Genomic DNA, 278,314 nt, shown 5'->3' with positions numbered 1-278,314 from the left:
CCAGTTGCACTGTGCATGTGTGTGGCTTTTCACTTGCGGCAAATGGTTGCGGGCAAAACAGAAAACATGTCATTTTCTAGTGCCTTGGCCTCTTGGAGGTTTTAGCATTATAAAATTAAAACTATCTCTCTTCATTCAACCTGCTCCCCCTCTCCCCACTCTTCCTCTTGGCCACTAGGCCTGGATTTCCTCCCTCCGCCTCCCTCTCTCCCTTCTTCCTCCTCAGGGGAGCAGTGTGTCACTTTGCTGGAAGCCCATGGAAGAAAGGTGAAAGGGGGCTGATTGAGCTAATTTAGCCCCTGGATGTGAGAGCAGGCAAGGCCTCACCTCGTGCTAATAGACAGACATCAAAATGGAGATGAGGAGGATTGATGAAAGGAAGGAAAGGACTATAAAAACTGGGACTTTTTTTGATGGATTTATCTTTTTTTTCTTAGGGGATTTGAAAGCAAACTTTTATGAGTGACATTGAGAAGTTAGTAAGGTTTATGTGTGTTGCCTTGCTGATAGTACTCATTGATCCATCGTTCTCCATTAAGTTGCCGTCAATCACAGCCCGCTTTACGATCTGCTCTGCATCAGACTGATCCTCCTGGGCAACCAAAAATAATGGAGCTCACCACATGATGAAGATTGGAGGCACAATTTATAGCTTCTGAGGCCGTACATCGTTGTGTGGCTCCTCCCAAAGAAAGTGACGCAAAATTGATTTTAGAGCCATTCTTCATCACCACTGCGGATTGAAGTTTCCAAGTTGGAGCCGAGCCTTTAAATTGATAGATCATGAAATGGCACAAAACTTTCGAGGTCATGCATGACATTGCACAATATACCACTTTTTTAATATATATATATATATATATATATATATATAGTTTTCTTGTTGTTTTTTTCCCCTTCACTATACGTGATACACCATATATGTACTGGTATATCCCAGGAGTCCTCAGATACAAATAAAATGGTTCGACATTCGCGGATTCATCGTGTGTGTGTGTGTGTAATTGCCTGTAGATGCCACAATTTGAAGTAAATCATTATTTTTGTCTAAATGAAATTCCTCAACTCACTGGTCACCAAAAATTGCATGGGATATGCAGGCAACCAAACTCTCCAGAGGAATTCAGAACTGTGAGGCAGATGTGTTAACCGCTCAACCACTGTGCCGCCACCGCTTTCGATACACATCAAAAGAGGCAGTGTTAATTCAACAGCTACAGAGTTAAATTTAACACTTCAAGTGTCTAAATTGGTCCACTCTACTTAAAACAACACTTTTGAAAAATAACATTTCGGTAAAATAACAACCTTCTAACTCTGAAAATGTTAAAATTACACTTCAGGAGTTAAAATCAGTTCCAACAAATTTAACCCTGAAATTTTAACACTCCAATTTTTGCTATGTAACATAGGCCCACTTCACTTTACCTACACCATTAATATCATTTTTACACTTGTATTACAACTAAGAATATTAAAATGTGACTTAATTAATTGCCGCACATACAGCTTACCGCTGAAAGAGAGTTTTTGAATTTTTCTGTGGCAAAAAGAATTCCATCATCGCAGAATGTGTGGCGTTCGACCTTGGAGGTTCCACTGTGACAGCAGCCAAATTAGACATTGTCACTTTTGAGCCCTCCTCATTGGCTCTACATTCAAATGTGGAAAAGAAGTGTCCTTTTTTGAAAGGTCAAAACTGAAAGCACATGCAGCCACCCGTCAGAGAGGCGAAGCGTCTTCTCCTTTCTTTCTGCCATCTTCACATTCTGTCACTGTAACTACCTTGACATCAGCGCCGCACACCTCCCCGTCCTTCTTCATTCCCAACTCCGCTGCCCTCTTTATTCTGCTGCTCCTTTTGTCCATCTTCTTCTACATATTTAATACTCTTCACTGACTCACCTCAACCTCTGGTGCTTCCATTCCTGAAAGTAAAAGGAACTCAAATTGGCTGGAGAGATGAATAATGTCCCCGCCATTAACAGCGGCAAAGGAAAGGGTTGGTCTTTTCATGTATGTGGAGGTGATGAGACGAGGGGGTCTGATGGTGTATTGGTCAGTGGTCAGGGTCTGTCTCTTCTTCTTGCTTAGACAGCCGGTGACATAAATGAAAGGAAATATATATTTTCACTTACTTTTGCATACCTTCATTTTTCTCTCCAAAATGCAGTCCATGCATAACCATTCTTGTGTTACTACCATGGTGTTTTACTCATCTTGCCCAGTAGGTGGAGTTGGTGGTCCGCCACATAAGCCAACACACCGTTGAGGAGATGATTATCTAGGCCTGATGAAACTTGTGCATCGATAAACATTTTCAATCAGTTAGAGATTACAATTGATAGAAATGTGAATCTTTACCATTCCAAAACATTTTGGACAATTCTTTGGGAACAGTTTAATGAAGGCCGTTTTGTTTGTACCCCAGTCTGTGAAGCAAGGTTGTGGAAGAACTTGACCTGAACCCAATCAAAAAGTCTTTTGGGATAAAATCTTTCTGCATTCCCATACACATGTTCCACAATATTGTCTTCCATGCTGTTGCTGCAAAGACGTAGTTGACAAATCCTGTCTCCCATTTTTTTTCTCCTATGGTTGTAGGCGACAGGTGTCTCAATACTTTTTTTCCTTCTTGTAGTGATTTGCAGTTTCACCCAATTGGTCAGAGTTTTTATTTTTTTATTATTTTTTTAAATTTAGTACAAATAATGTGTTGTTTATTCATCTATGCCAGCAATGTACAGTGACAGGCAGAACAAATATAATCTTTCACTCTGTAGCAGAAGATCATAATTAACTTGTGTATCCATTTTTTGTGACTTTTTTATTTTTATAGTAGGTATGTTCATTACCACTTTTTTTTTAGACATATACCAGTACGAGTACTCAACTCGTCGAGTAGTCACAGATACCAATACCAAATACTGATACCACTCGTTCATAAAACTCCCCCCAAAAACAATAACAGATTTAAGAAAGCCCTATTTATGTCAATATAGATTTTTTTTCTCCTTAAAATTGCATGAAATGAATGGCAAATTTATATCCTTCTCATTTCTAAATTCTAGTTCCTGATCGTAAAACGGCCACCAGTATCGGCCACTGCGAGTGCGATACATTAAAATAAGGCTGGTATCGGTACTTGCACATCCCTAACTTTCAATCGTGCCTTGTGAATTTTTTTTGTAATATAAAAAAGGATGAAAAACACGTATATGTCAAATGTGATCCTGTGAAGAAAAATGTCATCCTTTTGTAAACGCATGACATGTTCACACAGCTCTAGTTTGGTCTGTTCGAATGATCAACGAGGGAACACAAATATGCCGCCATCATTTAGATTTGTGCTGGCTGCTAATTTCAGCTCGTCATTATTAAGATAAATAATGCATCTGGCAGAATTTGTCTCCTTTTGAAGGTTACAGACTCCATCTTTTCTCTGGCTGTTGAGAGGGATGTATCATACCCGCACCTTTCTCCTGATTGCAGCCTTCTTCTGGCGATAAATTTATGTCTGGGACAAATACTGGCTAAATGATGGCTAATTTCATTGTCCTTGATGGAAGAGTGAAAGCTAATGGTGTGGCACATAGGATTCATTCTAGCCTGTAAGCTCCTATTAACATCTATTTGTTCTGTTGCTGTGTTTGTTTCTTTCCACCAGGCACTCATCCATTCATCCATCCATCTTGCAAATCTATTTGCAATGTGGCGAGTAAGAATATGTTTCAATGAACTTATGATGTGAAGGTCGCAAAGATTCGATTTTTTTTTTATTATTATTATCCGCATCACTCCATGAGAAGAAGCTTATACAGCCTACAGCTGTTATCACATTTATGCCCTTCTTCAAGCTTCTTTTTTAGTCTCATACCGTCGTCTCCCCGAAGATAACGACGCGCCACATGACGCCATTGTCCCCCCCCCCTCCCGCACTTTCTCTCGTAGGTGGAGATTTAAAGTTGTGTTTTAAAACTGCCACTGTTCCAATCCTACTTAACCCCCCTCCTTCTGCCTCCTCCCTTTTGTCTCCCCCCCTCCTGAGTATACCACCTAACCCCTCTGAACTTCAGTCAGAGTTAGTGAAGACTGAGAGTACACTGGGGAGTCGAGATAGACACAGACTTAGCTGACTGCTATTTCCCCACTTTCTCCACTAATAAGAAAACTTTCTCTTCTTGCGTGCGCAGGGAGATCACACACACTTTTACACCAGTTCACATAAACACTTTGCGGACTATAGTATTGGGGTACCTCGCGGTCAATGGTTAGAATCTTGGCCCGGGTCTATCTGATTGGAGTTTGCGTTTTCTCACGTCCACATATTCTAAAACTGGTTCATTGAACTCTCTAAACTGCCCATAAGTCTCAATGTGAATATAAATGGTTGTGATTGGCTGGTGACAATTCCAGGGTCTACCTCATGGCTCCCCCTCAGTAGAAAATGAATACAAATTCCTACACTAAAGTAGAAATTGAACGTCTCAGGTTAGTTTTATTTTGCATATTGGATCTACACGGATCAGTGTTAGTCTATTGATTCCACAAGAGTGGCACAGGTCCGAGTTTAAAAAAAACAAGAAGTTCTGATGTAAAGATAGAGAACATCAGCTCCCTCAAATTCTTCCACACCACATAGCAACACGATTAGCTATTTTCCTTCATTTGTTCACTAAAGCTGATAACATCATTCTTTTGGTCTCTGTTTCTCATTTGGACACTCCACTAAGCTTTTTCAACCAAATCTACCAGTCCATTGAGGTAATTCTTTTTTAATTTTTTTTTTATTTTTTTTATGGAGAGCTCAGTATTGTTCATTCGATTTGACATGTCATCATTGCTCTCCTTTTTTTAAATTTATTTTTATTATTTATATATATATATATATATATATATATATATGTGTATGTGCGTGTGTGTGTGCGTGCGTGCGTGCGAGCGTGTGCGTATTCATTAGTTCACCTAAAACCTATTAAAAAAAATCCCATACTAATAATATAATATAATAATAAATTGCCAAATGCAGAAACATCAATGTAAGTTATCACGATGTGGTGGCTCTCGCTAACAGGCAGAATTAAGTAACCAGAATTAGGTTAAAAAATTCTATATACGTAGACCATGTTTCTATAAATTTTGATATTTGGTTTTTATTTGAGGCAGATATTTTTTCCATTAAAATGTGATTTATGAGGAGGTTAGACCATTGGTCGATATTCAGAGTTTGTTTATTTTTCCAGTTAACAAGAATTGTTTTTTTTGCGATAGTAAGGGCTACAAGTGTACAGTAGATTGAAATTGTTTATGTGGCAAGTCAGTTGTTGTTAGGTCACCCAGCAAACACAAGTTTGGAGATAAAGGTATCCTACAGTCCAAAATAGCGGAAAGTTTTTCTAAGACTTTAGTCCAGAAATACATAACCGGAGTACATAACCATAAAGCATGAACATAAGTGTCTGTAGTGTTTTGTAAACATTGTTGTAAACATTGGAGACAAATGTCGGAGTCTGAGGTAATTCATTGTCGTTCAAAAGTGTTACATAAAATTGGCGAGCTAGCCAGGAGCTGACCAGGGGACGCTTTGTTTTGCCAATGGAAATGTGTTTATTATGTGACGAGGCTGAATAGAAAATGACTTCAAGGTACTGCTTTGGGCCTGGAAAATGCACAAACAAAAATACTACAGCTCTAAAAATTAGGTTAAATAGGGTACATTCAGGTCGAGTGTATCTTGACACACCGAATTGGAGAGTTTATGCAGTGAAATTTATACTCTGGGGGAAACTAACGACTCTCACCCAACCCATTTCAATTTAATTAATTGATGATAATAAGGTTTGACTTACAATAAATGAGTGTAATAATGTGTTATCAAAAAAATGAAGAAAACACAAACCCAAAAAATAAAATAAAACCTTGCTGTCCAATAAAGATAACATGATGTGCGATCTACATTTACTGTCAATATTAAATAATAGTGCTGTCCATGTACAATGCACTTTGCAAGGGAACTGGAAGTAAAAGAAACAAGTTGTGTGTGTGAACCAGTGAACGTGATTTCAGTGAGAGGCTTTTCTACAAAGGTCAATATATTCCACACGGTATCCTAAGAGGCAGGAAATTTAATACCCCCTTTTTGGTTGAATTAATTAATTATAATATTAGGCTAGCTCTGGGGCCCTTTTCTTCAGTGATTAAGTGAGCACATATCTTTAAAAGAGTGCGGTGGTCTCTGGGGGTGCTGGGGGCTTGTGAACCTTGGGGGCGAGGGGGGGGGGGGGGTACAGAGAGAGATGTTTAATACATGAGAGGACGGAGAAACACTGGCCACTTTGCTCACCTCCACAGTAAGAACGACACATCATGTTTCGTGTTTAGACCTTCAATTGCGGGGTTGGGGGCGCACATCCCATCTCTGGTGTCTCGGGATTCAAGTCCCTGTAATGCGCACATGTTGTTTTCCCGGGTTTTCTTTTCAAATGCTTAAAGTGTCACAAAAATGGGGGGGGGGGGGGGGGGGATGCCATAAGTGAAAACACACGTTATCCAAACGGGCCCTTCTTAAATTATTGATGATGGAGCGTTTTAATGTTTAGGTCATCCTTGTGGGGCCAATCTTGAACATTGTACATGTTTTAATGTATTTCTCATTTTAAAATAGATATTTCCATTTCCATGATCTTGTTATAGTTTCTATTTTGGGGACTATATGGAGAACTATTGGATGCAAAATTTTTAATTCTTATCAAATTATTATTTTTTACGCATTTTAGAATTCAAACACGAAGTATATCTAAAAATGGTGACATAAAAAATAGGACAGCATGCTGATTATATTTATTTAATGAGTATTAATTCCGTTCACAACACCCGCCCCATTTGCATGCAATTGTATTATTTCAACACAATATGAACTCAATATTTGCCTCAACTCATCTATTTTAAGTAAATGCAACAATACATAACAGTGTTCACTTTGTTGACCATTTTAATTAATGTATCTACGGTAAGTGTTTAAACATAATTTAAATAATAATGCGTTTGGAACATCTTATAAAGCTTAATTAATTATGTTGCATTAAAATCAGCAACAAAAAGAGCGTATATGACGCATGTACGGTTGCTAAGTGTCCCAACATGAATTCATTCTAATTGTCTTTCTTTGAACATATAGTGAGCCTGTGCTAACCAGTGAGCCGCCTGACAATGTACGAATGTGTGTGAGTGTGAATGTGAGTGTGTGTGATTGACAGGGCTCGGACGCGACGTCACAATCATGATGACTTAATGATTCTTTCTGTCTCCAACAAAGGTGGAAGATGGAGACAAAGAGGAAGGGCAGTGATGACAAGAAGGTGATGACAGGGTGACAGACAAATTATGACTGGCTGTAGGAAGGCGTGTGCGCATGTGTGTGTGCGCACATGCCTCACTTAACCTGCACGCACACCAGAGGAGTTAGCTGACCCCACTAAATATCCAGGTACAATTAAGAAATCATTCCTGATCTGACACGCACAGTGCACTGATTGGACACCCTGAGGGTACTGGGGCACTATTCACTTTCAAGTCATGAATTTTAATCACTTCAAATATACTGATCAATTATTAATTAAGTGACTTTAAGTGATGCTTGAAGTGATGATTTCGGGTTATGCTTCGATGACGCTTGAGTGTTTAAGTGTGTCTCACAGGCCTGATTTTGCCTTTCTTTTCTTTTCTTGTAAATCATGTGTTAAGCTATACAATCATTTACTGTATCTAAGTAAATAATGGCCAGGATGCCCATTTACATACCTGCCAATAGGAAAGCCTTTATTGGTACATGCATAGTATTAAAACAGTATTGGACGCAGGTCAAGAGAGGTGTGTCATTATTTTTCCTGTGTTACAGGCTTAAGGGTGTCATCAAAGGGACGTGACTTGAAAACGTGGACAATATTTAGATCAGGCGTGTCAAACTCATCTTAAATTAAGGGCCACTTTCACCCAAAAATGACCAGTATGTCTGTGGGCTAATAAGCTATAATGTTATGATGCAAAGGATTACAAGTACATTCTAAAAATATTCCCGTTTAATATTATCTTATTCCAGAGTATTTTGAAAATTCTTAACAAAAATGAGAGCAAATGCTGACAGTCAAATTTCCGAATGTCATTTAAAATGTTGTCAATACGCCCTCCAGTGGACAAAATTAGCAGCAGCAGTTAATTTGAGTGAAAACCTGACATTTGTGTTGTGTTCTCACGGGCCAGATTGGACCCCTTGATGGCACGGTTCTGGCCCGCGGGCCGTATTTTTTACATCTTTGATTAGGATTGCCATGACGATGTAGCTGTGGAGGATCAAGACTCATAGCGGTGAAGTGGGTTAGACTCCAGTTGGACAACTTTAAAGGGGAAGAAAACGTGTAGTTTGGATTTGAAAAACTGTGCATTTTTTGTGACAGCAGTCCTGCAACTTTTCTGACACATCTCATCTGTTGAATTATAATTAAATACTAAAAATTAAGTGTAATATAGGCTAATTGTAGTGGATTTAAACATAAAAATAAAATATTGCAATATGTTCTCTAATACCATTATTGCTCAAGTCATTTTGAACTCACTGTCACAATTCCAATAAAAAAACATGAATGTCCTTGCTGAAATTGGTCAATTTCTTTATCGTGCTGTAGATTCTCAGTCAGGCAGTTTGAATCAAGGCAACTGGATTTTTTTTCCTTCCAAAAATGTTCACCTATATCTTAGATAAATATGCTATTGTGCTAAAATGATTTGTCTTTCTTTTTAGCAAACAGTGTAATGTAAAATAAAGTGTTTTGAATGTTGACATCCATCATAAAGTCTTACTTATATTGCCTCTGTTGTTGCCTCATTGTGTGGACTGTAAAATGTACACAATGTGCTTACATTATGGTGTGTTCCGACAGCGCCTATTTGCATGGGTGTGACTATTCTATAGGTTAACCTCCCGAACAAGACCCGAGCGGGAACAGGACAAATTACCTCCCTTATTAGGCCTGACCCCAAATTTCCTTTCATGAATATTCATTATGCCGGCCCGCTCGGCTCACCAAAGAAATGAATTTGCCCTCTCCTCCGAGTGGACTGAGAAAAAGAAATGATTAATGGAATTCTGCGTGGTATGAATCCATCATTCCTCAGATGGAGGCTGGCCTGGTAATAAGGATCCAATTAGAGGCACACTGGGTGGGACACTGCAGGAGACACTGCAAGACAGGCGTTAAAACACTTGGACACACACAAACCGTCACATTTGGTCACTTTTATGTTCTATCAAAAAAATAATCATTAATGAAGAAATTGAGATTTTGAATGTACACACTCACTCCCAGTCAAGCGAACGCCTCAATCTTTTTCTTTTTTCGGATGGCACCCAGTTTTGCCCCTTCTCATTTTTCTCCCAGGTTTTTCCCTTGATGAATTATTATTTGATTATTTTGAGTGTTTTGTGTTCGTATTACTAATGCTGTTTGGTTCTCAGGTGCTGAATGTTGTTGAAGCAATGAGAGCAAAATGGAGGTCAATACTTGTCCACAACCAACAGAGGGAGCGGTTAATCCAATCGGAACTAGTTTGCTGGCTAAAGAAATGGAGGAGAGGTATTGTATCTACTCAAAGTAATCATTTTATAACAATAATATATTTTAATAATACTAATAATGACAAAATGGACTCAAAAAACGTTTCCTAAGAGCATGGCCATGGTTGAAAGTACATCTAAATTTGCTTTTGTGGCAAGGAAGTAGCAGAGGTTCCAATTAAACATGGATAAATGGACCTCTACTACTATTCTACTGTACTCCTTAGTTAATTATTTTTAAGATGTTGTTTACACAACACAATAACATAACAAATATTCAGCATTGTATCATCAATTATTTAGTCAAGTTGTAATTCTGGCTCTGATTCGTTTTTTGCGTGAGTGCCTTGCTGAACCATACTCGTTGAGCAAGATGCCCATGCCTCACCCGTGGCCAAGCAAATCTCACTTCCCTGCAGTGTCTTTAATATTCCTACATCTTTTCCCCGGCATCCTTTAATGAGTCGCTCTGTTCCTCTCCCTCATCAACTAAAACCTTTTAGATGAATTACATCTCCTTCAGATTGATCTGCAGCCCAGTGGCTTTCAGCGCTTTGCTTTTTTGATTGCGTTTAATCCACATCATATCTTCATTGGGAACAAATAGCCTCCGTGTGACGCGTGCGTCGGTGGGCGCGGCGCTGGAGAGGCAGGGTAGAAAGTAGAGAGAAGTGGAGATGTGCCAGCCTGCTCTCTGATCACATCCTGGATAAGACTTTCAGCTAATTAACCAGCGCTCGCCTGTGAGTGGAGACAAAGACAATGAAGCTGCCTGCCTGCTAGCTCAATAGCCAGAAAGGCTGTTGAAAGAGAGACAGATTAACATTTGTTCTTTTACATGCCTCCCTCTCGCACTCGCACAATAACTTTGCTTATACTAATTAACAATTAGCAAAGACTAGTTGGCTAATTGTGTTATTGCTCCTAATCAAGGGGCTAATTACCAGAATGTCAATTTAGATTTAATTACTCAGTGCTTTGTTAATTCCCACTGAGCATACGTTAACCCTCCCTCCCTCCACACATGGCTCTCCTTCTTACTCTTACTCGGTGTTGAACCTGCTCCCAGGTCCTGTGTTGGCTTTGGGGGGAAGTGCGTAAATACGCAGATAAATGAGGGAAAGTATTTGAGGGCGGGAGGACCAAAAGGCAGAGGCGTTAATGAACATATTTTACCAGCGGGCCTCCAATTAGTCGCCTCTGCTGCCAACATCGGAGACAGGCGACATCCTCCAAGATGCACTCAGGCGTGCCTGCTGCAGGCCCACCTCCACCACACCCGCCAGTACCGTCACCTCCACCCATTCCCACAATGACGGCCACCACTATTGCCACCATTACCAGCACCAACACCATCCAAGAAGTGGGTAGTAATGAGTTACTTCTTTGCATTTACTTAAATAACTTTTTAGACAAATTGTACTTGCTCGAGTAGTTTTAATGCAACATACACAGTAAATTTGACTCTATTTAGAGTACATTTGACACTATTTTGAGTGGGACCAAATAGACTCAGTTTCAGAGTAGGCTAATATTTACACTTGGAAGAGAGTAAAATAAAGAATTGAGAAAAAATAAAAATAGAACCCACTCAAGGGCTGAGGAACGAACTCCTGACCTTCAGCTTGGGAGTCAGCCACACCGCTACCTGAGCTATGTCACTCCTACTGTTTGCTTACCTCCAAGAGGAGACCAAAAACGATGTTTTTGCTCGCCCACATCGTATACCTGCACTTGCCCCTCAGAGTCTCAGGTGGACTCGTCTGTTTTTTACTTGGAGTTAGGAAGATTCCAGCTGACACGAACGATATACTAAACACAGCAGGAGCTGCGTGGCTCAGAGAGTAGATCGTTGAGTTTGTTCCTCAACCCTTAAGTGACTCTTTTGTTTTTTTAACCAATTCCACTCTAAATACAGTCAAATTTATGCTACAGAATCTACTGTACTTGTTTTGTTTTGTTTTTTTGTACTTAGATATCATCCTCTAAAAAAGTTAGGGCCCAAGTCGTATTTTGACAAAAATTGCTATTTTTTGCCTTAAACAATCTCATGCTGCTGGCCACATCTGTGAAAATCGGCTACATCCTTAGTTAAACAGATCGTTCAATTTGACTAGGGATAGACCGTTTATCGGCCGGGCTGATTATCGCCACCGATATTCAGCATTTTGACAAATATTGCCATTAGCCTTTGTTAAAAAAAATCTTACATCTGATAATAGATCAACTTGAAACGGCTTAAAAGGAACTATTTATTTAAATTTTCAGATGCTGCTGATCCTGGGAACTTTCTGCACCTTCGGTTTTTGTTTGAAATTAAAGTGAAGATTTTGGAAAACTTCTGTAGAAAACAATAGGGATCTATTAATTTACAGTGGTCCCTCGCTACTGCGCGGTTCACTTATTGCGGATTCACTATACTGCGGATTTGTATTTGGGTCCAAAATTCACGCATTACAGGGTTTAACTTGGGTTGTACCACCCTATTTTGTGGGTTTTTCAGAGATTATTATCCACCTCTTCATTAGTTTATACTGTATATTTAACGAAAAAAAACACGGGATAGGGAATAGGCCTATTACTTATGGAGCTACACATTTATTTCTGCTAATAAAATGAATCAATGTTGCTACTTATTTAATCTTACTTGTATCGTGACAGGTTTGTTAATGTAATAAAGTGAATTGCACTATTTCCAAGCAGTCATCCAAAGTATCTATTTTTTAATTTGATCTTCCTCACAACTCAGACCGTTTAGTGTCATTTAACTGCTCACTGCTTATCTCATGGCAATAGCTAAAGAATGATGCATCATCAACATGTGCTATAACGTCTTGTCTAATAAGCACACTGTGGTCGTCCATTCATCTCCTACTCCAATGTAATTGTAAATGTTCTGTTGGACTTTTGTCCATACAAGCATTTTGTTTATTTATTGGAAATACAAGCATTATGTTCAGCCACACTTTGGTGCTGTTGTCTTACAATTATTATTACCTGGCTTGAGCAGCAATGAAGATGCTGCACGACCGCAAACACACGTGCATATCTTAAAAAGAGCAAGTACTTTCACTCTTCCTCTCTAACTGCCTGGCTCCTCATACTCCTGCCAAAATACCACAAGACAGGGTATAATATATATAATTATCCCCACTTACATTAGCCATTATGCCAGTGGAGCATTGCCTGCAAAATGACACACGACCTGTCAAGACTTCATTCATGCCATTAATAAGCGCCATTAGTGTCTGCTTTGAATACCCCTCTTGCTCACTGCAGTCATTTCAACATGTCATAGATTTTAATTTGAGGGTAAAAATAGCTGTGAGGATATTATGCACTCTCCCAGACAGTCTTTGTGGTCTTCTGATGGTGAGGAAGTTCACAGTGTGACCTTGGATTTTCTCTTTATTGGAATTAGAACCATTACTGCTCTTTAGTGCTGTGGGCCAGCGACGAGCGCTCGCGTGGTGGTGCACCTTCACTTTGTGGTGTCCATCAACAGGCTTCAAATTTTAAGTTTTAAACCATTAATTTGTCACAGGTGACATTGACGTAACCGCCGGCATCTTACACAAAGTGGGTTAACGTGTCGTTAATTATTGCTAAAACACAATATACGGCCACACAACAGGCCCTGGAAATTATGTTTTTGGGCCCATTTCGACTTGTCTGCTGCTGTCAAATTTGGCTGTTCATTTTCTGAGCAAAGTCGACATTCTTTGTGCTGTGATACTGTTAGCCTAGGTTTATTGATCAAGAAAGAAATATTGGATCTCAAGGACAGTTAAACCAAACAAATAAATACATTTAAAAAAAAAGCAAGAAAAAAAATGACATTAAAAAAACATAATTTTACATTTTTGTGCTCAGGCCAAAGTCATGTCTCCTTTAAAAATATTGCCATTTACAAGTCTTCATACCAAAGAACTAAGTGGAAGTGAGGGGATGAGCTTTAGTCAGAAAAAACACAATTTCCACCATCATGTGAGATCTATTAGCAATTACAAACGTTTTTGGATGTGTGACAAGTGGTTGCAGAGATTTCAGTTGTAGAGATTTCCCATCAATGAATAGGAATCGGCACATGTCTGTCGTCCGCACCAAAGCCAAAGAAACCTTGGGCCAATGCGCCAATGAAAATCTAAATTTGGAAAGTATGGTTCTACTAACCAAAGTCTAGATAGAAACTAAGTGACAAACTGCCCAGCCACAAGTTTTGCCTGTAATGAATGACCTTTAGACCGGCCGATGATCACATGAACAACGACTGCATTGTCAGCCAATAAAAAGCTCTTTCACACTGCACTCAGCATGGCGCAGTGTGCACTTTTGTCAAAGTACGAGCCCGCCGCCAAATTGAAAAATCACGGCACATCCGGTCGGCAAAGAGATTTTCTACAGTGAAAACAGCATGGAGGAAAATAGTCTCACGGATGAGCCTAAAATGCCCCAGATCCTGCCGTGCCAGTAGGATCGGATCTAAAGAGAAAGAAATGAAGGCACTTGAGCCTACTCAAGACTGCCCCCTATAGGACATAGGTTTTTGCCCTTGATGGAGGTCCTTTTCCGAAGTAAAATGTAAAAAAAAAAATGTCAAGCTTACAATTTAACCCAATATGGCTTTCCTAACATCTTTATATGTGCAGCCTGTTTTATACAGTCCAATCTCCCAAAAGGCAAACCTCCCTCTTTGATTGTGTTTCTGTTGTCCCCTTTCCTTTGCAGGTTCTGTGTGGATGTGTACGTGTGAACTCCCCAACATCACATGTCTGTCTGACTGTGCAGCTCACTCCACCTCAGGAGGAGGCACAGGGGAATCTCCCACAGGTAAGAAGACATGGCTGTGTGTGTGCGCGCGGCAGAGACACTGTCCCACAGGTACAACTTTGTGTGCGTGTGTGTGTGTGTGTGTCCCACAGGTACTGTAAGAGTTGGAGCCTCTTGACAGGCTGTGTCTTTGATCACTTGGTGAGTCAGTGGTTGTTTGCCTCGCTGCAGGGGCTAATTAACCAATGAAAGGACGTAATCACTAGAGCCTTCTGTCAATGCTGTACCTTGCTTTGCTCTTAGGAATCTTTAAACAAGGAAGTAGGAGGGTGGGTTTTTGTTTTTAGTTTTTTAAAGAGGAGCAAACTAAAAAAAATGTTTTTTAAATGTTTGTTCTGCAAAATAGTGTACTGTACTCTAATAGTATTCGAACAAAATTGTGAAAGTAGTCTAAACTCCGAACAGCTGCCAAGTGTCCGTGAAAATTTAAAACCACACTCGCAGTAGTGAACTCAATGACCCGTTAACAGACTGTCTGTATTGTTGGCATGGAGTACAAAACATGCTGACCCAAACAAAACATAGTGAAGGAAAACGTTTCTCAAGTTGTATGACATTTGTTGAGTTGTTTGCATATTCCTTTTGTAGTGCACCTATGCACCATCTGACTTCTAAAAAATAGCTCACCAGGGATGGGATATTGGGAGTTTCCAATGTCGGTCAAAAAGTGATCAACGCAAATTTTTAGGTTAATTATTAAACCCTAAAAGTTGGGTCAAATTAACAACTCAAAAAACAACCAGATTTTTTGGGTTAAATTAATAATCCCCAAAATTGGGACAGTCCCTTATTTATTTTTTGTACCTACAGTATATTGGGTTATTTTTTTAGCCAACTATTTTCATTAGTAGCAAGTAGCAGGTCAGTCCGCTTTTTACCCAAATTGGGTTGTTTTTGGCCCAACTGTTTTTAGCGTGTTGGAATATTGTTGAAGTGATGATTTGAAGATTTATACATTTGCAGAGAATTGCAGAAAATAACGTGTTGCATTCAATATTTATTTATTTCCTACCTAGTTAAATCATATGACTGGTAAAAACATTTTTACTGCATATTTCAATCAGAGATGAAAGTAAAAAAAAATTTGATTTTTTTTCCCCTGTAGTACATACGTTTTCAATAATAATAATAATAATAAGAAGAAGAAGAAGAAGAATATGGTAAAAACCTGATGTGTTCGGAAAAAAGGAAAAACATTTTTTAAATCATCATCAAAAATGCTTTAAGGGACACATAGCCACCTATGATTAAATTTGGCTGTTGACCAGTGTAATTATTGTGAGAACTCACTGACATGCTCGGTACATTCACGTAGATCAACATAATTAATTATGAATAGTAACACAATTAAAGGTAAAAGCAAATGTGTTATTTCAGAACAAACGTGTGTATCAAACTTGTAGCCCTTCGCATGAAGTAGCTCTCAGTTTCAAAAAGCTTGGTGACCTCTGGTTTAAAGAAAGAAAGTGCATGTTATTCCGAGCTTGAGAGCAGAGCAGACGTGAAGCAGGGAGTCCTGCAGACAGAGTGGAGAACTAATAGTTGGTGTGGTAAAGTGATGAGATATTAGTTGGAGGCTAAATAGCTTCCATTTGGCCCTCTCATTCTCTCCTTCAGCTCTCCTCTGACTCTTTGTGAATGACAGCAATGTTAAGTGGCGTTTGACACCAAAGACGGAGGTGACTATGTGCAGGTAGCGTGTGCGCGCGCGTGTGTGTGTGTGTGTGTCAGGACAGCGGTTGTGTAATGAATTAGAGACGTAGGCCTGATTAAAATGACTGGTAATTTCTCCGGGGAGATGAAAGCCTGGAGCTGCATGAATCAAATGAGTGGCGGGGATGACTCACCAGCAACAGCAACAGCAACAGCAGCAGCAGCAGTAGCACACTTCCTTCCCACTGAAGGGATGAAGACAGTGACATGAGTAGAATGACATAGGATGGATACAGGGTCATGTGACAGATGAGAAAGTAAGAAAGCAAATTGAGGAAAGTGACGAGAAGAAGGTGTGCATGGCACGAGTGGAGGGAAAGGTCTCAAGCCTCACTAGTTTCAATCTGTTCTCACCATTCCCGCCTCGATCTGTGGCCTCATTGCAGGTGACAGCAGTGCGGCTAAATTACCTCCTGCTGCTAGTCAAATTAAACAGACCATATAGGAGACATATAGAATGTGTGTGTGCGCGCGCTTATGACAAGAGTGTCCGTGGTCACATTAATGCAATTTCTTTTTCGATCCCTCCGTTCCCTCTGCCCAGCCCTGGATAATGAGCTAGCGCGCACCCTCCGCCCCTCTCCCCTCACCCACCCTACTGGGCCTACCTGCTATGCACAAAAGGCTCTCAGTGCTATTTTTGGAGCCCCTCTTCTCATTTATCTGCCTGATTTGGTGATGATAATAATCATTGTGGCTCGGGGTGCCATATTCAAATGAACTGCCATTCCTGCGCCGCTATCGGCCCCCAGTATCGCGTCAAGCCATCCCCCCCCCGCCCACCCACGTCTTCCTTCTTCTCTACCCTCCTGGAAGCAATACAAAGTCCATTGAAGCAGCGCCACCTGATATATTTCCTTGTTGAGCGTATTCAAATGAGCCGTTTGAAAACTAACCTTGTTTGCATTGTAATGCGGCGTGCGGCGAGAGGCGAGAGTGCAATTGACAACTCCCCCAGACAGGCCTTCTGTGAATATGAAATAGTTGTTCACACGCCAGTGCAACATGATAGCTTACATGAGGGGCTCTGAATGGGGTCTAACTAAATCAACTTTGCATTTGAAGAGGGGATGTTAGGCAGATTGTGCCACTCACCAGGTGTTGCCTCTGATAAAGTGCACACATGCAGTTATTGTTATTGAACATGATAGGATGCGAAAAGCTTTACAGAGCCCCCAAAGTCGAACACATTAAATGCTGAATTCCTAATCAAAACAATTTCCCCTTGCAACTGCTGCTGTAATAAAACCTTGATTAATTGTATAGCCAGATAAATCCCTGTACAACAAACCTATATAATACGAAAAATAAAGTACAGACGCTCCCCACCTTACAAACGAGTTACGTTCCGGACGATCATTCGTAAGGTGAATTTGTTCGTAAGTTGCTTCAGTGCTATATTTTGTATTATAATTTATGTTTAAAGCCTATATAAGTATATTGAAGGTTTATATAAGTATGTTTAAGGCTTGTACAAGTAATCTGCATTGGTTTGTACTGAAAATTTTTTTTAATAAAATGGAGAGAATACGTACAGTACTGTACTGTACTACGTATGTTAGAGAGAGAGAGCGAGAGACACACACAGTATGTACATGTACGTAATAAGATAAATAAAATGAAGTTTAACTTACTTTTGGAAGATGTACTCGATGCTTAAGGAGATGATGGAGGAGGAGGAAGAGGAGGATTTTATATCATGAGAGATTCTTCGTCGTCGCTGGAATCGGCTTCAAAAGTTATTTCCTGCTTCATGGGGACCGGCGTTTCTTCCTCCTCCTCCTCGACACGTTGCTCAGCCTCCAATGAGCTCTCACAGCGCCAATCGTCGGTATTAGCGGCGGAAAGAAGCACTACGCGCAATACAAAATCTAACTTACAGCATCTCTTTCCGAACATTTTTCGACATACTGTACGCGCAGAAATGTTCGTATGTACCGTTGTTCGTAACTCGAATGTTCGTAAGTAGGGGAGCGTCTGTATCATTGAGCCAGCATTCATTTACTATCACACTATTCTTCTTTGCCACTTGTGGAATTTAGATGTTCAGTGCGCCAACACCTCATTAAATTTGATGTCAAGCATGATGACGGCTTGAAATTTTGCTGAACATTTTGGTTGTTTAACAGTAGCTTACAACATTGACATTGGCTGCTCCACTATAGATATATGAATTTGTTTCCTCACAAAATAGCAATGGCTGCTATGCACACACAAAAAAGGGACTCAATGAAGAGATTTAAGTTTGGGATCTGTACAAAAAATAAAAGTGCTACTCTATTACTCTCTCCTTTTCGACTTTTTCGAAATCAAAACATCAAGGAGACTCCTGTCACTGTCATTGACATTGAAATGTATCCAAAAAGAATGAGTGAGACAGGACATTTTTTTTTCTGTTTTCTTCTTAAATGGCATCAGTTGGAAGTTGAGATTTATGCATAAAAAAAATTCTTCTTTGGTGACAGGTGTGTGTGTGTGTATGCGCGTGTGCTTAGCAGCTGCTCTGGATAATCTGGGTTGCTCGTCGCTAATGGCTGACTTGTTTTCTGGTCCAGCTGAGCTCTTAATTACATGATTGAGCTCGCTCTGGCCTAATTAAAGTGGTAAAGCATCGTGCAGAGAGAGAGAGGTAGAGAGAATGCAATCAGTGCAGAAAGTGACAGCGACTTGCAGCAATTTTCCTCTTAAGGTCCCTTGGTGTTCCTCAAGTTGGCCCCCGGCTGTTGAGCAGGGGCCACAATCACCAGGCTTACTCTCCAACACACTTGAATCATTTCACCTCCGGTTCTAGCCGTCAAGGTGGCAGCGCGTTTGACGAACTGCAGGCTTGTCGATAAGAAAGTTAAACACCAAAACAAAATTATTATGAACTATAATTACAAGAGCCTGAGGAGGAAAGAGCAAGTTTGCAAGACACAAGAGAGAGGGGACAATGTTTTTGTTGTTCCATTTTTTTAATCACTCTATGATGAGTATACTTTTGGGTCAATTAACAATAAAGATGACTTGATATCTCCTCATCCTTTCTTCTGTGATTTTTGGCCCGCAGTAATGAGATAAATATTTATGAAGGCTGAAAGTCCCCTGCCTCTCCTGCTTGTGTCAAATGCTCAGCATGATCAAAGCATCAGCCCAAAAAACACACTGAAAGCATTCAGGCTCTGCTGGCATTGTTTTGCCACTGTCCCACAGCTCCAAAACGGAGCATCACTCCGCCTCAAACATCATCCCCCTCCACTCATACCATGCAAAAGAAAAAAAAAAGAAAAATCTGCTTCGGTTTGGGACCAACGTACTGTCGCTTTAAGATAAAATATTCTATCTTCGACATCATAATTATCTCCTTAAGGTAGAAATATTAGCATATCTAGCAATCTTATTATCTGCAAAATTGTCTCATTAAGTCAGCGGCCTCCCCTTGCGCCCACCTTGTTCTCCATTGTCCAAACTCCATCAGGGAGGGAGGCAGCTGAGGGGCATGGTGACTGACAGGAGGCGAGCAAGCGCTCAGAGCGCCCCTCTGTGGGGACCGGCCCGGGCCAGCACGGGTCTGATGTGACCAGGTCCTCCTGAGGGGGGGTCGTGATAGTTGCGTGTATCCCCGGAGATCAGATGAGACCTGATGCTTAGCAACATTTGGCTGGTCATTTAGGGTGTATTTTGGTTTTATTAACACGTTCACGTGACTTGAGGATGCTTTGCTGAAGCAATTTTTTTGTCATATTAGCCAAGTTGATTCATTTTTTTCTGTCAAATCTGGTGTTAGCGGTAGCCACAGTTTTGCTCACTCCAGTCAGATGACAATCATGATGACAGTAGGTTGGGCTTGCGAAAAACATGTACAAATAATAATAATAATAATAATAATAATAATAACACAGAACTCATATTGTTGTATTAATTCAGGATTTGAGGCATAGACTCTTAGAGGTGAGAGGGGTGTGTCTTGGTTCTGCCAATTAAAAGGCAGCAAAGGTTTGTGTTTTAGAGTATTGGGATTTTAATTTTCATTATTGTGTAGTTGCAGGATTACGGAAAGGGCAGGGGTCACTAACATGGTGCTCGTGATTATGCCCGTTAGCTCACCAGTGAAGAGATCATTGTGATTTCCTAGGGATGTTGTATTAGTGGTGATTTGAAAATGTGAACACAGGCAGATATTTATTGAAATGCAACTTGTATTGATATTTATCTCTTATTATTATGAGAATCCTTAACTTGGTCACTGTCTTCACATAAGAATATAATTAATTAATTAATTAATTAATTAATGATATTGATAATGATATTCGGGCAGCACGGTGGCTGACTGGTTAGCACGTCCGCCTCCCAGTGCAGAGGACGTGAGATCGAGTCCGGGCTTCGGCCTTCCTGGGTGGAGTTTGCATGTTCTCCCCGTGCTTGCGTGGGTTTTCACCGGGTACTCCGGTTTCCTCCCACATTCCAAAAACATGCATGGCAGGTTAATTGAACACTCCAAATTGTCCCTAGGTGTGAATGTGAGTGTGGTTGTTCGTCTCTGTGTGCCCTGCGATTGGCTGGCAACCAGTTCAGGGTGTACCCCGCCTACTGCCCGAAGCCAGCTGGGATAGGCTCCAGCACCCCCGCGACCCTAGTGAGGAAAAGCGGCCAAGAAAATGGATGGATGGATGGATAATGATATTGTGATTTTGCCGTGCAACAACTCCCATATGATACTTCCGATTCACACCATTTCAAATTCATCTTAAAAAATTCACACACCTCGTAGGGTACATATCGTCTGATTTTACATTAATTACAGTATTCACACAATTTAACTTTAAATATAAATTTTTCCCCATTCATTTTCAATGGGACAGACATTGAAATGTTTGTCCCACTTACCATGCCCACTTCTATACATACAACTGATCATCATTACCACCTGTCTGATACTGCTCAGTGGTGCAGTTGGTAAAGTGCATTGTCCAGTAACTAGGAGGTTGCGGGTTCGAATCCCACCTTTGACTGTACATTGCAAATATATACAGTACATGGCCATTATGCTAAGTGATATAATTTGTACCAACTGACTACCATATCAAGAAATGCATTATACTGAAATGATTAAATGAATGCTACCTTTCAGCATCTGATGACATTTTTCAAAATAAATAAGCCATTAGCCATGAAGTCAAGTTAGCTCAGTCCTTAGAGCAATTACCTTCAACCACGGAGAACCTGGGTTCAAAACCCGCTTTGACCACATTTTAGTCCATTCGATGGTTCGATACTAACTGACTATCATATCAGGAAATGGATTATAATTTCACTGAAATGATTTAAACACATGCATTCGAATCTTAGCATTTAGCTATTAGCATTCAGCTATTCAGCATTCCAACGCAATTTCTGCAGAAATTGCACTTTGTTAATAAAATCCTATATGGACTTTTTTCGCTTGCCTCTGCTGATTCCGATATTTGGCAGAATACAATTTTGATAACCGATTAATCAGTCGATTAATTTAGCAGCTATATAATGAACAAAATATATACGGCTGGAAGGCAGGGAGCTAAAAGTTGGAGCAGGTACTTTGCAGACTTATGCTCATAGTAGGCCCGTGTGCCTCCTCCTGGGGATGTGGGCCAAACCCTGGGCCGACACACTATTCTTAGCCCGCCTGATGCTCTTAAATGGCAAAGCATACATTTGCTTAGTAATCAGAAAGGCAGGCTTTCCAAATTACATCTCCTGCGCTATTAGATATTAATGAGATGCCGGAGAATAGCCTCGTCTTCTAATCTGCAGAATTTAATCCCTGGAATGAAACCTGACACCAGAGGAGGCTAATGAAATCATCTTTTTAATCCGGGGAAATGTCCCTGGTAAGCCCACAGCTTTAAAGAGCCACGGGACACAACGACGGCAGACCAGGAGAAAGTTCTGGAAGAGAGACGGCATAAACACAAAGACTGCGGGTCTGAAAGGGGAAAAGGAGGAGCCGCAAATTGCACTCGTATAGTGTCGCCACGCTCTGTGATTAAAGATGAATTTGACCAATCTTTTTGACATTTTTCCACTAAAATGAATTCACACTATGCTCCCTCTCCCGCTTCCTATGTGGCATTGACTTGTTAATTAGAATGGTGGCCAGGCCAAATGAATTTAGACCTTCTTTGTGTAATGGTGCTGCAGACACCAAGCTGAGGGCGTTTAATTCTCTTCTCATCAACGTGATGGAAAAATCACCTCACTGCTTTCAGCTCCGGCCCTCATTAAAAGCAAGCCTACAAAGGTGCCGGGCACAATGGACAATTACGTATCTTTTTTTTGCCTTTCCTTTCGCCCCCATTTTTCTTTATGAAGGCACGATTATGTGTGTGCGTCTGTAACCAAATGCTGTGCCGCTCACACTTCAGCGACCACTTGCACATTCAAAATGCTTTGCAAAAATAATAATGCTTACCTTTACTCACATATCAACAATCTATTTGTAATATTAATATGATGTATAGACAAAATATTCGGAGCACACTTCAGTATGATGGAGCGCCAAAATGTTGCATCGATAAACACACATTTAAAATACGTACCTACACTTCTGTAATTCGAATCCTACCGGCAGACATCGGAAACTTGTGTGTGAATGTGGGCGGTGTGTATGAGTGTTTCCAAGTGTCTAAATACTTCCGAGGCCACTGTGTATTAATAGGCAATGTGTGAGACACCAGGGTCAAGGCGCGATATGCTTAACAGGCAATTTACAAAGGTCAGGTGAGCGGGATCAAACGGGTGGGAAGATCACGCCTTACACTTCTAAATGAGAAACAATCATCCCTGCAAAGGTCACCGAGACACAACCACGGATTAGAATAATAGAGTGGGCCCAGCGCCTATCTGCAATGTCCTTTTCGCCACAGGGGGCACCATGGGAGCTGAGCCAGGCCCCCTACCTTTACAGGTTTTAGTCCGGTTCTTCACCTTCTTTATAATTTCAAATTGCCTTCTGAGCTTCTCGTTTGGAGTCGCAAAAGTTTTCTTGGCAAGGAAGCAAATGTGGTAACTAAAGTGAAATGACAAATCACATGTCACATCATCATGTGCTGTTCTTTTCTGAATCAGACTGCCCGCCCCCCCAAAATATTCATAATAATAATAATAGGTTTTTATAAGTTAATAATAAAGTCAATTTTTCCCCATCTAAGAAATGTGGGGCGCTAATTAGCGAACCGCCAGACTTCCCGTTCTGCGTCTTTCTGTTGGTCATTGATATTATTGATGTTTCTTCGACAGGTTCTGACTGGAGACAAATTCCTTGTGTGTTTTTACATATTTGGCTAATAAAGATGATTCTTATTCTGTATAAATTGTCATTATCTCATTAATGTAAGAGGGAAATTATATATGAAAATGGTATTAAAATGATTGCGTACTGTTGCTACTTATTTTCTCAATATAGTATTAAAAATACAACTGCCATACATTTAAACTCATTTGAATTCATTATTGTTATATGCAGTATATAATTATCTCTATTTATCTATCCATGCATTTTCTATAGTGCTAATAAGTTCCAAGATTCCAGGGACCTGGAACCCATCACAGGTGACGAGGTAGCCTATCACAGGTGACTACACCCTTGACTGTCAGTAAGTTCAAACTGAACCCTGCATGCCATTGAACCTGTCATCATTTTTAATTCTCGATATGTATTTGCAATAATACCATATATTCAATACTTAAATGCTTGTAAATTCATTTTTTCCCCCCATTTTGCATAATCTCTGTCTGAAAGATGGTGAGCAAACTAAAATGAAATTCAGTCCATGTGTAACATTACCATAATATATTTCATATAATTTACTGAATATAAAACATCTAATCGCTGTTTTGTGCAATGAAGAATGAAATAATGCGAAAACATTTCAAAGACCGAGGTTTCAGTGCCATTGTAGGTGCTGCGGGATGATCACTTGTTTCCTAGCAAAGCATCAACAGGGGGCAGTATTGAGTCACATTAAACAGACACAACTGTACTTCTCTCTCACAGGCCTCACAGTCCAGTATTGCTCCCTCCCTCTCAGGATTAATTACTCTTTTTCAATTAATGGCCTAACAAGAGCTGGTGGTGAATGAATTTGAATACACACACAAATGCACATTGCACTGAGAGTGACAGATAAGTTCTAAAAGTGTGTGTACCGTAGACAAAAGTGCACTCAGGGATGAACACGGGCTTTCCAGTAAACCCGGAAACAAAATGTAGAGAGTGATTATGGAATTAAGAACACACCACTAGCATGTTGTGACGAGGCCCCGGTGACAAACGCCCACACATCTGCAAACTGGGTTTCCATGATAATGAGCTCAACTGTTGCGGGAGGACCTTACACACTCATATGCACACATATATACGCCACGCGCCAGGGGAGCTGTCAAGTATAAATTAGTGCAGCTGATGTGTCACACGATGCCCCCCAAGGTCATTAATTGGTCAGCGATTGGAGGTTGGCATGCCATTTAGATAAAGATAATTTGCATTTACTGTACTTACTCCTCAAAAGCATCTTCTTCTCCTTGTGAAGTGCTTCAACACGATCCTTTAGAAATGTCAACATTTAGAACACTAGAAAATAAAGAAAGCAATATCATACACAGAGCCTCATATATTTATAACTTGCCTTCATTTTGAAAGGGCCGAACAGTGAACACGTTTTATTCTCTCAAGTACGGCACATTCTTATTATCATTCTGGAGTAAGTCGCAGTTTGAACAGATGAAAATGAACATCAATGGAGATCTGATGAGTCTTAAAGGCAGCCATTGTAGCTCAACCAGAACCAGATTGAAGGTCAAGAAATAAAATGGAAAATCTCAGACATTTTGATGACATCCTTTTGAGCGCGGGGAGGTTTACTGTTCTTGGAGGGCAAAGGAGAAGACTTGTGTGCGTGTGTGTGTGAGTGTGTTTAGGAAGTACAATATATTTATAATAATGAAAAATCTAAAATGCTGAATGTGACTCTAACTAATCAGAGCAAAGCATTACATCACACTTTACACTTTAAACCATAATAAGAATTAATAATGTCTGCTCGGTGTATGCATTTGATGTCTAAATTAGAATACCATTTCCTCTCATGTACTTACAATAGTCTTCAGCAAAAAAGGGAAATATCTCTCTCACACACACACACATTCACACACTCAGTCACTCACTTTGTTTCTCCCCCTCTTTCTTTATTTCTTCAGCTCTCTCTGTCTCATTGGCCCATAACCACAGAGAGATGAGTTCAAGCCACCATTAAAGCGTTAAAATTTTAAATATATATATATAAAAAAAATCTTAACGCTCTTTTTAATTAAAAAGGATCCTAATAATCCACATCATATTATACGTCGCAGATTCATCGGTCAATTTAATAACAGTGAGGCTTTTGGATCTTAATATCTCTGCTACCAGGTTTCCTTCATAACTGAGAGCCCGTGTTAATTACAGCAGCGCCTAATGGTGGGGAATATTCCGGGCCTCTCCGTGTTTTGATAAATGGCTTTTCACTAAGATTTATTCCTAATTATCTCATTTGTCTTTCTCCATTACTTTTTATAGCTTAAATTTATGAAGTCATTAAGACGTTAGTGGGCCTGATAATGATTAGGAGAAGGAATTGTATGAAAGTGAATTATATGAAAATGATTATGGCTAAAGGAGTGTTTAAAATGAGGGCTGCGGAAGGCTGGGCTTTTGCGTGTGCTTGTGTGTGTGTAAATGTGTGTGTTTCTCTATCTGTGTGTAAAAGACAAAAAGTCTACACACCCCTGTTCAAATGTGACGTTTTTGCGATATAAAACAAAAAAAATGCCAAGGAAAATAAAACTTTTTCCACTACTCCTGTGACAACACAATTAAAGAACCCCCCCCCAAAAAAACACTGGAATATTTTCTGGAGGGGAATTAAATATAATCAACAGAGATAATGTGATAGCACAAGTGTGCACACCCTCTAATAACTGGGGATGTAGCTGTGTTAAGAGTTCAACAATCACATTCAAAATCAGACGTCAGCCAGATGTTTTCAGAAACGGGATGTCGCCAGTGCCAGCCGATTTAAGCATTTTGACTGATCTTTCAAGGTCCACAGAAAATGTTGTGTTTGGACTATGGAAACACACATACTACCAAATGAAAGATTGAACTCTCATCTTTCATCAGAAAAAAAAGTTTGTTTCTACCTTATTCCGTTCTTCAGTAATCAACAATAGAAAATGGTTAGTTTCACCCAAATGCTCTGTTTTGAAACAAAAAGCGGAGAAAAAGAGCTTTTTTTGAAACGATGTTATTTCATGCACTCTAGTGAATTGTACACTTCTTTTTGTCCATGAATGATGCCACAAACACCTAAATAGTGCTCTACTTCTGTAAAACGCTATCACCAACAATGAAAAAGTGTTTTTTGGTTGCAAAATACGTTTATTTCCATTCAACAGTGTAACAATTTGACAAAACAATTTCGCAAACTATTTACAAATGTGTGCAACTGTGGTACTATTTACAATTATGTGGATGTTTCAAATACAGTTTTTCTTTTTGTAACGCTCCCATGCGTGCAAGGAGACGGAGCAGGATTTGCACAACAGATACGTTTCACTTCGATTGTCCGTTTCGCATGCAGACGTTACACTTTCTTGACGGCCTTTTTTTCCGGGGAATAGCAAGTAGCAGACTGTACCCACTCCTCCGATGAATATGCATTGGACTCGGGGCACTCTTCGTCATCCGATTGAACGTCCGCCTGAGCGTGCTCGGTTGTGCTCCGCGTTTTCCGGTGTTAGCATCGCTAGCCGGTAAACTTTTATGACGTCGTCATAGCCGCCGCGTCAGCGCTTCCAACTTCGGCGTCAACCTCGGAGTCACCATCATCATCATCGATGATGATCATCGTCGTCATCAATGTGCTCTTTAGCGTTGGTCGATGCTTTTCGTCTTTGAAAAAAACTGCTCGAGCGTGAGCTGCTTGCAACCGGTCGCCATGTTCTCTTCCCTTCCCCAGCCATTGTCCCCTCTAGCTCACGTCTTCTACTGACGCCTACCCAATCTTGTCAAAAGAGAGTCATTGCTGCCATCTAGGGGCCAAAAATAGTCATTAGGCTAACTAGATCTGCTTGAAACTTTCACCACAGCTGGCCAAGGCTTTCCTCCACCCGTTTCCCCAAAAAAATTTAAAAAAATTGGAGAAAGTCTTTTAACGTCCTTGGCGGCCCTCCGTAGGTTTTTACTAAATGCTCCCATGCGTGCAAGGAGACGCAGCAGGATTTACACAACAGATTAGTTTCACTTGCGATGGCTCCTTTCGCGTGCAGACGTTACACTTTCTTGACGGCCTTTTTTTCCGGGGAATAGCAAGTAGCAGACTGTACCCACTCCTCCGATGAATATGCATTGGACTCGGGGCACTCTTCGTCGTCCGATTGAACGTCCGCCTGAGCGTCCGCCTGAGCGTGCTCGGTTGTGCTCCGCGTTTTCCGGTGTTAGCATCGCTAGCCGGTGAACCTTTATGACGTCGTCATAGCCGCCGCGCCAATGCTTGCAACTTCAGCGTCAACCCCGGAGTCACCATCATCATCATCGATGATGATCATCATCGTCATCAATGTGCTCTTTAGCGTTGGTCGATGCTTTTCGTCTTTGAAAAAAACTGCTCGAGCGTGAGCTGCTTGCAACCGGTCGCCATGTTCTCTTCCCTTCCCCAGCCATTGTCCCCTCTAGCTCCGCCTCACGTCTACTACTGACGCCTACCCAATCTTGTCAAAAGAGAGTCATTGCTGCCATCTAGGGGCCAAAAATAGTCATTAGGCTAACTAGATCTGCTTGAATCTTTCACCACAGCTGGCCAAGGCTTTCTTCCACCCGTTTCCCCCCCAAAAAAATAAAAAAATTGGATGACGTCTTTTAACGTCATTGGCGGCCCTCCGTAGGTTTTTACTTGACGTCTTTTAACGTCCATGGCAGTCAAAGAGTTAAAGTGCCATTGATTAACTGTAAGTAAAGTCCAGGACGCGACAAAATCATTTCCAAGGCATGGAACCATGCTAAAATATGACACAACTGAACAACAAGACATGGATGTCCCTTCAAAAATGGATGAAAAGATGAAAACAAATGAGGCTGAGTGACACACTGAATAAATTGCTGTAATTTCTGGCAAGTGCTGGCTGTTTATCACATGTGTTAACAATCCCTCCAGTCTTCTTCATAGACGGCTACATCTTGCAATGCACATGGAAAATGTGGTATGGTCCGATGAAACCAAGGTTAAACTTTTTGACCAGTTAGCAAAGCTTAGAAAAAAAAACAAAAAAAAAAACATCAGACCTACAGAGAAGCATAGTGGCGCTTCCTTGAGGGTGTTTACGTTTTTCTTCAACTGGAACTGGAGCCGTAGTCAAGGTAGAGGGAATTAGCCAGTGCGAGCACAATATCTTCTACAAGAAAGCAAAACACTAATGTCAGGAAAAGCCTACTTAGAACATCTGAACTTGATTTTGGCGTTAATCGGAGGCACTTTTAATGGTGGCAGGTGTGTGCTGACTACCATGAGTTTCAACGTGATTGGTACATTCTGAACACAGCCACAGAACCTCATGCTACAATGTGTATCACGATATGTATCCCGATACACGGCCTTCAAGGCGATACTTATCCTCATATTTAACATTATTATTATGAGGGTGGTGTGCACTTGTGCAGCCACTATCCAAATTGTTTATTTTTACATCCCCACTTGAAAAAATGGAACAAGGGAAAAAGCTTTGCAAGGATTTATCTTGGTCTCACTTTTAATCTTACAAAAAGCCGGTATTTGGAAAGGGGTGTGTTGATTTTTTATAGGTACTGTGCCTTGTCTTTTTCCTTCTCAGATAAACTCTTTTTCTTTCTAATACAATACTACTTGTAATAAATGTGTATGGATAAAATGAATCTCATGATGCTATTTTTGGATTAATTTCGAGAGGGTAAAGTCTTAATCCCGTCAATTACAGGATATTCAGTTGAATCTTAATCTGAACTCAAACTCTCAGACCTAAATCTAACCCAATGTACCCCTAATACTCATTAACCCTGACTCTAACCCCAACCCAACCCTTTCAACCTAACCCTAACCATCTACCCACTATTAACCCTAACTCTAACCACACCCTAACAACCCTCAATCAGACAAACCTCATATTCCTCGCCAAATTTACTCAACCCAACCTGATTAGATAAACCTAATCCCAACCATAACCCAACCGTAAACCTATAATTTATCATGTAAAATATGTACTTTGGCCCAGTTAAAGTTAGCAAACACTGCCCTACACTAACCCTAAACCGAACCCCGCCTTAAACCTCAACAGCGTGCTGGTTGCTTGACCTCTGTGGCTTTTCGATATTAATGCAAAGCAATGTTCTTTCCAAGTTAAAGCTCTTACTCTCACTGCTTCAAACACAATCCCACAAGTTTTCCTTCCGCTGCACTTTTAATTCCATCTGCCCTCTCAGATAATGAAACATATAAATACAGAGGCCCACCGCTGGGGTTTTGGAGTGATGATCATTTTATAGTGCAAGAGCTCCCTTGTTTAATCCGGTCGATGAAGCCATTTAAGGCCCAAGACAATGGGGAGCGATGGATCAAATGCGCACGAGTGTCCTGTCTTATTCAAAGGCTCTCTCGTGTGTCAGCAGTCTGTTTCCGCCGCCGCCCTCTTCTCATCTTCTCACTCGCTCCCCACACTGACAAGCTGTGTGCTGCAGATCATAAGAGGCCTGCGTTTAATGAATTAATGACTTGATTATTTAATCACCTAGATGAGACTCGTGTTAATTAGCCAAACAGCTGGGCCAGTCAGCAGGCCGACCACACACAAGCTCAGAGATGAATGCAAACACGCGTTGAAACGTCCATGGCCATTTGCCTCACTTGTCTCCCTCAAAGGTACAATGCAAAACTGATATGTTAAAGACCATGTCAAGTTAAATCATAGATTTGTATATATATATATATTATACATGTTTGAAAATAATTGTTGAAAAGACTCAAATCGATGTAGTAGTGAATTTACATGTTAATTTATCACATTTTATTTTTCCAGATTTTTGGCCAGTGCATCCATGATTTACTTACTAAAGCTCCTGTAAAATGAACTGAGAGATTTATTTATAGATACATTATACATGTTTGACCAAATTGTGCAGATATAGGGCTTTATTTTCTTGACCAGTACAAATCGGACGTGTTGGTAATTTTGCCTATTTAAAAAAGTGTACCCTGCGCCGATGTGGGCGTGAACAGAGCCAATGTCATTTTGCCAGCAATCAAAACTTACAATCAACACTTACATCTCGCATGGCGACATTTCTGTGTGAAAAGGATGTGACAATCTATGTGTGGCCTGGAGCACTGCCATTGCTTTTAAGTGTGGAAACAGACAAAGTAAGCAAGTACCCTCTTTAAATCCAGAAGGAGCTGGTAATAACGGCTGGTGACCAACATATCTGTGCAGACCTCATGTATGTATTCTCACATTTGCCGTCCACCAAATAGCTGCGTGACGGCCAGTGAGATGAATTAAAAAGTAAAACATTTCTCAATAAGAATTTCTCTGTTGTGTTTAAATGCATGTGAAAACGGTGCGCTTTTATTTCAATATAACATTTTTAATACAACATTTATTTACAGTGCATGGAAACGGCATGTCTTCACTTACGTTGTGTAAGTCTTTTTTGCCACATCGCCATTTTGCTCTCACATCAGACACACTTGTATTTGATTGACAGTTGACAGTTGAGCAGGGCGTGGTTTGGTCTGGTTTTATGGTTTCAGCACATTTAAGTGACACACCCACAGCATTTGAGAGCAGCACAAAAAAGCTGGATTTTTTTCACTTTTTTTAGTCTTATTTTATTCGAGCGGCTTTTTTTTTAACTATTCAAACTAATGTTTGCTTTACAAGATCTTTAAGGATAATTTAGCTGAATATTTATCCCCATCTAATTCATTTTGTGCATTTGGTGTAGTACCATTTTTTACCACTAGGAGAAGCAATGCTTTTCATTGTAGCCTACTAAAACACAACATAGATGTCCACAATGAAATTTTAAATATCCCAGGACAAATTCACACCTAAGGACAATTTATACTCTTCAATTGACCGACGATGCATGTTTTTGAAATGTGGAAGGAAGCTGGAGAAAACCCAGGCAAGCATTGGGAGAGCACGCAAACTCCACACATGACGGCCGGAGTCCAGATTGGAGCCTCCAACCACTCATCTCACTGTGCCATCCCAGATTAATTATCAGCATCAATAATCTAAAAAGGAGAGAGAATAATACGTTATCCGTCCCCCCCCAGCTGTCTTATAAGTGCACGCCCTTTCTAGAATTTTTGCTTAACGAAAAGTTTTCTTACTTGATTGTATCTTTCAATGCTCTTCATTTGTACTGTACTGTCTTAAATGCAGCATCTTGATGTGTGTGTGTGTCCGCATGTGTGTGTATTTGTATGCATGCGTGTTCTGCCAAGGTTAATTGAGACACAAAGCTCATCTCTGCCCTGATGAGGGTCAGAGCACGGAGGCAGATCTGCATTGCATTAATCTAACCCCAATTTATGCCGCCACACACTGTCAGCCGCCACCCTGCCCCCGCAATCGCATGCGCACACATTCGCACACATTCGCACACAGCCATTAATTTAGCCCAATTTGTGTTGTCTTAGCCTGCTCTGATGCATGGCACGTAACGCACACACACACAGATTCACAAGCGCCTCGCGATTTGACGTCATTCCCCCGAAATGTCAGCGCTGTGTCATCCAACAGGTAAAGTTTAGAATGAAATTTAGCCAACTGCAAAAGAAAGCTGTTTTCTCCCTGAATATCTGTCTTGCTAGATGACACGCGCGCACACACACGACATCCAAGATGTGGCCTCTATTATTCATGCGTAAGTTTCTTGCAGAATACTAGTCTGACAGAAGCAAAAAAAGCCTCGCAGCACCACAAGAAGGGAGGCAAATTAAGCCGCCTCACTCCAACACTGAGGGACCATTAAAGTTGAAACGCCCGATCTCCCCAGCCGCCTTCCCTCTCCATCCTCTCACTCGTTTGTTCACTTCACCAGCTGGAAAGGTTAACCGTGAGAGTCTCTTACAGACACTCCAGCAGACACACAAGTGATCTCTCTTTTAATTGGCTTTACCCACTCTCCCGCGCTTCCTCTCTTCTCCTTAGCGGGTCAGCTTGGCCACTGCGGGGCCAAACAGAGGGAGCGCACACACAGAGAAATACTCGCACGCCACGACAAAAAGGCAGACAGGTTGAACCGAAGTCTTGATGTGCAAAGGCAAAGTGCATGCGCGGGCGTGTCTGAACACTTTTAAATATCTCCATCCGACCAGTCAATCTGTGGTTAGTAGTACATGAGTAGTGGAGCTGTGTAATTGAGCTATGTGCCTTTCAGGCCTGCATAATGTCCTCATGCATGAAGCAGCTGACGTTGCTCCTCTGTGCACACTTAAGAACAATGACAAGTGGAGAGTCGTTATCATCCTCAGCGCTTTCCACTGATAGAACCTATAGCTTTTACTTTTATGGTGATTTTTCATTTTTTCAATATAAATATTCGCGTTTAAAAAAAATGACAGGTCAACATTTTGGTAGAACTGAAGAATAGTCCTACTTTTCATTGAACCTGAATTTGAACTTAATCAAACGTATTGATATAATTATCATCTATTTATGCATTTATTTGCATATGAGCATACTTAAGAAAAAAAACTCTTACAGGGGAAGTCAACCCAAAGGTTTTCTTTACAATAATGTTGTATGTTACTCAACTCGTCTAAACACGTTATGCTCCCCTCTTTGGTGGAGATTTTCATGCATGCCAGATCCACCACACCAGCATCTATCCAAACTCAAACACAATCTGCTTCTTCCTCTGGTCGTTGAATCGGTGGAGGCTGATGTCTGTGGATCTCACTCCGCTTCATCTATCCTTTCTTCCTTTCCCCAGTCTCTCCTTTGGTCTCTTGAGGTCTCCCTAATTTGTTGGAATTTTGATGTTTCTGGGGTTGGTGAAAGACTCTGGTTGGTAACCCGGTGGGTAGTAGGTAATGTCTGGTCGGTGCTGGATTTCACTTTCCTTTCTTTTCTTTGATCTTTCCTCGGGTCTCCTGACAACCTCACAACTCTAGCTGGATTCTGAAGTATTCGGTTTAGGTGAACGGTATGGGATTTTTAATAGGTTTATAAAAGAGAAATGTTGGTGCGGATGAATGAAAAAGAACTTGCTAGTAGTGGTGTTAGCGTGAGCTAGTATTAGCATTAGCGGTTTTCAAAAAGGCTGAGTCATTGCTTGCTCGCTAACTTTATGTTTGCATAATGAAGTTGTCATTTATTTTTTTAGTTACTGTATTAATGAACAACACACCAATTAAAAACAATATAAACAACTTTGTTAATGTGCTTTCAATGTGAAACACCTGTTAAGTTTGCAAACTTCTGTTTGTGAACCGTGGTTCCACTGTACATGCTTATGAGTAATGAAATCCTGGACAATTATCAAATCTCATTTATGTTCTTTTTTTGTTTTGTTTTCTTTTCTTGAGGATGTGGTCATCGTAATGACCATGATTGTTATTGTTTGAAGTTTGAGCTGAGGCTGAACTAATACAATTGTAAACAGCATAGATAAAGATATCCAATCGTACAACTTCTCATCATATCTGGAAAAAATATTGGATCCTGTTCTTTTCAACTCAATCTGGCAGCTAGCAGGTCTGGATAGGGGAGAAAGAACCACAGTGTGAAATGAGCTACACGCTACAGTGACTTGAGCACGCTGGCCAAGAATCAGAAGGAGATGACGAGACAAGGCCGTCCGTGTTACGGCAATTATTCTGCTTCACCTCATATGACGCTTTGGCCGCTCGGCAGACCGCGGCGTGCGAAAGGACATCATCCACTTGTCTGCTGGGACGTCGGCCGCAGCAATCTTTGCTGACACCCTTCCATCTGTCGGAATTGTCCTAGGAGACACGGAGCATGCTACCATGGAGAAACAGACTCATTCCCACCTGCCCTGACACAGATACGACACAAAGATAGCTGTGGCCAGTATATGAGCTTCATCGGGGTGATAATGGAGTAACGCCGTACAACCATCAAGTTGAAAACTTACTGATATCATATAGTTCACTCACATGTTGCATTGGTTGAACTTTATTTGAATATTTAATGTTTATCAGCTTTTTTAAAAAAAATATTTTTGGGGTTAATTGTTCATTTATTTTTCCATGCATTTTAATTGTCGTCAATTATACGTAGGATTTTGCTATTTATGGGCCAGGCGAGTCCCTATCCTCTGTAAATGGTGGCGGCCAACTGTTAATAAATGTAAATATATATATTTTTTAAATGGAAATACTGTATTGCTTCATCTTCTGGTCGAATAGGTGATTGGTTATCTCTTTTTTTTTTCCAAACTCATTCATCGCCGATCGGTGATTGGCTGAAAAATCCCGATCGCATAAAGCCTACCGCAGAAAAATTGCGCAAGAGCTTGTTTTAGCGACTGAACCAAACTTCTATTCCAAAGCAAGTTTAGCTGAGAAATTTTAGGAAAAAAATAATCAAAATCATGATGATGATTTTTAATTGTAGCTGGCATTTTCATGATACTGGACGGATCCATTGAAGACTTACTGTAAATGACAAGTCTTTGTGAATAAAAACATTGCACTGCTCATTACACAATGTTGAAAAATGTATTCATATATATTGTAAATTGAACAATTTGTTTGATTTCAGGTTTATTTTCCTCATCTGAACGACTTCTCATGTGGTGTTACTGATGTGTTGCAGTTTGACTCCATGCACGCTAAAGCAGGTAGGCAAGCACATGAATGAAAGGCACTGACAGGAAATGGTTTTGAAAGTTGTCATGGTAACAAGGGAGCATTAGGACCCAAATAGTGTCGGGGCCTCACGCTGTCCGCCCGCTCCTTCGCTGAGTTGCAGCAGTTAGGTCACTTGGACAATGTCCTTTTGAAGTGTGACCACCATGCTGCCGCGTGTTTCCGCTGGCGTTCACGCACACACACGTACGATAGTCACAGGCGCTCGGTCAGACGCGGGACAGGAAGTGAGTGTTTATGTGGACAGGGCGCCCCTTCCTGTGCCTTTCCAAAGGGGCCAAATCCCGGGTTCTTTGTCTGTTTTTAGGGCTTCATCTTTCTGTATATAGCGTACCATCACTTCTTCTAAAAAATTTTTTTTAATTTCCTTTCCTAAACCTTCTGAATGTGTCCTCTACGTTTACTGGCTGTGGAGAAACAAAGGAGTTTTCAATGGCTTATTTTTTATATATTTTTTTCACATTTTTGTTTTAAGTTAGAATGGTGGCATGCAGTAGAGTCTTGCTATCAAAGCTAATTTGAGATGCACAAGAAACACGTGCATGTGTGTGTGTGCGCGCGCATGTGTGTGTGTGCGCGCGCATGTGCGCGTTAACGTGTGTGTGTGGACAAGGCCATGGTCTGTGCTCTCTGTTTGCTCAAGGTGGCATGAGTCAGCTTGACTCAAAAACAGGAGCTCTGTTTTTGTGTGGCCTGCCAACGGCCTGCCGGACACATGCACACGCACACACCTATACACGCACACACACACACACCTAGCCACAAGTCAACATATCGACCAAGCTAAACCAGCCTTTGATTCCACCGATGATTGCACGCGTTTTTGCCTTTTCGTCATTCTCTGATCTCATGTTTTCAGCCAAAGCAAACACATTCAGTTTATATGAATATTTCATATTGGCGTTAGTGTTTTTGAGCATCGTGTACAAAAGTAAATCGTATTGTAAAGCACAATAATTGTTGAAAGCATAGGCTACAAAAAGCTAAAGAGAGTGTTTGAAGATTACGTTTACAAATGAGCGAGCTTGGTTTCTATCAAAAAGGTGTCATGATGTCATGACCATGGAAAAATGCGGGTCCCAGGGTGAGACCAGTTGAGAACTCAGTGGTTGCTATCCTTGATTCAGGTATGTTAGTTTTAATAATTTAATCTGGGGTGAGGCTCCTTGAGTCCTCGTGGCCCTCACAAGCACGTCACTGCGGTCAACGGGCCTCCAGCAGAGTTTGGATGACCGCCAGGCGCATAAATGGGGCCCTTAAACCTACGGGAGGTCATGTCATTCCACATGTTTATCATCTCAGTGTTGATTAATTCTTTACATTTTTAGTGCTGCACCTTCAATGATAGCCAAGTTCATTCATTTGTCTGATGGTTCACCTTTAATCTATTGTGACCACGCAAACATGCATGCGGTGTCATTAGCTATAAGTTATTTAATATTGGCTATCAACAACTTCAATAATACACTTTCACCAATTGGTCCTCACCTTGGCAAGTTCAGTCTGTCACAGGAACAACTTGTAGATTTTTCTGTTGCTTTTTTTAATCATTAAAATTAGTCACTGGACTATAGTTTAAAATATGTGTACATTTTGGGGATTGCTAGCTAGCTAACTAGCTAATGAGCTAGTTCCATAATTAGCTAGATAACTAGCTAGCTAGCTACAATATTTTCTCATAACACTCTTGCCTTCAAGTAATTCAATTTCACCCACAGTTGAAGTTTAGTTTCAGAACACTGAATAAAGAGAAATACACTTAATGTATAAATAAAAAAACACACACACATACATTTGCTAAATTAATGCTAACACATAATGTGAAATATTGCCATTAAATAAATGAGTCATTGGACTACCATATAGTAGTTTAAAAATCGTGTACATTTTGGGGATCGCTATCTATCTATCTAGCTAACTAACTAGATAGCTAACTAGCTAGTTCAATAACTAACTAACTAGCTAGCTAGTTACAATATTTTCTCATAAAACTCTTGCCTTCAAGTAACTTAATGCCACCTCTAGTTGAAGTTGACTGTGAGACTAAACATTGAATGAAGAGAATTACACTTCGTGTATTTACAGCAATCACATAACTTTGCTAAATTAATGCTAACACATATTGTGAAACTCCGGCAACTGGCTAACACATAGCATAAATGTTGTAGGCTAGGTGTTAAAACCATTTGAGCATTTGAGATATTTTAATGCAAAGTGTTGAGTAAGACGTTGACAGGTAATATAATAGTTCTCACTGCAGCAGCAGTCTTTATCCTCTCAGAAGAGCGACTAATATTGGTGTTGTACTGAGGAACTGTGAGTGAGAAGCTAAGAACATATCCATGTAGGCGGAAACACTGGAAGGGGCAGCCCAATGGATATAGAATGGATGCAAAGTGCAATATATATATATATATTTTTAACTATTTAATTAGAACACTATTGTATGTTTTAAGTAAAATATTGTAGAGTGCTATTTTTTCCTCAATAAATTAGTGTAAGTAAGCTAAAACTAAAAATGTCAAAATTTGGTCTTTGCCCATCGTTACAACAAATAAGAATAGCAGTACTTGTAGTACAAGTAGAAGTTTTGCCATTTCAAGTGAAATCCATGCACAAGTCATCCGTTCAAAAATACTCAAGTCTCATTTTGAGCCAAATGAGTGGAAGAGCGCACGTGCAGAGTGCAGATATCGGGCAGTGCTTTGCCGATTGTGTGTTTGGCATCTCCCACCCACACAGATGAAAGTCAACTCTTAAGTGGCAGTGTCTGCTCAGCATGCACCTCCCAAGTCTGTCATATGTGTGCGTGTGTGTGTTTTTTTGTTTGCCATTTCAGAGTTGTGCAAGAGTTTGCGCTCAACATCTTTCAATTTCTGCTTTCTTATTGTTTGCCTTGCTCCCCCTTTTTACTTGGCATTCACAAGCATCTGGGATGGATAAAGCATTCTAATGATCATTTCAATTTGGTTTCAATAAGGTAAAGTTCTGCTACAGTTTGTCACAAAGAGCCACTGGAGAGGGAATGATTTGTTTTGTTTTCAGAATCAGATTTATTAGCCAAGTACTGTATGTAAAAACTAGGGGTGTCGAAATTAGCGCGTTAATAGTGCATTAACTTTATAGTTGCTTTAACTGAACCATTTTTTTTATTTTTATGATGATTAACACACACCCTTTATTTGGGAAGCCATGTACTGGGGGATTTCCAGACACTTCCACATCTCTATTACCCTTGAGAAATGTGCTGTATTGCACTGCAGCTAATATACTCAATGTTTAAAAAAACAGACCGATGCATTCCATCTTGGAGAGGTACTGGATAGTGCCAGTTAGCAGTTTGCACTGAGCTAGGTTGCTACAGTCACTTGATCTTAAGATGTCAGTCATATTTTATTCAGCAACTCCAGAAATTAGCTGGCCTAACGTGTTATTTCTGTCTCATTTGAAAAGCCGTTTTTCTTTCTTTTCTTTACAAAATAAAAGCATACATATTAACATATTGTGCAAAGGAGCATAACAGAATATAACTAACAAAATGTATTATTCTTATTTATTATTTTATAATAATAATAATAATAATAATAATAATAATAATAATAATAATAATAATAAAGAAATGGAAGGAAATGGGGGGGAAGAAAGACCTAGAACTAGAAATACAGAGAATGTGGCATATGAAAACCATAATGGTCCCTATGGTTGTTGGTGCACTTGGTACAGTGAAGAAGGGTATGGTAGAAGAAAACATCAAGAAAGTATCAGAGAGAGCTACTATGATAAAAATTCAAAAGCTCTGCATGATGGAATATGCGCGAATCCTCAGAAAGGTGCGTAGTATATGAACAGCATAATTGACTTGAGTGACTGACGCGCCAGGTGCATGATTTGCACCCGACTGATGCACAAAATAAACACCAACAAAGACTGTGATAGAAAAAGATAATAATAATAATAATAATTTGTGGCAACAGGGGTCAAGTTCTAATTTCCAATTTTAAAAATGCTTAGTTCACAACTTGCTTTATGTTCAAACAATACCCTTTTGCTGTCACCAATGTCCAACATGAAACACTAATGAATCTAGTGGCAGAAAATGACCTCAACACAAATGTTTCACTCTCTTTTTTTTTTTTTTTTTTTTTTTTACAGTACAGTACATACATTTATGAGCTACCTCGAACTTACTGTAATGGACAATGGACTAACGATACCGACATACTGATATTAGGTTAACATATTTTTCCATACTTCCATACATAACACACACACACACACACACACACACATTATTGTACATTTAGAGAAAAGATAAAATGTGGGATTCATTTGTGATGAGTTAATTGTAATAAGTTAGTTATTAAAAATCATGTGATGGGTCAAGTTGTAATTTACAATTTTTAAAATTCTTACAAGTTCTCAACTTGCTTATGTTCAAACAATACCTTGTTGCTGTCACCAATGTCCAACATGAAACACTAATGCTTCTAGTAACAGAAATTGACCTCAACACAAATGTTTCATGATGAATTAATTGTGATAAGTTGATTATTTAAAAATTTAAAATTTCAACCAAGTGACAGCCCTAGCACACAATTTTTCTTCACAACCTGTCTGAGAAACACAAAACATAACAACCAACAGAGAGAGAGAGAGAGAGAGAGAATATGCCCCTTAGTGAGTTTCTTAGACGGAAAAAAGCAAACCCACCATATAATCTACTTCTGTGACGTTTATCAGTTGTGAGTCGTGACTCTCAAGGCTGTTTTCACCTTACAGATAACTTCTATCCACTACGGCCACAGATCCACAAGTTTTTATTTCCTAGGATACCGATAAAGAAAAACCTGCAGGGAAATGACCAAACTGACCCTAGATCAGCATCTCAGATTGCTCTGCTACAGCTTAAGCAAGGATATTAAAATGACTTTAGTGTGTCTTGGAGGGAGATCTTTCATCAGTGATTCATTATCTAACAGATGCTCTCACAGAATCTATCTGTCACTGTCTTGTAAGGAAGATGTATGGCCGTAGTTCAACCTTGCAGGGATTGGATATTCGCAATGAGAACATCACATATTGGGTGGGCGGAGCCACTCTGAAGCTGAAATATACAAGCTCTATCCTCCAGAGCCAGCAGAACTTGTGAGCAGCTGTAGAAAGCTTTTTCATCCTTTTTACGTCAAACACACATCAGATGGTATTTGATATGGCTTTTTTTTTTTTAAGGCTCGCACACGCAAATGGTCATCTGGCCTGGTCCGCCCACTCTCGGGCCTGCTGCCTGCTTGTCTGTACACTTTGTGTATGTGTGCGCTTTTCATGAAAAGCCGCGGGGTTGCGGTCGCCTCAGTAGCTCTGCAGCAGCAGTAACTCGATACAGTAAACACACATTTTTGTCGCAGATCCAAGCTTGTCTGCTCGCCGTGATTTAGTTCCGCTTCAGCTTGTAAAAAAAGCCGTCGGGCATTATCGGGTAGGCAGAATGTGTAAAAAAGTGGATAGTGTTTAGTTAACACTGTTCAATATAGAGAAAATTGTCTTTAATTACATTTAATGAGAAGTAACCCAAACCAAAATAATGATCTGAATACAGGCTTTGTTTGGCATACAAATTTGATGTGTAATACAAAAGTAATGATAAAGTGTAGTTTGCAACCACAATCTCCCGTTTCCTCTGGCTGACATGAAGCCATGAAAGAGGAAGAAGTGTTTCTTTGTAAAGACTGACTCATAGTCTGGCACGCCTTTCTCCAACTCAACAGCTAGCATGCAATTAAACATTTGCAAACATTTTTAGGTCAAATGGACGTAATTACTAACACCGCATTGATCTGACCTCCAATTGGCGTGATCCAATTGACGCAATATGGTGGAGCTTTTAAGGTCAAATACGAAACCGGAGTGTTTGAATTTAGAATCACATTTCTACATATGGAAATGTTCATGATAAAACCTGCACAGGTCACGTTTTAATTGAAATTGTCATCTTTGAGTGTCATAAGTGTAAACAGAAGACCATTTTACCAGTTTGGTAAACTGCACCATTGTGTGATTAAAAAAATAATAATAAAAAACTTTATTGAACAGCTGAACGTGTCGAAAGATGTTAGTGACTTTTGCGGCGAGTCAGTGAAATGTGCAATTAAACAAGTATTCATCCATGTTGCTTCTTCTGATTTGAAACAGATGCTTTTCAAGAGGCTGTGAGTCATTTAAATACTAGTACTTCTTATTTTTAGAGATGTTCAATGCCACTTTATTTTCAGACCCATAACCAGTACATGTACACAGTCTATTCTGTAGTGTAAATTTGACTCTTATTTAGATAGGGACCAAATATACTCCATTTTAGAGTAGGCACTAAGAAGACAGTAAAATAAAAAAAATAAAACTCACTCAAGAGTTGAGGTAAGAACTCAAGACCTTTAGTTTGGGAGACACATTACTATCTGAGCTGTGCCCCTCCTAATGTTTGCTTTTCTCCAATACATTGTTTTTGGTCTCTTGGAGTTAGGAAGATTCCATGCAATCACGGCATCAGCTGCAGCTGACACCAGCAGTATACTAGCGGAAAGCTGGAGCTGCGTGGCTCAAGGAGTAGATGGGCTGTCTCCCAAGCTGAAGGTCATGAGTTGGTTCCTACCTTGAGTTACTTTATTTTTGTATTTTTTCCAATTCTTTATTTTGCTCTCTTCCAAGTGTAAATATTACTTTAAAACTGAGTCTATTTGGTCCCGTTCTAAATAGAGTCAAATTTACTCTAAGGAATTTACTGTGTACTCAACTCTTGAATAGTCACCGATACCAATGCCAAGTAGTGATACCACAAGTACTATTGATACATAAAAATTTCCCGAACAAACAATGACAGATGATTTTAAACAAAGATTTATACATCCCAATATAGCATTTGCCCTTAAAATTGCATGAAATCAATGGCAATTTTCAATTATTCTCATTTTTAGTTCTTGATTGTAAAATAGCTACAAGAGAGTGGTCGAAACTGGTATCGGTCTCCGTCGCATGTCGCAATACCTTGAAGTAAGGCTGTTATTGGCACTATACCGATACCAAGTGTCAGTACTCGCCCATCCCTAATTATTTTTATTTATTGTATTTTCATGTGCTTAAACTTATTATTATTATTATTATTATTTATCTTCCATATTAATTTCTTTATTGTTTTATTTTTTATTTATATTTTCTTTTCTTTGTTTCTCCGCTGATGACGTAAATATACTGTACAAACTACATTACTAAGAACTGCACTGAAAAATATCATATTTGGAAATGCAACATATTTGATTTGTTTCTGATTTTGGATCTTATGAGATTATGCAGGCCACATACATGGCCACAACAACTACAGTACATGATTATTGGCAAAAAATTCAAAACAGATCCATACCCTAAATGTATTAGGGATGGGTGAGTACCTGGTATGGATATTGGGTCGATACCTTACCATATTAAAAGGTATTGCTGCACACGACCTCTTGTGGCTGTTTTATGATTAGGAACTAGAAATTAGAATTAGAAGAATAGATCATTTAATTAATTATTTTCATACAATTTTCAGGAAAAATGCTATACTGGGATGTATTAGTTTTTTCTTTAAAGTTATCCATGATTTTTTTATTTATTTTTATTTTGATCAAAAGTACTAGTGGTATTGGTACCACAGACAGACAATATAACAATACTTACAGGCATGCATTCTTCATCCTCTACGAAAAATTACTGCAGCATAATAAGCCACTTAAAATACTAATAGTCGAAACTCTTCTTTGATGTTTCTGAATTACCTTATTATAGTGCCCCCTTGTGGCCTAGTCATGCACACCAGATGTTGCCGCATTCAATTAACAAAGACACACAAATGACTTACATACTATGCATTCACTGTATATATTAATAGTCAAGCATATGGTTTCTATCCAGCAGTCAGCACATCCGTTACCACACAGCGTACGCGTGTGCTGTGTGCATACCTCAAAAGCCACTTGCAATCATCTTCAGCATGTCAGCAAGGCAAAGACAGAAGAGACGAATGAATTAAGCAGGTTGCAAACTAGTTGACACCGTACCGGAGGTCCTTAAAAACACCAGCAACAAAGCTGCAGCTACAACACAGAGGTGACATTGTTGTGTCACATGTGACCACTATCAGGCGCATTTAATGGCCGCCGTGACCTGATATTAATAATGAATCGACTATTTCTTCCTCGAGGTGTCTTCTTGGACTCCAGTGGAACGGGGGTGGGGTGGGGGGTTGTATTTGGTGTGAGCCAAGGGCGAGTGACTTGTCATGAGAGGAGTATTAATTTATGATTTCCATCCCAGCGTCTGACCTCATCACCTTCATTAGAATGCAGCCTTTGTAATTTCATGCTTAATATTCAATAGCCACTTGTCCCCTGTGCCCGCTTTGTGCATGTGAAATTTCTGCAAGGGATGTGTATCATTTTTGATTTGTTGAGTTTGTGTGTGAGCGAGCGAGTGTGTGTGTGTGTGTGTACATGGAAAAGGAAATGAGGGCTGACTGCAGCATGGCTTCCTGCAAAACATTTGCAGATGTCCAAAGACGTCCTCTGCATCTCTATTCCAATCATTGACTTCATTTCTCATCTGAATCGTTGCCATATATACATTTGTATCTACACTTGAGTTCCTCTACTTTGCAGAGAATCTTTTTGATGTGATGTTAGTCCACCTCAGATTCATGGACAGCGAAAGGCCAGTCTGCAGGCACACACTCGGTAGAGTGTACATTGTTTTCACCAGACACAACTGCCGACTCCTGATTGGATGCAACGGGCCGCAGTTAAACGAAGGAAGGATTAAGGCAAAAAAAACAAAACAAACATCAGTAAAAACCAATGTCCCCTGTACTTCTCCACACACATTAATATCTTGGCCTAAGCAGACATTCCTCCTCAACTACTTTGGCAAGCCGTTAAAAAACAACACATTAAAGGATTTGGTTCCGCATCAAGCCAGTTGTTGCGCCGTTTCTCGTATTTCTGACGTTTTTCTCCTCTTTCTGTCAGCTGCACAGACAACTAATCTGCCGGGGTTACGGGAAAACCTCCAGATACTAAAAGATGTTTTTCAAAACATATTATTGGAGAAATTCGAGGAGTGTTGAGCAACATTACTGTTTGAATATGAGGAAATGGCCTTTCGAATTTTTACAGTGATTTTGTTTGATTGACGGCCAGTCTTATCTGCAACAGCCATCACGGCCTTAATAACGTTAGGTATGCTGGTTTATATGCGACGAATATGTCAATGTTGGCGTGCGAGAGTCATGTACAGTTTTCAAAGTGAAGCTGCAAGTTTTATTGTTTGGTATTGTGTACTGTGGCAAGACATGTCTGTATAACATTTACGTAGTTGTAAATAAGGAGTTCCGAGGATGGACACACTACATTAGTGTCGGCAACTAAAGGGCCACTTGAAAAAGAAACCACGGGAGCATTTGGGCATCTAAAATGAGTTTGGATTTTTCTTTCCTTTTTTTTCTTTTTAATTCTGCTGCAGACACCGTTCAAACGGTTGGCCCGTTCGAAGCGATATGTCAGCGCGTCCGCCATATTGGATGTGGCAATTGTATTTGCCATTAAATCGGCAAATAATTATTAAGATTGAGACACAGTGGGATAATACAATCCAAGGTAATGGTACCTTATTATTCCAATAAGTTGTGGCTTGATGATACATCACCAAGGAGAAAGTGAACGAAGCATCTTTACAAATGGCTTCACCTAGCCTCATCCAATATGGCTGCAGCGTCAAGGTACTCACGACGGCGTTGCTGCCTGATGTTTGTGTATGTACTGTAAATGCTGTCTCGATAATAGATAATAGAATAATACTTCCATCAATGGATGGATGCACGGCAGTGCTATGTGAATTCATCCAAATATATAGGGCCCCCCCATGCATTTCATGTGCCCCCCTTAAACCTGGGCTCTGGCGACGGGTCTGCCTTTATGGATATTGTCATATTAGTCTTTTTTACCAAGATTGACTTAATTGAGAATTTTGCAAGAATTTCAAATCCAGTGGACAATTATCCATTTGTTCACATTTTGAAACAGTTTTCCCAGTATGAAATAATGGAAGTTTCATAAACCAAATCACACATAATGTTTGAATATTTGATCCAAAGAATCAGATTATGGTGCTGTTACCAATCTTCTGTTGTGTTGCACAAAAGGAGTCCAAAATGGTGATAGGCATTATTTTGGTGTTGTAAAAGTAAGGCCAAACAACAATGACAAAGATCCAAGTTTTCTGGAGTTCACATTGTTTATTCAGTACTAAACAAAAAGTTGAATGTGACTTCCAAGACAGCAATTAAAATGAACATAAAGTTGCTATGTTGTAAACAAATTGACATTATTGTGGACAACAGTCAAGTAACCTTTCATCTGAACTGTGATAGTTTTAAACTACTAGCAAGGGGGCGAGCTTATATATAAACCACTTTAGAAAAAAATACCAAACGATTACAAATCTACAAAGGTAAAGGTAAAAAAGAAATAGGATGAAGGAACATTGTCTGTATGGTACAAAAACATCTGTATTTCCAGTAAAATGTTTATCCATATGACATTTTGTAGACGCTATCCACTTCCAGATTGAGTTCTCTTTTTCCACACCAACCAAACAGTTTTTAACACTGCATCCAGATCATCACAACATTTGACCTTTCAGGAGCTAGCTTGTTTACTATTGCTAACATGGGGCTGATGTTTGTTTCAAGTGTAGTGCTCATAAATTATGTATTTCAGGAAAATACTCAGTAACTATTTTATTACACTGACAAGTTAGTGTTTATGTACATGTGTTGCTTTAAAGCTTAGTTAAACGGTATGAGATCAAATAAAATGTGCTGATGTCATAGTTAGCCTGCACCAAGTGCTTAAAGTGGAAGTCAACCTTAAACATTTCTTGACAATAATATGTTATATGTAATCTCACTAGTGTAAACATGACATTCTGATTAATATTACATTTGTGAAATATGAGTTATGAAGCAAAATCCGGCAACGACCAATCACAGCTCACCTGTTTTCTGAAGCTGCACTGTGATTGGTTGTTACCTGAGACCTGAGCGACATTGATGTCATCTTCAGTTGACAGCAAGTGGCAAAATGGCCGCCCCCTGAGATGGATAAAAACGGCTGGATTTTGCTGCTTAACTCATATTCCACTAACGTAATATTAACCAGAATACCATATTTGGGGCTGCATAGAACATACAGTATTATTGTCCCCAAAATTTTGGGGGTTGACTTCCACTTTAAAGAATGCAATCAGTGGAAATCAGTTATTGACCATTGACGGTAAAAGTAGTTTCACGGTGAGGATTCACCCCCAAAATAACTGATATTTATTTTCCTTTGGTTTTTGCCTTGTCCATAAAAAAATTGGTCCTTGTGATATGGTTGGTCTGGCTACAGAGAATGTGTTCCCAGTTAAAGTGCTTTGATATTTTGTATCTTTCCCCAAACACGGCATCCTAATCCTTTTGTCGGTAGTATTCTGTGATCCAGTTGTCCCTTCATAAATCTCTGTAAAATGTTGCATTGTCTTCCAGGGCTTTCCAGGATGATCAATTTCAGCATGTTGGAAAATTTGAGACACTCTTGTTCATAAAATCTTCTCCAGTTCCACTTGTTCGATTCCAGAAACGTGCATTTACGCGTCGCTGCTATTAGCGTGATCGTCCCTCTCTGTGTATTTGTAACAAACTCAGACCCTAAAATAGGATTTGAATTCACCATCATCACATAAAACAAACCCTCCTATGTACACATTTTTATAAATCAAGAAACTATGTTCCAGTCATAATAAACTCTGCTATTTTTAAGAAACAAAATTGCACAAAATATGGGAGATATGTATCAGGTCATTTATAAAGCACAAGTGTGTGGCTTGGAAAGAGTGTGTGTGATGTTATGAGAGTTGCGGGCCTGTTATCAAAAGCGTACCATTCATACTACGTGCGTGTGGATCCAACTTAGCATAATGCCATATGAGATTTTCACTGGCGGAATTCAATTAGCAGTACCTGCTCTACAGCTAGCTTGGCCAAACCCGATAACACAGAAATGTGATTTTCACATTAGAGGAGAAATGCAAATATCTGAACTAAAATCTACCCCCCAAAAAGGATTAATAGAGATTTGGAATCTACTTGGAAATGGAGGCAGTGAGCTAAGCCGAGAAGGCCATTTGTTCACAAAGAAAGACGAAATGTATTCAAGAAAGATGGCGCTATTCTTTTTCCAATTTCAGTCCTTTTACCAGTTTTGACCATTTGGATGAGGAAGACTTCAGCGGACGCAGCCAAAAAAGCTCCTCAAATCAGTCAAAGTAAACACGATGTGAACTCTGAAATGAGGAGAGCCATTTGATTGCGAACTCTCCCTTCACATGTTAAGCAGAGAATGTGACCATAAATGTCATCAAGCGTCGCCCGCTGATGTCCATCGCTAACGTTCCTGATTTGATGCGCCCCATCTGCAAGCTGATGAATGACTCTCTCATGATTCTTCGCTGATTACGTCCGTTAAATGAGACACTTTACGAACAAAGGAAATGTGTCTATAATATTGCCACAAGCCACCATTATTCTCTGTTTTGTACATTTCTCCGCGGACAAAGACATCAATGGATCCGACATCAGCCTCTCGGGCCGCGCGTGTCACAAAGGCCGCGGTATGCAATCAAACCGCAAGACGTTAACCTTGCCAAGGACAGTTCTACACAGAGCTGAGCTTCAATTTTTCCATTACGCCGCCGCTCTTATCAACAGAAACGCTAAAATCCGGTTAAATGGATCCATTTTCTCATTTGCCTTTAGAGGTCATTTTTCACGCTCGGAGAACTCCAGTCACTTACGAGAAGCTCCGTCGGAACACCCAGTCTGCGCGCGCTAGCGGATCGCAGCTGAAAGTCTGCGGCGCACGTCCAACTGCGTAGCGGCGGGCCGACAGCCAACACAAAGCGGGAGGGGCTGCTGTTCGATCCATAAAAAGAGGGAGGAATTCACCATTGACTGCTCTCAGAGTCTTTTGTGAGAGACGTATTGTATTGTGGAGCCAATATAGTGAGAGCCACAGAGTCCTGGCCAAGCTATGACAACAAAGACTGAATGTAGCACTTTGCAGCTTTGACAAGACGCTGATCGAAGTCGCTTTGCGGTGGCAAGATTGAGACGAGTGTGTCGCACCCCCCCGGGCGCCGTGACCTCAGGAGGAGAAGCAAAGGCTGCAGCACTCCATGCAGATCTCCAGACAGTCCGCGGATTCGCAGCAGGCGTCGATGATGCCGCAGTCCATGTCGCACGGCAGGTCGCAGTCGCCGCACTCCTCCGACGCGCAGCAGCAGCAGAAACACGAGTCGTCGCCGGCGCACGAGCCGCAGGTGGCGCAGTCCAGCACGATGTTGCACAGCGTCAGGAATTCACAAAACAGGCAGGCCAGGATGCAGTGAACGCAGCAGTCTGGAGGCAAAGTTACAAAGATAAAGTGTAATTAATTAAGAGCTAGAAGAAGAGGCAGAGAAGGTCCCCAAGTCCAATAGTTGTTGATCCCACAGATTGCGTAGTTTGTATGTGTTGCTGCTCCAAGTATGGTAAAGTAGTCATTGTTAACTCTTTGACTGCCAAAAACGTTAAATGACATTTAGTAAAAACCTACGGAGGGCCGCCAAGGACGTTAAAAGACGTTCTCCAATTTTTTTAAATTTTTTTGGGGAAACGGGTGGAGGAAAGCCTTGGCCAGCTGTGGTGAAAGTTTCAAGCAGATCTAGTTAGCCTAATGACTATTTTTGGCCCCTAGATGGCAGCAATGACTCTCTTTTGACAAGATTGGGTAGGCGTCAGTAGAAGACGTGAGCTAGAGGGGACAATGGCTGTGGAAGGGAAGAGAACATGGCGACCGGTTGCAAGCAGCTCACGCTCGAGCAGTTTTTTTCAAAGACGAAAAGCATCGACCAACGCTAAAGAGCACATTGATGACGACGATGATCATCATCGATGATGATGATGGTGACTCCGAGGTTGACGCCGAAGTTGGAAGCGCTGACGCGGCGGCTATGACGACGTCATAAAAGTTTACCGGCTAGCGATGCTAACACCGGAAAACGCGGAGCACAACCGAGCACGCTCAGGCGGACGTTCAATCGGATGACGAAGAGTGCCCCGAGTCCAATGCATATTCATCGGAGGAGTGGGTACAGTCTGCTACTTGCTATTCCCCGGAAAAAAAGGCCGTCAAGAAAGTGTAACGTCTGCATGCGAAACGGACAATCGAAGTGAAACGTATCTGTTGTGCAAATCCTGCTCCGTCTCCTTGCACGCATGGGAGCGTTACAAAAAGAAAAACTGTATTTGAAACATCCACATAATTGTAAATAGTACCACAGTTGCACACATTTGTAAATAGTTTGCGAAATTGTTTTGTCAAATTGTTACACTGTTGAATGGAAATAAACGTATTTTGCAACCAAAAAACACTTTTTCATTGTTGGTGGTAGTGTTTTACAGAAGTAAAGCACTGTTTAGGTGTTTGTGGCATCATTCATGGACAAAAAGAAGTGTAGAATTCACTAGAGTGCATGAAATAACATTGTTTCACAAAAAGCTCTTTTTCTCCGCTTTTTGTTTCAAAACAGAGCATTTCGGTGAAACTAACCATTTTCTATTGTTGATTACTGAAGAACGGAATAAGGTAGAAACTTTTTTTTTTCTGGTGAAAGATGAGAGTTCAATCTTTCATTTGGTAGTATGTGTGTTTCCATAGTCCAATCACAACATTTTCTGTGGACCTTGAAAGATCAGTCAAAATGCTTAAATCGGCTGGCACTGGCGACAACCCGTTTCTGAAAACGTCTGGCAGTCAAAGAGTTAAAAGGTTTATTTTTAGTGTGACATTATGTTAAATAATTTCTGTGAGGCCATATGAGGCGTTTCTCGCTTTGTTAGCATTAAGCAAACCTATTTTTTTTGTTAATTAAAGTTATATGGATTGGTTGAACATTTGGTTGTTTAAGATAGGGATAGACTCAGCCCATTATATTATCGGTGTCGGTATTTGGCATGAGCAGCACGGTGGCTGACTGGTTAGCACGTCCGCCTCCCAGTGCAGAGGACGTGAGATCGAGTCCGGGCTTCGGCCTTCCTGGGTGGAGTTTGCATGTTCTCCCCGTGCTTGCGTGGGTTTTCACCGGGTACTCCGGTTTCCTCCCACATTCCAAAAAAAACATGCATGGCAGGTTAATTGAACACTCCAAATTGTCCATAGGTGTGAATGTGAGTGTGGTTGTTCGTCTCTGTGTGCCCTGCGATTGGCTGGCAACCAGTTCAGGGTGTACCCCGCCTACTGCCCGAAGCCAGCTGGGATAGGCTCCAGCACCCCCGCGACCCTTGTGAGGAAAAAGCGGCCAAGAAAATGGATGGATGGATGGATGGTATTTGGCATATGACGAATATCACTTTCGGCCTTTTAAAAAATAAAAACATGACGGCCAATAAAGGATCAATTTAAAACTGTCTTAGCTTCAGAGAACCATTTAATTTAAATTTCAGTTGACTTTAGAAGCGATGCTGCTGATTTTGGGGACTGCACTTTTGAAATTAAAAGAAAGATAACTAACAGTTTAACATTTTAGTTAAGTTGAAATTTTGGAAACTTCATTTACTGTACAAAACTATATAAGGAGATATTAACTTGAGTTTTTATTAATTTTTTGAAGACATACCGATCACACCTTTTTTTAGAATGCCAAAACAAAAAAATATATTATCTAAGATTAAAAAAATAATAATAATCTAAACTTTGCAAATGTGAAAAGTTGTTAAATAAACCAAAGTTAAGAGTTGGAATAGTATTTTTAAAAATTTTGATGATTAATTTTTTCTTTACTGATAATGAATATCAGCTCCAACTAACAGTTATCAGCCTCTTTGTCTTACTCATGGTCAGTATCGGTCCTGAAAAACCCCTACAAAAAAAAAAAACAATTGGTCTCTCGCTAGTTTAAACAAGCAGGGCTCTAATTTCACAATCTTCATAAATCTGATTTCCGTCATGTCCAATCAAAGATGCTCCTCTCACTCCCTTTAAATAGGGCTCAATGACACACAGCTGCCCACTGATTGGCCAAAAGATATTAAACAAAACATGTGTGCTGCGCTGTGTTGATATTCCTTGTTACGGTTCCCTGCTATGAAATCTGATGTCATACTATTTATATAGCTGATGCTGCTATCTGTCTCCACATCGTCACGCCCTGCAAGAAAACGCAAACCAGATCAGGTTTTTACCAATTGCCTCTGCAAACAATAACATTGGGATTTTTCCAGTTGACCTACTATGTCAAAGACCTCCCAAAAGTGTCTAAAAAAAAATCGACCTGGTGCCAAAACTGCTAGCGTGACGAAGAGCTGGACAGTGTAAAAGCTCAGTACAATTTGTATGGAGTGCATTGAACCAAGGCAGACGGCATCAACGTACACCAAATTTTTTTGGAATCTACATTCAAGTCAAAAGGTTCAGAGAGAATATGGTCTTAATAAAGGCTTGAGAAACATATTCCTGTGAGGCAACAGTAACCACTACCCCACTGTGCTGCCAAGAAGATGGCAACGTTAGTCCTCTTATCTTATGATGATTAATGCCATAGTCCTGTAGTTAGTTTGTCAAGACGTAAATGTTGAATCTTAACTATTAAACGTTGTCATAGCCAAGGGGCGGTGCAACCCAGAATCTCGTTGATGTATTATGATTAAGATTATTACTGGCGTGTGCATCTTACCATCCTGTGCCTCTGTGGGAATCTGGGAGCTGTTGCTCTTGGAGCTACTTTTGGAGCTGCCTTTGCTCCTCTTGCTGCTCTGGGAGGTGATGGAAGGGTTAGACTGCAACTTCTTGCAGTTCCTGGGCCCTGCCGAGGAGGAGGAGGAGGAGGTGGATGAGCCTCCTCTTGGGAGGGAGCCCAGTTTTGGATGAGGGCCGCCGTTCCTGTCCCCGCCAGACTGGAGCGAGTGTGTGTGAGGCGTGGGATGCGGACAGTGAGGGGAGTGTGTGTGCGCGTGATGTTTGGTTCCGTTGCGTAGGTGGCTGTTGGGTTGCGTCCGACATGGCTGGGTGGGGTGGATGGGTGCGGATCTGGCTGCTGGTTGACCTGGACAAAGACAAAGGAGGTAGTGTTAAGGTGATATGACTTCATATCATATAAATACAAGATAACAACTTCTTCGCTATTGTGATGGCCCCACCGGCCATCATAGGGGGTAAGTGGGTGGAGCTGTAATCAGGGGCACATGGGTCATCATCATTATTGCATCCCCGTGCGTTCCCCCGTCTTTATTGTGAACCTTTTGAGCCAGAGTTCGTCCGGGATTTGAATCGAGGACCTCTCGCACCCCAAGCAAGAATCATACCCCTAGACCAGGGGCCGTCACACTACTATTACAAGTGTTTGATTTCAATTTTTGTATTGTTTGTGCATTTGCAGGCTTGATCTCCGACTTAAGTCTAGCCTGAGGCTTATCTTAGTGCGTGTGCAAACGCGCTCTAAAGTTAGGTTCAATTTAACTCATTCACTCCCAGCCATTTTCACTGAAGCAACCCCCTTCGCTCCCAGCTGTTTTACTGGATTTTGACCGATTTTGCAAGGCCCACAGAGTATTGTGTTCTATTGCTATAAAAACATGGAACCGAGCAAAAGAAAGATTAGAGCAGGGGTGGCTAAGTTCGGTCCTCGAGAGCCACTATCCAGCCTGTTTTCCATGTTTCTCCCCACTAACACACCTGGTTCATGATCAGGATCGTTATCAGGCTTCTGCAAAGCTTGCTGATGAGTTGATCATTAGATTCAGCTGCGCTGAAGGAGGGAGACATGGAAAACAGGCCGGATAGTGGCTCTCGAGGACCGAACTTGGCCACCCCTGGATTAGAGTCTCTTCTTTCATCAGGAAAAAAAATGATATTTGTATCTGTTTCTGTTTTGCAGCAATTAGCATAAGAATATAGCTAAGTTTCATCATTATTCACAAATCTGTTTAAAACTGAGGGTAAATGAGCTTTGTTGCAACATGGCCCTGACTGCTCTGCTGCCACCTGTTGGCCAGTTTTTGTAATAACTACCATTGCTTTAAGTGATCTCTTCAGGTCAGCGGCTGCATCAAAGCCTTCAGTATACTATAGCATAAAAAAACCATAAAAACCCTATAAATACGTTTTTGGGACCATAGTCATATTTAAAATAGAACATTTTTATACATTTGTGGGAGCAAATGAGTTAAAAGCAAGCACAAAGGCAACAAAGAGCTTTTAATTCACTCATCTGAAACCTCATCTTACTTGTCTACACTCTTCTTCAGCATAAGACAAACCTTGACTCACCGCTGAACCACTGTCCGGTTTTAATGTTAATGATTTCATTTGAAAACAGGTGTCAAACATTCCAGCAATAGATTATCCTTTCGCAGCAAAGACAGAAAGAGGATCAGCAGTTTTCTGAGAAATGCATTCTATTAAATTTGAATGATTCCGATGTTCATCCAAAGAAATGTAAGATGGCTTCTGAATATGCTCCGCTCTATGGTGCATAATTTAATTAAACGATTCATTGAACGCGGATAATTTCAGCATATAAAGACAAAGGAGTCAAGCCTAAGCAGAACACCCAATGATGTACGATCCTTAAGACACCACTTCACTTCATCAAGAGTAGTTATTCATCAATTGCTGATAGAACCACATGGGCCTGAGATTTCTTTGGCAGCACTTTGTCAAACAGAACAATACATAGTTACATCCACCTATGCCAAATTAAACTCCAATGTTCCAAAAGGAAGTAGAACTTGAACTGTGTGGAGAAGTAACGTCAACTCCTCTGCGCTCAGCGCAACTGGGCTGGACCGTCATGCGGTAGAAATGTGTGTTGTGGTCGGTTGAATTCACTGTGTGGACACTGTGGGTTCCGCAGAACCTTCTAGTCAGCTACATACTGAAAAGCCAAGCTCCTGTCATGTCGTAAGACTGTGTCAGTAACTTGGACCAAGTGTTATGACTCCATTAATGCCAAAAAGTACAAGTGGCCATCAATATTTCAACAATACAAAACCACACTGTGTGCATTGGTCCAATGTGTGGTTGCAGGAACAGAGTTTGCCGGACTGGTCTGCCTGTGGCCTCGACCTCTCCCCAGTAAAGATTGTGTTTCGTCTCAGGAAGAGAACAATACGCAAGTGTGCTTCCTCCTTCCCCAGGGCAGCTCTGGCTACTTAAGTAGTTTACCGCCACCAGAGTGTGAATGTGTGAGTGCATGAATATTTGTAAAGCGTTTTTGAGTGTCTAGAAAAGCGCGATATAAATCTGATGCATTATTATTAGCCACCAGCTAGCTTGCGAGCTAACAGGCTTCCGGGTCTCCTCTCGGCCGCCTGATGGATGGCGAGCTACTCCGTGGCGTCACTACCTCACTTGGGAATTTAAATTACGACACCAAGCTGTTCTTTAAATTTATTGAAAATATTTATTTTCGGGGTGTAGGCATAGCTAGCTAGCTAACTAACGTGTAATGTAATGTTAGAAATGGCCCTAGTAATAGTAACTAAGTAACTTGCAATTGCGTCAGATAACCACTCATGCGAACGAAGGGGCTGAAGTGAACAAATGAAATCATTGAAATGGTGAACAAAGTTTTAGAGACAAATCTCTGAATCTATTTAACAGGGACATTAAATAGTATTTAGCCGGTAAGGACAGGATATTTTAGAACCTCTGCCTAAATTAGCTTACTTTACTTTTAAAGTGAATTGACAACAGTTAACACACATTTGATGACAAAAACATGCTTGGACGTAAAATACATTAAGAGAATAAGTATACAGCGAGACAACTGAAGTGAATAATTCTGGATTCCTCAAAAACATTCATGAGAAACAAGCCTCTGATGCCACGCTAAACTTAAGACTCTAAACCACAGCCAATAATGACGTTACTTGAAACATCATCATAGCTTGAGAGAGTGCAGTGTGGCCACAATTAATTCTTTACATTTGTTTTCTTTGGACTTTTTTTTTTTTAACCTTGATTGCAAAAGAAGGAACAACTTGAACAACTCATTTTGTATAGTGCTGATCCTTTTAGTTACAGACCTATCCCAGCTAACGTTAGGCAGGAGGTGGGGTACACCCTGAACTGGTGTTGGAAAACGTTCCTTGTTTTCCGCGTGTTCATAATGTTGATTATCAGAATCAGACAATGAGATCGTGAATCAGGTTTCCTTCGAAGGATTTATTTTCAAAAGCTTTTGAGACAGACAGAGAGGGGGCCAAACGCCGCCATTGTTCTTCACACTCATCAATCTTTGCTGAGTCAGTTACACACAGTTATAATTAAAATCAAAACAGTTATAATTAAATTGAAACAGAAGATTCACTTCACTGGTCAATAGCCAATTGAAGGATACATAGAGACAAACATATTTTACACCTTATGGACAGTTTGGAGTCTTCATTTAGCATAAGAATAATTTCTTTGAGATGTGTGGGGAAGCTGGAGTACCTGGTAAAAACCGGTTAAAGGTTTGACTAGCAAAACAAATTAATTACTGGAACAATTGTTTTCAAGTCTTTTTGATGTTCCAATCCAAAGAAAACATAACATGTCATAAAATAAAGATAACTTTTAGTGTAGGACTTTTTGTATGATTGTGAACAGTGAGGATTAGCACTGATGCTAACACAACACAAAAGCGATCCATGCTTGTCGACCAGGTCTGTATTTAAAAAGTAAATGCCAGTAAAATTGAATTTACGAATTACTATTTTGATATAATTTACCAATCTCTGCCAATTTTTTCCAATTAGGGTTTTCCTAACGTGGTATATTTAATCTCTTAAGTCAACGCTGAAGCGGCAAGGAGGTGGGAAAACACACCTTTGCTGCCAAGTTAAACAATCTCCAATGAAGAATAAAGTCAAAGCCTTGCTTTAATGTCAGCATTTCATAGCATCCTTTAAAGGTCGGACTATTTTCTTGACCATAAAGCATATGGTGTCTGGAGGCGTGGTGAGGCTTGACGGGAGACAGTAGAGCACAGCAGACGCAGAGAAAAAAAAAATCGAAGTAGTTGCTCGTCACCTCACACGCACACACACACATACATGCACACACGCTGAGAGTGTGGTCTTAAAACTCTGGCTAAGGAACACGACTAGCAATAAAAGCGTCTGTTCGATAACCGCTCCCAGACAGATAACCCAACAAGGACTGTTTTATCTGGCTCACGTCCGGCGTCGCGCAACCAATCCGCTGTTATTTAAGATTCTTTTCATTCAGCGTTTTCTAACTTTGCTCCAGATGTTTGGCAAGCTGCGCAGCCAGTGTGTTCAGTTCACGCACGTTGCGAGAAGAAACTATAGTTTCTCCCCGGAATGAATACAAAAGTTTATTTTTTGCATTGTCCTCGAAGGATTGCGGCTTGTTGAGTTAGCGCGCTGCGTGTGTATGAGAGCGTGAATATACGTAGCAGGATCTGGCATGCAAACAGACCAACTCTGAGAGCTCAGGAGTCAGGACTGTCTCCAAAGAGAGCTTGAGGTTAGACCCACTTGCGCACACAAATATATGCACGCGTGAACACGTGAAGGCCCGACTCCGAAAAAAGAAGAAAAAACCCCAACACAAGGTCCCTTTGTCTGAAATTGAGAACGTAAAGCAGTGAGATGAAGTGGACGTGAAAGAGAAGGAAAGCAAAGAAATGGGTCGGTGTTTGTACGCCGTTGGATATTTGGAGCAGGCGTGACTCATACGAGCGGTGATTCAGCAGCGGTTGAAAATAACAGCCAAAATCGGGCCAATGTATGCTATTGACATGATGAGACTGAGAAACTGTCTCGTCCCCAATCCTCAAACACAAGCACATGTATTATATTTGTATGCGTATTATTAAGTGCAACGTGCCAGAGCGTGCAATTAAAAATGAGTCACAAACAGTAAAAGCGCAGCTTGTACCCTCCTCACGCACTCACACACCCTCGACCTCCTTTGCTGGCATATCTGGCCTACCCTGTACTTACATTCCTCCTTCCCGGCCCGGAGACGTGTTCATTTCTTTACTTATCCTCTGTTGGCATCAGTCACCAGGATGACTTTTTGTCAAGAACGGCTTCATTGCCACTGCTGCAGTTTGGAGGGGAATATGTTGAAAGCTTTCAATAAAGGAGGGCTGTTTATGATAGTGTCTTCTGCCAATCACCCCCGCCCCCCCGCCATATAGAACTTTTTGACCTTTTGCCATATTTCAGGCTTCAAACAAAGACATAGAATTAGATTTGTGAACTGGAATGACATTGATATGCTGCAAAGTAGGGTGTGTGAAAATACCCCCCCCCCCTTTTCTCTCAGTGCAGCCAACTGACTCCAGAAGTTCCCTGATGATTTCCAAATGATGTTGACCTCAATCTCAGTCTCAGTATAAATGCACCTGCTCTGTGATGGTCTCAAAGGTCTGTTAAAAGATTATTGGGAAGCAAACAGCATCATGAAGACCAAGGAACACATCATACAGACCAGGGCTAAATTTCTAAAACATGTTGCTATGCTTGGGAGCGTCGTGCACTTTTTTATTAGAATTTTTAAATCATAAAAAGAAAAATAACCTTTAACATGTTGAAAATGTGAAAAGCTCCCTTTATACTGACTATGTCGAGCAAAAAAATTAAAGTGGTCGGACATATGTATAACGCAACATATGGTGTTCCACAGGGTTCAATTCTGGGGCCTGTGCTGTTTTCATTGCATCTGCTGCCCCTGGGTTTCATCTTAAGAAAACAGATGTGGTTGTTTTAAAGTGCTCTATAAAGTTGACAGTCAGCGTATTAACTGCATGCTTTGCAATGCCAAGTTGAGCAATTCTAGTCAAGCACAATTAATTCTCTAGCAAAACGAAAGGAACACTTCCTAAAGATGCATGGAGATGAATAATACAAGAACACAACGTTTGCTAAATTCAAGGTTAAGAGAGCTCAGTTAAGAAGAAAAAATATATATATTTTAAAAAAGTACACAACCAGAACAATCGTGACAATTACATGTACAGTTATGGACTAGAAAAGCAGTCGTTTCCATTAATGGGACATGTAGTGAAGTACCGTTGTGTTACTGATAAACACATTCTCTTAGTTTTCTTTACACATGAGCAATCTAATACTTGTTGAAGTGTTCAAATATTCTCAAGTACGTGTCGATGTATTTAGAGACAACGCGAGCGAAATATGTACACAAAGAACGCATTCATGCCTGCACACGTTGGCTGTGGAGTTTTTTCTAATCCCAGAAAATCACAGATTTGCAGAAGCATTTGTGTTCTGTATTTTGCACAGTCAAGTACACGTCAAGGATAATATTAGCTGGTGCTTAAGAGCGATGATTACTCGAATAACGCTTCATGCTGGAAAGACTTTTCTTGTGCTTTGTGACATTCAAACTGTTTATCTCAACCTAGCGACTGTTTTTCTTCTGCCTTAGTGAATTCCACTTGACAAATGAATGGAAATATTGTGTAAACATTAGAAGGATATGGTTAGACTTGTATTATAGCCAAGAGTTGAAGACGTGAAGAGAAACAACATGACATGACTTGACATGCAAAAAAACAACAACACAATCCTAGACCCCGTTTTCTCAAGCGTGCGTTCACGTAATACTTTTTTGGGGCCGAAACCAGGTAGTGTTTAAAACTCAAAGCAACCAAAATCCATGTCGTTAACACCAGCAGAAATCTCAACCTCTTTTGAAATGTCAGAATGTTAAATATAGTTCTCGTCTTGGATGTGATTAAATTGAGCTACTGAAGTTTCTCTCGAGTGCAGTTTGTCAGAGTCCTGCTAAATTTCCCACCAATGACACACTGCACACCCCATGATGACAAGATGTATCGAAGAAGAAAAAAAAAACTTTTTGTAAAAGACATCATACTTATCAGGGCTATCTGTTTGTTGGCCTGTCAGCACATCTGCACAAAAACTACCCGTCTTCTTGCAAAAGTATAGCATGAGTCAGGGAGAAACCAAAAGCTAGCATTTTTAGCTTGGCGCTGTGTCATAAACACTACTAACCCTCTCTGTGATAAATTATAAGTGCCCGTTAAGCGAAAGGCATCCCGCTGGGACCCTGACGTCAAAGATAGCGGCAGGTTGGTGACATCACCGACGAGGAGTGCGTCCGTTTCTCTCACACTCACATATGTTAAAAACCTCTGGCGGCGCATTGCTCTCAGACGGCTCGTCATAGGCCCAGCGCCAGACACATGCTTGCGCTACAGTGTCATCGCAACGTCAGTGTTGAGCAACCTTCTGTTTTTGCTTCTGTTTCTTCACACTCACGCAAATAACACACACAAACACACGCCAATTGTTCCCGAGAGGGGAGGGCGCATTCTAGAGTTAGCAAGGCTTGCGAGTGTTTACGAGCGTAGCGGATATAAATCATTCGTTAGCGGTTGCAAACGACGTTAGCAAACAGTTTAAACGAGAAAACCTTTCATCTGAACCCTGATGAAAAAAATTTGAACCAAAATTCTGAGTTTTTTTAAATATACCTTTATTTAACAAGATAAAACCCCATTGAGATCAGGATATTTATTCTCAGAATTCTCACTTTATTCTAACCTGACTTTATTCTCAGAATTCTGACTTTTAAGTCAGAAAAGTGAGAATAAACCTTTTTTTCCTCTTCACTGGCCCTAATCCACTTCTGTAGCTTTTACTGTGGAAAAAAATGATTAACATTTTTGCCTATTTTCTTCACGTTACAGATCAAACCAATAACTGAATCAGAATTCATCTATGTCTGTGCACTGTTGATTTGAAAATAATCTCCTGTTTTGGAAACAATAAAGGAATGGAAATTAAAACTTTTTTTTTTTTTAATCTGACGCTCAATTAAGACCATATCCGAAAGTGTGCTCCCGTCAGATTTGTCAGGGTTTGTTTGCAAACGTTTGGAGAGGAGTGGTTCTTAACCTGGGTTCGAATGAACCGCAGGTGTTCGGTGAGTCAGTCTGAGGGGTTTGGCAGACATCAAGACACAGCTCTGACTCATAATGTGATTTGTGATGATACGCCCCGCTTGGCCACCATTGGCTACTGGTGATCACGCTACAGTGCTTGGCTTATCTGTGCTACAAGGAATCCGATACGCTAACTAGTCGACGTGTGCCTGTTGTGGTGGTACGTCGTTTGATTTCTTTATTATTGTCAAGCAAAAAGAAAGAAAATAAGAAAGTGGTTGGACGATTATGTGCAATAGTCATTCACTTGTATAATGAAACGTATGGTGTTCCACAGGGTTCAATTCAGGGGCCTCTGTTGTTTTCATTGGATCTGCTGCCTCTGAGTTCCATCTTAAGAAAATGAAAAAGTGGTGGTTGTTTTAAAGTTGAGTGATGGGAGTCAGCGTCCTAAACGACATGATTTGTAATGCCAAGTTGAGCAATTCTACTCAAGCACAACTAGCGATCTAGCAAAACTAAAGGAACACTTTCTTAAGATGGAGAAATGCTAAATTCAAGGTGAAGACAGCCAGACTCATGAAAAGGCTCTCCTGATCATTTTGTTCACCAGTAAACCCGATACTTAGGTTTTGAATTTGAATGAATAAATAAATAAATAAATGCATACAAGGGTTGGGTTCGTCCATAGGAAACCAGAGGGGTGGGGTTCAGTACCTCCAACTAGGTTAAGAACCACTAGCCTAGAGCAGGGGTGGCCAAGTTCGGTCCTCGAGAGCCACTATTCAGCCCGATTTCCATGTTTCTCTCCACTAACAGACCTGTTTCATGAACAAGGAGACATGGAAAACAGGCTGGACAGCGGTTCCTAAGGACCCAACTTGGTCACCCCTGGCCTAGAGTTTTTAATGTTTTTTCTTGTCGTAAAGACATTTTGAATACTTTCTTACGTCAAGAAAAAACATTAAAACTCTAGGCGAAGATTGTAAACTTGAACTAACCGTGACTAGAAATCAATCATCAATCAATTATCCCCGAGCTTTGCAAGTTTCTTAGCTGGATATGAGGATTAAATTGGGGAAAAAAATCATTATAATAATAGTCGACAGAATAATCTTACTGAAATATTCGTTAGTCGCAGCCTCGCATTTTATATTTTATATTGTCAGCCTGACTCAATTTGGACCCTATTGTCGGGACAAATCCACTCTTAACACATCAGACATGAGGATCATTTTATAGGGCTGCATGATATGCAACATAGTTGTTGAATATTGCGATATTGAGATGATTGCGATATTTAACATGTACCTAAAGAAATAATTTGTTTATTATCGAATGAAAGTGTGGCCAAATAAGCAAGCTTAATGTATTCTTAATTAATTAATTGTAATTACTCTTGATAACTATTGGATGGTGATACATATTTTTAAGTTTAAATTCAGATAAAAGCATACAATACGATATAAAAGTTTATATATATATATATATATATGTATATATATATATATATATATATATATATATTATATAGCCGTATGTATATTGCATGGGCCAAAATCGCGATATTGATATTGTTTCGATATATTGCCCAGCCTTATAAATCGGGTGTTTAGCAAAATCAGGACAAACACAGCAGCCTTAATTTGTGTTTGTGTTATAGTTGAAGTAACTTATTTGAGAAAAGAGGTGCAAAAGACTCCATATGGAGTCAGCGGGTTCCATACATTTTATAGGCATATAAAACCCAACAGGGGTAGGAAGAAAGCACATGACTTCAACTAGCACCACCTTGGCCCTGAAAATAGGAACACACACACACACACACAGACTGAAAACAGGTAGAGAAGCAAAACCACAGACAGACACAGCAGACGTTCACACACCCACTCACACACTCACCATTCACCTACTTTGACGCTTCCTAACTGGGCTTCGGGTCGGTCCGTTGCCACAAAGTAGCTATTAGCAAGGAGCAGTTTGGATTTGCGCGTCAGCCCTCACCGGATTCCAGGAAACAAACGTCCTCTCACACAAGCTCACATGTCACCTTACTCAACAGCCTTCACACTCCTCATTTTGCTCCTTTGGGACAAAATGGCAGGAAATGCAGATCGAGACGACGTGAAGCGCACAACGGGGCACTCGGCTCCACTGACTAAATGACACAGTACAACTACTGGCTTAACATTTGCCTTATTCCAACCCGGAGCCAGACTAAGACAAATATACATCCGTGGTGGTGTCATGGCAAGCATAATTGCGCAACCTTTGGCTTTGATACGGCGGGCGTAGCTGAGCTCCAGACGAAAAGGGTGCGAGGCAGACGCTTAGGCTGACACGTCGGACTTGAAATATGAGGGAGGGGAGTGGGCGGTGTCGGCTGATAACGATAGGACTCGAGAGAAAGGAACTCCAGGTGTTTTGGACACACCCGTCACAAAAAGAGAGGTGGAGGAGCGCTGGAGGACAAATAGACATTTTGCGGGGATGAAGCCCTTCGTATGTTAAAAAACTATTTTTAAAAATCCTTACATTTTCAACTCAATTTTATTTACACAAAAATTCATTTGAACTATTAGTATAAAAAAAAAAATCCACTTTTGTTAACAAAAGTATGAAAACCTAGAATACATTTTTTTATTGTACATTTAGAACAGATATAAAATGTGTGATTAATCATGAGTTAACTAGTGAAGTCCTGCGATTAATTAAAAGGAAAAAATTTAATTGCCTAACATAATTAAAAATAATAATAATAAAAGATTATTAAAAATTAGGGACGTCAGGCGATTACAATTTTTAATCATAATTAATCGCATGACAACAGTAGTTAACTCACGATTAATCACAAATTTTATACCTGTTCTAAATGTACAGTAAAAAAATTCTAGGTTTTCATACTCTTGTTAACAAAAGTGGAAAAAAAAAGTTAAACTAATAGAAATAGTTCAAATGAATTTTTGACTTCTTTAGCCGTCAATGGTAGTTAATGAGTTTTAAGATGGGGCAGCAAATGCAATGAATACAGCAGGGCCTCCAAAAAAGAGCCCTGTGGAACACCATATGACAGTGCCTTTTATTACACCTGTCGCCAAGGTTGTTAATTTTACGAAACGTTTTACAATTTGATTGCATTTCTTTAGACTCCACCCTAGAGCTGAACAAATTCAAATCGACACAAGGGTGCAATTTTGGGAAACGAAAACATTTAGGCTTCATGGGATTATTTTTTTTATTTATGTGGGTATAAATGTTTTTTTCACGTATCTATTTTTTTTTATAGTGTCTGAATAGTTTCAGTGCTTAAGAAGTGCAGTCCACATAAACAGATAAACAACCATTCATATTAGACGGACAATTGCACCTAATTCAACATTCATCATCTAATCAATCAATCAGTTGCTTATAAACATAATAATAACTAATACTTGGAGTGCTCATGAGTGTCGTCTTCCCGTACTTTGTTCTAATTGTTCCAAAAGTGCTGTTTTAGTGGAATCGAATTGAATACAGGTAATCATGTTTTGTTCTTCATTCCATTTGTCCACAAAAGGTGTTTGATATGTAATTCATATTTCTGATATAGCACTTTTTTCTTGCTCCTTATTGTTTCAGTCCGTACAAATAAGAAGGAAAGTCTCGAGCAGAACCTTTTTTTTTTTTAACTAAAACACGCAGTGCACAGATTTCGAGGCTGCTGGAAAGGAATGTGACATCAGACCGTGTGGCTTTCAACTGATTAAATCTAATATTTCATTAGGATTCATATTGATTTGACTGATAACACAATGTCCCGTGAACCGTGAACAATTAAATGAGACTTACAAATGGAAGCAAATTTCACAGTAGCAGCCGCACTCGTCCGCTGTCGTCAAGGTAACAACACTCATTTTCCCATAATGAAAAGAGGCAGAAGACAGAAGTAAAAGAGGGAAACATGTTTCATTTCAAGTGTGCTGATTTGGACGCCGGCTTGCTCGGCTTGAAAAATCAAGAAGGTAACCTACTTGGCTGACAATGTGGATATTTTTGTGGGCCTATTTGTTAAAGGTCAGGACAATGTGACTCATCCGACCTGGTGATATGTAATGGAAACACGATTCTCACCAGGCTCTGCGAATGTGTGCGTGAGAGTGCGCTATTTACTCACATGTGATACTCCTGCCGGGTGCTGTAAGCTCCGGGTGCGAGAGGCTGCTTTTGCATTTGCCTCCGTCATCGCCTTGCGTCCTCTCTGGGATGACATCTGACCTCAGTATGAGGGGCTCAGTGTAGGTGTTGGCCACATCTGGAAAAGCAAACAAGCGCTTTAGAGGCCTGTCACTATGCTATGGATTATTCCATTGATTAATCAGATACAATTTTGTTTTACATGAATGTATATTACAAAACCATTTTTCCCAGACTGTTTATTAACCAATTATTGATTATTTGGTATTGTTTAGTGACTATAAAAAAACAACTAAACAACTAGTAAATATCACACAAGAGGGATTGCTGTACAGTACTCACCAACCTTTTTAAAACTAATTCAGTTTAGGGCTTGTCACTATAGAATATTTTCAGAATTGATTCCTTTATCGATTTTTCAGTCGATTAATCGACTAATCGGATTCATAAAATTTTGCGTTAAAGTATATTACAAAAGCATTTTCCTCGGTTTACTGTTTATTAACTAGTGATTGGTGTTTATTTCGTACTTCGTATTCATATAGTGATTAAAAAAAAATGGGGATTGATGTCGTACTATGTTACCGGTTCAGTCATTGTTTTCCAAAGTAAAAACAGATGTTTGTAAATGTCTTATTTTGATTAAACAGAGACAATATTCAGTCTTCTTTCATGAAGGACTACAGAAATCAGTGAACAATTACTGTTGAAATGCCGAAATCAGAGGATTTGAACAACTAAAAAAATAAATGGCTCCAAAAGATTACTCGATAATTAAAATAGTTGTTGATTTACTACAGTATGTTTTAATCGATTACTTGTTGATTAATCGATTAATTTTGACAGCTCTAATTCGGTTACTGGTTCGGTCATCAATCCCCCTTTTTAACAATACAAAATAAACAACAACCATCGGTCAATAAAGAGTAATCAGGGAAAATGCTTTTGTAGTACATTTTGATGTAAAAATAAAAATGTATTCGATTAATCGATTAAATAATTGATTAAAAAAATATTCAATGGTGACAGCACTGCACTACAGAGAATTACTGCTCAAAGGCTGAAATTGTAGAATCTGGACAATTTTAAGTTAAATAATGACTCTAAATGATTACTCAATTAGTAAATTAACGATTAATTTTGACAACACCATAGATAGAAAAAATGTTTTTAAATTTGAGACCACACAGTGAACTTTATTTTGAAATCCATTCCCACTCCTTTCTTGGCCATATCTGTATGATGACCAAGCCATACTCTTTGTCTGTGTAAACATGTCAACTCGTGTTTTTCTTCACATCCACACGCACTTCATTAATTTCAGAAGCAGTTCTGCTGACTTCCACTTAAGCAGAAGATTTGTCCGTTTGTCTGTGTTGCTGTGTTTTCTGTGCTCAACCTGCATCTGGAAGTCGTTTTCGGCAACCCCGTGGGACTTTTCAGGGGTCTATGTGCACACTTGCGTAACCTGAAATCTTGTGGCTCTATAAGTATGCGCGTCAGAGTATATATATATACTGTATATGAGTGTGTTAAAATCATATAGGAGGAGAAGGCATAATTCACATATAATATAAAAAATATATGTATATACACAGCATGTGCGGGTGTTTATGTGTTCCCTGGCACCACAGGCTGCTCTAATGAAGCTGTTATTATGTACACACACGCACATATATGTGCGTGCATCATCTATGCAACACAGAGGCCTTCAAAAGCAGGGCAAGCTTGGGCCTCCGAGAGGTGCAGACTCATTCCGAGGCAAATGGGTGCCAGCTGGGTTTGATAAACACACACATGCACGCACGCACTCATATATGCACACACGCACACACAAACGAGCCAAACCGCGTCCTGTGCATGGACTCAACACTTCCCGGCCATATTTATTTATTTTAGCAACTCCCGCTCACTTCTCTATCTGTTTTGCCGTCTTGTGTCCCCGACTTCTCGGCCCTGAATTCGCATTCCCTCCACACTCACTTCAAATATGTTCCCCTCTAATAGCTGGCAAAGCCTTGTAAATAAGTTCACACTTCTGTCAAGTCTTTGCAAAGGCGTCTCAGTTTGAGTTGTGAAAGAAAAGTAGTTTGCGCAGAGTGGTACAAAGCTGATGTAAAATGACAGGAGAGGTTCTTTTTAAAGATAAACAAAGCCCTGATTACTCATTTCACTTCATTTACACTACATGGCACACTTCCAGGTTGTTGTTTTTTTGCGCCCAAGTGGGACAATTCAGAGATGTGGGTCATGGCAGTGCAATAAGAGAGAGAGAGAGAAAGATGACACTGGATATCCTCAAATCAGGACCAGGCATCCTCCAAATGTGGCTAAAAATTAGAGATAGACCGATATGTTGTTGTTTTTTTTCCAGGGAAACCGATTATTAGCAGTCAAGGTAGCCGAAGACCAATATTTGGAGCCGATATTCATTTTTACAAAAAGGGAACCTAAAAAAACAACAACGTATTAAACAACTTTTAAGATATGCAAAATATTGAAGTTTAGTGAATACTATTTTAATGTACCATAGTAATCACGTTGGGGTCACCAATTGTGGAGATGCTGTAAATGATGACATGAGGAGACAAAAACAAGTCATATCTCTTTTACTTTACGAATACTTTAACCGGATTGACTTTAGACTTTTTGGTCCACTGTAAAATAAGATTTTTAGAGTTTTTAAAAAACAAAAGTTGTGTGTCCAGCGTGGTGTCCAGTTTTATTTAATTTATTTATTGGTAACACGCATACAATAAAATCGATGGCTATATTTTTACACTATTTAGCTGCACTGTCAGGTTCAGTTTAATTTAATAAACAGACAAGGAAGGAAGACAAAAGACTTCGGTTATTTTTGCTCGCGAGGAGAGCGGACAGAGATGTGCACAGTTACAATCTCCTACCGCTCTGAAGCACATTCTGTCGAGCCCGCTCTTTTTATTTCTTTTAGGGCAGTCTCTGGTTACACACTCATTGCTGCTCTAAGGGTTTGGGGAATGCACAGCAGCAACCATCACGGATATGAGTCATTGTGCAGATTATCTTTCTTCGGACGCTTGTAAATGAAATGAAACGAGTTTATTTCGCAGGGTATCCGGGTTCTCCCTTTGAGATAGGGTGAGAAGCTCGGTCATCCGGGAGGGACTCAGTGTCGAACCGCTACTCCTCCGCGTTGAGAGGAACCAGTTGAGGTGAGGTGGCTCGGGCATCTGGTTCGCATGCCTCCTGGACGCCTCCCTGGAGAGGTGTTCCGGGCATCTCCTACCGGCGGGAGGCCCCGGGGGCAACCCAGGACACGCTAGAGAGGCTATGTCTCTCGGCTGCCTTGAGATCCGGAGGAGGAGCTGGTTGAAGTGGCTGGGGAGAGGGAAATCTGGGCTTCGCTGCTAAAGCTGCTGCCCCCGTGACCCGACCCCAGATAAGCGATGGATGATGGATGGATGGATGGATGAATGGATGGTGCCTTTCTTTCGGTCAAAGTTCAACAGTTCATCCGTTAAGTGTTTCAGCTGCTATCTTGTGATAAGCGCACAGTTCCTGTTTTGCAGCTACAAGAGCATGAGTCGTGCTTTGCAATACCATAAGAGTAAATATGGGATAACTTATGTACTTTTATTTTAACATGCACTATTTCTTCAGTGTATTCTTGTGCGCGAGTCAGCAGGATTTGAAAGGCGCACAATTCGCATTGTGTGAAGCGACTGCTAATAATTTGTGGTGTCCTTGTGACGCTCGAATGCAACAGCGTGTAACGTGACGGCCATTATTCACCATTCAGAGGTCATTTGGTCATTTGTAGCACTTTTTCAATTGAATATCTCTGTATGAAGGTTGTAAAAATAATGAATGTAAAAATATATATTTGACTTGAGTGAGTGCTAAATTCTTGGCGCACGGGTACCTAGTGCTCTAATATGAAACAATGGCGTACCAGGAATTCAACAATCTCTTGCGAACAAAGGGCTGAGTGATCTTTATTTATTCATAACATACTACAGGAATGTTTGCTTTCATGCATATAACATTTTTTACCAGTTTTTGCCTTGCCTTTTCGCCTCCCTCTACTTGGGTCCTCAACCCCGCCAAACCATGACGTTAGCTTTCAGAATGCATAAATTGCACTTTTGACGATTTGACCAGTGAGTGCATACACCTGCTATCTGAATATTAGGATAACATCTGCACTTTATATCATGCGTGTCAATCGTGTGGTCAGACGATTCATTCCGAGCATGTGCAGCCTACTGACTGCGGCTGCCAAAGGAGTATTATGGGTTAAAAATGTGCAGGTCTTGTTTTTGAGTTCCTGAAAACTAAACACATTCCGACCAAAGTGTGCCATCCAAGCAGGCCCTCAACCAATTGTTGGCTGGCATCAGCATCAAACCACCAAACCGCCCGACCTCAGGGCCATTAGGGAGATCTGAGAATGATGAGCGTCTAATTCGAATCAGACCAGAGCAATCAAGAAGGTCTGAAGAGACCCGGCTGTGTCCTTACATGTGTTTTGGAGAGAATGCGCGTTTGTTTGTTCGCATATTGTACATGTGTTTATAGTCATGTATGTGTGTGTGTTGACAATGCACTTGGGTGGGTGTCCCTGTAGGGCAATGCGGAGGAATTTTGCTGTCCTGGTAAACACAACGGTTAAAGCAAAAACATATGGACAACACACAGAGGCTACTATATGAGCGGATGCAAATGATGTGATATATTTTAAACACGCAGCAGGATAGCACAACTTTCTGTTTCTTTCACTGGGATCTGTACTTCCTTTGGCTATTTGTATTTAGAAACACAGAACTTCACTGTGTTTGTGTGTGAAATCTACTGTCAACAAAAGACTAGGGATGTTCGATAACACTTTTTTTTTTCCCAGACCAATACCAATATGAGTACTCAATTCCTAGAGCAAGCTATCAACAAATCAACACTCAGACACATGCAAACTCAATCGCAAGATGGATGCGATGTTTGAGTTCCTTCACAAAATGGCTGCCACCAAGGAGAAACTGGTGTCTCGTCTTGACGAAAGTGATTGCAAATTTGGCTAACTGAAGCCCTACTGGGTCCCCTGGATGAAGAACTGCAACTGGACACTAGACCCTTGTCTCCACACTCCAGCGGGTGGATGGAGGTTGTCTCCATGGCAACGAGACGATATGCCTATAGCTGTGAAGCCACACACCCACCCCACCCAGCATTCCTCCCTCCCAGTCTCCTCCATGTAAAAGTCTAGACATTTGTTGCATTTTTTATTTGTGCACCCCCCCCCCCAATGTATTGACAAAAAATGCTTACCTTAGTGCCTTACCCCTAATAGATGCCTGGGTTTTAAGCTTAATTATTTGATAACGCACTACTATCAGCTTATGAAGACTCATTTGAGCGCACAAAGCTAATATAGCGAGCAAGCAGACTCAAAAGAGGCGGCGAGCATCAAAGCAGACCAATGTTTAGTAGCACCGAGCTAGCGCAGACTGTGCTGTAGCATCTGCCTGGCCAGCGGAACTGATTGAAACCACACACGAACATCGAGGCCAGACCAGAACGAACACAACATGGAGGGAACACACAACTCTGGTTAGGATGCTTTTATCTGAATCCAACAACAAACAACAAACAAATCCACGCAGGAGCACACGCACACAATGAAACGAGAAGTGGAACTAATTGTTTAACTGCGGTCTGGCTGACGCGCACACGCAGATAACTGGAATACGTCCAAGGAGGGATTATTGCTTGAACGAATGATAGCGATAGCAGCTTATTAAAAACTGAAACGGTCTGCTCTTAAACGTTAATAGTGGTCATGTCTCAGAGATTTATCTCTCTTACATTTTTGTTAGGCATTTGTGATTATTTACACAAGTACTGCTAAAGACAAGGCATCGATTTAAAAAAAACAACCACAAAACGGACCAGTAGGTGCCAGTTGAAATAAGATAACACTACACAATCTACAAGCATACCATATAAAAGAATAGATGCCACCGACTTCCAACTTCCGGGTTCCACACATCAGCGTTGTTTCCGTCCACTGATGGCCACGTTCCAACACTCGCACCCCTACCCCTGCACCCCCGAACCACGCAAACCTCAACTCTCTGCAATGCTTCGGACAACTGAACGCGCAACCGAGGGGCACAAACGTCGCAAACAGGAAATGGAATCAAAGAAGTCCCGCCTCCTTCGTGGCATATACCCCATTACTTTTTTTTTTTTTTTTTTTATAGAGCTCAGTATTGTTCATTCGATTTGACATGTCATCATTGCTCTCCTTTTATATATATATATATATATATATATATATATATATATATATATATATATATATATATATATATATATATATATATATATATATATATATATATATATATATATATATTTATTTATTTATTTATTTATTTTTGTATGTGGGTGAGAATGTGTATGTGCGTGCGTGCGTGCGAGTGTGTGTGTATTCATTAGTTCACCTAAAACCTATTAAAAAAAATCCCATACTAATAATATAATATAATAATAAATTGCCAAATGCAGAAACATCAATGTAAGTTATATACCCCATTACCAACAAAAAGAGATACAAAGGACACCTAACCATGCAACAACTTGACCTAGTTGTAACATGAAATATTTTTGAATGCGTGCAGCAGAAGCCTTAAAGAATCTTTGTGCACTTTTTTTTACTCGCGACGCAACGCGTAACAGGCTCGTTCATGGTGCGCGTGCGAGTACGATCACGAGTACGATCGCCCCTCCCCAAAGAAACTGTGGACTGTGTGGATCTGCACACTCTACTATAAAGGGAAGATAAAAGCAGATAGGTGCAGTCAGAGTAAAACAGGCAGGGCTCTTCATACTCATCTGAGCATTGGTGGAGCACGCATGATGTAGAAAAAGCTTTAATATGACCTTTTTAACCGGCAAAATGCACTTTAAATTTGAGATGCTGTATAATGCAAATACATGTGTAAAAGTGTGATAAACTGGCAGCCATCCTTGATTCAACAAGTAAAAGTTCTCTGCAGAAAAATGATTTCCCAAGAATCGCTACATCACAGATTCAATGAATCGTCTCCTTCAGTGTTTTTCAACAGCAAAGTGTTGTTTGTGCCGTTGTGGGGCATCTCGTCTGTAGCAAAGGCCGCTTGAGCTTACCAAATATTGCTACAAAAAAAAAAATCAATGTGGCCTTTGCCTTTCATTGGCAGAAAGTGTGAAATGGATGTTCAGAGGACAAAACATCTTCCAGAAAAGCAGAAAGTATCTCAATCGGATTATGCTAACTTTTTGGTAGCTGTGACACAAAATTTGAAATAAGAGTTGTTGATTAGAAGATGAATTAAAATTCAAGCGGTTTTACATGAAAGGCTTGCTTATTGCCTTTCACATTATGTTGACACAGTCTGTCATCAGTTAATGTGTTTGTGTGCTTGTGAGCAAGAGCGACACTTTCTCAAACGTTTGCGAGGTGGTGAAGAGGTGGGGGGGAAGAAAACTCCCACATGTCTCTACTTCAAATATGCTGCTGTAAAAATGCCCCAAATTGCACCTTGGTTATTTCAATCTCGGTGGGAAACTAAATTAGACATTGGCCTCAATGAACCTCTGTGACTAAAATGAGACGAGCGGGCACATAGTTGCATCCTAACAGCACAGGCGAGACGTGCTGCAGTTCAGGCTTGAACAAACATGAGACCATCAAACAAAATATCACCAATATTTAAACTCCAGCTTGTTTTTGGAGAAACAAATACATGGACATGTATTCATAAATATCTGAATGAATATAATCATTGAAACAGTAACTAAATCTTGATGACTTCACCACAGACTTATGTACAACTGTGTGATTTAAGTCTGCAAACCAAAAGTTGTTTCCAAATTGGTACTTGTTTACAGTGGCCATTAGGGGTGTTCGAAAAAATCGATTCGGCAATATATCGCGATATTACAGCACGCAATTCTCGAATCGACCGAATCAATTTTTGATGGAAATATTCAACAAAACGTCTTACTTAAGGTTAGGATTCACACGTTAAGCATGGAAGAATGTTATATTAATGAACATTAAGCCTTAATATTTTTATTTCAGTGCTATTGAAACATGAAACAGACTGCAATCTGTTTGTTAAGTGCAGTGGCTCAGTTATAAGCCTGAATTTTCAGATAAATACATTTTCATACAAATCTTACAGTGTACATGTACACGTTTACTGATTTGTATTTTCTAATTTTGAGTTTAAAAAAAAATCGCAATAATCAATTTATAGATTCGTATCGAGATTAATCGTTATCAAATTGAATCGTGACCCATGAATTGTGATACAAATGGAATCGCCAGGTACTAGGCAATTGACACCCCCTAGTGGCCATAGTTGAATTTTCAATGATTGTCACGATTACGTTGTCATGTTGTGATAGAACGTAAGCTAACAATATGGATCCACATGTTGGCTTTGTCAACAAATACCTCACTCAATGAATCCCCCCCAAATTAAAAACTCTTTTATTAGTTCTTGGCTGACATTAAAATAATTACCTGAGCAATACGTACACAAACTGAGTTAGGGCAGGGGTTGTTTTGATCGCTGTCTGCTGGTTGGGTAGTTTGTTTTTAAAGTTTACATAGTAAGTAATACAGGAGTTGTGTATGGACCAAAGAATAGCCCAAACATTTTGGTATAAAGCTAGTTAAACATAAAAGGCGTTATAGTCATCTTGTACGGATTCCAGTCATCTGGCAGATCAACTGAGGTTGAAAAAAATTAAAAACAAGATGTCGTAACTAAATAAATCAAGTCTTATAGACATTTAAGTTTTTTCAGCAACAATCTAAAGACCTTTTCAAAACACTGCTGCAGGCAGATTTGTTGATACAACTCTTATATTAGACTTCATTGCGGAAGGTATTAATATAAGAAAATCAACAGGGACCGCTATTAACAAACATATTCCAGCAATCTATTTTCTATGTGCGTCACTTTCAGTAGACTCGGCAGATTCGAAGCTGGTGGCCAGTCAGGTACAACTGTGAAAATTGAGTGCGTTCAGCTATGTGAACCGCTGGTCTACAAACAAGAAGAGGAAGCAATAAAATTCCGTGTTGTGCTGACTCCTAAAAGAATGACGCAGTTTGACTTCCTTTGTACCGAAAATACGCCAGTCATCGGCTATATATACAAATGAAGTAATTAGTAGGCTCAGATGCAGATGGCAACGAAGAGCAAGATTAAACAACACGAGAGAGAAGTGGGTCAAAAGCACTGAAGATGAGGCAAAAAAAAAGAAGATGCCAGTGGTAAAAAAAAAGAGACAAGAATTAGGGCTTAGCATGTGGAGCTGAGGGTTTCCTACATAAACAGATAGGCTCATTGCATCTTCATGTCTGAGGGAGAGCAACATTCCCAACAGTGAGGAGCACACATCTGTCAAAACACAGCACCATTCCGTGGCCTTGGAGCCGCTGAGGGGAGCTTGACTTACTTGAAGCAGGAAAGGCTGAGAACACAATCAGGGATGAGCAGATTCGCTCAAAGAGATCTCGCTGCACTCTGCTGTGCATGCTTGGTCACTACTCAAGGGACACATTCATCATTCAACTCTGGACACTTTGGTATAAATTGTGTCATTTTAGTTATCAAGTGTGTGACACCAAAATGGATACCAGTAGGAGTACTTTTGATAAATACAACTTTATTCAAAACATTGTGAACAAAGACTTTTCTGATGCAGATGATGATTCGCTGATGCCGCACTTTGCCAACTATTGCCAAGGCGGATTTTTGGGGTGTACTGATTCTTGCCTATCCCTAATTTGGATTTTTTTTTTTAATTTGCAAGGAGGCTTTTTCTAATGATGCCAAAAATCTGACTGGAAAACCGCAGAATATCAGAGGTAGCGTTTTCTCAAACAAATCCAAGGTCTAAAAAGCCTTATCAAATGTGTTAATGTTACTCTAAATTGTCCCTAGATTTTAGAGCTGGAGCGATAGAATATTTTGGTATTCAGATAAACTACTAAAAGTTCTATCAAATTAACAAGTAATGTATGTGGCTAAAATAAACATATATTTTGTTTTGCTTGGTTGAAACCACAGTAGCAATTTTGCTGGCTAAAACAGTTTATTTGAGTAAGCCTGGTTTGTTAAAAAAAAAAAAGAATAATAATAATTTGCAATAGGAACTTGTCAAGATGTCAGCATCAAAATGTACACAATTCTTGTTAACTGGAAAAATAAACAAACTCTGAATATCGACCAATGGTCTAACCTCCTTATAAATCACATTTTAATGGAAAAAATATCTGCAAATATCAAAAAAAAAATTAAATTTAATTTTTATTTAAAAACAAATATCAAAATTTATAGAAACATGGTCTACTTATATTGAATTTTTTAACCTAATTCTGGTTACTTAATTCTGTCTGTTAGCGAGAGCCACCACATCGTGATAACTTACATTGATGTTTCTGCATTTGGCATTTTATTATTATATTATATTATTAGTATGGGATTTTTTTTAATAGGCTTTAGGTGAACTGATGAATACACACACGCTCGCACGCGCGCACACTTACACGCACATACACATACTCACCCACATACAAAAAAAATAAAAAAAATTTAATATATATATATATATATATATATATATATATATATATATATATATATATATATATATATATATATATATATGTATAAAAAAATGTAAAAAATATATATTATTTTTTTATTATTATTATTTTTTAAATAAAAATAAAAAAAAGGAGAGCAATGATGATGTCAAATCGAATGAACAATACTGAGCTTTAGAGAAAAATAGAAAAAAAAAAGCATCAATATGTAAAGAGTAATTTTTCGCCTATTAAACTGCCTTTGAAAAGTAGTCTGACAACTCGTCAGCCTATATCAGGCAGTGGCTAGCTGCTAGCCTTTAGCCGCTAACATTGGTAATAATTACTCGAGGACTTATTTCATCCTTACCAATTTTACAAAATAAGCATCATGCTGTTTTGGTGTAGACTGCAAATTGTTGACTGGAACCAAAAATGACTTGAAAAAAAAATACAATTTCAAACAATTGATGTTTAGAATAAAAATAAACATAATCTTTGGGTACCTTGTCTTAAAATTATCTTTGAGCATGACATCGGCACTGTCATGTGTCCTGGTAAGCGTTATGTGTGTGCAGTCAGATGTGTTTTTCACTGTACTTGCGCATGTTGTGTTGCCCCAAAATCCTACGTTCTCCAGAAGGAGGGGCGTGGGGGCGGGTGACACTGAAAGCAGGGCCTTGTTGCCCTCTGTGGTAGCCTGACCAATCGTCCCCTCCCCGCCCTGGCTCACCTACGAACCCTCAACGCACACAAGCAGTCAGGCAGCCGAACTTCAACGGAAGAAGTTCCAGTTATGCTTTGCGATGGATTCCTGAGTTTGCACAGGTAAAGTCAGCTTAATTCCGAGAACATGTTGAAGCACCGCCCCACTTTTTAATAACTTGAACAGGCTTTCTTGAGGTAAATCCCATAATATGAATATGGGATATACCAAAGAGTAGCTAACACAACAGTAGCAAATATAATTCAGTAACCATGACAAAAAAGCTTTCAATAAAGAGTTTTGTTGCAGGATGCCAAGGCAACACAACATGTATTGTTGGGTCAAAATGCGATCAACACATATTTTTGGGTTATTTATTTAACCCAAAAAGTTGGGTCAAATGAATACATCACAAAATCCAATGTGGGTTATTTTCCAACTGTTTTTTAGTGTGTCTCTTCGTTCAAGCACAAGGTGGCTAACCACGTCCCATCACGAGCCTACCCACCCCATGACCAATCACACAGATGATAAAGGTCACTCGCAAATTCCCAGGAGCCCCATTGATGACTTTGGCTTTTTCCAATAAACGTAATTCTTCTTGACCCCCTCCTCACGTCACCCAATCAAGCACAGACCAACTGTTGTGGCTATATGAAGCAACTATTTCCCACAATTTGATTTAAGCAGCAAACACTAAAATCAACTGTGACAACATGAAAAATCTCAATAGTAAAGTCGAGATTGTACAATTGCAACCACAGGTTTATTGGCTGAATACTGACACTGTTCTGGACAACATCAGACAAGCTCATTTCTGGAAAGACCATTTGAACTTCAATCCTGTCATTTGTCATATTAGTAGATGCTAATTTGCTTCTTTCACAAGAGAATAGACAATATCACTCAATCACTGACAAGCTCGGGTTGACAAACGGGGGGGAAAAAAATGTAGAATGTGTGGTTATGTCACGGCTAATGATGTTTACCCATTGATCCATTTTGTAGACAGAACCGAAAAATTCCTAGCAAGCGGTCTTAGCTCAGGATTGATTCCAGAACATTTTCTGAGAACTTTTGAGCAAACAATGGACAGAAAGAGGTGTGGTTGACTCCCATAGCTACAGTATGTATGAGACATTTCAAAAGCTGTGATTGGTAGATAAAAGCAATAAATAAATAAAAACACTTTTTGTAAAAGGGGAAACCATTTTCAATTTACTTTCACATTTGGCCCCATCAGCACGGTGGCTGACTGGTTAGCACGTCCGCCTCCCAGTGCAGAGGACGTGAGATCGAGTCCGGGCTTCGGCCTTCCTGGGTGGAGTTTGCATGTTCTCCCCGTGCTTGCGTGGGTTTTCACCGGGTACTCCGGTTTCCTCCCACATTCCAAAAACATGCATGGCAGGTTAATTGAACACTCCAAATTGTCCCTAGGTGTGAATGTGAGTGTGGTTGTTCGTCTCTGTGTGCCCTGCAATTGGCTGGCAACCAGTTCAGGGTGTACCCCGCCTACTGCCCGAAGCCAGCTGGGATAGGCTCCAGCACCCCCGCGACCCTTGTGAGGAAAAAGCGGCCAAGAAAATGGATGGATGGATGGATTTGGCCCCATTTTCTTTTATATAGGTCACATTTTAAAGAACTCCACCAAGAGATTTTATCTAAAGATGTTCAAGATGAAAAGTAAAAGCAAATGAATTTGCCAAACGCTGTTGTCGTGACGACGACTCGTTTGCCAAGAAAAATGACGCCGATTTTGATGGTCTTCAGATTTGTCAAAACATGAAATTTTGCACGCAAATCACGCCTGACCATTTTGACAGAGCTTACATTAGTTAGGATTCTTCAGGAATAGCTTTGATCTTTAACCGGGATTTACTCTTTACTTTTAGAGGATATTCTAATAAAACGTCAAAACTCAAAAAAAAAAAAAATTTAGGATGTGGTCACTGCGAGCAAGTCTTTGCTCCAAAGAATCTTTAGCAATACAGTCACTGAACTTACTGTGGGCGCGAGGACACACCCCCAATCAACAGATGGACTATCTACACCATTTATTCCCACATTCACATGTATTGATAATTTCATTTAGGATCTTCAGTTAACCTAACTTGCGTATTTTTGGAATGTGGCAAGAAGTACACTGAGAAAACAGAGCACAGGGGGGAACATTCAAACTCCACACAAGAAGGCCAAAGCTGAGGTTTGAACTTGAAACCTCAGATGTGCTAACCGCTAGTCCATTGTGATGCCTGACGATGTTTACATTCATGATAATGTGCTCACAAGCAAACTGAAAAGTTATTTAAGAATCTTTTGCGATGTCTTATACAACTTCGTCAACCCGCCATTCCACTTCCTATTACCCCAATAAGACAAGTCAACCCTTTGGCTTACCTCTACTTGTTGATGGGATGAAGGTGCTATTTTCAATCTCTATGTTAGCAATTATATGTAAAGTGGGCAGGTGGGCTGCTGGGCAGGGGTCCCCGTCATCTGGCGGCTGTGGGGATATGGCAGGAGCACTCCTCTCCTCATCCATGGGCGTTGGCCTGGCTCTTTTCCAAGGAGGTGGAGGAGCCCCGGAGCTAGCCTGAGGGAAAGGGAGAGTCAGACCTAGCATTGTGGGGGAAATCATCACTGGATGAATAACAGGAACAATTTCTTATTGTATTAAGTGCTTCATGGTGGGAGGGGGAGCCTTTTTCACCGGCGTGATTAAGTTATTCCTCAAGTAGAAAAGACACAGCAGACAGGTTATGTTTTCTTTCAAAACTGGAAAGATCTCATCACGTTTAGTTCTGACTACCGCTAAGTCTTTTGCTTCACTCCTGCCGTTGTATTGGAAATTGCTTTTACGTAAAAATATGAACCTTTTATCAGGGGTAACCATCAGAAACATTTATTACTCTGAGATAATATTGAAAAAATATATACATTTGAAGGATTTTTCAATACTGAACAATCATACATTACAGCTATTTCACTATTAAAAAAATATTTAGTTTAATGCTTCTCAAAATTTTGCACCAAATATGCTCTCCAAGTACCAACATGATGACCAACATTAAAATACAGTATAACGCAGTAGTGTTCTTCAAAAACGAGGCAGGTATATTTCACGTTATAAGCCAGCTGTAGCATTAAAAGCTACATTTAAATGAAATAAAAGCTTGAAAAATACTTCTTAAAGATTACATGCATATGTATTGTAATAAAAAGTTAAATGCAACTGAAATAAACTTACAGTGGATAAGCGGTTAGGAAAATGGAGCGTTATTTTGCGTACTACCAGAGGGTGCCCATGTACCACTAGTGGTACTCATACCACACTTTGAGAATCACTGATTTAAAATTTTAATATGTCAGGAAGACAAAAAAGAAAGTCAAAAGTCAAGCAATATAAAATCAAGTCAAGTTCAAGTTGTTTCGGAATTGTAACAAATCTGAGATGACCAACAATTTTTCATGAGCTCATTCAACTGAAGAATAAAAAGAAGGGATAGACCAATTATCATCTGGGCCGATTATCGGCGCCCAACATTTGGCCTTTTGACAAATATTGGCTTTTTCTTTCTTTTCTTTTTTAAAGCAAGGATTAAGGCCGATATATAGTAGCTAGTATCTCACTGAGTGAAGAATCCTTGCGAACGTAGCGAATTTGGGGTTTTCATCAGGGATCATAAAAGGTTGCAAAGATGTTTGCAGACAGTTTTAATTTGTCGCAAAGAAATTTGGGATATCTTAAGCCTGTTTTTCACTGTCTGCAAACATCTTTGCTAAAACCCCAAATTTGACCCAAATTTTTTAAATTAAAACAAAATTAAGTGAAAAATACTTTTAACATTTTAGTTATGTTGAAATTTTGGAAAACTACTAAAAACTTTAAAGAAGCTATTTACTTGTTTAGTTTTTCATTCAGCTGAGGACATAGTGATGACACTGGAAGCTTCCTGCACCTTTACAATTTCAAACAAAGTTGTCTGTTCTTTATATGTTAAAATTAAAAGAAAAACTTTAAACATGTTAAAAAAAAATAACAAAAATGCTGAATGGCATTTCAACAATTTTTTTTTTTTACGCTAATATTGTCTATTTTATTGAAAATGAATATTGGCTCCAATGAACTTGAATACCAATAACCTGTATCACTATCAGCCCTGAAAAAGTCATATTGATCTATCAATAATAAAAAGGGAATGTCTATTAAGAGAAAATAGCACAAAATGTATTGAACGCTTTGCAGAAAGGAAGTCTAACAGATGACAAAGAGGTCTTAAGTGTGAGTCACAAGGGCATTCCACAACGTGGTGTTTTGACAATGATAGGGAGAGGATGCTGCGTCAGCACATTTGGGTCTTCAAAACACTCATATATCATGTTATTTGTTGTCATTTGAATGTGTCGCTATCAGTAAGTGCAAACAAGTAGGTCAAATAGAATATATTTAAAGTGTTATTGAATGTCTCTGAGTGCCCTGCGATTGGCTCGCAACCAGTACAGTGTGTACCCCGCCTACTGCCCGAAGCCAGCTGGGATAGGCTCCAGCGCCCCCCGCGACCCTTGTGAGGACAAGCGGTTAAGAAAATGGATGGATGGATGTTATTGAATGTTAAGTTTGGTCAAGTGACTGCAATCACAGTTTCTTTAGCTGGAGATGAAACAAAAAAAAAAGAGTGATGTGAAAAGTGGAGTTCAAGTTCAATCACGTGCCACTATGTGTTTGGCGAGCGCGTGCCACTCAGCTGGCCAGCTGTTTGCGCGCTCCCGCTGTTTCATTCTCTAACCCACTACCTTGACCAATTTTTGCCTCAAAACATCCGAACAAACCAACTTCAACTTGTTCATATTTGCAGTACGCACTCACAATGTCATCATAAAGTTCATTTGGGAAGGTGAAACCGTTTCTAGAAGTTTCGACCAAAAAAAGCAGTCAAACTCAGTCACACAGAAGACTTTCGAACTCGGGCGATATTTGGCGTGTTATCACGATAGTTGCGAGGTAAACAATGTGTTGGTTTTCCTTTAATTACGCGCGTCTGCTTCACTTAACGAGTCCATGCGTGCTGTGTTGAGTGGGAAGAACTTTGATTAGCTCGCAATAGAAAGTCGTTTTGTACCACAACAACAAAGACGACAACAACTCACCTTGCGTGTGGATGGATCGAGTAATATCCGAGCTTTTGGCTAATTCATTCTCTGACCTCTCCAGGTGGACTTCTCTCACCCTCCGAGTCCTCCTTCCCCCCCCTCCTCGCCCCCTCCACTTCTATCGACACACTTCCACGGATCTTATCCACAGCACGCCGGGTACGTGCACAGCACACCCCCCCAAAAAAAGTTTGACTTTTCAGTGCATTTTTCTCCACTCGATATACCCCTTTTCCTCCTCTTCCTCTCCGCCTCCCTTAAAACTTTCTCCGGCTCGCCCCTCGTCCTCCAGATGTTGGGACGCTTTTGGCAGCTCGCTGAGGGAGAGAGGGAGAGAGAGAGGGGAAAAAAAGGGGGTAAAAAAAGAAAGTTGTGAGTGCGGCTTTCTCGCTCTCACGCGAATAAAAATCCGGCGCTAATACGTGACTTGTGATATCGGTGCCTGTCCCGTGTGCTACCTTCACGGTCCCGGCGTGCTGCCGCAGCTTTTGGGCAGGACACTTCAGTAGAGTCAGCAGTGATTGTGCTTCCTCCAGGCTACAAACTGCTTGGGCTGAGCTATAGTGCTGTCATATAATTACCTCTTAACCCGAAGCAGACAGCTAGCACTACCGGCTAGCTTTCATGCCAGTGAATTACGAGGCCGGTAACCACATGTTTTCACATTAATAATAGTCTTTGTCACAGATGGCAACAATGCAGGGAGCAAATACGAACGACATAGTGAAGAAGCACTAGCTAGTCAACAGAAAGTGTCATGATGACTCACTGCTGTTTGTTTATTTTGTTCAAATCCAAGAAGTTATACACAGGCAACATTTTACTACAAAGAAAATAGTGCTCAAGTTGAGAGTCATTTTTTTATAGGCCTATCACTTGTCATCAGGGTCCTGGGTGAGGAGGTGGGGACCACTCTAGATTGGTCTCCAGCACGGAGTTGAAGGGCACATTTAGACAAAATATTATTATTATTAACTCATTCACTGCCATAAGTTCATTAAAAAAAAAAAAAAAGATTCTTAAAAATTATGGGCAACAGGCGATAATTTTTTCAAATTGTAATTAATCGTATGACTCCGCTAGTTATTTATTTTTTATTTTTTTAAAGAGAAGATTAAAAAAGAAGATTATTAAAAAATAAGTGGCGACAGGCGATACAATTTTTTAATTGTAATTAATCGCATGACTTCACTAGTTAACTCACGATTAATCACAAATGTTTGTATCTGTTGTAAATGTGCAATGTTTTCTAGGTTTTCATACTCTTGTTAACAAAAGTGGAAAAAAATGTTAAACTAATAGAAATAGTTAAAATGAATTTTTGATGTTTATAGCCGTCAATGGCAGTGAATGAATTAAAAAAAGAAAAGATTGTTAAAAATTCGGGGCATCAGGCGATTATTCATTTTTTATTGTAATTAATCGTATGACTTCACTAGTTAACTCACAATTATTCACACATTTTTATATCTGTTCTAAATGTACAATAAAAAAAAGTCTAGGTTTTCATACTCTTGTTAACAAAAATGGGAAAAAATGTTAAACTCAGAAATAGTTCAAATGAATTTTTGACGTTTATAGCAGTCAATGGCAGTGAATGAGTTAACAATATGAATAATAATAATAATAATAATATATTAAAAAAAAACATTTGCAACACCTGTATTGACATTTTAGTGTTCACTTAAGATAGCATGAAAGTGGGAGAAAGTACCACTAGAAAACCATGCATGGCGAGCTGAGAACATACTCCAAAAACGAAGGCAAGAGACAATATTTGAACCCTGAACCTCAGCGCTCTTCTACTACCAAGCTCACCAATCCTAAGCAGCTCGTGGACTGGTCATGCTTTGCTAACCAATCAACTATGAGCTGGTTAAAAAAAAAGTGAATGCTTGGCAGCAGGTGCTAAACTAACTTGCTTCACACCGCGTAGCTCGAAGCTGCAAAGCAAGTTAGCTAATTCCTTATCTTCTCCTTTAAGACCAAAAAAAAAAAAAGAGTCAATCCACAAAGCATCTAATCAAACGCTAGGATGAAACTTTGAGAAATCTGCCAGGAGAAAACCATGCATGGTAAGTAATGATGGCGTAAAATATAATTTGTCACACAGTTGAATATCACGTAAAGAGTGCCATCCAAGAGTGCGTGCCTCCCCCCCTGAGAGACAGCCCTTTATTACAATCCGAGTTTGAAAGAAAAACGCCTCTTCTCATCCCATCGAATAAGAAAAACAGATTGATTCTCACAATATGCTATGTTGATCTTTCATGTGAGAACAAAACAGAATCTCAATATGCCAGCTTGCACTTTCTTCACTTTTAGCCAAAACATGTTCTCAGTGTGTACTTTCTCAAAACAGAATCTCAGTAAACAGATTCTGAACTTTCTCAAGCAGGACACTGGAAAGGGATTTTAGACAAAAACAAGATAACAGATAGGTTAAGGTCGAGTTATATTGAGTTTAACATTATTTCACCTGCTCTACACATCTTTAACAAAATTCAACATGGTTAAAATATAAAATAAAGAAGTAAAAATGTTAATAATGTTAACAGTAACAAATGTCCACATTGGTGGTGACTTCTCTAAGTAGCGCTATCACCAAAGGCTAAATATCTAAGCATGCCACACACCGAGCAAGAAGAGAGAACTTAAAAAGATGGAGAAGCTAATGCTAATCGCTAAACTAACGTAAAATGCTGAATCACCAAAGACCCGAATAAGATGAAGTGCTTCGTAGTCCCCTTTGGGAATCTTCCTCTCTCCTTCCAGTAAAAGGCCATAAACAATGTCAGGTTTCAGGACATTACTAAGCATTTGCCTTCACTTAGTCATCATTTGTGGACATTACTAATAGTCAGCGTTGACATGCTAGACGACCCCAAAAAATTCAAATGTTCAGAAAAATAGCAGTCAAATTGACATAGTATTAGTAGTCAAAAGTTTGTTGAGAGATTACAAACACATGACAGACAGTCTTGATGTAGTGACACGTATCACCAAGTTGACTTGAGAACGACAACATATTCATGAGTTTCTTTCGCTGGTGGTTTTGAATAGTGCAATCCGTTGCGCATATTTGCAGTGTTTAGCACAGGCCTGCACAGGACATTAAACAAACAACCGAGCCGTGATACAGGCCAAACCCATCGCAGGGTAGTCAGCTCATGTCAACACTTGAAGGTTACAAGTACAACTGATGAGAGTGTGCTGTTTGATTGATGTGCGAAGGCGGCTTTTCACGGCGTTTCCATTTTTGTGAACAACCTGTTGGCCTCCTTTTCAATTTGGCCTCTCAGTCACTCATCTGAGTCTGTAAAGCTTTGACGGAGAGGTTTTTGCAGGATTTCTGACAAAACGTGTCGGAGGGCGGGACTTTGCCACAAGGAGCCGCACTGTTTGAGTTTTTCAAGTTTAATTGGACTTTGTGATGTAAACATTCAGGTTTATTTCAAATGAGGACTATGAAGTACAATGAAAAAGGCAAACGCCATACCTTTGTGCTTATAACCAAACCAACACGTGGAAGTCCCAATAAGCCACATTCCCAGCATTTAATTAAGCCTCACCACATCATTTCATTTACCCTCCTGGTGGCCCTTTATAGGGCAAGGAACCACATTTGGTAACTTAGACCATGTGCCATGGCACGTTAGTGTTCAGTGAAAGATTATGAGGTGAGATGTTTGTGACACGGAGTCATTTTTCATTACACATGACGCATGTATAACTTTGTGATAATTCAGCCTAGTGTATTGTTAGATGTTGGTAAAATTGAAAGACATTACACAGGGTGGTGTTGTGTTCTAGTGTGAACATCTTGTGGTGCAGGGGGCTCATCTTTTGGTCTGATTCTGAGGTGAACAGGGCCAAGCCATCCAGTGGCAGAGCGCACCAAGCAGGCAAATATGACAACGTCGTTCCACATTCCTCACCTCCAACATTTCTTTTAAATCAGCCTCCAATTATGAATCAGCAGCGGCTGCTATCACAACAAGCATTATTTTAGTATTTGCACAAGCTACAGCACGTATGTAGTACATGAATTATACACCTTTATTAGGAACAAGCTAGACAATAAACATGAAAACGTTCATTTTAAATTAGCTAGCATGAAGTAGCTAGCGTTTAAAAAGCTAGCAAATCTTGTTTATGCTGCACATACCTAATATTTTTTCTGTTATGTATAAAATACAATGTTATTACTTCAACCTGGTCCTGGCAGACTGATTTTAGTGCTTTAAAAGTTACGCTAGCATTTCATTGACTCGGATAAGCTACGTGGCTCCTGGCTAACACATTACACTTCTATCAAATCAGCCTCCAATTACGAATCAGCAGCGGCTGCTATCAAAACAAGAATTATTTTTAGCATTTACAAAAGCTACATGAAAATGCCCATTTTAAATTAGCTAGCATGAATTAGCTAGCTTGTACAAAAAACTACCAAATCTTTTTTTAAATCTGCAGATAACTAATGTTTTTCTGCATTCTATAAAATATGTTAACTCGACCTGGTGCTAACGGCTTGAGTTTAGTGCTTTAAGAGTTAAGCTAGCATTTCATTGACTCGGGTAAGCTACGTGGCTCCTGGCTAACACATTACACTTCTATCAAATCAGCCTCCAATTACGAATCAGCAGCGGCTGCTATCAAAACAAGAATTATTTTTAGTATTTACAATAGCTCCATGAAAATGCCCATTTTAAATTAGCTAGCATGAAGTAGCTAGCTTGTACAAAAAACTAGCAAATCTTTTTTTAAATCTGCAGATAACTAATGTTTTTCTGCATTCTATAAAATATGTTAACTCGACCTGGTGCTAACGGCTTGAGTTTAGTGATTTAAGAGTTAAGATAGCATTTCATTGACTTGGATAAGCTAAGTGGCTCCTGGCTAACACATTACACTTCTATCAAATCAGCCTCCAATTACGAATCACCAGCGGCTGCTATCAAAACAAGAATTATTTTTAGTACAGTATTTACAAAAGCTACATGAAAATGCCCATTTTAAATTAGCTAGCATGAAGTAGCTAGCTTGTACAAAAAACTAGCAAATCTGTTTTTAAATCTGCAGATAACTAATGTTTTTTTGCATTCTATAAAATATGTTAACTCGGCCTGGTGCTAACGGCTTGAGTTTAGTGCTTTAAGAGTTAAGCTAGCATTTCATTGACTCGGGTAAGCTACGTGGCTCCTGGCTAACACATTACACTTCTATCAAATCAGCCTCCAATTACGAATCAGCAGCGGCTGCTATCAAAACAAGAATTATTTTTAGTATTTACAAAAGCTACATGAAAATGCCCATTTTAAATTAGCTAGCATGAAGTAGCTGGCTTGTACAAAAAACTAGCAAATCTTTTTTAAATCTGCAGATAACTAATGTTTTTCTGCATTCTATAAAATATGTTAACTCGACCTGGTGCTAACGGCTTGAGTTTAGTGCTTTAAGAGTTAAGCTAGAATTTCATTGACTCGGAAAAGCTACGTGGCTCCTGGCTAACACATTACACTTCTATCAAATCAGCCTCCAATTACGAATCAGCAGCGGCTGCTATCAAAACAAGAATTATTTTTAGCATTTACAAAAGCTACATGAAAATGCCCATTTTAAATTAGCTAGCATGAAGTAGCTAGCTTGTACAAAAAACTAGCAAATTTTTTTTTAAATCTGCAGATAACTAATGTTTTTCTGCATTCTATAAAATATGTTGACTCGACCTGGTGCTAACGGCTTGAGTTTAGTGCTTTAAGAGTTAAGCTAGCATTTCATTGACTCGGGTAAGCTACGTGGCTCCTGGCTAACACATTACACTTCTATCAAATCAGCCTCCAATTACGAATCAGCAGCGGCTGCTATCAAAACAAGAATTATTTTTAGTATTTACAAAAGCTACATGAAAATGCCCATTTTAAATTAGCTAGCATGAAGTAGCTAGCTTGTACAAAAAACTAGCAAATCTTTTTTAAATCTGCAGATAACTAATGTTTTTCTGCATTCTATAAAATATGTTAACTCGGCCTGGTGCTAACGGCTTGAGTTTAGTGCTTTAAGAGTTAAGCTAGCATTTCATTGACTTGGATAAGCTCAGTGGCTCCTGGCTAACACGTTACTTAGTCAGATAACTTAGAAAGACAATGTAGCATATTTTTAAAAATGTGGTTTAAATAATGTTATGATTGCAGAAGTTTCACCCTATTTATATTAGACTCCATTTGATTTATTTAATCGCAAAGAAATGCGTTATGAGCCTTGAAGTTTCACTCAATGCATCTGACAGACCCTCCAATACAACCGGTCTTGTAGTTTGCCTACAGCGACAGTTTGCTCTTAAATTAGCATTTTTCAGTGAGTAAAACCAACTCTTGCTGAGTGCTTGCTCTCAAGTACAAATGCATATTAAAGAGAAGGCAATGTGCTCCCTGCTGTGCACAAGGGCACGTTGTCCTCACAAAGGAAAAGCCGTGCCCTGTTCGGGTATATTTAAGCAATTCTACATTTCTCATAGGACGCAGACATGCTCGTTGTTTGGCTTGGGCCTCTGAGGCTTCTGCTGAGGCTTTCCACTGTGCTAAGTGCCAGCAGAGTGAGAGAGAGAGAGAGAGAATGAGAGAGAGAGAGAGAGAGAGAGAGAGAGAGAGAACACCTCGCCAGAAGGAGGAAAGAGCTGCTCCACTGCCCTACTACTTGGAGCGCATGGAGTGAGTGACACAAGAGAAGAGAGAGAGGTTTGTTTGTGTGCGAACAAGTCAAACGAGAGTCACATGCACGCACGCACAATGGTTATAAACTTTAGACGTGGATTGTTTGAGTCGTTCAGAGCGGTCGGATGGGAGAGAGGAGCAGGAGGAGGTTCAAAATGTGGTTCCAATCACTCACAAAGATGCTTTTGTTCTGCAGCTGTGGTCTCTCTCTCTCCCTCCCTCTCTCTCTTTCTCTCTCAAAAAATGCCCAATGTGTATTTGCATGAATCAGTCCGCTGCATTTCTTGACCTCTCCTATATATGATTTGCCTTTTTTTTTTTTTTGCTACAAATTCTTGTATTGAAAACCTTATGAACCAGTAAAGTGTTTTTACCTGATACAGGTAAAATTTAGAGTACGGTATGCGCCTACAGTGCAGTGTTGGACATAACGTAATTAAGCTCGAGAAGAAGACATTTCTCACGTTTTGCCGTTTTTAATATTTGTTGTTCTGTTAGATATTATTAACATTTTAATTCTTTATTTCATATATTAACCATGTTGAAATGTTTTATAGATGTGTAAAGTAGGTGAAATAGTGTTGAACTCAGTATAATTTGACTTTAACCTAAACCATACACTTTGATTAGTCTAAAATTCCTTCTCAGTGTGCGAAAACACATTCTGTTCGTGAGAACAGAATCTGCCTCGAACACACACCCACACACACTGACTCTGTTGGCATCATCGCTCACGGCCACTCTAAATCTAGTTCAACTTGTTTGTGAGATATTGTTTTGAGAAAAAGTACCCGGAGAGTATATTTTGTCTGGAGATCGGCACAGCTGCAAATCTGTTGTATAACGTGTTTTAAAAGGCGTTTCACTTTCCAAGCTCGATACTATAAGAAGCCATCTTCCGCAAAGGAGGGGGCACAATGGGCACTCTGAAAATTCCACCTCCTACGTGATGTTCAGGGTCGTCCCGATGTCCGGAGATCTCTGTTTTAATAAATCATCTTTGCAATGGTGTTTTTTCTTACAAGAAATCTGTCTTCATATTTTTGTAACACGCAAAAGAGGACAAATATGTGTAACCTCTTCAGTTCCCACACAGCAGAGAAAATATACTATGTTTGTATGTATCGCTACTCCATGGGTATATTTTGAAGGTTTACAAATACCATAACAACTATGCTAATTTTCGTTAGCACATCTACTATGTTTTTTGTTTGACGGTATTATTTTGCTTGGTTGAATATACAATGTTTCATTCTCAATTGTTTTATGCCAATTTAAATATAATATTCAACGGGTAGTATTAAAAGGTGGATTAGGTCACTTAAGTCCAAGATGCACTGCCCGCCATTTTGTATAACGAAAGTTTTTCCCTTTTCTAAGACAGTGAGGGAGTGAGAACAGGAATATTACTTTGAAAGCCATGTTTTAATAAGTTTACGTGTCTATCGAATGAATGAATGAATTAATAGTTTTTTATTTCAAACCTGTATCAAAAGAAAAATTTTAAAAAGAAGAACTTTATAAATCAAAATGCATACCTTACATGAGAAACAGTCTTTGCATTATACAATTTTATTGCTTTTAGCACAACATTGTAAAATAGATTGTGAGGTGGAGAGGTTATTGATAACGTCTGAGCTTTGTGAATGTCATTCATGAAAGGCATTGTATGAACACAAAGGATTTTAAATGATTGCGTATACTCAAATGATGGCCTCTAGCGGGAAAGCTTGGACCTTGCCATTCAATTCAACAAAGAAGAAAACAAAAAACACAATTATTACTAAATCCTTTCTTTGCTGTAACATTCTGCGTTTATTATTTTTTTTTAAATAAACTTTTTGTTGTCCTTCCATTCTGCCTACAGACACAACATGCGATTGGGAGAGTTACCCTCCCCCATGCCGCGCTCTCGTCATTCAACAGACGCAATTCAAGATTTTAGAGCGTCCCTTTAGGAACGCTACGAGACTTAACTTGCTTTCCTTATTGGCGTTTCACATTGCTCGGCAGAGAGCCTGCCGCCATTCTACGTCACTACGCACGGAATGTGTTGCGACGTAAATAACAATGGCGGCAAAGTAAATTTTCTCCAAAATGTATTAGACTGGAAATGATTTCTTAAAAAAATGAATCTCATAGTTATGTCAGTAACAACCAAATAAATAACATAGAACAAACTTGTCATGACAGTTCCTTTTTTTTTTTTTTTTTTTACAAACGTTCAGAAGTTAAGAAAATAAAGGTTTCTTAAATTATTAAAAGACCCAACTGTGAAATTCATTTCTTAAAGACCTTAATCAAATGTGTGAGGGAAAAAAGATTTGAAAGTTTTTAACCCAAATTTAAAAAGCATTTACACTCGAGGCTGATTTCAGTCATGTTGGCAGCTTATTCCATTTGTGTACAGCACGACAGCTAAACGCTGCCTCACCATGTTTGCTTTGAGCTCTAAATGGTATTTAACATACGTTTGAGTTGATCAGAGCGTGTGGACGCTTGCAGTCGCAGTTCAACTCGGCATGTTGTGTTGCTTTTAGTGAGTCAACATGCTGTTTTGGAGGACAGCCCACTGTGGCAGGCCACAGACATGGAAGGGGGGGAAAGCAAGGGCGCGAGGAGTGGATGACAGGGAGAGAAAAGATGTCAGCATGGCTCTATGTACAGTACACTAAATGTATTTAGTGACTCATAGGGTCTGCCTGGACCTCAGTGCTCTGCATGATGTTGGGCCCTTCACACCAAGCCACACACACAGACACGCATGCAAGCTGATATGCGTATAAAATGCATCAAATTTTCACAAGCAGTACCGACTGGTCAAATCTAAACTCAGCCATACCTTCACACCTAATATTTACTCAGTCCAGATGAGCAGTCAGGAAGAAAGCCAGAGCATCAGCGCCAAACACCAAAGTGACACGCCAAGAACAACCTCTTTATGTTGCTTTGCACCCTGGCTCACCTTGCGCAAGCATATATCCTCATAGTCCCCCGTATGCATGCCGCTGTATGTTTGCACGCACGTCTCCAGCACACTTCTCCCAAAAGTAAAAGTCACATGGATTTCAGTGTGAGTGAATTTCCTCCCAGATGATTAAAATAAGTTCCCTAAAAGCAAAAGATGAAACTAAGTTTCAACTTTCCCTACGAAAAATAACGGATAAAAAAAAACATGCAGCCATTTTTTTCCCCTCTCCCTGTGGCAACATATGCAGAGTGCAGTGCTGAGGTTCAAAGACAAGCTGGAGGGCATGTGCCAAACCTGCAGCAAGAGAAAGCACAAGGAAGGAAAGGAAGTATATAGCAAGGTGACAAGAACTACAGTAGTTTGAAGCATAAACACTCCATCAATCCATCTCGCCTGCTTGTCACTGTTAACTCCATCACAAAGTGCGCAGATAGCTCACCCTCAATGTTCTGAACTCTCTGGCGCACCCTGTTGGCCGGATGCTGTCAGTGGATGTTTGTTCCAGTCTGCATGTTTATGTCATGCTGCTTGTGTTGTCCGGTTTGTTTACTCCTCCTGGTGGCTGCTCTTTGTATCACAACACACCATCAGCAAACTTGACTCCGCGTTACTTATTGTCTTATTTCTTGGCATGTTCGTGTTTTAATCTTACAATGTATGATATACATTAAGGAAGCAAATGTTTTGTGCAAAAGCATACAAACAAAAGGCTGCTGTTACTTAACATATTATAAAAATTAAACGATTTAAATACTTATCTTAAATAATATAACTGTTTAGTGGAGCTGTTTCTCTTCTGTATGTCTCTCTGTGCACTCCCAGCTCCCTGCCAACCTGAACAATATAAGTGGCATTAAAAAATAGATGGAAGTATATTTAGTTCTGCTGGGACATCTAAAATGATTATATTAATATTGTTAACTAAGTCGATACTTTGCTCACAGTGTCAATCAAAGTGAGCATTATTGTCTTGACATTTTGATTCAGTTCTTGTTTTGGGTACCATTAGCTTCTGGACAGTTAGCGCCGACTCATTTGGTTTAAAAAAGTGACCAGATTTTCAAAATTAAAAACAGGGACACTATAATTTAGCTGAAAATCAAATATACAGGAACAGGAACAATTATAACTATAAAAAAATGTAATTGCTAGTCAATCTGGTTGTGTTATTAATTTAGCTAATGCTACATCTATCTTGGTTGAACAGCCATAAACAACCAATGCACTCACCATTATCCAACCATCTTTTTGCCGTTACCGGCAGTTATTGTAAGCTGGCAGAGCTCCCGTCGGTCCCGCATTGTAACATAATAACATTGGCCATATGCCACCACAAAAGTTTGTGTTGGGTGTGACCAGCGACCACATCAGGCTAGTAGGACATTCCAGCCTGACAAACACAAGCCAACTAGCGATTTAACAGCGATTCATCTTCTGATTTATAATAATAAATACATTTCAGTTAATAATAAATATAATACTACTACTACTGCTACTATCTACTACTGTGAATCCACTAATTAATATCAACCCCTAAAGTAACAAAGACTCAACAAGGGACAGTGTAATAAGTATTTTATTGCATTTTATAATGCCATTGTCAATAATTAGTACAGATTACATGCAACTAGACCTACTGTACAGTTTTTTATTGTCTGCATGGACAGACACAAGAAGATTCAGGTTACAAATACACAGATATATGCGTGTGTGTGTGTGTGTGTGTGTGTGTGTGTTTTATACAGCATGAAAGAAAGGGCAGTGACTGGCATCAACATGGCTACCCGGCATGGAGGCTCCACTCTGTGTCTTAAAGCCACCTGCACCCAGCCCCCGCCTCAAAATCTGGTGACACTTGCAAAGAACAAGAAATAGCAACAAAAGAAGCAAAGCCATAAAGTGAAATTAAGTAACAACGCACTGAAGAGTCACTGCTGAAAATATACACACATTCCTAAGGTTTAACCAGAGGAGAGCTGAAGTGGTCATTCGGACTTGTTTAATAAACCGTCAATGCTCCACTTTGACAGTCCCTTCCCCCACTTGAAATGACGCCGGCGAAGCGTCCAATCACACGTGACGATTGGGGCTGGAGGCCCCACGGTCACGCACACGCACAAGAGATAACAGCTATCAGTGAAGGTGATCTGTGACGTCAATAGAGACTTTTGGAAGTAGCTCATTTTCGGTTTGGTTAAGGTATCAGTTTGGTTACAGTTCAGGAGTTTTTGGACTTTGGTAGTCAGACGGAGAGCTGCATCTCGGAGTCCACATTTTGGCACCGTGACCACGCCAACAAAAAAAAGAAAAAGAAAAAAAGGATGAGCGTCAACAATGCAAGCATTTGATCTGCTTTTTCGGGATTAAGAGAGGAATTGTGTGACTAGGCACACCCCCATCCCGCCCGCGGATGATTGACAGCTCTGCAGGTCAGAGGTCAGCTAAGGAATGGCAAGGGTCAGGGGTCAGAGGGACACAATGTTGGCACCTGAAAGGACCAACAGACAGTCCACATTTGTGTAAAGCAGGAGAGAGGCTAAATATTCTTACACTCGTTTTCTTTTCAAAGGTTTTGGTCCTGTCATTGAGAGAAAAAAAAGTCCTTCTGAGGTATTAATACATAATGAAATAAATTTTTAGTTTATCCATTTGTGTATTTTTTCCTTAAAAACGCATAAATGCAGTACAGAGACAAAAAAGTATCAAAATAGACCTAGCTAAGATAAATATACAAACAGATCTTACCTAAAACCACTGATCTAACTTTTATCTTTTTTCTTTCTTTTTGTTTAGTTTTTTAGCGATAATACACTTTTTAAAAAAAAAAGAAGAAAAAAATCAGCGTCCCAGACGTTTTTATGAAGAACTGAAAACATGGAAACAAAAGAAAACTATCAAAACCGAGATACCTGCAGTACTTAATATGATAAATACATAGAGTTCAGCATAAGCAGTACAGTATAGCAACCAGAGCTGCAAGCTTTACAATAGCTAAACAGGTGCAGAAAACACAGAGAGAAAAAAAAAAAGAAAAAAAAAAGCAGAAATGAAAGGAAAGAATGCCCTGGAGAGAGATAAGTCAATCATTAATATACAACAATACATCATGTTATGCCAAGAAATGTTACGCGGCGGCGACCTGTCAACAATCTTTATAAAAGCGCCTTGTTTACAGGTGTACCTTAAAGCACAAGATCATCTACATGTTGGACTGAATGCAGCAGTTCCTCTTGTTTGGACTGAAGGAGCCGTGATGAGTGTGTGTGTGTGTCCTCTCGGGGAGTGGTTACTGCTTTTTTTTGGGGGGGGGGAGGGGGGGTGTCTTTGGATATTTGGTCAGAGTCTGTGTTTGCACGAACCCATGTAGCCCTGCTTCAATGCTTCTGTGCCACCCATGTGTATGTGCATGTGTGTGTGTGTGTGTGTGTGTGTGTTATTCAGCCTATCATCATCGCACCTGATAACAGTTTCCCTGCAACGGCACATCGCCCCAATCCCGGGTTCCCCGTCATGCTTCAGGTCGCAGCTAAGGCGAGGTAGTCTTTACAGTCCGTTTTGTTTGTTTTTGGGCTGAAGCACACGTAACGCGTCAGGGAGTCCACATATTGTTAATAAGATCAGGAAGAATGTATAAGGAGGGGAAATATTGAAAGAGAGTTCCAAAAGGAGGTAGTATTCTTTTTGGTCTGTCTTTTTGCTTTCGAAGAAATAAGTTGCAGTTTGAACGCAAAAGCTTCTTCAATTAAATAAGAAAATGGTGTCAAGTGCAAACGTTAAGAATGAAAACGTGATGTCCCTTGCTTGCTGTCCTCTCACATTGGAGAGGTATCATTTGTAGTATTATTACTTGTTCCCTCTTTATGGAAAGATTCCTCGCTACACATATTTGGAATGACTTAGTCCTGGGATTGTGTTTGGAACACACGTTAGCCTGAGCATGGCAGAGTCACGCTTCCACTTCTAAGTGCTTTTTCTTTTGTCTAAGTCAGAGGAACTGTGCATGTTAATACTTAATTGTACCAAGCAGTATTACGGCCACACTGAAAATAGAGAGAGAAAAAAATGATATAAGAATAATCGACAATGTTATGAGATAAAAGTTTCATTTTAGAATGTTTGATGTTTGTTACAGTATAACATTTATGATGTAAATGTTTATGTCTGTTTCTGAAGAAAGAAAATTCAACTTTGGGATTTAGCAAGTATTGAATAATGAGTGAGTTTGACATTATGCATGTTTCGGTATCGGGCTGATACCCCGCCTTAGTTCAAGGTATCTTACTCGGGATGGTGGCTGATATCTTATGGCCGTTTTACGATCAGGAATTAGAAATAACAAGAATAGAAAATTGCTATTCATGTAATAAAATCGTAATGAAAAAGGCTATATTGGGATATGTAGATCTTTCTTTTAGGGATAGGTGAGTACCAGTATCTCCCACCCTCTTGTAGCCGTTTTACAATCAGGAACTAGAAATTTGAAATTAAAAGGATAGAAAATGGCCATTAATTTAATGACATTTTGATGAAATCTTTCCTTGAAATTATCTGTCATTGTTTTTTGGGGACAATTTTATGTATCAAAAGTACGTGTGGTATGGGTGAATAGTAAGATGACGAATTGTTCTGATATCGGTCTGAAAAAAAGTGGTATCAAATACCCCTAGTTTTTTGGGGAGAAATTGTATTTATCAAAAGTAGCCTACTTGTGGTATTGGTACTTGGTATCAGTATTGGTAATACTCAAAAGTTGACTACCGGTACCGAAAAGAAGTGGCATCAAACATGCCTAATTTTTACTAAGCAAAAATTTGATTTTGTTTTCTCATATTTTTCCTTTTCTTTTTAGTGTAGCTTTAATACTCCTTTGTCTATTTGGCCTCATACCTAATAGGAGCCGTTTGTATCCGGGAAAAAAAAGCTTTCACTTCAAATTTGTAGTTTGCTTCTCACACTTTGGTTTGGGAATGGTCAGCACTGTAAGTCCTGTTTAACTTTTAAACAATACATAAAAATAAAAAAAAAACAATAAAAAGAGCTCAAACTCCTGGTTTGTTGTCTTTTGGCCAGTTCTTTAAGAATAAAAAGGTGATGGAAATAATAATAATAATAATAATAATAATAAAAAAGGGGGGTGGGGGTGAAACAAACTACAGGGTTTTTGGTTTTCTAAATATTTCTTTGGTTACCTGTAACAAAAATAAGACGGGAATAAGAAGCAGGTAATAGATTTGAAAAATGACAAATGTTCAATTTGGCACGGTACTGTGGAGAAAGCAATGCTTTGTTGCTCATGGAACAAAATACAATTAAAAGAAAAACAGAAAAATCTCAGGTGATATTCCGTTAACACATCCTGACACATTGAATCAAAGACCGCGTCGCCACGGCAACAAATCACGAGCACAGAGCTTTGAATGGTTTTGGTAGTATCCCACGCAAAGAAGTCCCCCCTTGTTTCTTTTGGAAATTGTGGGATGAGGTATTCTCTGACTGCATTAATATATATTTTTATATATCTTTTTTTTTTCTTTTTTTTTTAAAGCTTACTGATATCTCTCAACTAAATAAACAACCAAAATAATTGAATGGCACACATAAAAAAAAATGCTGTTAAATAATTAGTTGGGATAATGGTAACTTTTAAGTGCTATTTCCAAATTTCTAGCCTGCTACACTTGGGAGTGAAAGGGAGAGGGGGACAATACTGCGCGTTGTCTTTTTTCATACTCTTTCGGAATGGCGTGGAAAACAAAATCGATACAAAAATAAAACCAGCATCGTCAGAAAAGATACATTGAAACTGAAACACCACAATGGGAATAATGCTCCTCCAAAATAAGAAAAGAATAATAACATTAAAAAAAAGGAAATGATAAAGATAAAGCTACCACGTGTTTTTTTTCCATGTCGTTGACAGGTTCCTTTTTTTTTTTTGTTCTTTTTTGTTTTTAAAGTCACAATATTTCTATAGACGTTTCCCGGCTATTTTCTTCTATGAGTGTTCCAAACTCATCTCTCCATCCTGAACAAAGGAGAAGAGACAGCACTGGATGTTCCTTTTCTTGCAGTCTTTTTGGGTGACTGGGACAATGTCTTTTTCTTCTTCTTGTTTTTTCCCCCTCAATATCTCACAAGCAAAGAGAGGCCACACCCCCTTCCGGATGTGTCGGGGCGCAGTCCGAGGTATTCTTTGAAAGCATCTTCCTCTCTTTCCATTTTGAAAGCCGAACGTTTGCTTTGGATCTGATGAAAGATTGACTCCAAAGTGTGTCGGGAGATGGAGAGGTATACTGCACGACCCCCTGGCGAATGCGCCCAATCTATATACACATGGTCACACGTGTGTGTGTGCGTGTGTGTGTGTGTGTGTGTGTGTGTGCGTGTGTGTGTGTGTGTGTGTGTGTGTGTGTGTGTGGGCCTACACGGCTAGCCGGGCAGCCTGAGTGAGGAGGACAAGAGGTTACATCCAAACCTCTTCGGCAGAGGCCGAAGGAGGCTTCGATTAGTGAAGGAGTGCGCCAGTGTGTGTGTGTGTGTGTGTGTGTGTGTGTGTAAAGAGACGTGAAGTTAAAGCAGTGCTCCACAGACTTAAAGTAACGGAGGTCTTCAAACCCTGTTTGGAGTTTTTCAATGTCGTCCTTGGTTGCTTGCTCATAACGACAAATCAAAATAAAAACATTCTCGTTTGTTTTCTTTTCTCTCCTTTTTGCTTAAGTGTCGCTATCGTGTCTGCTGACCAAGCCCCGCCCCTCCGACCCCGTCCGTGGGATCCGTCTTACTCCAGGTCGTCGGCGGGCAGGTCGTCCTCCAGGTCGCGGTCGTCGCTCGGCAACGGCAGGTTGTGCGCAATCCCGGCCAGGAGGGAGACGGGCCGACAGTCCTCCTCGATCTCGGTGGGTTCCTCTTTCACGTGCACGGCGTGGCTGCAGGGGGCGTGCGCAGGTAGTAGTCAGTGACATCGACGCGCGCCGTCATTGGTCACACTCAATTTATTTAACACACTGAACTCAATCAATAAGGCAAGCAATTATATGTTGTTTATATTTGAGTTGTTTTGAAAACTTGCTGCTGTATAGAACAGCTTTCTGTTAAAGGTGGCAAATTTGAGGATTTTCCTGATGATGTGGTCGCCCACTACACCAGATCCACCCCTGCACTGAACTAATATTATTATAATAATTACTCATATCGTCGCATATCTAGATAAGCTCTAGATATGTCAAATATATTTTTTTGTTATATGCCATGGGCTGCTAAAAACAGTAGTTTGGATATGTCTGGCTTAAAATAAATTATATTCAACACTTGAAATTTTATTTAACCCCTTCAGAACTGCCTTTTTTATGTTGGGCAGTTTTTTTTATTTATTATTATTTTTTTACTGATTTTGACTCTTTTCCCACATAAGAACAACATGGGAATATTAAAAAAAAAATTGGGGGGGGGGGGGGGGGAGTTATCTCATGTTTTTATGGCTGTAACGTGTTGTAAACTTACCAAGCTTATATGTAACATTTTTAACATGAACATCGTGCAAATCAACTTTTTTTTGATTGTGATGGGTTAGCCAGGATCCCATCAGAAGTGATGACATCATCTAAATGATACGATGTTATCGGTTTAGACACACAACTAGGCCACGCCCACTGCAGTCATCTATGGGCCCGAAGGGTTTAAGACTAAATTCAGAATGTTCTTAATGTCTCATATTGTCCACAGTTCTTACATTACATGCATTCCATTTTGTTGGTTCCATTATTGTCATTTGGTTAATTAGGGATGTTCATTCTTTTTGAGAGTTTGCATCTATTTACAATCATAAAATCATACTTATCATATTTGAATGCTGGCCTGTGAAGCCTTGTGAGAATATTTTTTTGATTTTAAAAAAAATTGACTTAAAAAGACTGATTTAATACATTTCAATGCCAATTAAGGCCTTGTTTTTAGAATCATGGCTTTTTAAGACATTTTAAGGATCCATGGGAACCCAGTTTAGTGTTCCAATGTGGACATTTTTTAAAAGTAGTTACAACACATTTGTTGAGCCTGGCATTCTGGTAAAACCTCATTGCTTTGACTTGACTTTTCTTCTTTAACTGTATAATGTATTTATTTTAATCATGTTAGTCTTTGTTAGTTTGTCAGTCTTTGTTAACCTTTCCTGATAGAAGCACTCATTTGCTCATCTACTTCCTATTGTTTCCTTAAGTAGCATCGTGACGACTTGCATTTTAAAGTTCAATCAGAAAAAGACCATTTTGTTCAGTAGTAATTGGTTGCTTGGAATTGCTTACAATCGTCATTCATTTCTCAGGTAAAATCATCTCCAAATGTCTGACATACAAATAGTGGAAAAAGTAGAAGCCAGTGTGTGTGTGTGTGTGTGTGTATGTTTGTGTGTGCGTGCGTACCTGTACTGGTGAGGGCTGAGCGTGGGACTGCAGCTGCCGTTGCTGTTGACCTGCTCCACCGTGGAGCTGACATCATCGTGGCCCACGTGCAGCATGTTGAGACTGGCTGCAGATGGGGGGCTCACCAGGGAAGAGCTGTTGAGCAGGGACAGGCTGCTCTCTGCCAGGGCCGCCTGCACACACACACAAACGCGCATAAGCTTACATGCCATCCATATAATTCAGATTTCTTTCTACACTGGAATGGCATGGGAAGAGAATAGAAAAAAAATGTTCTCCAGCTCACTTCCTTGTTTTCCCATATCTTTCAGTAGATGTGGATTGGTGACAAATGTTACTACATTTTACCAACTCAAATCAGGGAATGCCCAACACTAAGCAATTAAAAAAAAAATTATGTTTTTTTTTTGAAGGATTGGCTGAAATCTACCCAAATATGCAGACACCTTTTCCCCCCTCCTATTTTCGGAATGTGCACAATTTTGGAAAATCATTCATTAGGCGAATTGAATAAGCAGAATGATTTAAATGTCAAATGGGAACTATCTGACTCTGTTATTTTGGATGTGCCAATGGAAACGAACGGTAAATAAATAACAAGAAATTCTGCCTCAATTGGAATGAATGGGGTGAAAAAGTTCAAAAAAGTTCAGAAAAACTGTGAATTTTGGGAATAAACAAAATAGAAGCCACCATTGCGTGAATTTTTGGAATATGTTAAAATTGGAATTATGTGAGTTGAATGAAATATGAGGAGGGAGAAGCGCGTCAAATCATTGTAAGAAATAGAAAAAAAATAGGCCTTCAGCTATTACCCAATAATGGTAATAATCCTAAATTGTGTTTATATAGAGCTATTCTCAATTTGCAAAAACTATTTACAACTGAAATAATGACAACATTTCTCTTCATATCACCCCAATACAAAGCTGACCTTCGATTGTTTTTACTTTGCTTGTGAATGTGGAGATGCAATTCTATTGCTCTTCAGTACAGGGGCGGATCTATTTTTATTTGAACACATGCTACTGGACACCCTAAAAACCTATATAAAAAAGCAAGACATAAATGCATAGCATATGTTCACCTACAATGATGGATTTGTTTCACCACATTCAATGAATTCTGCTGTAAAAAAAAAAAAAGGTGAAAAATGTGGCCCTTGCTTGCTTTGATTTTCCATATGTGGCCCTTGGAAGTCGAAATTTGGACACCCATGTGCTCGATCATCTCTGAATGATGCTTTCATGCTTTGGAGGCGATGACTTGGCAAACCACTAGGGGGCACTTATACACAGTACATTCGGCATGGAGGAGGCAGTCAAAAGTCTGCGCGTTCACCCGAGAACCTCAACAGTCATGTTGTGGGACACTCAGCCACAACCTCAACATCAACGCACGCACAAACGTGATGCGTCAACTTCAGGTGTGCCGACTCTCACATCGACCCTGCTGCCCTCTCACACATCCGAAAACAAAAAAGGATAAAAGATGCGGGGACTCTCATCGGCTTGAGGATGTTTTTTGTTTTGTTTTTTTGCTGCCACGGACCATAATTTTATGCAGTAACCTTAATTGACTACTACTTGACGCCTTGTGCAAAATTGCATGTGGCTGTGTGTGTGTGTGTGTGTGTGTGTGTGTGGAAATGGGGGTGGCGCCCGTGTGAGAGAGGGAGGTGGGAGGTGAGGTTCATGAGGGAGACGAGGGAGGTGGTGCGAACGTCGTTAGGGAATCTGCTAATTATAAAAGGGAATTGATATTAGTGTCCTTGATTGTGATTGGCTGCTCTTGCTGCTGCTGTGTGTGTGCGTGCGTGCGTGTGTGCGTGTGTGTGTGTGTGTGTGTGTGTGGGCAGGAGGGCATTCCTTACCTGGTAGCTGGCGTTTAGGGATCCAAAGCCCAGGCCTGAAATCATGTTTTTCACCAGAGTGGGACTCCTACACGCACACACACGATAAAGAGAGCGAGCGAGAGAATAAGAGCGATGAGGACGGCAGATTGGGCACATATGTGAACATGTCACCTCATCCTCAGCTTAGAAACAATCATAAGTCATAAGTAGAAACACACACACACACACACACACTGTAAACAGATGCTTAAACACACACAATAGCAGACTGTCTGATAGCTGATGTGCAGGTGTGTGTGTGCATTTAATTAACCCCAGTTTTTCTGGCAATTGGAGGGAACATCTGTTTGTATTCACTAACAAGGTTTGTGCCTCCCGTGCATCTCACACAGCTGCTTGCTAATTTTGTTGACTAACAAGGAAAACACACACAGGCGCACACACACATACACACGAAGCAAAACAGTAAATGTAGGTCTATTTAGGCAATCATCATGCCAGTATCCATAAGCTCATGCGCACGTCAACCGTGGGTGCGCCAAGGAAAACTGTGAGAATGTGTGTGTGTGCGTACCCGGTCATCTTTGGTGGTCTCCTCTTTTGGTATTCAACTTCGTCCACAGTCCACACGGCCCCCTTCACGTTCTCAACACGGACAAAACATTTGTGCAGACTCAGGTTGTGGCGCACGGCATTCTGGGAAAGGAAAAAAACACATTTGATTGTATTTCATTTCAAATGTTTTGCTCATGAAATCATACAACAACTTCGCAATTCATATTTAAACATAGTTTCCTAAGATTGATGTATTAAAGTACATGAAAAAAAAATTGTAGTTATAGGCTTACACACAAAAAAAAACAAGAATAAAATACTGTGTATATAATCATATCAGAGCAGATTTTTTTTTTTGTAAGAGTATTTATTGTATTAAGACTAGGGATGATCTATACCACTTTTTTCAGACCGATACCATTACGAGTACTCAAATCTTAAGTAGTAACCGATACCAAGAACCGATACCACTAGTATTATTTTATACATAACCACCCCCCCCCACAATAAAACAATGACACATAATTTTAAAGAAAATTATTATTAAAATTGCATGAAATAAACAATGAACAATTTTCCGTTGTTCTAATTTCTAATTCCTAGTTCCTGATCGTAAAATGGCCACAAGAGGGTGTCTGATACTGGTATCAGCCACTGTCTACAGTACGATACCTCGTATTAGTACTTGCCCATCCCTTATTAAGAGTATTGTATTTTTAAGTGAAAACAATTATGCATTACGTGACACTGGGTCCCTTAAAATAAAATAAATAATAATATTAATAATAATAATAATAATAATCAGTGATAATTTTATCAGGGAAAAAATTTTGTCATATTTTTCGTCACAACATTTTTTTTTCCAGGCGAAAACATTTAACAAAAATTAAAATAGAAGCCATTCATTGAGACGATAACTAACACAATCCATTCAGAAGGAATGAAATGCGGGTGGGAGAAAAGTACCACATTCATTAAGATTAATCCCAAGCAATTATGAACTTTTTTTTTTATTTAGGTGAAAACTAAGTTATATTATTGTCAGTTCAACATGTTTCATTGCAACAATTAATCTAGACACAGCTGTATTAAATGTGCCTTGCGTGTTAAACTACAGTTACAAAATATGTGTTATAATTTTCTGTAAAAAAATTAAAATGTATGCTGAAGGAAAATATTGACTTATTAAACTGTCAATTTAGTCGACTACATTTTCTCTTTTTTTCGTCCAATAAAATTGGATTAAAACTAAAATACAATCAGATGACTAAATTATGACAAAAAGTTTAATTAATTTTAGTTAAAAAACACTATAACTAAACCTAAATTAAAATTTATTGTCAAAATGAACGCTTACAATAATAATAATAATCATCATCTTCATTATTATAATAATAATCATTATTATTATTATTATTATTGGGGATTGTGCCAACACATTTTGCCACTTGCTGTCGACTGAAAATGACATCACCATTTCTCAGAACTCAGGTAACGAGTCACGACCAATCAAGGGTCACCTGTTTTCTAGGTTTGGTCATGTGACCTTAGCAAACTGAGACATGATTGGTCATTGCCTGAGCCCTGGGCACACGTGATTCATTTTCAGTCGACAGCAAGTGGCAAAATGTGTTTTTAAAGGTATTAATTGTGCTTGTAAAATAATGATGTTATCAAATTAATTCTAGACAAAATATTCATTTCTTCCTGCTGAAAACTGGAGTAAGTCCTCAAGCTTGGTGTATTTAATAAAAATGTGTCACTTTTAAATTAAAGTGATGTGAGGAACATGAGGTACATTTAATTTTTAAACTCTGTTTATATATATATATATATATATATTCTACAACTGCGTGGTGCAGCATTATTTTATCTCGCAGTTTTGTTATCCGTCATCATCAAGCATACACACGCCCGCGCAAACACACACACACACACACACACTGAGACACTCAGGCAGACACACGGCTATCTCGGTCCGCCCCCCCAGGGACAGGCCTCCCTTTTCATCTGCCATTTGTAGTGTGTTCATGCCCAATTTCATTACCAATTTTAATTCGTCTATAATTAAATCCTGCATATTCTCTCTGACATGCTGTTGGAAGCCGAGGGGGAGGGACAGGCCAGGCATGCATCACTCGTTGCCGTAATTACACGCACACACACACTCACGCACACAAACACACAAAATTACACAAGCCATAATCAGCGCAGGAAGCCTCTCTCCCCCGCATCCCTTCAACCCCTGAGCCGCGATGCTAAGTTTTGTAAATGAGTCTGACCCCAATCTCCGCCTGCCACCCTGACGACGCACTCTCACTCAAACACACGCGCGCTCACACCCTCGACAGCCCGCCGCTAGAAAGGCGCCATTTGCATTTGTCTCCGTGATGAAAGCCTGATTCTCCCAGTTAAAATATTAGGAGTCATTTAGAGAGGGTCACAACACCCTCGTCACTCATCCAACAACACATTCAATTGTGGGCAATGCAAAAACACAATCTGTGCGTTTAATTCTACTGTATATGTTTGAGCCGTGTGTTTTCAAGGGGTGTCTAAACTTTTTTTCATTTGAGGGCTATATGCAGAAAAATGGGCCACTTTGAAATTCTTATTAAACACGCTGAAATCAATCAATCAAGCAAGCAATCATATATTGTTTATGTTTTCTAGCTATTTTTAAAACTTGTTATATAACAGGTGGTAAGGCAAAGAGCCGATAGGATTTTCTAGATTATGGGGTGGCCTCGGCCCTTTATGCCACTAGACCAGAGCTTAGGGATGTAACGATATCCAAACATCACAATACGATATTATCACCATATGAAGGTCACAGTACGATAATTATCACGATATTGTGAGGAGGTTGGCGATACAAAAAAGGTCACAATATTGTAAAAAAAAAAAAGAGCTCATACTAAAATAAAACACCATCTTTTTTTTTTACATTTTGTACTACAATCGCTAATAAGTCTTAATATTGAGGCACTTACTTGCTAATGCTCACACACATTGAGTTCCTCCACGTATTGACAGGCTTCACAAACATATTACGTTCCCCTGACCATTCGCGTGGATTTTAAACATAGAAGGGCCAAAACATGCCTTGTGAAAATTAAACGGCACTAAAAAACTAGCCACCAGAGGGTGCTAGAACTGCACAAATGGAAATCAACCTGACTTTTTAAACTGCTTTTAATATCGTGACATGACGACGACGACGATATTGTGGCAGTTTTATTATCGCAATATCACAATATTGTCATTATCGTTACATCCCTACTGCACTGCGACTATATTCCATCTCCACATTCAGAACCAAAACTGTCACTTGCCGATCATTAATGTTCATAAATCGGACTAAGAAATGGTGTTATTTTATTATCATATTATATATTGTATTATTTTTAGGAACGTTCACTACCACTTTTTTTTTTTAAACTGACCTATAATAGACCTATATATACAGTAATTTCTGGACTATAAGCCGCTACTTTTTTCACTTGCATTCGACCCTGCGGCTAATACAAAGGTGCGGCTTATCCATCAGATCACAAGGGGGCGCACTATAAAGGAAGAGCAAGAGCGTCAGGCAGAGCAAAAATTAGCCCAAAAACAGTAGGAGAGACAGAACGAGAGCGAGACAATTTGCGCCCTCATTATGGAAAAGAAAGTAGCAGGAACCCGGTGCGGTAACATTAAAACACCTGCGGCTTACAGTCGGGTGCGGCTTATATGTGTGACAAACGCAAGTATCCCCCAAATTTAGCTAGCGCGGTTTTTAGTCAGGTGCGCCTTGTAGTCCAGAAATTACTGTATCTAGATAGCATTTCTTTTTCCTTAAAAATTGCATTAAATTCATGTAAATTTTCTTTTATATGTTATTATATATTAAATATATTTATAAACAAGTACTTGAGGACGCCCGATATTGGTATCAGCTGCCGGCACAAGTACTGCATTACAAATACAATTTATTATTATGATTATGATTATTATTATCATTAATGATACCTTGAAATAAAGCTGGATATTGGCCTAATACTAACTGATAATCATAACTGTACTCAACCATCCATTGTTATTTTAGTCACAAAAAGTTTGCTTATATTTTTATAGTATATAAATCAATGTATTGGTAGTAGTAGTAATGGTGGCTTTTTTTTTTTTTTTTACATCCACCATTTTTTTTTTTAAACTAGCCTTGTGGTCGTTTCGAATGCCATTTTTCGTGACACGTTGTGGGCCGCTGAAAAATGGATTGTGGGCCGCAAATGGCCCCCGGGCCATAGTTTGCGGCCCACAATCCAAACTCCTGGTTTCACTCAATAAGACTTAACGGGACAGGCCTTCTTTTTCCCATGCTCTTACCGAGCACAAAAAAAGTCAAACTACATTTTGAATGGATCTTTACCACCCAAATGTAACCATTTTTTTGAATAAAACCATTTCTTTTCAACCTATAATTCATATTGCAGCTCAAATCCTTTTTCTCACTTCCTCCCATGGCTTGCTCTACCTCTGATCAATGACTTCCACTCACTTGACACCACTGCTCCCCTCATGAAATTTAACAGCTTATTAAGGGAAATACATCTTCACGGCCCTGTTTGACTCACTGGGCTGCTGTATAAATAAATACATAAGGCCAAAGAAGAGTCATATTTTAAGCTCTATATATTTATAAAGGAGATGTGGAGGTGGAGGCGCCAATATCTCGGCTTGCTCCTTATCGCCTTAGTTTTGGGATTCTGAGGAAGAAGGTCAGGGTCTCTACGGTCATACTCTCGCTCTCTCTTGACGAGCCGCCACTCAAAGCAGCGAAATGGGTCAGTTTGGTATGTGCGTGTGCGAGTTGTGTAATGAGGCGCTGGATGTGCAGTGCGAGGTGAGACAATGGCGGAAGCCTGAGAGGAAAACGTGAGCGTTGAAGAGTCTCATCAAAGACGGGAAGAGCCAATAACTGTCCAATCACGTCTTTGAGGAGCCGAGCTCGAAAGTGCGGAGCGTCAAATTTACTGCCATGAATAGAATCGATATGTTCTTTAAATTGCTGCTTGAATGGTGGCTTTTGGCTATTTCTCATGTTTCAATAACACTGTAGAGGAGATGCTGCACTTTGACTCATTAACTGTGGTGCAACATTTTTTAATGTTTTGACACTTTTATAGTTTTACATACTGAAGCTGTTGAAACATCTTTTGACCTTAGTCTATTGCTTGATTTCAGTAGCAAGTTCATTCTGAGAAAAGAGGGAAAAAAAGATAGAAAAAAAAGAGATTTAAGTTGAAATGCTTGGATTGGAAATGGCACAAATTAAGAAGAGAGCTAAATTATAATTCTATGTGTATATATAGTCCTGTTAGAATATAAGTATTGGTATCGGCACCCGAGAATCCAGCCCATACCAGGTGGCCGTTTTACAATCAGGAGCTAAAGATATACAAGTTTTATTTATTTATTTGTTTATTTATTAAAATTCATTTCATTGTGTGTTTTATACAAAACATGTATTTTATGAACACGTTTAAAAAAAAAAGTTTAAAAAATAATTGTCATTCATTTTATATGCAATTTTAAGAAAAAACGTTAAGTTAAGTTGGGATATATAAGTCTTTCTTAATTAATTAATTAAAATTAATTTCATTGTTTGCTCTATACAAAACATGTATTTTATGAACACGTGGGGAAAAAAGTTTTCCTAAAAAGTTTAAAAAAAATTCCCATCCATTTTATATGCAATTTTAAGAAAAAAATATTAAGTTGGGATATATAGGTCTTTTTTGTATTTTTTATTATGTTATATTAATTAATTTATTTATTTATCAAAAGTACTAATGGTATTATTGCTTTGTATTGGTATTGGTTGAATTGAGTACTTGTCTATTGGTCTGGGGAAAAAAAAGATTCCAAACATCCCAATTTTATGGAGTACTGAATAAAGTTACATTATTACAAGAATGTTTTAATAATAATGTGAGGAGAGACATCATAATATGATAAGTATAATATTGAGATTTTGCGTCACAGGTGTCAAACTCAATTGAAGGCCCAGGAGCCAGTTCTGGCCCGCCACATTATTTTATGTGGCCACATGGAAAGCAAGTTATGTGCATCAAGTTCATGTTCCTTGCTAAAATACCCAAATTGCTGCAAATTGTCTTCACTTTTAAAATTGTGACATATTGCAGTCATTTTTGAAAATAAATGTAATCATATTTGAACAAACAGTTTTTACTGGCCTCTGATTTCAAAACAAGTTATGAATCAATTTGTTTTGTATATATAATATCAGACAGTCCTCTGAAGAAAAAAACATGACGATGTGGCCTGCCCTAGAAATGAGTTTGTATATTTATTTATATTTATTATTATATATTCATCAGCAGTGTGTTTTCATTTAGTAAGAAAAGGTGCAACGTGTGTATTTACCTTCCACGTGGCTGTGTTTCTCCTAAAGTAGGCAAACTTGCGTGTAAACCAGTTGTAGATCTCGTTCAGAGTCAACTGTCTGTCAGGAGACTCCAGAATAGCCTGAAGGCACGGAAAAAGACAATGAAGAGGGGAAGACGGACGGACAGGAGGAAGAGGAGCAGTGAGGAAGGAGACTTACATGACGTATAAGAGAGGCGTAGGTAAAGGGAGGCCTGACATCAGCGTTCTTGTAGAACTCACAGTTCTGAGCCAGCTCTGAGTTGGAATTAAGAACGGAAGAAAAAAAAACATCACATCAAATTGTCTCCATTTTTAAACACAACATTCCAATAACACACGTCAGTGGAAGACGTCGGCCTACCTGAAGCGATGGGGGTGCAGTATTTGTCGGAGTTGCGCCTACGTATGGGCCCGACGCCGTGTGCGTGTGCGTGTGCGTGGGAGTGTGTGTGAAGGCTGGAGGAGCTGATGACCGAGGGTCCCTGGCGCAGGGGTGTGATGGGGGTTGCGGCTGAGGTGGGGGGGTGAGGAAGGCCCTCTGGGTAGACGTCGCTGTCCCGCTTTAACAGGGAGCCGCTGGAAGCCAGGTTCAACTGAATGGAGGCAAACATGGAGGTTAGCGCGAGGATGTCAAACACACGTATTTGTTCTTGGCTTAGTTTAAGTTAGCGCTAGACTACAACAAAACTATCCAGATGTGAAAATGTATCAATTAATAAATCAATTAGGAGTTGGAGATCTCTTAAGTCCTTCTGCAGTTAAGACAGGGGTCCTAAACTTGATTTGAATTTGTAGCCACAGACATTTCACGGCCTCCTACTTGACATCAAAGTTAAATATTCGTGTGGTCACCATCTTTTTTGCGCTGGGCGTTTTGAGTTTTTATTTTGAAATCATTTTAGACTACCATAGATTAAGAGGACCGGGTCGCTGATCTTCTTCATGCTCTGAAGAACCGTTCATATTCGGAGTTGTTATTAATAAAGATTGAACAAATCGGATTAGTTGTACCTTTCTTTTAAATACTTGAACACTTTTTTTTAGGGATGCACCGATCAATCGGCTCAACGATTTATCGTCCCCGATAAGAGATATTTGACTCATTGAGCCATTCTCAGCAGTAAAAAAAACATTTTGTCCAGAATTAACTTGAGAACATTATTTTTCATGTACAATTAATACCTTTAAAAAAAAAATTCCCACTTGCTGTCGACTAAAGATGACATCACCTGCGCTGAGGAAGTAGGTAACGACCAATCATGGCTCAGTTTGCTGACTACACCCAGAAAACAGGTGAGCTGTGATTGGTCGTTACTTACTTCCTCAGCTCAGGTGATGTCACCTTCAGTCGACAGCAAGTGGGGGAAAAAAGTTATTAATTGTAAAAGAAAAATAATGAAGTTATCAAATTAATCCTGGACAAATATTCCCTTTTTACTGATGAAAATGGCTCATTGAGTATCCCTTTAAAAATAATCCAATCTTTTTCACCGATCTCATCTCTATCCTCAGAGGTCTGAAAAAGTCAGCCAATGTCCTCTTTTGCTGAAATGACTAATAGGCTTTTCTTTTCTTTTTTGGGAGAGAACTACTACATGAGCAGCAAACCGTTTATATTATTTCACAGATATTGTTCAATGTTTTCCCCCAAAAAAATTTACGAGAAAATTGTGATCTGTGCTTTTTTTTGTGGAATAGTTGATGCCGCCCAGACTCTTTTCTCCAGTGGCCCCCACATAAATTTAAAAATTAAGACCCATGATCTATTTAAAAATCCTACAATGGAGGACGCCATCATACATGTGCAAACCAATTCTCGAAACTGAACACATTTAAGTTGTGCACGCCGTATCACGTTGCATCTTCCTCTATTAGTTTTAGATCCCCACCGCACCCCCAAAGCACACACAAACACCAAACTCACATACATTTATACACAAAACACTCCTGCAATTAACCCTGCTTGCAAAAACAAACCACACAGCAGCATGTTTGTAAAAAAAAGACAAACAGAAAACACGCTGCGGTGGCCAAGTCTTCACGGAAGAATACAGGCCAATTAGGGCCTTGCAGACACACACACACACACACACAAACACACATTTAACCACAAGCCACAGCCTCGCTGGGACAGAGGTTAGGACGACTAGTTTAGGACTAATTAAAACCTCTGTCTGTGTGTGTGTGTGTGTGTGTGTGTGTGTGTGTGTGTGTGTGTGCGTGCGTGTGCGTGTGTGTGTGTGTGTGTGTGTGTGTGTGTGTGAATTTCCTCGGCTTTCCTCTGTTCCCTCTCGCCACCATTTAAGCCGACTCGAGGGGGCGGGACTGTTTAACAGGTACTTCATTAACGCCCCAACCCTGCCAAATCACCACGGCAACAGTCGAACCCTGTTAATTGAGGCCAAGCTTTGTTTCCATTCCCGACGCCCCGCCCTTACCCCTCCTCCTCCAATCCCTGACCCACAGGCGCGGCTCCAGCGGTGACAGAACACGCCTCTTCCCCATTTCCCATTAGATGATAATGGCGGCTGATCCCCCCCTGCCAACAACACATCAGCTTCACACACACACGTACACGCACACGCACGCACGCCACTCAGCTGCACCATTTACATCAACTCAAATTATGACACTCTTCCTCTAATTGACAATTAATTTCAACATCTTCATATTTTAATAGGACTCTTCGTAAATCTGAATAATGAAATATTCATTAGACAGATGACTAATAACAAGCACTATGGTCAAATACGCGCACACACACGCACACACACTTTCACAACCATTACATCTAATTTCCAGCCCTCATCAACCTGCTTTGGTATTTCTCTCTCAGAGCAGATGAGAAATTGTACTCTTTAAATATTGCATAAAAATAATGAAGAACCCCATTTGGGCTAAAAAAAAGAAAAAAGAAAAGAAAGAAAGAAAGAAAAAATTGTGAAGTAGCTGACTGAACATGAACACTCTCTGGTCAGTAGAGGGCGCAAATGGCAAGTTACAAATAACACAATACAATATAATAATAAATAAATAAATAGTATATAAAAATTCAAATAATACAAAATAATAATAAAATAACTAAAAAAATAAAAAATAGTAATAAACTAATATATAACTAGCAACTAATAAATTAATAAAAATAAAACAAAATCATAAATAAAAATATATAAAGATTTATAATATATAAAAGTATATATAATAATAATAATAATAATAATAATAATATGATAATAATAATAATAATAAAATAATATAATAATAATAATGACCGCTTTATGTTATGTTTGTTGGTCAAGGAAAATATCCTAATCATAAAAATATGGGAGTGCCAGTATGAACTCACAGGTTGGTTAAAAGGCTTTGGCTCTGAGGGGCGCATGTGCAGGTGGGTCATCATGGCTTGGAGTCGCTCGCTCTCTTTTGCCAGCTGTGAGAAACAAAATGCAGGTTACGGTCTCGCACTTTTCTCTCGCTCGCAGATAAATGCAAGGCTATATTGACACAGTGTTACGAGTGGAAGTACACCCTGGGCAGAGAGAAGCATGAGAGCACCCGCAGCACTCTCACACGTTCGCACTAGCCTGCAGAAACACTTGTTCCCTTTTGACATTGTTGACTGCCTTTAAATGGGTACCATTATAGCCTGTGGATATCCTTTCTGTGTGTGTGTGTGTGTGTGTGTCTCTCCATGTACTTTCAGCACTATTAACACACACACACTGCAGCGGCATGTGTGAATATTAGAAATGTAAACATTGCCGCAAAGCATGTGCGTGTGCGTTGGTGCGGTGTGTGCCTGTTGAGGGATGAAGTGACACGTCAGTGAGATAAAGATGGACATTCCGATGTGATGTGACGCCGCCTGCTCCTCTGTCACTTTGTGTTCCCTGGTGGAGGTCTCAGCGTCGCAAATAGAGAATGTTTACCACCAGTGTTGGGAGTCACTGTTTTATTTTTGTGTAATGCAGTCATGAAATATTGCAAATAACAATACGGGAAAAAAATTCTGCTGAGGTTGATTTTTATGCTGATTAAAACTAAAATTGGCATGCTGATTGCAGTCGGTCGATTTTTTTTCCTCTACAGTTTACCCTTCAGATCAGCAAAATTCCACTAATTATCTGTAGATAGACTGTAGTAAGAAGAGCTGATTACAATTCTCAGACTCATCTGCAGCTACATGGCAACTTGTTTGTGCAGTCTCGTTTTCAAAGCTTGTCATTCTTCCATGTACGTACATAGACATGTATTTCATATTTTTCAAGAAAACGGGGATCCTATAAAAAACTTGACACCTTAGAGAAAGTGAGATTAGTTTTGGATCATGCACCCGAAATTTCGTAAAAAAACAGGTGTGTTCCCCAATGTAATATAACCGGGTCAATCTCAGTAATCATCTTGACTACATATACATACTCCACTTTTTGAACCAATTTTGTGAAAATGTAAAATATAGTCAATGAACAGTAGACCTACTGAAATGTGTTATCAGTGGTTTTGGTTTTCCATTACATTACATAACATGTGCTGAAGTGAAATCTCCTGATTTGCAGTTGTTTTGGTCTAAGTCGCACTTCAAGTCGAAGTCAATGCAAACATTTTCTTTACAATATGTTCTATGCAGCTCTGTTAGTCTAAACACGACATTCTGATTAATATTGCGTTTATGGATTATGAGTTAAGCAGCAAAATCCACCTGTTTTTATCCATTTCAGGCGGCGGCCATTTTTGCCACATGCTGTTAACTGAAAACAACATTACAGTTGCTTAGACGAACAATCACGGCTCACCTGCTTTCTGAGTTTACGTTCACAAGCTGAGTCATGATTGGGCCGCTTAGAAGATATTGTAAAGAAAATGCTTGACTTCCCGTATTTGCTGAAAAAATGTATGCTTGGATGCTTTTGCTGAGGAACCTCTTCAAACATCTTCAGGATGAACCAGAACAGAGTGTGAGACTGCATCAGGCACACTCTTAAAGCCTTAAAAGTCTTGTTAGAACCTGAAATAGGAACTGCAATGCTGTATATATTTTTCCCATTTTTACTTCATGTGTCCTAATATTTTTGCTCATGCAGCACACATTTGAACAGTTGTGTGTATCAGTCTTTGCTTGAACATGAATGCTGTCAAGAGTATGGCCTGCCCCTTTGCTTTCTTGCTCATGCTTCTCTTTTTTTTATTTCTTCTTTTCCATCCTCTCCTTCACCGCCTCGCTCGCTCTCGCCGGTGACCGGAGCAGCTTTATAATTGGAGCGGCCATGGCAGCTTCCCCGACGACTGCTCCTTTTAAATTACAAGCTCCGCTGCTCTCCATAAACACGGCTCCTCAGCCTCAGACGGGCCTGAGAAGGATCGGGTCGGGCCTTTTGTTTGGGAAGTGGTGACAATGAAGCGTGCCAGTGGCCCACCTGTATCTCCAGTTGCTGAACCACCTGCATCTGGACTCGGCACTGAGCGGTGCTGCGGTCATCCAGGGCGTGCTCGTTGTTCAAGTGCCTAAAGAAGATTGGACGGGGTTAAGTCATTTCTGTAATGGAAGCGAAAAGCAGTCTTCATCGCTGATGACTTTGGAGAGCTATCACACTTTATTTAGCCCAGAGTTACGAACTGTCTCAGAAATGTCCTCATGGTTTATTTTGTCTGCTGAAGTGCGCAGCAGCTGTGTTGTGTGTGTGTATACTTCACTGGTGCTAAGTGAGCCGTGTTCCAAGACAACCACCTGGACATGAGCTCATGTGTTATCGGCCAAAAGCTTATCTTCAGATGCGCTTCTTGCTAAACTTCACGCCACTTCATATGAATGTGCGTTTGTATGTGACTGAGTGCCGGTGCTGTTTGTTTCCTCCGCTGTGGGAGGACCCGGGACCTTCTGATCTTTCCCACCGCACCCCTCCCTGTCTCCCTTCCTCCATCCCTTTCTCTGCTCTGTCATCACCAAGGTTATTCACAGGTTGCTGCCGCCCGCCCACTGCGTGTTTGTGCCAGCACATATCCGTAAAGTGTGTGTGCCCGTGCTCAAGAGGGACTTTTTATGATATCATGTGGTGTTAATCCAAAGGAAGCACTCTTCTCACTGTTTTTGGGCAAATGAAACTTGCACATGATAGCGCGCGTGTGTGTGCGTGCGTGCGTGTCTCTGACTTAGACTTTGGAAAGTTAGGCAATATCAGAGTGAGTCTTGAAATGAAACAAAAACAATGATGTCATGGCATGGCTAATCCATGGCTCAACACAAGTGCACGATAATAATAACAAAAACATGATCTCACTTCTCTCCCTCCTTTTTACTCTCCTCACTCTTCCGTCCACTCTTCCCCCTCCCACATCTCCCTAAATGCCAATGATTCACTCTCATTCCGACCAAAAAAACCTCCCTTCTGTCTGTCGATGGGACATAAACAGTAGCAGGTTTTCTTCTTGGATGTGGCCCACAATGAGGCTCTGTTTACTCCTCTGAGTGCTGGCAGACAAGACTTTAACCCACATTAAACCCAGGCCCATCAACCACAAACAGCACCAAGATGGGTCAACTGACCGACCCAACTTTTTGTATTATTCAATTTCAAAACTTTGTGGATTATTCATTTAATCTGACTCAATTTTTGGGGTTAAATAACTCAAAAAGTTGGGTTTGTTTATTTTCTATCCAATTCAGTCCAACCCAAAAAGTTGGGTCAAATGAATAACCCACAAAGCAACTCAAAAAATTGGGTTGGTTCACTTTTTACCCAATCCAATTGGGTTATACAATTAACCCAAAAAGTAAAGTCAAATAAATAACCCACAAAACAAAGTAAAAAAAAATGGGTTTCTTTGTGGGTTATTAAAATGTAATTGGACTCAACTTTTTAGGTTAAAAAGCTTGGGTCAGTTTATTTTTGACTGAATTGGGTTGGACCCAAAAAGTTGGGTCAAATAAACAATAAAAAAGGGTTTCTTTGTAGGCTATTAATGGAATTTGACTCAAGATAGGTCGGTTCATTTTTTACCCAATTCAATTGGATTATTCAATTACCTCAAAAAGTTGGGTCAAACAAATAACCACCCGCTAAAAAAACAAAACTGTGTTCCTTTGTGGGTTATAAATTTAATTTGACTCAAGTTTGGTCGGTTTATTTTTTACCCAGTTCAATTGGGTTATTTAATTACCCAGAAAGTTGGCTCAAATAAATAACCCACAAAACAAAGTAAAAAAAAAAAGGGTTTCTTTGTGGGTTATTAAAATGTAATTTGACTCAACTTTTTAGGTTAAAAAGCTTGGGTCAGTTTATTTTTGACCGAATTGGGTTGGACCCAAAAAGTTGGGTCAAATAAAGAATAAAAAAGGGTTTCTTTGTAGGCTATTAATTTAATTTGACTCAAGATAGGTCGGTTCATTTTTTACCCAATTCAATTGGATTATTCAATTACCTCAAAAAGTTGGGTCAAACAAATAACCACCCGCTAAAAAAAACAAAACTGTGTTCCTTTGTGGGTTATAAATTTAATTTGACTCAAGTTTGGTCGGTTTATTTTTTACCCAGTTCAATTGGGTTATTTAATTACCCAGAAAGTTGGCTCAAATAAATAACCCACAAAACAAAGTAAAAAAAAAAAGGGTTTCTTTGTGGGTTATTAAAATGTAATTTGACTCAACTTTTTAGGTTAAAAAGCTTGGGTCAGTTTATTTTTGACCGAATTGGGTTGGACCCAAAAAGTTGGGTCAAATAAAGAATAAAAAAGGGTTTCTTTGTAGGCTATTAATTTAATTTGACTCAAGATAGGTCGGTTCATTTTTTACCCAATTCAATTGGATTATTCAATTACCTCAAAAAGTTGGGTCAAACAAATAACCACCCGCTAAAAAAAACAAAACTGTGTTCCTTTGTGGGTTATAAATTTAATTTGACTCAAGTTTGGTCGGTTTATTTTTTACCCAGTTCAATTGGGTTATTTAATTACCCAGAAAGTTGGCTCAAATAAATAACCCACAAAACAAAGTAAAAAAAAAATGTGTTTCTTTGTGGGTTATTAAAATGTAATTTGACTCAACTTTTTAGGTTAAAAAGCTTGGGTCAGTTTATTTTTGACCGAATTGGGTTGGACCCAAAAAGTTGGGTCAAATAAAGAATAAAAAAGGGTTTCTTTGTAGGTTATTAATTTAATTTGACTCAAGATAGGTCGGTTCATTTTTTACCCAATTCAATTGGATTATTCAATTACCTCAAAAAGTTGGGTCAAACAAATAACCACCCGCTAAAAAAACAAAACTGTGTTCCTTTGTGGGTTATAAATTTAATTTGACTCAAGTTTGGTCGGTTTATTTTTTACCCAGTTCAATTGGGTTATTTAATTACCCAGAAAGTTGGCTCAAATAAATAACCCACAAAACAAAGTAAAAAAAAAATGTGTTTCTTTGTGGGTTATTAAAATGTAATTTGACTCAACTTTTTAGGTTAAAAAGCTTGGGTCAGTTTATTTTTGACCGAATTGGGTTGGACCCAAAAAGTTGGGTCAAATAAAGAATAAAAAAGGGTTTCTTTGTAGGCTATTAATTTAATTTGACTCAAGATAGGTCGGTTCATTTTTTACCCAATTCAATTGGATTATTCAATTACCTCAAAAAGTTGGGTCAAACAAATAACCACCCGCTAAAAAAACAAAACTGTGTTCCTTTGTGGGTTATAAATTTGATTTGACTCAAGTTTGGTCGGTTTATTTTTTACCCAGTTCAATTGGGTTATTTAATTACCCAGAAAGTTGGCTCAAATAAATAACCTACAAAACAACCAGAAAGAAAAACTGTGTTGCTTTGTGGGTAATTAATCTAATTTGACTCAACATTTTGGGTTCAATAGCTCAAAGAGTTGGTTCAGTTCATTTTGAGCCAATTCAGTTAAATCCAAAAAGTTTGGACAAATGAATAGCCCACAAACAATCCCAAAATTGGGTTGATTTGTGGTTTATTAATTTCATTTCACATTTAAAAAAATCAAAAAGTTGGGTCAGCCCATTTTTGACCCAACTGTTCAGAGTTTTTTTTTTTACATGGGAGAAAGGCAAGTGGGGGTGCAAGAAAGGCTGAAATAGTGGAGCGTCTTCCTCCTCTGCGCTTGCCGCTCCCCTCATGGGGCGATGACAAAGGCTGGCTTGAAGGGGGGAGCGTTGTTGGACTTACGGGCATTATCTGTCACCGCCTCTTTTTTTTCTCATCTTCAACTCTCTCTCTCCCTCCCTCTCTTGCACACTTTCACTCTGCCCCCTCCCTTTCCTTCCATCTGCCCGAGGCTATGTGAAATGAGACACCAAACAACAGCTTTCCTCTCCAAACTTTCCCAGCCTGCCTGCGAGCTTTGATCTGCTTGTCCGATGCCATCACAATCACCAAGCGCACTTTCATGATAAGGCCGATTTCATCACCTTGGCTAATTAATACCCCTCCCGCTTTTTCAAATTGCTTAATAGTTCCATAAAAACATAATGACAGTGAGTTTGTTTTGGGGCCTTCATTAGGAGCTCGTGACGCCATCGTTAGCAGTGCTACGGGAAATCCGCTGTGTGTGTGCGTGTGTGAGGAAGTAACAGCGTGTCAAGGCCAGACGAGCTCGGCATCCTCAATTGACTTCATACTGGTTAATAACAACCAACAAAGATGTGGACAGGAAGGACTGGAACACAACACTGTTGAAATGAAACAACTTGAGCTCGTTCGGATAATGTTGAGGCGAGCTTCCACGCTACTTAGATTGTTTTTCCCCATGTCGTTGACTGCCAGTAAAGGGTTAGAAGGGTTAAAAGTGTCAATGTATGCACAATTACACATGTATAGATGTGTCAGACGATCACTGAATGTGATGCAACCCAATGGCAACGGAAGACTCGGAGAAGTGCTAAAATACATCAGTGGCGTGTGTGATTGACATTCGACATTACACTTGGGTTTTACTTCATCTTCCTACAAGGGATCTCAATCAGATAAGATGTCATGTTTCTTTTAATACATGGATGAAATTGGGTCCCTGAGCCTTTTAAATGTGCTACAATTCAAGATGGAATTGAAGACTGTTTTGATGTGGTCTTAAAACAAAGTTTGTGGTTAATGAGAAAAGAAGTGAGCGACTGCCAAATTTGAGGATAACAACCAAGAACATTTGGAAGGAGACATCAATGGCTGAAGCTTAAATCAACAGCAACACAGCACAAGTACATCGAAACACTTACTTGATGAACTGCCCCATGTCCTCGCACAGTGCTTCACAGCCAGGCCACTTACACTCTCCATGGCCATAGAGAGGATGGGAGCCGGCGTGCTCCTCGTGACTGCGAGGAGAGACATCAGTTAGGACTCGCGACACAATATGCGGTCGATAAAAGCAAGAGAAGCCGGCAGCAAAGTGTCAATCGACCACACAATGAATAAGCGTTTGCAGCAGTAGCAACAAGGCGGCCATCTGAGTGCGGTTAGCTCGCGCCGCTCTCCCAGCCAAGTGCAGGCAAAGGATGATAGAGCAGAATGGGGTCAGTTACAGAAGCCAGGCAAATAAGGGGATCACTCCAGCAACCTCACAAGCACATTGTGGAGTCCATGACCTGTTTTTTTTTTTTTGTCCTTGGCGCGCACGTGTGTTCATTTTCGCTGCCGGCTCTTGTGTTTCGGGTCTTTGACGGCGAGCCGGCGCGGGCCCAACTCTTCCCGAGACCACGGTTATTCTGGTAAGCTCACTGTGTGTAACTGGGCTAGCTTGGCGTGTGCTCTTGGTAAAACAAACACTATATATGAGTAGAATGTGAATGTATATGGGTGTGCGGCGGGCCCAGTAGCAGATGTGGATCGAAAAACGGTCTTTGTGTGTGTGGAATGAGGATCCTACCAAATCAACATCATAAGGTCGTCTAACAAAAACCATTTGTTTTGCAGATGGAAACATGTCTCGCTCTTTCTCCCTTTTTCGCCTCTTCCTGATCTAATGCGCATGCAGAGGTTGGGGCAGCGTATGAGTGTGTGTTGGCTGTGCTTGAGTCAACTCAGAAGCTGCTCAGACAGCAGCCGTGACAAACTGCTGGCAACCACATTTTCCTCCACATCAGCCATGCATTAGCTTAGCAGGCTAACTCGACTCCCGTGTATGTGTGTGTGTCTGTGCATAATACTCACTGGCTGGTGGGGGGTTGGCTGCCTTTGGAGTATGGGGGGGCATGGTCATCGCCACTGTCTGCCTTGGTGAAGGAGGATATCCACTCAAACAGTCTGGCTCTTAAAAATGGAGAAAAGCCCATGAGCAGCTAGATGGGGCCACATCACCTCCATATCATGTAGTGTGTGTAATGTGTGCGCAGTGCTAATACGCCTTCATTCAACACACTGACAGCAGAATTAGATCTATCAATCTCAATTTTAAACCATACCACCTCGTTCCTTCCTTCCCGTTCATCCTCCCCTATATATCATATTAGCATGTGGTTGACAGCATACTGGCAGTACACACATAAGTCAACCCACACTTTCTATCAAATGACTTCACACGTTGGTGCTGTGTGGTGCGCTGCGTGCGAATGCTTCAAGCGTCGCAAGGGAAGGACGGCTAAAAAGTGGAAAGGAAGGCAGGAAATTGAAATATAGGGAGCGTGTGAATGAGAAAGACGACAGGTCACACAGTGGAAGGACGCTAACACCGACCAGCCACGACATTCGGAGCACACACCTGATCTAATTTTGGAATTGCTTCACCAGAACTGCAAGCGCAATAATCAAGATGTCGAGAAATGAACACCGCTTTGATGCTGTCAATCAAAAGTCAGATGTTTTACCTCGGCTGGCGCAAAAGCTTAACATGTAATATGCATGTCAAGGTTGTTATAGTTAACAAAAACGAATGAAATAACAAAAAGGAAAATTGAAAACTCATTTTCATTAATGAACTGAAACTAACTGAAACTACATCGGCACCTTTCTAAAACTAACTACAGCAAAAATGGCCTTCGTGTTTATCTTGGTCAGTTAACATACATGAGCTTTCAGGGTTCATATTAAATGTAGAGATGTTCGAAACTAGTACCGACACCAAGTACCAATACCACTAGCACTTTTGAGACATAAAAAATTCCCCCAAAAATGACATATATTTTTTAATTAAATTCCAATAAAGCATTTCCCTTAAAATTGCATAAACTTAATTGAAATGTTTTATTCTTCTAATTTGTAATAGTACCACTCGCCCACCCCTAATTACTGTAAATGTATTTTTTGTCTGTATTTGTGTACATCTATCTATATCTACAGAAGGAAGGTCCGTTGTTTGAGAATTGTAGTTTAAATTTACTTTATTACGCTTTATTTACTGACTGAAACTAAAATAAAATAAAAACTAACACACTTGCTCTAAAAACTAATTAAATTGAAAAATAAAAATTGAAAAAAAAAAGAAGTCAAAGCTAAATAAAAACTAATTATAATGGCAAATCTAAACTATTTTAACCTTTATGCATGCATGCTTGTTTGCTTATTTGCTGCAAATTTAATTTAAACGAGCTATACATGGTTGATTTCGACATTTCGACGAGTTTTTTTTTCTTCCAATTGACTGAAGATTTAGGACATAGCTTTATTATTTTCAATCTCAAAGTGTTTAAATCAAGGATATCCAAAGTTTTTCCTCTGAGATCCGCATACAAAAAAATAAAAAAATAAAAATTTAATGAAGAAGACTTTTAATTCATCAAGCACACTAAAATCAGTCAATGGAGCAATAGCGTATTGTATACATTACAGTGCCTTTTAAAAAATGACTATCCAAACAGCTTTTTCTAAAGCAATGAGTTTAGAATTTTAACAACATTTTGGGGGGGACAGAGACCCATCAACCCAGCATAAAATATCTACCCCTACCCCGAAGAGCAACCAAATCTATCTGTACTTTAAGAACCAAAACAAGAGCAATCTGTTGAAAGCTGACCATTTTTAAAGCAGTAACTTGGGAATCATTCGTGTGATATGTTCACAATTTTGAGCAAAAAGTGGAGGAAAAACAGTTTTACTATTACAAATAATTATCTTTATTCACCACAGTTTATGAAGAGAAATATTGTTACTTCATTAATAGAAAATTTGCATCTTTGCATATTTAGAAAAGCTCTTCAGTATATCAAATTAATTTATTAGTAGCAAATTTCATTAATTTTTTTTTTAGTATATGCCATGTGCCGCTTAAGGTTAGACAGCGGACCACAAATGTCCCCCAGGCCATTGTTTGGACACCCCTGATTTAAATTCTACTGAAATGTCATTGTTATTCTTCAATCAGATAAAAAAAAATAAAAAATAAAAATAAATAAATAACTGCCGCATTTGATCTGACGAGATTGTGCAGGTGTACCTAATGTTGTGGCCGGGTCCTAGTTACGGTTAACTCTTGGTGTACCTGTCTCTCTTTGGGGTGTGGCTCTGTCCATTGGGCAGGCTGTGCAGTGGCATGTGGACGCTGGCCGCTTTGGGGAAGGCTGAGGTAGAATTAGAGCTGTTGGTACTCAAGTCCAGGCCCTCGGCTTGTTTCAAGGCCTCGTCGCTGCTCGGCAGCCCCGACACCTCCTTCCACAGCTGCTGGAGGTCCGACGGACACATCGCTGCACAACACAGACGCGGTCAGAAAGATGATCACGATAAGGGTATTTAAAAGGCCTTAAATTGGGAAGAAACGTGGTTCATATAATATTGATGAGCGAGGGAGACAGCACTTTCTAATTTCTACTCATTCAAATCACAATCCTGAAATGTATGCACCAGCTGAAGCTAACCAAAAGCTAATTCATCCGTGCATTCCAAACACTAATGGCAATTCCGTCGGCCGAGCAGCACCGCGGCGGCTGTCACTGGCACTATTTGTCTCAAGCGGGTCAGGGTAGACTTTGAGCACGGCTTTGTTATTTTTGCTCCAATTTCAAAGCAAAGAGAGATGCTTAAAATGTCGCGGTCCACTCCGATGTAGCCCAGCATACTTTTGCTTGCACGCAGACGCACGTGTCGGCACATACACACACCCAGCGAGCGACCTTGCAGCAATACAAATATTATGTCTGCTTTGACTGCATTCTCCAGTGGTCCCGCCAAAACAAAAGTTCTCACTGTTGAGGAATGAGGCCTCTTGTTGGTATAGAGTTCTCCATGTGTGCACTTATTAGCCAAGAAACCTGATCGATCTATGCATACACCCTCACTGTAAAAATGCCGAGCGTTTCCTCTTGTTTAACTTATCGGGCTGGGCCAACCACTTTGTGAAAATAGAAAACACTACAAGTGAGCAAGTGATGAGTGAAGAGCAAGTTAACACATTGGCAGCTGAACACTAAACACTTTAGGAGAAATAAATTATTATAATGAGATGAGATGAGAATACATCTGCCTTTCATTAGGAGCGGGCACACCACAATTCAAACTTTGTATTGTTGCTGTACAAATGAAAGCACATATTTAGTTGTTAGTTGTTGTTTTTTTTACCTCAAAATTGACTTTTTTTCCAATTTGAAAATGAGATGAGATTTCTTTAAACAATTTCACAATTTTTAGATCAAAAGTATGATTTTGATGACATTTATTTGTAAAATGAGTAGAATGTTTTGTGAATAGAACGAACATAGTCCCTTTGGTGCCTTTGGTGCGGGGCTCCAAACTAAAAAAAAAATATTATTCTTCTTTAAACCAAATTTTAGGAGTAGAAAATTTAGGAGTGAACACTGAAATTCAACTTGTGTAAAGGTGCACATTTCCACTCATTTTTACTATCTTACTGATTAATGTGCTGACGTGTGGAGCAGGAGTTTGTCAGCAACAACAAATATTCAATAGGAGTGTTCGAGACTTTTTTCCTCCAGAACGATACCAGTGACTAGCCTTGAGTAGTCACCGATACCAAGTACCGATACCACTAACACTTTTGATATGTACATTTTCCTCCCAAAAAAAAGCAATGACAGATCATTTTAAAGAAAGTCCTTTATATCACAATTTAGCATTTTCCCTTTAAAATGGCAATTTTCTGTTCTTCTAATTTCACATTTTTAGTTCCTGATCATGAGACGGCCATAAGAGGCCGGCCGATACTGGTGTCAACCATGGTCACAAGTACCGATACCTTAAAACCTTAAGGCCGGTATCGGCACCGATACCTGATACGGGTACCCGCCCATTCGGGATATTCAAGAATAATTAAAAGACACACAAAAAATCTGCAAATGTACTTGTTGAGTTGATGTACTGTCTGTCTCAAATTTCCGGGGCAACATTATTATTATTATTATTAATTATATGCCCCGATTATTATATTTATAGTGCAAATAATTGGCTGGATGTAGTCAGCCATCTTAATTCTTTTGTTGTGTGGCCTCAGCATATTTTGTGCTGTATGGTGGAAACTGAGAGATGCACAACGTGGGGTACAAAAATGCTTTAACATATGGACACGCTTTTCTTAAAATCCCATGAAAGAACAATTAGCAATTTGCACCTTTTCGTTGAATTCACATTTACTAGTGTAACTTTTTCCAAAGTGCTTTAAACCAAGTCGGTGTTTTACAGTCATATATTCTATAAAAAAGCTACGTGCCGATGCCGACGACCTCGGTGTGTTACCCACAATGTGGTCAGCGTATTTGTTGTACATTTACACTGATGAGCCATCTGAGCGGCTTCTCTATCTTCTTACAGCTCTCAGGGGTTGCCCTCTCATCACCCCAACCCCCCCCCCACCCACCGCTTACCAGCCGAACACAACAGCCTTTTGAAGCAGTCCACTAGAGTGTTCATCTATGTGTTGTTGTGTGCCAGTGTTTAATTATGCACAATTGTGCACAAGCGTTTCTGTGTGTGTGTGTTTGTGTAGCATGGCTGGTCCGAGGAATGCTCCGGTTCACGCCTGGCTGAGCCGTCACAATGGGCCGGCTCTTTCACACTGCAGGGAAATTCCACTTGCATACAGAGGGTGAACACAAGAGAGGGAGATACCAAAGTCCAGCATTGTAGTTTAGTGCAAGGTGTCTCTCGTGTAATATGAATTCTGTAAACTGTCAATCCAACATAAGAACGCCAAGTTGTTTTTTTTCCACTAAAGAATTTAAGATTAAACGGTGAGCATAAACATCACTTGTAGGCAAAGGAAAAGTTAAAAAAGATGTCATTTCCGAATATGAATGAATGTCTGTTACACACACATGGTCAGTGTGGGCGGAGCAGTCAACTTTTATCAACCCGGCAGACCAATTGAGGGGACTGCGGCAGAGTATAAAAATAGGAAACTGATGATATGCTTGAGTGTGGCTAATTTTAATGCACGCACCTCCAAGTGAGGAATTAGTGTCACATTTGACCTATTACGCCAATGAGTACCGTCCACAAAGCCACCAATAGGGCTTTGCTTTGATCTTTTACAGCCTGATGAACTTAACAGGCTTCACATGTGGCAGTCGTGACCTTGTGCGCATACCTTGCTGCAGGGACTGCATGGCGGCGGTGGGCTGCAGGGGAACCAGGCCTTGTCTCTGGAGGTTGAGGATGTGCTGCTGCTGAAGCTGCTGCATCTGAATCAGCTGCTGCTGGAAGGCCAGCTGCTTGCTGCCGAGCTGCCGCACGCCAGGGGAAAAGGGGAAGAGGAAGGAGGAAGAAAAAAAAACAAAATAAGCTTGTCAGTCGGGTTTTACTGCAATTCTGTATGCAACCCCTCAACTTTTTGGACTCAATTTAAGGAAAGGAATATAAAGCCAAGATAGATTATATCTGTCACTTCATATTTCTACAATCTTGAGATTGTGTTTTTTGTGTGCCCATTTTCTTTGCATCTTCCACACTTATTTCTGCATTAAAATTTGGTGCTAAATGTCACACATTCAATAAATTGCCTGTGATTTGTTTCCCACCGTTTATGACTTTATTCACACCCAATAAATCCAAGCGCAAAGCCACACATTTGGACCATAGAATCACAGTAAAATGTGATTTTACTCTCATCAAATGGCCGTAATGAAGAAGAGAAGAAAGGTCACATGTCGTGTGAGTGCGTGTGTGAGTGATAAATGTCCTCTTTCCTGCTCTCTTAGGCTAGACTTGAGCGGGACTGAGCTGAGCTGTTTGAAGTCCCCGCAGGCCAACCCCAGAGAGATGAGCTTTATCTCTCACAGATAACTTGTGGGGAGAAAAATAAATAAATACTACTTGAGGACCTGCTTATTGTGTGTATTTGGGGGTGGGAAGGGAGGTGGGAAGGGGTGTCAGAGAGTGAGTTGGCAGCATGGAATCCTTTGAACAGAGACCAACTCACAGGAAGGGCAGCTAGGTCACTTCCTTTCAGACTGGAGCCTGGGGAGAGAATGTGTGCTGGCAGCGTTGAGGGTGCACAAGGTAAGTGGAAGGACAACAGGAAACGCACAATTCTGTGGGCCTATTTTCATGCCAAGTGGAAGCCTATAGTGCAAAGTTACACGGGCCATGGGTGGAATTTTCTTTCTTTTGGTATTTTGGTTAAATTAAGTGGAATTATAACTAACTTAGTTTAAACTTTGTGGAGAGAGAGAGAGAGCGAGAGAGAGAGAGAGAGAGAGAGAGAGCAAGTACACCTCGCCAGGAGGAGGAAAGAGCTGCTCCAGTTACAGTTACAGTTGAGCCCCTGAACTATGCCTAGCAACAAGTGGCCACTCAAGTAAAGTTTTGTAACAAGTCATGACTGATTTCTGTTTTTTTGTGCTATAATATTGGCACCATAAGAATCATTGGACTACCTTAGTTTGAATTGTGTGTACATTTTGGGCATAGCGAGTTAGGTACAGTAGCTAGCTAGTATCTAGATAGCTAGCTATCCTGATGGATGGATGGATGGATGGATGGATGGATGGATGGATGGATAGATAGATAGATAGATAGATAGATAGATAGATAGATAGATAGATAGATAGATAGATAGATAGATAGATAGATAGATAGATAGATAGATAGAAATTCTGTTGAATTTGTACTCAGCACTGTGAATCACTATGTGTCACTTATGGCAATGTAATTTGGGCCACACCACCGCATACTGCATCATGGGGGTTGTGTCCAACTTGGAATAGTTCCAAAATTCCCTCACTAAACTTCCCATGGAAAGTTTCTGGATGGTTTCCAGAAATTCACTTGACAATTTTACGCCCCTTTGCAATCCTAACTGTGCATGACAGTTAATCATCATTAAAAATTACATACAATTAAGATATGCCCCTCCCACATCCACCCAAAAAAGTACTATTGAAAAAAAAAAGACTCATACTATGGTATACTGTTGAATGATACATGTTTGTTGTTTTGTAATCATTTGAACAGAGACTCACATTTACTTCTTAGATTTGATGGTGGCATTTGTTTTCTCCATAAGCAAACTTCTTTTTTTTCCCCCCAGCCCTACTGCCCCTCTTTTTTCTTTCCCGTCTGTCCATTTCATTTGCTCCTCTGCCCCCCTCTGTCCCTCACTCTCTTCTGAGATATGTCCTTCTTTAAAGCGCACATCGCGTGCGTGCGTTTGTGTGTGTGTCTGTGTTCTGTTTACATTAGCTGTGGCTGAGTGGCCAAAGCTAGCGCTGTAACAGGCTGTCAATGTGATTTATGAGCACATCACACACTGTCTGAGCCTGCCAGTCACACAGATGCGCACACATACACACACGCACGAAATGGACAGTCACCGACTGACACACACATGCACACATCTCTTGCGATGCTCAGAGTCACTTCATTAAGCTGACTCCTGACCAGTCCCAAATGTGCGCACACACAAAAAAACACTGACACTTTCATCGTCTCGGAATGAACCACTTCCACGCACAAAAAGGAGAGCGGAAAATGAGGAAAAGGTCAAGAAGTCAAAGCCACTTGAGCACAAAACTCTCAGCAGTGATTAAAGGTTTTACCCTCCCTCTGCTCGCACTTCTCTGCCGCCTACTGTCGTCTTCTTGTTAGCCTTTAAAAATTCCTTTTCCACATGTATGCCATGAACTGTAAATGACTGCTATTATATAACATTGATTGCTTTATAGACATCAACCTCACAACATATGTAAACACAGCACGGCTCAATGTCTCCAAGCAGGATATTATAGCAAGTTCTGTTGTCACTTGCAACGACGACCGCAACATAGAGTGCATACAGCTCTGCTGGGAGCCATATTCCCCCGAGTGTATGCGTTTGTGCAGTGACCCACCACACATCAAGCGTCTATGTGTACTTGTATGACCAGTGATTGCACTTGTCTACTTGTTACAGGACAACAAAAACCTGAAAAGTGGGACAGTGGCAGGGAGGAGGGGGCTGGGATGCAGGAAGCAATCCTCAAACATGGCAGGCGACCACAACTGCTTTGCTTCGGTCACGCTTGACGTGGTTGGCTGCTGTTGGCGAAGGGGTTTGCTGGGGAGGTGAGGTGTGCTGGTTCGGGGCCTCTGGGAGAAGAGACGGAATGCAGGACGTGTCTCTTTGGGGTTTTGTCAGAAAGTATTAGGTTCTTAGCTGCTTTTGAGTTGAATTAGCAAAGTCAGGGGCAGCTTGGTGACCTAGTGGTTTGCATGCTGCTTCATTGTTTGGAGGTTCGGGGGTTTGAATCTAGGCTCTTTGCAGATGTGTGGGGTTTCTCATGGCACTTTTTTAGTCCAAAAAACTGCAACATCAATACAGTGTTCCCTCATTACTTCATTAATCATAATAATAATAATAATAAATAAATAAATAATTCATTGGGGGGTTTTCATTTGTGATTTTATTTCCCAAAAACGTATAAAAACGTTCTATTTTAAATATTGCCATGGTCCCAAAAAGTTTTTTTTTCTATATATATAGTTTTTATTTATTTATGCTAGAGCATACAGAAAGCTTTGATACAGCCTCTGGCCTAAAGAGGTCACTTAAAGCAATGGTAGTTATTACAAAAAACGCCCAGCAGGTGGCAGCAAAGTATAAGAGATCAACCAGGGCCAATCTTTCTTTTGGTAGGTTGCATGTTTTTATAGGAATAGAACACAATATTCTGTGGGCCTTGCAAAATCAGTCTAAATCCAGTAAAACAGCAGGGAGCGAAGGGGGTTGCTTCAGTGAAAATGGCTGGGAGTGAATGAGTTAAGTAGAATCCTGCGTTGGATTCTAGCCAAAGGTACAATCCCGGTGGGTTCAAGTGCCTTTTGGCTCCATATATCCTTTTTGTAGAAACCAAAATCTAGTTTCCGTGATTACCGTTCTTCTTCATCGTCTAAAGGATTTACAGTGCCTGTATTTTTTTTTTTCATTTTAAAAGTAAAATGTATTAAATGTAGTAAGGGTTTAGAAGGGTGGAAGAAAATAGAAGTCAACCTCTACTTCACGTAAAATAACCTAGCGCGAGATACCGCCTGCAAAAAGAGAGGGAATACTCTCCTCTATATTGTCAATAGGTCTGAATGTGAAGGACTGGCAGCTAGTCGGCCGAGATAGGCTTTAGTTCAGCGGGGAAGAAAATGGAAGTGGAACCTCTAATATCAAACACAATCAGTTAAAAAATGCTGGTCAACATATGGATTTAAAGTGATTTTTTCCCCACATTATTTAAAGCACAGGCACCATTTTCATTTAAAAGTATAAATCACCTCTGTTAATAGTAAAACCAGCGAAGAGTAAAATGTGTCTCTACTTGCATGGGGAAGTGGAGAAATGCTTGGAAGATGTCATGAATTTTAAAAGAAGTTAACCACAGCTAGAAATATTAAAACTATAACTTCAATGAAATATGACAACACAGAGGGAAGATTACAGCTTGGTTGGCGAATACTTTCCGATGTGCATTCTGTTACTCTTCTGTTATTATCATTAGCGACTTATTGCCAACTTAGCTTATTATACTGAGCAGCCAGAACAAGCATGAATGTACCACTTTCCCATTTTAGAATAAGCTTCATCTTTGGTTCTATGATCCTGATGACATTTTTCCTCTTCGGTGCTTTTCTGGTATGTGGTGTATGGAAAAGTATCCCAAAAAGAGCAACAAGTTCAGACTGGAATTTTGCATGAATATAATATTTGTCTCTCAAGAATGTTTGGCACATTCCCATTTTTCTCCGCTGAGTATTAAACCTGCAAAAATAGATAAACAGCACAGAAGGACAATCAGTCCAACACAGGTTACGACAATCTTGTCCCATGGAGCGGAATCCTTTCTGATTGGGCCTTGACATGATCCTCGGAAGTGATTTGCAGCCGTAGTTAAAGCGGCGCGTTTGTATTTATCAACGCACGAGAGAGCGAGCGAGAAAGCGTCAGAGGCCCCCAGCGCTTGGCGGGGTTAATTGTCAATTAAAAGAGAGGAAGACCCCTCCTACATGGAGATTTCACCTCGGGCCCGCAGTTGAAGGCATGTAAATGAGGGCTCTGGCAAGGTAGCGGATGGCTTGGCACCGCACGCCTACGCTGCCTCCACATGGCGGGCTTGTGGAGAAAATGACAGCGTGCGCTCGCTAATGCTTGTCTGGAGATGAGCTGACCGCAAACCGCACAGGAAGACGAGGAAAGAAGAAGAAGACGGCCAACATATGTAGCTTACCGCACATTCAATACATCGGACACTTTGATGGAATTTTTCTCCTCATGTCCACCACTTTTTGATGCATTTGAGGGCACTCGTATATTTCAAAGTGTACTTCAACGCAATGAGTGTGCACTTTATGGTCACCTCTTTTGCTGCTTGCTTTCCGGCCTGTTGCTGTTGCTGCTGCTGTTGCTGCTGCTGCTGCTGTTGCTGTTGCTGCTGCTGTTGTTGCTGCTGTTGCTGAGTCAGGAGCTGCAGATGCAACTGCTCCTGCTGTTTCTTGTAGTACTCCTGGAGCTGCAGGAAGGTGAAGAGGTGTGTTGACAAGCAATTAAACACTGCATCTGAGAATCTGGCTGTGACTGGAAATACCCTGTGACTGCATACAGGCCAAAATGATATGATGGTGGATCTTTCTTTTTTCTTTTTTTTTTACATCCATCCACAGGGTCTATAACGTTGAGCAGGACCACATCCCTCCGAGGGAATTACACACAGATAGTCATTATCTACACCACTTATTCATGAGATCACCGCAGGGGGCTGTAGTCGATCCCAGCTGACACTGGCTGAGAGCCACTGGTAGGACTGCGACACACGTTTACTTAAGCACTGCACTTCAACTTCCGATACTTCCATTGTACTGGTGGAAGAAAGCAGTACTACAACTATTCGCTGAAATAATTACTTTGAAAATGCATTCTTTGGATTGAGAAACAATTTGGACAGACAAAAACAGATTCTACTCAAACACCATCAGACTCCTGGACAAATGACATCAATATATGTCAACCACAGTACCCCATTGCAATATTTATATTTCATTTTGTAATCTTGTCATTTGAATGATTACACTGGGTTTACACTTGAATAGTCAAATGCCTATATTTTTGTTTATTATTTACATATTTCTCTTTTGCACTAACTAGAACAGGGATGAGAAACTAGCGGCCACAAACCTTAATTACTCAATATATATATATATATATATATATATATATGATATTATACATAAAAAAATAGTTTTCTACAAAAAAATATATATATATTGAAAAAAAGAAGAAGAAATAATTACATTCAGCAATCAACCAATCATGAGTATGCCGGGCTTGACTGTAGTTTTGAGTTGCAATATCACCATTCACAACTAGATGGCAGGCATGGCTTAGTTGTGCTTGCACAGGGTCGCATACTACTCTATACTAACTACAATGTCAGTAGGTCTAATATTGACATAGTACCTCAATAATATAAAAACGTTGATGGAGTTAATATCTGTGGGAAAAAAATGTACAAAAATAATTGGTATGCTGTTCAGCAGTTTTGTGCCGTCCTTGAATGGAAATGTTTATACAAGAGAGCCCCACCCCCCCCCCCCCCCCCACCCCCCGCCAAAAAATAAATAAATCACAGTGTGTGACTGTTTTTAAAATTTTTTAACTTGCTTCAAACCTGAAAAATGTATTATAAAAAATAAAATATGTTCCGCACATATTTTGCATGTATTGTGTCCATATTTAAAATGCCGTTTTTGTCATACATCTGTTTAGGAAGTGCATTTCTGATGAAAAATTGTGACCCCCTCCAGCATTTAACCTGAAAAATGTATTATAAAAAATAAAATATGTTCCGCACATATTTTGCATGTATTGTGTCCATATTTAAATTGCCGTTTTTGTCATACATCTGTTTAGGAAGTGCATTTCTGATGAAAAATTGTGACCCCCTCCAGCATTTAACTTTTCCATCCCTACTGTTGACCTCAAATACGCTGTCCTTCTATTATTAATATTTTTCATTGTTTTAAAAATTATTAGTATCTGTGTGTTGCAAGCCCTCCCTCTTCCATCAGTATTTTATTGTTCATCATCTAAAATTTCACTTCTTGAATTTAATGCATGCAAAAAACATACTAGTGTGAATATGTGGCATTGAAACACATGTTGATTAAACTAATATGACCTGGCCCCACCACAAATAAATCCGTATTTACTGTCCAGGAGTGAAATAAAGTCACTAAAAATCAAAACCGATGTATTATGCAGTCTACTGAAAACATCCAGATGACACCGAGTGTGAATTGAACTCACGCCAGCCGCACAAGAATCAGCTCTGTGAACCACTACACCACCGCAGGCCCCTCCGCTGGGACCATTCTTTAATTTAAAAAACACACATCGCAAACACCCAAGCGTTGTCTCCCCTGACTGACCACAGCCTGTCTGTGCATTTGTGTTCGTAATCAGTCATTTAGTCAGGCCGCTCCATTAAGATTACAATCTGGCACACGAGGGGAGCAACGCAGGCGGGGGGAAACTCTGACCACAGTGTGCGCTTCAGTGTGCGTGTGTGCAGGGGAGGTTATCCTCTTGAGATCAGCGCCTATGTGTGCGCGCCTCTGCAGTTTGTCTTTGTTTCATGGCGCATCAAATGTTCAAAGAGGCTTCTCCGAGGAGAATGACTTCACAGAGCAGCAGTTGCTGCAGTCTCTCATCCGTCTGACCCGGCATCGAGCCGACTAGACACCAGTGAACATCCTAACTGAGCGGCGGAACGCTCCTTTGTGCAACACGCCATTTTACATTCCCGCCTTCAATCTTATCCCGGCCATAGCTTGAGTTTTGCATAATTTACTTTGCATTTCAACAATGATGTACTTTCTTATCTTTAATTTGTTTTAATAGAAGACACAGGACTTTTTTTTCTTTCTTTCTTTCCCTTCCTTTCTTTTATTCTTCCTTAAGCGGGGTTAATATCTCTTTTCTGCCTCACTAGTCCTGATCCCCCTCCTCGTCGCACATGCAAATGCATATGCGAGCACACGCACACACTGAGCTGCAGAGTGGTGAGTTGAGGGAATAATTAAGTGATAATTAAGGTCTTTTAATGATTTGATTCAGTGGCTCTATGCATTAAGAGTATGGAAGTGAGGCACTCACCTCTTCAGCCTATTACCATGACCTTGCCTTGGTAAGGAAGGAAAGGCCGAGCAGTTCTAGCATAAGTAAAGGTTAGAGGAAATTTAAAGGTTAACTTACACGCACATACACACAAATATTATGTGGTAGTGGACCGTAAACCTCCCTTACATTTTTATACAATGCGGTATCGCCATGGGGTTATGAAATTTAACGCTCTGCTGAGTGATATGTCAGCTGATTGTCTCTTTCTCTCGGTGTGTGTGTGTGTCAGTTTGTGCAAAAGTGCTGGCTTGCAAATATAGACTGGAAGCAAGTCCATACTGTGGTTAATTAACAGGGAGAATGATGTTAAACTGCGCGGTTTTATTAGTTTGACTTCACTGTCGTAGGGGAGGTGAGGAGGTTCTTAGCCACCCTTACATTCACAATGTGATTTGTAGAAGTCCTTTATGATCGGATAACGTTGTAAAAGACCAAACCTTTAGGAAAATATAACGTCACACAAAAACCACACAAAATGGCCGCCCTTTGACATGGATAAAAGTGGGTGGATTTTGCTGCTGAAGTCATTTTCCGCAAACGCAATTTAATCAGAATGAGTTAGACTAGTGTGGGGTACGTAGAATATATTATTGTAAAGAACATTTTTGGATTTACACTTTTTCATAAGGTCATACTGTTTGACTCTTAATCTTAAATGCAAGTAAGTGTATTTCACACATGTAGGCAAGAGGTCACGTCTTGTGTCATAACATTTGACAGATCTTTTGCAGATGAGCAGTGTTTGTTTGTATCTGTTACCATGGCAACAATGAATACCCGAAACCGTCCTCAAATACTGGTTAGTGCATGTGTGTCCCTACAGGTGGGGTCATGCTTAGCTATAATAACAATCATGCACAGTAGTAATAATGCAAAAGAGGAGGAACTTAAAAAAAAAAATGTGCGCATGAGTCAGAATATTTGCCTTTGTTTACCTTCAATGATCTCACAGCGTTAAATGAGATACAGGCACACCTAGTTTGTATCATCGCACAATGAAGCATCAGACACATCTAAACATGTTGGTGTGGGAGCGAGTCCAACCAGACACACTAGCACAACACAACCAGCGTGTGCGTGTGTTTGTTTGCTTAGGCGCATTTGTTTCACCTGCTGAAGCATGAGCGCCTGCTGTTGCTGCAACAGGGCCTGGAGCTGAGGGGGCGACAGGATCTGTTGCATCTGCTGGGGAGTGATCATCTGGGGGCTCATCATAGCCATGGATACGGGGACCTGGATGAAGTAACACAAACACGGTCAAATCTTTAGAGTTTTATGTGAAAAGAGTCATCATTAATACTTATTTCATTTCCCTCACGGGATGGATTAAGAATGTCTGTCTGTCTGTCTTATCTATCTATCTATCTATCTATCTATCTATCTATCTATCTATCTATCTATCTATCTATCTATCTATCTATCTATCTATCTATCTATCTATCTATCTATCTATCTATCTATCTATCTATCTATCTATCTATCTATCTATCTATCTATCTATCTATCTATCTACAGTAGCTAGCTAGCTGCTAACTACGGTAAGCTGCTAACTACTGTACCTAGCTAGCTATCTAGCTAGCTATGCCCAAAATGTACACAGTTTAAACTAAGGTAGTTCAAGTACTCATTTTAATGCCACAAAAAAAACGTAAACCAGTCATGATTTATTAGAAAACTTGACAACTGAAATACAATTTAGACAAGTGGCCACTTTTTGCTCGGCGGAGTTCACAGAGCTCAATTATAACTGCCGCATATGCCAATGAAAACAATGGCCTATGCTAGTTAGCCAAAAAAAAGACTCCGAAGGACTCAGAGACAAGTTTATTTATACACAGTAATCTGACAGGTGAATCAGCACTTTGGATTAAATATAAAATACGTATTTTAAAATGTTAGTTATAGATCAAATCACACAAAGACAAATAAAGACATATTTTGTTGGCACGTTCCTCCACTTCACTGGCATTGTTGAAAATAATTGAGGCGATTTATGGGACAGCAGCAGATATACAAGCTCCGATAGGCAATCTTCATCTAAAAAATAATAAATACATCTTATCTCCCTCCATAAACACTTGATTATGGTTGCCTGCGATTTACTTCCCGCATATTCAAGCCTGGCTACGGAAAGACATACAACAACATCCCGGCTGTCACTGCGAGATGTCTATCTCATCAGAGCGTGTGGCAGGCAAGCAAAGACACAGCAAAGAAAAAAAGCAATGTGCAAACATTATACACGCAGATAGGCAGGGGTGCTAATCTGATTACAAACAACACAACTGAAAGCAAACTAATCCCACATTTCAGTGAGACATAAGCGCAGGATAGATGCTAAATTGATGTGTGTTAAAAACAGATTTACATATTAAATGAATAGATAAATGACAGAGGAAACAATTAAAGGAAATAAAGACAAAGCAGATTACAGATATTCAGTGGGACGGGCAGTGAGCGTGTGACTGCCAGAGTGGATCTAGTGTCTCTCTTAACAGGCTGAGGGATGACTCGCGTTTCCTTCACTGCCTACACGTCAATAAACTATACTGCCTTCGCAATACAAATAATCCTGCCTGTTAAGCAGTGATGGCACTTTAATAGAGAAATACAAGCATGACTTATCACCTCACAAACTGGCCATTTATCTACATCCACTCCGCGTAGAATTATTTGTCACCATCACGGTCAAATGGTATCACTGCTCACTACCCACGAGAATGCTAGGGAAGTTACACAGGGAAGTGTGAAGAGCTGCTTTGAACTTTTCAAAGAAAATAACTAATAATAATAATAATTCAATACAGTCTAAAAAGAGAATTGCTGAACCAACTTAAGTTTAAAAAGAGAATTGTTGACCAACTTAAAAAAATCACATAAATAATGAGCGTGCCATTGCCACCTACTGCAGTGGATGTGCAATTGCACTTTATTCTTGTATGGCAAAAAAATACTGTACGGTGACATGTTGGGCAAAATTTTGTGGCAAAAAATACTGTATGGTGACACTAAACTTTGTGGAGGTTTGGCTTTCTGGAGTGATGTGAGTAGGGCTCGGAAAAGTAGAAGGTGGCTGAGTTAAGCATGAAGATGAATAAACTGTGTTACCAAATATGCAATTGAGATCAGAGACAGGCGGCATTAATGGCGGAGTGGAGCGAGGGGTAGGGGGAGGGGCCGTGTCAGTTGGTACGCGGGGGGGGGGGGGGGGGCAAGGTGGGAGCGATGTTGGCCGCCACTTGGCATCATGCCCCTCCACCGGGCCTTGTCATTCGAGGCTGCCAAATGAAAAGCTGTAATTAATTGCTCTTGTGCATCCCATTCTTCCGTGCTGACAACTCCTACGTTCTATTTTATACACACCGCCATTGACATTTTCAAGTCAGAGGCATAATAATTATTGGAGTTATAGCACCTTTCCACATGTCGGCTAATGCCCCGCATGGGCGCGAGTGCTGATATACGGAACTGGTGTGTGAGGATGTAGATGAGGCTGAATGCGTGTGTGTGACAACCTGAATGCTGAGCGGTTATGGTTTGATGCCATTAATTGCCCCTATAATCTAATATCACAAAGCGTGGTGATTATGGGGGCACGCGATGCCACCGCCGTACGACACCGCCAGGCGGTAAGCGACGACACAAAACAAAAGCCCTGCCATTAACGATTTGACGGGCAGGGACAAAAGCGCCTCACAATACAGAATTATATTTTCATTCGGCTTTGTCTCTCCCTGTGAATGATTTCTCCCCTTTCATTGGGCTGTTGAATAGGGGGAGGCTGAAAAGCTGGCCGATTTGAAGTCAGCCATTTATTAAATGCATTTAATTTCCCCCCCCTCTCTCTCTTCTGTCGCCCCCCTTTTTTCTTGTTGCATGTTAATTTAAAAGCGGGAGATGTGTGTGTAGATTAGTGCCAGAAAGGTGGGGCCGGGTGGCAGAGGGAGAAAATGAGGACGTCACTGTTGAAAAATTAAGAAATCCCTAATAAAGTGGCCAACAGTTACTCAATCAGGAACATGTCACATTCCCATTTTTATATTCAACCATCCATTTTCTTAACCGCTTTTCCTCACAAGGGTCGCGGAGGCCTATCCCAGCTGGCTTCGGGCACCCTGAACTGGTTGCCAGCCAATTGCAGGGCACACAGAGACCAACAACCATACTCACAATCACACCTATGGACAATTTGGAGTGTTCAATTAACCAGCCATGCATGTCTTTGGAATGTGGGAGGAAACCGGAGCACCCGGAGAAAACCCACGCAAGCACGGGGAGAACATGCAAACTCCACCCAGGAAGGCCGAAGCCCAGACTCGATCTCACGTCCTCTGCACTGGGAGGCGGACGTGCTAACCAGTCAGCCACCGTGCCACCCCTGTTTTTATACTGAAGTTTAATTATATTTTTATTATATTTTAGAGACAAGCATAGCAAGCATAGCAATATAGCAAATTCCAGTCAGGTCATCTTATTTTACACAATCAGGATTTTAGAGCCGATCACCAATCAGCAAGCAAAAAAAAGAAAAAAAAAGAAAAAAAAAGAAAAGATAACCGAACATTGGACGAACCAATATATCTATTTAAACAGCTTCTTTATTTACTATACAGCCCCCCCCCCCCACCAACCACACACCGACACCCACACACACACACACACACACACACACACACACACACACTTGGGACTGGTCCAGACCACAAATAGCCAAAATTTACGTAGAATTGCATATTGAAATGCAATGGAAAAAAAATACTAACAAATAAAAAAAGAAAAATTTGAATAATTAAACGCTAAAAAAATCCTTCCAAAAATGCTGATAAACATTCAATACATGAAAAATGGGTCTGATGAAATATGAAATGAATTTATATAAATAAATAAAATGAAACAAAACAATGCGGTGGCCAGAAAAAAGTCCAATCAAAATATGTGGTTGCACATCTTCTTTCAGTCAATATTGGTATCGGCCACCATCGACAGTACCCGCTACCTTCAAATACCTGGTATCAGTACTCATCCAGCCCTATTAACTTACATTCATTATTATTTTAATCCATATACATATTAACTATGTCAAGCAATAAAAGAAAGTGGTTGGACGAATATGTGCAATATGAATTCACATGTATAACAGAACATATGGTGTTCCACAGGGTTCAATTCTGGGGCCTTTGCTATTTTCATTGTATCTGCTGGCACTGGGTTCCATCTTAAAAAAAAACAGCAGTGGTTGTTTTAAAGTGCTCAATAAAATACAGAGTTGAGTTGAGTTGACAATTCTAGTCCAGCACAACTAGCTATCTAGCAAAACTAATGGAGATGGAGACGGGGAATACAAGAACACAAATTTTCTAATTCTAGACGAAACTGGTGCGGTTGAGCACCTCCAACTAAGAACCACTGGCCTAATGACTGTGCAACCAGATGAAATGCATCACCAATAGTGAGATAAAATAGCAATACATCCTAACCTAACACACTGCTCCCTTCATTAACATGCAGGAATCAGTTATACGGTGCGTGCACGGGAGCGCACTGCTGAGGGCCTGGTGGCTGACAGAGGTCAACCCCTGCCATGGAGAGCGGGAGCTGGGGGAGGAAGGGAGGCGGGGAGGGATGGAGACGAGATGCAAGAGACAGCCCTGTCGTTTACAGAGAGTGGAGGAGTAATTAGAGGGGCTGTTTGAAGAGGGAGTTTAACTGATTAACAAAGGAAGAGAGGGAGCGTCTGAAAGATGGGAAATAGAAGGAGGAGAAAGGCAGGGAGTCCCCAGAGGAGAGAGGAGAAAGGGGGGATGCAACTTGCATTTCAATGAGGGATCCATCCCTCTCTCCTCTTCTCCCTTGATGACTTTTCATTCAAACAAGAATGAGGGAAAGCCCCACTTTACATCCTGGATGAAACCTCGCAAGATGGTGAGGAGGACGATCTGATATTAAACCAGTGCCTTGGAGATGGACTAACCTCCATGTTGATATACAGACAGGCTGCTCAAATGACTGCATTATCTCCAAGGAAGGAATGGAATTTGGATACCGGCTTCTTCTTGCAATAACAAACAAACAACTCCATACAAGTTGAATCAAATTATACATTCATTAGATAAACAGGCGGCATGGGTGGAGTTTACATTCATTCGGTATTTTCATAAACGGGCGCAGTTAGAAATTTGTATTAGTGCCGTTGTGGGAGTGAACACAGTCGTCTTGATTCCCGGCCAATTGAAGCGGCTCCTGTCATTCCCTTTCAATTCAGCACAGGTGAGGCGTGCGGTCTACATGGCGGAAGCATAACAGACTCGCTGGAGTCCATGAATGAGATCAGCTCGCGTTTATAAGGAACTGAAGGTGTGCGACATAATGAGTGGAAGCTGTTATAATTCCAAAAACACACACACACACAAAACAACAATATAATAATAATAATAATAATAATAATAATAATAATAATAATAATAATAATAATAATAATAATGATGATGAAGCCTAATAATAATAATAATAATAATACAAATAATAATAATCAAGATGATGATAATAATAATATTAAGAATAATAATAATGATGATGATGATGATAATAATAATAATAATAATAATATATTTTACACTGATCTGATTAGCTGGATTGGGATCGGACAATAATCTGAATTTTTTGCATAATCGGTGATCGGCTATAATATTCTTAATTGGCCTGATCGATCAATGACATTATTGATCAGCTCTACAAAATAGGACATTATAAGTTATATTTAATGTTTATCAGCATTTTTTGAAGATCGATCAACCACCCCCCCCTCCCCCCTCCATGCATTTCAATCGATGTCAATTATATGTCCCGTTTCGCTATTCGTGGGCCGGGCCAGTCCGTATTTCCTGCGAATGGTGGCTGTCAACTAAAGAGTAAATGTAAAAGGTATTTAAATGGACATATTACATCATCTTCAAATGGAATCGGTGATTGGTTTTCTTTTTCTTTTTACAAACTCACTGATCGGCCGGGAAATCCTGATCGTGTAAAGCCTAATAATAATAATAGTCGATAGCAAATCTAAGTCAAGGCCAAACTGTGTTCATGCGACGCCGAGAGAAAAGAAGAAAAAGAAGTGCTGCCATAATCACCATCTAAACAGGCTCTCAGTCTAAATGATGTGCACCTTGCCTCTGGGTCTACGGGGACACATAGGAGAGAGGGATAATTGAAAAAATGACAAGGGAGGAGGAAAAGAGAGGCTGACACGCACCTCCTCCTCCTTCCCCTCTTGCTCCCCTGGTAGGAGCAACCCCTCCCACCCCAGCAGTGCTGTTTATCCCCGTCACTGAGCATTAGCACCTCTCCCCTCTCTGTTACTCTCCCTGTCACTCGCAAACCTTGATGTGCCTGAAAACCTGACTTGTGCAACTTGTGTTGTTTGCATGCATGCACGACCCTCCTGCGCCACTGAAGGGATACACACTCCATTCCTAATAAAGTGAAGTCCCATGTTTTTTTTCTTGAACTCGGACTTGTTTGTACAAAAGCTATCTTTCCCCAGATAAGCAACCTGTCTCTTCCTCTTGCAAAAATAATAAAAGGAGGGCATGGAAGGGTGGGAGGGTTTTCAGGAGTAAGTGGGCTCTACAAGAGAGGACTGAAGGAGAAAGGAGAAAAAAGTAAGTGAAGGAGTCCCTACTGTGTGAAGAGTGTTGGGAGCCCAGGGTCAGCCCGCTACTGGAATTAAAAGGGCTTCCATTGTGTGCGGTGAGTACCCCTACTCACTAATCCACAGTGGGGCCAGGGGCCACATTAGCCTGGGGGGTGGGGGGGGGGGGGGGTGACTGATGAGCAAAGTAAAAAAGGTGAGCAGAGTTGGGGATGTTCTGATCATCTCGCCTCCAATTCTTATTTCCCTCAGGAGGACATCAACAACTCATACTGGCATCAAGCATGGACAAATCTGTTTAATTGAAAAATGTGCATACTATGTTGAGGATTTGAAGAGAAATAAACAGTTTAAAAGCTGGAATAATTGGATTATCCGAAGAATGCATCACTGGAGAGCAGAGAAAGTGGTTGTTCTTTCAGGTTCAGGAAAAGTTGACATATTTTACATAGCTTGTATGGAGGGGAGGGGATATATACGCAAGCAAGAAATTGCCAAATTAGATTAAATGCATTTTTTCACCATAATGTCAAGGTATCGAAATATTTTTTTTCAGCAATTGGCCTAAATTTATACAAATATGTAAATAAATTATAAAAATAAAAATATTGGTATTTATAAATTAAATTTAAAAACTATTTATCCATAATTTGTATTTTATTAAATCGTTATTTTATTTATATTAATATTTATTATTATTTAATTTTATTAAGAATTATTATTTTATTAATATTTTTGCAGTGCAAGATTTCCATTGGGAATTTTCCCCCATAATGCCACAGGGTATTTAATTGCGCATGTGCAAGTAACTTTTTGTTTAGCATTTAGCCTACAAGTACTTCAAACATACTTGCAAATACTTTTAACCGTATTTGCAAGAACGTTTGTGCATACAGTACTTGTTCAAATTAATTTGCTGTAAATAAGTTCACGTACTTTCAAATACGTTTAAATGTATTTGCCAGTCAAAAAAAAAGTTTCCTCCACATTTTAAATAGTTCAGTATTTAGCCTGCAAGTATGTTTGAACATTGCGAATAAAATACGTATAAAGTATTTGTTGGAACGTATTGAAATAAGTTTGAACGTACCTTCAAATACGTTCAAGAATGTTTCCTCTACATTGGCAATTCCACACTTCCGTAGATATAAGTGCTTTTTTCATATGGAATATTTGTTTGCATGGTGACCACGGGTAACGGGGAATCAGGGTTCGATTCCGCAGAGGGAGCCTGAGAAACGGCTACCACATTCAAAGAAGGCAGCAGGCGCGCAAATTACCCACTCCCGACTCGGCGAGGTAGTGACGAAAAATAACAATACATTGTTTTAATATGGAATATTTATTGTCACATTTGCTCCACCTCCAATTTGTTAGAAATTCTTGTTGAAATAAAGTCCGAATTTTTCAGAGGCTCTGGAAACGCCTTTTGTCCCAAGAAATGTCCAAATTGTACAATCCTGTGAACGTTTCATGTTGGCGGTTCAGCTATACTAATTTTGAATTGGCATCTTGCTCACAGGTGGCAGGCATGTGTAACATGATGACATGTGAGTTATTACTTAGCATTCACATACTCGTCGTAAAATATGCTGCATCTGTCTATATTAAAAGACACACAGGTGTGAAAAGCCTCTCCATAGGCAGGTCTCCGAATGGCGGCTGGAGGAGGTGTTGGAGAACACTGACTGGGGGCTTGTTAGTGAGCTGGGAGGTGCACCGTTCATGTGGCCATACACATGTATGACACGCACTTGTGCCAAATACTCTCCTTGACAGGGCACAGACAAAATGAAAATAAAAGAAACTTCAGAGGATAGTGACAGACAATCAAGTTCAAGTGGAAAATCTACCCAACTCCCTCCCCTTCCCCCCCAAACACGCACACACCACCGCCACCGTCCATCTAACGCCCCAGTGCCTCAGAATAAAAATGACAACACACTTCCAGAAACACACACACAAAAACACACACTCGGGCCACTTCATTGGGAAGTGTGAGGAGCGGCTGTTATTGACCATATTTCATTATTGATTTCACTCATGTTTCAAATCACAAAATAAGTTTCACACTCCAGCGCTCACAAGCAGGCCCTTCTCTCCATCCCGGCCCGATCCCAACCTCTTCCCATACACCCTTCACAAACTGTCAGGACCCCGCGCACCCCCAAGCTTTGTTCCGTCCCCGCCTGTCCGACGCGGACGCACACACACACACACATACGCACCCTGGCAATTCCCCGCACATCAAATGAGAGAAACTGTCGACTAAACATTTTCAGTGAGTGGACAAAAGGAGTGCTTTGGGAAAAACACTTTAGAAAGAAATAATGGAGAAAGGAAAGAAGGGCTGCTTGAGTCCCGCTCTGAGGGGCAGAGCACTCATCTTTTCACATACTTTTGTTGCTTACTATAAAGACATTTTAAACAATGTATGCTTGAGTTTCTCACACATGTGCAGACGCAGATGATCTGAAACAGCGACACGCATTGGAAAATGTTTCAGTGAAGCAAAATCTTGGCTTTGGACTGTCACGACGCTCTCTACAACCTGGTGCCAGGCCTCTTCAGACCGCAACTAATTAACATTCTTCTAATGAGTCTTTTCACATTTTCTCCTAATTAAACACGCTCCTCAATAATACATGAAAACAGGACACCTCACTATTCAATTACACACGTATGGGCCTCCGCCAAGCACGCGCGCTAATCTGTATGTGTGCATGCCAAGTGGCGGCGTGTTAAGTGGGTATGCGGTATATGTGCCACCCGCCCGCCATATGAGCGCGTGCCAAGCGTGGAAGGTCGCGGAGGCGCGCATCCTGCTGGCTAATCCGCCAGTTGTTAATGTCTCAGCCAATTGGGCTCCCACCCACTTCCGCCACCGGCAATTAAGATAACCACGACTCAACTACATGATCGGTTTCAGAGGATGGGAATATTTTCAGGTGTCAAGTCTATGCTTTCATCATGATTAATTTAGCATTTTGTTTTTTGGTCATTTTAGCCTGACTGAACACACCAAAAGGATGCATCTCGGAGATTTAAGTGTCTTGAATTATGAGTGAGAGAGTATTAAGAAAAGGGTTGAAACTGTTGGGATCAGTGGATCCGTAAGGTTTTGGAGTGGGGTGGTAGGTCATATTTTTATTTTTGTTAATTTTTTTATTTTTTATTTTTAAGTTTTAGTATTAGTTATAATGTGTGTATAGTTGTACTCGTAGGAGTTGTGCTCATAAGCACATAAAGTAGGGCTCATAGGTTTGGGTATATAAATTTATGAGAAGTTTACCTATTCGTAGGGTATTTTAACTTATGAGCACTACAGTACAAAAGTTAAACGTTGCTAATGCTATGAATCGCCATCAAAATTCACATGCACATCTCTACTCATGTCCATTGAAACCTCTAAAAATATCAAAAGAATTGCCACAGTGTTTTGGATTTTATGGGCTTTAAGTCTTTTTCTCGCCATACAGTTGGGCTCATAAGTTTACATAGCCCTTCATCTATCCTTCCTTTCCTCAGTCTTTCCTTTGGTCTCTTACGGTGTCCCTAATTTGTTGGAATTTAGATGTTTCTGGGGTTGGTGAAAGATTCTGGTTGTTAACCCGGTGGGTAGTAGGTGATGTCTGGTCAGTGCTGGATTTCACTTTTCTTTGATCCTTCCTCAGGTCTCCTGACAACCTCACAATACTGAGCTCTCTAGAAAAAGAAAAAAAAGTTTACGTCGCCCTAGGTTATGTTAAATAATGAGCACAACTGTGTCTATTTATATTAGACTTTTTTGGAACCAATCACCAATCAGCGGCATACCCCCACCCCAATATATATATTTTTTTATAAAAAAGTATTTAAATTTATTACAATTAAAATTGTATTTACAAATATTTTATTTATTAAGATTTTTTTCAGTATTGGGAAAACAAACATGATTTATAAGCTGAAAACCCTAAAACTAAAATTGGCATACTAATTCCAAAATTGCAGCCATTTTTTTTCCTGGCACAACTTTTTTCTCCAAAGCTTTTCACTGATTATATTGTTGGCGCATCAAACGCATTAATCCTAAAGTAAGCACATTTGACCTGAACTACTTCTATATAATTATCGTTACAGTGGCCTTTGTAAAAACATATTAATGTTAAATAAACATTGCAGTCATGCTTGTTTCTTTCAAACTTTATTCTATGTCAATATTTGAAAATTTGAACAACAAAAACTTATCTGTTCAGTACAATATTTTTCAAATTTTTCCAGAAAGCGGGCCTCCAATAGTTGGAGGGATACTTGACTTAAGTTAAAAAATATATATATTTTGTGTAGAATGAATTTGATAACTTCATTATTTTTCATGAACAATTAACATCTTTAAAAGCTAAATTTTCCACTTGCTGTCGACTGAAGATGACATCACCTGTATTTAGGAGGTAACGACCAAAGGTGATGTCATCTTCAGTCGGCAGCAAGTTGAAAATTTTGTTTTTAAAGATATTAATTGTTCATGAAAAATCAATTATCAAATTGATTCTGGACAAAATATTAACTTTTTACTGCTGAAAATGGCTCAATGAGTCAAGCATTCCTTTAAAAAAACTTGATGCGACAGAGAGACTTAGATAAGATAAAATAACTCATTTGTGTCATTAACAATGGCAGCACAGAACGTCCCTAGAATAAATGAGATTGCATTTACTGCAATGTCTTATTTTGCGGGTCCGATCAATCACGTCGTTGATTGACAACCGATCAACGAATATGTGCCAATTTGATCCAGCCGATCAGATTTTTATAAAGTCTCGTATTTTAAAAAAAAAAAGGTCCGCATCCCACTGGCAGCAAGCAATGGACCAACACACAATCATTCAATAAATTCAATAACAATAACAATACATTTGATTCTATTCTTAATTTAATTTGATCCTACTATTGTACTTTCAGTGCAGCCACACTCCCATTGGACGCCATCAATTGTTCCTGCAATTGCCTGTCGAGAGACGTGAGCTATTGTCAAGTTTCTCCTGGATGTGACACGAGACAGTGACGCACACGCACACGCGTGCACACACAGAGTGGACTGATAATATCTCACGCAAAGCAGTCCCACACAAAGACCATCTCAGAACAACCAATCATAGAGCAGATACAATCTTGAGTGAGTTTCTTTGGCTTGCAGTCCGGACCCTCCCTTCCATTACAAATGAAGAAAAAGAAAAGAAATATGATGGAGAATGGGTGCGGGTCCAAGGGGGGTTAGTATTAGAGTTGTTGTCAGCATAAACCATGACTTCAGAGAAGTCAAGACACAAGAAGAAGTCTTCCCCCTCTTTCTGTCCCTCAGAGAGAAAGGGGGGAAAAATCTAATTATCAGGCTCCTAAAGATCTAATTATTGTCTGACACTCATTTGCATGTGAGAGAGCACCCCATGGAACAAGCTGAGGTCGGCCATTTTGTGTCTACCGTTCGCCGTTGAAATATGGCATGCTACAAATCAATTTACAAGCATACTTATAAATGATGTGAATTATTTGCTGAATGTTTTCTTTTTCATTTTATTCATTTATTTCTTGAAGCTTAATGTACAACAATGTTTCATACTCTCAAAGTGGATTACCAAAATGGAGTATGGGATTACCAAAATACAAATGTGGTTGTATCTTTTCAACCATTGATGCAGTAATTTTATAGTAAATAATTCATAAAGTTAATTGAAGTTAAAAAGATATATTAACAAAAGAGTTAATAGGAGTGGAAATCATTGAGTCATACATTTGTGTTGAGGTAATTTTCTGCCACTAGGTGGGATTAGTGTTTCATGTTGGACGTTAGTGACAGAAACAGTACTTTTTTCTTCTTCTTTTTTTTGAATTCAGAGCAATTGGTATTTAGAACATGAAACACTCGTGGACTCCAGACCATTTTGTTCATTGTGAATTACAGCTAGTCATCAGTCCCCACAAATACAAATATTTTTATTACATTTATTATTGCTAAATTGCGTAAAAGCAAGTAAAACGCTGAAGGTAAAATAAAGCATGAACAACAACGTTTTTCATCAATTGTATTGAAAAAAATGAACGCCTCTGAAAATCGTATTTAATGCATTTTAATGTCATTTAATGCCTCAATTCCAGCTACATTTATTTAATTACTTTTAAGGATTTTTAATGGGTGAAAATGAATATCGGCTCCATATATCGGTTCTCAGCATTGACTACCCGTATCTGAAAAAACTAACAGAAAACAAATCCGTCTATCTCTACTAGTGATGCCGTTACCTTAAAATCAAATTAGATCATACTCATGATGCAAAAACGATTTATATTTTTTTAGGGTTTATCCGTTTAGAAGAACCAGGCCTAAAACAAATCAGTTTTTAAATCACAAATTACAATCTTGGAAGTTTACCGTGGCATCTAGCAAATAGCACCCTTTTTTGTGTGTGTACCTTGTTTTTGCTCACTGAGGATACACACACACACACGCTCTGCCAACACACATCCTAGAGTGCATTGGCAGGATGTGTGTGACCATTTGAGCTGACAGCTGAGACAACAGAGATGTAGCTCGGGTGCCCTGGATAGTGCAGGGAGGCTAACAGGCCAGGCACCAACAAACAAGACAAACAAGACAGAGATGGAGAGAGGGGGAGGAGGAGGGGTTTTTGCTGTGTGTGTGTGTGTCTGCGTCCGCGTGTTAGGAGAAAAAGCGAGGGAAGGAAGTAAAAGGTAACACCCGACATCAGAATGTGCACATGAGGCAGGTCAAGTCAGCGTGTGTTCAATCTGTGTTTTTCATCCAAATCTGTCATTCCAGGTCAATGATAACACTTTTACGTGTGAACAACAGAAAATAAAACATTTTGAACAACATTTTATCAACATTGTTCCTTTCATAGCCTTTACGGTTTAATATAAGATGTTGTCATTCGTAGAGCCACAAACTAAATGAAGTGCAGATTGAAGGCATGTGTCACTTCTGAAGGGCTGCGATGGGGAAGACACGACCACACGTGTATGTGTGTCATCGCCGCTTATTGCGTGTTGATTGACACTGTTCAGAGTTAATCTTGAATTCAGAAACAAAGCACAATGTTGAAATGATGATGTCTTAAAAGTCACGTCATTTACTTGAGATTTCTCAATGCTGATCCAAAGTCAATAAAGCCTTCATGATTGCTGTTCAGCTTTTGATTAAAGTGTCATAATTCAATTTATTTTATTTTATTTGGAATCATAAATTTCATGGCATTTCAGCACTGTGCAAAAAAAAAAGTTAGCTGCCAATGCTTTCATTTAATTTGTAACTAATAATTTAATTTTATATTTATTATTATTTAATCCTAATTTGTAGATCTAGACTGATATGTTTTTTCCAGTGCACTAAAGGGGAAAATAATGGCATAAAAATAAATAAATAAATAATTCAGCCTAACTTAGTTAAAATGCCTAACTTTTCAGATTTGCATTTTTTTTTTTAGGTTTTTCATTAACTTTCTTTTTCTTATTTTTTAATTTTTTATTTTAGCTCCTTACTGTTTGCTACAGTAAATAGTTTTACAAAATGTCTGAAATGTTACATTTGTACTTAGAGTATCTTATTTTCAACAAAAACTGAAGGTATAGAGAGTTCCAAGGGTCAGCAGCATCTCTTATAAAGTTAACTGAATTTTTTAAATTTTTTTTAATCGATCTATTATCAGCCCTCTGATTTTTAAATACTGTAAGGCATACGGTGATATTTCTCAAAATGCTGAACATCCTTGCCGATTATCGGTCTATTCCTAATAGTATCACAAAGACTTTTGACTTTTGCTAGAGAAATAAAATAAAAAAATGAATATAATTATAATAAATACAATATATATAAATATATATATATATATATATATGCACACTGTTGTATATGAATGTAATAAAATAAGTTATTATTATTAATAAAACAAAATATTAAGATATAATATAAAATAAATAAATTGATAAATAAATGCATAAATAAATAAATAAGTCAGACTTTTCCCCTTTTTAAAAAAATAAATGACATATTCGTGGTTTTGCCATCTCATGACTTTATAGTCCGAACAAAGACCCTAATGTGAACTACCACTACAAATCAAACTGGCCCAATGTGACAAAGGTGATAAAAAGGAGGAAGCCCAAGCAATAAGGAAGGAAAGATATGTGCCTATATCACGCTGTGTAGTTGACATGGACACAGACCTCTGCACATGTGTGTGTTCGCGAGTGTGTTCTGACCTGCACGGGGCTCTGTTTGACCTCGTTGCTGCCCGGGGAGTTGAGTCCAGAGGCCTGCTGGAGCAGGAACTGTCTGGCTGCCTGAAGAGCCTGCAAGAGTTAGAGCGGACATGATGGGAACGTTTACGTGTGGAGACGTTGGGTCAAATGTTGATACACATCAAAAGGGGAATATTCCAAGGGAAAACAGTTTAGAACTGAACCATGAACATGGCTAATAATTAAGTCAAACATAATTGGGTTTCAAGAAGAATCAAATTTGGCTTTTGTACCTTTTTTGATTGTGTAGGACAGCACAAAGAACACAAAAAGAAGAATATACGGTGCACAGAAAACGAAGCAGACTCACATTCAAAGTAGTCACCAGAGTTAGTTTTTTTTTTGTATTTCTATTTTAAAGTCACTTATTATTATACTTGGGTGACTCCAACATTGAAGTTAAAGCTCTTTGATCGGTTCCATTATATTCTACTTACATTAAAATTTACTGATACAATGCAATATAACAAATTTTGCTTTTGTAAAGCAGTTCACTTAAATGTCAAAATTAACAATGGGCGAGTACCGATACCAGTATTAGATATAAGGCCGATACCAGGCTTTATTTCAAGGTATCATTGGCAAATCCCATTATCAGCCGCCTCTTGTGGCCATTTTACATTCATTTTATTGTGTGTTCTATAAATCTAATGTGCATCTTACAAACAAAAGATAATAGAAAATTGCCGTTAATTTCACACAAGTACCAATACCATACCTTATCGGGCCAATACCTGGCCTTATTTGAAGGTATTGGTGCTCGCGACAGCTGTTTTATGATCAAGAAGTAGAAATTATATATTAGAGAAATAGAAAATGGCCATTAATTTCATGCAATTTAAGATAAAATGCTATCTTAGGATATATAGGACTTCCTTTCAAATGAGCTGTCATTGTGTTTTGGGGGAAATTTAATGAATCAAAAGTACTAGTGGTATCAGTACTTAGTATTAGTTGAGTATTCAAACTGATATAGTCCGGAAAAAATGGTATTGAACATATGTATAAAAAGTATGACTGGTACCGGTGCTTGGTATCGGTGACTACTCAACTGGTATCGGTTTGGAAAAAAAAACAGTTTTTCTATTTCTATTAGTTTATCATTTTTTTCCCACTTTTGTTAACAAGAGTATGAAAACCTAGATTTATTTTTACTGTACATTTAGAACATATAGAATTTGTGATTAATCATGAGTTAACTATTGAAGTCATGCGATTCATTACAATTAAAAATTAGGCGCGTCGGGCAATTAAAATCGTAATTGCATGACTTTATGAGTTAACTCACGATTAATCACAAATTTGATATCTGTTCTAAATGTACAAGAAAACAAATTCTAGGTTTTCATACTCTTCTAGCTAACAAAAGTGGAAAAAATGTTAAACTAATAAAAATAGTTCAAATGAAGATTTGACGTCTATAACCGTCAATGGCAGTGAATGAGTTAAGAAAGAATAAAGTGCAGTCTAATCCCGGTCACTCTTTTTTACGGCATACTTGACTCTTGACGTGACTCCAAACTCATTTGAAATGTCCTATTTCCAATATTTGGTCCTTCCTCACTCTCTCTCTTGCAACACCCCCCCCCCCCCCCCCCCTCGCTCCTTGCACCGTTGCAATTGGGTTGTCCACATCCTCTGAGGCAGAAGTGTGTCAGGATATCGTCATGTGTGTCACTTGCACGCTGTTTATATGTGTCAGAGTGATGTAAGGCGACCCTGATGCACATTGAAGAGAATTCCTCCTCCTCTACTTCTCTGCCCTCCAGTGCTGCCCAGCCAAGCCCCTAAACGCCCCTAATCTCACATTTGTCCACATTTAAGTATCCATGTAAAAAAGTTTGTCATCTGTGATGTTAAAACTCCGTAATAACGCGCTATTGTGAAGACAAATCCGTTCCAGAGGCAAAGGTCTTCTTGCAGGAATGTCTGAACTGTGCCGAAAACCAAACAAGAAAACACCCATTTCAAAACACGAGAGCTGAGCGCATACACAACCACGTGACGGAGGGTTCGAGAGGGGAGACAGCAGGATGCACATTTGCTTCCTCTGACTCAAAGGGGAAAGGTTCCTTAGTAAATATTGATTTATGAAAGTCTGTGTGTGCATGTGCCGACACCACAAATTAACGGCCGCGACTCGGGATGTTCTTCTTACGCAATGACGTTGAACGCATCGTTTGACAACGAGAGGGAGGAGAAGAACGCGGTTGCGAAAGAGTTACAGTATAATGTCACATACTTAATGAATTGTCAAATTAGACGCTAAGTAAGGACTAATTGCAAAAACAGAGCGAGAGATTAGAGGGAGGCTGAAAGAGACAGAAATGCTCCGCGCAGTCACGGTGATGAGAACCATCTGGATGGAGCGCACTTGCGACTTTTGCCGAGACCGCAATTAAAACACACATACACAGATGTGGCTGTATACATACGCACACACATGAATTTTAACACTTGAACAAAAATCTTGGGAACCCCCTCCCATTTACTGCTTTGACCTCAGCATTAAAACAAGCACAGACGCACAGACACATATACACACAACCGCCCAGTTTGTTGGCATGTGGTGTGAATTAGGCCTTGAACACCATGTCTGCCCAAGAGCGAGTGTGCGCTTTTGTCTCGATGTGTGTGTGTGTGTGTGTGTGTGTGTGTGTGTGTGTTGGCAGGACTTGGGAAGCCATGTCTGGCAACAATAAAGGACAATTCCACCCAAATTACCACCCTGATTACCACTATATTAAAGAACCATTTATGGCTTTCATAAACGCTAGAACAGAGCAGAGGTGATGCCTGTCTCCTCTCCTACGCCGCTATTCATAGATGTGTTTTTGGAAAGCATGGCAATACATGTGCTTTAAAAAAAAAAAAAAAGTTGAGTTGCTTTATAGTATGTACTCGAATAGCGTTAAGGTAGAGTGGATTGATGGAACAGTTTATGTAAATGCAGCAAAACTGAAAAGCAGTTGTGCATTGACTTGCAAGTTTAATTCAATCCATGACCAAGTAATAAATGAATTAAATAAATAAGGTGTGACCCATTTTACATGTGTATCAAATCAATTTTCCCCATTGAAATGAAATGACATGGTATTAATCCACTCAAGCCCACCTAAAACAATATTTTTTTGTTACATAGGCTACTCTTAATAACTAAAATAAAGCACTGTGTTATATATATATATATATATATATATATATATATATATATATATATATATATATATATATATATATATATATATTTAAAAGAATGTAAACAAATAAACATACTTCTATAATGCGTAATTTTTTTCAGGTACAAGGGTGTAACAAAAAAATTTGTTTCATTTAAAAGATGAGAGTGTAATGAATCAAATTGAATCCAATCATTCCACAAATCATCAACAAATCTATAAATAATCAATCTATCCATCCATCCATCCATTTTCTTGGCCGTTTTTCCTCACAAGGGTCGTCCCTAATAATATCTTATTAACACTTAAGACTTTTGCTGGAGAAATGAAATGCAAAAAAAGAAAAGAAAAAGGAATGCATAAATAAATCAATAGAAAATTAATATTATTATAATTATACATAGCAATAAAATTAATAATTATTATTATTAATAATACAAATAATATACTTTATAATATATGGAGGATCTGGATCGATTCATCGACAGCTAATCCATATTTCAAATTGTACAAATTGTCTGATTTCATCCTCTAAAAAAGTCTTTATTCCGAGTTCTGTAGCCTTTCATGAAAGCAGACGATTATCTTTTTGTGTTGAATAAAAATATGACATTCGCAAACATCTGCTTTAACGTTGGAAAACAATGACCAATAACTAAATCAGTCAAAAAAGGTTGGTGAGTACAGCATCAATCACTCTTGTGTGTTATTGCTTAATTTCTTATGAATTACCATAATTAATTAATTACTTTTTTTAAAATCAGTAAACAATATCAAATAAACTACAATAATTGGTCGACAAACATTATTAAGGAAAAAATGTAATATACATTTTCATGCAAAATAAAATTCTATTCAATTAATCAATGTAATAATCGATAATCGATTCTACAAATTTTCCATAGTGATAGTTCTAAGAGAATTGTCTACTATACTACAGAAGAGAAGATCATTTATAATGTAAAATAATAACAAGAAACTAATTGCATCATAACCTCTCGAACTGAGCCGTACCATTTTGAATCAAATCAGAATCCCACGGAATCAATCAAACTGAATCAAATCGTTACACCTTAAAATGAGTCATCTTTGAATCATATCGCACCTCATGTATTGAGATACTTATCAATATGTTTTTTACTGGAGAGCTGCTCACCCCTAGTATGTACTGTAGTATCCGTATGGTGGATGTGTGCGTTTTAGTGGCATGGAAAAGTGACTGATCGGAAGCTGGAGTTGGTTAGTCTGCATTTGAACATCCGGGCATGAGTTGACTTTCTGCAGCAGACCCTTGCGAGTGTTTCGAATATTTTGTGTCTATGGACTATTTGTTCCGTTCAATAAATGACTGAAAGTACAACTTAGTAAGTACAAGTACAAAGTTTCAACTTTTTTTTTGCCTACGTGCGGGCATTACAGTACCGTTCTCCATTTTCTTTTAACTTCACTCGAGCAGTTTGACACAAGGTTTGACTTCCAGCACAAAAAAATAAAAAAATCAACCTAGTAAAGTAAATGAAAACAAAACAAAACAAAAACACTGGATGGTTGTCAAATTTGAATTGTGACAAGTCACCATTTTGCATCGTTCTTTGCCGGATGAACTGCTCGACTCACGCGTTTCCACACAAAATGGGAAATGAGCATAAAATTGAGTGTGAAGCGGGAGTGTACATCTCCCAAATTCCACAGTTGTGGAGGTGTGAGAGTAAACACAAGTTGGCTGTAGATATATAGTGGACATGTCTACACTTTTAGTGTTGGCAAACAGTACAATGACGCACTGCTTGGTGACTTATTAAGTAAGAGGCCACCGATGGGCTGATCGCATACACACAAATGTCGCTTACGTGCAATGTCATTTTAACGTTTAGAACTCTTTAGAACACAGGACACTTTTTATTTACATGTTTTTGTACACTTACACATAGTGTAAATTATAGTCAAAAATTACCTTAAAATACCTCTGGAGGATAAAACTGAGGAAGTAAGCAGCAAAATCGACCTGTTTTTTGTCATTCTCAGGGGGCGGCCATTTTGCCACTTGCTAATCACATCTCACCTGGCACTGTGATGTCAACAGTAAGTGACAAAATGGCCACCCCCAGAGATGGCTAAAATCGAGTGGATTTTGTTGCTTAATTGATATTCTAGAAAGACAATATGAATCAGAATATCGTGTTTAGACTAGTCGGGGAACATATTTTTGACTTAACTACACATTTAAAAAGTTGACACCTCTCTTCAAACACCTTCAGCAACTGTCCCTATCCCCACTACATGCCACAAAAGTTTACTTGAGTATTATTATACACCCTTTAAAAAAACAGTGACCACATGGTTTAGTGAGAAAATGTCTTGAAAAGTTGATCCATCAATAACTATACAATATAGTGAATATCTGTATTTTGGTGGCTGTCTTCTGTGTCAAAGTTTGTGGAATGGTGGTGGCCCACAGTCCTGAACACACACGCAGGCGCGCAATTATGCATGTGCACACACTCATTTCAACGTAGTCAAGAAGCTCTCCTCGTTGTTGGCCCTCTTCACTCATTCCTCGTCTCTCATCTTCACCATCTCTTTTTCTCTCCGTGACCTGGGTGAGCTGCAGCATTGTAACGTACACACGCATACACACATACAACTCCACCCCCACCCCCACCCCCCAACCCAACTCTCTGTTCCCCCTGTGGCATTCCTGGGGGCGCACTGCACCTTTAAAGAAAATATGAGAGAGGCCTAAGAGGGAGGCCCAACAACAGAGTCTTTGTGCTGCCGAAGAGCACACACACACATGCTCACAAACATGCACACACACACACACACACACGTACACACATGCACATCAATGGTGTCAGACAGGTTTTATGAGAGTGAGAGAGGTAGGAGGAGGAGGAGGAGGAGGAGGAGGAAGGGGAAGGAGGGGTGACGAGGTCAGCGCTCAGCTTGGAGGCCTGAGAGCACACAGTGTGAGTGTGTGTGTACGCGTGTGTGTGTGTGTGTGCTCTTCTGACTTGTCATCGCTCACCTCTGTAAATCATCGCCCCTGACACAGCCTTTAATAACAGTGCATTTTTTTTAATTCAGCAGGGTCACCCACATACACACACACACACACACACATACACACATGGCTACGGTGGGGACCAGTTTCAAACTGTAACTAGGTTTGTGAAAAACAGCTGACAACTAAGTTTCTTTTTAACGAGGGCGCGAGGGAGGACCAGTAAAGAAGATCCATTTGGAGAAAAGAAGAAATATTTTATTTAGTTTTGTCAAGTCCAATTGAGATGTGTATTGGCAGTTAAAAACAAATGGCAAATCAGAATTTTCGGTTTCGAGTGAGACGGAATCATAGCATCTTGTCGTGTGACGCGCACACTTCCAAACCCGTCACCCGGAAGTGTTTGCGTGTGTACGGCCATGTTTAGCTAGCTAATGAGCATTTATATTAAACTGTTCAGCAATCAGTCAATAAAGCTCATCTAGGCAGTGTATTAACGCCTTTGTCGCTACTTTGCTGTTCGAGTCTGACGACATCCTAGCAAGAAGGAGTTGGCAAACTTGGACGCTGGACAGGAGAGGATTCAAGCTAGGCTAGCTTTGTGCAAGCTACCTGCTACAACAGGCGGATTTAAAACTTCACCAAAAAGGAAAAAACAGCCTTGGTTCTGTCGTGGGCCAGTGTATGGTGAGGGATACTGGAAGTTAAAGTAAGTTATTTAAAAATTTTAAAGAAAACATTTCCATTGGTTATTGCAGCTGTGTCAGCGCGTCAACTCTGTTCATGTTTTAAAAGACACAAGTGAATATGAGGCTTGGTAAAGCGCCTTGGACAATATATGATGTAATGGTGTAGATAAAGCGTTATAAGTGTACTCCATTTACCATTGAATCAGATTTTCAAATTTACAATTTCGCTAAAAATCAAAAATACAATACATTCTTACCAGGAAGTATTTATAACAAATTTAATCGCTAGTCAATGTGTTTGTGTTATTACTTTAGCTAATGCTAATGCTATCTTGGTTGACAGTTCAACAGCGCTAAACAAGTCAATGTTGTTTACCTCGCGCCTCAGCTTGTGTTGGGTCTGATTGGCGACTGCAGCATTATGCTAGTAGGACTATATTTCACATGATTCTTGACACAGAAGCAGAAAGTAGTTGTAGTTCCGGTTTGACAAAAACACGCCAGCTAGCGTGAAGTTTATCGTATGACTTGCAATGACAACCGTGTGATTTATATACCTAGGGCCCCAAAAATTGGCTTGCTGACTGGACTAGAAAGAAAAATGGGATGCCAGGACGGGATAGTGGGACAAAACAATGGGGCTGGTGAAATCCGCAAGGAAGGCTCAATACGGGACTGTCGCGTTTACAGAATGACTTCTGCACACCCTCTGTGTAAATAAAGGACTATATCTCCTGCTTGAACTTAACCTGCTACTTCATTTGTGCTTTTTTTTTCTGTCTGTGCGACACAGAACTTGACTTTGCCCCTTTATGCTGTGGACATTTCTGTTTGTGTGGACATTTTGTCCATGGCACACACAAAAAATGCTCGGATGAGCTCCTTTTCACTCCATTTGACAGTGTGTGTGTGTGTGTGTGTGTGTGTGTGTGTGCGTGTCTGGTTCAGGTTTCTAAAGCAAACAGGTCTGTGTGTGTGTTTGCATGTGCATGTGTGTGTGTCTGTGTGATGAATCTAGTCTTTAATCCATCCAGTGTGTTTGGGTGAGACAGGCAGAGAGAAGCAAAGTAATCTAAACAGAGTGAAGTCTCAAATAGGGAGGGAAAAGACAGGTGGGTACCATATGTTGGAGTAATCCATCAGCACTGACTGAGGTCCATTGTTGATGGCCAAAACGAAACAAACGTGGCCCCCTCTCACCTCCCCTATACTCCAACCATCCACTCCACAACCCTCCCTCCCTCTTCGGTAAACAGTCCCTGGGGCGAGCACAGGGTTGCTGTCCTTGGGGGAGAAGGAGGAGGCAGGTGGTATCGCATTTCTTCACTTTGACCAAGAAGAATTTGGGGGGGGGGGGAGCGGAGTGAGAGGCCCGTTGTTTCATGACTGGGCTCAACTGAGCAAGTGCACAAAACGCAGCGCGAGTACAGTATGTGTGAATGGAGAAGGGCCTGTAATACACTTTTATCCATATAGATCTGCTCCTCCCCCAGGGGAGTGCAGGAAAAGGGGATGGATATTGTGGGTGAAGATGCAGAGAAAAGCCCGTCACACCCAGCTGCTTCTCTACAGGCCTGCATGCTTTCTGATTTTGGATCGGCAGGAGACGTGGCTTCACAGGGGAGGGGCGGGACTTTTTTTCTTTACAATCTTTTCTTTCGTTTCGTCACTTTTTTGAAGGCTGTTATTGAAGCTGAAGCCAAGCTAGAGCTGGGTCAAAGCTGCCCTTCCTCCCGGGTCACCCCCGTGATCCCTACTATCCCCTGTCCGCTGGGCATCATCATGGGTGCACCGCCAAACTAAATCCACCTTTACTTGGACTGACAGACTATTAAAGTCCTACTTGTTTTTTTACTAGTCTAAGGACAATGCCGTTTTAATACCAATACCAGGCCTTAGAAGTGTATGCGCCTTGGAACTCGCCATTGTACGGGTTTGATGGTTTATTATGCTTTTAAAAAGTCAAGGTTTTAATAACCGCTGAGCCTGGCTGTCACCTGTAATGAGCTCTTCTCTTTTTTTGAGAGGGCATCCAAGTAGGGCACAATATGATTGGTTGCTTGCAGTGTTGAGTAAACAAGCTGCTTTTTTTAAATTTAATTGCCTCCAATTATTAATATTTTACTCCTCACGGTGGAGGAAGAGGGAGGAGGAAAGACGAAGACACTGCAAACACTGATGTTTTGCTCTGATTAACGTGCATTGTCCTCATTTTTTTTTAATAAATAAAATGGTGCCAGTGGGTACTAGTTAGCTCGAATGACAATATCAGTAGCATGTAGATCTGTTCTAAAAATAGCTCACCAAAATGAAAACAGAAGATGAATGTTAACATTTATTTATTATTTATTATTTATTATTTATTATTTATTATTTATCATTTATCATTTATTATTTATTATTTATTATTTATTATTTATTATTTATTATTTATTTATTTATTTATTATTTATTATTTATTATTTATTATTTTTTCATTCATTTATTTTTATTGATTGATTCATTCATTTATACATTGATTCATTCAAACTTAAAATGCTACACATTTTTTTCTGTATCAAATATTCTATATTTTGCTTAAAATTAGAATAGATGGTGCTCAATGGGGGAATGCTATTTTTACTCACCCAAATACCTGTATTTAAAAAAAGGTCATTTTGTAATTTTAATACTGTGATACAGCAATTTTTTTTTTGCTCATGGTTATCATACCATCAGAATCTTATCTATATGTTTAATTATTGATAATATGCTGCATCACAAAGAGATGAATAAAGTAGTCATGAGAGATTGTTAGGGGTGTGGAGGGAAGTGGTCTAATTTTACTTTATTTGTCTGAAAATGAGGACTTATTCATTAAAAATCTATCTATGTGCCATGTGCCATAAAGTTGCATGGATAATAATTATAAATGCTCTTCCATAAAATGGCAGAAGTTAAAATGAACGTGTGTATTCCCCTGTTGCCATTCAGAATATTTCATGAGCTTCCTGCAAGTAAATTAGCCTCATATACACTTAAGCAAGCCCACACTTTACATACAGTACTGTATTCACATTCACATTCATCATAATTTCAGTATTCGTGGCAATGTTCTATTTTCATTTGGTGGTGTGCCGTAAGATTTTAAAAAGGTGCCTTGGCTCAAAAATGCTGGAAAACTTTGACCTAATACTGCACATGTAACTTACCAGCAAGTACTGCTAATGAGAAGTATTAAGCCTTTCTTGTATAAAATATTGTTAAAGTTATACCTCATAAAGTGAGAATTTTTCATTCATCTCTTATAGTGCTTCTCATTGGACTGTGCAGGGGAAAATTATTGAAATACATACCAAGGATTTAAATAGTGATAATACCTTTTTGAATTGAGTAACTTTTGCAGATTTTAAAAATCATGACCATTATACTCCAGTAGAAAAACAATCCCAGTGTTCTACTGAGTTAAAATGAGGTATGCGGGATTAATTTATATCATCTCAGACTATGGTTCATTGACCTTTGGAGATTTCAATATTTTTTAGAGCGGTGGGCAAAAGCAATGGAAAATACATTTGCTAAACAGCTGGCAGCATCATTTAAAACTTGAATCGTTATGCCAACTGTCAAAATGAATCTGTTCGCTAACCGAAACTAAATAGTTGAATTTTGTGTTGTCATTGTTGCTATGGCGCAGACTCGTCTAAAAACGGCAAGTGGGTCAATATTTCCTGGACGTAAACATATATGAGCAGACGCAGTCCAATCCTGCTAAAGCCCCCCAATTTTACAGTGAGTTACAAACAAACGAGGCTGTGCCAAGTTTTTGCCCCGTTCGTCTGAGTCGTCCTCACACAAGGGCTTCTCTTTCTCTGGAATTAATCATCTCCCTCACCAGCTTTTGCAACCATTTGTTTCCACTCAGCGCGACTTCAAACCCGTTCCCCACCTCCAGAAGGAGCATGGCACCTCAATCTCTTGCTATCTGGGACACCTACAGAAACATCAGCCAACCGCAACGCTCTCCTATGCAGTTATTTAATGTAATGTTTCCGCAATATAAAGTCTCCGTTAGAGAGTTGAGGTTTTTCAAATGGCTGCAACCAGCTTCTTTGGGCCCAGACTGACCATTAAAGAGAGGAAAAGACCGTGCTCGAGAGCCAACGCAATAAAAACTCACAAACTCTAAAAGGAACATCAAAATATGCTGTAATGCTCGCCGATTTGAGATTTTTTTTCTCTCCACATCCTATTTTTCACAAAAGCGACCTGTTTGAAAATCCAGGAAGGACGTTGTTTTCCAGATGGTTCTCTTCAGTGCGGCGGAATGAGAAAACCTCCCCTTCCCGACACTCATCTAACGTTTCTATTGATTCGCTGGGGTATAGACCTGCTCATAAATGCCGGATGACTGAATACCCAGGACTGCTTTATATCATTACATAATTTACCATCAAACTCGCATGTCAAAATTTAAAAAGTAGTAACTTCAAATGGATTCTCAACATTTACGGAATCCATCGGGGTGAGAAGGGCTAGAAATAGCCAGAAACTCCCTTCCTGACAATATAAAAAGGGGCTTCCACTGTACTCTGAGCCTCTTTGCAGTCCAAGTGGCTAATTGATGGCAAATAGGTCTACATTTACACACACGTCATACATTATATGGACATACTGTATGCCGTTTCCCTGTGGTTTCCAAAACAGCTCGTTTGTTGGCAAGAGAGGAAGGTCTCACTCCAGACAGCCCACAGTGGAACACACACACACACACACACACGCACACATACACACCGTACCTTGAGCATTCTATCAGTTCACCCTCATCATGTACATGTATAAGCTAGGACAGTTTAGTAGCTTGGTCATGCTCCAGGACAGAAAAGGCCACTTTGCTCTTATTTGGTTGACCTCCACAGATGAAAGCGTTCCTCCTCCCCAACAAGAGTAACCCCTTAGAGGGAGCCTGTGTGGGCCACGCCATGATGAGCACAGGTCCAACCTGGCAACCAGGCCGCACATATGGAAGCCGTTTAACTGTTGTTATTATTAATAACCAAAAGGAGAGAGTAAAAAATTTAACTAATAACACGTGCAAGAAACTGCCAAGACCTGGCTCAGGAGACTACTGCGTACTTAGACGTAAACAGAGACTGTCTGTCATGTGCACGAGAACGCACACACATACACAGGAAGACAAAAGTATGCACAACGGCGTATTATTATTATATTCCGAGAAGAAAAAAAAGTTATTCATTAGTGGCCTGTAAAAGTATTGCCTGCTTGCCTCGATAGAAATAAACTTGTTTCATGTTCTTGGTTCAGAGAGTTTTTACACCTGGCTGTGGCTTGGGGGCAGGCAGGACACACCCTCACACCCAGCCCTGCGCCACACACACACACACACACAGACAGACACACACGCACACACTGCGGAAGTGGTCTAAAGTACAAAACGTCGTACGGATGGGCAAGCATAAGACCTTCAACTTCAGAAGCAGGGGTGGGTGGGGGATCTTCCAAAAAGAGGAAGTGGTTTCTTTTCAATGATATAATTAGTGGAAAAATTTTACAAATTTTAATGCAATTACAAATCATATATATAAGGGTGTCAAAATTATTGCATTAATATTGAGTTAATTTAAAGTTCCTTTAACGCCACAAAATCTTTTGATTAATGACCGCCCCTTATTTGGAAAGCCTGTACTGGAGGAATTCCAATCACAACGCAGCAGACACATCCACGTCAAAATTTAGCAGTATTAAATTTATTTATATTTTACTATTTTAAAAATGTTTTAAAATGAATTTCACAAGTTACTTCATGTTAAAGATTAGATACTGTAGCTCTTAATATGAAAAGAAAAATGCACTGTGCTGTCACCAACGTCTTACAAATGCAATTATGCCATCTAGTGGCAGAAAAATGACCTCAACACAAATCAATATCACACTTGTTTTTTTTTTTACAGTACAGTATATCTTTTTAATTTTTACTCAATTTTATGAATTATTATGAAATTAATGTATCAATGACTAAAAGATCAATTTAGCATTTTTTCCAGTTTTATGTTAAGAGTATAAAAAGTTTTATTGTACAGATATAAAACACTCGCACCAAACCAACCCAGCGCCCCCCCATCCGGCGTCTCAACTCTCTGCAATGCTTCGGACAACTGAGACAGACACACTACACACTCGCACCCCTGGACGGGAAAGCGCAACCGAGGGGCACAAAGGCGGAAGCGCAAGAACTGGGATGCGGCCCACACGTCGCAAACAGAAAATGGTAACAAAGCTGATGTGTGAAAACCAGGAAGTCGGAAATCCCGCCTCCTCTGTGGAATTTACCCCATAGTGCAAAATATTTCTGTTTGTGTTCCTGCAATAACTTATGGAAGTGTTTTATAAATGATGACTTAAAATAACCACATTTACCAAGCTATTTTTGAAAATTTGTATCCTACAATATTATTATTTTTACAAAGAATTTCTTGACAAAATCATTTGTTCGTTCTCCTCCCTAACCTCTGCCTGAAAATTGCCCACACGAAGAGCTGACACACGCTAGCTAATTAGCTTCACTTTAGACCTATCTATTGCGTGCATGTCGTTTCCTGGGTTACTAATCTGCCACTTTTTATTTGTTGCTCTTCTGTCTTAAGGCACTCGCCTCTCGATGTCCACCTCTTTGTGAGACGGCGAGTGCTGTAATGAAGGATTTTGAGAAAGTAGAGTTGAGACATCATGTGACCTGTTTGATCCACTTGCCTCTAAAGAAGTTCTAAAGAAAAAAAAAGTCTATCAAATGATTGCAACATGGGCTGCTGCTTTTATACCTGAAAACAAAAACAAGTAGTGGCTAATTACTACACATACAGGACACCAAAAGAGAATCCAGCTTTGCTCGTTGAACCCTTAAAACTGTTACTATGGCGATGCCCTCCGCAGATTAACTGAACAGTCAACATTTTACTTCCCCCTCCCAAAAAAACCCTGACATTTCGGCAAGCCTGCCCCTGCTTGTGTGTGTGTGTTATTTACCTGACAGCGCAGGCAGGCCCTCTGAGCTTAAGTGCTTCTAAACACTCCCATGGCAACCAAAGCCAACCTCAGCACTCCAGGTGCCCAGGCAAGTGTTTATAACTCAGTCTCCACAACAAAGGCGGGGGCAGACACACACTCACACACGCACACGCACACACGTATCCTTTTTAGCTGGCTTGCTATCTGTCTTTTCTTGTCTCAGAGCCTCTTGGCTGACTGGGTCAACCAACCGTGACTGTGTCCATGCAAGCTTATCTGGCCTGCTGAACCATTTCTTCAGTCCGTCTACGATTTATCCGTGTAGCCTTGTCGCTGGATTGTAGACTCAAAGCAGACAGTGAGCCAGTTCAAGTGTGTTTTATACACTTTTGGTCAAGTCACACTCTCTATGATGGCATTTTTGATCAGCTCAGAAATGGATAGAATCACGGCTGCGCTTGAAAACCACACAAGCGCGTATGATGAAGCAAATGAAGGAATTCGGTCCCGATCAGACTCAATGAACTAACAGCAAAAAAAGGTCATCAAAACTGTGCACTAAGGTCAATCACGCATCTCTGAATTCATTTCGTGAATGAGTATCTTTTAGCTGTAAATTGTGTTAGACGAGGTATGCTTGTTATAAACTGAATGTATTGTTTGGACTGTCTGTTTTTGTATGTTTGGTTAAGGATGGATTTTTACTCCGTGTACAGCACTTTGTGGACTGCTATTTATGGAATGGATTGCTATTTATATAGCATTTTTTAGCTACAGTGCCCAAAGTGCTTTGCATAACCTCACATTCACCCATTCACACACCCGTGGTCGGCTGCTGCCTCACAGGGCGCTGCCAGGTCCACTGGGATCAAATCGGGGTTCAGTGTCTTGCTCGGCGACACTTCCGCATAGGTCACCAGGGGTGAGGATCGAACGCACAACCTCACGGATCGGAGACGACCATTCTACCACTGAGCCATGCCGCCCCGTATGCGGTGGTGGTTGCGTGCTCTATAAATAAAGTTGAGTTGAATATATTGAAAAATATTTGCAATTGTTAATTCTTTATTCGTATTTTTTTGTATAATCAATGTAATAAAAAATTGTGAAATGATTTATATCAGTCATATACAGTATGAGGATTCTTATAACTGACAGCATAATGTATAACAACCTAATTAGCTATTAAACTTTTTTTTTTATATTTAGATCATTTCAAAACAATATCTACATATAGCAATACCAAATATCTTAGAACTGAATGTACTACGAAAGTGTAAGCAAAACCGCTTGAACGTACTGGTAGGCTAAATACTAAAAGCATAGCATTGTTGTCCATAATGGACATAATAACTTCTAAATGTTCTAAAAGTTTTTTTTTTAAAAAGGCTTCTTTTTTTTTTTAGGGATTGAGCCTACATTATATAATGTCGAAAAGTAAGTCTGTAAACATCGTTTATTATTCATTTTTATGGTTTTATCATTATGTCTGCAGTTCGTGATGTCTGTTCGACATTTTTTCCCATAATGCCATGCGCAAGTCAACACCCCATGGCATTATGGAGTACAATGCTATGTTTTTAGCATTTAGTCTACAAGTACGTTTGAACGTATTTGCAAGCTTGTTTGAATGTATTCAAATTAGAGCTGTCAAACAATAAAAAAAATCAATCAGATCTTAGAATTTTGATTAATCATGATTAAACACAAAAGCACCGGTTATGTGCTAATTCTTTCTACATTTAATGTTATGAAGATGTCTTCAAAAAAATGTGATCCACTGCACACGCTTATCCTCCTCTTTTTCTAACCAGTTCATTACTTGCATAATGGAGGGGGGGGATGACACCAATATTTTGACATGAACAAATATTCCGGATGTCATACGCAAACATTAAAAGTAAATGGTTTACTTTAATGCACGTAGTTGTGTTTATTGCTCAAACACAACCTGTGCTACCTTTAACGTAACCATCCGCCTTCAAGCTAAAGGGTAATCTATGGTCAAAATTAATAGTGTGACTAATCTGTGTTAATACATGAATAATGGGATATTTTTTGTGATTAATCACTGAATTAGCACTTTAACTTTGACAGTGCTAATTTAAATACATTCAAAATGAGATTGCCAGTCAAAAATGTGTACTCCACATTGGCAGTTTCACACTTTGGTAAAACACAACTTCTTAGAGTCCTTTGTCAGTTTGTATGCCATTTAAATGAAAACTGGATTTAACTGAAAAAAGAAATGTATAAATCATTTTGTATTTAACACCTGAATAAGAAAGCAATTACGAAGCCTGTCATATATCTGAAGTTTAGCTATATTCGAGTGTCTTTAGGGGAGCAAAAGTCAGAAAAGAAAAAAAATAGTGTCACTGCTGCTTTGGAGACTCTTGGAGGAAGTTGGTGCACTATAGTGTTCTTTGTACTGTGGTCCATCCAGCAGTGGGTGTTCTGTGATGCTTGGCAACCCGGCCTGGCCTCTGGTGACCCCTGAACTACATTGACCTCAATCATAAAGAGGACAGCCTGGCTGAGACCGATGCAACGCTTTTAGGAGGTGACAGCACTCAGAGAGAGGCCCGCCACTGATTTAGTGGCCTGTGCATGTCAGTGGGAAACATGCATGCGCATACTGGGGGCTACACACACACACACACACACACACACGGTCGTATTGAGGGAAGTGCACGCAGCAATGTGCACGGGGACTCCACTGCTCATGCAGATGCACAAGCATAATGTGATTAAATGAAATCCCACAGCACTAAGAAATCAGAATGCGTTGTCAGGAAATGTCTCTCGCTTTCTTTTGAGCCCTCACCCCGTCACCCCTCTCTCCTGTACACCCCTTGACCTGAAAGTGAACTGTAGCGGAGATCTGGAGGTCAAACAGGACATTAGTGTCCCAGTGACCAGCATTCACCTCCCATTACTTTGCAAGTCTTCCCTGCACCCCGCCTCCACCATAACCAGCCAATCATGCGTTGGACTGATCTGCAGCCCTTTCACACATGCGCCTGGAACACTTATCATATTATCGGTGTTTGTGTATATCTGAGATCTGTATCATCCCCCCACCCCCCCTACCCCGATCTCCAGTCATCACTGCGGCTACTTAATTACACCCTTCATTAACTCACATCACCCATGTGCACATGTGAGAGTGTCTGCATGTGTGTGTGAGTACAGTCTATACTTGTCCACCTTGCTTCGTCAGGACCAATTTGAGGTTGAGGATGCGTTGACAACTTTATAGGGATGATTGAGAATGAAGACATGGTGCTCTATTTTTGTAGTCTAATTGTGCACATGGGTGGAGTTGTCTTTCTTTTGGTATTTTCACTAATTTTTGCAAGTGGAAGAGGGCATTCATGCCATTGTGAGATGGAACACAATCGACTCCTGGCCAATCGAAGCGGCTCCCCTCATTTCCACACAGTCCTTGATATCCATCCATCCATCCATCCATTTTCTTGGCCGCTTTTCCTCACTAGGGTCGCGGGGGTGCTGGAGCCTATCCCAGCTGGCTTCGGGCAGTAGGCGGGGTACACCCTGAACTGGTTGCCAGCCAATCGCAGGGCACACAGAGACGAACAACCACACTCACATTCACACCTAGGGACAATTTGGAGTGTTCAATTAACCTGCCATGCATGTTTTTGGAATGTGGGAGGAAACCGGAGTACCCGGTGAAAACCAGTCCTTGATATTGTGGCAAAAATTGACTCGTTGGGGTTCATACATTAGTTTGGTGATTATACAGGTAACAAGGTGTCCAATAGCTCCAACTGGATCAATTTGAGTTTGAGCCTCTGAGAGAAAACACTGACACCGTCTCAGAACCGATTCCTAAGACCAAGGCCCCGCCGCACACCAAGCAATGTAGCCGGCGTGAACTGACGGAATTGTCACACAATGAACAAGGTTCTACTACTTTTGATGAGTGGCTAACCATCAAGGACTAGTTTGCTGACATTGAAATTCGAATTGCAGTGAACAAATTTGCAACATTTTGCAGAAACGGTCAATGAAAAACGTCATATCAGATGGATGGATAGATAGATAGATAGATAGATAGATAGATAGATAGATAGATAGATAGATAGATAGATAGATAGATAGATAGATAGATAGATAGATAGATAGATAGATAGATAGATAGATAGATAGATAGATAGATTCAGTGACGTTTGGACATGCAGGCTTTTAAATGATCGCTGTAGGCACTTCGCAAGACAAGTTTAAGGGCTATTGGTTTTGTTATGACGGTGAATGTTATATTTTTGTTATGTGTTTGTTGGCCTTTTGGCCGATTAAGACTAAAGAATTATTTTGGGTTCAAGTAGTTCTTGTCACTTAACAGCGATGGTTATTGGCTGCTGAAGACCTTATGGCATTGCAAAGATGTTATATGTGTGAGCGAGTGATGTGCGTATGAAGGGCTAAAGCAAGGATAGACGGCATTAAAAAAATAGAAGATGACAAATGGGAGTAGGGATGGAAGGTCCAGACCAATTTGTAAAACTGCTTTTTTCCTAAACCATTGTGCCTTTGATAGCCTTGGGGAAGGCAGAGCATGACGACTACGTGCCTCTCACTTTCTATTTGCCTGCAGGAGTAACTTAAGGCCAAGGCAAAAAGCGAGAGAGAGAGAGAGAGAGAGAGAGAGAGAGAGAAAGGAGGAAAAGCTCAAACTGATGAGTGGCACTCCTGAAAGGAAACGGCACCTTTTTGTCGCCATTTCTCTCTCCTTCCTCTCCCCTCTTTTGCTGTCATCGCCAGCTGCTACTACTACTGTGGCGGCTGGAACACCAGAAGCCATTAATTGATGGCGAGGGAAAAAGAGGAGACAGCAATGTACTGTAGTCGTTTACTACAAAAACGGGGCGGGGGGAGGCGGATGAGAGATGTAAGGAAAAGGAAAGTAGTGAAGACACCTGGTTCTCGTCAGAACACACATACCGTTTGGAGGTATGTGAGGATTTATCCTGCTTACATTTCTGCTTGGCTATGCATCATCGCATGTCTACACCCGTGCACCTCAACAAAGTGCAACACACTCTCACTTTTCCACCTCTCCGTACCCTCGGCCCGTAACGCCGCTCTTTGTTCTGGCTGCCCCCCTCCTTCCTCTCCCCTACATGATGGGGCAGAACTGTTTTTTGGCCCCCCTCTTCCCTACTCTGTTCTTTCTGGGGAGGCAGACAGGCCACATTCCACAGGGGGGCCCAGGCGCCCTTTTTCTGACACGTCTCAGCACTACACTCCTCCCTCATCCCTCTATTCCCTCTCTTCAAGTGACCACCGCCTTCCCTCCCAGCGTGTTTCCTTTTGCCCCTCCTTTTACCTTCAAACCCTGCGGCTGTTTTAGCAATCGCTTCGACCTCGCCTCGTGCCACCCTCAACACTCACCGGACATAGCACCTGCATAATCCAATGGGATGCAATAATGAACAACTCTCTGACTCCTATTTAAAAATAACTTTTGAGAGCTATTTTTAGATCTCATCATATAATGTGTGTACAGTGTAATGTACTTAATGTTATGGCCTACCTATATTTACTGCAAAGGCATTTCTCAGTGGAGCTATGCTGGTAAAACTGAGACAACAGGACTATAATGTGATTTCTACCAACCAAGGTTATAGTATTTAGTGAAAGTAACGAAATAGCTAGATCAGCTCGGTTGGACCGGGATTGGACGATATTTTGCATTTTATGCTAAATCGGTCATCAGTTTTAATGTCTTAATTTGCCCGATCGATGAATTAAGACATTGCATGTTACAGTATATTCAATGTTTATCAGCATTTTTTATTTTTTATTTTTTTTATTTTTTTAATGTCTTCCCCGCAAGAATTCCAATTGACGGGCTTGTGCTGATTGTGGGACGGGACATTCCGTATCCCACGCAAATGACGGCGGTCGACTGTACGGAAGAGTAAATATAAAAGTTTTTTAAATCGATATATTGCTCCATCTTCTGATCAAATCGGTGATCGATTATCATTTTTATTCAAACTTGTTGATTGGTGATCAGCCGTAAAATCCTGATCCTGTGAAACCTAGAAATAACTGAAACGAAAATAAATGAAATTAGATATAAATGAAAATGCTTTTAAAAAAAAAGAAAAACTAAAAAAATATATATTTGAAACTACAATTTACATTTATGAAACAAACTAATACTAATGATATTTATAGTAAAAAAATAATCAAAAAATAAAATTTATAAAAACTAACAAACTTTCTCTAAAAAAATAATTACAAGAAAATGAATTTAAAACACTAATTAATAAAAACTAAAAGATTTTTTTTTAATTCAGAATGAAATAAAAACTATAATGAAAAATCCAAAACCATTATTATTATTTGCATAGGGAAATATATATATATATATATACTTTTACATTGTTAAATGGTTGGATTGCTTGCTAATTATGATAATTATTGCTTACTAATAAGTAGCTGCAACACATTTTAGGTGTGGTTCAAATGTGGAGGAAAGGTTGTGCTTGTCTTTCACAGTATACTGTGGACTGAAGTGAAAAAAAGAGCTTCAGTCAGTGAGAGGAAGAGAAAAAGATGGAAAGAGAGAAGGAGGCATGTTTGTGGTTGGTAACCCGCTCAAGAGAGGAAATACCAGCATACACACACACACATACACACACACAGGTGCAAAAACATCGAGAGCAAAGACCCGTCCGAGAGAAGAAAGACTCGCTTTGTGTGTGCTACAGGTTGGGTGTTTATGTATGTGCATTAGTGCAGAACTTCATGTGTGTCTGTGTGTATGTGTGTCCTTGGCTGAAGGTTGCTGAGGAAGCAGGGTGAGGATGCAGTCAGGGGAAGGGTTGAGTAGGGGGGGTGGGGCAAAACTGAAAGTGAAGGGCCTCGAGTGTTCATAAAAAGCCTGAGGCTTCATCGTAATAATTAGCCGGATAGATTATTTTAGCAGGCAGGGGTTTCCTCATCTAGAACGTGAGCAGGTGTCATGGCAAATGCAAACGCAAACTTTCGCAAATTTGTCAAGTGGAGCAACTAAAATACCCACACAAATAGAAATGTAATGTACATACAGTAAAGTTGCAATGACACAGATGAAAAGACAATAGCAAAATGGCAATGTACAAATTAAGAAAGTTACCCGAAAATTAGTTACTCTGAAAGCTTGGAAAAAAGACTGTGTGTGGTCATGTGACTTCTAGATTCCATTTGATTGGTCAAATGGAGACAAACGTCACTAGTATTTCCGTTGGATTGATGTCACGCGATAGTGCCCAAGGCGGAAGTCTGTCTCACAAGCTAAAATATAGCAATAATAAATTAATAAAAACTAAATAAATTTAACGTAAATAAATATGATTCATTCATTGTCACCATTAGATGTGGTTCAAGCTTGTGTGTGTATGTTTTTGTGTTGTATATAATGCAGAGCTTCTGGGGTGGAGGGTGGGTGAGTGGAGTCTGACGCACTCAAAGCAAAATAAACAACCTAACTGGAGACGCTTCATGCGGATGTGTCATACACACAAACACTGACAAACACTTCATGCATGAGGGACAAAAATAAAACAAATGAACACACAACTCTGACACACTCGTATGTGTTTGCATCGCACTGTGAGGATGTCAACGCTGGAAAAAAAACGGCTCCTTTAACCTAATTGGGGCTCAGTGGAAAACGTTTGCATAATGAAGAATGAACAGTAGGAGCTGATTAAAGGCCAGACAAGCCAGTTTGTCAAAAGCTGCCTCGTGTGTATATTATGTAACAACCTGGTGTGTACATCCTGTTCTTCACAACATACAGTACATATGTTGCAAAAGTGGGATGGCCTTCAACTTGATTGTCATGATTAGACACACACGCACACACCTGTTGCTGTTGCAGGTGCAGTAGATCGACAGGGCTGATCTCTCCATTTGTGTCCCCGTTGGACCCGCCCTCTCTCCCTCCTCCTCCGTCCGATTGGCTGCTGAGGCTGCTGACTCCGTTCTGGCCCGACGGTGTCGTTCGAATGGTCTCAGAGGCCGATTCCACCATCATCACTGGCACCTGATGGTAGACGGGGGGGTCGGAGAGAACAACACGGGTTAAACAAAAGCGGTTTGAAACAGAAATCCCGCTCCTATCTGAGAGGGTAAACAAGTCTGGAAACTAAAGCAAACACATGCCGAGATAGAGAAGTGAATTGTGTGTGCTCATGTATGGAGGACCAAAACTGCCAACATTAAAAATAAATACATTAATAAATAAATAAATGAAAAACAGTACGGATATAAAAAATATTTTTAAAATTAAAAAATTCACATGTATAAAAAAATAAAAAACGAGATTCAAAGAATAAATATAAAAAATGTGGAAATAAATACAAAAATAATGATATAAATAGAATTAAATATCAATCAATAAATAAAAATGCTGTGCTCTCACATTTATTTATTTCATGCTGCAGACGATCTGTCAGGACGAAATGTCATTCAAATGAAGGGGCGGTCCTAAGCGTGTCTCGGGTTGGACTCCGCCATTGCAAACTGCCTATCATTGGTCGAGTGAGCGGGTCAACGAACAAGAAAGTCTCCAGCAATGGACGACTATCTTATCTACTGTCACCAAAACTTGTTGTCAAGTTGACTTCCTTGTTTGCCGACCCACTCACTCGACCAATGAAAAGCAGTTTGCACTGGCGGAGTCCAACCCAAGAGACGCTCAGGACCGCCCCTTCATTTGAATAACATTTTGTCCTAACAGAGCGTCTTCAGCATGAAATAGCCTAAATAAATATGTTTATTTATTGATTGATATTTAATTCTATTTATATGTTTATTTTTATATTTATTTCCACATACATTTTTTATATTAATTTTTTATTTTTTTAATCTCGTTTTTAATTTTGTTTTAATTTTTTACTTTATATATATATATATATATATATATATGTGTTTTTTATTTCAATTTATATATTTTTATTATATTATATATATTTTTTGTATTATTTTTTTTATTAGATTTGTATGTCCATTTTTATTTTCACTTTAGTTTATTTATTCATTTTTCTATTTTTAATTTTGGCAGTTTTGGTCCTCCATACTCATGTGCGCATGTGCGATTTGTGAAAAAGGGGGTTTTGGTCATGAGCCACCCACGCACAAGTGGCCACAAAGTGACACCTGAAGCAGACTTTTTGTCTGCATGGAGATGTGCGCGTCTGCCAGCGTACGCGCGGATTAGGATCAGACAGGCAGCAAATCTAAACTGACAAGGCTGCTAATACCCTGCGATATAGTTAAATAAAACACGCATTTCTCCAATAATCAGAGGTGGCATGTGTGCGCTGTGTGTAAGCCGTGAGCAGGTTGCTCTTTGACAACGCTCGTTTGAAGCACCTTCATAGGGCCTCTCTAATTAGAGCGCCCTCCTTCCACAAAACTAGACAAAACGCGCCGTTCCTGGATGTGTTGTTGTTTTTTGAGAAACAACGCCTTGCAAACACACCGGCACATTTGCCATCGTTAGGGAGCGCGAGCGTGGGAGTGGGGAGACGCGCGCACACTCACACTCCAACAGAACGCGGCTAATACAAAACAAAACAAACCTTCATGCAAGCACGCAAGCTGCGAACTCCTAATGACAAGCTCAATCTCGCCTTGCTGCCTTACGTAGTTTTGGAAATTAACGCGACAGCCGAGTTTTAGATGGAAACTTGTGATGCGTTTGTTTCTGTACACAAAATGCCATTGAGACGTTCTATCCAAAAGCTCTGTGGGATTGTGTGCGTGTGTGGCTTTCAGAACAGCACAACTTGTGCCTTCTGTGGAAATAATAAAAGACATTTCATCAGAGATTCCAACTTTTCTTTGCCTCTGAGGCAATGTGTGTGTGTGTGTGTGTGCAAGCACATTTTCAATGTAACAGCAGGTGAGGTTGGGATAGAAAACGAGCAGCCCCATTAATGGGATGTTGCCACATGCTTGCTGGGGGACGGAGGCCTAAACATTTTTATTGTGCAGGTGGAAAGGATGCAAGTTAAAAGGATCAACAATTGTGAAATCCACAGAAAGGTTTTCTACTTTTGACATGTTGTGGTTCTGGTGCATGTTATTCACACAATGGCTTTTACTTATGCGCCGTCACATCCGAAAAATTTGATTTGTTGATAAACGGCAGTCCTGGGATGTCATAATATCAAACAAGACACCAACTCTAACTCAGCACCAGAATTAATGACAACTGTGGGTTTTTTGATAAATAGTTCAAACTCATTTTTGAGCCTGGAAACAGCTCAGTAGACTTTTGTGGTGACATTAATGCTGCTTAACATCTACAACATCTGTTGAGGAAAAATCTGCAAATTGAAGGCTCGATTACAGACAGATTGCGCAACCACAAGATGAAGTCACCAGTCACGGTTTTATAGAAAATGGATCAATGCTAGTTAAATGTGTGAAATGATATTACAAGTTTGAACTGCTGTCACCTATCCCGTTGTCAATCCACTCTATTCCTACCGCCATAACTAATTCGGTTTCAGACCTTCTCTGACCTTATTATAATGCTGTTTTCACGCAATAGTGTGTAGAGCAAAACTTCTTACTGTTCATGCTATCACGGCTAATAAAACTAGAGATCAATGTCACGTTTGCTGCTAAAGTTGACATGGATGCCACATTCCTGATTACAAGGCAGCAGAACCCTGTGGTTTCTCCAAGCCAATCCGGGAGGAAATGTAATGAATATGTGCTGGAATGGAATGGAATAAAGTTCTACAAAGTCTCTTCCTATTGAGCTAAAGATACGAAGATCTCATTTTGTTGAGACAAATATTAAACTGTTGATGAATGTATTTTTTGTTATTATAAAAGTCTACCAGCGACAAGTGATGAAAATCCAGGAACTTGCCCATTGCCATTTCTTGGCTTTAAACAATCAAGTTTTTGGAGCCGATCACCAATCAACAAGTTAAAAAAACAAAACAATAATTGATCACCGATCAGATTGTGAGCTAATCTATTACAGTACAAAGGTGAGCATCGTCATTAGACCAATCTGTCCAATCTATTTAAGCAAGTTGTTTATTTATTTTTTAGCATAATATCCGTATAATTGATGCTCATTGAAATGCATTGGGAAAAAATAATAACAATGAAATCCTATAAACTGATTCTGCATAAAATGCAAAATATCTGACGATCTGATTCAGCTGATCAGATCTGTGTAAAGTCCAGTTATTTCCACATCAGACAAATCTATAAAATAAATAATAATAATAATAAATACAAATTTACACTAGTCAACAGCAAGTTTTAATCAGAGATGGCTTTATGCGTCCCTAAACATATTTTTGACACTGATTTAACAAATGACTTTACTTTTTTTTTCTAGCACATCAGGATTTTCAGATATTTTCATTTTTTTTGTTTTTAACTCTGACCTATAAAAGCTTGCGGAAAACAGATTTTACCATGTATTATAATTTATAGCTATGCAATTTTAGATTTAAAAAGAGAAGTAAAAAAAAAATCTTGTCGCATTACTAAATCTAACCATGGTATTCTGATAAATATTAAGTTTGTGAAATATGAATTAAGGCGGCGGCCATTTTGCCACTTGTTGTTGACTCAAAATGACATTACAATTGCCCAGGACTTAGGTAGCAACCAATCACGACTCACATGTAGTTAAGTCATGTGAAGCTTGTAAGCTGATCCGTGATTGGTCGTTACCTGAGCCATGAGGAAGTGTGATGTCATTTTCAGTCGACAGCGAGTGGCAAAATAGCCACCCCTGAGATGAAAAGAGAATGTTTTCTTTTTTTTACTTGACCCCACCTTCAATTCATAAATATTACTAAAACTATTACTATATTGCATATTATTATTATTATTATTATTATTATTATTATTATGAAAATGTGATTTGAAACAAGTGCAAAAAAATTCTCTAGAAAAGTTTATTTGTATCTTTGACCACTGTTATTTATAAAAAACAGCATTTAAAAAAGTCGACTGTATAATAGTGGTATACTAAATAATTAAAAAGTTGAAAAAGCTGAAGTAAAAATGTTTTGAAATGTGCTCCAGCCATGTTGTTGTGGTTAAGAAGAACAAGGTGCTAACAGTCTGCTCAAGAATGCTTCCTTCATACGCAGTCACTTGAAGAGCATAAATCAAGACTGCAGTATTTCCGAACCTCCTCCCCTCTCGCTCCTGGCACCATCCGCCTGGGAGGTTAAGACTAAGAAGTAGAGCGTTATTGTGACATTTAAAGCTCGTCACTTAATCTCCAACCTCACTCCTCTACCCAAGCGTCTCTCCCGCCTCCGCGCGGACCCCTGCTAGGTCAAACTACTCCCCGGGGTAATATTATGAAGCCATGCATAGTGCTGAGTGATCAACAGATCCACTGACTTTGCGGCGTGCTACAAACTCTTGGCGTCATCACACGTCTCGCTGAGCATGAATCACCGGCCGCCCATCGGGCCTGCGCTGTGCTGTAATGTACTGCGCGCCCATCTGCTGCTAGCGCTTCCTCATTGACCTTATTAGCAATATGCTGCGGAGATAGGAGCTCACAGGTGGACAGGGACCTAATGGGGAAGTGAGCACATAACCTGTCTTTCACACACACTCACACACACAGCGCTCCAAAGGGTGTGTACTCTGTCATATCCTGTTAATGGGTGTATATAAGCTGCTGTAATGGAGGTCGGGGAAAAGGCAGGGGCATAAATCTCGCCTGAAGTCTTTGATTAGGCCCATGATGCACGCACACACTCAATAGCTCGAGGTTAAAGTGTTTCTGGCAGCGGCTGGTGAAAAGGCGTGCCTGGACGCGCGCTCCGTCTGCGCGTCGCCTTCGACAAGATCTGACCCCCTCGAGCTGAACCCCTGACCTGTGAGTGTGTGCGGAAGAGGCATTCCCACCGTAGCCCAAGGGGACACAGAGAGAGGGATGGAGCGATGAGGCAAGGTTGATCAGAGAGATAGAGGAAAAAAAGTTGTCGAATTGGGATGGAGGAGAGAGAAAATAGGACTCAACATGTTCCCGCCGACGCTCACCTTTGTAATGTAATAGATTAGCTCACAGCCAGGTTGCATATGTGTATATATGTGACGGCTGTGATTGATGAGCAGTTACCAGTCCTGTCGTGACATGCAGCTTGTTCAGATGTTCCCGAAAAGATTGCGCTCATAATCAGCCAAACTCTTGACTGCTCCTTCCCCCTGCGTGGGGGGAGTTCAAACAACTTCAATGCCCAAGCGAGCGGCTTCACTGCGGCTTTGTTAGCGGGATTGCCTCTGTCAGATTCCTCCTGGTCAGCGCTCATCACCAAGTTCACTCCGAGTGTGTGTGTGTGTGTGTGTGAGTTTGTTTGCGAGAGCCGTCGAGCCAGCGTGCAAAGCGAGAGAGTTGTGTACAGTACAGTGTGTATTTACGCGCGCATCTGTGTTTACAGCAGCTTAGTGAGATAATAAGTCTTTATCATGTTATGTCTCATGTGGGAATATTTCCAGCGGTCCCAGAACGCCTGTTCTGTTTCCTCCGCCTTGCATCAGCTCACAGGAACGCTGCTTATTAGGCAAAGAAGTGAGGGAATAAGTGTGGGAGGGAGCGAGGAGGAGGAAAAAATGTCTGTACCAGTATGTGCACTCCATCCAATCTGCTTTCATCCTACTCTTGAATCATTTGTCTTTCCCTGCCTGGTAACTAGTGGCAGGTTCAACCCTGGAAAACATGAAAGTCCTCACCCTGAAATAGAATCCATATTGGTTACGTCTATGATCTTTCATTGTTCCATCCAGATTTCTCAGCAAGTAAGACAAGAAATTGGAGGAGTCCGTGTTGTCATCGAATGAACATATTTCCTGACAGGTGCTTCTTTATTGTATGCGGCTCGTTGTCAGCGTCCACTAAAGTCTTCCTACATTCAGGATTTCTCTTCTTGAAAATGTCAACTCAGTGTTTTTCTCAACTCCACACAGTCGAGTCATCATTTGGAGACATTTTACACACCCGTGGCGTAGTCTCACACCAGTTCAACTACATAAACCATGACACCCTCCCCCCGACTTTCTGCTCTCATTCCAATCCTCAGAACAAACCCACCAATCAAGTCTTGCCTCTTAGGACGCCATTGATCTCGCATGTGACACGCTAGAAAGAGAGAGCAAACGTTGAACTTATTGACTGAAAAGATTTTGCAGTACATTTGCATTTGTGTAAAAGCAGTTATGAACATCACAGAAACACCACTTGCGTGTTTCGGGGGCCTTAAGTTGGACCTCCGGGAATGTGTATCTTTCTACTAGACATTTTACTATTTCAATAATGTATGTATATGACTTGAACAACATACAATTGCAGTTAAGTGCCTTATTGCGATTTAGCATAAAATCCCATGTAGAATACGCCTTCTCAAAAACAGCCCTAAAATGCTGTACGGCATAAACGGCCCCCTGATTGGCTGATATCATCAGAGTGAATAATATGAATTAATAAAGATTCAAAATACACTGCTTTTAAATACGTAAAGATGATAATTAATGCTCTTTTCTCAAATCCATGATTAATTTTTTGTAAGTATTTTTAAAATCATCTTTTCGAAAATGTATTGCTGCGTGCTCTCTTAGTAAATTTAGAAAGCAATTTTTAATTTTTTTTTTTATACACTTTGCTTTTTAAATCACTTTAGCACTGTTACCTGTTTTTAAATGTTGTATTTTTAATTACAGCATGTGAAGCATATTGAGTTATGTTGTGTATGAAGTACACTATAAATCACCAGAAACTAAAGATACTGCCTACTGGTTTATAAACAATGTGAGACAATTTTCTGTTCTTATTAAGCCCCCTGTAATCAATCAATAATTAAAAAACTGTCGTTAATATTTTTAGGGTGTCATATTAAATGAATATGTTTTAACTAAGAAAATACAAATTGTTTAACAGGTTGGAGGTCAAGCAAGAACACGGTGTATTTTTTTCAGTGAATCTCCCAAAGTTTAGTTTTTATGTGCTTCTAATAAAATGATAAAATTGTTAATCCCAATACATATTAAAACCATATGCCACATTTTGATGTTTTTTTCTGTGAAATAATGTTTTGAAGAAGAAAAAAAAACATGATGAAAGATCAAGTCAAATAAATACTTTTTATTTTTTTCAAAAGTCTTTTAACACGGCACAAGAGATAATGTATAAAGCTATGCTGCATCTCAACGTGTTAAATGTAACTCAACACAGGAGGAGCAGGGAGGGATAAGTTGAATATCTGGCATAGCATATCTGAGCATCTTATTAGTTTTAAAATGAGAAGTGATGAGGTCACATAGGAAGCAATAACACACTCTGTACTCAAGCGTACAAACACACAGCGCACCATATCATCGGTTTCTTCCTCTGCAGCTGGCCGTGAACGCAAATTATGCACGCTTTGAGGCAGGTAAACTTCAAAGGCGTGCTAAAGCTAACAGGCTAACGGCAGTGCTCCGGGCCACTCTGGCTGCCTGCCAGTGCTAACAGGTTGGCTAACAGTGAACAGCTCGGGCTGGATGTCTGCGGTTGCCCTGGCCCCTCTCCAGCGCTAACAGGTGAGCGCTATTATCCCACACGTAGTCCCGTCACATGTGGGCCAATATCTGCGAGCGACCGGCTCGCTTCAAAGAGCACCGTCAAGTGCGGGAGAAGCTATCTTGGACTTTAGTCTGACTTAAGTGAAGACGTGAGAAAGGATAATGAAAAATGAATCAGACTGAATGCGGCACTGGATTTTATCTGTGCGTTTTTGCGACTGATTGCGTATGTGAGCACATGTCTGCGTGGAATATTTTTGTGAAGACAAAGTCCCTGTTTACAGAGCCCATAAAGATTAGCCTCCCTCGGTCAGGTGGGTTCTGGAGCCATAGGTAAACATACAGAGCATTCCGCGCCCATGAGATCGCTCGGCGTGTGTGTGTATGTTTGTGTGACCGGGGCAAACATACACTCTTGGGCCCTTCCTTCAGAGAGCAGTAAGTGATTTACCAGCTTGCCGGCCACTGTCGGTTGAAAACAGTGAATACAGACACAAAGGTACACACAACACAAATATTTGTAGAAGGAGCGGACTTCATGCACACTTCAGTTATCTGAGCCTAAAAATCACGGGTTGCACATTCCAAAAAAGGTAAAGTTCACGTGTACGTGATCATGAGGATGAAAATGGAAAAAACATAAAAGAAAGTTCCCCTTCATCTCTCCCCTTGTGTCCAGAGAGGTAAATGGAGGTCAGGTTGATGCTCAGAGTGGTGGAAGAAAGGTGAGGCGGGCGGTGGAGGAATGAAGGGCTGAGAAAAAGGCAGCGTGCCTTTATTTGGATGTGAAAGCAGCTGAGCAATTAGCAGCCGTGTCCTGAGAGAGCGCTTTATTAGGATGACCTTCAACTATGATGGAAGGGAGGAAGGAGGAGATGATGGCTGAGGAGGAGAAATTCTGACGAAACTGTGTCACTCAGGAATATAAGTTGAAATGCCCGACTGTGTATGTACACTACAAATTAAATGTTCAGTGAGATGTTTGAGTCTCTGAATACCAGCACTACACATGGACAATGTCATCGATTAATTAATCGTTAAAAATTGTCCAATTAGGCGATGAGTTTGATACGACTCTATTCAAACTGATACCAATACGAGTAAGGATACCACTAGTACTTGTGCTGTATAACTCCCCCCAGCCACCAGCAGGTAGCATCTAGATCAGGGATGGGTAACTGGTGGCCCACTCTGAGTGGCCCAATGTGTAATAAAATTTTTAAAAAATTGGGGGAAAAATAAAATTATTATTTATTACAAACCACTGCAAAACATATCTAGATATGCTTTCCACAAATAATGGGGGGTGAGATTTTGGAAAAATCTGGAAAAATTTAAAATATGAATTTTTTATTTTTTTTTTAAAATGGGAAAAAATAAATAAACATGCTAATCCGTGAGTGCCAAACTGTGAATACGCAGGGTCGACTGTAATTTTAAGCTATGATATCACCAATCGCCACGAGATGACAGAAATGTCGTAGTTGCGCTTACACTGGTTTTTATACTGCCCTACATACAATTTGAGTAGGCCTCATCATTTTTTGCAGATTTGGAATGATATGCAGGAAAAACGTAAACAATTCTGAGCTAATTTATTTTTGTGAGAAAAAAAAAAGGTTTCTTGTTCGACAGTTTTGTGCCATCCTTGAATGGTAGCGAGCCCTTTGCACCAGGAAAAAGAAACAAACAAAAAAAGCATTTTGTTGTTTACTTCAAACTCATTGTTGTTGGGTTTTCTTTAATACGTGCATTAAAGGATCTTTGTGCAGTTTGTCACTTTTTTACTCACGGCTGCCACCTCTGGTCCAAAGTGTAACAGCGACATCTGTGTCAGGCTCGTTCAAGGTGCTCGATCTTAAAGCGACAGTCACAGTTGCCAAACAAAGATATGACTTCAAATGAGGTAAGAAAAACTCCGCCCCTCCCCAAAGAAACTGTGCCGTGTGAGGGTCCGAACACTATACTATAAAGGGAAGATCAAAGCTGATTGATGCAGTCAGAGTAAAACAGTCAGGGCTCTTCATACTCATCTGGGCATTGGTGGAGCATGAATGATGTAGAAAAAGCTTTATTATTACCTTTTTAAACGGCACAACGCATCTTTAAGAAAAGTATTATGAAAAATAAAAATATATTTATTTTATTTTTTGGGCAGGTATGCTGATATTTTGCCATTATTTAAAATATCATTTTTTTCATAAATTTTTCGACATTCTGAAAGTATTGTCAAATAAATTAAGTGTTGTCAATCAAGGAAATTTAGTCATGTCATCTTGTTGTTTTATGTACTCAATATTACGCAGTCCATGTTTTATTTGACAAAACTTCCAACATGAAAAGCATTCCAACCTGAGCTCTGAATCTAACTGAACAAAGGCGGACTTAAATTAGGTATAAAAACGTACATTGGCTTCCGTGAAAGCACTAAATTGTGGAAGAGATAAAAAGAGGAACTTTATTTGCCATAGAGCTACATTCCCTGCCTTTAGGTGACACAATTTATGATCAGAATTTGCATTACAAGGACGATGAGTAGAGTAGATTTAATATTACCTGGGAAAGGGGCGACGACACTCATAAAGTCTTACAAAGGATTTAAAACAGTGCGGTGTATATAAATAAATAAGTATCAAAGTGGACATAATATAATATTATACGCGGGCTTTCAAGACGGGGCACTTTGCATTTCTGAGTTAATTAATAGATTGGATCAGAGCAAGTTTAATCAAATATAATTGAATAAGAGCACAGTAAAAACAGGCCAGACGTTAAAAGGAGACATGGGGAGGAAATGATAGCATGTCCACTTTTCAAATTAATTGAATTTCAGTACTTTTGAACTTGGTCCAAGCTGAGGTAATTAATTTACATGCTATCCAAAAGTACTAAAACAAGATGATATCCCACAGTGTGCACAAATAACACACTCAGACAAGCACGCAAAGTCAAAATCAACACCAACCAAAGCCTGTTCAACATAACTGTTAGTTTTCTGCCCTTCTTGCTCTTTTCATCACACTTTTTTTTGTCTCACATTGCACATATTATACTGCATTATATTAAAACATGAATAATTTCTTCGCCGTTTCTCATTGCATTAAAAAATGACTTCTTTATAATTTATCACAGAAAGAAAAAAAAATCTTTGTTATATAGTGACAAGCATCCTAATTAATAAAAGTAGAAGGAACATTGAGAGTAGTTGTACTAATTTGGAACATACTAATATTAATAGAATAATTTATGGCACAGTATAAATAAATTAATAGAGTAATTCGTTTGAAAAAGGGATGCCTTCCATTCAATTTAAGACCAAAAAAAATAACGTCTGCCTCTCAGACAAGGACATTAATAAGTGCTCGATCACCAGAACAGAAAAGGAAGCGACAAACTAAACATGCACTGCTCACTTTTAAAACACATCAATATTTCAGCTCCTTTATAAAAATTTGATGAGCAACACTTGTATTTCCTGCCTTGTTATTTTCATGTGCTGTTTAAGGACTTTTGATTGGTACATTTGTGCAGGATCTGCATTATATGTTTTGACTTTTCAATGAGAGCGCTCTTATACAAAAATAGAGGAAGTAAAAAAAAGAGAGGACTGGGTCATTACCATCCTTATTACTCCTCATTAAAATACAACCCTCACAAAGACATTTTTCTGCGTGTGCGTGTGTGAGCACAAGTGACCACGCAATTGCATGCTGTGGGTGTTCCTGATGTGCATGTGCGCGTCAATATCCAAAAGTGACAAAAAGGAACAATATAATTGGAGAAATGTACGCAGTAATAATAGGTATTCAGAAAATGATAATTCATATTAAACAGGGTGCACAAAGTCAGCCTCATTTGCATGTTTTAGATTATATGCATTTCAAAAGTAATTTCCGCGGGGCATATGAATGACATTAATTCCCGGGCGGGTTCTGCTATAGACCTCAAACTATCAAACACTCAAACATTTAACAGATGAAAAAAAAAAAAAAAGAGGGAGCTTGTGCCTGGGCGAGGGGACATTTCAAGGTTAAAGTGATTTATTTTATTTTTTTTCTCCAAACTTTGTGCTTGCTTTATTTAAAGTTAGTCCTGGGCTAATTTGGAGAGTTTGGCTATTTGTTCAGTTGTACAGTATGCATGAGTGTGCTTTCCGGTACCAGTCTGAGAAAGACTCTTCTCTTCCTATTCAGCAGCGTTTCCTCAGCAATAATCCTGAATAGCTGTGACTCACACTGAGTCATGTGCCTGTGTCAGCTCCAGAGCCAGACAAGCAAAATCCAGCAAAGACAAGACTCCAGGCGCCCACCAAAAGTGACCCCAACGCAGCGAGGGGAAAGGAAAAGTGATGAAAAAGGATGTGGCGAGCGAGGGGAGGGGGAGGATTGTGGACGAGCGATAGACAGAGGGTTCCCTCTCCTCGCCTGCCCGGGCCGAGAGGAAGAGCCCGGGGCAGGAAACAGGCTGGATGAATGGATGATTCCAGTGGAAAACTTGGGATGCCACGGACGACATTCTTGTCTTATAAGGGAATCTAGTCCGAAGCCACATTACAACACTCGCTGGATGCACGCGTCCGTCACGTTGACACATGGCCGCACGTCGAGCTTAATGTTACATGAAAGTGGAGAGCTGCGCATGTGTGTCTTTTGTTTGTGGCTTGTCTTTGTCTGTAAACAGCGATGCCGCTTAGTATGTCATTATCCCATTAAGAATTGATGCTTTCTGTACAAAGGCTTCAAAGCGGTTTGTTTGCCAGCGCGTCAGGCTCGACAAACAATAACAACCACAAAGCACACACACGCTCGATGCGGCTCACACACGTGCATGCAACAAATGCAAAATAAGAAGAGGATCGCTGGTGGAGTGTTTTAGGCCGGCTACACATACATTATATGCTCCATGCAGCCCCGCTAATCCAAACACAACATTCTGATTAATATTGTGTTTGTGGAATGAATACGAGTTAAGCTATTTGTATCCATCTCAGGGGGCGGCCATTTTGTCAATGTTGATTGAAAATGACATCATAGTTGCTCAGGACGCAGGTAAGGACCAATCACGGCTCAACTATTTTCTAAGTTTGCTCTTGTGATGTTCACAAGTTGAGCAGTTATTGGTCGTCACCTGAGCAGGTGTGATGTCATTTTTAGAATACAGCAAGTGGCAAAATGGCCGCCCCCTAACATGGATAAAACAGGTGGATTTTCCTGCTTAATTCATATTCCCCAAATGCAATATCAATCAAAATGCTTTTTAGACACATTATTGTAAAGGACTTTTTTTTCATTGGCTTTCCATTTAAGTATTCATTATTTACAACAAAAAATCTTCAAGAGCGGGTAAAGCCAACACCCCTAGTCACTTGATTCCGTGGACTGTGACATGAACGGAATGTAGCCAATCACAGAACAGCTCTGACTGTTAATTGGTCCAACAGCTCTTAGTTCATTTTTTTGTTCAATTTAAGAAGGTCCACACATATTAGTTAGGGCCTTATATTGGTAGACAGGCGTCCGTGTACTCAGTGTAAAAATGGGTGCATTTTCATTTCCGTGCCCGGGCATGTCTAGTTTAGCGTATTTGTGTTCAGTAGACCACGCTGTGTCTTGATAGGTGTTGCAACATATTCGATTGCACACTACTTGTGCAGGTAGTGTCACGTGATTTTGGTGTATTTAAACTAGCCACAGGCTGATTTGTGGTGGAAGTCATCGCATTTCAATCTCATGCATGGACCCCAACGAGTCAATTTCTGCTTCTGCAATTTCAACCATCGTATGCGCTTTGACCACTTTTGATTTTAAAGGGGCCAAGAGTCAGCGACGTTCCATCCCACAATGGCACCAATCCCCTCTTCTATCTGCACTAGTCAAGCAAATACGGCCCAGTGCCAGTTTCAGGTATTTAAAGGGTTAAAACCCAAAAAGCTGCAACGCCACATCGTGAACCAACAATGGCCTGGTATCATCTCAAAGTAAGCCCGTGTTACTCACTATGCTGCCACTAGAATGACTATCTGGGATTTGGTAGGGCTCCACTGCTGTTACGTACAATATAAACCAGCATTATTGTATAGTCTTCAACGGCAACATAATCTCTCATTAGCAAGCGTTGGTAGCTGTAGGTGATTTTATGGAATGTGACTTCAGAGAGTGCAAAATGGGAAGATGGAGGCCAAGAGAGTAGATCTTAGGGTCAGTGAAGGAGGGATAATGTGAGCCTGGGAAACATGTTTGTTTCCTCACTTTTTCTCTTTCATATTGTTCCCAGCCAGTCAAAGCAGATCTGTTCATCCGACACACAAGAGGATTAGAGTGTGTCAGACACAAATCATTACACACACATAACCATGTTCATATAGCACCAAAGCTTGAAACATGCCTTCAGGCGGCCATGTGGCGTACGTATTGAATAAGATGTGTCCGTCTTCCCCAAATGACCAACGGGGTGCGCGGCTCGGAAGCGGTCCACTCTGCTCCGTCGATACGCCGCCGCTCGGCCTATTCAGCGGCAAAGAGCCTTCCTGCAGCTTCAGCTCTCCGCACTCGATCGATGTTATGAGCAATGCGGACAAACTGCTGCTAAACAGACGGCCCTCGCCGCTGCACCGGCTCCCCCAGGGTTAGATCGTTCCACTAATGGAGGACTCTGCTGGGGCCCCCGATGGCCCCTGACCACCAAACAGGCCCCAAGGACTCACTTCCCCATTCATTTTTCAATCTCTTTCACAGTCATCTCTCCATTGTTTTTCCCCGTCCGCACAACTGTATTGACTTCAGCCTCGACGGGCCGCCGACGCTTCCTCGTTTGCGTTTGTCAAAAATACAAGAGGGCCCTCGGAACGCAAACAGGTTGGCTATTGCGCAACTATTTATTATTTTGATGTCAAATATGGCCCATAAAGACAATTAAAGCACTTCTTAGAATGCTGAAACTGCCGATTAGGCCTTGCGGATTGATCAGTGCACTTTGTGTGTGTGCAGGAAGTAAACGGCAGATCAACAAAAATCACATCTGCTGTCATTAATTATACAACACAGTGCAGAAACCAGGAGATTTCAGCTCCCCACCAACTAAAAAGGGTTACATTCAGATGCAATGGTTTATGGAATATCAAAAAGGGGTTTGGTGAGTCAATCACAGGGGTTCGGTGAAGGGGTCAAGACGTACATGACTTGCTTGGCCTGGCTGTGCTGCAGGGAATGCGCTCACAAGTCGATTTGTGACTGTTGTGATGGTACGTCGTGTGATTTCTTTATTATTATAAACCCTTCATAATAACTATGTTGAGCAAAAAGTGGCCACACTAATATGTAGAGTATAAATTCACATAGATTGCCAATAATATGTATTCGCATGTATGGATTACCATGAATAATGTAACGTATGGTGTTCCACAGGGTTCCATTCTGGGGCCTCTGCTATTTTCAAAATACCTATGTACAAAAAATATATATTTTTTCGGTGAATGCGCATAGGAAACTGGTGGGGTTCAGTACCTCCAACAAGGTTCTGAACCACTGACTTAAAGGCATAAAATGGGGTCAGATACGGCAGATTTATATTTTTGATTATATTGTACTTATCACATACAACTTTGAGGTCATAATGAATGTTTTAACAAATATATAACAAGGAGTGATCTGTGAGTTTTATCATTTGTTGTATTTGCATTATTTAGTCCATTGTTAATCAGCTGTTTGTTTGTTTTTACAAATTAGATCCATATATATATATATAGTAATATTAGTAATATTCTGAGAAAAAATTCATACATTTACCAAATATAAACTTGCACATATGCGCCATTATGTGGCAAATTTGCGAGACAAAAACTAACAAATTTACGAGAAATAAACTCCGATATTTGATATGATATGGTTAATCTCTGCTAAAGCAAATACTACCTCAGATCTCCCTATTTGAACACCCAACCGAAAAGTATAATTTAACGAGTTCTTCCACCGTAGGCATTTTACAAACTTGGGAATTATTATTAAAAAGGCCATGTGTATTTTTCACAATTTTCTGATTTTATTTTTCTCGTAAATTTGCCACTTTATAATGTGACAAACCCGCGAGTTTATTTCTTGTAAATTTGTGAGGGTTTTTTTTCTCGGAATATTACCGCCCTCTAAAAAAAAACATTTATATGTGGCCCTCATCCCTCATTGTAGATTTTCAACTTCTGAGGGTCGACACATTTTAAGCTGAAAATCAGTTTACGGTATTTAAAGGGTAAAACTCTGGAAGAGATCCCTTACCGCAACATTACTGATTAGTCACTGGCTTTGCCTCTGCATTTGTTTTCTTTAATAACCGTGAAAGTAGCGAGCGGAGAAGAAGAAGAAAAAAACGCGCAATGGAAAGAACCGTCGCATTTGTCATTTCCGATTGTTTACCTTCTTCACTGCAAATTGATTTTTACATCTCCTCTTACTGGAATCTCTCTGCGCCGGACCGCCAGAACTGTCTGGCTGGGGCCTGATCTGCCAAGCCCGTCCTCCAGGCTTTATGAGCAAACTCTGGGGAGGACGTTTCAGCCTTTCAACTCACAAGTCATTGCAATGATACAATACTGCTTTTGTCCTGACCACCTTTGTTGTTTTCTTTCTCCCTCTTCCAACCGCCGCTTGCCGTCCGTTCTTCATGTCTCTGGCTTTCATGTCCTTCCATAAACCGGGCCTACTTGTCTGTCTGTAAGCCCACAAGGTGGACTTCACAGATCAGAGTTGGCTGCCGGAGGACACACGCATACTGAGAGACTCGATCTGACAGAGGAGCTTCAAGTACAGGCTAGGGTTACATTGTGGTGGTTGGGCGGTGCGCTGTGGTTCGGTTCTTCCTCGGTTCTGGTTTGCCTGCAGGGACCTCCAGTGAGTCAGGCAGCAGGCCTGAGCTAAACTAAGGCCGAGGCCAGGAATAGTCGTCGGCGCGCAGGGCAGCGCTAATGGTGTGTTTGTAAGGGTGAAGCCAAACAAACAAGGTGACGTTTGAATTGAAGGAGCAGGCAGATGTTGCTCACGCACACACAGGACAAAATAAACTTGCGGTGAGGGAAGCGCACCGTGTATATCTGGTACGGAATCTCAGCATCAGCTGCAGCCCTTACGCACGGATCTTCTATGTGTGTGTGCTCGTGCAAACTCAAGTTCCGCCATTTCTCACCACGTTAATGAGAAAAATGGCATCATCCGTAATTAATCCCCCAGGAGCAAGACCTCAACATGACCGTGGCACATACACATATACACAATCTCGCACACACGTACGGTAGCGTGGAATTGCGATGTGGAGTCAACATTTGGCAGGCAAATACGTTTAAATGTATTCTCAAAATACATTTGAACGTAAATGCAAATACGTTGGGATTTACTTCGAACCTACACAGCAGGGGTGCTCAAGTTCGGTCCTCCAGCCTGTTTTCCATGTTTCCCTCCTGCAGCACGGCTGAATCTAATGATCAGCTCGTCAGCAAGCTTTGCAGAAGCCTGATAACGATCCTGATCAGGAATCAGGTGTGTTAGTGGAGAGAAACATGGAACAACAGGCTGGATAGGCGGTCTCGAGGACCGGACTTGAGCACCCCTGCTACACAGTAAATTTTATAGAGTACATTTTATTCTAAAAAAAGAGTCTATTAAGTCCCACTCTAAACAGTAAAAAAAAGAGTCAAATAGCCTATTCAAGTTTCAAGTCAATTTTATTCAAAGTATTTTAACTGTGTACGAGAGAATTGGCCTATCTAATAAAATAAAATAAAAATTCCTCCACTCAGAGATTCTAATTCAATTATGGAAGGACATTTTTTAGTACATTTTATTATTAAAAAAAATTAAAAATATATTACACAAGGGTTGAGGAACGAAGTCACGACTTTCAGCTACTCTACCACCTGAACTATGCCACTTTACTGTTTGCTTAAATGCAAAAGGAGACCAAAGACATTCTCTCGTACACACAAAATTACGGAGTAAAATTTACTCTCTTCAAAGTGTAAATTTGACTCGTTTTAGAGTAAAATGTACCCTACAAAATTTACTGTGTACTTCCAAATACATTCAAACTTGTAGACTAAATGCTAAAAACGTAGCTAAATGCTAAAAACGCAGCATTTTTCCCATCTTGCGCCTGCGCAAGTCCCGTGGCATTAACTCTTTGACTGCCAAAAACGTTAAATAACGTTTAGTAAAATCCTATGGAGGAGTGCCAAAGACGTTAAAAGACGTTTTTTTCAAAACAGAGGTGAAACTAACCATTTTCTATTGTTGATTACTGAAAAACGGAATAAGGTAGAAACTAACTTTTTTTTCTGATGAAAGATGAGAGTCCAATCTTTCATTTGGTAGTATGTGTGTTTCCATAGTCCAAACACATAATTTTCTGTGGACCTTGAAAGATCAGTCAAAAATGCTTAAATCGGCTGGCACCCACGGCATCCCTTTTCTGAAAGCGTCTGGCAGTCAAAGAGTTAACGGGAAAAAAATGACGAACAAAAATCATGCATTTCAGACATAATTATAAATCATAACGATTATGAATAAACAATGTTTAATATTTTTTTTAAGTATTGTTATAAGTTATGTAGAAGCATGTTCGAACGCACTTGCAAAAATGTTGAAACATATTTATACGTTTAGACATATTTGCAAGTATGCATAAAATGTTTTAACGTAGCTGCAAATATGTTCGAACGTACTTGCAAATATGTTTTCGCACACTTGGAAATATGTACTTCAAGTATGTTTAAGAGTGTTTAAGCTTCTTTGGTCCTTCCTCGGGTCTCCTGACGGCCTCACGGCTCTGGCTGGGTTCTGAAGTGTTTGGTTTAGGTGAACGGTATGGGATTTTTTTTTATAGGTTTTAGGTGAACTAATGAATACACACACACTCGCACGCACATACACATATTTACCCATATACAAAATAAAAAATTATTTTAAAAAATTTAAAAAAAATAAAAAAGAGAGAGAGAAATGGTGATGACATGTCAAATCGGTAAAATTACCGAATGAACAATACTGAGCTCTCCAGAGAGAGAGAGAAAAAAAAGAGTGTTTAAGCTTGCATATATATTCGAATGTATTTAGATATGCAAATATGTTTGAACATACATAGCTTGAACATAGTATTAACAGATATAAATATGTTTAAACACATTTGCAAATACGTTCCAACTTACTTGCAAATATATTTGAACATATTTGCAAGTGCATTCGCGCGTACTTAGATATTCACATACTTGTAATATGTTTAAACGTACTCGAAAAGTTGTACTTGAAAACATCTTTACCTTCAAACACACTTGCAAATAAATACATTCAAACGTATTTAAATATGTTCAAATGTATTCATGAGTATGTTCGAGCGTATTTAAATTAAATAAAAAATAAAAAAAAGTTCCCCACGGGGAAAATAAAAGTATATCGTATCGTATCGTATCGTTTAAACAGATTTGCGAATACTTTTGAAAGTATTTTCCCGGTCAAAAATGTTGACTCCACATTGGCAGTTACACTTTCGTACACACACACTAACACACATAGCACAAGTGTGTACAGTGTGTTGATAGCTGAAAAATCTAAAGGTTCCGTGTTTGCGCGCGTGTGTGTGTGTGTGTACAGGAGCATGCGAGTGAAATGGAGCCTAATTATGGTTATAATATTATTCTGTGCATGTGTGTGTGTGTGTTTGTATGTGTGTGTGTGTGTGAACACGTGGTAAACAATCATTTACAGCATTTAGCCCACAATTACAGCCTTCTCAACCTCGCCTACACAAAGCGCTTGAACTCACTCCAACCTCTTGTAGCGACAAATCCAAATGGAGCTTTGCCACATAAAATGTCTGCCCATGTGTGTGCGTGCGTGTGTGTGTGTGTGTCATATACAGAATTGAGCGGCCATTAGGGTCAATATTTTTGCAAAATTGCTGCCTTTGTCGCACGTCGACTCTCCTTCACTTAAAAGCGTATTTCATGCAAGCGGTTTGAAAAGCAAAGACGTGCGACAAAACCAGGCAATCATTTTGTCGGCGTAGAAGTGAACGGCTGGGCAAAGAGTCATACAACACACACACGCACACACACGCGCGCTCCCTGCCCAGTGTTTGTGGTGGCGCAGCACATCTGGTAACATCTGGATGTATTTGAGACATGTTTACATTTCCAAAATGCTGAAAAAAACGTCGACCAAAAGACACAAGTTAGAAAAATAGTGCAGGTACCAGAAGAATATTGAAGAAAGCAACTGGTCCCAGATGGGGATTGTTTCCAACCTACCACAGTAGACGTACACACAACGTCGCAAACCATTCGTTTGGATCTCAGGCCAACAATAACCGACGTTTGCGCTGCGCTAATTGGCAAACTACAGCCTCCTTATTTTGGGGACTTTTTGTCCCATTGAGCTTCCTTTACCTTGAAACAGACGCAAGCGTTGCCGGTTGACAACCGCTCTTACGCACTCAACGCTGCACACAATCGTTCCCGCCAACACATACACCCCATCCGCTCAGACACACGCACACAAACACACGCACGCACACGCAGGAAAACAGCTGCATTTTCATTTTTCTTCCCCTAAATGACGAAAACACAAAAACAGTTGGACTTCATTCAGCCTAATCAAAGCTGACATGGAGTACGGCTCTGTGAGATGATGTCAGCAATGAGGGGAAACGCACACACACACACGCACACACACATACACACACAAAGTCCATAGGATGTAATTTCAGTGACTGGGTGTAATTTACCAGTGTAAGTTGAAACCAGACAGGAAAACGTGTGCGATTCCAGCAAAATATATTGAGGCGGAGTATATAAACACAAACACGCAAAACAGCAGCCGTATAGTCAAAGTTAGTCATAGATTGATATGATTTTATCAGGACCGATAACGATTATTAGTAATCAAGGAGGCTAATAACCAAAATTTTGAAGCTGATATTCACTTGCAGCAAAAGAGAAAATATTAGGGTCAATATTCAAGAACGTGACTTTGCTGAAGTGACATTAAGCATATTTGTTTAAAAAACCCTAGATACCGACAATAGTCAAAATGCCAAATATCGGCACAGAAAATCGGCCCGGCCGATAATCGGTCAATCCCTAGTCGAAGTATAGTCGAGTGGATTATTTTGATAATCGATTGGCTGTGGATTAATCGACTAGCTTTGACATCAATAAATGCCGACATCTGTCAAAATGCCAAATATGGGCACTGATAATCATCCCAACAATAATTGGTCTCTCACTAGTCAAAATATGCTCTAGACTTGACAGTCAATTATTTTGATAACCTATTAGTTGTCGATTAATCAGTTAACTTTTACACTCATAGATGCCTATATCGGTCAAAATGCCAAATATCGGCACCGATAATTGGCCCAGGTGATAATCGGTCTACGTAGTCAATAGTATACTAAACACTTGAAACCAATTATTTTGATAATTGATTAGTTGTTGATTAATTAATTAATTTTGACATACCTAGATGCTGGCAATATGGGCACTGATAATCAGCCCAGCCAATAATCCGTCTCTTCCTAGTTAAAGTATACTATAGACTTGACAGTCGATTATTCTGATAATCAACTAGTTGTCAATTAATCAATTAATTTTGACACCCATAGATGCTGACATTGGTCAAAATGCCAAATATCGGCACTGATAATCGGCCCGGCTGATAATCGGTCCATCCCTAGTATGCTAACAACTTGTGCGAAATGACTGCAGGTATCTGAGCTGCCACAAACACATTGGAATTGATGCGGAATGACTTTTTGATTGGAGTCCCACACAAAGTGTCCTTGGGATGGTTGTAATCCTCTCAGGTATTCCACTTTCCCATGGCCCACCCTAACCTCTGCTCACTCACACGCACACACGCAGGGGAGATTATTAAAGCAACCTCGTGGCACACGGAGCTTTCTGATGGATTTAACATCAGGAATGATTGTTAACTTTGAGCACTAAAAAGACTTGGAGTGACTCCTGAGAGAAGAAAAAAAAGGAAAAGAAAATGGTGATCCGGCCAGACGCTTGGATCACATGACAACCGGGCCGCAGCTGCAAGGACCCCTGGGAAAAGGGCCCGTCGCCATCCCTCAGATCACGCTGAGTCGGGAGCCAAGCCGTCATGACGCCATGCGTCCGTACCAAGACACCATTTAGTCGCAGAGTAGGAGAAAAAAAAAAAACGGTATCACAGTCAAGTGGTGAAATAAAAATAAAAGTTAATCACCGTGAAATAGATGAAACCTATTAAGAGGAACGTATGCTGAAGGTGACAGAAGAAATTAATTTAGCTCAACTATTGAGACCCTTACCTCCACCCCGCTATAGGATTTCCACCAAACTAATTATCACGCTCCACTTTCAGAAATAATAAGAAAAGTGCTTAATAGGTCCGGATTTACCCTGGCATTCATATGTCCATTTAACGTGCCCGCACACTCCTGCCTTAATGCAATTTCACATTCATGATTTCAAATAGGGGAAGGAATTATATTTCGAGTGCTGTCAGGATTAGAATATACAAGCGGCAATATTAAAAGATTGTTAGGTTAGCCTGAGTGGCTGAAAGCAAGGTAAAGATGTTCAATAATGTTTTTGTCACACTTGAGGACAAAGGAGAAAATGACAATGAAAGCGCAGCGATCTGATTAATCTTCCCTCGCTGTATATTAATTTTCTCCCCTTTCTGATTTATGCTGCTTGAGATTTTAATTTTTAACCAGAGCGCAGATATGAGGACGATCGAGCAAGCCAGCAACTCAAGTCTGTTGATTTAGTCAGTCTGTGTTGCCTTTAAGGCTTTTTCAATATGAAGAAGTTCATGGCTTTTAATAATAATCTTGAAAATATTTCTATGTCATTAAAAACAAGGTTTAGTATTTGTTTCATGTAAAATTACCCATTTTGATGTATGTATTATCGCCAAATTCTGATTCTGATGACGTATTTCCGGTTTGCTGGCTTCTTGACGATAGAAAATGTCCTCCACCGGAAGTTTAGTTTTTCTGCATTTTATTTTGCAAAGCGCACTTTTGTAACGCTCTTATTTTGACACTCGACTGGACAGGAAATAGTCTGTCGGCCATTTTAGACTCGCCGTTGACGAGTGGCCCTCATAATGAAAGCAGTGTAGAGTAGACTGTGCTTGATAGAGCTGATCACGTGCGCTATCAGCTGTGTGTTGTTTTCACCTCGTCTGTAAGTGCTATATTCACGGTAGAAAGTTATTCGGCAGTGTTGATTTTGTACTCTAACATATTTGAGCACATTGTGAAGTTTGTAGACTTAATTGTAACCACTTTGTTAACTTTATGTTTATCCTTCATGTTTATCCCGAACTTTCAAGCGGGTTTTTGCTGTAACTCAATTGCATGTAAGATGCTTGTACTTTAATTTATTTAATTAGACAGTCATTTATTGATGCATATTTGTTTGTTTTCTTTAGTTTCACTCTGGTTCCTACTGGATATGACAGTGCTGCTCAATAAAGCAATCGGAACTTGGACGCTACTTTGGCTCGCTGTTGACCTGTGTCCACCTACACACGCAAGGGAAACGGTACATTTTGTTTTTATTACACTTCATACATATGAGTGTGGATTTGAATGCTTATTTTCGTCTAATTGTGCGCTACAGTGTAGTACGTAGAGATGGACTTTTATTTTTGTAGTTCCCTTTTCACCACATGCTCATGAAGACAATTAAACACGCTGCAAGTGAACTCCACCGTCTTCATTTGTGGTTGATCACTAACATATTCGTTGAAAACAATACGGAGCCATTTGCCCCAATTAGAACAACATCCAAATGCTAGTATTGTTTCATCTCAAGCTTTATTTGAAATCTTTTTTCTTTTTTTGCGCTCGCTTCCCCACCACTCATTTGCATGGGAGCACCCAGGGCCATGAAAAAAAAAAATTCAAGTGAAATATGCAGGTTAGGCCAGTTTTGTTCATTATCAGAGCAATAAAACTTAAGCAGAGAATAAATAAATAAGAAGGCCCAACAAGCCCTTAAGATGGAGTTGATGTTTTATTATGTTTTTCATCATTTATTTATGCAATTCAATTAATCATGGAGAGTGTTCCATGAACAACATCTCTTATGTTTTGTTTTTTTTCTTTGAAAATGCACTCGTGTTCATCTCTGCCTCCCGCCTCGCCAAATCTTAAGGAATCGAGCAAAGGAGCAAAGGAATGATTGTTCGACATCCGCTGCTGAGCTTCCTGTCAAAATCAACTTGTCATAACTCACACTGTTGAGTCATCACATGTAACAACTCAAGTCAGACTGCTCTTGTCTAGTCTGCATTGTGTTTGACCATTCATCATTTTTGTCTTTTGAAGAAAAAAAAGCCCTATTTTTGAATATTGAGATGGACATTAAGACATTTTTTCCAATCAGATTCATCGATTAATCGACAAAATAATCGCCAGATTCAACGATTAACTCATTCCCCGCCATTGACATAAAAAATTAATTTGAACAATTTCTATTAGTATAACATTTTTTTTCACTTTTGTGAGCAAGAGTATAAAAACCTAGATTTTTTTATTGTACATTTAGAACAGATATAACATTTGTGATTAATCGTGAGCTAACTAGTGAAGTCATGCGATTAATTACGATTAAAAAATGTAATCGCCCGATGCCCCTAATTTTGAATAATCTTTTCTTTTAAAAATAAGTTAATAAATAAAAGATTATTTAAAAATTTGGGGTGTCAAGTTAATACTTTTTTTAATCGTAATTAATCACATGACTACACCAGTTAATTCAGAGTTAATCAAAAATGTTATATCTGTTCTAAATGTACAATAAAAAAAAGTTTTTCTAGGTTTTCATACTCTTGTTAAAAGAAGTGGAAAAAAATGTTAAACTGATAGAAATAGTTAAAAAATATTTTTTACGTCTATAGCCATCAATGGCAGTGAATGAGTTAAAATAAGTGTTGGTTAAAGCCCTACTCGTATCTACTTTCTATTTTATTTGATCAATCTTAATCTTTTTTTTTTTACTTTAGCGGTGCAACCATTCATCAATTGACAACCAATCAAAAATCAAATAATTAAAAATGATTTTTCGATCAATCAACAGTCCAAATACTCACATACGACAGTAAATATTCTCAGCCCTCTATGAAAATAAGACATTTACAAATGTCTGCTTTAACTTTGGCAATTATCAATATTTTAGCCAATTTTGTGAGATGTTCGCAACCAAACCAGTAAACAAATCATCAAAAAAAAAAAGCATGTCAATTTGATAAAAATGTCTTAAAATAGATGGAAAGTAAAACATGTCTAAATAAAATACGATTAATCGACAAAATAATCAACATATTTATGGATATGATTCAAATAATCCTTAGATGTAGCCCTACTCTCATCTATTCTGTATTTTAGTCTAACCATTTGAATATTTGAGTAATTAGGTATTTTTAAAAAAAAAATAGCATCAAAAATCCCAATTGTGAGAGCAGTGAACTTCCTAAAATGCACACAATCTCAAACACAAGAACAATCGTGTAAGAAATGAAAAGTGAGCACATGGATGAGCTGCTCTCCCAACGCTGGTCAGTTGTTCCACTGTTAAACAGATGAGGCATACTTTCACACTTTTTCCAAAACTTTTTAACGGTGGCTTCTTGGCCTCTGCAGTCATGTCAGCAAAGCGTCTATTAAAACCGCATGTGGGCCCAGCCCGCCGACACACACACACATGCACACGCACACTCCGCCTTTCAACGCTGAACTTCTAACCTCCAGCTACGCCGCCCACATCTGGGCTTTGGAGGTAAAATGTCCGCAACGGTCCCGCATAGACGTCGTCTGAGGAGATCAAAATACACACAGAAGCTGGCATCGCCAAGGATTTCATTTCATAGTTCTTATATGTATATATTTTGAGAAAAGACGGTGTCAAAATTAATCGAGTAATTAACATAATAGATTATCAAAATAATCAACTGTCAAGTCTTTATCGTACTTTGATTAGGGAGGGACAAATTATTGATCAGGCCGATTATCTGTGCCAATATTCGGCGTTTTAATTAATGTCGGAAGCTACGCGTGTCAAAATTAATCGATTATCAAAATAATCGACCGTCAAGCCTTTAGCATACTTTGGCTAGCGATTGAGTGATTATCAGATGGGTCGATTATCGGTGCCAATATTTGTCATTTTAGGCAAATGTCAGCAATGAATCGATTAATCAACAACTAATCGATTATCAGAATAATCAACTGCCAAGTCTTTAGCATACTTTGAATGTGGCCACGCAGCTTATCAGCCGGGCTGTTTGTCCGATATTTGGCATGTTGACAAATGTCGGCATCTAGGGGTGTCAAAATTAATCGATTATCAAAATAATCGACCGTCAAGCCTTTAGCATACTTTGACTAGGGATTGAGTGATTATCAGACGGGTCGATTATCGGTGCCAATATTTGTCATTTTAGGCAAATGTCGGCAATGAATCGATTAATCAACAGCTAATCGATTATCAGAATAATCAACTGCCAAGTCTTTAGCATACTTTGAATGTGGCCACGCAGATTATCAGCCGGGCTGTTTGTCCGATATTTGGCATGTTGACAAATGTTGGCATCTAGGGGTGTCAAAATTAATCGATTATCAGAATAATCGACTGCCAAGGTTTAAGCATACTTCGACTAGGGATTAGAATTATCAGCCCGGTTGATTTTGGTGCTAATATTTCGCATTTTGATGAATGTCGGCATCGATTAATCGACTTTAGCATACTTGATTGATGGGACGATGCAGATTATCGGTGCATATATTTGGCATTTTGTCAGCATCTAGGGGTGTCAAGATTAATCGATTATCAGAAGATTATCAGAATAATCAACTGCCAAATCTTTAGCATACTTTATTGATGGGGTGACGCAGATTAACAGTGCAGATATTTGGCATTTTGACGAATGTCGGCATCTAGGGGTGTCAAAATTAATCGATTGTCAGAATCATCGACTGCCAAACTTTGACTAGGGATTAGACTGATTATCAGACGGGTTGATTTTCAGGGCTGCTGATATTTGGCATTTTGATGAATGTCGGCATCGATTAATTGACAATCGGCTGTCAAGCCTTTAGCATATGGTGACCAATGGTATTGGATAATAAGCTAGCGATAAGCTCCAATTTGGCTCCCACATTTTAGTCCGTGCGGCTAAAATGTGGGAGCCAAATTAATCGGCTTTTCAATATGCACAAGGCAGTTTCAATTAGAATAGACACAGACTCGCACGTCACTTTCACGTAGGCTTTAAATAAGTCGAGATAGCCATCAGGAAGATCTGATTTTAGCCTGCCAGCCGCACAAACACATGTAAAATAAGACACAGTGGCACATTATTTAAAAAAAAAAAAAAACTGAAAGAAAGACCCCCCCCTGTCACACGCTGATGCGTATCTGGACAAGTCCGCCCGAGATAAAGTCACTCGACAACTACAGCAATCGATGGAAGTAATTTATTTACCTCGCGGGGCAATATCTGCTCTGTGGGGAGATTTGGCAAGCCGGCGTGAGTGGTGTGTAAATGAATCGAGCAGCAGAGCCGTGCATAAGTCCATAAAACAAGCAGAGGTTCAAGCGGCTCACATTATACGCACGCGCGCACGCGCACGGCAAAGGTCCAACACTAAAACCACTTCTCCTAGAAACACAAGAGACATGAAACGTCATCTCGCTTCCATTACTGTCATGTGACATCCCTGGATACCACTAAAAAGTGTGTGTGTGTGTGTGTGGTGGAGGGGGGGGCAATCTTGATTTCTCTTTCTTTCCATTCAAAAGCAACACGCCTCGTCCACGGCCCTTAACTTTAACTCAATGAAATAAAAGGCACTTCACTAAGCCTCAATGGCGTCCGGCACACACGCGCGCACGCACGCACACACGCGCGCACACACGCACACTTATCCCCCACCTCCTCCGATGCTCATGCATATGCATTTTCATTGTGATTTATGCACCCTGGCGGGGGTGTGGGCCTATCTGAGCGCAGGGCCGACACACAGGTCAGCTCATTTGTAAATCACTTGCCTATTTATGGCTGTTGTTTGGAGTGTTTGGAAGGAATGGAGCTGAATGTTGGTGGCTGTAAATTTGGCCTGTTTGGAAAAGGTCGCAAGTGTGGAACCGATTTGCAAGTACGCGCTTTAACAAAAGGCGCAACGATTAATTGCCAACTAATTATTCATCGATAATTGTTTTGATAATCGATGAATCGTTTTGATAACTTTTGTTTTTAAAATTGTCCAGACGAAATATTCTCCGATTTCTGTAGTGCTCCATGAAACAATTAGTTTTACTGTGGAAAACAACGATCAAAGTTTTGGCCTTTTTTCCTCGCGTTACAGGCCAAACCAGTAACTTCATCATGATTCATATGTTTTTGCACTGTTCATTTAAAATCGTATCCTGGTTTTGTAAAAAGATGGAAATTCATCAATTAAAAAAAAAATGAAAATAATCGATTACTGATATAATCGTTTTACTGTAATGTATTTGCAAAAACCTGCCGATGAAAAATGTTTACTCCTCATTGGCGGTTACACACTTCCATAGGTCAAACATCTAAACAGACTCTTAACTCATTCACTCTCAGCCATTTTCACTGAAGCAACCCCCTTCACTCCCGGCTGTTTTATTGGATTTTGACTGATTTTGCCAGGCCCACATACTATTGTGTTCTATTGCTAGAAACATGTGTTCTATAAAAACATGGAACCTACCAAAAGAGTAGAAAAAAGAGGGGGATGGGGTTCAATTTGTATCGGTTTCCATTTTGCAGCAATTAGCATTTGGATTTGGACTATTGCTTTAAATGACTTCTTCAGGTCAGAGGCTGCATCAAAGCCTTCTGTATGCTCAAACAAACAAACAAAAAACCCCATAAAAAACGTATAAATATGCTTTTGGGACCATTGCATTATTTAAAATAAATACGTTTTATACGTTTTTGGGAGCAAATGAGGTGATTACGCTGATGACTGTATTTATTGAAGTCAAGTGTTTTTTTGTTTTTGTTTTTTAGCACCGCAGGTTCCTTATGTGCGCTTGTGAGTGTGTGTTCTGCTGACTCCTGGTGCCAAGCGGCGGTCTGACGAGGCACTTTGAAGGAGGAAGTTGCCTCACTTTCTGACCTCTCGTATTATTCCCAGCCTCAAAAAAAAAATCCTAAAGAAAGACGCCTTCCCAACAGGAATGGAAGCGCAACCCCATGCCATGGATTATGGGGAAAAAGTGTGACAAAAAAAGTACACCCAAAGACGTGTTGGGGTTGAACATTCAGTGCTTGTTGCTCCTCCCACCTCTCCCGAACAACAGATTTTGGGTTAATAGGGCAGCTGCTGGTCCCCACCCCCCCAAACCACCCAAACCCTCCCCTCCTCCGTTAGTTTGCTCCCTGAGACCCTTCCAAAAAATAAAGCCCACGAGGACACATGTTGTTTCCAAATTGTCATCGATGCGCATGTGAATGGAAAAGTTGAAAGCATCTTGATCTGGCCGCTGTTTTCTCTCGGCTACCAAATACATTTTGCCAAGATGATCTAAACATTTTGCAAAGTTGACAAGTATCTATATTTGCCCAAATGCCAGAATGATTTCATACTGCATGACGACCACCGACCACATGCAGGTTGTTGACATTACTTTTGTGAACGTTGGTTTTGTATGAACTCCTTCTTTTAAAATGAATGTAATCTTTAAGCGAAACGTTTCTAAAAGTAGCCATTCATCTGTTTGTTGTGTTTATGTAACATAAGGCAATCATACTGTATGTATATTGGGTCCACAGATCATACCGGCACTCCGAAGGAAACCATAACTATGATGTGTTCCTTGACAAAAATGAGACCTGGAGGCATCAAAATCAATAGATTAATTGACAAGTAATTGGTTATCAAATTCATTAACAAACTATTTTATGAATAATTTCATCCTTTCAACAGGATTTCTATCGTCTTTCATGAAAGCACACGGTTGACATCAAATTAGGACTGTTTGTCACTATTTATTCATTCGATTATTGTATTTATTATTGCATCGATTAATCGAATAATCTGATCCCATTTTGTTTTGCATTAAAGTGTATTACAATTACAATTACAATTCCCCTACCCCTTTCTTTTATTATTATTATGTTTTTTTTTTTAACCAAATATTATAGTTAATTTGAAATAACTTAACAATTAAGCAATATCACACTGGATTGATGTTGTGCTTGGTCAACAAACTTTTTGTAACTTACCCAGTTTAGTTGTGTGGTCATTCTTTGCAAATGTCTTATTTTTAAAGTTTGCTTTCATAGATGACAGGAATCAAAGAATAATGACTGTTAAGGGGGTGAAATCAAAGGATTTGGACCATTTTAAGTCAAGCAATGACTAAACGATTACTTGATTACAAAAACAGTTGTCCATTAATTTAATAACTGATTTATTGTCAAATAACGGATGAATGTTTTACATCTCTAAATCAAAATAAATAAAACGGTTCTGTAATACACTTTCATGCAAAATATAATTTTATCCGATTCATCGATGGAATAATCGATAGCATAATCGTTTCTAAAAATGTTCTATAGTGACAGCCCTCCTCTACATAAACAAAAAATAACACAAAGACAACAACTAATGTGAATTAAAAAGGCCTTAGCGAAGAAATGGTGCGAAATACCCTACGACAGCACCTTTCTCCGACCCAATGACGCTCGACCCGTTTTGGGTTCTGAATGACCGGCCGCCCTAATGTGGCCATCGTTTGCTGTCGCGCAAAACACGACGACATCATCCAGATAAACAAACACATCACACATTCACACCTGCATGCAAACACCTCATAAAGACGCTTGCTTACTCACAGGAGGGGGGGAAAAAAAAATCCCCTCCACTTCATTAGGAAAGTAAACACAAGTGCTGTCTGAAGTGGCTAATTAGAGACTAATTACTCCCCGCTCGTTACTAATGCAAATTAGATTACGCTGCTTAACTTCCTCGTGTCCACAACGCGGCTGTTAATTGAGGCCTTTTGAAATTAAATTACCCGCTAATTAGCATATCAAAACCATTCATTCTGCGGCAACAAGGAGCTGGCAAGGAAGGGGGGGAGGCAAGGGGTGGGGGGGGGGGGGGTGTTGGGGGGACAACAACAACAAATGCCAAGTTTTGTTAATGAGTTTTGCTAATTGAATATGTATGCTCGATCCAAGGGTTTTGGTCAGGAATACCTGCTTTGTGTGTGTGTTTGTGTGTGTTTGTGTGTGTGTTTGTCGCCAAATGGAAACAGCATGTATCATATGAGCAGCATATAATTAAAGCCACCAAACGCGTTGGAGGCGAGCATGAGATGGATGCTCAGCTCATGAGAGGAGAAGGACCTCGTGCGCGTGCGTGTGTGTTGAGTGTGTTCGTGTGTGTGTGTGTGTGTGTGTGTGTGTGTGTGTGTGTGTGTGTGTGTGTGTGTGTGTGTGTGTGTGTGTGTGTGTGTTTGTCCAGGCTATAAGGTGTCTTTGAAGTAAAGAACTTGCAGCTCTTGTAAAGTCCCCCGACCCCCTGCTAGCGCTTTCTCTGCATCTACCGGTAACTGGCCCCTCTTCACCTCCTTTATAATAACTTAGCATCTACACACACACACACACACACACACACACACACACATACACGCGCGCACACATTTTATGGCCACTAGCAGGTGAACAGCGCAATCTTTCATTCAAGCCGGATCAGATTTTCCCTTTTCCTCTCACTGAATTTTAACTTGCCGGATTAGAAATGGTGAGTACATTTTGCCTGCTTCTGAATGAGAGTGTGCGCGCACACACACACACACACACACACACGCGGTAAAAGCCAGCGGCTATTAGCTCCGTTAATCTAAAGATCCATCTCAGCCTTGTAATGTAAAACCAGCAGAAATAAAGTCCCCTTCCCGAACTGCAATCAAGCTGCATGAAAGGCCTCATTCTCTCATTTCTTATCTTTTTTTTATCCCAAGATGGAACCCAAAAAAAAAGAAAGAATCGTAAAAAATGGAGAGGTAGGCACCTACAAAAATGGAAATGTGCGAAGAAGATGTGACGATTGATTCCGTTAACGGTATGCAAGAAAATTTGCCCTAATTGCTGCGATTATCCTATTAAACAGTTGGAATTTGAGCATGTTGATGAAAAAAATTGATTATTCGTCTATTTCTTTTCAGAGTTTCTTCTTAATCAAAATCTAACATCCTTGAAAAATTAATTTGAAGCCATTTCTTATCAGTTAATTAAATCGGGTTGGAAGTCTTTTTTTTTTTTTTCTTCTCCGTTTGGGTGCCGCATGATTAGAACGGTTGTGTTCTTCTCTGTTCAGACAGCATGACGTTGGAGGGGAACTTTTCACTGTCTCATCAAACATTCACCAGCACAAGAATAGGACTTCTTTGAAGGGCCCGCCGCCAACGATGTCTTTTTTTTTTTCTCTCTCTCTCTCTCTCTCCCCTCTTCCGAACCTCGGCTGTACTGATAAGTCGCGCTACACCCAATAGATCCTTCTTTCTCGTTAACACATTCTCATTAATGGACAGAGAAAGCAAATGGTGGGAGCGTGAGGCGGAGAGATCTCGTTTTAGCAGGATGGGCATGATAATCGATTGATTGATTAATGAATTAATTGTGTGGAATAGAGAAAAAAATGAGTCGGTTATCCTAAACCATTGAGATAATAACAGATCATTGATCAAGTTTTTTTTTTTTTTGGAGTAGTCACTCATACCAATATCAAGTACCGATACACAAGATTTGGTATCGGCCCGATACGGATACCTGGTATCGGTACTCGCCCAACCCGAGTTAAAGGTGATAAGGCAAACAGTTGAGGTTTTTTTTTCATGATTTTGGGATGGCCACATTCAGAATCCGAGCAAGAGTAATCGATAATAAGATGACTATTTTTAAAGCTACCCCCCCCACCCACACACCCACATTTTTTCATCACCTGTGCCCAATGGGGTTGCAGGCCATGCCCAAAAAGTCATTTTCTATATACATTCCAAAAACCCTATTTGGTCAAAATGAAACTAACTGGGTAAAAAAAAAGGGACCGATCCAACATTTTGCATTATTCAACCAAACCAAAAAGGTGGGTCAAACAAATAACCCACAAACAGCCCATTTTGGGGTTGTTTTCTTTTGGGTTGTTACGAATGCAATTTGTCCCAAGATTTTGGGTTAAATAGCTTCAGTTTTACCCATTTCAATTGTATTATTCAATTTGCCCAAAAAGACGGGTCGAATGAATAACCCACAAAACGCCACCAAAATTGGGTTGCTTTGTGGGTTATTATTTTTAACCTGACCCAATGTTTTAGACTAAACAACTCAAAAAGTTGGGTTGGTTCATTTTTGACCCAATACAAGTGTGAATCATTCAAATAAGACACAAAACAACCCAAAAATGGCTTGCTTTTTGGGCTTCTAATTTAATTTGACCCAACTTTTGGGTTGAATGACTCAAAAAGTTGGGTCAGTCCATTTTTCATTTTTTTTTTTTTTTTTTACCATTTCTGACCCAATTATTTCTTAGAGTATGCTGAGGGCTGCTAGAAAATGGATGACAGGCTGCAAATGGCCCCCGGGCCGTAGTTTGGACACCAATGCCTTACTTGATCAGGGGCATTTTGTCAAAATATCAGTCCTTAGTATGCAATCAACTAAAACGCAGAGTTCATAAGGAGATGGAGTCACGTGCACTATTGGCACAGGTGGATATATTTGTTTGGGCAAAAGTGAACACGAGAAGTCATAAAAATAGAGTTCCTTGACATAGATTTCATTTTATTCCATATCCTGCTAGATTTACTCATCAGAGGGTGACTTCACCTAAGAAAACTAGTTTTCTATTTCTGGAGGAATACTAATTATAAAATCTCTGCCCTTGGCAAAGGAAAGCCCCTCTCAAAGGGAGGGGCGAGAGAGAGAAAGAGAGAGAGAGAGAGAGCGAGCGAGCGAGTCCATTCAGTGCCATCAGACGAAGATAAGTTCTCTCTCTACTTCAGCGATCAGCAGAGCAGAACCGAACAGATACAGCGCACTCGGCTCATCTGTCCATCCCGGCCTCCTCAGGGAGGCGAGCAGGGATTGGGAGGTGGGGGGTGGGGGGGGGGCATACGGGGAGGAGAACAAGAGGGAAGAATCAGTCGGAAAGAGAGGAGTATGGAATATTTCTGTGATTGGATCATCAATGGAATGAATATTACAATCCAGACAGAGCTCAAGATCAACCAATCAACGCGCGTCCTCATCAGCCAGTCGGCCCCCATTAAAGCTCCGGGGTGGAGTTGTTCGTAGTTCCATCTGTCAGGATTTGAGTCCCCCTGTTTTTTTTTTTCCTTTCTTTACTCCAGCTGCCCTCAGACGGGAGAATTCTTAAAACGCACAATTACCGCACACAACTATCAATTTCCCCTTCAATTAATCCTGGGGGGGGGGGGGGGGTAGCAGGGGGATGAAACATTCCAATTTTGGAAAGGAGTATAGGAGGCGTATTACACCTCAACGGGACCAACTTGACCTTTTCATTGGAGGTCAATCAGTGCACTGTACAGCCCCAGGTGATCACATTTATCACCAAAAATCCTGTCCGTCCCCGGGACCCTTCTGTCCCGTCTGTCCTCGTCCTTCGTCTCTGCTGACGACTCGCCCGCCCCGATAAACTGTTACTAAGTGACCTTTAGACGATGCAACGCCGCAGCGGCACATGCGGCAGATTAAGACTACAGGTTGCACGCGGCGGCGCCGACCTTCGCCGGCCAACAGGCGCTCCTCTTTTACTTACTGACGAAAAACTTAATAGGAGGAGTAAAGCGGATTTGGTTCTCTATAGTCAGCGCACCATTTAATTTATTTCAGGGACAAGCAGGTGTAGTGACAAAATGTTCATTCAGCCAGCAGGGTATTCAGACCAGCAAACACAATTTGTGACCTTTTATACGATGAAAGCATACAAAAATCTATGAGCTTACACGGCAGCCAAATGAGAAATTTGTGTTAATCCACGACGGCTGAGCACGAAAATGTTTCGTTAGCAAATGAGATGGGAATGCGTATGGAGCGTCTCCATTTTCAATGCTTCCGCTGCATTGTGTTGAATTTGCTGAAGGGTGTGATTGATTGACCTTGCGGCGCATTCCTGTCAAATCAGCGCCGCGGAATGAAATGATTGCTATTGAACAAGCGCGAGGAGAGGTAGCGAATGTTGGGAGTAAACTGTGATGACAGCCGGGATGTAATGAAGAGGCTGAGAGGGAACGCAGAGACGTCGTCATTAGAGACGACGGCGAGAGTCGGAGTGAGGCAGAGAAAGAGGGGAAGAAAAAGCAGAAGAGAAAATAGAGAGTTGGAAGTTCAAGATGGAGATGGAAACACTGGGTAACAAATCACAGTTAAAGAACTTTGTTATTGATGTTGACAAAAAAACACAAAAAGGAGAGCTTGTTTGATTAGCACAAAAAAAAAAAGAAACGAAACACATGCCAGGGGTGTCAAAATCATTTTTGTGTCTCATTGTCTAATTAATGACTTGATCAAAACCAATTTATAGATTGACAGTTTTGAAATCAGAAGTACAAAAATGATCGTTTGTTCAATTATTATTCAAGTAAAAAGGGAACAAAAAATCCCAACATTATTTTGTTTTAGACATGACGATTTGAAATGACGGTACAGATTTTAGCAAGGGTTATGATAGATGACTCATGGTTTAGTTTTGCGAGCCACATAAAATGATGTGGCCTTAAGTTTGACACCAGCCAAATTGTTGAAAAAGGCTGTGATTTTTTTTTTTTTTGCAATAAAGCAGTACTTCATAATTGAAACAGATTATTCCGATAAAGGATGTTTTCATAAATTTATGGATAGAATAAAAATGCACAATTTTGTCAACACACAATAAAAGCCTCCATCTTCATTTGCGCCTACTTTTTAATTACCCCTTTCTCTTTTTTCTTCTCTGACAGAGCCCTCCTATCGCATCCCCTCTCAATCCCGCAAGTCTTCAAAGCCTAACAACACAAACACACACACACTGGCGCGCACACACACACGGCCTTCCCTCCTTAGGAACATGAGAACTGTCTCTAATTCACAGGCTGGCAAAGCCGCGCTGGACAGCAATCTTGATCTGGCGGGATTACGATACTTTTATTTCCCCGAGAGCCAAGAGGGGAGGAAGGGCGAAGTCGGAGGCAGGCGTGTAGTGTACGTCTGTTCAAATCTTTGTACAAATGTCAGAAAATGACAGCTGAAAACAGAAACATATATATATATATATATATATATATACAGTGGAACCTCTGAGTTCAAACGGCTACAAATCGGACTTTGGCCCAAAAATCGAAGTAAAAAATGCCTCGGAGTTTGACCTCATTCTCGGAGTTTGAACACCCAAGCAAAGCCAAACGTACCTTGAGCGTGAAGCCGAGTGATGCCGAATGCGGGGACGAAGCGCCGCTCATTTCCAGTCAGAGCGGGTGAATACTCCCGGAGGTGCTCCGTACATTCGTTAGTGCATTTGGATTTTTCCACGACACTTTTCTTCGACATGGGCCCAAAGAAAAAGGCAGCAGTGCCAGTGGCAGAAAAGAAAAACGTACAGTGCTATGAACCATAGTGGATTTAGGAAGGAGATTATCTCGCCGTTGTAACTTCTTCCGTAAATACTGGCACAAGGACCCCTCTTAGCTGTTCAACAATGTGCCTGATGCTAAACAGCGCACAAGGACCCTTTGGTAGTCTAACAATATGCCCAATGTAAAATACACTAACTCCGCTCTGAACTAAAGCATGCATTCATTACCATCACACCACAACAAAAGATGTAAGGTACTTTTTATTGTTTAAATACTGTACAGGGTGTACATGTTTTTTTGTTGTTTTTTTTTAGATAAATAGAAATTAAAATAGGATTTTTCTGTTTTTGGAGCTTGGGAACAGATTAATTGCATTTACATTATTTCCTATGGGGAAAAATGTTTCAGAGGTTGAACAATTCGGACTTTGAACACTTCACAGGAACGAATTCTCATATATATATATATATATATACACACACACACACGCTTATGGTTCCCGGACACAACATTAGGTACACCTGTACAGTGTAATGAGATGCAATCAGGAAATTGTTTCTTATTTTACTCCTCTGGTGTAGCTAATCTGAATCCAATTCAGTATTGACCGTTGCAATGCAGTGACCAGCGCATGTCCACATTCACACATTCATAATCAAGTGATTCAGAAAGCAGGCTCATCCCTCCCTGCCGCGGAGGAAGAAGAGACAAGGGGGGCAAGGAAGGTGGAGGAAGGGTGCTAGGGAGGAGGGGATTACACAATTATTCAGATAACAGCTGGGAATAATCTAGTGGCAGATGTCTCTCGGCCAACAATGCCCACCGCACACTGACGCCGACACCGGTTTCAATGCAAAAACAGCCACTGATGGAGCCACACCAAAGATCTCAATTCCTCCCTCCCGCCTTTAAACCTCAACTGCACCGCTGATGAAATCATCTATAAAAATAATATCAGACTATCGCCTCACGGTGATGAATTGCACTAAAGAATACATACAAGTTCGGAAAACTGATGACCTGTTTGCTTTTTCTTCTCCGTCACAGCTGCTTGAAAAACAGAACCTAAAACCAGAGGAATTCAGTCCGGAGAGTAGAGAGAGCGAGAGAGAGAGAGGTGGAAGGTCACGCGGTGATTGGCAGTTAATTGAATGTGCGCGCACACACACGCACACACACACAATGAGTGTATCCACAGCGCAACAGCATCCCCTCAACTCCTGATAGTAGCTGCACCCCTACCGAGTAAAGCCTGCCCAGAAGAAAAAAAAGAAGCCTTTTATTGTTTTCCTTTTGTGGAGAAGATAAGCAAACTGTTTAGAAAGACTCAAAGTTCCCAAGCACCGGCCTCCTCTAATCTCCCATGTGAGGTTACACGCGGCGGAGGAGGAAGGAAAAGGGCGGTCCAGACGGGTGCCAAAAAGCTCCGTCAATCCGTCAAGCCGGGCCGCCTATTGTGATTTAGCCCAACACCGGCTAACAACTCGTCCTGTCAGGGGATGGATCATCCCACGCGGCGCCTCACATGCTAATAGCTTAAGTCGGCATCCCGTGCCCCCCCCCCCCGGAACTAATACCACAAATACTAATGCCATAAAAGAGCCCCTGCAACACTTTTCGCTTGCGTTCGCCAGCATCCCGATACTTGACGGATTAGAAGACGTAATGAGATGCGCCCCAAATGGTTATTACCTCACCGTTCTACTGTGACGTGTATCTGAGTGTATTTGATCTTTATCAGATTTGGTGTTTAAGTAAGTCTTTCCACAGTGGTAAAAATTAACTCAAAGAGTAAGAGTAAAATAACACAAGCTAACATTACACAGTGTTAATGGAATTTAACAAAACAGGTTAAATAACATTGGAGAGAGTGGCTCTCGCAGTGTTGATTATTTACTCTAATCATATTAACGATCAAATCAAAAATGAGACGACCAAACAAGATTGTATTTGAAAGTGCCAATTATGCTAACTAAACTTAAAGTGAGTGCTAGAGTGAAAGCATTTTGCACCCGAGAGGCCGACATCACGTCCCTCCAGTCAGACGATTTATGAAACGCGCCTCGGCGTAGCCATAATGCTGCGCGGCGCGCACTTCGCAGCTGTCAACTAAGCCTTCACTACCATCCTTTTCAATACACATTAAAGCGCCGGCGCGCAAAGTTGAGTCACATTGTTGTTCCGAGCGAAGCTTTTCCACTGATCTGCTCTCCGGCTCCTCCGCTCGATTGACGGCCGCCCTGTCAGTCTGTCGCGGCGCTTTAGAAAACACCAACGGCTCTCTGATGAAGCGCTTACAAAAAGGTCAGAGGCTTGGAGGCGAGGGGAGCCGACTGCGGGGATAGGAAGGGGAGGAAAGGGAGTCGGGACGGAGTGAAGGAAAATCCATAACACAAATAAAGCTGTCAGCGGCGATGCGGAGTTAGCGCAAGACGCGACGACCGACGGCTGATTGTTCATCAACACAAACGCTCATCAGTTTTTCTCCAAAATGATTCACCATTTCCTGCACTGTTGTCTCTATAAGTTGCCATCCTTATATTTATGTGTTCCTATAGCACAGTCCGTTGTCCCTGATGTTGTTATTGTTGCTTGTCCACAAATATTTTCAGGTAATTCTACCGGCTCTGATGGATTTTCAGGTGAATTTTGGTTTCTTTCATTTTAGTTTCTTCTTTATTGTCTGTAGAGAAGCAAGTGACAGTGACAGTAGCTTGTCGATCACAAAAGTCACTCTGCATCCGCCTCACCATCTACTTTGTTACCACGGAGTTTATTTTATGAGGGCAATTAGGAAAACTTGCACTTCCATGTTCATTTTACGCATCAAAGATAGACAATGGCTGAAATGAAAAGCAGCACTTAGCATCTAGTGTGCTTGTGACCTCATGATCCTTAGCCAAACTTGAAAAGCTCCGACCGCCGCCTCCTTACTTTCCGATTTGCTCTCATTCCTCCAGACTTCACACTGACAGCACCCCCCCCCCCCACACACCACTACCAAATGCAGACACACACACTCGAGAGTGCCCCACCCCTTCAGTTCCAGCTCTTTGCTCCAACCATGGCCTCAGGTGCCAAACGCACCCTGGAGAGGCTGATCTAATGCTTCCTCAGCTGTAATGACCCGCGCCTCAAGAACTCTTGGACGCTCCTACCAGCCTTTTTACTCGTATGTTCTATCTCTGTCCCTCACTTCCCTTTTCACAACGACCCCTCCTCCCCTCTACACCCGCTCATAGGAAACAGTCTCTTCCGCTTTGAACTGTTGGGTCACTCCTTCCAACATCCATCAGCTGTTAATGGGCTGGTGTTCTGTGGAACTACTCAAAATGAGCCCGTCCCATCGAAAATCATCACGTCTCATGTCAGACACTTGAATAAAAAAAAAAATCAGCGAGCCATCCTATCAATGAGAATAATTTTCAGCTTCCTTAAAAGTCCAAAGGCAACAAAAGCAAACCCGTGCCTCGCTCACAGGTGGCCAACATCTCTTCATTCACCAACACTCGTCCCCGCGTTCTTCCTCGCCTGCAACTTTACAGTACGACGCTTGCCTCCTGACCCGTCAGGAAAACACATCTCATCTTTGAAAAATGTGCAGGGATTTATTAAACGCGGTCGCACAAACACACACACACACACACACACGAGCATTGAGCCCCTCGACTTCTCCTAAATAACAAGCTCAATTTGAACCACATGTATAATCAGGACTCAGTCAAAAGCAATGTGGCGGCAGTTTCAGCAGGCTGTCAATCATTTGAGTAAGCAACCTGAACATTCTCCCACTTGCTGCACAAACGTGTCTATTATATCTCTTTAATAATTGAGGTGATTCATCTTTTTGCTGAAAAATGATCAATGACTGAAATAAAATGTATTTTTTTGGAACATATGTTAACATAATTGTTACATCGTGTCAAATCTTTTTCTCCCCACATTTATGCTCGTTTCAACAGCGACACTTAAAATGATTTTTTTTTAAATCTGAATTTTTTTTCTTGTTCTCCAACCTCAATTAAAATGTTACCATTTCACTTTTTGTTGCAGCTAAGTGGCACCATAGAAAGAAAACCTTCCCAGTGTCTAAATGTTTACTATGGCAGTGTCATATATGCGCACTCTTCAACATCACTTTGCAGCCAAAAGCCCACTCAGACTTGTGGGCTGGGGTTCGCAGCATATTACGGACACAGCCGACGCACAGGACATTTAAAACTTGAAATCGTGTCCATTTTCACTGAAGCAGCGCAGGTGAATTAAAAAAAAGGGGGGGGGGAGCACTTTTCTACATACTCCCTATTGTACACATAGTATCACTAGCCCTTCTGATGGAGGTGAGAGGACCCTCTGAGTGAGTTTATGGATTAAAACAATCATGGCTTGGTTTTTAATCTGGATGAAGAGGTTTTTTTTGTTAAGCATGTGAGATTCATTGCAATTTTTTTTACCCATTTCACAGAGTCAGTCAGAAAGACACACACTTTAGCGCCTGTTCTGTTGGAAAGACTCGGGCTGATAGAGGTCCGGACCAGCAGTGCACGACATACAAAACGTGACACGGAAAAGACACAGCTGTCGGGATAGATGAGACGAGAAGGAAAAAAAGAGAAAAGAAGCAAAAGTGTGGAGGCAAATGTGAAGGGAGAAAAAAAAAAAGGTGTTGACGGGCATGCAGGCAACTGCACAATAGTGGACAAGGGCAAGAAAACGTCAGCCTGACACACACCAACTTGTTCCTCCTCAAAAACAACTTTTGTTTCAGTAGGTCTTTAAATTTCCCGAGATGTCAATAGTGTGATTGAACAAGACAAACACGTTTTAACATCTTCACCTTTATATGGTTGATAAACATTTGACTATCTCCCTCATAAAATTAAATGTAAACGTGAAAGATGGTCATTAAAAATGCAACATTTAAAATCAAATCTTTTTTTTTTGTTAAAAAAAAAAAACTCAAGAAGAGTGTAAAATATGCTGTTGACATACAGTTAGGATTCCTGACATTTTTTAAATGGCTGTATTTTAAGACATTTGTTTCTTTTTCTGTCAGTTCAATCAAAGTAATGGGAATATATTTAACACGTAGTTCTTGTCTCATATTTAAGACTTTTACAGAAACCCTTTTTCTTTTCCTTTCAATCTACATGAAATTCCAATATTAATGGTAGGCATGCAGTCGCCACCAAGTACCTGTCTGACAGCACCAATGTGACAAGGTCAGGGAGCATGATTGAGAGCTTTTGCATCTTTTGTTCAAGTGCAATTAAGGGAGGGGGGGGGGCAGAGAGGAAGAGGGAATATGGAAACAAAACAGAAGGAAAAAATTGAGAGATGGATGACATGGTAAATAAAATCAAATTTGACAAATGTCTCGGAGCCCATCAATCAAGTGGCAATGAGGCTGGTGTCAGCTTGGCCACCACATTGAAACATAAGCTGCAATTAATTGTTTCAGGTTTACAACCATTTTTGTCCACTTGATATTTCACAAGCATATTCACTCAATTTAAGTATACTCACAAGGAACATAAGTTGTTAAATGCAGATACAATTTTATATCATTTGTTTATTTATTATTCGTATTTTGTAAGTAATATAATTAAAAAAAAATACCTAAATATGTTTTTGAAATTTAGGAATGCATTTTTAATAGTTATTCCAAAAAAAGTTTCATTTTAAAGTAGCTGCATGCAATACAAATACAATTGCTTCAAGTTTAACAGTGCAAAGGCAACTTTCCTCCGTTTCAATTTAATTTTTGGATGGTGCAAAAAAATGAGCAAAAATCATCAGTAAGAAGAAACTCAGAGAGCTCACACATGGCGGTTAAAATTTCAAAAAGTCACAACGGGTTTGAAAAGAAGGTATTGTTCCCTGACCTTTTGACTAGTGAGCTTTTTTCCCCCATCGTTTTCACTCTTTCTTTTTAACACAATGAGTTTATTATAATCAGTGAGGGTTGCATTAAAAAAACGCTGTGATACAAAGATAAAAGCAAATTAAAATAACTACTTTTTTTTTTTTTTAATTAAGTGAGGACTTTAAAGCTCAAGTGTTGTAAAATTACCACCACATAACTTCACGTCGGCGTTTATGGTCAAAAGACGTGTGGGGATTCATTGAGTGAAGTTACAATTTGCTTGTAAATAAAAGACTAACAGATTTAACCCAAAGTTCATCCCTTTAGAAAAGAAATACTATCTAGAAATAACTTTTTTTGAAATGCAAAAATACATATTTAAAACAAATGATTTCATGCTTGAAATGCAGCTGCAAGGGGACCTTTTGGATTTTAGCACAGGGTGAAAATTCCCTTTTAAGCACATTTTTAAAAAGACAAAAAGGAGCGTGAAAGAGCAACTCACCCACACAAACACGATAATGCGTTAAAGTGCTCAAACTGAAACCAATAAGAGACACTTTTCCACGTGCTCAGAGCGACTTAAAAGTTGACAAACGAGGAGAAAAGTGGCAAAAGTCGCCTGTTCTCGCAGCGTGAATGAGATAGTGCCATAGTGAGTGCGAGTGCGTGCGTGTGCTATGCATGAACCTGTTCTCTCGTGTTGGGAAGAAGTCAACTTTCACGCCAGCGGTTGGAGCATGTGGGCAGCCCGGCTCCGGCTCCTCTCGGCCCCCCGTGCGTCCCCTCGCTCTCTCGGCAACAAAAAGGCCACACACGCCGGCGGGGGGAGAGAGATATCGTACACACACGAAAAAAAAAAACTTAAAAAATAACAGTAAAAAAAAAAAGATGAGAAATAAAGCGTGAAGAAGTGAAGCGGAGACGACAAAAGCGTGCTCGCGAGTTAGTCCTGTTCTTGTTGTTGGCTTCTTTTGTGCGCCTCTGGAGTCAAGTCACAACAATTGTGCGGCTCAAAGTGTGCCGCCGTGCGCAACTTCGCGTTTTGTCTTGCCTCTCCCGCTATCTCGTCCCAAAAAAAAAAAAAAAGCCTCTCCCGGTTTTGTCTTTTGCTTCTTTTTTTTCAGAGCCACAAACTTCGTCCGCCGCCGCTCCGCTCTTTTTTGCTATCCACTCTGACGCTCCCTCGCTGGAAATCAGCCTTGAATCACCAGGGCAGCGTGCGTGCGCGTGCGTGCCTGCGTGTGCGCGCGCCAGTGTGTGTGCGTCCTGCAAGGGGACAGCTTGCGCGCTACCGTAATGCCTCTAAAGCAGGTGCGCCTTTTCAAAACGCCACTACAATAGGAAACAGCGCCTCTCTCTCCTTTTCTCCCCTCATGCCGGGTGAGTTGATTTTACTTTGGGGATTCTTGCGTCTTCTCCATCTCAACAATCAATTGTGCTTCACGTCTGGAGTGATTCTTATTGCATTCTTCATCCCTAATGTAAAAACGACAGATGGTCTATTCATCAGCTGCTTTTTCATGAAAGTGTTTAGTAAAGTGTTTGTTAAAGGTCAAAAGCCTCTCTGCTTAAACAATGGTTTACAAAGCACATTAAATCACAACTAAGGTAGTAAAATGAGCAACTGACTTAAGAGAAAAAACACTCCAAAAGTTGCCTGCAAGGTGGCACACCATTTTTGGTGAGGTTTGCATGTCTGTCTTAAAAATCTGAGGTTGCAGGTGCAAATCTCAGCAGCAGACTTCCTGTGTCAAGTTGGTACTTTCTCGTCATGCTTTTGTTTCTCTGGCTTCTTTCCACATTCCAAAAACATCTACTTGTTTAATATAAAATGATCTGAAATCGTTCCACCAAACTACTTTACTGTATCTAGATAAAAAAAAAAAAAACATTTCATAGAAATTAGAAAAAGGCATAAGCAAAAGCAGCAGCAAAAGCAGCAGCAAAATGTTCATGCTATCCATGACGGCAGCCAGTGGTGAGGTCAACTTGTAAATAAAAATATTTCCAAATGCAGTAATACATTCACATTGGTGCCTTGGTTGCTTTTATTTTGTAGTTGTTCCTGGCAGTGTGTCTAGCGTGACGGCTGACTTAACTCGCATTTTGTGTCACTCTGGTTGTGGTGTCTTGTAAATATTTGTTACCGACATAAACAATACAATGTCGTGCCGAAATCAAGTTCAATCGCTAATTAAGGATGCTAAAAAAAAAAGATTTAATCATGCTGATATTATTATACAGCGCCTGTTGCCAGCATTCCGGGTCCAGTGTTAGCATGGCCAACGTTAGCAACTAGTTGCTAGCTAGCCTCAAAGCAAGCAAGACGGCGAGAGCCTTCGGATTACTTTTCAAAGGCAGTTTGATAGACAAAAAAAGACTCAGCACACATTGACACTACTCCTACTGATCACTTTTTTTTTTTTTTTTTTTTAAACAAGCTTAAATGTGCTGTTTAAAGGAACACACAATTTATTAGAAACTAACCAGCTATTCCGTGTAATGGTTAATTTAAACTCTTCCCTGAAAAAATTGTCAACTTATGTTGAGCGGTTATGATTTTATAGTACTTTTTATGAATATTTTTGCATTAAGTACAGTAGCGGGCATTTTTAGACAGTCACGTGATCATCGTGATGTATCGCCCACAAGGAACCGTCCTTGTCGGACATCAAAGGTGGAATTAGCAGTACAGCTACGGAGGACTCGTCGACGATTTGTGTCCAGCTGAAAGTGAAGATAAAACTGTGGCTCGATAAAGAGGAACCGTATGCAAGTTGCGTGTTACAACGGCTCAAGTTACCAGTCAAGTCACCATTTACATTGGTCACCCTGTCAATGCAATTCATGGACGGTAAACATCCATCTGACTTGTACTCGCTAGGCCAGCTACATGTTGGTGTGCTCATCAGCGTGCTTAGCCCACTTTAGGAATGCCACCGTCCCCCCCCCCCCCCAACTAAGTACACGAAACCTGACATGCTGAGGATTACTCCAATCAGAATTGGCGCAGTAGTTGGCGATCGAACATGACATTTTTCTTGCCCATTACGTCAGCAAACTACCATTCAAATGAACGAAAATGGTTTACGCACCGGATAAGTCATCGTGATCACGTGACCTGAATACTTTTATTTATACTTTTATTCTTTAAACTCAATGCCTAATCAAATATTGGAAAATTAGTTTGAAGTGGTGTGCTCTTTTAAGACGGCACAATCACTAGTAATGCCACTTTGTTTCATCGAGCAAAATCTATGGGGAGAGATTTATTCAAAATCTCAGATGTAATTTTTTTTTTTAAATAATCTGAAAATTCTAGTCTATATTAGCTGTGAATTAAAAAAAAAATAAAGTTAAACATCAACTTTTGTGGGGTGTGTATTCTTGTTTTTATTTTTAAATGTAAAGGATAAAATAGCAAATTGATGAAACATACTCGTGACATTGTCTCTCTTGCTGTGCTTGCATGAGAGGAAGCCACTGACCTTTTGACATCCTTGCGTCCCGGCTGAGTCTTGCCATTATGTAGTCAGGGAACAACAGATGGTTTGCCTGGGCTGAAGCTCACAAAAACAACCCACCAAAAAAAAAAAAAAAAAAAGATTCTAACAGAACATTTCACTTTCATGAACATTTTGTCTTACCTTCCTGCACTGACATATCTGCAGTGTTTTTAAACGCAAACAGGTGCATAATTGCCTGAACGCGGCGAAATCCAGCAGTTGGGAGTACGCATTAAAGGAAGCTAAAAATGTAGATAACTTTAATCTCTCTCTCTTTCTCTGCATATTGATTTAGGCGTAAAGGACTGATGTCAGTCTTTAAATGAAACTCTATTCCACAAAAAAAAAAAAGTAGTTTAAATGGGTTCACTGCTGTTATATGCTTTTTTTTGCAAATAGACAGTTATATTGTGATTGGACAATTTTTACTGTCTGCGTAGCTCACTATGTCCTTGATGTACTTTGGAAGCCTGACAACTCCTTTTGCAGAGTTATTACCACCTTTTTCTCCCTCACCGCCTCATTCATTTACTAATTGACAGCATAATCAGTGTTGAGATTACTGTCTCTGAAGAAATTTGGGAATTACATCATGCCTGTCGTTGCGGAAGGGAAAAAAATGCTCGAGGAGGAATGGAAAAAAGTGTTATAACTCAAAGGGGAATCTTGGTATAATTTGGCGTGGGCTATTAAAAGGGATTCAGCCTCCTACCTTTTCTCTATTGAACCGCGGGAAAATGATGGCAGCCTGTCAAAAGCATGCAACTCACAAAGGGCCACCACGGCAGTAAATCAACGTACAGTCATTAATAAGATCAATAATGCTAAAAATATGTATATTGTACATCTGTGTGCGTGTTTGAAAGTGTATGTCCAGCTGGATCCTTTTCTCATTTGTTGCTGCTGGAAGTACACTATATGATTTTGGTATGTCTCACACACTGCTCTGCTAAACACCCTGTGTACAAAGTAATAAGCAGCTAAATCATTCTTTATTTTTTTCAATTATTATTTTTGCATGGTTTAATTGTCCTCAAGTTATTTAATAAACCAATGACTTTTGACCATACATTTTCTACTTTTGCACGTCTTCCTGAAATTTCTGTCCCCCCTGTCATTTTGCAATAACTGTTCCTTTAAAATGGAAGTCAACCTTAAACATTTCTTGACAATAATATGTTATTTGTGACCTCACTAGTCTAAACATGACAGTCTGATTAATATTACATTTGTTGAATATGAATAATGAAGCAAAATCCAGCCATTTTATGCATCTCAGAGGGCGGCCATTTTGCCACTAGCTGTCAACTGAAGATGACATCAAAGTTCCTCAGGGCTCAGGCAACGACCAATCAAAGCTGACCTGTTTTCTGAACCTGCGCTGTGATTGGTTGTTACCTGAGACCTGAGCAACATTGATGTCGTCTTCAGTCGACAGCAAGTGGCAAAATGGCCGCCCCCTGAGATGGATAAAAATGGCTGGATTTTGCTGCTTAACTCATATTCCACTAATGCAGAGATGGGAAAGTACTGACAAAAGTACAGGCTCTAAAATGTTCTTGACGAGTAGAAGTAAAAAGTATTTTTTACCAGATGTTTTCTCCTAACGTCAATTTGAACGACATTAGCTAATGGAGCAAAAATGGGCGTACATCAGCCAGTTGACTCTGACTTGCCCTGCGTCAAGTCCACAGTGTTGAGTATCACTCGCTCATGCGGTTGGTCCACTCCTCGATGACATTATTTGAACCTTCTTTGATATTGTTGACCGGCAGTCTGCCGCGTTCTTCTTATCAAGTTCAAATTATCCACTGTTGTGGCGGCCCTCATATTTACAGGTTGTTTTAACCTGGCCAATTGCATGTCTTGTGATAGCGTTTCATAGAGCCAATCACAAGATGGGATGTCGGTATGATTGGCGGAGCCAGGAGTCATCGATGGCTGCTTTTTACTTCCAGGTCAAGTATTTTAATTGTTTTCATGTATTTGAAAACAAAAGTAACGGCCTTGTTTTGAAAATGTATTGAGTAAAAAGTACAGATACTTATGTTAAAATGTAACGGGTAAAAGCAAAAAGTAGTCTAAAAAATAAATACTCAGGAAAGTACAAAGTATTGAAAAAAAGTACTTAAGTACAGTTATGGAGTATTTGTACTAGCGCAATATTAAACAGATTAACATATACTAGTGGGACTGCATAGAACATTATTGTCAAAAAAAAAATTGGTTGACTTCCCCTTTAAGAAACTTGTGACCATTTCAGTGACATAAAGACCAGCATTTTTTTCAAAACCAACTCAATTAACAAAGTTCAATTAACAAGCAACCATTTTTCTTTGGAGCGTTGGAAGGATTGTTAGTACCTATATGGGTAAATGTCAGGTTGGTGTTTGATGACGTCTCGTATGTGTGTGCTTCTTCAGCGAACGGTTGTGTGACTGTTGAGGCAAGAAGCAGTTTGGGCCGTGATGATGTAAAGTGACAAAAACTGGGCAAATTGTCCACAGTGGCAGGCTGCATAACTGGATGAGAAGCGCCTTAAAGTAAGTCTGGTTCTCATCTCTCCCGTTCCAATTTCAGAACCCGTATGCCCCATGTTAATCAGGGTGAATATTGATCAAAGTGGACAGGTAATTAAATTAAAACACAAGTGGCTTCATGAGCTAGGTTGGCTGTACTACAAGGCTTTTTCCAAGCTTAATTAAAGAAAAATATGGCAGTGCTCACCCAAAGTGTCACAGAACTGCTGATCCCTCCAGTGCACAGTCGGGCTGATTGGGGCGTGTGTGCAGAAGCAAAATTCCACCCTGCTTCTCTTTTCTTGTTGAATCAGTTTCCCTTGTTGCGTTGTTTGTTTGCGTATGAGCATGACAGCGTTTTGGGTGCGGGGTGGGAATGCGGCATGTGCGGTATTAACGAACTGTGAGCTTTAGCAGCCTTCTGGGAATAACATTGTGGTAAACTAAAGCGGCGCCACAATACAACTTGCCGCTGTTGATGTTTACAAACAAGCCCCAGTAAACTCCCACAATGCCTTGTGAGCTGAGGAGAGGCTCGAAATGAATACAAATAAGCAAAACATTGCGTGTAGAACAAATTATACAAACATAGCGCACGCAAACTAAGTGCTCACATGTGTGAATGTTTTACAACTCCGGAGAATACATCTTGTACCGTCGCCGCTGCTACGTTTGCAGCCAATCTTTTTTCAATCTGGCCAATCGGGCGTTGTTTAGGCAGGATGAAACCAATAAACGCTGATGGCGGGGGGAAACAAACAAACCTAACAGACGAATGGATGCTGCAATTATGTTCTCACAGAATTACTCACTGTTTCCTTGTTGAATTTGAACAGCGAGAGGAGTTCCGTGCATTTTTATTTGGTAAAGATGTTCGCGCTCCCCCCCAAAAGACGAGACGAAAGACGAGATATGCATCCGTTGCCTTGATTGGTCGAAACAAAATGTGCAAAGATGCCACATCGTCCAATCAGCTCGAAGTATTGTATAGCAAGCTCCGCCTTTCCCGAACAGGTCTGCCTAGTGAAGTAGCAGATTGATAATGTGAAGAACTCCCTCGAGTGAATCACAATTATCAATCTGGCTGGCGAAGTTACGGTATGCGGCCCCCGAGCGATGTCATTGGAAGAAGAATGGAAAAAAAAGAAGAAAGAAAAATGAAAAACACTGAACGAGGAAACTCATCACAGCTTTCAATTATCACTCACACGGCAACTGTTAGTGAAAACTAAATGGAAATATTTTTGTCAATGAGACTAAAACTCCATTAATAAACAATAAGGACTAGATCAGTATGCATTTTTGTGGACAAATAAAGATGAGATGAACATGTAGTTCACAAAGTGGGCTAAAATCTATGGACATTTTCGCTCATGAACAAAGACAATACAAAAATTATATGATCTAATCCGCCACTAACACATAGTGTTAGCATAGAGTTTGGTGGTGGTTGTTTTTAGCGAAACATTAAACGACAGACTATAATGCTAGCTTACTTGCTTGTAACATCTAGCGGTAATAGCCACTTAAAGTAGTCAAGCGGAATTTGTACTAATAAGATGGGAAATATTCTTTCAGTTGGATTGGAAGTTTAATCAAAACAGACAGAAATATGAGCTAATCTAGGAGAAAAAAACTCAAACGAACTAAACTAAACCAACCTCAAATAATACGCCACACAATAAATCAAAATATGTAAAAGGGTCAAATGATTGTCCTGACACAACAGACTAAAAAGTTGGCAGTTTTTGTTGAGTAAGACTTTTTTTTGGACTAAAATAAAGACTAACAAGCCAACGAAAACTTGATGACATAAAAACAAGCTGTTGACTAAATGTGATCAAAACTAACAAGCGCGATTGAAATTGGACTAAACCTGAGACTTCATTTTAAAATGGCTGATAAAAAAACTACATGTGAGCATCATCGCACAACAAAACACACATTGCACGGCCTTAGGATGGAATCATTTGTCGTCCGAGGAAGTCACAGATGTGCTAACAAGATGTTTGTGCACACACTCACATGCAGGCAGGCAAAGAGAGCCAAAGAAAAGTGAAGGAGGGTCTCATTCAATACCTCAAGGACTCCCTTCATTTTTTGGCACTTGTGACCAACAAGTCTGGGAAGGAGTGCTCAGCCTGCAAGTGTGTGTGTGTGCGTGTGTGTATATATACTGTATATGTGTGTGTGTATGTGTGTGTGTGTGTCGGTGACGAGCACACACTCACACCAACCCAAACACAACAGTTGAAGCTGTGCGTGACGACTTGCAGAGGCAAGAGACAGAAATTTGACACACACTTTGATTGTCACACATATAAACCATTTATTTTTTCATTACACAGGCTCAGAAAAGTCAATGTTTGAATTTGTTTATTAACAACCAGATTTGCTTTCGATTGGTGTCATTCTCAATCCCTTCACCATATGTGCGTGTTTTCATGTACCATTGAGCTCACATACACCGTGAACATTTCTCTTTGATGTTTGGCTTGAAACTGATCTGGTCTAAATGTGATGGAAAACATTTAGAAGTGATGGAGGCGCCAGATGAGCATATATGATGAATGATTGAGGTGGGCCTGTTTTATTTATTTATTTATTTATTATTATTTTTTTTTTTTATGAGTGAATTTACTGTGTATGTGTATATATATATATATATATATATATACACACACACACAGAGTAAATCATCTTGGCATTAAGGTCTAAAATTACCTTCTTTTTTAAAAATTATTATTTTGCTAAATAAAAACAGTATGTACCCTGTTAAGTTTAAATAAATATAGATTTTTTAACATTCCTCTTCTACTTTAATTCTTACTACTCATGCTACTCATGTTGTTCTAGGTTGTAATAGTACCCGCTTGGTACAATTTTATTTATTTATTTTTAATAACAATGCAGAGAAAAGAGGCATCTGTGTTTGCAGTGTCTCTTTCGTCTTGCACTCCCTGCTGCACATAATTTCTGCTTGAGAAGGAGGAAAAAAATCCTTTTACGTCAAAGAGGCGGCTCGTTTGCTTAACTCTAAGGAGCCAATCATAGTGTGCCTTTCTTAGGTGTCCCCTCAAAATAGAAAAGAAGAGCTCAGTGCAATACGGACGACAGGAACAGTACAACCTTCACTGTGCTACCTGATTGGCTTTCATTCAATTTGACGTCCAATCGCAGCGTCTGTTGCTCGTCTGTCCTCGGTGATGACCACACACAACAGCACTTCTAAGTGGAAATGTTGGACATGCTTACAACAATCACTTAACACACCGCAGGATAATCTGTCAGGATAGTCTTTAACCTTCAGATAGTCAGGATCATGCTCATGACTTACAAGGGACTAAACAACGCCTTGTAACACAAAACCCTGGTTTTGCAAATCATCTGTCCAAGTTGAAATGAATGGGAAAGTCAGTAATCAGCGAAAGGGGCTAAAAAGACCGACAACAAATATTGTAACATGTTATTTAATAAGAAAAATAGCACTCTACATTATCATATTTCAACTTATAAAATAGAATGTTAACTCTTAAACTGTTTCAACATTCTGATTATTCATTGGACATTGTGCTGCTCCTTCTGGTATGTGTGTCATGGCCACCAGGGGGCAATATAACCAAACTAACATTACAAATGTTGGTTTGATGAAACACAGAAGATTGATGTGCTGTTTTTCGCAGAAGATCAAGAATATATGCATGGGTGTATATTTGTATGTGTTGCATCTTTTTTAAAAAAAATTTTATAAATATAAGTTGGTTAAATTATACAGTACCTACCATGACATCAACTCTAGCTTTGTTAGCCCATCTCTGAAATGTCGCATTGTATGTTAGCATTTTAGTTTGAAAGTAAACCTCTACTCTTAGTGGCATTAAACAGCGTTTTCCAAGAATTTTTCATTTATCTGCCAAACTGCTGCTTGTTGTGAAGTTTGCTGCCACCATTTAGCAGCTTTAACTGCCACTGTCACTGGAATTCAGTCAATTTGCATCGATTGTTAAAATGGCCGCCTCGCATTTAGTCATTACAATACCAGAGGCCTCACTTTTTTATAGGATTCCCTCCTAAATTCTTGTGATTTTAATTGTATCGTGAAATGGTGAGATCCGCAAAGATGCACAACTCGCCCCCGCGCACACGCAGTCCGTTCCCTTGAGCGATCTTGTATCAAAGCAAACAAATGACATGCTGTCTTCTCCTGTCGTCCCCCACTCCCTCCCCCCGCACTGTCACTTTTGATGCGCGCTTGTGTAAAATGACACGCCGTATCTCTCGAGCTGACATTATCACTCGCCAATGCGCTCACATCTTCCGGCCGCACGCCTTTCCCACAGGACTCCCTACAGCAGGGGTCTTTGTCTCTGAAAGCGTCACGCACACACACGCACACAGATCGAGAAACGCCGCCGTGATTTTACCTCCTCATTGTGTGCTGCAAGTCACCGGTTCAAGGTGTGAGTGAGGCCGCGACGTTTTGGGAGGAGGAGGATGAGACTGGCTTGCTTCAGTAACCTTGTAGGAATGTGCGCATGTGTGTGTGTTTCGCAAGATGAATTGTGAGCAGGCTGATGTTTTTTTTGTTTTTTTAATCCAACAGAAAAAGATGTAACCCAGAGAAGCTGTGTCACATTAGTGTGGTCATCAGTGTTAAGCTGACATGTAGAACAGCCCAGATACAATAACCAGCTGAAGACTCTATCAGCATGTATAGCGATGAGGTGATAGATAGCAGGAAGGACTGTTTTATTTAACACCAATCAAACAGAAAAGAGAAAGTAAATTATTTTTTTCAAATGAGTTATTACAACACTGCAAAGTTTATTATAATTCCCAAAAGTGTGAGGATGATGAGTTTGAGACGGCACTTGAAATCTAAAAATATCCTTAAATTGCCGACATATTGTATATTTCCAATGAACAAAGTTCAGCTGTTTTTTGTTGCTGTTTTTGCTTTGACTTGCCAGTAAAAAATAATAATAATTAAGTGGTGTATGTTGACAGTGAACTCAACTCAACTTGCATCACAACAAGCAACAGTTTGGCAGTAAGGCTGGATATCAATTCAGATTTCCAAAATCGATTTGATTTGATCCACAGATGTCTGATTCAATTCCATTCATGGTTGACTTTTATTGATTTTAGGTAAGGATTTCACACAGTACCAATATTTATTTATATATATTTATATGGCGGCACGGTGGGTGACTGGTTAGCACGTCCGGCTCAGTGCAGAGGACGTGAGATCGAGTCCGGGCTTTGGCCTTCCTGGATGGAGTTTGCATGTTCTCCCCGTGCTTGCGTGGGTTTTCTCCGGGTACTCCGGTTTCCTCCCACATTCCAAAGACACGCATGGCAGGTTAATTGAACACTCCAAATCGTCCATAGGTGTGATTGTGAGTATGGTTGTTCGTCTCTGTGTGCCCTGCAATTGGCTGGCAACCAGTTCTGGGTGTACCCCGCGTACTGCCTGAAGCCAGCTGGGATAGGCTGCAGCGCCCCCCGCGATGGATGGATATTTATATCTACATTATTTTTTTTGTATCATATTTAATTAAATTCTATTTATATAATTGTAAATAATTTTAAAGATTCTGAAATGTTATACAGTGCTAAGTCTAAGAAACAAGAAACAACAAAAACATGTCTTTTCACATGAAGTTATGGCAAAAGACAGATTAAAAGGATCGATTTGCAGTATAGTTTTATGAATCAGTATTGGGCTATGAAAAGGTCAATTGATCCAATTTGATTAATTGATGTAAGCAGTGAACATTTCTTGAAAAATTCCTAGTCAAGGCATACTGCCAAACTAAACCTAAAATAAAATAAAAGTTTTTGTAATGAAATTTCCAGTCATGTCAATGGGGAAAGATGATTTGATCCGAAAGTGTTTGAGTTACGAGCGTGGTCAGCGAACAAATTAAACTCATATCTCAAGTCACCACTGTATTTCCACTCTGGTTGCGGAACACATTGCGCTTTGGCCTGCTGTACTTGAGGATTGAGCTGGAGAAAAAAAAGAAAAATAATTCATACACACACAAATACACCTCTTAGTATTTTTGACATTGAAAATAAAACAGTTTTCTTTGTGGAGTTTTTATTTAGTGCCATTCTCATTGCAGATGCGTGTTTCGTAACCTCATGTTAAACTGCAGCTCTCTTTGGAACCAAAAGAAAGAAAGAAAGACACATTCATGTCCAGTAGGTTTCACAGCCTTGGAGGTTTAAGATCATCAAAAGCATATATTTGTTCATAAAAGTTGCAATGTGGAATTTTTTTGACGTTTTTTTTTTCTCTCTCTTTTTTTTTTCTCTGGAGAGCTTAGTATTGTTCATTTGGTAATTTTACCGATTTGACATGTCATCATCATTGCTCTTTTTTTAAATATATTTTTTTTAATTTTTAATTTTTTAATTTTAATTTTAATTTTAATTTTAATTTTAATTTTAATTTTAATTTTAATTTTAATTTTAATTTTAATTTTTAATTTTAAATGTGGATGAGTATGTGTATGTGCATGTGAATGTGTGCGTGCGTGTGAGTGTGTATTCATTAGTTCACCTAAAACCTATTAAAAAATCCCATACCGTTCACTTAAACCGAACACTTCAGAACCCAGCCAGAGCCGTGAGGCCGTCAGGAGACCTGAGGAAGGACCAAAGAAAAGAAAGGAAAGTGAAATCCAGCAACACCCACCACCCACCGGGCCACCAACCAGAGTCCTTCATCAACCCCAGAAACATCCAAATTCCAACAAATCAGGGAGACCTCAAGAGACCAAAGGAGAGACTGGGGAAAGGAAGGAAGGACAGACGAAGCAGAGTGAGATCCACAAACACCAGCCTCCACCGATTCAACGACCAGAGGAAGAAGCAGATTGTGTCTGAGTTTCGATAGATGCTGGTGTGGTGGATCTGGATGCAATGTAGAATTTACTATCGATGTATTGACATTTGGGGAATGTGTATAATATGTGGCCTGAAAGGCTCAATGACTTCCTTTAAGTTCCACCTCGGTCTCCTGGACTTTTCATCTCTTTGCTTTAGACTAACAAAGACTCAACTATTTATAATCATAACAAATTTTTGGGGTGTTGAAGAATTTCCAATTGATGTGCCATGCATTTAAAGCCAACACACACACGCGTTCATTCAGCCTGTTTCCCAACAGTGAGTTAAAGCATCCCATTTAATCATCATGAAAATGTTTGATACATCTATTACCTGGAATGCACTTGGTGTATGTGAATTATGCACATCCTATGCAGTACCATACACTCAAAGTCTATGCATTATTTTGTCTTTTTGCTCCAGGTGGGAATGTGTGTTTGTGTTCACAAAAACATTGTGAAAAGCATTAGAGGTCATCACGGTACTTTTTTTGTTCCATCAAAATGTTCATGGAAGGCATTGTTGAGTGAATTTCAATAATCACCCTGAAGGACTTTTTTTTTCTTCCTGCTAAATGTATCTCTCTCCTTCTAATTCCCCTTCACAATATGTCTGGCAAGCCATCATGTCATTGCTTCCTTTTCTATTCCCCTGTGTTTGATTCTGACAAATACATGGATTATCGACCAGGGGAGATTTTTAAATAAATGGCTAATGTGAGCTTTCATGCCTGTGCTTTAATCTGCTGAGTATTTAAAACCAATCTTAAGGAAGGAGAGAAAAAAAACGCAGAGGTCAGGCTTTTTCTGCGGGAGAGCGAGCGCGGGAGATTGGGCGACATCACCCAGGCAGGAATAGGAAGTAAGGAAAAGACAAAGATTTAGCTTCTATTTAAATTCTAACTCGGATTAAGTGTCGAATCGCGGGTATCAAACCTCACAAGTCTGTCAAAGAAAGAAGTTTTCACTGGGAAGATTCGAGAAGATTTTTTGCATGTGCGTCCTCACTCACCTTTCTTGGTTAAAATTGCTGGTGAAATGTGAAAACCGATCTCTCCCAGTCTGTTGAAAGGAGAAAGGACACAATACAGTGATGGATGAAAGCCCACCACTCGCCCTGAGTGACGCCTCCTTGTTTTAAAATTCAAACTTCCTCCAATAACTGTCTTGGCTTCGTTCACTTTCCCTTTCATCTGTCTTCTTGTTTCTCCTCCTCTCGCAACGCTTTTCCCGTACTCGCCTCTCCTTTTGTCATTTTCAGGTCCATCTGAAAAAGCCAGACAGGCCCCTGCGTGTGTGAGGCCAAAGAGCACAATGTGATTTGCGAGATTACTCCCCTAGCCAACTTTTTAACTGCATCAAGCTACTTTCAGGCCAGACTTTATTTTATCGTTGTAATGTGAGGGAGTCAACCCGAAACATTTCTTTACAATGATATGTTATAACTCTACAACTAGTGTAAACACAGCGTTCTGATTAATATCTAATTTGTCGAATAGGAAATAAGCAGCAAAATATACCCATTTTTATCCAGGGGGGCGGCCATTTTGCCACTTGGTGCCGACTGAAAATGACATCACAGTTGCTCAGGGCTCAGCTAACAGCCAATCACGGTTCAGCTGTGAATGTCACATGACTTAACTCAGAAAACAGGTGAGCCATGTTTGGTTATTACCTGAGTCCTGAGTAACTATGATGTCATTTTCAGTCTGCAAAGTAACAAAATGGCCGCCCCCTGAGATGGATTAAAGAAAACAATGGATTTTGCCGCTTAAAGGGAAATTTAACCCAAAAATTGTCTTTCCAATAATATGTTAATATGTTCCCACACTAGTCTAACCACGTCATTCTGATTTATATTGTGGAACATGAAACAAGCAGAAATAAACGCCTACAGCATTGTGATGAATATTGCATTTATGGAATATGATTTATAAAGCAAAATCCAGCCGTTTTTATCCATCTCTGGGGGCGGCCATTTTGTCACTTGCTGTCGACTGAAAATGGCATCGCAGTTGCTCAAGACTCAGGAAACGACCAATCACGGCTCAGCTTGTGAATGTCACATGGCCAAACTCAGAAAGACGTGAGCTGTGATTGGCCATTACCACTTACTAGAGACTTGAGTAACTGTGATGTCATTTTCAGTCTGCAAGTAGCAAAATGGCCGCCCCCTGAGATGGATTAAAGAAAACAATGGATTTTGCCGCTTAAAGGGAAATTCAACCCAAAAATTGTCTTTCCAATAATATGTTAATATGTGCCCACACCAGTCTAACCACGTCATTCTGATTTATATTGTGGAACATGAAACAAGCAGAAATAAACGCCTACAGCATTGTGTTGAATATTGCATTTATGGAATATGATTTATGAAGCAAAATCCAGCCGTTTTTATCCATCTCTGGGGGCGGCCATTTTGTCACTTGCTGTCGACTGAAAATGGCATCGCAGTTGCTCAAGACTCAGGAAACGACCAATCACGGCTCAACTTGTGAATGTCACACGACCAAAATCAAAAAGAGGTGAGCTGTGATTGGCCATTACCACTTACTAGAGACTTGAGTAACAAGTGATGTCATTTTCAGTCGACAGCAAGGAGCAAAATAGCTGCCCTCTGGGATGGATAAAAATGGGTGGGTTTTGAGACTTAAATAGATGCATAGTTGCGGAGCTTTTACACACACACACACGCATATTTGTTACTGAGAAGTTAGAGACAGACGTACGTAGAAGTGGAGTGAAGTTTACACAGTCTGCCGCGTTTGCACGTCTCACCCGGGCTAGTTAAGTAGGGCACGGCTGATATCATCTGATACACTTGTTTGCTCGCCAGCCACACAATCACAGTCTGTCCGGGCTGCTGAGGAAGCATTCAAACAGCTATTTGAACATCAATGCAGCATGCAAATAAAATTCACCACCCCCTTTTTTTCGCATCAGATAAGATAACCACCAAGGCCTCATCTGGCAGCTCTGAGATGTGTTTTGCATCCCGAGGCGACGCTGCAGCTACAAAAACATTATATATGAGCCCTCTCAGCAACTTTACTCCTAAGAACGGAGAAGTTGGCGTGCACGTGAGGGTGCACGCAGGCTAAACAGTAACAGAGAAGGGGGGGGGGGGTGGGGTGTGGATTAGCGAGCAGAGTACAGTAGAGGGGATGAGGTGGCTCTTTAATTTGGAAAGTTTGATGTGAATGACGCATATAATGGCTCCCCAAGATGATGGATTCAGCTACACATGCAATATGGAAAAGTGATCCATTGGCCCTTATTATAGCCTCTCTATCTTTCTCCATCCCCAATTTCTTACCTCAATCTTCCATATCATCCACATGAAGTGACTTTTTTTTTTTTTTTGCCTCACAGTCACACACACTCTGACTCATAGTTTGAGACTCTCAGTAAGTCTCCGTTTGTCATCGCCTCAAGAAGCAGTCGCAGCTTTCCTGCACACACTCGGCCGTTTTATTTAATCAGGTTTGGCGACAATGTGTAGATTAACACCAGTAATATTTTGGGATATATTTGCACAATATTCTACAATACACGAGTTGTTTCCAAAAATGATTTTACATTTAGATATCTACAAATATGTGGTGATAGATGAAAGCATTTAATGGGGCATTCTACTGTTTGTGATTGCTGTAAAATCTTGTGAATAATAATAATAATAATAAAATTGCACGAATATAGAGGTTTTAATAAGAAACAAAAATATTTCCACATTTTTTAGCCGCTTACCAGTACCTAGGCAGTGCTGCTGATACAGTTGTTGCCATCTTAAGCCAGTTCCAGGCATATGCAGGAGGTGGGAGCATCATTTGGTGCCAATCCAAATTAGGGGTGTTCGCCCTTGGCAGAAAATTAGGCTTTACCAAGTGCTATTATTGCATTCAAGCAGCTTGCAGGGATGTAAAACTACACAATGAGTGTCCTTAAAATGATAATTTAATCATATTTTTTTTAAAAATTCATTTAGAAAAGTATTTAATTGGAAACACCACCCAATATTATGCAGGGCAGGTCTCCGCCATTTAAAATTGAAAACAGAACAACTGATGTTATGGAAGTACTGTTTTGTTTTTGTTTTTTGTTTTTTTTAAACCAAAGTAAAGGACATCTGTTTCAATAAAACGCCATTTTGAAACGCTGGAGCAGCTGAAGTGCAAGAACAACCTCAATCACTCCCGTGTTTGTTGGTTTCAAATAATCTCCCCTTGTATGCTGTTTTTCTCCCTGCATCTTAAATGTAGTACTGGGATATTTATTGTACTATTATTTTTGGGGAATAATGCCATAGTTAACAATTATAGCAAGTAAACTCCCATGCGTGAATTGTTTTCTCACTGTATAAATGTGATAGTAAAACCTGAATTCAGCTATTAGCTCCACATATTCTGACAAGTTGTGACTAGTTATGTTTGTGATATGACTCTCTTTTAAAGTACAACATATTTTCGAGTTTGAATCATTCCAGTAATAGCATACATCTCGTTAACTGCTGTTATTATTTACATTTAAAATTAATTAAGTTAATATGAGTGATACATAATATGAGGTCTAACAGTTCCCGCCAGTCTGGTGCGTGATATTAACTAGAGTTTGTAATCAGTTTACCATTCAGTCTGTAACTGCAGGTGTTACAAGGGGCCACTGTTAAGATCTATGATTAACCAGAGCGCTAGAAAATAGCATTTTTAATTTGTGGCATTGAAGTGGCTGCTAAAAAAAAAATTCTATTGAGAAAATGTTTTTGTCCGTATTTGAATGGTGAGATGTTGTCCAGTCAAAGTGAACCGCAGATGTGAGTTTTCAAATATTTCCAAGTTTTGTATTTCTGCTCACCTTTGTCACATCTAAACCACAAACCCAGCTGGTAACACTGAGTCATCTAAAATGTATGATTGGTCCGCTTTTCTCTGATCAGCTATAAATCATTTCAGACAGAAAAGATTTTTGTAGTAATGCAGGTTACTAATTGTGTTGTGGGTTCTGCCCGAGGATAGAATTTGCGGGAGGACAGAGCTGGCATGTTGTAGCATTAAAATTAGTCACTTTGAAAACAGGAATTTACAGCCTAGGCTCAGAACGTAGCCTGATAAACTTTTTTTTTTTTAAACCTTGTTTTAAAGTTTTCGCTGTCACCTAAAAGCATTTTCATCTCATTAGCAATAACCCTTCATCCCTTTCTAACAGTATATTGTCGCCCCGACACTTGACATCTATGCACTGGTGTTAATGTGAAGATAGTTGGCCTTTATGTCCATTTGGCTGATTTGTAAACATAAGGACCAACATGTCCACACACATACACACAAATACACAAACACTCGTGTCCAGATGATTATGGCGCTATAAGGTGCCCTCTGACTCCAGCAACACAAAGGTGCCGCTGATGCTCCACAGAAAACTCACAGTCCTTTTCTTCTTTTGCACTCAAACATAATTCTCTCCATTTGGCATTTTGACATCATATCTTCAGTCACCCCTTGTACTGGATTTTTTTCCCCCTCCCTACCTGGCAAAAAGCATGGCCACAATAACGTTATTTTATTTTTCCTCCCCGCTCCAGTGCACAACATTCAACCCTTAACACTCCATTCTTTTTTTAATGTCTTTTTTGTCCCCGTCTGCCTGTCCTCTACTTTGACTTCCAAGGTCAGACAGGACAAACAATGCCACTGGTGTCTGCTTGAACGTTACTCACTTACCATTATTGCTGCCGCGGTTGCCTTGGCAACACACTAACCATTAATTTTCAATTAAAGCAGACAAAGAGATGACAGCCCAGGGTCCATGGAAGATGTCAAGAAGCAGTATTAATATACGACAAGTGAGCATAATTGTGCGTCCATTTGCCTCAGCTCTCATCTGTGCTATCGGGGAGTTGTGAAAGCGGCAGATAATTTGAGGGTTTGGGAAACGTCGCTCTCTGTTTTCCTTTAACCAAGACGTCGCCTGATGTATCTCTCTGGGAAATATGGCATTCATCATTACCTTTATGAATATTTTGTCAGGGATGTTATTATTTTCATTATCACTCTATCGAAGAAGATGCTATTGCAATGGCAATTCAAACACACACACACACGCACACACCTGTGAACTGTGTGTAGGACACATGAGAGACTGTTACAGGCCTGTATTTGATTGACAAGTTTAAAATCTCTCAAAAATTTTCTTGGAAGCATATTTCCTATAGGAGGCCATGGGTTTGGGGGTGGGCAATTGGCAGCTGGTCTATGACCACACTCTGAGTGGTTTCTTGATTAATTTAAATAAATAAATAAATACATAAATAAATAAAATAATTTGGGTGTCTTTTTTTTTTTTTCACAACCACACAAAATTTGTTGAATAATGCTGATAAACATTCTATATACATTTTTCCTGAAGAAAAAAAAGGGGTGTAAAAAAAATCCAAAATGGGGGAAGGAAGGAAGAAAAATCTGTGAATATGCTAACCCACGGGTGCCAGACTGCCAGTATGCATGGATCAACTGTAGTTTTAAGTTGTAATATCACCATTCACTACTAGGTGGCATACATCTCTTAGCTACTCTTACACTGGGTTGTATATTGGCCCTATAACACGACATGAGTAGCGCCTTATTTTTTGTGGTTTTAGAATGATATGCAAGACAAACATAGTACCTCAATAATAGTCAAGTCAACTTTAGAGTATGTGATTATGTGATTTGTTGTTGGTTTAGGATAGTGGGCCTTTTAAAAATCCATTGAACAAAATTATAATAAAATATTTAATACATTAAGAGCACATATTTGGCACATTTGCCCGTATTTTGTCCATATTTAAAATAACATTTTTGTCATACATCAGGTTAGGAAGCGTATGTTCCTATGAGGCCCCCCAGCTTCACCGATGAAAAATTACGGCTTCCTCCTAGATTGACTAAAAGTCAAGTTCAAGGCAATTGCGAATGGCATAGAGTGCCAGCAACATGAAAGTCAGTTACGTGAAACACTCAATGGTGTAGCAAGAAATGAAGATTGTGAGTAACCTGCCCCGCTCTTCTGGAATATGAACTTGGAAAAATACCTGCATGCACAACTACAGTGAAAAGTGACATGCAAGCTACTTAAACAATATCCCTTTTAAAGTAATTCATTTTATCTTAAAATAATGATTACCCTTTTCACAACGCTATACAAAGTAATATATAGGGTAAAAAAAAAACATGAGCATAGTATAGTATTCAGATTTTTTTATGATTTATTACAAAATTCTTGGGAGATTATGTTGACTCCAAGAGGAACAATTATCGGTGTGTGTTTTGAGTACAGTGAAATGTTCCGGCTATGACAAAGTGATAAAAGAAATGTCTAAACAGATTTCCTTTCCACAATCCTTCAATCTCTCCATCGCTAACTATCCCCTATCCTGTTATCCTGCCATAACAAACCACTTTTATTCCCCCCACAGCCCCCTTCCCTCAAATGCTGCCGTGCCCACCCCCACACACTGTTGAGTGTGCCCCTTAAATCACACGAGTCCCTAAACTGCTCCATAAAAGATGGCAGCTTCTCTCCTGTCCAACCTCCCCCCTTCTCCTTTCCCCACTCTTGCCTCCCTTCTGCCTCCACACATTACTGCTTTAATTAAGGTAATTACTTTCAGAGTAGTACTAATCGGATCCGCTTCCCTCCTGGCACATATTGACGCTCATGCGCCCACATGTGCACACGCTCTTTCATCGTAGTGTATAACTTCTGTCACCAGAAAAGTAAACTGAACCCCGGCCTGGTTGGTCTGGACCGAGGAGGCTTGCCTCAACACCTGCGCTGCACAGTCTGTACACATCAGTGGTTTTAGATGTATGCTCAAGGATTTATTTTGAGAGGGAAACTAAACAATGTTACCTGGCCAGAAAATAACATCCATGTGCTGGAACAATCTCACCTGACCTTTCTATGTGTGCTTTGTTTCCTCTTTCCCAAACTCAAGAGGGGTCACCAAGGGCACCTGTTGGATTTCAGAAGAATCCCTCTTTGAGTGCAAACTTTTTATTTTGTCACACCAGACCTGTACATTTTATGACAAACCTCGTATATAATTGCTAAGTCCTGGCAACTGTGTGTGTGTAGCAAATTTAAAACTATATTCTCAATTATAGCTGTAGAGAATTTTTGTTTGGTAATTTGGTATTTGTCACAAAATACAGAACAAATGCCTTTTCACACTGCACTTAGTTTTCTTGGTGTTCCCCAAGCGGTGATCTCTATCTGTTTCTTAACCACGGCATGTCATTTTTAGTATTACTTACTTTTTTTTCCTACGCCGTTAACTGTACAACTCTGTCCAAATATTTTGCATTTTGAAATGACTCCCCCAACCAACTCCTACCCTATTGGATGCACTGTCTGACGTCACTGACGTTCCAGAATTGAACATTTTTCAGTTCAAAGTGCAGTGCCACAATGGAAGACACGCACCTTGTGCGCCGCTATTTGACGTGTGACCTCAGATTAGCTGAGGTCAAGAGAAGGATTTGTTATAGTACTTCAAATATTACTTATGTTATGGCATTCTAAATATAATTTTTGTCATACAGTTTAAAATATTATTTGTGTCACATTACACTACAACATTATTACTTTGGAATATTATTTTGGTACATTACTCTTAGATATTTCTAGCAAGTATTTAGTTTAATCATCATCCCTAAAGTATTTGAGTATTAGACCAATTATTGTTCTACAATAAAGGTCATTATGATCCTAGTTTAACAAGCGGTTTTGGAGAAGACAAAGCATTCCGGCGTTGCACCGTGGCAGCACATTAATAGTTAATGGATTCAGTTCTGTGTGCAGTGTGAAAAGGACTTCCGGCTGATGTTAAAGGGTAACTCACCCCCCCAGCCAGACTCTTGCTCCACTAAGGAGGCCTGTACGAGACTGAGCCGCTGGGTGGCAAAGCGTGACGTAGTAAATCACTTCTCGTCCAATGAGAGGGCAAACAGCCAAATTGTGTTCATCCTAGTGTTTAACCTGAAGATGGCGCCACACAGACCGTTTCTGCCCCAAATTCAAGCTTTCCACAAACGTGCACTAAAACGTCAAAAATAATGACCTGGACATGTACAAGGCATTAGTAGATAGACGTTTATCAGAAGAAAAGAAAAAAGTAGATTTAGTGTTGAGTATCCCTTTAACCCTGGAGAACCCAAGAACCCTTTTCTTCTTTGGAAAATTATGAATTATACATTAAATGACTGCTATAAATTCACTGAACACCAAAATATATGTTTTTTTCAATTTATTCCCTAATTTAGGATTAGGGCGAAATTTGATCCTTTGGGATATAGGGGTATCATTTCGAAAAATCAGAATAACAAAAACTGTCAGTAAACTATTTAGAATTTAAGAAAATAATCAATCAAATACACAGCTACATTGAACAATATAATTTTTTTGTTTTATTTGTTGCATTTTAGCCATCTTGTCACCACCACTCTGGCTCATGTAAGTGCAATATTCATCCACTAGATGGCCCCATGCAGGGGTCAGAAGTGGCACTCTGGACTTTTGAAGTTAAATTTGTAAAAAAAAAAAAAAGGTCTTTGTTATTTGAGTAGCAGAATTTATAGGGGCCAAATTTGACCCCGTGGGTTCTCCAGGGTTAAAGATACCAGTTTGAATGGAAAGTCAACCAGGACCAAATGCAAAACACACTATATGATTTTATGTCTTGGTCCAGATGAGAGAACCAAAGGCGTCAGAACTTTTTATTTTGTGTGTGTGTGTGTGTATAAATTGAGAACGTCTGTGACTCAAAGCATCTGTGTCCTGCCTGTCCACCTGTAGCAGCTCCGGGCAATGCGATCCAGATCCAGAAGTCCTGTGTGTTCTCCCAACAATAAGCGTCTCACAAACTGCACCTGCAGTATTTATCTGTCACTACCTTCATACCGAGCATAAAACAATCATTTGTTGGGGGTGTTTCCATGTGATGGCAGATGTAAAGAAATTGACACGCAGCTGATCACTTGAATATTAGGAAAAAGTCACAGCATGCATTGTTCATGCAAGGATTCGTAGATTCACGTTTTGCTCCAGGCATTCCTCTTCTTCCCAGTTGATTACCGGAGAGACAGAAAGCAAGTGCTAAGTTGAATTCACTGTGATCTGTAGATGTACAACTGGCCTGTCACTGGAGATCCTGAAGTCCTTTCTGTCACCACCCCCCCCCCCCCTCCCCCGGTGCTCCCAAAGGCACCTTGGATGATAATGAGAGCGGGAATACAGGTATGGCTCAGACTCAGGGGGGTTTCAATTAACGCCCTGCAGATTAATAAAGAGTAATAAGGTGCGCTGGGCTTGTGTGTGTATGTGCTTTTGTGCTGCAGGAGTGTCGTCGTGCGTCCGTGCAGTGAAAAGACTCCCGTGGCTCAGCACGATGGGCACAATGGAAAAAGGGAGAGAACTGTGAAAAAACAGTGGCGTACTGCGGAGAGGAAGATCCTCACAGCGCTGATTGGGTATTTGCCAAAGGATTTTTAATTGGTCATCTGCTTCAAGCCACCAGAGATTAACAGCGGGAGTTCCTGGGGTCTTACTAACTAGGCATGTAAAGTGGCCAAATCGGATTTGAATCATCATTGTTTCTTAAAAAGCAAACGTGCGCTGTTGTTTTAAAGGCATGCCTTTATTATAATCAGGTGGGGGCAGAATCAACTGTTCCCTGCTTACATTTCTGTCAAGTGAAAGTGCAAAACTCTCTGCTTTTGGTGTAGCTTGATGGCAACGGGCAAAAACATTTCTTATTTTGAACGATCATGTGATTTATCCTTGCATTTTCATTGGCCTGTATGGTTGGTGCAACCCCGTTTATTTCACATATTTCGAATCGCAGCAAAACTAGTTGCAGATGGTCGGCAACTGATGAAAATGAGTTGCAGAACACCATTCGCTAGGCAGTAAGACTGTTCAGTCACATCAATCTGTGACTATGTTTGCATGCAGTCAATATTCGGGTTAAGGTTAAAATTCCGTTTTCGGAAACATTCAGGATAACCCGTTTAACTCATTCACTCCCAGACATTTTCACTGAAGCGACACCCTTCGTTCCCGGTTGTTTTACTGGATTTTGATTGATTTTGCAAGGCTCACAGAATACTGTGTTCTATTACTATAAAAACATGACACCTACAAAAAGAAAGATTAGAGTTTCTTCTTTCATCAGGAAAAAAAGTACATTTGTATCTGTTTCCGTTTTGCAGAAATTAGCATTAGAATATAAGTTTCATCATTATTCACGAACCTGTTGAAAACACTTGACACAGCTTGTCGCAACATAGCCCTGGCTGATCCCTTATACTCTGCAGCCACCTCCTGGCCGTTTTGTTGTAATTACTACCATTGCTTTAAGCGACCCCTTCAGGTCAGAAGCTGCATCAAAGCCTTATGTATGCTCTTGCATAAAAACCATAAAACAAAAAAAAAAGTATAAATACATTTTTGGGAGTGAAGGACAAAGTATTGAAAAACATATTTATACGTTTCTGGTTTGACGGTATGACGCAAATAGATGTCATTACCGCTTTAAACGTTCTATGGTCAATGGGAAACGCCACATAAAAATCAACGTATTCCAGTTAGCCTCGTTTAGTGAATGGCAACGTAAGATGGCCGCCGCACATACAAAACCAATTCCAAAAAAGTTGGGACACTATACAAATTGTGAATAAAAACGCAATGCAATTATGTGGAAGTGCCAAATTTCAATATTTTGTTCAGAATAGATGACAGGTCAAAAGTTTAAACTGAGAAAATGTATAATTTTAAGGGAAAAATATGTTGACTGTAAATTTCATGGTGCCAACAAATCTCAAAAAAGTCACCCTGCCAGCCGCCGTTGCCAGATGAAACTTGACAGTACGAAGAAGAAGCCATTTCTAAAGCAGACCAAGAAGCGCAGGCGTTTCTCTGCGCCAGGGGTTATTTAAAATGGAGCGCGGCAAAGTGGAAACCTGTTTTGTGGTCAGACAAGGTTCTTTGTGGAAAACTGGGGTGCTATATCAAACTGAGTTGTTATCAGCACTCAGTTTATACGCCTGCATCTGTGATGGTATAGGGTTGCATGAGTGCGTGTGGCATGGGCAGCTTCCACATCTGGAAAGGCATCATCAATGCAGAAAGGTATATTCAGATTGGAGAACAACAAAAGGATCCGGGTATTGAAATGTCCAGCCTGCAGTACACTTCTTTCACCTATAGAGCACATTTGGCGCATCATAAAGGGGAAGTCTTGGGCACAAAGAAAGCCCAAGACAGTTGAACAGTTATAGACAGACGCGTGTTAGACAAGAATGGGACAGCATTCCTATTTCTAAACTTGAGAAACGTGTCTCCTCGATCCCCAGACGTTTTCAGACTGTTGTAAGAAGAAGAGGGGATGCCTCACAGTGGTGAAAATGGCCTTGTCACAACTTTTGGGAGATTTGTTGACACCATGGAATTTAAAATCAACATAGTTTTCCCTTAAAATGATACATTTTCTCAGTTTCAACTTTTGACCTGTTCTCTATGTTCTATTTGGAATAAAATATTAAAATTTGGCACTTCCACATAATTGCATTCAGTTTTATTATTATTATTAAAAAATTTTTTTTTTAATTAAATAATAAATTATTCACAATTTGAATAGTGTCCCAACTTTTTGGGAATTGGGTTTGTACAAGTAGTTCCTGTACTGCAGACCAAGTTTCCTTGCGAATAGAACATACGCACAAACGGATGTTCTGTTGAATGGACTTACCTTGATATACGTTTAAATGATCAAATATTTGGCAGAGGTGGTTATTTCCGTCGGAACGCCGGCCAGGCATTGATGGATGTCCACCAATCCGGGTCAGCACAAGCGGCCCTTCTAATGCTGCATTCAAGGATGGTCGTAAATCGGATTTATCCGGGTTAGTTTTTCCCAGTTCCGAAATGAAAGTAAACAACCAAAATGGCGGATAGTGATAAATTGTTTTTTATTTTGGCCCTCAAAACTCATTTTGACCTCCAGCAAACTTGCCTTCACACAATTTTGCCTTATTTATTGTTTTTATCTTATTTCATAAACATTTTATACAGTTTAGTAGTTCGCCGTATAATTTCATGCAGGGAGATACCGGCATACTGTCACGTGTTTTGAGTTACGTGGAGTTATGTCGAATATTTATGAATGAAGAAAGCTATCTAGTTTTATACTTGAGTAAATTGTGTTTTTTGTGTGACCATTCACGGTCTGTGTTTCCAAAGGGGTCGCCATTGTAGAGTGATGTCACATTGTAGTCCGTCGGCGAAGTCGGGGTCCTTTTTTTTTTCTTCCGACTTCGCAAGTGTGATTTCCGAGATCAAGGGGACGTTCACATGCACACTTCCTGGTTTGAACTCGGAAAAGTCTGACTTCCGATTGTCCTCGAATGCAGCATCAGTCCTCGTATTTTTTCGAGGCTTCACGTCATAAAGCAGTCACCATAAGGTGGGCATCCGTCAATGATGGGCCGAAGTAACGACGGAAGTGCCCACTTCTGGTATTCGTATTACCCAGGGGTCATATCCAGGTTTCGAACAACTCAAATTAGAGCACATTGGCCTTTCAAAACCTAAATATTGCTCATATTTGGGCTTTTAGTAAACGTAGTCTTTATGCCACTGGCCTAATAGAATAGAGGCCTATAGTGTCCTATAATGCAATTTTACAGTAGAAACTCTAACGGGAATACTTTCTGCCTGCGGGGATGTTTATATATTCATCCTCAATTACAATTTCTGCTTATTTTTAAAATGTTGAGGTTAGGTTGTCAAGGTCTTCCCAGCAAAATAACTACTTTTTTAAATTGGCGAAAAGGTCATGTTTTGTTTTTAATCATAAAATGCCTTGAAATGCTGTACAATCAAAAATTTGGGATCTCAATATTTGTAACTGTTTTGTTTATCATGATTGTTATTATTAGCAGACCCTTTAAATATGTACTGCAGTTGTGATTGTTTAGGGCAAACCCGCCTTGCGTTTCCTCATGAAAAGCCCAAACATCAAAAAGGTTCCTGCCTGCCACTAAACAATGTTTATTTTACAAGGTTGATTTATCTGAAGTTTCACACTGACCCCAGGCTCTGCTTAACTATTTCTCTCGCATATTATTATTATTTTTTATTATTATCACCAACCCCCCCTCCCCCCCGACGGTGTAAAGGAATGCACCTACAGCTATCTGACAAACAAAAAGTTAAGGCACTTTTTGTAACAATTCAATCCTGAGTTGTGTACATGGTGTTTGGAAAATATTAGTTTCAGTCAAGAGACTGACTTTCTGAGTCTATTGTGTTGGCCACGTCCAATGCCCTACATATCTCAACTATGGCAGGGAAAATATTTACATAAGCAAGGGCTGGATTTGAGGTGTGTTGTTGCTAGCAGATGCGGAGGTATTTGTTGTATTTACTGTATGCGTCTGGGTGTGAACATTTTTGTAGCGTGCATGCATGTGTGTATGTGCAGCTGGCAGACTGTGTACAGGAGATTTGAAAAACAGATAACAAGTGACATGTGTGGTGTGTGCGTGAGAAGGGCTTGTCTGCATATGACTTTGGCATGTTATAACCTTGATTTATAGTTTGGTGTGTTTTTTGCTGTGATGTGCGTCTGTGAGTGAGTGTTTAGAGGTGAAAAGGACGCTTTCAGGTACCCTGCGGCCTGTATGTGAAAACACAATATTATCCCCTGGGACAAGCAGCTGCAGGAATGATTGAGTGACAACCTGATGCATTTCGCACCAGCATATACAGTATAGAAAAAAATGAATGTAACAAGTCAGACTAAAATGGTAATAAATGTCATAGCATGGAAACATGACTGAAACTAAAAAATAAAAAAAAAGTATAAAATGTAGTCTCTGTGAGTCCATCATGAATTTATAGTGACTACAATCAACTGGATGCTCCATCATGACAAAAACTAAGTAAGATGTGATTAAATAGAGTTTACGCTCTAACAAGTCGAAGCACCTTCAAGACAGTTGAAGTGTCACGTTAACAATGAATAAATGAAAAGTGTGCTGATATGGCTCAAAACAAGATTTTGGATTGACCTTTAAATTAATCTCCCCGTGTCTTATATTGGCTTTAAATTAATCTCCGAAAGTTCAAAGAAAATGGAACTAAATATGTATCCACCTGAACTTGCCCATCCATGACTGTAAAAAACTGTTTGGTTGGAATTTCCTTTCAGATAGATTAGTTCCTTGCTCATTCAATGGACAACAAATATAGTTTTAAAAAAATGTGTGTACATTTGGCAGCTCCTAGAATACTGATGAAGTTACTAAATTTACATTTGACATCATCTCCTTTGCTATCCTAGGTCTATATCTCCTAAAATTAATATAATTCTGCTTTGATACAAAGCAGACATTGCTGTTTCCACCCAGCTAGCGAACACGGCGTAAATTGATCATTTGTCCTTGTCATTCACGAAAACTGTATAACGATTAGGATTATGCTTAAAATTGGAGATGGGCAAGTGTCGATGCCACGTATCGGTATCGGGCCAGTACCCGGATTAGGGCGGCTCATGCTGAGCAAAATAGCCTTCAAATAATATCCTGAGCAGTAGCGGCGGCCCAAAATTTTAGCTCATGTCAAACGCTATGCTCTCAGGGTGAACGTCTCCGGTTACATACTAACCTACATGATCTAGTTTAGCTTGAGAGTAGCTAGGCTGGTATCTGATTTTGACTAAACATTAAAAAAAAAAAAGTGAAAATTGAAAGTATACTCACTTGTCCAGGGACCACTACACAACTATATTCATTCTTAAAAATGATCTGTCATTGTTTTTTTGGGGGGGTTATTTATCAAAAGCACAAGTGGTATTGTTACCTGGTATCGGTATCAGCAACTACTGAAGAGTTGAGTACTATTGGTTTTGGTCTGGAAAAAAAAAGTGGTATCTAACATCCGTATTTTAAAGTATACAGTATATCACAAAAATGAGTACACCCCTCACATTTCTACAGACATGTAATTATATATTTTCATGCAACAAATTTGAAGAAGTGACACTTTCACACAATGACAAGTAATCAGTGTACAGCTCATATGACAGCGTAAATTTATTGTTCCCAAATTAACTCAAAATAGCTATTGCTACTGACAGTTAAACCCCTGGCAACAAAACCCTGAAAATGCCCCAAGTGTCAATATTTCAAACACTTAATATTGTCCACTTTATTTATTTATTTATTTGTTTGTTTATTTTTATGAGTGTACTGTGTCAGCTGGAGCAGCTGGATAATTCAATTTCCCATTGAGATTATCTATCTATCTATCTATCCATCCTTTCCATCCATCTATCTATCTATCTATCTATCTATCTATCTATCTATCTATCTATCTATCTATCTATCTATCTATCTATCTATCTATCTATCTATCTATCTATCTATCTATCTATCTATCTATCTATCTATCTATCTATCTATCTATCTCTAACCCAAAATGAATTGAGTTTTCTGCATGGATATAGACAAATAATTCCCAAAAGTTAGACAAGCAACTGTTATAATAACGCAGATGGCGCTTTTAAATTTAAAAATTAACAGAACTGACGCCCTCAGTCCTACCATCAGACTGACTACACAAGACGTCGCCTACACTTCTCTAATGTCCACATCAAGCCACTCACGTAAACAGTGTACCATCTAAAGAGGAAAACAGAGCCACTACGTAAAGGTAGAAGCAATTTCGAGATGAGACGTGGAGCACAAAGCATGATAGGCCACAGTGTGGAGGAGCAAGAATCAATCAGTCTTCAAGGGTCTGTTGATTAGACATTCTACAGCCTCCTCCATCTTTGTTAGGCTTTAATTAATTCATAATACCGAAACAAATTACCTTTGCATGGATGAAAATTACACCTAAATGTGGCGTGGCAGTTTGGCATTTGGTGATTAAATTATCTCCGGAGATTGTGGGAGTTTGATAGAGCAGCGTTTTCTTAATGGAGTCGTGTAACATTATTAAGTTTGAAATAACAATCCTCTCATTTCCTACGTGCGGCCATTTGTAACGGGGAAGAAGACAGGATCAAGTGAAGAGAGCAGTGAGTGCTCGGGCCTGTCCCCGCACATATTATTTACCTTATGAGTCCTCCAAAAGTCTTTACATAGGGTGGAGATGTCCATTCAAAAGTCTTCCTTACGTTTTTTTTCCCTGTCTGCAACATTTCAAGCGCAGAGTAGTTTGTCACTTCCACTTGGTATTGAATTCCCATCAAGGGCAGATAGCGTCCAATTTAAGTGTCTTTATCAATCCCATCCTCATTGGCTTTGTTCACAAGAGCACCAGCCCGAGGATGTCTCCCCAGACAATAAAATATGATGATTAAAAAAAATACTTTACAATAAGATGACTTCCTGCTTGCAATACAATAAAACAGCCTTGAAGCAGGGAAGAAAGCAAGAGGCAGCTCAGCTTTGGAAAATGATAACAGGTTTAAGGAATAGAATGGCCACCAGTCTTTTCTCCTCTTTTTTGATATATAGATAAGCAGATAGCACCTTAGCTTTATCTTTGCCAATAGCCAACTCTGTTGTGAGTCCAGTTCGAGGGTTGAAAGAGGAAATGCAACAGCTTCCTGTATAGTGTCATTCTGGCTTTGTCGCAATTATATGACAATTAATAACTATAGGCCAAGCTAAGTCCAAGAAAATGTTTCTGGCCAAAAGATTCAACAGTTTCTTTGCAAACATTTTACTTTGTGAATTGAATGTTCCCTTTTGAGTTAGATACTGTCAAAAAGTATTAGTATAGCACTATAAGTTTTATCATTTTTAACATATCTAGTTGCATAGAGCATCGTAATTAATAGTAATTGTATTTCTAATGCACTTTATTTTTTGAATAAATCTTAACAATGCTCATGAGTTTCATTCTAAAAAGTTGCCACTCATACATTTCATATTCTAATATCAAAATATTGATGTATTATGCTTGTCATGCAGCTTGACAACGCAAACTGCAATCACATTAACATTTTTTTTTGTATGTTAATACCTCTCCTTGACAGGGTTAATTAAAACTGAGTATCATTACTTCCAAAAGGGACATTAGGTTATCAATGTAAAATATGGCTATAAAAGCAGAATTTCTAAAGCAGCTCTTGTTTTGGATTTCATTAGATTGTGCAGGTGTATGGTACCTAATGTGTACAATATGTGAAAAGCAACATTCTTCCACAAAATATGCTTTTTATCCATTTCTCAATTACCCCCCCCCCCCCCCCAACAAATATGCTGTCAATATTTTATTTTTATTTTTATTTATTTTTTTATCTAAAAACTTTGTAAGATGTTCACTAATTTGGACAGATTTTTCCAGCACTAAATGAATTTGAAAAATAATAGTAGTTAAAAAAAAATGTTTGGACACAGTAACAAATACCATTTGCAAAAATATATATATCAGGGATGGGACAAGACACAAATCCCAGAAGACAAGATGTCCCACTAGACACGAGTACACGACATCGAGACAAGACGCGATATTCACAAAAAATTGTAATATAAAATAATGCCTAATGTAAATTGTTGAGTCTTTAAAATGCTTTTTTTTTTACTGAGCAGACTGCAAGAAATGATCTAGCTCTAAAATACGTATTTTTGCTTGCTTAAAGAACAAAATTATGATTACTGTATATTATTATAAATAAAAAAGACAAAAAACACATTTTCACGGAAGAAGGAATGATCAACTGATTTTCAGTTTTAGATAATCAACTCTTTTTTTTTAACTTAAATTTAAACTGTGCTTAGCAGCACACTACTTTCCTCTCTAGAAATTCTCGGGCTGATAATGGCTTTATTTTAAGATATCAGATATTCATGGAGTTGCCGATACCAGCCACCAATACTTATGGTAAGAAAAAAAAAAAGAAGAAAAATAAATAAATCTGGCATTGAGTAAGTCCTTTTCAGCAGTAGTTTCCGCTATACTGAACACGACAAAACAGCTAGCATACGCCCAAGCTAACCCTGAGATCTAGAGAATACGTGCACTAAATGCAGCAGAACCTGAGACAACTTGGAAGGACTGTGAGATGCACGGATCATTCACGACACACTACAAGTTGAGTTACGCCCGGTCACATACGTTCTGGTTTTGGCTGACTGCACCCCATTTTACTACGACAACTAGGATTTCTTCTTACTGTGAGCGCAGTAGCTAATGAATAGCAGAGCAAGTAAATAATGCCACCAGGAAGTGGGAATCTATGAAGCTATACTTGATACAGTTTGGAATGAAGTTAGTTTTGCTGTACACACAGTTTTATGTCTCACCCAACGTCAGAATTGTGTTCTCTGTCCTTTGTCTGCAATCTACAATAACAGGTATCAGTTTCATTTCGAGGGCGCACCGCACAGACGAGCAAATGAGATGAAAACATATGAATGCACTGTACGTATGTTTGCGAACACATCTGCGTGCGCATTTGTGCACAAAGTCTTGTTTGCTTTTGCTCTAAAGGCCTTTGAGAGAAAAAACTAAACAAAACAAAAAAAACCTCCTCCACAGGCAATCGGAGCATCCGTGTCAATTATCCTGCCCTGAACCTGCGCTCTCTTCCCTTATTTTCCTCTCGCTCCTCCCCGCCTCCCATCATCCTCGGCTCCTCTAATAGGCCCTCTCTCACCATGATGAGAGGACACGTTCTTCTCTGATGGCAGCTCGCAATGCTCCGTGTCAGTACGAGATTAGGACGGGGCAGAGGGAAAAACATTCCGCTCAGAAAGACGCGCGCCGTTACTGACAGGTATTAGTCTATCTAGCTATTGTTGCCTCGGCAAACACGGGGGGTGACATACTAATAAACACAGACATGAATGCAGGTTAGTACAAAGTGAAAAGACGCGTACAAGGAAGGATGAGGAGGGGAAACAAGGGAATACAGACGAGGACTTTCCACAGAAGAAGAGATGTACGGTATAAACTGTCAACATTGTTATGGAAAATGGCCCTCAAATTAAGCCAAGCATGCGGTTCTACAAGGGACTCTGGAAATTGCCTTTTATCACTTCCCAAACAATAGGCCGCCTGACAGTGTTGCGCACGATAACGCACGCGCGCACACACACGTCTTGACGGTGCTCTGCCCGATAAGTCCGCCATCCGCTATTTACTTTATTCCACCATCTCCCTCTCCCTCCCGCCGTCTTCAGCCACTTTTACTGTCCTGGCACGCTTTCATGTGCTTAATATCATGCAAAATAACAGCTTTTTATTTTCCCGCCACCCGCCCCTCAGCATCCCGTCTTTAATGGGGGCTAAACGCTGTAAGCCGGCGGAGCGTGAGGGCCTCTTATACACACACTGCTGTGGTTATCGCCGCTCTCTGTTTATCATTGTTATTATTATTAATGCTCTCTGCTGAAACCGCAGAGGCCGACAGAAGAGCGAGAGGAGAGGAGGGAGCGCAAGGGGGATAACGGGGAGGAAGAAACACAGCGATGGCAGAGGGTGAAAGTGCTGCTATGATGTGATGCTTGTTAAATAAACTGCTATTTACCACTGCGACTCAGAGATTATTTACAAACGCATCATTACGCCAGCATCATCTTGCGTTTGTTTGCCATCTGGTTGCACATCATCTGTTTGATTCTCTGTGAGGGCCGTGCCGGTCGGAGGATTATGACTGCTGGCAGCGGAATGAAATGCGAGGCTGTTGTCCTCGAGAAGGATAATACAGAGCAACAACATGCTATCTTAAGGGATTTGTAATGCACTGGAGTAAGAAGTAATGAGGCTCATTAGAAGCAGCTGTAAATCCATGCAGGTAACATGCAGGGGTAGTTGCTTTGCTTCAGGCCACCTTGATTCCGCAATCAAACGTGAATCAAATTACCGGCATACGCCAAACCCATTACATCCTGACATAACTCTCATTTCATTTCTAAAACAAACAACGTGATTAAGAGAGGAAAGTTTGGTGTGAACGAGGCATTCTAATTCAATTTGTGAATGTCAAGGGTCCCAATTGCAAATAGCACTACAAGAAGTTAACAATTTCACTTCCTGTTTGGTTAATCAACATTAATTATACTGCTGTGTTGTCTAATCTCATGTTTTCCCATTGTATTTGGGTTGAAAATTTGTCGGCCATTGTTTCCATTGTCAGTATTATATAATTGTTCAGGTACCAAATCAGAGTTGCAAATGTTCACTCAATTAAATACGAAATCGAAATCTTCTGCGGAATGTAAGCATTCTTTAATTTATTCAGTTTTCAGTGACGGGAAATCTGGCTCCTTCGGTTCAGATCAATATAACTCGCCGGCTCTTTCAGCTACCAAACGGCTCTTCAGATTTTTTTTGTTTTGTTTTTTTGTTTAAATTAATTACCAAAAATAATCTAAAATTATGCCGATGTTTGTTTGTTTTTTACATTTTAAAATTATGTAGTAGCTCTCGACATGGTGCTACAGAAATATTACATACAAAACAAACGTAACTATTTACAATTTAAATTTTAATATTAATTTTAAAAATTGAGGCATTTTTCTTCTAAATTAATTTATTAATGTGAAACAACACTGAATCACACAACACAACAAAATATACATTCAAATATGTAAAAAAAAACAACAACAAAAAATCATAAATAAAATAAAGTAATAATAATATATACATAAATAAATACAAATCCAGATAAAGTGTGCACAGTTAGCTTGGCATTAAAAACAGATCCGATTTCTTCTGTCTGTCTTAAGAGAGAGACTGCACGAAGAAACCAAAAAGTGAACCGCGATTTGGGGTGATAACTGTACTTTGAAAAAAAAAAAAAAACACAATGAAAACTGTACAATGGATGGATGGATAAAAACCCAAATAACATCTAGCATGCTGCATCCTGACCATTTTCAAACATATTACTTACATGAACAATATAAACTTAGTTTTTATGGTCCCTTAAACAATCCTGTCATCTGTGTGAGGCGTTTTATGCTTTAAGGAGATTCAGGCGGTTTGAGTCCCGACCTGCGTTAGTTGCTGTGGATTTTGATGGAATGCCATTCCAAGTTGAATCCTTTAGCGGCTACCAGTCTCGCACCACTGATCAGATTAGACTTTACTGTCAATGTTAGTAACTCTTGATCCATTCAAGAAGAAATTCACTTCAGTATAATTAAGTATAAGTAAGTAATTAAGTATACCAGGGCACAGAAACCATTGAGGACAAATGACAGAAGAAACAGATCAGCTCATTCAAGAGGACTTCAGAGTCTTAAGATGAGGGAGATCTTATTTGCCCCAGAATCCACTTGATGAAAGTCAACAGACTCAACAGAGCGACGTCATCGTTTCACAAGACACTGTTCAGTGTTCATGGTTCGCCTCGAGAGGAAGACATAGCGCTTGAACTTCCAGAAGCCAAAGGTCAAGAGAGATATTGTTCAGTTTCACAGCAAGACTCTATGGAGGGCACAGAGGTAGGAGAAGATGTTCCTTAACTTTGCACCTCAGCTTTGATAGTTGTCTCATCCCGTGATTTCCATGCCAGATAAGATGTGAAACACATCCTTTACAACAGATAAGACAAATCTGGAGAGCCTGTATAGACCAACCTGTAACATAAAGAAAGTTTAGTCCATAAACTACAAACCTCAATCGCAATGAAGTTGGTACCTTGTGTAAAACGTAAATAAAAACAGATGACAGATATTTACAAATGCTTTTCAACCTATATTCAATTGAACACTACAAAGACAAGACATTTGATGGTTTGGGAACCAAGGACACGAATTGTTAAAAGTTTTATGGGTGGAATTATTTCCCATTCTTGCTTGATGTACAAATTGAGTTGTCCAATCCCGGGTCTTCTTTGGGTGTGGACTGCTGATAGGTCAGGTTAGTGCTCACACACACTCTTTTACTATGAAGTCACGTTGCTGTGGCTTGGGATTGTTTTTCTGAAATAAGCAAGGACATCCCTGAAAAGGATGTTGTTTAGATGGCACGCACCTTTTAGCATTAACGGTGCAAGTTACCCATGTCATGGACACACCCCCATATCCTCACAGTGTTGGCTTTTGAACTTTGCGCTGATACAAATCTGGATGTTCCTTTTCCACTCTGACCCAGAGGATGTGATTTTCCCAAAAAATTTGAAATGTGGACTTGTCAGCACACTTTTTCACTTTGCGTCAGTCCATCTCGGATACGGTGGCGGCATTGCTGATATATGGTTTTGCTTAACTGGCAATAGTTTTCTAACGTGTTTCTGGTTCCACATGGTAATGTAATTACAATGATGGTTTCTAATGTAGGGATCGAGGATAGGGCGTATCTCATGTTGTTTTCAATGTACACTTACTTTATTGCAATATGTTTAAGATGGAAAGTTCATACTTTTGTTTTTATGCTGCCTTTCAAAAGCGTCCTAAAGTCATGTGACCTTTTTGTGTGATGGGATTTTTCAAGAATCTTGGAGAGTCCATTGGACCTTGATTCATACTCATCTCCTTCTTCACTGACAACCACAGTGAAAGCGAGGCCATTGAGATATATCTGTCTGTGTATACTGTGGGCATTGTATAGAGACTAGCAATACAAAGTCAAGGGCCTTTCTTCTTGAAGTTGACAAATTGAAATAAAGTCTAGGTTGATGGCATTCCGGGGGTGATCGTGTGCTGATTCAATATAACAAAACGAATCAGATGCACTGTACAAGGCTTAGAAAAGAGAACAGCCCCAAGTGTGTATATGCAGGTGTGTGTGTAAATGTATCCCGTGCTGTTTGCATGGCTATTCATGTGGCCAGTGGCTTGTAACACACACCTTGTGTGTTACCTGACACCTCAAGTGCACACAAGCCTGACACACGTGCGTGCACACCAACACAATGGCTCATTATCTGCCGCGTGTGTCACCTGGCTTCATGAGCCCCATAGAGCTTTTATTCAGAGTATTTAGAGAATAGCCTGAAGCTGACTATTGCGCTCTACTTTAGTTTTTTTTTTTTTTTTTTTTTTTTTTAAATCCCCCTTCCCTCGCCTCCCTCCTCCCGCTGAGCCCATTAAAGACCCACAAGTTTATCAGACCTTACGTACCTTTAGCATAAGCAGCCTTTGCCTGTGACGCACATTCCCTGCCTATCTGTATCGCTCACTGTGCAGAAACCTCGCTAATACTATCTCCACCATTCGCGGCGAATGGTCCCCGCTAACAATGCCAATTAGCAAGTGCACACAATGCACGCTTCATCTCCCCTCCCACCTGTCAGAAGTGCATGCGGCGCAGCCTCAAAAACCTGAGAAAATAACTTCCCTCTTTTCTCCTCCTCCTCCATACCGCCCTCCATCTTTTGCGTTAGCCCCGTTTTATGTTTGTTTGGTTTTTGCTGTGAAAACTCAAGGAGAAAGTTTCATTCCTGTGTCTGTGTGTGTTGTGTGTGATGACGATTAAAAAAAAGAAGAAAAAAAAAAAGGGGGGGGGGGTTACCAAACAAAACAGGATCATATGCGACACAAGGAAGGTGAAAGTATTAAAAGATGCCTTCTGTTTACAGCTACACCCTCCGATCTCCCTACTGCCTATCATCTTCACCCCGTCATCACCTTGAGGCCATTGTTTAAGTTCATCACCTGGATGGAAAAAGTGTATATAGCCTCACTGATGCAAAATGACTACATTTGCGTTCGGCTCCCCGGAGGATGCAGAACAATTCTCTTAGCGGCCCACACACACAAAAGTGCTTGTTGAGAGTGTGTGCGGGGGCTATTTTGTGTATTTGCGTGTGTGAGAGAGACTTGAGTGTTGTGTTTTTGCTTGTAAGAATGCGGTGGCAAATGCGGCTCTTGAAAGCGGTGCTCATATCCTGAAGGCCCTTCAGGTTTTAGTGGCGTTTGCTAACGAGGCATACATACTGCTCCATTACAGAAGACCACACATGAGCGTGCGCACACTCACACAAACACACACGTACCCTGCCCCCGTGAAGATTTAGACCACATTTTGTGCAATTGGGCATAAGAATAGCCATATGAGCTGTATGTGCCCGGCGTAAAAATGTCTAGTTTTTGGGGAATTTGGCAGATAATGTTGCGTCTCGATAGGCAATTCAGCGTATTCTTTTGCAATCTGGCAATTTGGTAACCAAAAGTAGACTAGATTTGAGCAGGTCTAAATTGTGGTGCAGGCGGTATAGCGCAATTTTGATTGAGGTACATCGTATGTCGTTTATAAACGTGTCAAAAGTGTGAGGCAATCCATCTGAATCATTGTAGAAATCAATTCATTGAACCAATTATTATCATTACCGTCTTATTCAGATGTGGGTAGTGACAAGTTACATTTACTCCGTAACATTTATTTAAGTAGCTTTTTAAAACTAAAAAAAATTGTAAGAGTAGTTTTACCACACAATACTTTTTACTTTTACTTGTGAAGAAGGAACGTTACTCTTACTCCACTATATTGGGCTACACAAGAGTCATTACCCGCCGCCCTATTCATACATTAGATTTGCCGTACTTACACGTAAGCGCTCTGCTTGTCAGACTGTGTGGGAGCATTTCCGCGGACACATTGCTTAGGCTATACACAAGGAAATGCGGCCATGGTTTCAGACTGGCATTCTCTTTCAGTTGAGTCTTTCGGGTTCTCACGCCTGCTAGTCCTCAACCAGGGTCAGATTTCCTGGGCATAAGCAATATGTCGGCACTGCTCCGCTGTCTGTCGGCAGCAGTGATATGAATATATTACCTACATATAACCAATAGACCATACATGCTCGTGCAAGCCGTTGAAGCGACAGGGCGGCTTACTCCTCCCATCTTGCGAGCAGACTACTACATAAACTATACGTATAGATGAGACATATACAGTGTGGCGGTGTAAATAAAAAAAGTAAAGTAAAAAAAATATATTAAGAAGAAGTGGACAGTATGTGCTGCTTTGAAGACCCCCCTTTTCTTTTATCGCTCAGTTCTTTAGACCCCCATATTAGATTTGGTAGATGCATCTTTTGTTGAATTACAGTTATAATTCTTTAATAAAAAATATATGTTCACCAATCCCACCGCATACTTTGAAAATGGCTGAGAGCCGCAAAAGGACATCCGTCTCTGAAGCAAGGCCGGCTGCGGAGACTGATGAAGGTGAAGATGAGCTCGCACGTTCCCAACATTTGATAGCCTTTTCCCACGGACGTGCAGGAGAGTTGGTAGGATGGTCTTCCACATGCGCATTTTTTTTTTTTTAAACTTACAAACGGACGTTTGGCTTCTACTTTTCGAGAAGATCCTTGAATACACTTTCAAGAAAAGCTCCCAATGTTGTTGAAAATGTGTCCTGTTCTGATAAAACTGTTTCTCCGACAACTTCCTCCTCAAGCATTGGAACAGCTTCCTGATTGGTGCACGTATTTATTGATTTGCCTCTATACTGCCATCCTCACAAAATCACCGGCCTTCTGTGAAGTAAAACTGGCATGACTAAAACAATAATTTTCAATGCTCGGTATTCAATTCATATACTCTATGAGTACTATATAAGGTTGTGTATTCACATTTTTAAAGATGGAGTTCAACTTTCATTTGAAAGTTTTTGAATCCTTTCATTTCTTTCATCTCAAGGTCAAGAACTTTGGACAAACAAATGACTGCCATTCCACAGTGCTCGTAAAGTAGTTCTCTGCGAAGATTCTTTCTTTCTCTCCTCCCTTTTTTTTTTTTTATACTTCATTAGCGCTATGTGTGTGTGTGTTCCTGCGGTCTTTGTGTCCCTCTATCCACATTGATTTCTCCTTACGACAGACAGAGCACTCTTAAAGGGGACAAAGATGGAGTGATGAATGACTGAAGGATGCTTGTTTTCTCCTCTCCCTTTGAATAGGTCACAGACAAGACGAAAGGTCGGAGGTCTTGAAACCATAAAGATTGATGTCCAAAAAACACAAAAAAACTCACTTTATTCGGTTCAGTAGGTCTCCACTTACAATTACTGCTAAATTGTCAGCAGCCTCTACATGAAATCCCATTTGCTCTCTCTCACACACACACACACACACACACACACGGTCAACTGCAGTGTATAGAGCACACATGCTCACACACTAAAAAAGCTGTTATGGTGGTCTGTCTTACTGTACATACTCCTATATATAAATGTAGAATGTATGTGTTGGGGTCAGAAAACCAAATTCCAGCAAAAGAGCTCTGTGTAGTCTACCATGAAAGACTTCTGGACTACACCATAACGCTACACGTATATGGGTGTTTTCATGAATGTTCATATTTTAATGTATTTTGGCATTCATCCATTTTTGTCTTAAAAAATCAGCCTTTGCAAAGAGTTGTATTTTATATTTGTGTGGTGATGGCAAAAAGTGAGCTTTTGTCTGCTGATGCTGCTTTTTCAGGTTTCCAAGTGGCCAAAGTGCATTCAGAAGAGACAAATGTCTGTTTTTTTTCTTCCTTCAAAATGTTTGTTGACTTGCTGTTCCCCAAATAATTGTTGCCTTTGGGATGCATCGAGCCTTCAACTTAATTGTCCGAGTTCCTCACAGGGTGACAGTGATGTTTGTGTGTGCGTTATTTGTGTGTGTGGTCTTTTGGTGGTGCCGGGCTGTGGAACGCAGAGGTCAAGAGGAGGCTGACCTCGCCAGCATCTGAAACCTGGTGAGATGGGGGAGGGTGAAAGGTTGTTTGAGGCGTAACACACACAAACACACAAACACATGCTTAAGCGCCACTAAAAATATGTTTGAAGTTTTTATTCTGTGGAATACTCTTATGATAGTTTAGAGTTTTTCGTCATAGTGAGTTTTCATTTTGTTTTGACTTTAGTGTTGGATTTAATTCATTTTTAGAGGGTTTTTTATTTAGTCGTTTTTTGTTTAAGTGCCTTCTTTTAGTTTACTTTTTTTATTAGTTTTGATTTTATATATATGTTATATTTGAAGAATACAAAAAAAATCAAGGTTACTGAGTATTAATGTGAAGTGTAATAAATAAACTACAATTTTCAAATGCCTGTTTGACCTTTTTTATATGACTGTGCGGTAATACAGAAATAAATACATTTAACCCTGAAAGCACATGTATAAAATTAATTGACAAATATGAATACAAAGGACACTTTTGTTTTAATTTTGAATAGTTTTCTAAACATAAAGTCTAGTTTTAATTATTTAGTTGTTTGTTTATTAAAGCAAAAAAAAAACAGCAATTTCATTAACACATTTTTGAAAGTAATTTTATTGTGTTAGATTTCAGCCAAAAGATGTATAATCTTTGCCATCATAGCTCAAAAACGGTGCTTGTACATTGTACAACGAAACATGAGAAACAATGAAAGCTTTGATTGTGTGACCGAAGATGGGCTGCAACTAATATCAGGCGTACTAAATTTTCAGAGAAATAATCTATACTGCTTTAAAACTAATTGATAAAAATCCCAAAACAGGGGTGCTAAATTAGGCGGCCACCACAATTCATATAAAGTTTGACAAATCATCGTGTGTGTGCTAAATTTATCTATTTGCATTTAGTAGCAAGAAGAATTGTGCACCAATTTTGCCAATCGTCAATGCATCCGGTTAGTAGATCAATCAAGCAAAATCAAGTTGCAAATCTAGACATACAGCAGCTGATAGCTGGTAAGCAGCTAAAGCTAACGCTAACTGTTAATTTAGATGCACTTCTGTAAATAAATCTGGCATCTCAGTTTAGCCCCTTTTAGTACTGACTCCTGCTTCTATTTCCTTTCTCTTGAACAAACAATTTCATATTATCTGCCTATTTCACATGTTTCAGAGTGACTTATAGACTTAAGTGCTTACACTGTAAGATTGTTGTTTCATTGCAGGTGGCAGGTAGCATGTGTTTCCAAATGTGTTGTTGACTGTCGAATTTGGACACTTCTGTGCTTCTAACTGGTCAATAGTTTGAAGAAGGTTCTGTTTTTATTGCAACATGGCGGTGGCCAAGTGCATAAAACAACGCCCATTAAGATGAGTTTGGTGCGGAAGAACTTGACAGCCCTGACCTCAACATTATCACAACCTTTGAGATGAATTGCAAGAGAGATTATGAACTGATGAAATGATGTTGTGGGTGAATGGACAAAAATTCCCACAGGCTGCAACTGGTGGGGCCATCTACACATTTTCACTTCCTGTATGTATAACGGCCAGGTGACTAAATACATTCAACAATTCATTCACATCACACCTGACCGCCCACACTTCCCTTTTTTCGCCTTTGCTCTCAGTCTTAGCCCCTCCCTGCCTTCACACATTTGTCTTTCAGACTAAACAAATGTAACTTGGGAAACATTTCTGGGCCCAGATGCTGCTCCTCTCTCTCGCGCCCTCATCCCTCAGTACACGCCCCGAACTATGCTACACCCACCCCAAACCCACTCCTCCAGTGCCACTGACCTTTGACCCCGCCACTGAGCTGCTCTCAGTGCAGCAGCAAATCTCTCATTGTGACAGTTGGGAGTCGTTTCTCGAGAAGAGGCCGGACTTCAGGAGAAGTGTGTGAAGTTAGGTTAATGTGTGTTTTTAGATGTCTTTATGATTAGGAGTTAAAACAATGGTCATGATGATAATACAGTTTATGAGAGCCAGTCGAGGGGCAGGCCGTAAAATTATATTGCAATAATTACAAGGGAATATTTTAATATATTTATCTTGATGTTTAAAAGAAACTACAGTGATTTATAATGGAGGAGAGCAGGATTCTTTTTGCCTATTATTTCATATTGAAAACGTACACATATCGTGTAATGATATGTAGCATCACACATCTTGATGTAAATAAGACAAAAAGCTAGAATGCCAGAAAAAAAGATTACTTTAAAGATTTACAGTACTGTAGACACACCTGACATATTAATTTCAGATTATTATTTTTTTCTTGTAGATTTTGAGTAGTTAAAAATACTAAGGATGATCATATTTTAAGCTATTGTATGAATATACAGCGGTCTATCCATGCACACAGACGCACAATTGAGGGTGCAAATCCCATGTGCAGCCGACTACATCATCACATTATTCACTCAAATTTACGAGAAAAAAACTCAGAAACTTGTAAGAAATACATGTAGCCCACTCGGATCTTTGTGCCAAGTCACAATTCCTAAGTGTGCAAATTGCCTACGGTGGAAAATCTCATTAAATTGTACTTTTCGATCAGGTTTTCAAATAAGGAGATAGTAATTGCGTTAGCAAAGATTAACTATATCATATCAACCCGTGCTGCCTCCTCCATCAAATGGCACAAATATCTACGTTTATTGCTCATAAATTTGTGTTTTTTCTCACAAATTTGCCACCTTGTAATGTTGAAAATATTTGAGTATGATATTTTTTCTCGCAAAATTGCCACTTGTAAAAAAGTTGGACGAAAAAGGTGGAAGAACTTGCTAAATTATACTTTTCAGTTGGGTTTTCATATAAGGAGATAGTAATTGGTTTATATATATATATATATATATATATATATATATATATATATATATACACTTACTTACATACATATAGCATTTACTATGGGCACATGATTAGTGATGACAGGGCCCACCACGACGGTGCATGTGACTGAGTAGTACGCCGTTCCAAACAGAAGTGGGGGTCACCGCCGAGACACACACAGACGAGCATTTCAAGCCCTGTGGTAATATTTCCCACGAGTCTGTCCAGCTTTACAACTCCATTAACTTAGCGGGTACAGATTTTAGCCCGCTTCGGACTACATTTGTTCGCAAATAAATCAGAAAATGAGGAAAGTAAGGTCCGAAATGTGGCTCCCTAAGCACCCTTGGTATAACTCCTTGCACTGGAGGAAGGGGAGTGGGCTAAATATTAGTACAAGTACATCCTTCACAATCCAGGCTGGCCCACCCGGAGAAGTCGAGTTTGCCCGACTGACCCTCATCATTTAAGACCTCTTTCCTCTTCACCCATTCCTTCGATTTTGCCTTATGTGTATGTTTTCTGTGTGTTCTGCATGTGTGTGTGAGTTTAGGGGGTCTCCAGTGATTCCCCCCAGCCGCACAGCCAGCCTCATTTGAGCGCTTTTGTAAACATCACCACCTTCCGAATAAAAGACAAAATGGAAAGAAAAACAGGACAGCAGCAGAAAAAGGAGGAAATGTTATTTAAAAGGTACCAGACCGCAGCATTTTCCACTGATATTATATACTCCCTGCCCATTCCAATATATATACAGGCCACAGGCCAAGAATGTAAAAATAAAACACATAGGCCCAACATCTGGAGCAAACTGAACAAAACCTTCATTTAATCTGCTCTGAATACAGCATTCTACCATTTGAACTCTGGCCTGTCTCACACACTGACTGGCGATGGCAGGAATTCCTTTACATTCAGACACATTTGTCACAAACTTACTAAATAGGGCCTGATTTAAGATTAACGCGTGCTAAAACAGGAGCAAACTTGATTTTGTACACAAACAGATGTGGAAGCTGATCTGTTGTTCAGACGCATTGAAATGCCAGAAACAAACATGATCATAAACCATGCAATTTTGGAGCCTCTGAAAGAGCCACAGGCTGACTCGGAGCCAATCACAAGAAGGAGTCATGCCAAGTCAACAATGCCACATTTTTTCCGTCACCCGCTCAGGAATTTGAATTAAATCAAACAAAGCATGACTTCCCCCAAATTAAAAGCACAATACATTTAGTAATATGTTTGTTGCCTTTCCCACTAAAAATTCCAATTCCACCACTTTAAAATTCATTTTGAGCAAGTGGTGCGCTCCCAAATGTTCCATAGTGATCCAAAACCTCCTTTAAATATGTGACACAGGATATTTTGTGTGCAAAACCATCACCACAGATCTGTGTGTGTATGCTTTTGAGGGTGTGTGCGTGTGTGCGTTTCAGTTTCCCGTTGTCCTCCCCTCCTCCTCTAGAATCAGTTAATACACGAACAGCATCATGATTGAATATTAATAATTCACATCAGCGCTCCCTGATGACTCATTACAAGTCTTCAAATGAGGAAGGAGGGAGACGAACGTAGGCATACATGTAGACGTGAATATGCAAACGCACGCGCACATTTTATTAAAAAACTTTCCACATTTTGAAAGATTCACATATAGTGTATACCGTGACAGCATACTTGAACTAATCACTTACTGAGAAGTCCCTGTAAGATGATCAACCAATAACTACAACTCACACCGCATACACACAACATCACAGCCTGACAATGTAACATAAAACATTTAAAAAAATTAAATTTCATGCACATTGCAAGCTTTTAAATTATATCAATACTCTATAATTATTTTTTTCTCTATCTATACGCAGAGGTGGGCAATTTACAAAATGTTGCTGGCCCATCATCCGTCGGCTTCGTGGCCACAATTCCATCAACATCAGTCGGTTATTTTTTTAAGCTGAACCAAACTGTAATCGTCATCCTATCATTTTATTTTAACCACACTTCTGTCATGACTTCATCACCGCTATTTTAGCGCCGAGAGACGTGAGAGGCGGCCATTCTGTCAGTCCGTCATTCGTCAACGCCCGTTAGCGACAGACTGATGGACAGTGCATCAGTACTGCCCACCTCTGCTAACAAGCTTTTCCTTTCCTCTCAGCTTGAGACACTTAAAAATGGATTGCATATATAATTGACAGTAAAAATAAATGCGTACATTTGTACTTAAGTACAGTTCAGAATATGTACTTTGAATCAGTACTTAGTAGACCTTATCAGTTTTTAGCTGCATTGTAAGTATAATACATATTATGAGAGTTTATGTAGAATTAACTGCTTAAAAACTGCTTTAAAAAAAAAAATCTAAATTATTTTATATGAAACAATTCTTTTTATGGAGTGAAAATAGTTACTTTGCCTGGTAACAAATTACTTTTATTATGAAGTAATTCAATTACTAACTCAGATACTTTTTTGAGCAAGTAATGAGTAACTTTAATTTATTACTTTCGTAAAGTAACATTTCCAATGGAGTATGATACATATTATGAATGTCTTAGGATATAAGGTGCGGAAGCTCTGTACACTATTGACAAGTGTAAGTTAGTGGTCAGCCACAAGTAAAAATTTTGTAAATCTAATAATATTGTAGTGTTGGCAAAACAACTAAGCATCGAACATTATGTTAGAATGTTATTTTGCATATAGCAGTTTCTATACTAGTAAAAGTTTAATGATGATGACATACCTTTACAAAGATAACAGTGTTTGTAGTTCCACTATTTGTAGATGTTTACAAGAGAAACAGTTTGTAATCTGCACTGTCTAAATGTAAACATAAAACAAATACTGTGAAGGCCTCATGCTCATATTTTGTGTGGAGACTGCCTGTTAAAGTCATCTAACTTTTTCCCCACAAAAGGGCTTTCTTATGATTTCCTCTAATTTAGCGCAAGATTTGTTGGCGTGAGACCGAAAGCGTGTCTCAAGCGTGATAGTCAGCTATGCATTAATATACGGCATGAATGAAACGTGAATAGCTTTTGGAAATCTTCCTTTACTGTAAAAATACAATTTTGTACAAATGTCTGCATTGTATTATTATTGGCTACGGCAAATCAGTGAGGAAATCGGTGGCTGCATTTGCACTACATTTCTCAGTCACACACACACACACACGCAAGCAAGCGCACGCACGCACAGGGACACCGTTGTGCATTCCGACCCATTAGTGGAAAGCAAAGTTGAACACCTTGCCGACTGCGAGGTGCGTGTCAATCGATGGAGGTTAAACCCAGGGTTCAAATATAAACAGCTGGATAAGTCACAATCGATAGCTGCTCTCCCTCAGCAACTGATCAATACTTCCACACCCTGACCCAGTAGCGGCAGAGAGGGAAGGAGACGCGGGCCGGATGCAATTTTTTTTCTTGCTGATAAGGATGTTAATGAATAAATACAATCACACACACAAACATCCCCCCGAGTAGATAACACATTAGTGACGGTAACTCAATAGACAGTTGCTCTAAAGAACAAAATGCTTCCTATTGATTTTTCCGACATGCCACAATAGCTTCCAGCTCTGATGTACTTTATCAAACCATCTATCTCCCTTATACTACAAACAAAGATGAAATATGCAGCATAAGCGTACTTATCAAAAACAGTTGATAAAAGCTTTCTAACGGCCATTTTTTGATTGTGAAATACATTAGAGTTGTCCCCCGCTATATCATGGTTCATCCTTTGCAAGTGTATTAACGCTATTGTCATTACTTTGCGGACGCCATTTTAGCACGAAGGGATTTCAACTTGGAGGCTGGACTTAAAGAGTACGTTTTTTTTAACTAAAAAGGAAAATCTTTGCATAGTCAAGTCATCTTTAATTGATGCGGGTGCATTGGCATATCTGAGACACGTGTACACTCCGATATGGTTTCAAAAAAGTAAATATGAAGTTTCCTAAAACCCTTTGGACAACATATGGTGCAGATAAAGTTCTCTTTACCATTTACCATTGCGATTAAATTGGATTTTTATTTTTTGGGGGACTATGACGTGTTTTTTGGGCAAAAGTATAATTAGCAACCCATTTGAATGGGTTTCGGGATACGGTGGTTAAACGGTAAACAATAGTGTTGTCGTCAAGGCCCACCAATTGAGACCAGAGAGTATTGAGCGAGACCAAGACAAGACTTAGATTTTTGGATGTCGATACCGAGACAAGAGCTTGAAACCGAGACAAGACAAATCACACCAAAAACACAGTAGGCCTGGTATCGACCGGTCTTCATCCCGATCACACATTCCAAGTCCAAGATCGAGACATGATCAAGTAAAAATGCCTTTGATGCCGATACGAGTCAGAGACCATTAAAAAGTGGTCTCAAGACCAACCTCGAGAACAACAACAATAGAAAACAAATATTTGATGTACAAATCCAGGCACTAATTTATTGGCTATGAAAATCGGAAAAGAAAACTGGAATTTGATCACAACATTTATCAGCAAACTTTTACAGTAGCATGGCCAAAGTGGAAAGATTCTTTTTGCGAGTGCACGTGTTGATGCTGTGTGTGTTTTTGTCTCTACAGTAAGCCATAGAGGAGATGGACTCCATATGTAGCGTGTTTTCACAGCCCTGAAGGAAATCATGACCATAGCAGAAAACCCACCAACTATTCCACTAAGGTCTCATTTGTCTGCGTCTTTGTGTGTGTGCACCTAGAGCGCAAAGGTGTGTGCGTGTATAGGCATGTTATTTGTATAAGCCCGTGTGCACATAATAAAAATATACTTTTCTTCACGTTTGCACGCCAGTCCAAGGATGTGTGTGCTCGCATGTGTGCATGTGCTTCCCATTGGTGATGAGTGGGCGTTACTGGCGCTCAAATTAAGCGCTCTCGACCCTTGCGAAAAAGCCGTTAAAAGGTGAAAATGTGCCCAAACACTAACGCCAAGAACGGACACACACACACACACACACACACACACACACACACACACACACACACACACACACACACACAATCGACTTTTATTTTGACCATCAGACATTTGACCGCTGTGCCTCTCGCCCTCTCTGTGTGCGAGTTATCAAACACAGACATCGTGGGATCGCATCGTCATCCTGTTCTCAGTCTTGTCTCAGCGACAACAATATGTGGCAGCCATTCCCACCTAGACACAAAACTGAAGTGGAGATTGGCTGATTGTTTCTAATGCAGGCTCTAGCGGAGCTTTATCACACTGATAAAGTTGGGAGCTGAGAGCTATCAGTGGTGGCAGTCTGGCTAATGCAGCTAAGCCAGTGCAAAGATCGTCTAGAATGCAGAATCTATTAGCACAGTGGCAGAAAACGTACACGGTAATTTCACTACCTGACCTGGACACAACAAAGGTTACAGGATGATTATATTGGAAAGATGCTGATCTTTTTCTTATTTTTATTCCGTAAAGGGGAAGTCACCCCCCCCCCCCCCCCAAAAAAAAAAAATAGATATTGACAATAATATGTTCTATGCAGCCCCAATGTATTTTGGTTAATATTTGTGTTAGTGGAATATGAATTAAGCAGCAAAATCCAGCAGTTTTTACAAATATCAGAAGGTGGCCATTTTGCCACTTGCTGTGGAATGAAAATGACATTGCTCAGGTCTCAGGTAACAACCAATCACAGCTCAGCTTCAGAAAACAGCTGAACAGTGATTGGTCGTTGCCTGAACGCTGAGCAACTGTGATGTCATCTTTAGTCGACAGCAAGTGGCAAAATGTCCGCCCCCTGATTTTGCTGCATAACTCATATTCCACAAATATAATAATAATCGGAATGTCATGTTTGTTTTATATATATTTTTCCTTTCTGACACATTATTACAGGTTACATTGATCACATGATATCATTTGCAACATTGACATCCGAAAGAAGGGCTTATTAGTAACCCGTCCCCATCGATTCTTACTATACGTGCATCAGTCATATACATTGATGATGTTAGTCCTTGATTCATATCGTTAACAATCCCAGACTTAAGTCTGCACACTCCTCGCTCACTTCATCTTGAGTAATGTCTATGTGTAAGTTGCTGCTAGTACCAATCATTTGGAATTGGTAAATCGGTTCCCGGACGCCACCAACAGGCCCACCCAACCAGGCAAGCAGCCAAGGCGAGCGCATGCTCGTTCACCAGTAGCGTCTTCGCTGACCTTGGATCAGCTTCCACACATGTTGTGGCTTCCAGAAGAGTAGCTCTTTCTGTCCATTGTGTCCACAGCAATGTTCACTCCATTCTGGTCAGTTGAGCCCCCACCTGTTGCCAGCATCCGATGATGCTTAGATCTTGATACTCCTGAGCACTCACCAAGGCCAGCCCACCCGGCGGAGTAGCCCCCGCTAGTCGCATCCCGGAACTATGTTCATCAACGCCATTGTAACTATTTACAGCAGATACATTGCAGCCACAATACCTTATCACGACAGCCTTGCATGTTACAACAAATGTCCAAACAGAAATAGAGCCAGACAATGTTTACATTCTTACCGAAACAGCAATACATGTTATCAATGCAGGTGTGTAAACAAGAGTTAACCTTGGCAGTGTCAGCAAGCAATCATTTGCTATGTTTACATTACAACTCCAGTTTTGGGTTAATTGGTAATATGTTACAATAATTTCCTTTGGGTAAGACATAATCCACAATTTAATGGTGTGAGTTACTGATAGCAGTTATTGTCTCTCAAACTCCACCAATTCTTCCACTCTTTTTACGATCCGTGTTTTCTTCTGAGAAGATGTGTCTTCTTTTGTTTGGATGAAGATCCGACAGTCTTTTGTCCATGTGTTCTCGATAAATCCATTTTTTCTCAATTGTCACGCCCTTCTGGCAATGTCAGCATTTCGTTTTATGAGATTTTCATTGATGTAGACATAGCTATCTCTCAACAGAGCAATCTTTTTCTTCCTGTCAACAAACTGATCAGAACTGCCGGTGGTCATGTTCGCCCAGTTGGAAGCGAAAAGCACACCTGAATGAATATCCACAATTAACCCCAAAACTCAGAGTTGAGTTGTCACTTACTGTTCGACAGTCTCGTTCGCTGAAGCTTAGACTAGTTTAGACTAGCGATGTCACATATAACATACAGACGCTCCCCACCTTACGAACGAGTTACGTTCCGGACGATCGTTTGTAAGGTGAATTTGTTCGTAAGTTGCTTCAGTGCTATATTTTGTATTATAATTTATGTTTAAAGCCTATATAAGTATATTGAAGGTTTATATAAGTATGTTTAAGGCTTGTACAAGTAACCTGCATTGGTTTGTACTGAAAAAAAATTAATAAAATGGAGAGAATACGTACAGTACTGTACTGTACTACGTATGTTAGAGAGAGAGAGCGAGACACACATACACAGTATGTACATGTACGTAATAAGATAAATAAAATGAAGTTTAACTTACTTTTGGAAGATGTACTCGATGCTTAAGGAGATGATGGAGGAGGAGGAAGAGGAGGATTTTATATCATGAGAGATTCTTCGTCGTCGCTGGAATCGGCTTCAAAAGTTATTTCCTGCTTCATGGGGACCGGCGTTTTCTTCCTCCTCCTCCTCGACACGTTGCTCAGCCTCCAATGAGCTCTCACAGCGCCAATCGTCGGTATTAGTGGCGGAAAGAAGCACTACGCGCAATACAAAATCTAACTTACAGCATTTCTTTCCAAACATTTTTCGACATACTGTACGCGCAGAAATGTTCGTATGTACCGTTGTTCGCAACTCGAATGTTCGTAAGTAGGGGAGCGTCTGTATTATTGTCAAGAAATGGTTGACTTCCCCTTTATTTTTATTAATTTTTATTTATTAATTTTTTTTCATTCTCTGGTAATTTTACCGATTTGACATGTCATCATCATTGCTCTCTCTTTATATATATATATATATATATATATATATATATATATATATATATATATATATATATATATATAAATTTTCTTTTTTTTAATTAATTTTTATTTTGTATGTGGGTGAGTATGTTTATGTGCATGTGCGTGCGTGTGGGTGTGTATTCATTAGTTCACCTAAAACCTATTAAAAAATCCCATACCGTTCACCTAAACCGAACACCGAACCCAGCCAGAGCCGTGAGGCCGTCAGGAGACCCGAGGAAGGACCAAAGAAAAGAAAGGCAAGTGAAATCTTAAAAGCAACCACCATATTGGCCCAATCACTGAATGAGTCCGACCAGGCAGGCCCAAACGTACTGTGAGGGTCTGCTGGGAACGTCTGGCAGAATCCCCTGTCAGAAAGAGTTTCAACGCCCATCTCCGGCAGAGCTTCTCCATTGTCCCGGGGGAGGCGGGGGACATTGAGTCCGAGTGGACCATGTTCCGCGCTTCAATTGTTGAGGCGGCCGATCGGAGCTGTGGCCGTAAGGTGGTTGGTGCCTGTCGTGGCGGCAATCCTCGAACCCGCTGGTGGACACCAGCGGTAAGGGATGCCGTCAAGCTGAAGAAGGAGTCCTATCGGGCCTTTTTGGCCTGTGGGACTCCGGAGGCTGCTGACGGGTACCGGCTGGCCAAGCGGAATGCGGCTTTGGCAGTCGCTGAGGCAAAAACTCGGGCATGGGAGGAGTTCGGTGAGGCCATGGAAAACGACTTCCGGACGGCTTCGAGGAAATTCTGGTCCACCATCCGGCGTCTCAGGAGAGGAAAGCAGTGCACCGTTAACACTGTGTATAGTGGAGACGGAGTGCTGTTGACCTCGACTCGGGACGTCGTGAACCGGTGGGGAGAGTACTTCGAAGACCTCCTCAATTCCACCAACACGCCTTCCTTTGAGGAAGCAGGGTCTGGGGACTCTGAAGTGGGCTCCCCTATCTCAGTGGTCGAAGTCGCCGAGGTGGTTGGAAAGCTTCTCGGTGGCAGGGCCTCGGGGGTGGATGAGATCCGCCCGGAGTTCCTGAAGGCTCTGGATGTTGTGGGGCTGTCGTGGTTGACACGTCTCTGCAGCATCGCGTGGACATCGGGGACGGTGCCTCTGGATTGGCAGACCGGGGTGGTGGTTCCCCTTTTTAAGAAGGGGGACCGGAGGGTGTGTTCCAACTTTAGAGGGATCACACTCCTCAGCCTCCCAGGTAAGGTCTATTCAGGGGTGCTGGAGAGGAGGGTCCGTCGGGAGGTCGAATCTCGGATCCAGGAGGAGCAGTGTGGTTTTCGTCCCGGCCGTGGAACAGTGGACCAGCTCTACACCCTCAGCAGGATCCTCGAGGGTGCGTGGGAATTCGCCCAACCAGTCCACATGTGCTTTGTGGACTTGGAGAAGGCGTTTGACCGTGTACCTCGGGGAGTTCTGTGGGGGGTGCTTCGGGAGTATGGGTTACCGAGCCCCCTGATACGGGCCATTCGGTCCCTGTACGACCGATGTCAGAGTCTGGTCCGCATTGCCGGCAGTAAGTCGAATTTGTTTCCGGTGAGGGTTGGACTCCGCCAAGGTTGCCCTTTGTCACCGATTCTGTTCATAACTTTTATGGACAGAATTTCTAGGCGTAGCCGAGGCGTTGAGGGGGTCCGGTTTGGTGGCCTCAGCATTGCATCTCTGCTTTTTGCAGATGATGTGGTGCTGTTGGCTTCTTCAAGCCGTGACCTCCAGCTCTCACTGGAGCGGTTCGCAGCCGAGTGTGAAGCGGTTGGGATGAGGATCAGCACCTCCAAATCCGAGACCATGGTCCTCAGTCGGAAAAGGGTGGAGTGCCCTCTCCGGGTCGGGGAGGAGGTCCTGCCCCAAGTGGAGGAGTTCAAGTATCTTGGGGTCTTGTTCACGAGTGAGGGTAGGTTAGAGCGGGAGATCGACAGGCGGATCGGTGCAGCGTCTGCAGTGATGCGGACGCTGTATCGGTCCGTTGTGGTGAAGAAGGAGCTGAGCCGAAAGGCGAAGCTCTCGATTTACCGGTCGATCTACGTTCCTACCCTCACCTATGGTCACGAGCTGTGGGTCGTGACCGAAAGAACAAGATCCCGGATACAAGCGGCCGAAATGAGTTTCCTCCGCAGGGTAGCCGGGCTCTCCCTTAGAGATAGGGTGAGAAGCTCGGTCATCCGAGAGGGACTCAGCGTCGAGTCGCTGCTCCTCCACGTTGAGAGGAACCAGTTGAGGTGGCTCGGGCATCTGGTTCGGATGCCTCCTGGACGCCTCCCTGGGGAGGTGTTCCGGGCATGTCCTACCGGCAGGAGGCCCCGGGGACGACCCAGGACACGCTGGAGAGACTATGTCTCTCGGCTGTCCTGGGAACGCCTTGGGGTCCCGTCGGATGAGCTGGCTGAAGTGGCTGGGGAGAGGGAAGTCTGGGCTTCCCTGTTAAAGCTGCTGCCCCCGCGACCCGACCCCGGATAAGCGGAAGAAGACGGACGGACGGACTGAATGAGTAGTAATGTAATTTGTTTGAGCACTGACAAAGCATGCTTCAAACTGACCTTTGAATGTGGGTAGAGCAGGAATTTTGTAGGATATTGTATATTGTTGTTTATATGATTTCCTACAAGTTTCAAGAAGATAGGGAGAAATTTGAAATGATTATAAGGTTATCTTCATAAAGCTCAGCTCAGTCAGTTACGTTCGAATCTGATATTACGTTCAAATCTGATATCAAAAAAAATAAAAGTCAGACAGAAATCTGTACTGATTTCTCTACCACCTTAACAATTTATTTAATAAAAGACTAAATGGCTGAGATCTGTGACTAGTAGACCACTTACCACAAACTTTATTGTATGTATCGAATATATTCATAAACAAAAAATGTGGGGGATTAATAAGTAAATGGGAAGGACATTACCTTGGGATTATTGGATTGCATTTAGTTTGAAAAATACCAAAGGTAAAATGAGGAGGACAGGTGTAAGATATGAAGTGGTCAGAAGGCCATAAAAAGAGAACAACAGGCATCAGTGATTACCTAAAGAGCCGTACACTCGAGAGACAGAGGCTCTTTATGATAGGATCAATAACCATTCATGGCTGGCTGCTCTGGAACCAGAGATTTTTCCTCTAACACACACAGATCAATAGAGGTGATTACCGGAGTTAACCCTTCACACTCTGAATCTCATCTTTTGACTGTGGACACTTAGAGGCTGATTTACTAACGGGTTGCACTTGCAAAAACAGGTGTCAACTTGATTGCTCATGTAAACAGATGTGGAAGCTGACCAACTAATTGGGCAATTGCTGTGCAATCCATTTTGCACATTCTGGGTGGAGTATATGCAAATATGATTTTGCATACTGATCTTGATTTATCATAATTGAGACGAACTGCAGTGGCTGATTTTGCGGCTTATAATACCTTATGGTATGGCAGGTGAGAGTCGGCACGGAAAATTTTCCCACTCGTCTTAACACACACAAAAATGATCAGGGATATATTGTCTACCCAGCAATGCCATTTTTAAGTTCCCGAATTACAGTATTTAAGGGTTGATTTGTGGAGCCAGTCACAAGAAGGAGTCATGACATATTACATATGAAAACTGTCCTTTCAACTCAACGACTCGATTCTGTCGTCTCTCACAGTTGATTGTCATGTGTGCTGTCACATGTTACATTCAATCTTATGCAGGACGGCTAAAAAAGGATGGAAAAAATGCCTTATATGAGGCCCCTGGCCTTACCAAAATACTGATTTGATATGACTGATTTCTTTTTTTGTAACCCTTTATCTTCCACTAACACTTCCGATTCCATCACTTTGAACTTCATTGTTTTACCAAATTTTCCACAGGATAAAAAGAGCTACCGAAAGCGTAAAACCCTCTTAAAAATGGTTTTCTACAAGACTTTTAATCCTGTTGTGAATATTGTAAGCAATTTGTTAGACAGTGTGAATACGCTATGTAGCGTCTGCTATTTGAGGTCTTTGCAAAAGATGGCAATCTTGAAATGCCCACTATTTGGGATCTGAGTACACCAGGCCTTAAGCAGCATTATACTGGATAGAAAATCTAAAGTTACTTCAAACTTATACCATATGGTAAAAAGTATCGACAGTGTGCTCAATGGCGGAAGTGAAAGTCCACCAAGTTAAACTGCAAGTCATCTAAACTCCAAAAAACAAAGTGTAATCCCCTTGAATTGTAACAATAAAGTCCGCTGTCAACACTGGAGGGTAATTAAGTAATGAGCCATTCTTCTTCTGCAAGATTTCACTGCACTATTGTGTGTTTTGTTCCAGGATGACTCCATGTCTAAGGTCAGGCCTTCTCTCTCATTAGTTGCGACCCTCCGCAACCTCTTCTCATCACAGGTGACAAGCGGGTCGAAGAAGATTACACTAATTATGAGAAATTCTAGGTAGAGAGTGTCTGTGTTTCCAAGCAAAATGTAGCAAAAACAAAAGTCATAATGTTGTGGTAAATATGAGGTTGTGAAATCATGTTATAATTTGGTGTTTTACCTCTGGTCGTCTTTACGCTATTATTAGCTAACTGTGACAAGCACGGGTTTTCTAGAATGACATGAACACAAGACCATAGACTAAAATTCTGCAATGGAACTGACGAGGTTGACCAAAATCAATTTTCTCTCAACTCATAAGCTCTGTTAGCACTTGCGTCACAACATTGCATGTAGCATGGTTAGCTTCTAACTATGTTTTTGTTATACTATTTTAACATTAAGATTTCGTAAGTGTAGGGGGAAGTACAAGCAAATGAACCAATTTATTCCATAGTGTTGCTTCAATGTGTGTACATGACATTTTTTCAAATATGCCTCACTTTTGTTCAACACAATGTTTTAGGCAAGAATACGTTGTGATTCAAGTTATTGGCAATTTTCAAGTTAGATGTGTTGCAGTGCATATCAGTATTTCGCACAAACTAGTTCCTTCCCTTTGGCACAGTAATGACATTTTACATATCTGACACCCACTTGAAGACCACGTAGAAGCAGGCGTTTTCTGAGGAGAGTTTGACATGTCTCCCCATAGTCCGTTTAGATTATATTGGAAATTCACAGGCCATTTTCAACTGTACTTCATTTATAGTGTTCTTTTCTGCCTTACAAGGCCCTCAAAGCGGTACTGAAAACACAGCATCAGGATCAACTGGGGGTTCAGTATCTTACTCAAGAATACTTCGACATGGGCGCAATGGCATAGGATCAAACCCACAATCTCTGGGTTGTGAGACGACCACTCTACCACTGAGCCACGCCACCCAATAAGGAACCCTGGTCCTCGAGAGCCGGTGTCCGCCTGTTTTCCATGTCTCCCTCCTCCAACACAGCTGACTCATATTATCAGCTCATCAGCAAGCTCTGTAGAAGCCCGATAACGATCCTGTTCATCAGATCAGCTGTGTTGGTGGAGGGAGACATGGAAGACCGGCAGGACAGTGGCTCTCGAGGGCCAGGGTTCCCCACCCCTGCAATGGGGTCTTACCTCAATAACTATGGTGACAGATGGTGATTTAAGAGATTATTAGGCAAAATAAAACATCCAAAATGATGACTTTAATATTAAGTGGATGTTCCAACTAATTTAGGAAATCCTTCCTGATTAAGAATTATGGCACTATGTGATTTCTACAGAACAATATGTTGTAACAGCAAAGTTGTCAATTGACCGTTTGGATGAGAAACATAGTTCAAAAACAACTTTAATAATAGATAATATTAATTGAAAGTGTTTGAAAAGGGTGTTTGTAATAGCAATAGTTGAATGTAGCCTCATGTCACTAATCCCCCCCGTTGAGTCTCTGTGACACCCCAAATTTACCTACACAATTACAATTCTAGAACCTAACCATTGATAATGATATGCATTTGAAAGTGTGTCTAGTGGTGATAGTCATAGAAAACACATATAAATACTATGTAAGCATTAGCACTTTAACTCATTTGCTCCCAAAAATGTAAAAATACGTTTAAATATTTTAAGTGTCCGAAAGACAAGTTTCTTATGTTTTTTTTTTAATTTTTTTTTTTATGCCAGAGCATACAAAAGGCTTGCAGCCTCTCAACTGCAAAGAACGGTTGAAGAAATGCTAGTTATTACACAAACGGCCAGCAGGTGGCAGAAGAGCATAGGAAATGAACCACCACCATGTTGAAAAATCCAGTAAAACAGCCGCGAATGAAAGGGATTGTTTTAGTAAAAATGGCTAGGAATGCTAGCTGATGTTAGCTAAGATGCAATGATAGCACAACCTTTTCATAATGGAGTCTAAATGTTATTGGTTTAAAGTTTATGTTTTGGAACGTATAATTTATTAAGAAGCAAGAAGGGCTGATAACTGTTAATAATTCCGAACTTCTGAATCCTTTTAGCTGCCTGAGTTCCCTTCACCTCTAAAAGCAACTAATGTTCAACTTTGTTTTGTCTCGAGATCTGTCCAATAATTTTTTTCTGCTATTTGTATGCCTAGTTGTTGGCAAATGAGGAATGGATGTTTTTTTGTTTTTTGTTTCTTGTTTTCCCCCCAGAGATAGATATTCTGAAATACTTGTAGCAAAGGACAAGGTAACATGTCAGGGTGTGCTTGCGAGTGCACGTTAAATGATTGAAATGTCATGTTCATCATCTCTGATTGGTTGTTTTTCCTTGGGTGCTGTGCTTTCTTAAAAATCAATCAGTCAAGTACAAAATGGGGCTCGAGTTGGCAGATTTTTAAACAGTCCATGTCATAATGACTTTTTCAACAAAAATGTGATTTTTATTTAATTGCTAACTCCTCCTTTTAGTCGGCGTGGTCATTTACTTTCAGTGTAATGAACTCCGATCTAGAGATTTCTGAGCTATTTCCATAACTAGCACGAGGCGTGTGGCTGTACAAAAAGACAAGCTTAAATCTGAACGCCTCTGGTCACAACTGTTGGCATTAAAGGTGTTTTATAATTCAAAGTCACTCTAAAGCAACATATATTCTGAAACTGCAGGGTGCCAAAGGAGCACGGTTGGCATCAGAAAGCGAGAGGAAAGGGGCTAAGATAACGAACCATTAAACTTGGCACCGCTGTCCAAAATCCTGAGGAGAGAGCGATAGAGCATCTTTAAACACTGTCATTTGACTTTGAACAAAGTGACTTTTTAAGTGAAAGCAGCCATTTCCCCTTTTTCCCCCTGTTCTTTTTTCTTCTCTCCCGTCCACATTTTAATGCTCCCTGCTCTATCATGTAAATCCCCATTCAAATTAGTTGGGCATTAGAGCCCTCAGCAGTAATGTCAGAGAGACTGAATGAGATGGGGGACTTAAGCACCTAACGAACAATGAAATTCCCAAGCCTTGGGACAGGACAATTAAGAAGCAGGCTTAGCCAATGATGAAAATTTATTGCTATCTAATACATATTTCTATTTTCTGAACACTAACCAATTTGAATGTGATTAAGGGGGGTGGGGCGCTTCATTAAAGAGATGCAGGCTCTCAGAGGTCGCTTGGAGAGGAGCCTTTTGATGTTAAATTACAAATACGGAGGAGAAAGGCATCGCCATTGTCTTTCAGGGTTCCAAGTATTGTTTTCTGTGGTTCCCCTTAAATGGGTTAGTTAACCCCTCGCTGTCCAGAAGAGATGCTAATATGGGGAGCCTGGGGGAGCGGGAGGGGGTTGCAGGAATGGAGAGGGCTTTTTAGTGGGATTATGGACAAAATAAATGCCTTTGCGTTTATTCCTTTCATCTGAATAAAAACATCCACACATTCATTGGAAGACGCCGTTTTTCCTCGTGCGGCCAACTATCTTTTGGCCAGATGCTCAGCGGGTGTCTTTAGCTCTGCTGGAGCCGACTGCACAGGAAGCTTTTCCGAGGGGAAAAAGCACAGAAGGAGTCAAACTAACAAGACAATCGGCTGCAGGTTCAAGCTTAATGCTGGCAGTTTTCTTTTTAACTTGGCAAAATATGTTTTATTCAATAACTTCAGATGAAAGTTCAGTGATGGAGAGGTTTTTATTTTTGATAGGGCTCACGGTATGAAGTGTAAATGAAATATTGGGTCACTTAAGCCGTGCTTTTACCAAGTGGTTTTAAGTTCAGTTCGCATTTTAATGCATTGCGACCATCGCAGGAGTAGGCGATCGGAAAATGATTGGACAGCAGAACTGTTCGCCGAATTCCGGTCATTCCAAAAAAAGTAATCTGGGTCACGACAGAAGGATCCTAGGTCATGTATCTGGTGGTACATAGCACTCTGCCCGGTTTATTTTCAACGTAAAAAAAAAAATTCATGAATAACACCAACCCGTGTATAATATGACCCCCAAAAAAAGATTTTTCTCTCTACCTGTGTATAATACTGTGGTCCCCCGATTTAATCGTGTCCTTTGTTTTGATATCAGAGTGAATAATATAAAAATAAAAATTTAAAACATACCAATAAAAAGTTTAAATGCTTTTAAATGCAGCTTAATAACGATGTTTTATTTTTATTTTTACCTGACCTATTATTAAGGTCTTTTAAATAATTTTTTTAATCATTTTTGTGAAAAATCGTGTTCTATTAGTAGGACACTGTAGGCCATGGTACGCGTGCGAGTACGTGCATGATCTTAAAGCGACAGACACAGTTGACAAACAAGGACATGACACCAAATGAGGTAAGAAAAACTCCGCCCCTCCCCTCCCTAAAAAACTGTGGAGTGTGCGGGTCCGCACACTCTGCTATAAAAGGAAGATAAAAGCTGATAGATGCAGTCAGAGTAAAACAGTCAGGGCTCTTCGTACTCATCTGGGCATTGGTGAAGCATGCATGATGTTGAAACAGCTTTAACATTACCTTTTTAAACGGCACAATTCACTTTTAAGTAATTTTAGTAAGCTATTTTTTTTATTTCTTTAATTTGTTTGTAAACTTTGTACTTTTAATTACAGTATGCGAAGATTATGCTATGTATGTTGTTGTTTTTTATCACCCCCATGTACTACCTAGGTACTTGTAAACATCTAAATGTTTTTTCATACTAATCCCCTTGTATATTACACACCCTCATTTTTTAATATATGTTTTTCGTTTTTGTTATTGTTATTGATGGCATGTTACAGTGCTTTATTGGCAGATTGCATTTTGCGTTCTTAGCAAATCCGCTGACACACACTGCGATGAAAATTTTCAGACCGATATCAGTACTCAACCCCAGAGTAACCGATAGCAAGTACCGATACTACAATTCTTTTGATGCATAAAATTTCCCCCAAAAAAACAATGACAGAATATTTTATAGAAATACCTATACATCCCACAAAGTCATTTATCCTTAAAATTGCGCAAAATTAATGGCAATTTTCTATTCTTCTAATTTGTAATTTCTATACAAGAGGGTGGCCGTTACTGGTATCGGCTGGTGTTGCAAGTACCGATACATTGAAACATGGCCTTGTATCTCCTTGATACTGATACCTCGTATCGATACTGACCCATCCCTAGAGAAAATGGAGGCCTGATTAGGGTTTTACCTGATCTTAACTGAAGCGTGGTGAAGTATACTCGATTGGTGGAAAAGAGTCTACGGCAGTTTTGTCGGCAACAAAAATGCTTGATTTTCCTCATAATGTATTAAGACTGAAATATTTTCTGACTGGTAAGAATTTATGCTGGCAATTTTCAGGCAAAAATGAACACAAACGCCTCAATTCTCGGTATCCCAGAATGTTGTCTCACTGTGAAGCTGCACGACTTCCCAGAATGCTTAAATGTGAGAAAAGCAACATGTCATTTGTTATCTAACTGTCCTGCTTTAACAGTGGTACGTAAGTTTGGGTCCTCGATGAGAGCAGCAAACTGTGCATATATCTTTTCCCCTGAAACATGCACCAGGGCCAGATTAATTTGTGTTAATAGATGCGTTCTCAGGCCCAGTTTGGAGGGGATAAAGGACATTTTCATTAACTTTTTTTCGTATTTAATGTCCAATTAGTTGCGGGTATAACCGGACCATAATCAGATGGAAATATGGGCAAGAATTAATGCCCTGACAGGAAGGAAGAAAGACCAAGGGATTGGCTTCTACCCAAAGCAAGATGTGTGTAAAAACCCAATATGACAGCACAAAGGTATTAAGTCTCATAAATATATTTATAGAGATTAGTTACGATATTTACATGAACACACAAATATGAATGTTGCTGTGTGAGGAGTGCTGCCTGCGGGAGGGAACGGAGGTTTACCACCGCGTCAAGAGAAAATGCATGACACGGAAAATAGAAAAATCAAACACTTTATTGTGTGGGTGAGGAGCGCTTTTATCATCCTGATAGGCAGTGTTTAGTGTTGTGTGCATGCGCGTGTCTCTCCCTGTGACTGATGCGGCGTGTTGTGTTGCATGTCACGCTGAATGATAGGATTACTCATTTTCCCCTTAGCGAAACACAAATCACTCTTTTATCCGCCATCATTGAATCTTTCCAGGGTTAAGTGTTCACGCTCGCATCTTCTCACTCGGCTCCGTGTGTGTGTGTGTGCGTAATTGTCTGCTTTACACGATGTGTTTGTGATGTGTGGCAGAATATTCCATCACGCCTTTGGAGGCAAAGTGACAGCAAAAAGCTAAATGATTGCTAGAAGACGGTGACGTGTTGTCACAAGGATACACCCGAGGAATGGCAAGCGGCGTGATTTGAGTGGCATGTTGAATCAAACAGAATACTTTGACTGCTAAATCTCCAGGAAAGGGAAAGACAACTGCGCGCGTGGGTGTGTGTGAAGGATATGGAGCGAGATATGAGGTCACTGTCTGGGGATTCCTGGCCTGCAGTCCAGCAGGAAGACCAGAAGGATGGATGAAAACCATTTGGGTCATTTTTGAAACTTGCTGCATCCAATTTGAACTTTAAAACTTTACTAAACCTTTATAAATGTAATACTTCCTACCTTTGTGCTGTATAGGACTGGAGGACATGATCGATAAATGGATTGTTAAAAATTCTGATGATTGGAATGGGATTGGAAGCAACCATGTTGATGATTCAGCCTGGACTAGTTTTGTGGTTGAAAAAGAACAACATGACATAATCTATGGGAAGTTCAGCCGCACGGTTGAATAATCGCCAAACCGTGTTTTGGCAACAACGCGGATGCCTCGTTGAAATCAACTTGTGGTGGGTTCTCACACCAAACAGCAGCGTTTCTCTCAAATGAAACCGCTAGCACGGTCACTTATAAAATATCTGAGTCTGTCCTCAAATATTTTCGAAATGAACGGTTAATATCGCCAAAGAAAACATCTAACAAGAACTTCCCTCAAGCGTCAGTCAGCGCTGAGACAGGCTCGCAATCTTCTTCGTCCTTCATCCAGTCACAAACTGCAGATGTCTTCATCAATGTCTCAAAACAGTTGAGTTCATTTGGTCGGAACAGTCAATAAGTGAAAAAGAAATATACATATAAGAACAGAGACCAAAAAGTGTAGACTGAAGCCAAAGTTTGTACTGTCTACCCTTTTCACATGATACTACATCAAAGTAACAGACACAAGTTCAATTCCACACTTAAGTCCAACAATGTACTACATATACGCATGCATATATTTACAAAAATAAAACAGTTTTAATTCACAATCAAAATGAATCCACTAGTTGACTCCTTTCACTGACATACATCTCTGTTTCACATTTGTTCTGTTTTTTTTTTTTTCCCTAAACACCAATGTTCCTCTCAGCTCAGAATTGCTAACTCGAAGTTGGATGAGCTTCTGAACACAGCAAGGGAGCATATTATTTTTTTATTTTAAGACCGTGTTTGTTATTGATTTGTATGTTTGTCTCCAAACCTCCACACAATAACTCATGTATGGAACTAAGAAATAACTACAAGCGTAGAGAATTTTGGTTAAAGAAGACTTCCAGCACAGTTTATGATCAACAACAACACCTAAAAATGTATTTTCATATACTCTTTTTAACTCAATATTGTTGATAGTAATTTGTACTGGGTTTTTGGTCTGACGGTATCCAAATAATATAAATGTTGTTTTATTTATATTTAATGATAACTTATTAATGTCAAACCATCGTTTCAAAGTATTTCATTCCACTTGCACTGTGTTCAGAAGCTCTGTTAAGTCTTTCCCGGAGCAAAGCAAAATGGTGTCATCCGCAAAGAATACAGATTTAAATGATTCTGATACTTTACATATATCAGTCGGGTGCAGAGATGCCACAGTTACTTTGAAAAAGTAACTTTGTTGATTACTTGCTTTAAAAGGTAACTTAATTACTTTACTGATTACTTGCTTATAAAAGTAAATTAATTACTTTATTGATTACTTGCTTTAAAAATTAACTAAGTCAGGTTACAAGTTACTCTAGTTCCATTTAGCAGGTACCGACAGCCCTGCTTAACATAAAAATTACACCGTTTTGCATTTCATTGGAAGTGTGTTTAACAGTGACATTTAAGAACAAAGGTTGCTTTGATTAAACATAAAATATTAAAGACTGCAACATTTTTGACTTGTCATAATATTTTATTTTATTTTAATATATTATTCTACACTTAACAAAAAAAATGTTTTTTAATAATTTATAAAATAATGTCTTATTCACTTGAAATATTTAACTATCAATGTTGTCATGGCAAAACTCAACAGATGTGAATGTTAATTTGTTGCTCCTTTTCTCATTTTCTTAATGTTGTCATTGGTACAAGCATGATAACTTGTGGTTGAAAGAAGCAAACCCTATTTATGTTCTCTTTTAATAAAAATTAGCATGTAGAAGTTCATTTTATAGTGTGCACTGTAAATAGCATCAGGAGTTGGCCTATTGCCGTCCAAGTAAACAAAGCCGCTATGATTAGCCTCTCATTTCTGTGCCATGATAAGCTAGTTAAAAATAAACTCTAGTCTTACTCTGTGAAATTTCTCGACATACTCGATGATCATAGATTCAAAAATCCACGGCTCCTTTTTGCTTGTATTTGGCTTCTATTTTTTTGGTGCACTCCATCCAAACGAATTACTCTCCTAGTTTCAAACAATTTCATGCTCCAATTCTAAAGCCTACTTGGTTAAAAGATAACAGGGGAAACATGGAGGAAATTATGATCATTTGGCTAAGATCCCCTCTGACTTCATTAGCTGCCTGTATTAATTAAAAACAAACACCATCCAATTGACCACAAATGGAATTTTGGGTGAAACCCTGTCAGCAATCCAATAACGCCGCGTGAAAAAAAAAAAAAATCATTTCAATTACAGTGTAAGCTGTCTAAAGCGGGGGTCCGATCTGGCCTTCCGCAATGAACTTGGGGGGGACTTGGCAGGCCGTATCTTGGCGAGGGCTCCGAGGGACTTGAACACAGACGATTACTGAGGTAATTTGGCTGAAAGCCCACTTGAATTGGCCCGGACCCTCGATACTATCAGCTTCACAATTAACCAACAAAAACAGATAACCTCCCAATCTCGGCAAGGCGTCGCAGCTATAATAGCTCGCCGGCGCTGCCCAACACACACACACACACACACACACACACACACACACACACACACACACACACACACACACATACGCATGCTTACATAAACAGATACAGTAGCGATGCACACGCAAACCTAAATACACTGCAGGGATTTCTCTCCAATTAACATGCATGCAAAGCAATTTAGAAGCCAACAAGATGTTTTTGTCTGACTGCTCCAGGGTAATTTAGCACTTGTATTTCCACACAAGCCCGCCATGGCGAGGACGGGCAGGAGGAGGAGGAAGCAAAGAGGGGTTAGCAAAGTGGAATGGATTTCTTGATTAAAACTGCCCCTCTCGCCCCTCCTTCCTCTCCGAGTACAACGGCGTGAGACAGCAGCCACGCACACGCGGCAAACATGCAGCGAATCCATATGCCCCAATACCGAGGCGGCATCATTGTTAATTTCCTTTGTTAGCCGTCTGCTCCCCTGGCCGATTTAATTTGTGGTGGCGTTTTAGAGAGCGCTGGATCGGAATTGAATTAACAGACATTCGTCCACTCGCACATTCTCACATTGTGTGTCCGTTTTCTGTACCGTTCAATAATTGGACTTGGATTACTGTTGATGTGAATGCATGATCACACTGATGCCTGCCTGCCTGCCTGCCTGCCTGCCTGCCTGCAACAGATGTCCACAGATGGTTCAAGGTGTGGCTTCTGTTCGCCTTTAGCATATACGCTCAAATTATCTCTGCGCCGCACGCAGTCAAAGAGTCGAGCAAGGAATGTTTGTGAGAACAAGCAGCACTTTTGTCGCGGCTTTTATCTTTTATTTGGCATCTTTGTGACTCAATCCCCCGTGTCTGGCTGTGCATCTTTCGCCCACGCACTCGCGCGTCAGACTGTTTGTGATCCTGACGAACTTGCTCCTTTCACTGCCAGGCAATTATTTGTCGACAAAGGAGGAGTAAACAGATGGATGCGCGCAAAAACGGCAACTATTAAAGCCTGGAATAAAAATGACATAATACAAAAGGAGACAAATATATCTGAGCTTCGCACCTTCGCAACTTCCTCCTCATAACCCTTTCACGTAATTAAACCTATAGTCACTTTCAATTAGGCAGCCTTTCTCCCCATGCAGGCCTTTATGTAAAAATTAATTAGTCAATTAGCCAATTAACATGTGAGCGGGCCTTTGTGTTAACGAGGCTTTTACAAGCTGCAGCAACCTTGAAGTAATGGCCGACAGGCAGCAGACGCCATGGGACTAGTTTACATCACACCGACTCCACGCAACCAGGCTGCAGGCACGCGCGCAC

The 278,314-nt window shown here is 40.0% G+C and overlaps 2 protein-coding genes and 1 long non-coding RNA gene across 4 annotated transcripts; 1 reads left to right on the top strand and 2 right to left on the bottom strand.

Annotated features, from left to right (window-relative positions):
• Positions 1-45,414: 45,414 nt before the first annotated feature.
• Positions 45,415-81,359, bottom strand: mdfi (MyoD family inhibitor). 2 transcript variants are annotated; one of them, XM_077572251.1, is made up of 6 exons: positions 81,245-81,359; positions 80,784-81,103; positions 78,033-78,228; positions 64,283-64,420; positions 51,919-52,287; positions 45,415-48,604 (listed from the first exon to the last, which is right to left on the bottom strand). In XM_077572251.1, the coding sequence occupies exons 3-6, from the start codon at positions 78,175-78,177 to the stop codon at positions 48,351-48,353; spliced, it is 906 nt and encodes a 301-aa protein (XP_077428377.1). In that variant the 5' UTR covers positions 78,178-78,228; positions 80,784-81,103; positions 81,245-81,359; the 3' UTR covers positions 45,415-48,350. The 2 variants fall into 2 exon arrangements, with proteins under 2 accessions (XP_077428377.1, XP_077428376.1); XM_077572250.1 differs by having other exon boundaries at positions 80,784-81,317.
• A 10,669-nt stretch (positions 81,360-92,028) lies between these two features.
• On the bottom strand, positions 92,029-213,317 carry foxp4 (forkhead box P4). Its single transcript, XM_077573578.1, has 18 exons — positions 212,854-213,317; positions 169,944-170,123; positions 148,143-148,232; positions 133,349-133,471; positions 129,420-129,572; positions 124,190-124,325; positions 121,136-121,337; positions 118,873-118,971; positions 117,939-118,037; positions 113,147-113,234; positions 111,079-111,162; positions 108,094-108,325; positions 107,911-107,987; positions 107,730-107,831; positions 101,317-101,438; positions 100,761-100,827; positions 98,888-99,060; positions 92,029-97,396 (listed from the first exon to the last, which is right to left on the bottom strand). Exons 2-18 carry the CDS (start codon positions 170,112-170,114, stop codon positions 97,249-97,251), a joined length of 2,166 nt encoding a protein of 721 aa, XP_077429704.1. The 5' UTR covers positions 170,115-170,123; positions 212,854-213,317; the 3' UTR covers positions 92,029-97,248.
• LOC144057013 (uncharacterized) lies at positions 192,791-194,100 on the top strand. The gene is made up of 3 exons (XR_013295154.1): positions 192,791-192,860; positions 193,108-193,220; positions 193,836-194,100. It is a non-coding gene; the product is annotated as an uncharacterized LOC144057013 (long non-coding RNA).
• Positions 213,318-278,314: the final 64,997 nt, after the last annotated feature.

Source organism: Vanacampus margaritifer, chromosome 8 (genome assembly GCF_051991255.1).
Source record: "Vanacampus margaritifer isolate UIUO_Vmar chromosome 8, RoL_Vmar_1.0, whole genome shotgun sequence".
Classification (NCBI taxonomy): Eukaryota; Metazoa; Chordata; class Actinopteri; order Syngnathiformes; family Syngnathidae; genus Vanacampus; species Vanacampus margaritifer.
Note: the sequence above shows the minus strand (reverse complement) of the source record. Positions and strands in the feature narration are given on the sequence as shown.

Bases quoted from the DNA above. Each gene is read 5' to 3' on its own strand.
- mdfi (XM_077572251.1), bottom strand. From the start codon at position 78,177: ATGGATGAGGAGAGGAGTGCTCCTGCCATATCCCCACAGCCGCCAGAT. The intron at 64,421-78,032 runs GTAAGCCAAAGG...TTGCTTTTCCAG, and splicing joins CATCCCATCAACAAGTAGAG to ATGTGGCCAACACCTACACT. The intron at 48,605-51,918 runs GTAAGATGCACA...CTTTGCCTCCAG, and splicing joins TCCCACAGAGGCACAGGATG to ACTGCTGCGTTCACTGCATC.
- foxp4 (XM_077573578.1), bottom strand. From the start codon at position 170,114: ATGATGGTGGAATCGGCCTCTGAGACCATTCGAACGACACCGTCGGGC. The intron at 129,573-133,348 runs GTGAAACAAATG...ACCTTCCTGCAG, and splicing joins AGGCGCTCATGCTTCAGCAG to CTCCAGGAGTACTACAAGAA. The intron at 124,326-129,419 runs GTGACCATAAAG...GGCGTGCGGCAG, and splicing joins GAAAGCAAGCAGCAAAAGAG to CTCGGCAGCAAGCAGCTGGC.